The sequence below is a fragment of the Heloderma suspectum genome, chromosome 2 (assembly GCF_057233095.1).
Source record: "Heloderma suspectum isolate Gila_16-S chromosome 2, 16-S_ref, whole genome shotgun sequence".
NCBI lineage: Eukaryota > Metazoa > Chordata > Lepidosauria > Squamata > Helodermatidae > Heloderma > Heloderma suspectum.
In genome coordinates this window covers 337,539,427-337,767,161 of record NC_139459.1, presented here as the reverse complement: position 1 = coordinate 337,767,161, position 227,735 = coordinate 337,539,427, and the positions used below count along the sequence as shown (strand labels likewise).

Here is a 227,735-nt window from a genome sequence, read left to right as displayed (position 1 = left end):
CCAAATACAGCAGCTTTATATCCCCTCCTCAGCCTGGGCCAGCCTTCAAGGGAGCCACACACATGGCAGCAGCCGACCCCTAATGCTGGGCTGTGCCACAGCAGCTGCAGGTAAGCCCTAGAGCATGAACCTAAGAACCCTGCTGGACCAGACCCAGGGTCCATCTAGTCCAGCATTCTGTTCTCACAGGGGCCAACCAGGCGCCCATAGGAAGCCCACAAGCAGGCCATGAGTGCAACAGCAACCACCACCACCACCCCGGGCCTGCCCATGTTCCCCAGCAACTGGTGTACATAGCCATACTGCCTCTGATACTGGAGGTAGCACATAGCCATCAGGACTAGTAGCCAACAGTGAAGGCTGGTGGCTCCAATTTTAATAGGGCTGTGCATTCACCATTCCAGGTTTCATTCAGAAACAACCACAACTCTAAAGAAGCTACCCAAGGGGCTGAACCAATTTTGGGGATAGGGTTCAGCACTTTGGATCACTCTTTTAGAGCTCTGGTTGGTTCTGACTGAAACACGGAATGGATGCACAGCCCCACCGAAATCGGAGCCACCAGCCTCCACTGGTAGCCATTGATCGCCCTCTCCTCCATGAATTTGTCTAACCCCCTCTTACAGCCATCCAAATTGGTGGCCATCACTACAGGTAACAGAGCTGCCCCTCAGGGATAATGTAGCTGGGTCTGTCGGGAAATGTGGTGTGAGCCACTGGGCAGCCCCTCTGCTCTGCATAAGGTTGGGGACTGCCTTCCTCTGGTTGCCACTTGGTCACAGTAGCTGAACCTTACAGAGCAAGTGGGGTTATACAAGGAGCTACCTGATCCATGCAAGGCCAGTTTTGTTCACCCTGGCTAGCAGCAGCTTCCCAGGGCCTCAGGGGCCTTTCCCTCTCCTCCAATGATATTGTAACTGGAGATGCCAGGAACTGAATCTGGGACCACCTACAAGTGGAAGGAAGGCAGCAAGCCAGATGCATACCTCAGAGAATGCAGGTGATCAGACGGGCCCCAGCAGAACGGCTTGGTCCCCAGATGCTGCATGGTACCCAAGCCCTGCAGTGCACCTACTCCCTGCAGAGGATGCAAGTTCACCTTGGGCATCTGGCTCCCATTCCAAGGCAGCTTGAGGATGGGGATGCTCAGACCAAGCTAGCTGAGCCCAGCTCCCATGATTGGAGCCTGGAATCCTGCAGCACTTTAACCCTTCCCAGGCCTGGTAGCAAAGAAGTAGCGAGATTTGGAATCCCCCGCTTTTCAGACAACTCCCATCGCCAGTGCTTGCTAAAAGCTACTCCTTGCAAGAGGCATCCACTCTCTCACAATGGATTTTCACCCCTCTACGGCATCCTACCCATAAGTGAACACAACCCTTTTTTGTTCACTGGGCGGCATGGTTCACCCAGTGGGGCAGAGAGCTGAATTTGATGCTGGGTTCCCACTCAGTCAAGGGCTCTGGATGCTGGTCCTGAGCCAGATTCCTATCTCTCAACCTCAATTCCCCCATCTGTAAAATGGGAGCGATAGTTTCCAACCCCCTTGATTTCTGTAAGAAAAGCGTTATGTCGATGACGTGATAAAAACACCAGACTGCACCAACAACTCTCCTGACATTTTCACCCACCTTGCTACACCTTGCTTTCATGTGCTTCTATTGCCACCCCAGGAACATCTACCAAGAAGCCTGTCCTGTTGCCCTTCCCCGCTCCTCCAAGCTCCAGAATAGGGCACAAGGAACACAGACCTCTGGCGAAGCAAGAAGTTCTCCCCCCACCACATATACCCAGGCTCCCTCCCCGCCTGGAATCTTCATGCCCACCTCTTATCTGCCGCCAGTCTGAATGCTATTATTGCCTAGGGGGGTAGCCTGCCCCAACTTGGTCCCCTCCTCCAGACATGTTGGACAACAATTCCCATTAACCCCCACTGGCCTGCCGGCTGGAGGACCATGGTAGGACCATGGAGGGACCATGGTAGGACCATGGAGGACCATGGTAGCTGTTGTCCAAGACGAGGGCGCCCAGCTGAGGAAGCTTGTGAATGGTTCTGAGAGCAAATGGCGAGGGAGGGAAGGCAGACTGCGAGCTAGGAGGCAGCGAGGATGAGTGGTCAGAGCAAGGTGTGGCTCAGGGGGCAAAGAAACGAGTGAGCAATTCAGGGCGCGCCCCCAACGCATCCAAGCCTGGGAGTTGGCAGGGTGGCTCCGCGTCCCAAGTCAGTAATGGGCCGGGTGTGTGCCAGGCGCCCAGGGGTAATGCTCATCCTTCGTTGCGCAGCCTGCGTCTCCCTGGAGGCAGGAGCCAGCGAGGGTGCCCGCGGAGGCCCGCGCGTCCTTCCGGGGCAGTGGGGTGCGCAGCCCTACCGTGGCGCCCTCCAGCCTGGACGGCCACATTCTGAGCGCACGCAGGCTGCTTACCTCGGCGGCGGGCTCCTCCTGGCGCTGCTGCTGTGGCTGCCCCGGGGTGGCCTCATCCATCCCCGGGGAAGGGGCTGTCGTGTCCTAGATGCTCCAAAGCGCCCGCTCCTGCGCTGCTCAAGTCGCCCCCGTATCTAGCTTCGTCAGCGCTTCCTCCTCCTCCTCCGAAGCTGCGCTGCGCCGCGCCGTTGGCTCCTGGCGGGCGGCAGCAGCAGCCCTGCAAAAAATGAACCTGCCACCACCATCAACGGGTGTTTATCAGCCGGACACCTCCGCGCTGGCGGAGAAGACCCCAGCAACGAGTCAGGCCCGCGGGCACCGGGAAAGGGGGGAGAGGGCAACTGCAGGAGGAGGAGGAGGAGAAGGAACCGCCTCCCCCCACCCCCCGTGACCGAATTCGCGCTCACTGCCAAGGACCCGCATCCTGCCCACCTGGACTGCGGCAAGGAGGGAGAGACGGGCGGTTGGCGTCAAACGTGCCCGACCCGAGCCGCTGCAGAGGGCCCGACAGGGGCCAAAGGGCTGCGGCTGCTCCGTCACGTGCGGCACCGAGCCGGGGACGCAGCCAGCAGCCTCCGGGCGAGCGAGCGCCGCTCTGCTCGTGGGGCTCAGATCACTGAGCAGGAGGAGGCAGAGGCCCGCCTCTTTCCCCCTCTCTCTTCCTCCCCGGCTCTGCCCGCCCCCTTCGCCCCAGGCCGGCGGGGGAGGCACCGGACAGCCACGTGGCTCTCCCTGACCTCCCACCTCACCCCCGCCGAAGAGTCGGCTGCGACAGCAAACAAAGTAAAGCGGGGGGGGGGGTGATTTCTGAAATGAGAGGCGCAGAACCCATTTTTCTTCTTACCAGGTGAGTCAGTGTGCACATGCCCGAGGGTAACGCGCTCGCTTTTATAGCTCGCTCGCGCTCTCTCTCTCTCGTGTCTTGGAATTCTGAAGATGGAGATAATGTGCCTTCACCATCAAGTCAGGCTTCTCTCTCTCTCTTTTTTCCCTCACCTGCCCCCTCCCCCGAACTTGCCTTTTTATAACATCTAGCCTGAGAGATCAGGAAAGCTTGCACATTTTTTGTAATCTTTGGGATGGCCTAATACAGGTATTAAACCAATATGGATTTTGGAATTTTACTTATGGTCAACATGGCTACCTTCTTTGCTTTTATTACTGCTTCGCTTAGAGCCCCCGAGAAGCCCAGGCTCAAAGGAAACCATGGAAAGTTTGCCAGCCTGCCATGGGAGAGATTGGGAGGCCTCTGTGCAAATGAAAGTGGTGGGGCAGGGAGAGCTTTTTCGTTTGGAATCATATATGGGTGCTTGTGAAGTTTCTGGGAAAGGAAACTACTGGTAGGGGCACAGTGGTGCACTCGGCAGGACTTCAGAGCAGAAGTCCAGGGTCACACTCCACCGAATGCGCAGGAGGGGTCCCAAACATACCAGGCCTGCCTTGCCACTTTTTGAAGTAATACACATTACCTTCTAAGGCAGTTTTCCCCAACCTGGTGCCCTGCAGATGTGTTGGACTTCAACTCCTATCAGCCCTTGCCAGCATGGCCAGTGGTCAGGAATGCTGGGAGTTGTAGTCCAAAACATTGGGAGGGCACCAGGTTAGGGAAGGTGCTCTAAGGAGCTCTTTCCTGTGAGACCATTAAGTCTCACTTAATGAGACTAACATTATCTATGTGCACCACTGTTCAAATACTGTAAATAAACCACAGAGCCAGGGCTCTGAGAGTGTCAGGTGTGTCTACCTGAGAAGCCTCAGAGCAGTGGCCTGTCCCATGGAAATTCTGAGCCCAAGTCCAGATGGCTGTCTGGGGGAAAGCATTTTGCACATGCTTAGAAGCAGTCATCACTTTACATTAAAATCGCCTTCTTGGACCACGCCAAAGTTCCACCTGGTCCATCTTGTACCCAACGCTGGCTAGAAGCAGATGCCCCTTGGGAAGCTCACACGCTCACTACATTTCTTCCTCTGTTGCTTGTCCCCAGTATCTGATATTCATAGATCTACTGCCACTTAACATGGAGGCTCCATATAGCTGTCATGCCTAATAGCCAACAGATGGTATCCAATGTTAGTTCTTCTTAGAGTAGACCCATTGAAATGAATGGGACTTAAATTAGACCAACGTTGGATACAACCCATTGACAAATCCATCCTCCATGAATTTGTCTAATCCCTTTTAAAAAACCATCTAAACTACTGGACAATTTCACAGCTGGTGGGCTGTGAGTTCATTAAGTTCATTACTTGTTGTGTGAAGACAGTAAAGGCTTGAGCCCTGGCATTTAATAGCAGTGAGTTGGATCCGAGGGAAGGGCAGTGCTCATGGAAGGTGCCTCTGCCCAATTTTCAAGGATCCCTTCCCCCCCAGCACTGCTCACTCCATTCTTCAGGGTCCCCCAAGCCTCTGTGTAGCATTTTCAGGGGGCTGGAGAGGCTGCTGTGGGGAAGAAGGGTGACAAAGTCCTCGTCCACCAGCCTAAATCTGGATCCAACCTAATAACAACAACAACAATTCAACCACCAGCACCAACACCACCAAAAGGTTCCAGGGCTGCATAAGTTCATCTCCTTCCTCTCCACAAGTCAGTTTTTCTTTGACTACTGAATGATCATTGCACATTCATCTCTTTCTACTTACTGCAACCCATTGCCAAGTTGGGAAACCTTGCTAATTGCAGTATCTGCTGCCTCCATTCTTCATGCCTCTTCCCCTTGAGGAAACCTGTTGGCTTGTTCTCTCTGGCTCCTCCTCTTCCTCCTCCTCCTCCTCCTCCCCCCCCCCCCGTAACCCAGAGATGTCAGATTTGATCCTGATACCTTTTGTACACAAATAATGTGTTCTGTCACTGCACTACAGCACTTTCCTGATCTCGTCGCCTTTGCTCCGTTTGTCCTGAAGACAAGAGTGTGTCTTCATTCTTAGCTGAGCTGTCTTTATGTTACCTAAGGTCCAGCTCATATCTTACTGAAGGGCCATGGGTCCCCAAATCTCCTTTGTTGGATCAGCTCAGGGGTTCAGCACACTTCCCCCCAACGGTGGCCAACCACACGAGATGCTCTTAGGAGGCTCACAAACAGAGCAAAGTGCAAGCAGCCACCTTCTAATTGCAGCCTTCTGCAACCCAGCACCTTCCAGAAGTGTTCGGACTGCAGCTCCATTCATCCCCAGCCACTGGCCAGGGATGATGGGAGTTGTAATAGAACTCACCTGGAGGGCACGAGGTTGCAGAAGGCTGCTCTATTGCCTACCCCCCAGCATCTGGTAATTTGAGGCATGGGGCTTCTGAATGTGGAGGTAGCATTTAGCTGTCAAATTTGTCTATTCCCCATTATAAAGCCATCTAAGGTAGAGGCCATTGCTGCCACTTGTGCTAATGAATCCCTTGTGTTAAGCATGCATTGTCTGAAGAAGTATTTTCTTTTGACAATCCTGAATCTGCTGCTAATCAGTTTTATTGACTGATCTTGGGTTCTGGTTTTAGAATTCTCACCACACCATTCATAACATGATAAACCTCTGTCCTACTCCGTTTTGGGCCAACCTACATGGGAAGCTAAATACATCTCTTTAAGTTGAGCGACTTTTCCCCATGCAAATAGCAACCCCAGGTAGGAGTGGAGGTGATCAGACTTGGGAGTGCCTGGAGCAGGGGGGAGACGTTTAACCCCCACCCACCCCACACTGTGATCTTGATGAAAATCGCCCCTCCAAGGCTGCTCTTTGCATCAGGAGGGAAGACACTGTTGTCGCTGATGTAAATAGCAGCTTTTGAGGGGCACTTTTTACCAGGACTCAGCAGGGGGAGAAAAAAGTTAAACCCCCCAAGGTTGCATCCAGGATCTACCTTCCATTGATAGAAGGTCTCTGCACATAGAAGCTGCCTCCACCCAATCTTCAGAGATCTTCCCCTCCGCTAAACCATGCTCATCCCATTCAGCAAGGTCCCCTGACCTGCTGTGTAGCATTTTCAGGGGTCTGGAGGGGCTGCCGTGGGGAGGAGTAGGTGGGACAGTCTACTTCCGCCAGCCCTGTTACATGCACCTAAATCTGGCTCCAACCCACTTTCCTCACCCCGTCAGTCCCAAGCCTGATCATAAACCGCCACCTCTGGGGCTGCTGTTTACACTGGGGAAAAAGATCCGTGGAGGTTAAAGAAGCACATTAAGGGTGCAATCCTAGGCATGTTTAGATAGAAAAAAAAAGTCCTACAACTGGAGAGCCAGTGTGGTGCAGTGGCTAAAGTGTTGGACTGGGAGCCAGGTGATCTGGGTTCTAGTCCCCACTCAGCCTGGAAGCTCACTGGGTGACTTTGGGCCAGTCACTGACTCTCAGCCTACCTCACCTCACAGGGTTGTTGTTGTGAGGATAAAATGGAGGAGGGGGATTATGTATGCCACCTTGGATTCCTTAAGGAGAAAAAAGGGTGGGATGTAAATGGCTGGGGCATGCTGAGAGTTGCAGGACTTTTTTCTGTTTCAACATGCATAGGATTGTGCCTTAAGTGTTGTGTACAGTTAACTGCCTTTTTCTAAACTAAAAAAGACAAACCCGAATGCTTTAGTCTTTCCGTGTTGCAGAGGTACTTTGAATAGAATGATCCAGTTTAGTTGCCCCTTTCTGTACCTTTCCCAGCTCTTTGATCTGATGTCATTTTCAAGATGGGGCAACCAGAACTATACAAAAGGCCTGAATTTATTTGTTACATTTTTATCCTCTTCTTCCTCCAAGCAGCTCATGTTTCTCCCTTCTTTATCCCCACAACACCCCTGTGAGGTAGGCTAGGCTGAGAGAGAGAGTGTAGCTCCCCCAAGGTCACTCAGTGAGTTTCATGGCTGAATGGGCATTTGAACCTGGAGTTCCATCTGGCTTGCCTGTGCTGAGAGGACAGGGAAGCCCTATGACAGATTTCAGGTGTGGGATGAGGAGGGGAGCGTCTAACACATAGTGACAGCTTGAATGTGCCTAGATGAGTTTAGGCCAGCCTTCCCCAAACTAGAGGCCTCCAGATGTGTTACACTACAACCCCCATCACCCCGCCAGCATTCCAGCCTGGGGATCATGGGAGCTGTAGTCCAGCACATCTGGAGGGCACCTGGAGAACTGGTTAAGGCAGCAAGGAACATACAGTGTAATTCATTTAAGACATTTTTCATGCCACCCTTCTCCCAAGGAGCTCTGGGTGGTGTACGTGGATCTCTTCCCACCCTGTTTTATCTTCACAACCCTGTGAAGTAGGTTAAGCTGAGAGAGAATGACTGGCCCAAAGTCATCCAGTGAGCTTCTTGGCTGAGTGGGGATTCGATGTGGGATGAAAAGGAGAAAGCAGCACCTCAAATAGGCCAATCAGTTTGTATGTTTAGCTCAGGAGTTTTCATTCCGAAACACCTAGAACAGGGGTAGGCAGTGTGTGCCCCCGGACACCTTTCTGGTACCTTCCAAGGTGCCCTACCACTTAAAAAAAATAACACATTCTTCTCTGAAATAGGTTTCTGCTGGTGCTGAAAAATGTGGGTTCAGAGGAGATGTTTAGTGTGTTGGGACTCAGAGTCCACCTCTGCCTTGTACTCAGTCTTTTGGACAGGTTACTTGTCCTTTGCCACACCTCCCATGGCAGCCATTTTGTGGTGGTGCCCAGGACAGTTTCTCAAATTGCCAAATGTGCCCATGGCCCAAAAAGGTTGTCTAACCCTGGAGTACAGTGACATTAAGGGTCTCTACCATCACTCAGCACCGTAGTTTTCTCCTCCCTACTGATTTGGCTTAGTGGGGCTTTGAACATGGATTTCACCAGTGTCTAAACCACTACACCACACTAGCTCTGAAGGACTGAGTGGGGTGGAGCCTCCAAATATAATTCAGTCTGAGTCTCAAATGAGTTTTCACTCTGCACTGGTGTAACAGTAGGCTCTGAGTGGTGGGATAGGTGTCTGGCACATATATAATTATCCAAAAGGAAGCATGGTTAGCAATAGAAGCAGAGCAGGGGCAGTGCTGGCCTAGCCATGCCTTTGCTGTCTTTCGCTGCTGCGCTTGAGGCAGCACCCTGGCAACCTGCTATTGCACTAGTGCAGCTCCAGGGGTGTTTGAGCAGGAGGCTGTAGACCAGGGATGGGGAATGTGTGGGTGTTGTTAGACTGCAATCCCCATCAGCCCCAGCCAGCATAGCTAGTGGTGAGGGATGATGGGAGTTGCAGTCCAAACATCTAGAGGGCCACACCTTCCCCACCCCTGACTCAGCAGTTGTATTTTGATGGAGAGAAAAGATCATCATTGCTCTATCTCAGCCTTCCCCAACCTGGTGCCCTCCCGATGCATGGGACTGCAACTCCCATTACTCCCAGCCATCATGGCTTTGGGCTGTGCCAGTTGTGGATGATGGGGGTTGTAGTCTGTAGAGCACTAGGTTGGGGAGGTTGGCTCTAGCGCAGTGCTTCCTGGGGAGGAACTCTGCCAGCAGGAAGTGAGGTGTGCTGGCTCAGAATCACCTCTGCTCTTGCCTGGGGGCCCGGGGTAGGGAACTGGCCTGGCCAGGGGGACTGAGTAGGAGGTGTTCACTCAGGGTGCTGTCACACCTGAGAGTGACGTTGGCCTTAAGTAACAGAAATGGAAAGCCTGCTGCAGAGAGAATGTCCATAGCATTCAGGTTCTTCCTCATTAATCACACTCAGATAACATAGCACAAAGAGCACCAGGCCGCATTTTATGAGGAGGATAAAACTGTACCATTTCAGACTGCAGGTGGGGTGTGGGGAGAGAATCACAATACTGAATGCTCCTCTATGTTTAAATTTTACTGCACATACAAAATTAGGATATGGGGAGACTAGGCTAGAAATCTTCTCCCTGACATCTAGTTTTGTATCTAGTGTGTGAATGTATGTTTGTATATATGTGAGCGTGGGCTGCGGTGGCTTAGTGGTTAAGACGCTGAACTGCAGACTGGAAGGTCGGCAGGTCAGCAGTTGGAGACCTGGGTGCCGCGTGACGGAGTGAGCTCCCGTCTTCAGTCCCAGCTCCTGCCAACCTAGCAGTTCGAAAGCAAGAAATTGCAAGTAGATAAATAGGTACCGCCTCGGAGGGAAAGGTAACAGCGTTCCGTGCACCTCGGTGTTCAGTCATGCCGGCCACATGACCACGGAAGCGTCTTCGGACAGCGCTGGCTCTTCGGCTTAGAAACGGGGATGAGCACCGCCCCCTGGAGTCGGACTGGTTAGGGACACCTTTACCTTTTATAGATATATTGCACATATATTTTGTATGTATAGGTGTACACACACACACACACACACACACACCTATACATACGAAATATATGTGCAATATATCTATACACACACACAGAAATACAAACATACAGCCTTCCCCAACATGATGCTTCCCCAGATGTGTTGGACTACAACTCCCATAATTCCCAATGTTAGCTGGGAATTATGGGAGTTGTAGTCCAACACATCTGAAGGGCACCAGGTTGGGGAATGCTGGGGGGGTCATGTGATCCCCCATCTGATATCTGAAATGATATAGTCCAAGTCTCCTATGTGTCTCAGCTAGGCTGCCTCAGAGGTGCTTTGTTCGTGAAAAAGCACAACAAACTCCAGTCAGGTAGCAAACCACTTGGGGGCTTTACACCACAATCTGGCAGGAGGATTGGGCCTCTGTCACGCTCTATAGTATACTCCACTCTCTAGAGTCTGTGGAGGACTCTCTCAGAATGTCTGTCTGACTCCTTTCAAGACCCTTTTCTTATGGGGAATCGGCTCCATTCCCCAGTTAGTCATCACATCCCAAACCCCCTGTTCTGATCTGGCTCTCAATATTTGGAGGGAAAGAAGAAAGGAAAGAATTGACTCCTTTCTTCAGTGCGCTTAAGCTTGGAAGCCCATTTGCGGGTGCCTCTTGCTTCCCCTTCTTTCATGACACAGCAGTTTCCTCCAGCTCCATTTTTCCCTCCTTTTCTTCCTCTTGATCCTTTCCTGAATGCTGCTTCACCCCCATCCCCCACCCCACTCCAATTTTATTCATGCGCCACTGATTAAAATGGCAGCGGCTAAATATAACCCATTCTCAGGCTGTGAATGCTTAATCCAGGCAGATTAGAGGGGGAAGGGAAGCTGCTGCCAAGAGAAGGTCAGGTTTTGTGTATCAGTGAATGGACTGGAGAGAATCAAAACAGCAGTTTAAAATGGGCGGATGGGGGAGTACAGTATGGTTGATGGAAGAGATGTAAGAAACCGAAGCAAGTTTCCTCCACACACTGTGAACATGCAATGATAGAAAGTGGATTGCCTGCCAACAGGAGATCTTAAAGAAAGATACTGGATTGACAATTTGTCCTCCCAGGTTAAGGGCAGCTTCACACTGACAGCATGTAAGAACCATCCCAGAGATTACAGGAGTTGAACTTGGTTCTATACATGGGAAAGAGGTCTTGTCTTGCTCAATGCCAGAAGAATATCTATGTCATGGCAAATAGCACATCAATATTCCTGTTATTGGAGAGAGAAGGAACCTTGGTGTGCAACACTGAAAGGTGTTTATTTTTCCCACAATAGCAGCACTTTCAGGGTTGCAGAAGGAAGACGATGGATACTTGAAGACTTCATAACCAAGGCCAAAGGGCATGGATTGGCAACCATACATAGGGTTTAAGGCTGCACACACGTGCAGTGTTTTGGGATTGCCACCGTCCCCCCTGGATAGAGTCCCTGTTCCTTTAACAGCTGCATGACAGTCAGAACTTCAACAAATATCTAGCTTTTCTCATTGTGGTATCTCTATGCCAGGAAAGGCTACAACTGTTGGATTTGTGATTGTCCTGTTGTTGTTAAAAGAACAGAGCCTCTGTCAAGGGAAAAAGGTGGCAACCTTGTTTATACTATCCCAGGAGTGGGCAGACTTCAGGCTTATGGGATCTACTTTTTTGTTTTTTTACTAGAACACCAAGGTCCACCAACTAGAGCCTGATGCAAAAGGCACAGACTTAGAATTAAAGAATGCTGAACTCAGAAGTAGGGTACCAAAACTGAATGGACCTTGCAGGCCTTCCACACACAAAAATCCACTCCTGATTATCCTAAGCTTTCTTCATTTCAGCAGTATGATAGAGTGGCAGATGTAATTTTGTGACTTCTATTGTTAAAAAATTTGCAGTCAGAAATCCTTGCCAATCTACTGCAAATAACTCAGACTTCTACCAGCAGACCCAGATCTACCTTCTGCCCACCCATGCTCTAGCCTGTGGCTCACTAGTGCAGGCAAAGATGGACGTAGCTTTGATAAGTCTGGTGAAGAGGCGCTGTTATTTACAGTTATAGAGCTTCTTCCCTAGACTTGCGAGAGATTTGTCCCTTCAGGGTTTCTATGGTCCAGAAGCCCCCTAATGCAGGGTCCGCAGGCACCATAGCACCTGCAGAGACCTCCGATGGCATTCCTGAACCTCTCTGCTACATTTCTGTCCTGCCTTTTTTCCTCTTGCAAGGAACCCTAGCTTACATAGTCTTCCTCCTCTCCATTTTATTCTCACAACAACCCTATGAGGTAGGTTAGGGTGAGAATCAGTGACTGTCCCAAAGCCATGCAATGAGCTTCATGGCTCAGTGGGCACTTGAACCTGGGCCTCCTGAGTCCCAGTCCAGCGCTCTAACCACTACACCACACCGGCTCTCAAATTCCCAAATGTGCCCACGGGTCCAAAAAGACTGGGGACCCCTACTGTAGTTTAACCTTAAAGGCCTACTTCTTGCTGATGTGGTAACTATGTCTTAACTGTGCCATTCAAGGCTGCAGCAGGTGTGGGCTCATGTGTCCAAATAAATTCCCTGCGCATAAAGAACTAGGTGTGGAAGGAGTTCAGGCCTAGCCACTATTTGGTCTTGGGTTGGGCCTGGCAGCAGAGGAGTTGCTGAGGATACAGCAGGGCTGCTCACCTGAATTAGCAGTTTCTCTCACACCAGAACAGCTAGCAATGGGTGAGCATTTAATTGGGTCATTTTTTTTTTTTTTTGACAAGAACTTGCCAACATTCACAAATTTCTTCATAAGTGGGGCAGAAAGAACTCGATTTTAAAATTTTAATATGGGAGAAACAAAACTGACAGATTTGTCTGTTCAGGCAGAGAGAGGGCTTAGCTCTTAAATATCTGGGTTTGAATCGGGTTTGTAGTGCTGAATTAGGGTTGCCATCTCTTTTTTTCTGACAGGCTCCACATCTTTAACAGTTACATGGCAGGCAGGTACAATGTAGCGATTCCATGCTGCGAATAGCTGTCCCTGTTGAATTTGGCCAGCGCAGATGGGTGAGATTTTCTATCGGCTTGTTTTTAAAAAATAAGAACTTGCCAAAATTCACAAATTTCTTCATAAACAGGACAGAAAGAACATGAGATGTTAAAAAAACGAATATGGAAGAAAGTGATACAGACACATTCATCCATCCCCATCCGGTCCCTATTAAGCTTCAGTCTGCAGCTCTGTTGCTAAAATACAGACAATCCCTGTGTATTGCCCTGTTCCATAAAGGGGGCTTGGGCGCATAGAGGCATAGGGCCCCGGCAGATCCAGACTCTCATTGTTAGAGGAATCTTTTCAATGGGTCTGGGGCAGGAGACTTTAAACCCATGGAATTTAGGGAATGCTGGCAGAGCAATTTGGGCAAAAAAGCACAGTTTGCAGGGCACAGGGCAGTTAATCTATGGATTTGCTCGGGGCAGGATGGGAGGCCAGAGCTATATATTCACTGACATAGGTCCACACACAGAGAAAAAAGCAAAGTAGCAAGACCCTGTTAACTCAGAACTGGGACAACCCCACTCTGTGGTCAGCAGCTTCCTCTCAGCTGGGCATCTTGGCTCAGCCTTTGTGGGTGTTCTGCAGTCCTAAACACAATTAGGGTGCAATCTTATGCATGTTTAGACAGAAAAATGACCTACAACTCCCAGCATGCCTCAGCCAGCCATGCTAGCTGGGGCATGCTGGGAGTTGTAGGACTTTTTCTGTCTAAATATGCATAGGATTGCACCCTTAATTTAGCAATGAATGCCACTGAAATACTTCCAAATAAAACATGCATAGGATCAGGCTACATGACATCTATCTACCTATCTATTTAGCACCTTTCCTTTAAAAAGTCCAAGGCAGCCAACAAAAACGCAATATACAAGATCTATTTGGCCCAAAGATTAACTATGTTGGGATGGGCAAATAGGCAGTGTTCAAGCTTGTTGAGGTTCTCCAAATTTCTCCTCGAATCTCAGTTCACCTCATTCACAGTCCCAAGCATGAGCATCTTTTTTTCTGAACGGAAACAATGTGCATTTTTAGAAGCGCACACCCAAAATGCAAAATTGTGCCAGTGTGCACTTTAGAACATGAATGCAATTTCAGGGAATGGCGGAAATTTCCCAAGAGTTGCATTCCTCCTTGCGTTTGCATTTGGGGTTGCAAATGAGACATTTTTGCATGATTTGCAAACAGGAACACATTCTTGTACACCCCTATAGCTAATGCATTGCTATCTATTCTACAGTCTCTCTGCACCACCTAGAGGCAAAAGTACTGCAAGGTACCTTTCCTTAATTGCTCCACCACCTCCTCTGCAATGTTTGGGATCTTAAGTCAGTCCCTTTTGCTTGGATTTGTTCTGGTCACTTCAGTGGAAAGTGCTAGCGGCAGGGATTGGATGTCTCTGGACATTCTCCCTTTATGCTTTTCTTCCCTTTATGCCTGTCCTTTTACAATTGGGGTTGCCAACTTTTTTGTTGACTCTGCTCCTGTGCTTTTAACAGGTATATCATGCTGACCTTTTCTAACTCGACTTGATATCCTTTTTGAGATGGGACAACCTGAACTGTACACACTATTCCAGATGTGGCCTCATGAACAGGGCTTTTCTGTGGTGGCCCCCAAATTATGAAATGCCTTCCCTACAGAGGTCTGCCAGGTGCCTACTTCACTGACTTTGTAGCATCAGGCAAATACTTTTTTTATTCTCCCAAGCCTTGGCCTAGAGAATGGAAGCAATTACCTAGGGAGGTGGTGGGCTCTCCCACACTGGAGGCACTCAAGATGAAGGTAGACAGCCATATGTCAGGGATGCTTTGACTTAAATTCCTGCAATGAGCAGGGGATTGGATGGTCTTATAGGCCCCTTCCAACCCTACTATTCTAGGATTCTGTGTGCAAAAATTAAACCGGTGAAGCTTTTCCTGGCATAAAGACAAAGTGTTGGGGAAAAGCTTTGCCTGCTTACTTTCTGCATGTCAGATTGAATTTACCTGCGTGCAATTTCAGCTGTTAAACAAAAGCATAGTAGCAGGCGCAATAAAAAAGAAGAAAAAGGTGGCAGTACTTATTAGTTTTCTGCCTGTAATTCAGCTGTTAATGCACAGAGGCCCTGCCTGTTGAAAAGTTGGCAACCTAAACGTTGGACAAGCACCTTTGCAAAGTTATTACTTGTAACACTGTGTGGCTCCCCATGCCTTTATTCTCACATGTCTTTTGCTCTATCCCCCTTCTCCATCTTTATAGGACAGGGAACCTGTGGCCCTCCAGATATTGTTGGACGACAACTGCCATTACCCCTGGCCATTGGGCATTCTGGCTAGGACTGATGGGAGCTGGAGTCCATCAACCTCTTCGGGGCCATGGTTGTAGCCCAAACCTCCCCAGCCTGGTGCCCTCCAGATCTGTTGGACTGCAACTCCCATAATTCCAAGCCAGCATGGGATTTGCAGTCCAACACATCTGGAGGGCACCAGGCTGGGGATAGGCTGACCAGAAGCCTCCGCTTGCCCGTTACTGGCAGTTCCTCAGCTCACCTGGCTTCACCTCTGACTCTCGGGGTCAGGTAAGCAGTCTGGAATGTACCTGGCTCCCTGGGGTCACTGCTATCAGAAGCATTTGCTTTGCTGTGCATATTTTGTGCTGCAGGACTGCCTCCAAGCTGAGGCAAGGCAGATGGTTCTGGTGCATTCACCATGCACCCATCCAGGGAAGTGGAACCGGACAGAAGTAGCTTTGAAATGCATGTGGCGCACTCTAAACGTATCTGCTACCTGGGAAGCCCAGCCATCCTCAGCCACTGTGGGCTGTGGCCTGTCTGAGCTGACATGTCTGTACAAGGTAGCCTCCCCTTTGTGTTGATTGAGAAGGGCACATGCACAAGTGAAAGGGGCCTGTTGCTAGTAGATCCAGCCAGAATCTCTTCCAAAGGGAGCCCACTAGGATTTGTGTGGGAATCCTTTGTGCCTCTTATAGGTAGTTACGCACATTCCTTAATCCTTTAGGCCAAGTATACATACTTGCAGGCCAGCCTAAGATGTTTTACTGCCTGAGGCAAATGACAAAATGGCTCCTCAGCCCCTTCTACCAGGACCGGCGTCAAGGGTAAACACGGTCAGGCACATGCTGAGGGCCCACACCCCAGCAGGGGCCCGCTGACCGGAACTGCTCCTCTTCATCATGGCAGCCTGCTTGTTCCCCCGCCTCTCCCTCTGGCCCAGACAAGGGTGGTGGTGAGAAGGAGGAGATGCCGCTGCCTACTTGCTCCCTGGCTCCCTGCCTGTCAAGCAAGCACGTGGCAGCCGTGCTGAGAGAGAGGAGGAGGAGCCAGGGCAGCTGGTGACGATGGCGGTGAGAAGGCAGACGCCCTGAGGGAGGGGGCCCATGGACAATGTCTTGCCCAAGGGCCCTCAGAAACCTGGAGCCAGCACTACCTTCCATGTACCAAAGCTGTTCTGACCAGCAGTCGAATCTTACCTCAGCCCTGGCAACGGGCCCACACACTGCACCAGAAGGCAGCAGGCTAGTTTAGGGGGCTCTGGGCAAGCCCTGCCCCCTGAGACCATCACCTTGCTCGACCTGATGGTAGTGCCAGCCTATCTACTTCTTTAAAGCCATTATTTTGAAACTGCGCTCTTATTTATTTATGACATTTCTGTAGTGCCCAACAGCCAAGGCTCTCTGGGCAGTTCACAACAAACCCTAAAATACCACACGATAAAACTTAATATAAGGCTTTAAAAGCTTAAAAGTAGCGTGTTAAACCCAACAGCAGTTACAAGCCAGGGAAAGCCTGGGTGAAAAGGTGAGTTTTGAGGAAGCGCTTAAAAGATGCCACATATTTATTTATTCATTCATTTCATTTCATTTCATTTCATTTCTATACCGCCCAATAGCTGGAGCTCTCTGGGCGGTTCACAAAAATTAAAACCAAAGAGCACACAATAAAACAATACAAAATATATCAAACATTAAAACCACAGTAAACAATACAACCAGAATAAAACCTAGCAGCAATGCAGGGATTTATAATACAGATTTAAAACAGCAAAGCTAAAAGTCTAAAGAGCTAAAATGTTAAAATGCCTGGGAAAATAAAAAGGTCTTCACCTGGCGCCGGAAAGAATACAATGTAGGTGCCAGGCGAACCTCACTAGGGAGCTCATTCCACAGCCGGGGTGCCACAGCAGAGAAAGCCCTCCTCCTAGTAGCCACCCGCCTCACTTCCTTTGGCAGGGGCTCACGGAGAAGGGCCGCTGAGGAAGATCTTAAGGTCTGGGCAGGCACATATGGGAGGAGGCGATCCTTCAGATAACCTGACCCCAAGCCGTTAGGGCTTTAAACGTTAATACCAGCACTTTGAATCAGGCCTGGAAATGGACTGGCAGCCAGTGCAGCTGAAAAACTACTGAGCTCGCTGGCCAGTCCCTGTTAACAGTCTTGCTGCCCTATTTTGGACCAGCTGAAGTTTCCGGACCATTTTCAAAGGCAGCCCCATGTATAACGCATTGCAGTAATCCAGACGAGAAGTTATCAGAGCATGGATCACTGTAGCTAGGCCATCTCTGTCCAGATAAGGGCGTAGTTGGTATACCAGCCTAAGCTGATAAAAAGTGCTCCGTGCCACTGAGTTCACTTGTGCCTGAAGTGACATATTCAAGACAACCTTAGAGGTCATTGGAAGCTTATGATGGATGCCGTGCTGAGAAGGTCCAGTGATGGTGGACCATCTCTTCTGAAAGGCTGCCCACCACTACTACCAATCTTCCCCTGGAGCCCTATTTGTGTCCTGCCCAAGAGGAAGATGCACCAGGAAGATTCCAGCCATGGCTTAAGTACTCATCTATGTGACTGACAGCCTGTCAGGTATTTGAAGACAGCTACCATGTCTCCCCATAAACATCTCTTCTCCAGACCAAACATACCCAGCTCGTTCACCTTTTTGTCACAGGACTCCATTTCTAGCCCCCTCACCCTCCTGCTTAGTCTTCTCTCACTGTGCTCCAGTTTATAAATGCCCTTCTTAAAGTGCGGCACCCAGAACTAGGGATGTACGGACTGTGTCAAAGCCGCTCTGTCTGTGTTTCGCGGATTGTCAGGCGCCTTTTGTTCCATCGTCCACTCACAGATGGATGCAAAAAAATTTTGTCACATGGAAAAACACGAATAATTATGTAAGAGATTTCGTTAACTGCCAGAGGTATAACACCAACGGTAACTTTATATAAGTGGTGCTGCTATTCCTTAACCGTTGATTGCATCCCATTCTCCCTTGTACCCCGATAGCTTTAACTAGTGCTAAGAAGTACTAGTGCTTGGCTGTGTTTACCATTAAGAATTATAGGTGAAAAAATGGTCATACCTGCAAGGCCTATATATATTGATTAAATTACAGAATACACTAGAGAGACACGACAAACAGTTGTTGGATGGGTTTTGTTTTAAAAAGGAGAGATCATTCCATTTCTGTATTGCCTAGTAATCAAAGCTCTCTGAGTGGTTCACAATGTGATAAAATATAATATAAAACTTTTAACATTCAAAATTTTAAAACACTTTAAAAACAAGTTAAGAACAATTGACAATAAAACTACCAGGACCTCATAAAAACTAAAATGCCCCATCATATGCTGTCAAATGCCTGGGAGTAGAGGAAAAACCTGGTGCCAAAAAGACTGTAATTTTGGTATCAGACTGACCTCACTGGGAAGGGCATCCACAGTCAGAGGGCCACCACTGAGAAGCCCCTCTCCCTTGCTGCCATCCTCTCTGAACTTCCCCTGGAGGAAGGCCTCAGATGCTGAGCAAGGTATATGGGTAGGTTCATACCAGGTGAAATCCATTACGAATGCCTTTGTTTATTACCACTGTACTTCAGGTAGAGTGTTATCTCTCTCAGTTAGCTCTCTGGAGTCGTATGCCTAATCCCAGGTGTGTTGTATGGCAGGGGTGGGCAGAAGGGAGAACTGCATCTATTGGTAGATGTCCGGGTGATTTGCAGTAGATTGGCAAGGATTTCTGGCTCCCAGTTTTTTGAAAATAGCAACAACTAAATTTCTACACACACACACACACACACACACACACCATAATTATACTGATGAAATGAAGAAAGTTTGGGGTAAGCAGGCATGATTTTTTCATGGAAGGACTGTGAGCTCTGTTCAGTTCTGGTACTCAAAGCAAATTCCTGGGTTCAGAATTCTTTACTTCTAAGTGAATATTTGCACCAGGCTCCAGTTGGTGGATCTTGAGATTCCAGTAAATAACAAACTCGATCTCACAAATCTGATGTCTGCCCACCCATGTTGAATGGGGCCTCAGTTTAATCCGTTTAGGGTACAATCCTATGCATGTTTAGACAGACAAAACGCCTACAGCTCCCATCATGCCCCAACCAGTATGGTTGGCTGGGGAATGCTGGGAGTTGTAGGACTTTTTTTTCTGTCTAAACATGCATAGGATTGTGCCCTTAGTCGGGAAGATACCTGCAAAATCCACAAGATGGCAGTGTGGTACAGCTAGAACGGCAGTGATGCCCCAAGGTTCTGTGGGATTCCTCGTTGGAGAAGCAAATGGGAATTTTGAAAGTCTGAAGCAGCTTTCTAGACATGCTCTGTATACCTTGCTGAAGAAGACTGGCAGGTCCCAACTATGTTGACACTGGCATGAAATTCCACACCCCAAACTTCACATCACTCACAAGGTGAAGCATGGGGGGTAATGTGAGGGGGAAAAGAGGCTTGTGGGAGGCAATTTGGAGCAGAGAAGTGGGAGATGGGGAAAGGGTTAAGTACCCTTTCCACTGCTTTTAAGAAACAATACTGGATCCAAAATACTCTCCCATGAAAGATCAGCTTGCTGAATTGTGATAGTGTTCTGTTTTGTTCACTATCCTAGGACTGGGATTCACTTTTGAGCTGTTTCATTCCAGAGCTGTGCTGAAGGGAAACTTTCCAAGTCTCACAAGAGTTGCATTGGAAGGAAGACATCTCACCTCCACACCAGTGTGATGGGGAAAGCTGTACCTGTCTGACTTCTTCTGGTCACTTCTTAAAGATATAGGAGTCTTCTCAGGGTCTGGAATGAGCAGCCTTAGGTTCGCTCACCATTAAATCTTGGAATTTGGCCAGAGGACATTGCTAATTTTATATAGGCTTGGAGACAATTTGCAGAGGGAGACAATTTACCACCATGTTAGTAAGGTGGCCAGATGAAAAAGAGGACACACCTCCTACACCTTTAACCATTGTGTAGAAGAGGGAATTTCAGTAGGTGTAACTTGCATTCCTCCAAAAGCTTCTCTCCAAACTGGAGGAACGGGCATTAAAATGACAACTGTGACTATAAGCAAGTATAACATGATGCACATTGGGGCAAAAAATCCTAACTTTACATATATACTAATGGGGTCCGAGCTAGCAGTGACTGACCAAGAAAGAGACCTAGGGGTTATGGTGGATGGCTCAGTGAAAATGTCAATCCAGTGTGCGGCTGTGGAGAAAAGGGCAAATTCCATGCTGGGGATCGTTAGGAAAGGAATCGAAAATAAAGCTGCCAAGATCATGCTCCCCTTATACAAGTCTATGGAGCGACCGAACTTGCAGTATTCTAATCATGGCATCTCAAAAAGGATATTGTTGAGCTGGAAAAAGAGTAACCAAAATGATCAAAGGGCTTGAGCAGCTCTCCTATGAAGGAGTTACAATGTTTACAACGAGACTTTAGAACAGTCTTCACAACCTGGGTCATCCCAGATATTTTGGACTACAACTCCCGTCATCCTTGACCATTGGCCTTGCTATCTGGGGCTGTTCAGAGTTGTATGTAATTCATAATATTTGGAGGGACCAGGGTTGGAGAAGACTGCCCTAGCTTATATAATATCCACAGCCAATAGAGGATTTTGAACCTAGGTCTCCTAGAAGCAAACTAACTTTCCCAGTCATCAGACACACCAAACTTTATTCCCTCTTTTCCATTGCCATCTTCATCACTAACTGTGAAAAATGAACCATTTCTAGACCAAGACAGCAAAATTCAGCAGACCCTTTGTAAAATGAGACGGTGAGGAATTTCAATTCTTACTGTGTGTTCGGTGATTGATTTGTTGGAGTTGCATTTTTTCTTTTTTCAGGGATTGGCTGGGATGGTGGGTGGGGGGTAAAAATTCAGACAGGAAATTTGAAAATCAAAACAATATTAACCCATGATCATCCAACTTGCCAATTGCAGCTCTATATGCCAACCTTTCTAGACAGTCTCTCTTACCAAATGAATCATTATTACATAGGACGCATTACTGGAATGAAACACTTGGGCAAGATTTCTCATTTGGCAAGCGTCTTAACCCAAATCTTCTTGCCTGCCCTCTTTCATTATTCTACAAATCTGACATAGAAATGAATGCTGTAAAAGCAACAGCGATATATGCCACACACAATGGAAAAAGCCCTGTGCTTTGTAAGCCAATCGTTAGTTATAAAATGAAACTGATTGCCCAGCCTAATGCATCTCAAACTGGGAATGGGGGAAAACCCCATTCAAGGGGCACCAGAAAACACTGGGATGGAGACACAATCAATTTCCCATGTCTTTTTAAATTTAAACCTCCTTAGACTGATGGCAGCTTTTTTCATTTAGGAGTTTACTTTTAGCTGGGGACACTGCTTGCAAAGAGAGATTGTCCTCTTGCTCCCAGGAATGCTATTGTCCTTTCTAGATTTGGTGAAACTATTAGCTGATAAATAAACAGAGCAATCCTTTGGCCCGTAGACAGTGTCTGGGGCCCATAGGATTTTTTGGATTCCTGGATCGGAGACCAGAGACAGAGCTCTGATGGAGAGAACTGCTCCAGCTACCTCTATGAGCTCTCAGATGGGGCATGCTCATGGCTGGGGAGGGGACTGGGGAAGCAGGGATCCGAGCTACCCCCAGCTGTCCCCAGCCTCCTTTTGTCCCCCTCCCTGAAGCCTCCACTAGACAGGTGACAACATCCGTCTAGGTAAATTGCAGAGTAGGAGGCACAATGCACCCCCTGCTTTGCATTGGATGCTCATAAGCCTCCAAGTTCAGAGGCTTATGAGTACTTAGGGCATAAACAATAGGATTGCGCCCTAAAGGTACAATCCTATATTCAAGATCCACTAGTTCAGGAGCAATAGGATTCAGTGGAAGCCCCGCTACACTGGCAGAATGCCAGATACAATGAAATCATGAGCATTAATGAAATACCTCGGATGCAGCGGCAGAACACATTTCTGGCAGAGTCATTCTGGTGGTGAAGATACACTGGCAGAACAGCTGAAACAGGGTAGGTTTCATGGGTGGGTGGCATAGGGGAGGAGCTCACTTATACCTTATCCTATACCCCTTCATTGTGTGGCTATGCCCCCACTGATGGCACAACTGTATGCCCCCACCGATAGCGCAACCCAGCCCTGGTGCAAGTAATCCCCCCTCCCATTGACTTCAGTCACAGGACGCCACCACCAATATTCACACAGGATGGTTCGGATGGACTTCACACAAGATGGTTCAGAAGCTGCAGCTGGTGCAGAACGTGACGGCTCACCTGATTAAAGGCAGCCACCGGCGTGATCACATCACTCTGGTGCTGAAGGAGTTGCACTGGTTACCAGTTGTTTTCCAGGCCAAATTCAAGGTGTTGGTTTTGACCTTTAAAACCCTATATGGTTTTGGCCCAGCCTATCTCAAGGAGCGCCTCCAGCAACACCAGACAAGCCGCTCAACAAGATCAGCCTTGGATGGCCTTCTCTCTGTCCAGTCAGCCAGGACAGCTAGGCTGGTGAGGACGAGGGAGAGGGCCTTCTCTGTGGTGGCCCCCACTCAGAGGAACTCCCTCCCTAGGGAACTCCACCATGCCCCCTCTTTAATGAGCTTCTGCCACGCATTAAAAACGTGGTTGTTCAGGCAGGCATTTGGGGTGGGTTAGGGTATTTTTAGAAATACGATGTTTTAATGCGGAATTTTATTGTTTTAAACTGTTGTATTATTGTACATCGCCCAGAGTGGCCGGGTGACCAGCCAGATGGGTGATTAAGAAATTTAATAAATAAATAAATAAATCTCTATAACTCTCTGGCTACCACGGAGAACAAGGCACTGAGGAGAAAAGGCATTTTGCACAAAACAGCTTGGCCTCACGTGGGAGAACTGCTAACTCTGCTCTGCCTAGAACCCTGACAGGTACCTCACCTTGGGACTTCAGACACAAAACACCCAACCCCACTCCTGTCCAACATCTGGGGGCAGAGCACCCTACATAGGTAAGCAAGGGAAGGGGGAACACATGGTAACAGGTGTGTCAGAGCCATGGAAAGTATCGAAATAGTTTTCTAGGTTGGGATAGCGCAGACTAGCATAGAGGCTATGTATACGATGTCTGTGATCTCATAATAGTTGACAAATATCCATCCAGTCCAAGCTAAAATACCCAAGCAGAGGATGCCAATATAACATGGCATACACTCCAGCTGTATCTTTTGGATAGATATATTACCTATCTTCACACAGTTGGTGGTGTGTACTGAATTTTTGCCCAATATTACAGTTTACCTACCAACTAAAGTCCTGCTGGTAGGCAGGACTGTTTTTGGGGGCGGTGGCAAACAGGGCAACTGCCTTGAGAGCCAAATTCTGGGGGTGGCAAATGACCCCCTGAAGGTGGCAATGGTGGCAGCAGGACTGTAGATCCTCCAAGCCAGTGCCAGAGACCACAGCCACACACCCCTCTGCTGCCCAGAAGACCGTGCATGGAATGGTAGGCCAATGCTTCTCTCTGAGGGGTTATCAGAGTGAGGCTTTGGCCTGCCCAGTGCTCCAGAGCACCACCTGCCTGATGCCTAACTCTTGAGATTGCCTCAGAGCTGGCCATGGGGCAAGGTTGGCTCTCTGGGAAGCTCCCCTGGCTGCTTCCCTGCTGCGGCAAATTCCGTAGCTGAAAAGCAGCCGACGAGGCTCTTCAGAGAGCCCGCCTGGCAACAACAGCTCAAATGCCTCATTGTGCGGGGTTCTTCCTCATAGTGAGGCATTGAGGTACCCTTACAGATCACCTGTGCTGCAGCAGCACAGTCAGTCTCCAGGGCCACCCTCACCCAGAATGTTTTGCTAGGAAGGACCCTTCACTGCGGGCGAGGCATCCAGAAGAGTGGTACCCAAGGGGGATGGGGAGAAAGAGAGGAGGAGACAGTGGCCAGGATGGAGACGTGGGGAAAGGAAAATAAAGAGAGGAGGGAGGAGGCAACAGTGATGGTGGTCAGGAGAGAGGTGGGTGGTGGTGTTGATGACGGCTGCGTAGGACACAGGGAAATGTGTATTTTCAAATGTAATGCTTCTTTTAAAAACCCATCGAAATATGCTACCAGACAGCATCTATTTCCTCTAGGCTGGCTTCTATGTTACTCTCCTAATGAAAGAATGTGTGGAGTCTGTCTCCTGCCACCATCATTTGTGAGCCACTGAAAGAGGGGAAGGAGGAGGGAGGGACCCTGGCTCAGTGGTAAAGCACCTGCTTTGCATGCAGAAGGTTCCCAGCTTCAGTCCCCAGCACCTCCAGGTAAAAGGCTCAGGTACTGATGATGGGAAAGGCGTTTACCTGAGATCCTGGAGAGCTGCTGCCAGTCAGAGTAAACAGTAGTGGGCTAGATGGACAAATAGTCCTGTTCAGTATAAGGCAGCTTCCTGTGTTCCTATAGTAACTGAGCAAGGGGGCAGAGATGATAATTTACAATAAGGACTAATTAGTGTGCTAAGCTGCGTTATTCTAGCAACAAAGACAGGCAGGGATGGTTGGGAATCAGGCCAAGCACTAATTTTCCCCCATTCCCCTACTGGTGGGGCAGGAGGAGGCGAATGCCAAGAAAGAATGATCTCCCGTTGCCACCATCTGTTTCAAATTCAGTCATTGCCTTCTTCCAGAAGCCAGGATGGGTAGCAGTGGGGAACAGTTCTGGCATTCACTTTCTCCAACAAAGGCAAACCAGAGCTAGTCAGCCCCTAGCCACTGTTGATTGCCATGGCCACCAGAATCAGCTGTCTCCTACCTTTTTCTGGAAATCAAACAAGCAGAGGTGCCATGAGCCAGGGACTGGTTCCATACATCCCTCATTATATGAGGGCAACAGGTGCTCTAATTGACCCTTAAGCTGGGAAAGGTGCTCTAAGGGGGGCTGGCAGGTGGAATAAAGACAATTGTCTAAATACTTCTTAACTTCCATAGTCAGATGCGGTATGCATATTCCTCTGGATATATTTCCTGGGGAACAACAGCGGGAGAGGGCTATTGTCTTTCAAGCCCCTGTTTGCGGGCTTTTCGGAGGAATCTGGTTGGCCATTATGGGAACCAGGAGGCTCAACTAGATGGACCTTTAATCTGATACAGCAGCACCCTTCTTAGGGCAAGGTGGCAGGATGGGGAGTTAGCAGAGATGTGCATATTATGGCGATCACACCAGAATTATCCATTGCACACAGGGCTCCGCAGACTTCCTTAGTCATTTATGCTGCTGTCACTTTCCAAGGAGCATTGGTTCCCCAGGGAATGTTGACGCACTGATTGAAAATGTCAGCTTGTCATGTTTGCCAAACGAAGCATGAACATTACAGAATTACAAAAGAAAAGAAAATGATGGGATCCTGCTCCTATAAATATCGGAGGCAAGATGACTAACAATAATTTTCTCAGCTTTATCTTCCAAGGGACTGAGATAAATTAAGTTAAGCAGCAGCATATGTCAACCCTCTGCCATATAGGCACTTCCACTGGTGCAGCTAAGTTCAGTGCTACTTAGTGATTAAGTCTAGGGCCACCTAGACTATATAATGACACTATCCACACCGAACCAAAGGGACTGAATCTTGACTGTTGTACCTTCCGCGCAGCCATCACTTGTACTCATCTTGCTGGTCAGTCACATTTTCACCTCCACAGGTCTTACTAACTAGGACTATACTGTTGTGATCCAGCCATCACTGGATATAAATTTGATATACTGTCCATAAATCCATACTGATCCACAGGCTGCTATCAATGCCGGCTGAGAGGCATCACATAAATGATGCCTCTCAGATCCCTAGAAATGTGAATTTTAATTACCACTTTTCCTTCTATCTGGGATATCTACCACTGGCTTGGGGACTTTGAGAGCTGTTGGGCAATTTTAAATGAACTTCTCCTGTTAAACAATTACCCTTTACTTACCCTTTGTTTCTTTGAAGCATTAACCATCTCTATGGGCTAGTCTTTTCATCTTATATGGAAGACTTGGGTTAGGGAAGAGAATTCTGTTTATTCACCATCAGCATATTAATTCAATTAGCTTAGGAGGAAATTAATTACACTCCTGATTGTGAGAATCCTGTTAATATTGGTTGATCCTAAATTAGCATGCAACATAGAGCCCCATCATGGGCTCTAATTGGGCCAATGCTTCAAGCCCAAAGTACAATTACAACACTACCATCCCTTTTGAAAAGAGGCTTCCCCTTCTATGGAAGGGCTTAAATTTAAGAGAAAGCTTGATCCACCACATGCATTTGCTTCTTAGTTTAGTAACTGTTTCTGTGTAGGGCTGGGCTTGCGACTAGCAACACTGCAAAGTCAGATTAATGTTTTAAGAAATACTTTTGTATTTTATTTATGTTTTTGAAATGGCCTGTTTGTAAGGTCTGTCTGTCTTCCGAATATACTGTCCTCAGGTTCCTCTGCAAGAGCAGTCTCTTACTTTATGTAATAGAAACAGTCCACAGAGAGATAATAAAACTCTGAGGTACAGCCCAAAGTAGAAAGTTTATGAAATAACTCCAAGACCTAGTGATAAATGAGGAGTTTAGTTTTAAGGGGGATTATTGCACCTGGCCTAAATATGCTGAGGTTTGTGCCAGCATGGTGTGTAACCCCCCTTGCCTTCATCAATGTCTGAAGTGCTGCCCTAGATGTAGGGAAGACCCCCATGTGAGTGATCCTGTAATCTGCCTTGCTGTGGAAAAATAATCCTGTCTTGGAGGAATCTGTATTTCACATCCCTCCAGGAGTTTTCAGACATGTCTGGACTATGGGACACTTGGGCTGTAAAAGATGCAGGAAAAATTATCTCAGTTTACCCAGACAGAGAATGGTGAGTTAAAAGCTAGTACAGAATGAGACTGTGGCTTTGTGTTTAACAAACCCGTTGATGCTGATGGGGGAAAAGGTCTGTCTGCTGGAGATGCCTTTTCTGTCCCAGATGTAGAAAAAAACGGCAGTTTTGGAAGAAGCACAGGTGGCTCATGGAGTGAACACATGATGTAAGTTGCAACTCCTTTTGAATTCAAGGGATACTCAGAAAGGAGTGATCTTTTTCTCAATAGCACACCCACCAGAAGCTCAAAGGAAGGGCACTGCTAGAGCCAATCCAGTTCCCAAGAGTGGAGAGGGGGAAAGAGCCAGTGCCCCCCACTCTCTCTCTCTCACACACACACACTGCACATCTTCCTAAAAGAAGCCAGAGTTTCCCTGTGGTTGCTACAGGAGGAAGAAGTTGCCGGAATTATCTGGTGTCCTCCAGTGGAGCAGAGAAGCAGAATTCTTCCCATTGTACCAGGCACATAACAGCAATATGGAAATGAAGAGTTCTTGACGTGCATGCTTTCACCTAATTAACTTTCCACAAAGGTTCCTTCATCACACATACACTAAACCATATGGGAACCGGTTCCCTGTGGTGCTGTCCTATATAGCTGTGAGATATGTGTACATCAGCAGGGCCAATTAAAAGAATCTTTCCAGCTTGATTGCTACCCCACCAAGAACTGAAGCCAGAGTCTATAGGACTTTTATTATGCATGCTTAATCAACACAGTTCAAATAGATTATTGATTATTCATGATTCACATCATGAATAAAACCATTGCATGTTTTAATTGTTTCTGTACCCAAATTCATACTGCCAGTGTTCCCCAGATTGAAGTAAACAATTACAGCCTCTTTGGACATAACATACATAGCAAGTTTTTGGGGTGGGTGGGTGGGTGGGTGGGGGTATTCTTCGGAGAAGAGGGATATCGAAGAGCCTTTTCAGACATTACTCACTGGAGGAGAAATCTCAACCCTACAGGAGCACATTCACAATCCTCCTCCATCCCCTTGACATGGTGAGAAAATGAATGATCTAAGATGGATTTATTTTATTTGAACATGGTATCTCTCCCAGATGACGTAGCAGAAAACAGCAGTTCTTTCTGGGGATGGATCTGCAAGGACAGTAATTCAGGAAGAGACCATGTTGAAATAAATGTGGCACAGCCTATATCAAATGCAATTTCCCATGCTGAGGAGATAGGGAAGAACATACAAAATCTCCCCAGATTGAGATTTCTCCCTGGTAAGGAACATCTCAACATCCAAAAAATATAAAGGAACCAGGAGTACATCATTTTGCTCAGGGCTATAAGGATGCATCATGATGCTTTTCAGTATAGCAGAATGTTACTACTTGTAATGTACAAATGTTTTTATAACATTTTACAAAGACAGTCACATACAAGACACATTTTCTTATACTGGCAAAGATCTGGTGTGTACAAAACGCTATTAATCAGAATAGTCACTGTCAAGAAGTAATGGGCAATAAGTTGTGGCCTTCTGCTGTGCTGATGTACCACAGGCAGGTGAGTGATTATCAAAAAGACTGAACCATCTCATTTGGGTTTGGGATAAAGAACTTTCTGGAGAAGACCATGCCCAGAAACAGCTATTGTTTTTTGTACTGGACAGATCTACCATCTTTTTAACTCCAGATATCTGTTGTAGATTTGGTATGTACTGTTTGTTTTCCTGGGACTGGAACAAAAGCTTGGATTTCTCTATTTTCCTATCCTCCGCCCAGCACATTTTTTTCTGACTAATCATCACAGGTCCCAGACTAAAATTATCTGGATTTCTTGTATCCCTATAAGAGTGTCGTGACTTCTCTGACTTAGAACATCCTTTTCCAGTTAAGTTTTGTGTCACACTGACATTGGTACACCTCGAACAATTTCCTTCCTTCCTAGAGGAATAATGTTTTTTCCTCTGGCTACCTATTTTTGGCTCTCTCTTTTTAATCCTGCTTCCTCTACCTTTACTTTTCATCTTCTTGTCTGTGACCAGTTTTTCATTTAACTGGTCATCTGAATGTTTTTGCATGAGCATGCTGTCTATGTGAGTCAAATTCAGCTGTGAATGTCTAATAGTGTTAAGTCCCTTTGCCCGGTTGTTTCTCTTGACCACTTTCCTCACTGGTGTGGCTTGACAAGGTTCTTGAGTAAGTGACCAGCATCCCTCATGGCTGCCTGCAGGGAAAGCTGTACTGGAGCAGCAGGTGCAAAGAGTATTGTCAGCATCTTGACTTCGAGCTAGAATATGGCTCCTCTGCTGTGTGTCAACATTTTCTTTATCTTGTGTGGCAGAAATGGTGGAAATCACCTTACTTCCAGGAGGAATATTTAAAACACTAACGTGGGGATTGTAAGGTAGCTGGGTCAACAGCATGTCTGGAGAAGTCTGGGAGGCATTGTCCTTTAAATGACTGGGTACTCTGGGTGCAGAAATGAATGTTTGCAATTCATCCACAAGGCTGGGTAGCTGCATGCAGCCTAACTGTTCACAGAGTTTCAGGTGCTGCTCATTCTGCTGAGTTGTTAATTGATCCAGACTCTCTTTTAGTAATTGCAGGCTGGATTTCAGATCTGAGATTTCTGTGTCTTTCTATGGAAAGTGATCAGAAGAACAGAATCATTAGGCCCCATGCATTTAAGGTCTAGAAGAGAAATGCATTCAAAAGTCATACTGGACTAGAGCTGTAAATTTACGGAATTTTCCTTTCAAACTGAAGGACGCTTCACACATTCTATTTTCCCTACAAGGAGGAAATTACATGTGTGTGGGGACACAGTATACCTTATGTACAACATATATGAAAATGGCACAAGTATTTATTTTGCAGCATGGAGTAGAGGATAGTGTGTGAGACTAGAACTGGGAAGATCTGGGTTCAAATTCCCATTCAGACATGAAGCTCATTGGGTAATTCAGTCTATGGCTATTATTTCATAATACGTGAATGTGTCTCTGAAGACACAATCTGATAATTAGTCTCGCTATTTTCTGAATAGAGAAAAGAAGAAGCAGGAGCAAAGTTCAGCTAAATAAAGGAGAACAATTTTCACACTTACATCTTGCATTCTTTTTTCCATTCCCAGTAATGTTTGCTCCATTTCATTTCTGTCTCTCAGAGCATTCAGTACCAAACCATAATGAGACTGAGAAGTTTCTTGCACTAGACATAGAAATCAATAGAAACCACATTTATTCTGTCATCTGTATATTAAAAACAAAATGTCACTCAATGTTTCTCAGTGAAATAGGAGCGAAAGAGTACATTTTGGTGACACAGCTCTGCGGTCACCATGGATTATGAAGTGGATGTAACATTTAATACAGAAACCTGGAAAACTCACATAGTGCTAATTGAGTTGGCACTAAAAAGATCCAAGAATACTTTCAGACACTGTGATTTTCAAGTGGCCTTGAGCAATGAATAGGATCTCATTCTACCCAACTGGGTACATTTCCTATAAAACCTACTTGCTTCTTACACGTACCGATGCCTAGGACAAGCAGCTATCCTTGGATAAACGTTCCACCCATTTGGTCTTCAAGCACAGAAATTATTTACCATGTGTTTTCCTTGACTCATGGCAAGCATTCCAGAATCTTTAGTCTAGGAGGTTATGGAATGCTCTCCAGAGTCATGGGAGAAACAGAATTTACTTACTGACATGGTTTACGTGATCACCACAGCCCACCATGACTTATTTAAGCCATGATAAGTCAGGTTGTCTACTCAAGCCATGGATGTGGCTTGTTTTGTCATCCAGACCTGGGCAGCAGGCCTTGTTTGAGGTCTGTTGTAGGGTTATTTGAAGGTAGCTTAACCCTCAAGCAATTCCTGCCACCCAGGTTTGGATGACACATGGAAGAACAGCAGGATTAAAACCAAATGAATAAATAAATACAATATATATAACTAATAACCAATGACTATGAGTCAGAAAGTGGTATATCCATTCTGCCATGTTTTTTCTTATGTTATGAAAGTCAGTTTGAGTACACAACAACCCACACTCAAGGTTGAGTGTGGGTTGTTGTTGAAATGTGGGTTGCTGTTGAAACGTGAGTTGTTGTGTTGTCTGAACCCAGCCTCAATAACAAACCGTGGTTTAACAAAAAAAACAAGCCACAGTTCACAACCCAACAAACGATGGGTTTTCTTCATGGGTTGTTCATGGTAAACAAACCATGGTTTGTTATAGCTGGCTTCAGACAAGATGATAACCCAATTTCAACAACAACCCATCATTCAATGACAACCACACTCAACCTGTACTCAACCCTGAGTGTCAGCTATCGTGTTGTGTGAACCCAGTCTTAGAGTAAACCACACAAACACCATCATGGTCAGAGAACAGTAAGCTTGGTGCCTTTCATCCTCAACCTCAGCAAAGCAGGAAAAACACAGGCAAAGGGATAATCCTCTGCAGCTATGTCATATACGCATGGCTAGATCAGGCATCATCAGATTCTAATCAAATTTATGAATGCATATAACCAAAGCAGGAGGGGTTAAATTAAGTGAGGTATGTATGTCTTGCACATAAGAGTGATTTCTATCTGGAATTTTGTAAGATGTTATGTTATTAGTGGTTTCACTAATATGCATCATTGAGGCAACAATCTTCACCAAGTATTGTGTCAGGAATAGCTTCTGCAGGAAGAATGATCAAGTCCTTTGTCTCAGGACAAGTACTGCCATTACCAGTATTCAGACAAGTTTTGCAGCTCTTTAGCTGAGGTGTCATACTAGCTGTGACATCAATTCTAGGTGTGCCATCTTTATGATTGGTGCCAAGCTGTGGGTTGATGGGCAAACATCACCTGCTCTCACCACAGACAAGCTTGGGAGCTCCGGTCTCTCATGGATCCACTACCCAATCTCCAGGCTGATACTTCTCCAGGAAGAAAACTCCAACATCCCTTTTCACTACCTCTTCAGGGAGGCCAGGCTCTTGTAGAAGATTGAAGAAACTAAGGTTCTGCCATTCCTGAGCCTAGGTTTCCCCCAAGCCAGCTGCAGCTTAGCTGGGTAGGTCTGTATCTCTCCACTGGGGAACACAAGCCTCTTTTTAAATGGGAACATTTCTGCTGACATCTCTCCAATCCCAAAGTTTCAATGCTCCAGTCTTCAGGAAAGGAATTGGAGGTTCTGCTACAAACGTATCCTCCACCTCCTTTATCCCTGCTGTGTGTGTGTGCGCGCGCGCGCGTGCATAGATACTGCGGCTCTAATCTTTAACTGGCATTTGGTCAGAGCCCCAGCAATTGCTGCGCAAGCCTATCCTGATGTTCCAGTGGTAAGGATTGTGGCCAAAGCCCCTATTTGGTTTGGAGCACCCCTAGTGTCTCCTTGCCTGAAATCCCCCATGTTCTCCAGGCAAACTCTCCTGGGAAATTGTCTGAAGACACAGCCAGTCTTCAACTGCTGGTTTGGAAATGTTCATAGGGAAGGCGCTACCAGAGGCACATATAAGTTGGAGTATGATGTGAGTGCTACAAGCTCCAGGTAGACTCCTACCTGTAGTAGAATATGCATTGTACCGTGTGGAATTGATAAGAATTTATTATATTTTGTAGACATGATTAGTTCCATGTGTGTGTATTATGAGATAACTATGAGTAATGGAATGTATTCTTGGAAGTGAAGGAAGGCTGCCACAAGTGGGTCGGTCAGGTACTGGAAGCAGCAAGTGGCTTAGCTTAGCGGCAATACCTTTGTTTAGGTGTCACTGGTGGCAATAGCAGGCCTGGTTACATTGAGAACAATGGAAATGTTGGAAAGACCAGGTTGGAAACTAAGGATGAGGTCATTGACTCCATGGGGGTTATAAAAGACCACAGTTTTATTTGTTTGGGAGAGAGATCCTGGGAGAACAAGAAACCCACCTTATGTGCTTAGGCTGGCTTCGCCCACCATGCCTTCCAGTTAGGTAAATATGAAACTTTGAATATTGACTGTTAGATTGAGAGGAACATAGGTTTTACTATGTTGAAAATATGGTTGCTGTTATTTTCATTATACTCTTAGTGGTCATAACTTGTGTGTATTTGGGGTGGTTTGTAATCTGCCTCATCTTAGCTAAAGCTCGTTATTCTCTTAGACTGTTTGAGCAATAAATATATATTCATATTTGTCTGGCTTGAGAGAGGTTTCAGGGACCACTACCCATACATTAATTCTTGAAGCCCTAACACTTGTAGAGGGTTGCGAATCTATCACTGTGTGGGGCTGTCCTTTGTATTCTCAGATACGCCTGTTCAAGTTTGGGAAACAAGCTAGTCAGATAGAGTGAGAAGTTACTCGTCTCATACCCATAGCCCTGTAAACTACACTGAGTGAATGTTGGGTATAGCTGGATCACAACCCCCACCCCTCTATTAGTTTAGCTTTCCCTCCTCCAACCCGCTCTGTCCCTTCCACTCCCAACACTCACGCTGCCCTGATATCCCCTTTTCTCAACTCGCATACGTATTAGGGTCTCCACATTACCTAATCTCTACCTCCTTGTACTATCATCCCAGTCCGCCCCCACCCCCCGCTGCAGAATGGACTGTTCACACAGGTCTGCAGTCTCATTTTGGGTTTCAAGACCCAGCCTTGCCAATAATGTAGCTAATTTCCCATTCAAAGTACAGTTCTCATGGAAGGCTTGCAGGTTCATGGTCATTATTTTGCTTGTGTGTTTAAAGTGATGTTGCTCTACCAAGTTAATTTTCCCATAATCAACTTATACATTTAAAATTCTTGTCTGTAATCAATAAATGTGCCGAGTGGTGTTTCCCTGAAATCTTGTGTATGTGTGTGTGGATCCTCGGGTGAAGAGGTCTCCTCTTAACCACAGACACTCCATGACCAATGTTTAAAGGTCCTTTTTAGATTTAACAAATCTGTGTGAATGTGAGCAAGGGTCACATTAAAGGGAGCACAGTTGGTAACACTTATATACCATGCATTTTACATTTTTAATATATTCCCATAGTTTTCCTAACCATTTGTGTTTAGTCAGGAAAACTGATGGTTTCCAGTATTTTGCAAAAGTCTATCATGTAGCTTTTATCAAATTCAGTATTATCTGTTGTTTACACATTGCTGCTGCTTCTTTCACATAATACTGCTGGCAAACTAATGAGTATTGTACAATTTGTCATTTCCTCAACTGAATTGATTTACCACCGTTTTCCAAAAGGTCATTGCTCTTGTACAGTATCAACAAATATGATTAAAATTGCCTTTTAAATTATTATTATAATACCAGCATTTCCATTATTAGTTTTGTAGATCTTATATGGTTGCTTTTCATGGCAGAAGCAGTTAGATCCGTCACTGATGCCACAACTGCAGCCAAGCATATTACTTGACCTTAGTCAACCTTGCTCCAAAACTAGACAAAAAGGAAGCCTCATTAAAAATCTGGCAGCTACATCTAAGACAGGTTTCCTGAAATAAAGATTCCTTTCATCCAGTGCAGTTACTCTTATTAACAGTTAATTTACTGCACAAGGCTACAGACTAAAACAGAATGCAGATGATGGAGCTTCTTTCCTTTCCAACACAAAATGAATACTGCTGAGTGACAGATTCTCCACTAATAGCCAACACGCTCCATTTTCGGCTTATTAGTTTAAGCAGCCTTGGAGGTATTAGCACCCCTGGTGTGGCTTCTAAATGTATAAAACGCGTCCACTTTCTCAGATTACTGCATTTGAATGCCAGGGCTCATATATTGTTCTTAGAGTCTTAATGGGAATCTTGAACTTTTACTGTAATTCTCAGCAATTCTCCTGGCAACACCTTCCAATGGATACTGTGTCAATTTTTCAGATAGTGATTTCAGATGATTTGAGAAAAGACACAGCAACTTGGGAGTCCTTTAGAATTACATTGTTCATGAAAGTTGTGAAATCAAATCTCCATACTGAATTTCACTGACCCATTAGGCTGCCAGCTATTTATTCTTAGGAAGTCATCCATCAGCAATGCAAGGGCTTCCTTTTTATATGTGCACAGCATAGCATCTAAAACCGCAGCTCTGCTTTCAGATAGAGATGGGAAAACTCCAGCCTGTGGAGGTTCGCAGTATGGCCTGCAGAGCTTTGGGTTCCCTCTGCCCCCCCAAGTCCCAGCCCCTAGCCTGGAGGCTACCAGGGGCTTTGGGAGGAGGGAGAGAGAGGTATCCTCTTGTAATCTCCAATCACAGATCGGAGATAACAAGGGGATTCCCCAGTTGGGAGGGGGAGCAGCGCACTTGGTCAGGGCTTGAAGGAGATCCACTAATTGCTGGCTGAGTGCACTTCACTCATCCTTCACCTCCCCTGCATGGGGAAAGCAAAAGATGAGTGAAGCTGGCTCCCTGGCCAAAGTGCCAATTAGAAAAGCTCCAGCCAGTGGTGTGCACAGGGAGCCCTAGCCAGCACAGCCAATGATGACAGATTATGGTAGTTGCAGACCAACAACATCTGGAGGACCACATGGCAGCCATCCCTGACATAAAGTGTTATCAGTATGCTAATGAGACCCAAATCTATTTCTCCTTAACATCCTTGTCCAAGGAAAGTATGATTCCTCTGAATGACTGCCTGAAGTCAGTAATGGCCTGGATGAGGGAGAACAAGCTGAAGTTCTATCCAGGCAAGACAGAGGTGCTCGTTGTGAAGGGTCCTGATTCAGGTATTGAGGTATGTCAACCAGTTCTGGATGGGGTTGTACTCCCCCTGAAGGAGCAAGTTCATTGCTTGGGGGTGCTTCTTGACCCAACCCTGCTCCTAACAACCCAGGTGGAAGCAACGATGAGAAGTGCCTGTTATCAACTTCAGTTAATATGCCAGCTACGCCCATTCCTTGAACATGTGGACCTGGTAATGGTGATGCACGTGCTGGTAACCTCTAGCCTTGATTTCTGTAATGTGCTGTACTTGGGGCTGCCTGTATATTTAGTTCAGAAACTTCAACTGGTACAGAATATGGCAGCCAGGTTGGTCTCTGGGACATGCCCTGGAGACCATATTACACTGGTTTTAAAATCTTTACACTGGCTGCCAATTTGTTAACAAGCAAAATATAAAGTGCTGGTTCTTACCTTTAAAGCTTTACATGGTCTAGGTCCAATGTACCTTAGGGAGTGCCTTCTCCCCTACATCCCATCACCTAAGGTCGTCTGAGGGCTAGCTGTTGCAGCTGCCTAGTGTGAGATTGGCAGCCACACAAAAGAGGGCCTTTTCTTTTGCCGCCCCTCAGTTGTGGAATGACCTGCCAGTTGAAATGTGCCTGCTGACCTCTTTGAAGGTTATTAAGCAGGAATTAAAGACTCTATTATTCCCGCAGGCTTCCCTTTTGGAGAACTCTTGTTCCTTTTGCTACTTTATACTGTACAACACATAAAGCTGTGTTGTTTTATTGTTGGATGTTTATTTTTTAATTGTTTTGTTAAATTGATTTTAGTTCAAAGTTGTTTTAAGTTTTATGTTGTTTGTATATATTGTCCATATGCTTTTATGTAAACAACTTTTAAACATTATATATTGTATTTTAATGTTTCAACTTTTGTAACCCACCCAGAGAGCTTCAGCTATGGGGTGGTATAGCAATGTAATAACGTAATACCTGCCACATGCTTCTGTCTGCAGAACTGTTATCCTTTGCAATGTTGTATATCTTGCAGTAGTGAATTATTTTGTTTTAGACTAATTCAGACATATATTCTCCATAGAGACGTTGCCAAAGTTTGTAATTTTGTGTTTTGATTGCAGTGCTCAAGTATATTATGAATGAAGTGCCATTTCCCCCAGAAATGGCACTTGTGTAGAATGTAAAATGAGACATCCACAGTTAGCAGTCAGGCTGGCCCGGCTGTTTTGTATGCACATATGTAAAAGTTCTTTAAAGAAAGCCCTTTAACCTCCATGAAACTACCCTTGGTTGCTATGGAACTATGCTAACTACAAAGGCAGCTGCTTTGTAAGTGCATGCACATCAGTTTTTTAAAGTTAGCCCCTTCCTTTCATTGAAACTCATTGATTGCTGTGAACTACAGAAGTAGACCACCTGACCAAGTACCCTTGTGATCTGTAAGTAAGTATCTTCTCTCTATTTGGGTCAATTCTCTATTGTTTCTTGCAGACCTTGGATGCTTTCAGAAGAGGCTTTTATCATGCCATTGCCCTGCCTCATTCACAAAATTTTATGGGAAGTCAGATGACAGCCACAATGTGTTTGAACGGTTAAATGTAGCTCACCATATTTCCAAACCTTCTCACAAACAATTATTTGGGCTAACTAAGAAAACTGAATACTAGAAATCTTTGGAGAATAACAGTGCAATCCTAACACACACACCCCTCAATGTTGATAGCTGGAAGGAGTTAGAATAACTCTCTGCTGGCCTCTGCTGGTGGCCTGTAGCAGAAGCCCCACTGTGCCCAGGTGGAAACTTGCAACTGCTGGTTGTCCTACCAGTAAAGCAGGCAGAAAGTCCCAAAATGGGATTCCAAGGGCAAGTTGGGGGGATCTGGCTTTGTATCCACTGGACTGAAAGCTGTTTCTGTCCCCTAGATGAGCCTAATGTAGGCATGTCAGCTATGCCAGCCCTGGGGCCAGTGTAGCTAATTCTCCCCCTCCTTTGCTGTCAATAGTGAGGCATCCTAAATACATGGGTCAACCAGGCTTCACCACCTAGTGAAAGCACACACCCCGCACATCTTCTACTGTGGCTGGCATGAGACAGCAAGGCTGGGGATGAGGCAGTAGTCCCACCTCGTCACTCCCCAGCAGCCTCACCCAGGATTGCTCTGCCAGTTATTTGGAGTAAACCCCAGCCATCGCTAAAGAAGATGTCAAAGCAGTGGGCCATTCAATACTAAAAAGAGTGGGAAAGGTTATAGCCTGAATGGACCGTCTAGTAGCCTCTAGATTTCATGCTAGATAAAATTAAGAGGGCAGCCAGACACGGCTATGCAAAACAAAAATCTCTGGTTTGTAGTACTATTGTTGTGAATGTTCAGGGCTTTAATGTTTAGTTTATTGTATGGAATTGTTTACACATTGTTTATAATTAATGTTATTATTGATGTTATTGTTGACAATTGATGAAAGCTGTATTGAATAATTATGGGAAAGTGGAGTATAAATGTTTTAGCTGTGCTTATGGACCGGGGGCTTAGGCATATCACAACTCCCAGTACTCTTCCTGGGAACAGTTTTTTACTCTTTAGAAACGGAATATGTGAATAGTTTTATTTGTGTTTTTAAAAGGACATAGAACCAAATATTAAATCAAACTTGGAAGCAAGCAGCTTTAAAGAAATCCTTCTTGAAGCATGAGGGAAACTTTAGTACAGACACCTTACCAGTGTTTGATTCACAGAATGTCAGCCAAAAGCATTGTGAAGGCAGGGAGAAGCTGGCCTACACTGTGAGTGAAAATAATGTGCTGAGCCCTATTTTTAAGGTACAACTAAGTGATCTGAGGTAGCTACAAAGTCAGAACTTCAGTGAAACAGCCAATGAAAGTTACATTCCTTTCACTGCAGTATTCCAGTGCAAATGCTTCCTCTGCTCAGGGATACTTGAACACCTCCGTTTAACAGAGAAGAACAAAGTTCTTCTTTTAGGAAAGAGAAATCCAATGCACGGGTATAAGATAGGGGATACCTGGCTTCATAATCGTCCATGTTAAAAGGATTTTGCAGTTGCTGTTGATCGCAAGAAGAATATGAGTTACCAGTGCAATTTGGCTGCAAAAAAGCCAAATGCAATTTTAGGTTGCATCAACAGAAGTATAGTTTCTAAATCACAGGAGGAATTCATTCCAATCTACTCTGTGCTGGTCAGACCTCACCTTGAATACTGTCCAGTTCTGGACACCACCACATTTTAAGAAAGATTCAGATAGTGGGGTGATGACGTCAAAGGAAAAGATAGTGGAATCATCTCAGTGCTCCACTCAGTCTTTCAGCAGCCCTGAAAGATCCCAAGATAAACAAACCTGCCAACGTTCTACAGGGGAGCTGAGCAAAGGGGAATGTCCCAGGGTCATGCTGGTGCTAAAGAGGATCATTTTGGGGCTTTCTTTGAGCCAAAAAACAAACTACTAAAAAGGCCCTCTCCCTCAGAAGAGGCAACGGGGAAGCAGAACCAGCTGCCTAAAACTGGCATTTTTAAATAGGGATGCGTGAAAGTCACCTTTTTGAAGGAGTGATTCGCTGTGGGGGGGAGGCGCTCTGCACCTCCCCCCAAAATCCTAACCTGGCCAGCTCCGCTCCGTGGCAACTCCGCGGAGCTGCCGGCCAGGTGCATTCGCAGGCATGCGGAGCCTGCGGACGCAAATGGCGGCAGCTACGTCGACTGCCATTTGCATTCCTGTTTTTTTGCTGTGATAGGCTACATAAATATTTATGTAGCCTATCACGGCCTCCACAGGGACGCAAATGGCATCCCTGAGTTAGCCGTGATAGTCTACGTAAGTATTTACGTAGCCTATCATGGCAAAAATGGGGAAGCGAATGGCAGCGCGAACGGCACCAGGTAAGTGCTCCGTTTCACACGCCTTTTGCGGGGTGGGGGGGTGGGGGGGCTTCGTTCCACCACGAATTTCGGGGGGCCAAATGCACTGGCATTCGGCCTCACTGAGATCCATGGCAGAATCCTCTGACATCCCTGCTTTTAAATTACATCCCTGTGATGTGTGGATTAACAGATGGACAGTTAAAGTGAACACTGAGAGCCTTCACATCTGCAAAAAAATTTAGGGAGCAATCCTATGGCCCTTAGACAGTACCGGGGGGGGGGGGTCATGGGATATTTTGGATTCCCAGATCCAAGGTCAGGGACAGCACTCCAACCTCAGAGGGGGAAATCAGCCCCCCTTCCTTTCACAGCCGGTGTGGAAAGAACTGCACTGGTTGCTCTCCAAGGTTGGGAACCTGACCTTGGAGGACAAGGAAAGGGGGCATTTCAGTGGGTGGGGAGATGTCTAGCTAGATGGGCAAAAAAGCCTGTCCAGCAAAAATGCAAGGTGGGAGGCCAGGGAGGCGAAGATTGCCTCCACCACACCTCCCGCCCTGCACTGAATTATCATAAGCTTCTGAGTTCCACGGAAACAATAGGTTTGCACCCTAATACTCCAAGCTTGGAAGGAAAAACACTTGTCACTTAATGGACTGAAGATGTTACTGCTCTTGCTACATTTGAGCATATCTCAACCTACAACCTTCAAAGTCATATGAATGCTTATCATAGAATCATAGAATAGTAGGGTTGGAAGGGGCCTATAAAACCATCGAGTCCAAACCCCTGCTCAATGCAGAAATCCATATCAGACCATCCCTGATAGATGGCTGTCCAGCCTCATCTTATTTAGATATATGGACTGCTTATATTAACATATATATTTGAAATGGAAATGTTAATCCTTTCCCCCCTCTTCCTTGTGTGTTTTTCTTTTTTCCCTATATCAAGGGAGATGTTAATAATTACTGTATACTGGTGCGGGGAGGGCAGAAATGCCTCTATGACACATCCCATTAACCAGTTTTCTATCAACAAAATATCTAAATAAATCGCAATCTCACCTAACAGACTTTATACATGCAATTTTTGCAAGGTGGGAGCAATCAGGTTTATACAGAGTAAGGAATCTATACACAGCTACATGTCCCAGGGCATAGTCTGAAGGCACATGAGGCAGCTACTTTGCTGAAGCTAAGGAAGTTTGGGTCTGGTCAGTGCTTGGAGGGGAGACCATCTAGGAACCACATGTAGCCACCTTGAGTTCCACAGTGGAAGGAGGGTGGGATATAAATGAAATAAATAAATGAATGTCCAAAATCAAGTCAGCAAATTAAAGAAACATTGGAAGACAGGAACATAAACTGGTTACAGATGCAACAAATGCTATATTTCACAGCAAATCCACAAGTAAAGGAACAAGCGACTTGCACACTGACAAACTTTGAATTAATCATAGTACAAACAAAACTAGAAGTAAGAGGGCTGGTCTACAAAACTTGTTAAATGAAATTAAATTTGACCCTGTGGGAAGCCTAAAACAAATCTGGGAGAAAGATTTAGGACAAAAAAATTGAATAACCCATATGGGCCAAAATGTGGTCAAGTACATCATTCAAATCTATCTCAAGCAAAATAAAGGAAAATTCAATAAAACATCTGATGCACAGATGGTATCTCACTCTGGTGAGAATGAGTTATATCAATAGTTCTATATTGCAGAAATGTTGGAGTGGATGTGAAAACACAGGCATATATTTTCATTTGTGGCTCTGTCCCACAATCAATCAGTTCTGGGAAAAAGTTTTTCAAGAGGCGAAGGAAATCACAAGCCAGAAAACTGAGTTCTCTCCAGCGTTGCCTTTATTGCCCATATTTGACAAGGAAAATAAAAATTTAAGGCATAAAGTTCTCTTAACAATTATATGGCCAGTAGCACAACTAACAATAGCAACCTCTTGGGGAAAAAAAACTAACTGGCTCTCTCTCAATAAACTCTGTCTGGTCTATTGCATCAAAGGAGAAATTAATGTGTCAGGTCAGACAGGCTAGGTCTGAAAATTATAAACATTGTTTTTACAAAAATTGGGAAGCTTTTATACATTTTGCCAATAATAAAACCAACATAGAACATCCACACTCACATCGTTCTTGCTTGAAAGATGTTTGGGGATCAGAAGAACATAACTAATATATCACATAGAGACACTGAGACATCTCATCTGTGTATGCACATGAGAACCCCTAATTAATTGTAAAACATCATTGATCACTTGTATGCAGGTGACCCAGTTATTTATTGTTGTTGATTCTTTGTATGTTTATAATGAATATGTAATTATCAAATTTGTAAGAAAATCAATAAAAATATTGAGGAGGGCGGAGGAGGATTCAGATACATTGGAACAAGTTTAGAGAAGGGCAAGAAAGATGATCAGGGGACTAGAAACTGTCCTATGAGGAAAGATTGAAGGAACTGAGTATGTATAGCCTTGAGAAGAATGAGGGGGGATATGATAGCACTTTCCAATTACTAAAAGGGTTGTCACACAGGAGAAGGACGCAACCTGTTGTATCATCCAAGACTAGGACACGAAATAATGACTCAAGTTACAGGAAGGCAGATTTCGGTTGAGCATCAGGAAAAATTTCATAATGGTCAGAGCAGTCAGACAATGGAATCAACTGTCTTGGGAAGTGGTGGGCTCTCCGTTGCAGGAGGTATTCACAGAAAGACTGGACAGCTATCTGTCAGGAATGCTTTAAACTGGGTTCCTGCACTGAGCAGGGGTTTGTATTGGATGGCCCAAATGGCCCCTTCCAACTCTGATTCTGTTACTCTGTTCTATGACTCCATGTCTTGGAAGCAAAGGTGAAGATATATATTTTTTATTTTCCCAGGCTTTTAGCTCTCTATTTTATTTGTGCTGTTTTATGCTGCTTTTGTCTGTTGATTAAAAAACAACATTATTTTACTCTGTATTTCATTGTTTTATTTGTAAGAAAAGCTTCCTTGGAAATATTTTCACTCAAGAAGATAAACATATAAATTCTTAAATATATAAAGATGTAAAGGAGGAGAGGGATGCTTTGGAACTCAGTATGGGGCCAACTAGCTGTTGAAATGGAAGATAATAAAAGGCAAATGCAATGAAGGGGGGGGCGTCAGCTGGGAACTCCAAAATCCTGAGTGGGAGTGCAGTTTTAATGTTTCACCTAGAGCAGCAAGGCTGTCCATGATGCCTACTATGGCCAGGAGGGACAAGCTGCTTCAGAAGACAGGACAAGACACACTGTAATGAATGATGATGGAATAAGCCACCGCATGGAAAGCTTTGCCCTAACCTCTGCCAGTGAAAGGACAGCTGTGCCCAGCAGTGCGAAGACTGTAGATATCTTCTAAAACCATTATTATACTATTATCCATTTTTTGATCCCACTGTGCCAAATCAATGGCATACGTCTGTGAAATTATTCACTAGTTGAAGAAATGCCCAGGCAGATTCAGAGGCAAAAAGGAAAAAGGAAAGTAGGGCCTGCTTGGCTATGAGTTTCACAACTGCTGCTGCTGCTTCTAAAAAAGCCACTCTAAATAATGAGCTTAAAATAAGCGAGGGGATTGCCTTCTTCACAAGACGCCACAATCCCAAAGCAGAGGAGCCATCTTCATAGCAGCTAGGGATGAGGGCATTGTCCATCTGACACACTGGGAAGTCTGATACACTGGCCCATTTCCCACTGCCTCCCTCTCTACCAATGAAACTTAATATATACAGTTTTCTCCAGAGGCTTAAACTGACAGCTGCAGACTTTAAAATGTCAGTCAGTTGGAAGAAAACTTGCTCATCTTTAGGACCAGATGCAGGAGGCGAGGTATTTGGATTTCAAAAGCAACATATTTAACCGATATCTTTCCAAGTCTCCACCGCAGTTATTTAGATGGTGGGAAGATAATTAACCAACACTGTGATCCCAGTCAAACAGCAGTGTTTATTAGCAGTCAGTTCTACAAAGATGAATCAATGCAGATGGAGGAAGCAATATGCTGAAAGTTGCTAACTCGTTTACATCATACATGTAACGTTCTGCTGCAATGTGACTTATTATGGTAAATGCCAAGCGTTCTTTTGCAAATTAGGTGTAATAGAACTTGGGGAGCTTTAAAGAAGTCTGGGATTTTGTCCAGGATAATTACTGAAAAAGAGAGGTATGAGAAAGTGTGGGAAGGATTCCAGATGGCTGCGTGGAGGGAGACAGGGCCTTTGTGGTGAATCACTATTTTAAAAGCCTGTTTTAATGTCCAAAGTGCTTTAGGCTGCAGTCCTATGCCCACTTACTTGAGGGTAAGCCTTACTGAACTCAGTGGGATTTACTTCTGGGTAAACATTCATACAATTGTTCTGTTAAAGGCTTTGTATGTGATCTGGGGAAAAACAAGGTGCTGCAATTGCAAGACCTAATAGCTGGAGCAAAAATAGCTCCCTGACAGAAAGGCCTGACTGTACTCAAGAGTTCTCATTGCCCAGCCTTCATTTGTCCTCATTTTCAGTCCCATTTTATACATGGGAACCTGAAGCTGAGACACAGTGACTTGTCCTTGTCCTCATCCTCCAACACAGCAAGGTTCTCACTGTGTAGTGAGCTGAGCCTTGGTGTCCTAGGTTCAAGTCCTCAGAGACTCAGCTTTGTTTCCTTTTATCATCTGATGCTGAACTGGTATCTAGGTTCAGTAATGGGCTGGATGAGGGCCAATACACTGAAACTGAATTCTGATAAGACAGGGGTACTGTGGGTAGATGATTCTCAGGTCCAGAAAATCATTTTGAACCTGTTCTGGATGATGTTGCACTCCCCCTGAAAGAGGAGGTTCACAGCTTGTGCTAGGTGCTCCTAGATCTGACTTTGTCACTAGAGGCCCAGGTGGTCTTGGTGGCACAGAGTGGCTTTGGCTGCTTTGCCATTTGCAACTGTTCATGGACAGGAATAGCCTGGCAGTGTGATCCACGCTCTGGTAATCTCCCTGGTGGACTGCTTTACTGTGTTATGTGTGTAGGTTGACCATACAAAAATGGGATATTGGGATGACAAAAACAAAACAAAAAATGGGATATTGGGATGACAAAAACGGGACGGGGTTATGTAATATTCCGTATTCATGAAAAAACACAATATAACAAAACAACTGCACCTCCCTTTGTGGTCTCTCATAAGAGACCTAAAAAACAACCTAAACTCACTGCAAAAGAACATGGAAAGGGGCGCAAATGAATAACACTAATTTATTGCATATACACACAAAAAACACTCATAAATATACATATATAAAATACTTATAAAATATCACATGAGCAGTAAACAAATCTGTATGGCATACCACGCTGAACACTCTAATGCAGGACTGCAGTGGCCAGACTGCACAAAATCATAAACATACACCAAAAAGAAAAAAAAAAGGAATGAACACCCCGACTGCTATCACAAGCCGATATATGCTAATGTCCCACTGGAGAGTTCCGCTGTAATAAAAACATAGCTAACAGCCTGTTGAACCGAAATATGAGTCTGAAAAGTCCAAATCAAACTGAACGTAGGGCAGAAAGAATCTCAATGGGCGGAATGATGATAGAAATAACAGTAAGACTCACCCTCCTGGCTCCCACATGCTGAATGGGGCTTAGCGACCGCCTCTTGAATTCCCCGCCACTTCAGACAAGCAAGGGGCGGTGTCTGATCATTGCTAGCTCAAGAAGCCTGGCACTGACTGGATAAAGTAAATGGAACTTCCTCTTTCATCACACTAGTAGTTTTACTGCACACATTGATTAGCATAGAGCCTTATGATAAACGCGTTCAGTTTTTTACAAAAATTTTTAAAAGGGACAAAATTGACATTTATACTAAAACGACGGGACGGTTGGGAAATATGAAAAAAAAATGGTGATGTCCCGTTTAAAATGGTACGTATGGTCAGCCTATATATGTGGGGCTGCCCTTGAAGACAACTTGGAAGCTTCAGCTAGTGCAGAATAGTGGCTACCAGAATTTTAACTGGTACAGCCAGGTTTGTTCATTTTACACCAATCTTAAAAGAAATGTGCTGGCTACCTATTTGCTCTGGGCCCACAGCTGAACATGCTGGTACTTACCTTCAAAGCCCTAGGTGGTGCAACTGACACTGGTCTTGCTATCTTTTTAACGCCAGGCCAAAACTTCTTTGCTTGCCAAGGCATTTGATGAAGGCTGGCTTATAAATATCAGAGAGAGAGAGAGAGACTGAAATACCTGAAGTAGCGCCTCTTCCCATACCAATTTGCCCATGTTTTGAGATCTTCTGCTGAAACACTGACTTTTCCAAGTAATTTCCTTATCAGATGTACTATGCAACCACAAAGGAAAAGTCTTTTTCTATGGTGAACCCCAGCCCTTTTTAATGAGGTGTTTCTGGCACCTACATTACATTCTTTTCAGTTCCAGATAAAGACATTGTTTCCCAGGCATTTTAGTTTGACATTGTCATCATCACATCTAGATCCTACCCTTTTTCCTCTTGTAAGGAACCCAGGGTGGCTTATAGTCCTCCTCCTCTCCATTTTATCCTCACAGCAATGCCTTAGCTTAATGTATATTTTAGTTGCTGCTTTATTTTTTTAATTATTGCTATACTTTAATCATATATTTTAGTGTTGTATATTTGCTATTCACCACCCTGTTGAATGAAGTGTGGTACACAATGTTTCAGATAAATAAATAGTCACTATACAAAAAGAAGGGTGGCAACCAGGGGTTGTCAATCAGGCTCCGGTTTGTTTTCAACTGTAGAATTTCATGTGCGCTTTATTATGTACAAAATAAGTCAATCTCCTTTTTTTGGATGTCTCACTTCAAAGCCTGATACAGAACAAGGCATGACATTTTTGGAGTTCTGCCTCCTTATAGCTGGCACTGTTTACTGTATTTGAATGAGAAAATGCTCCTGTGGAGCTCTGCAACATGAGAATCTACATTTCACATTACCTTATAGTAATGTAGCTATGTTTGCTTCTGAATGAGTGGCAGGCAGTTAAAAACAACAACAACAATAGAATACTGAAATTTTATGTTTTAAAAAGTAATTGCACAACTCCAAAGCAATGTTTACAATATATCATAGGTCAGTGGTCCAATTAGTAGATTTCTGGACTTGGGTAAGAGAAAAGGATTCAAATCCCAACCTGGCCATAGATTGCCTTGGCTACCTTGGGCAAATCGTTAGCTCATTGCATCATTTTCCCCTTCTGAAAAATGGACATAGTGACCCATTGTTCTGGGGCTGAACAAGGTAAGGAACAATGTTGTTTTCTCTAAGATATTCAATACACATACACTAAAAATACATTAAAATAATTAGATCCATTTTTCTCTAGATCATTTTTCATTATATTTAAATTCAAACAGAATTTCCTTCTCTAATGTCATACTCCTATTCCATTCCAAATTTTTCAGTTAGTTCATCTACATTCCGGATTTCCCTGAAAAAGGCTCTATCCCATTAGATTGCAGGAAAGTTAAAAAATGCATGGGATGTACCTGACTGAAGTCTTAAGTGTTCCTTATGTCCCTATCTGAACTGTCCCTAATAATTGTGTATTTCCCTTCCTCCAAACTGAGCACTATTATCCTCCAAAACTGAGAAGGTTGCCAGAAGAAGTGTCTGGTTTTTAGATAAAGGCTGAATGTCTCCTCCTGCCCACCCCCATCTGTTTTGGGACAGTTCTCACTTCAAGGAGACATGTGTCAACTGCCTAGTTTGGCCTCCACAGAGGTCTTCTACAAAGTACTGTGTCCAAAAGAAGGGGCAGAATTCTTCACCCAGACCTACCAATTGCTTTTGCTCTGAAAATTAGGCTCCACACCTCTTCCTATGAGATTGGAGCAGTTTCATATTTAAACACACAGAACTGCCATTATTGCATAGTGATTAAAGCTTACAAAGAGGCACTGGGTTTTTTTCCCCCCTCCCTGACCTTTTCCTGTGTGAAAGTAATAGCATATTTCCCTACCACTGTACTAGCATCAGCCATTTCAGGTGCTGTCCTCATCCTTACCCAAGTAAAGAGGGTGGAACAAGCCTTGCTACATAGGGAGAGAGCTTTCATTTTTATATTTTTAGAGATGGGTGTTCTAGCAATGGAAAGGATCAGTGCACAATCTCTGGGATAAGAGGAGGGAAAGACAGGAGAAAAGTAATTTGACTAGAAAGCTCTGAAAATAATACAGGTAGAGAGGGGAGACGAGATTTGGCAACATGCTCAAATAGCACTAAACAATGGGCACCCAAAACACTAATGCAACTGCCTTCCCCACAGTAAGAAATCCAAAACAATTACATCTTCATGGACAAAAAATTACAGTCTGCTGGAAATGGGGATTTACTGGTGTCTCATCCACAAGTGGAGAGTCAGTAAAGTGTAGTAGTTAGAGTAGCAGACTAGGACTGGGAAATCCTGTGTTCAAATTCCTGCTTAGCTGTGAAGTTTACTGGGTGACTTTTGGACAGTCTCTAACCATGGTCGGATGATCGCAGGGGCGAAAGAACCCATCGTGGGTTCTTTCCCTGCTCTTGCGCATGCCAGTCGTGAGATCACAATTTTGCATAACTACCCACGATGCAGCACGGGTTGCCATGTCATCTGAACCCAGCACACTTCTCACTGAGCCCACCACCCCTACAGCAAGTCGTGGGTAAGAAGCCACCCCCACTGCACCGCACACCGGGTTCAGACAACACAGCAACCCACACTGCATCGTAGGTAAGTATGCAAATCGAGACTGGCACATCGGAAAGAACCCATGATGGGTTCTTTCGCTGCCACAATTGCCGAAACCCGGTGTCTATCTCTCATCTAACCTACCACACAGGGTTCTTGTGAGGATAAATGGCGGCAGCGGGTGCTCCTTGGAAGCAGGGTGTTTCCTGGAGTGACACTCGCTGATTCATTATCATCCATGCAAAACGCAGCATCTGGTAAGATTCCCACATGTCAATGAATAGAGGTGCAATAATCAGTCTGACCCTGCACTCTTCTGGTAATAAAACTATCTCAAGCACTTACGTGTCTTAGACAGGTTTCCAAAGCCATCCAAAAGAGATTTCAGAGTTTCTTCAAATCTATCAGAGGAGGACTGCAACTGCAAAATAAATAAATAAATAAATAAATTTGCTAAGAGATTCATTCATTTTCATTATAATGTTTTCAGCTGAATCAAAAAGCATCCAAACAGAAGGTTCAATTATATTTTATCATACTGCATGACAAAAGACAAATACTCTATTAACTGGGGAAAATGCACATAAAAAACATTCCCACTCCTATTTCCAACTTATAATTTGGATTCACTTACCCGTTGCAGACTCTCTTTGGTGTTCAAAATATGAGAGTTTAAAACCTCACTGAAAGGGAAATACATAGGAAACACAAAATTTATATGCAAATTAGTCAGATGCAAATGGGGGAGGGGGGTGGAAAGCTATGTATTACATAGCAAAATGTAGATTTTAAAATGCCTTAATTCCTCATTAAAGTATTTATCTCCAGGGAACTTTCACCTCTATAGCCAAATAAATTCCATTAGTAAAAATCCCCAGTGGACTTGTCTTTCTGAAATGTTGACAGATGGCTACTGCTAAACCAGAGGTGATAGAAACTGTAGAAATACATGTTTCAGCAAGCCAGTTTTACTGTCTAAGATTTGGTGATACCTTTGATTAAGAGGAAATATGTGAAAATTATGTTTGTGAACAAGAGCAAGGGAAGGAATAATGAATGGAATACAAAGGAAGCATTGCTAGGGAATGTATCTGGGAGGTGATCCCAGGTGGTAAGATAATTCAGAGGAGAAGGTGATGGAGGTGGAGGTGAGGATTGCAGCTTGGAGGCTTCACTTGGGCGAATGAAGAACACCCACATTTGGTAGACAGACTTCCAGATGAAAAACGTGAAACAAATGGTTTCTGTGGTTGTATCATAACAGTGAATGGTACGTTGTGCACTGAGAAATTGAGGCACTCATTCACACCATCGCACATATATGGCTAAATGCACATATACATATCCAGGGACTACAGAAGCAGGCAAGCTCCCAGAGAGCGAGCGAACGGGGGGAGCGAACGGGGGGAGCAAACAGGAGTTGGCCAGGGAAGTTGCAGTGGTTGAAGAGACAAAGGAGACAAAGGAGACAGAGGCTAAGAGGTAAGTGGGCTGCAGGAAGCCCAGGGGGCTGCCCTTTATCCTTCTGATTGGCTGTGAGCTCACCAGGTGCTTCTGAGAGCTCCAAGTGAATTGGAGGGGTGTGGCCTGAGTACTCCCAGCAGCTGACTGGGTGGGAAGCTTCAGTCTGTTTCCCGCCTCCCAGCTGAGCAGAGCAGAGCAGAGCAGAGCAGAGCAAAGCAAGCTGCTCCAGCTGGCCCAGGGACTACAGAAGCAGGCAAGCTCCCAGAGAGCAAGCGAACAGAGCGAGCAAACAGGGGGAGCAAACAGGAGCTGGCCAGGGGAGTTCGGCAGGGGAGGTCAAGGGGGAGGCCCCTAACATTTTTTATTTTTTTAACTTTACTTTTTTCCATTTATTTGTCTTGTAACACACACTTTCACACCAGTGGGACTCTGCTTTTAACCTCTACTGAGTAGAGGAGCAGGCACAGGCTAGTCTAGAACAATCACAAAGCTAGACACAAAAAGGGAAAAGAGGCTATGGAAGGACAAGACTCTCCAGTGGTGGTGACCTGCAAGGTGTGTGCAATGTTTGTTTTCTTGCCTGAGAACAACATGGCCTACACCTGCAACAAGTGCAAGTTGATCACGCTGCTGGTAGGGGTGGACGAAAGTCACTTACCTGTCCTCGAAGGACGTTCGCGGTGGGGGGGAGGCGCTTCGCTGGTCCCCCCGCGAAGTTCAGGCCGGGGGGGGCAGGCTTCCCGCCTCACCCGGCCGAAATTCAGGCCGGGGAGGAGGCTTCCCACCTCGCCCGGACGCGAACGCGAAAGTTTAAAAAAAAAAAAAAACGCCCCCTGATAGGCTACGTGACGATTCACGTAGCCTATCACGGCTAGATCTGCAAAGTCAGCCGTGATAGGCTACGTCAATCGTCACGTAGCCTATCACGGGTGACTTAAAAAAAAAAAAAAAAAGCGCGTACGCTAATGGCGGCCCCCATAGGGAGCCGCCATTCGCGTTCCTTATTTAGTTGCTGCCCTTATTTAGTCGTTGCCCTTATTTTCGCCGTAGTCTACGTAAATCTTTACGTAGACTACAGCGACCAAATAAGGAATGCGAATGGCGGCTCCCTATGGGGGCCGCCATTATCCGTACACACTTTTTTTTTTAAAGTCACCCGTGATAGGCTACGTGACGATTGACGTAGCCTATCACGGCTGACTTTGCAAATCTAGCCGCGATAGGCTACGTCAATCGTCACGTAGCCTATCAGGGGGCGTTTTTTTTTTCTTTCTTTCATTGCAATGGCGGCGGCGGCAGCCGGTTGAAAGACCAGCTGCCGCTCCCGCCCCGCTCGAACACCCGCCGAACCGCCGGCCGGACCCGCCGCCGAGAGGGACATTCGGCGAAGGTAAGTCCCGTCCCGGGGGGGGGGCGGGGGGGGCAGAGGATTTCTCCCCGAAACTTGTTCGGGGGGCCAAACACGTTGGCTCTCGGCCCCCCGAAGTTTCGGGGAGAAATTCTCCGCCAACCCTAGCTGCTGGAAGAAAAAGTAAGTGGACTGGAGCAGCGACTGTCGACCCTCCGGGGAATAAGAGAACACGAAGAGTTCTTGGACAGAATGGGGGAACTACAGCAGCAAAGGGAAGACCAGAAGCTTGAAGAGCAACAGCAAGATGAGGCAGTGGGAAATGCTGAGGTGAAGAAAAATGGAGTAGAGGATACTCCTTGGAAAAAGGTGACAGTTAGGAGAAGAAGAACTAGACGCCACTCTGCACCAGTGGAAGCAGTGGAGCTGTGGAACCGATTCCAGGTACTTGCGGATGAGACTGGAGGACAGCCTGCAGAGGAAGAATCACAGGGGAACCTGCATGAGAGTGAGCAAGAGGCTGAAGGTCAGTCAAACAGAGGCGATGAAACCCAGGCCTACAAGAACAAGATGAGAAGAGTGGTAGTAGTGGGAGACTCCTTGCTGCATGGGATCGAGACCCAAGTATGTCATGAAGATCCGTGGACTCGCCAGGTATGTTGTCTCCCGGGAGGACAGATTAGAGACGTGACTGAAAGGTTGCCTGCACTCATAAAGCCCACTGACAGGTATCCCTTTCTTCTCATCCATGTGGGAACAAATGATACCGCCAAGCGGAGCTACGAAGAAATCACGTCAGACTTTGAAGCTTTGGGAAGGAAACTCAAGAACGTTGGGGCCCAGATAGTTTTCTCATCTATCCTTCCAGTAGTTAGAAGAGGGATAGAAAGGGAACGAAAAATACTCCGGGTGAATGACTGGCTACGAAGGTGGTGCCGACGAGAGAGATTTGGATTCTGGGACCACGGGCTATACTTCCTGAAAGATGGGCTGTTGGCAAGGGACGGGTTGCACCTCACAAAGGATGGGAAGAATGTGTTTGGCCACAGCATGAAGAACTTCATCAGGAGGGCTTTAAACTGAATCCTACAGGGAAGGGAGATGTAATGTTGGGGGTAACAATGGACGTAGGCGTATGCACTGCAACGGAGAGAACAGCTCTGATAGCGCCCAATAATAGTCTTCACAAACATGTAGGAAGAAAGCCAGACTATGAAGCACATGGTCTTCGATGTCTATATACTAATGCCCAGAGTATGGGAAACAAACAGAACAAACTTGAACTCTTAATACAAGAGGGAAATTATGACCTGATAGGTATAACTGAGACTTGGTGGGATGACTCTCATGACTGGAATACAGCAATTGAAGGATATAACTTGTTCAAAAAGAACAGGAGGAACAGAAAGGGAGGTGGGGTTGCACTGTATGTGAAAAATACATATCTCTGCACAGAAATACAGGAGGAGGAGCTTGGTAGCTCCATCGAGAGCATCTGGGTTGAAATAAATGGAGCAAAGAATAAAAGGAACCTGGTGGTCGGAGTCTACTACCAGCCACCCAATCAAGGAGAAGACAAGGATGAAACTTTTGAAAAGCAAATAGCCAATGTTTTAAGGAAGCATGATGTAGCAGTAATGGGGGACTTCAATTTCCCCGATATTTGTTGGGAGACAAATTCTGCAAAACAAGGCCCCTCCAGGAAATTCCTCACTTGTGTGGCAGATAACTTCCTCCTACAGAAAGTAGAGGAAGGAACTAGAGGATCGGCTATTCTTGACTTGATCCTAACCAACAGAGATGACTTAGTGGATAAAGTAGCAGTTACAGGAACTCTGGGGGAAAGCAACCATGTTGTACTTGAGTTCTTGGTTCTAAGGGAAGCAAAAGCCGAGTGTAGTCAAACACATACCCTGGATTTTAGGAAAGCTGATTTTAATAAACTCAGAACAATGATCAGTAAGGTCCCATGGCAAGTGACGCTAACGAGAAAAGGAGTCCAAGATGGGTGGGAGCTTTTAAAAAAGGAAATTCTCAAGGCACAATCACAAACAATTCCAACAAGAAGAAAAGGTGGAAGACAACAGAAGAAGCCAATGTGGCTTCACAAAAAGTTTAGGGATAACCTGAAAACAAAAAAGCACACATATAGGAAGTGGAAAGAAGGCCAAGTAACAAAGGAAGAGTACAGGCAGATAGCACAGAATTGCAGGGATGGCGTCAGGAAGGCTAAAGCTGAGAATGAGCTGAGGTTAGCAAGGGATGCTAAAAACAACAAAAAGGCTTTCTTCAGCTACGTGCATAGTAAAAGGCAGAGGAAAGAAATGGTTGTTCAGCTATTAAATAAGGATGGCAAAACGATAACAGATGACAAAGAAAAGGCAGAGGTGCTCAATTCCTACTTTGGCTCAGTCTTCTCCCAAAAGAGGGTCTATGACCCCCCTGGCAAAGGCGAAGTACAGGCTGAAGGGGCAGGATTGCAGCTTGAGATCGATAGGCATATGGTCAAGGAACACCTAATGACTTTGAATGAGTTCAAATCTCCAGGGCCAGATGAACTGCATCCTAGAGTAATAAAGGAACTGGCAGAAGAACTCTCAGAACCACTGTCTATTCTCTTTGAGAAATCATGGAGGACGGGGGAAGTGCCAGATGACTGGAGGAGGGCTAATGTTGTCCCTATCTTCAAAAAGGGTAAAAAGGAGGAACCTGGGAACTACAGACCAGTCAGTCTGACATCAATCCCTGGGAAAATCCTGGAGCAGATGATAAAGCAATCCATCTGGAAGCACCTTGACAACAATGCCGTGATTACTCGAAGCCAACATGGATTTGTCAAAAACAAGTCCTGCCAGACAAATCTGATCTAATTTTTTGATCAAGTCACCTCCCTTGTAGACCGTGGGAATGCTGTAGACATCAGATACCTCGACTTCATCAAAGCTTTCGACAAAATGCCCCATGATATCCTGATGAGCAAACTAGCTCAACGTGGGCTAGATGAAACAACGATCCGGTGGATCCACAGTTGGCTACAGAATCGGACTCAAAGAGTGCTTATCAATGGGACCTTCTCAAACTGGGGAGAGGTAACGAGTGGGGTACCGCAGGGCTCAGTCCTGGGCCCAGTGCTCTTCAACATTTTTATTAATGACTTGGAGGAGGAGGTGCAGGGAATGCTGATCAAATTTGCAGATGACACAAAATTGGGCGGGATAGCTAATACTTTGGAAGACAGAAACAAAATTCAAAGTGATCTGGATAGACTGGAGCGCTGGGCAGGAAACAACAGAATGACATTTAATAGGGATAAATGCCAAGTTCTGCACCTAGGAAAAAGAAACCAAATGCACAGTTACAAGATGGGGGATACGTGGCTCAACCACACTACAAGCGAGAAGGATCTCGGAATTGTTGTCGATCACAAGCTGAATATGAGCCAACAATGTGATGTGGCTGCAAAAAAGGCAAATGCTCTTTTGGGCTGCATTCATAGATGCATAGCTTCCAAATCCCGGGAAGTACTAGTTCCCCTCTACTCAGCACTGGTTAGGCCTCATCTGGAGTACTGTGTCCACACTTCTGGGCACCACACTTGAAGAAGGATGCAGACAAACTGGAGAGGGTTCAGAGGAGGGCAACAAAGATGATCAGGGGACTGGAAACAAAGCCCTATGAAGAGAGACTGAAAGAACTGGACATGTTTAGCCTTGAGAAGAGAAGGCTGAGGGGAGATATGGTAGCACTCTTCAAGTACTTGAAAGGTTGTCACAGAGAAGAAGGCCAGGATCTCTTCTTGATCATCCCAGAGTGCAGGACACGGAATAATGGGCTCAAGTTACAGGAAGCCAGATTCCAGCTGAACATCAGGAAAAACTTCCTGACTGTAAGAGCAATACGACAATGGAACCAATTACCTGGGGACGTAGTGGGCTCTCCCACACTGGAGGCCTTCGAGGCTGGACAGCCATTTGTCAGGGATGCTCTGACTTGGATTCCTGCACTGACCAGGGGGTTGGACTCGATGGCCTTGTAGGCCCCTTCCAACCCTACTATTCTATGATTCAACCCCTGAGTGTGGGTTATCGTGTTGTCTGAACCCAGTCATAGCATGAAAAACTATGACCAGGTGACTTGTGCACCTACCTATTCAGTCTGCTGTTCAGGTGCTAACTGTTGATGGTCAACAGTTCTCATGGTTCTTTATCTTTAAAGTGGAACAGGACAGGGTATCCCTTCATGTTTTTGAACTGTGGTGCTGGAGGAAAATGCTGAGAGTGCCTTGGACTGCAAGAAGATCAAACCAGTCCATACTCCAGGAAATAAAGCCAGACTGCTCACTGGAGGGAATGATATGAAAGGCAAAACTGAAGTACTTTGGCCACATAATGAGAAGACAGGATACTCTGGAGAAGATGCTGATGCTAGGGAAAGTGGAAGGCAAAAGGAAGAGAGGCCAACCAAGGGCAAGATGGATGGATGATATTCTGGAGGTGACGGACTCGACCTTGGGGGAGCTGGGGGTGGTGACGGCCAACAGGAAGCTCTGGCGTGGGCTGGTCCATGAAGTCACAAAGAGTCGGAAGCGACTGACCGAATAAACAACAACAACAATTTAGCTTTTGGGTTAATCCAATCTTAGAAATTTTAAAAAGGTGTCTGATCACCTGTGATTGTGTGGGCTCATGGAAATTATGAAGGAGACCTTTTACAAGGAGGATGCAATCACTACTACAGTCTAATTTGGCAAGTTAGCTTTCTCACTGCACTATTTCACTTGTAGAAATATCTGTGTATTGTGGGGTGGTGGGAAGAGAAAGTGTGTCCTCATGAGCTTCAACAAGAAGCCAGATACTAACACCATGGAGACAGATCATATGTAATGATATCAAATAAGATTAGAGATATCTTGGCAGGTTTTGCACTGTTTGCCTTGCTCTCTCCCTCTAATGAAAACTAAACTATAAAGACAAGCAAAGAAGTGTTACAAATTTGGCCTTAGTAACCTAATGGTAGTTAAACTGCGGTCTGAGAACCATCAACAGTCCTTGATGCAGTTTCAGGCAGTCCCCAAGATCTTAATGAAAAGAACATAGGAAAATACTGAAGAGCCAGATGTTTCTTTGAAGTTTCCAAGAGCCAATATATTTTTTAAAATGCAAACTGAAACGCAGCTTACCTCTTCAGTACCTCAAGCGCTTGCAATGGAAAATTTCCAAGAAACTCACTGCTAAATATGCATGACTCTCCTCCATAGCCACATATAACTATGTCAGACCACTGTCCTAGAGCACAAGTGCATCAACTGAATTTTAATTTAGAAGCCTTTTTGGCAACCTACCAATAATGACCATAAGGAGCAAAAATGTGATGATTTGTTAAAAAAACACAAGGAAATCAAAACAGTGGTCATCATAAAGGTTAAAAACCCAGTAAAGGTTAAAAACCCAAACTTCTTCTATTTTAATGGGTATTTAGATAAACTCATACCACACAATGAACTGAAGTCCAGAGGGAAGGGGAATTTGAAAACTGGAAAGATATGAAAACTTTAGAATAAATAGAATACAGCTAGATCTACAGTAGTGCTTTTTATCGGTATTAAAGTGCACTGATAACTGTTATTTCCTGCTTTTTATTCTGTATTATCGAAAATACTGCAACAGATGTAATTGTGTGTGCTATGAGGTATAAATGCACAAGAGAGATATAGTGTTGCCATGATGGGATCATACTGATGATACGAGGTGTAGATCTGGCCCAGGTTGTCAAAAACTGCTGAATTTACAAAAGGTCACACCATCTTAAAAAAAAAAGGAGGGCTTCAGATCTACAATAATTTTACTTCAGAAACAAGTTCTGTAAAGAAACTGTATCCATTTGAATACTGAACTGGGGAAATATAAGTTAAAGGAAATGTCCTTCCTTGTGTTGCCGAAACCCAGGGCAGAAATGGTCAGAGTCAGTTTCAAGCCACCCAGGATAGGGAGGCAGAGAGTTTTGGTGGTGAGGGATGGGGTAGGCAAGCAATCTAGGTGCATTAAGCAGGTTTTAGATTGAGTGATTTCCTCAACGAGAGCAACTGAGAGATTTAAAATACAGTTCCAAATGCATCATATTTATTATACCCTGGCAGAGGGCCATTTCAGTTATCATTAGAACACTGTTCTATGCAGCATGTCAGAAAGGGGTGTGGCCTCACAGAGGTTTCTTTCTGCTCACAAACAGATGTTCATGAATCTTAAAATGTGTATTCATCATGACTAGGCTGGCCACTTACACATCGTGGAAAAATGAGGAAATACATCACAAAAAGAGGGCAAAAGAGGACACGAATTTGCATAAAATGTGCATATACTACGTTATGTGTATTTGGACATAATTACTATAATTTAAATAAAAATGTAGTGTATCTCACCATAGTGAGGAAGACTTTGACCTGGTGCTAATGGTTGACTGGGCTACTTCAAGGCTCCTGCTCTCCCTTCTTATGATTCTTTATTTTTAAACTAGAGTTTGACTGGACAGCCTGTCAAGTAGAGGATATCTTCAACTAGAGGACTGTCATTTGAAATAAGACACATCACCACCCTAACCATGAGTCAGAATTAACTGAAAGTTTCCATCTCAAAAACCACTCCAGTACTTTCTGAAACAGCTGATTTTGCTGAATCATTGAAATCCAAAAAGTCACTTATGTCAAACCTTTGCAGCTATGCCCCTTTGGTATTTAATAAATAATAGAACAATATGATATTAATCCAGTTCCACATACTACATAAGTGAAGAAAAGGTTCTAAAATTGCAATCAGATGCTGACAGTGAGCAGGTGAAAGTGGAGAACTTTGGAGAAACACTGTTGGCCTGTTCACTGGATGTTCACTGATCACTGTCTACTGATTTGTCTTGGGCACCAGCCCCCCTTGATGATTATCAAGCAGAAAATTATATAGGCATCATTCCTGCAAGCAGCCGTAAGATCAGTGACTGAAGTGGGAGAGGGAGTGGAAGTGTGGGTTTTTCTGAGAGGTGGGGATGAGGAGCCAGGCACAGAACCTTGGAGAGTGGAAGGGATTTCATTTCTTACATTTATATAACTTACTGCCCAATAGCCAAAGTTCTCTGGGCTGTTCACAAAGATTAAAAACCTAAAATGCAATATTGTAGCATATTATAAAAAAACATTTACACACAAAAACAATTTTTAACCATCAACAGTAAGAAATCCCTAGACCTCTTAAAAACCCTATCATATGCTGCCAAATGCCTGAGAGTAGAGGAAGGTCTTAATCTGGTGCTGAAATGATGGCAGTGTTGGTGCCAGGCGGACTTCACTGGGGAGAAGTCCATAATTCACTGGGGAGAAGTCCATAAGTCCATTCCATAATCGGGAGCCCACCACTAAGAGGTCCTTTTTCTTGTTGCTGTCTTCTGATCCTCCCTCAGAAGAAGCTCTCGGAAGAGGGCTTCAGATGACAATCTAGTGTATGGGTAGATTCATGCCGGGAGAGACACTCTCGTCAGGTATTGTGGTCCCAAGCCAGCTAAGGCTTTATAGGTCAAACCCAGCACATTGAATCAGGCTCAGAAATGTAAAGGCAGCCAGTGCAACCAGGCCAGAATCAGTGTTACATGTTTGGACCTTCTGATTCCTGTTATCAATCTGGCTGCCACATTTTGTACAAGCTGCAGCTTCTGAATCATCTTCAATGGCAGCCCCACATAGAGCACACTGTAGTAATCTAACTTGGAGGTTAACAGTGCATAGACTACTAAAGCCAAGTTATCCCTGTCCAAATAGGGGCATGGTTGGGCCACCAGCTAAAGCTGGTAGAAGGCACTCCATGCCACTGAGGCCACCTGAGCTTCAAGTGACAAAGATAGCTCCAGGAGAACTCCCAAGCTATGAACCTGCCCCTTCAGGGGGAGTGCAACCCCATCCAGAATAGATTGAGCATCCTCCATCCAGTCAGAAGAACCAACCACTAACAACATCTCAATCTTGTCTGGATTGAGGTTCAGTTTATTAGCCCTTATCCAGTCCATTGTCACAGCCAGGCATCAATCTAGCACATCCACAGCCTCATTTGATGAAAATGAAAAGGAGAAATAGAGCTGCATGTCATAAGCATACTGATGACAACACACTCAAAAACTCTGGATGACCCCACTCAATGGTTTCATGTAGATGTTGAACAGTATGGGGAACAAAACTGACCCCTGCAGAACCCCATACTGGAAAATCCACGGGGCCGAGAAATATCCCCCAAGCACCACCTTCTGAAGCTGACCATCCAAATAGGAGCAAAACCACTGTAGTGCAGTACCTCCCGCTCCCATACAATCACCCCAGAAGAATAAAATGGTCAATAGTATTGGAAGCCGCTCAGAGATAAAGGAGAATCAACAATGGAACACTCCCCCTGCCCCCGTCTCTCTCCCGACACAGGTCATCATACAGGTGACCAAGACTGTTTACATGCCAAAACCTGGCCTGAACCCTGACTGAAATAGATCCAGATAATCAGTCTCATCCAAAAAGTGTCTGGAGCTGGTTGGTGACCACCCACTCAAGGGTCTTGTTCAGGAAAAGAACATTTGCCACCAGCCTAAAGTTATTGAGATTTTCTGGGTCCTGGGAGAGCTTGTTCAGAAGTGGTCTCTCCACCACTTCTTTCAGGCAGCCTGGAACCACTCCCTCTCACAAGGAGGCACTGATCACGTCCCTGGCCCAAGGAGAAAGAGTAGACCAGGATTGTCAGTACTGAACCCAGGCCAGAGTGCCCAAACAAGTTCACCATCTGTAGGGAAAACCAGTGACTCTTGCGTTAGACACAGAAAACAAAAAGGGAGCCCCACATTGAGAGGACAAAGCTCAAAGGCAACAATTATCTGCAAATGCAGATGATATTTACAAGGAGAAGCTTTGGATAGTGGGATTATGACAAAAAGAAAGCATAGAATTGTGTTTTTTATAAGCCAGATTTAGAGATTTCTCTAAATATTTATAAACCAGATTATTGTCAAACCCTCTTTTAACTTGCTTATGGAGAGTCTTTGTTTTTTCTTCTGTCAGAGGTTTCCAATATTTGTTTTATCAGAAGCTTTTGAATTTCAGAGGCGTTTCAGAGGAGAGATGAATTGATCATATGAGCAACTGCATTTGCCTGAAGTTTCTCAGTCAAAATATACAGTAGTTTCCTTGCCTCACACACACACTCTCACAAATTCAGATTTTCTCACATGTTTCCAAATGAAATATATACAGAGCTGGAATTATTCATCAGTCCACAGAAAAATAATCGCTAAAATCCTTCATTCTTGGGGCTGAAGCAGTTGCCTTGCTCAGCAAAAACCTTTCATTTTTTTTTAGGGTCATCCTAATCCTCTCTTACTAACAAAGAGTATATTAGAAAATGCTGTAGGGAGGCTACATTGTCAGTAGAATATGCAGCTCTAAACTGCTCGGTTATAAAATATGATTAATAACAAAGGTGCACATTTTAGAAGACGCGCTTTCCCTCACTGCATATCAGTTATGCTGGTGGTAATGCCCTACTTTTATTCAAAATGTAAATGTTGATGTAGCAACAGTAGCTTTGTTCAGCCATTACTCTGAATTCTTTTAGAAATAATATTTTTCAGGGAAATTCATTCATAGGGAATTTGACAAGAACAGACTCCCCCAATAAACAGCAGATAGAAAGTTAATGCCCATCAGGCTCAGACAAATACTGCATGCTCTCATCTCTTTCTTGAGAGGAGGATTCATAGCCAATTCCTTGTTCAGACTAATGAACTTTATCATTTGGATGGCGCTTGGCAAGACATCACTATACCTTGGAACTGATAATCCTTAGTACCTTCCCAATCATTTTAGGACATGTCCACAGAATGAGCACATCTGATTTTCAAATGTCACAAGGCAACTGTACTGGTCCTTAGACAGATCCCTCCTAGCCCATGCAGCAAACTAGAGCAACCACCATGGAACTCCCATCCATATACATTAAAGACTGTTCATACAGCTCCCTGCGAACAGAGAATCAAATCCCCCAGCAACACAAAAAGAGACAGCAGCAGCCTGCATACCAGAATCCTTTGCCAGGGGAAAAGCTGGGCCACAGCAAAAAAGGAGTGCTACCACCTCCACCTTCATAGTACAGTGGCTGGTTGGTTATTTTTAGATTTATTTTAAACATTTATTCCTCTTCCGACATATAACCTCTCAAAGCAATTTACAAAATGCTGATAATTACAGAGTAGCAATAAAGAATTATATAATACAACAGAAGCAGGTGGCTTGTATGTAGAACCCACTGACAACAATTTTCAGAAGAAAAAGTTTTGAATCTCAGCATAGGACCAATTACCCAGATAAACATATGAGACATGTCAATGTGTAAGGGGAATACATATTTTGCAAAGGAACCACAGACAGAAGGGAAGAGGAACACTACAGTAACAAGCTTCCAGAAGCCTGCAACAGAAGCTTCCTGTTAGCTTTGTGAGAAAGACCAGTGTACTGAGATGCAATGTGAAGCAGAAAGTGTGGGTTCAAGCCCAGCCTTGGGAAAGGCTGAAGTGACCTCTGTTAGGCAAAGTTACTTTTTGGAGATCCTGCCAGGAATAAGATTGGATAAAATAGAGATGCAATGGGCCTTCTTACCTAGCAAGTTAAATTTGGTTCGCAGAGCCTCATAACTACGTATATTTCCTAATGTCACTGATACTGATGTATACCATGATCACTGAATACTCTTCCACAGTATTTATCAGCGTACCTACATCACATGTGAAGTCCACAACCTACATACCAGGAAGGTAAGGCACCATAAAGTCAACATGCCCATCTCTCTGCTCCTTCTTATTAAATCTCCCATTATCAAAACTAATCCCTAACCCAGAGGCATATCTTTGACATGAAAAGATATTGGTTCAGCACCTGTGAAATGGACCTTTCTAAGGGATCATCTCTCTCTTCCTCAGTATGCACCCTGCTGCCATTATTCTCCATAACTGTAGAGCAGTGTTCATCAACCTGGTGCCCTCCCGATGTTTTGGATGGCAACTCCCACAATTCCTGAACATTGGCCATGCTGGCTAGGGAATTGAAGTCCAAAACATCGGAAGGACACCAGGTGAGAAAGACTGCTGTAGAGGGTCTGTCAGTGTGGGAGTGAGACCTCTCTACCAGCCAGTTTCTTATCCTATGATGATGATGATGGATGATGATGATGATGATGATGGAAACAATTAAAATTTCGTGTAGAGTCTGTACAATTGTATATACAGTATTGCTATTTTCAACGGGAGAATAAAAACTAATTTCACAGACCACAGAAGGGTGTTTGCATACTTATCATATTTTTCTTTGATCTTTTTCTTATTCTCTTCAAATTGCTCCAAGACACCTTTGAATCTCTCGACAGGAAAATTAAGTGAGCCCTTTTCCTTTCCATCTCCTCCAAAGAGCTGCGACTTAGACTGGTATTTGGCAAAAATACTGGGCTCATTCTGTTTTCAGAGAAAGACAACATGTGCTAATGTTTAACGTTCACAAAGAGGAAAACAGATAAAAGTCACATACAAACATTGGCAACTACATTTTATTAGAAAGTGCTCCCTCTTTTTCTGCGTACTATTTTTTAAAAAGAATTCAGCATTCAGTCACAATGATTTAACACAACAAGTTAAAACATATGCAGTAAAATCAAACAATGCAATGGCCACAGGTCAGTGGGAGAGCACATGCTTTATATGTAAAAGGTCCTAAGTCCAATTCCTGGCATCTCCAGGTAGGGATGGTAAAGACTCCTGTCTGAAACCCTAGAGAGCTGCTGCCAGTCAGTGTAGGCAATACTGAGTTAGATGGACCAATGGTCTGACTTTAATAACGCATTAAAATTACAAAAATAAAAATAGCTATAAAACACAAAACACAGCAGCCCATTTGGAAGAATGCCTTTTAAACAGGATGGTATTAAACACCTTTCTAAATGACCTCAGTGACCTGGCCGTGTGTGCCTCTAGTCTCTAGCCAAAGCGAATGTTCCACTAAAAGGGTGACACTATGAAAAAGGCCTTGTTCCTCCCCGTCATAAGCCACATTTCTGAAGGCAACTGAAGTGGTGTCATCTCAGATCTCAAAGCCCAGGGATTTGGAGTGGGGGGCGCTGTATGGGAAAAGGCATCCCTTAAGGTATCCTGAACCCACACTATTTAGAATTTTAAAGGTCAGCACCAGCAGTTTGAATTAGGTTAAGAAACAACTCATAACTAATGACAAACTTTACACATCAGTGCACATGTTTTCTTGGACAAACCCTTTTTAACTGTCTGGTAACCACACTGTGGATCATCTGAAGTTTCTAGACATATTTAAAGCAGTCCCACATAGACTGCACTGTAATAATTAAATCTGGAAGTGACAAAACATTGCGACCATATCTCTGTCTTCCAAGATGGGGCACAGTTGATGAACCAACTTTGGCTGGTAAAAGCACCTCCTAGCCACAGATGCCACCTGAGATTGAAGTAGCAGAGCTGGGTCAAGGAACACTTCCAAACTATACCTGCTCATCTGTGGACATTATGCAATCCATTCTTAGATCAACTTTCTTTAGACCACAAAAACATTCCATCAACACACTCGTGACAATAAATATGTGCGTTTTTTTAATTTACCAATATGAATCAGAAACACAGTATTTTCCAGATGGACCACAGAATATTGCCACAGAGACTGTGCTGCATTTGTTTTATTTGATAGTAGTGTGTTTGTGAGTGTAGGGGCTGATGAATAGGTCCTCCCTTTGCTTTACCCACATTGTGTGGGTAAATTTCAAAGAAGAGTTGTTGTTTCCTAGCAGGTTTTGTGTATATTTCTCAGGTGTGCTGGGGAAAATATCAGTAGCAATAAAGTGAGAAATTGTGGTCTGCAATTATAGTAGTTGTGGTGTTACAATAGCTTATATATTTCAAAAGATATCCCCTCTACTACGTACTACACACACAGAGAGGGTGTGTTCACACATTATGCTAACCCACCCTGAGAATAAGCTCTTTTGCTCATGCAGAGAAAAAATGGAACATAAACTCTACTAACTTTTAATTTTTACTGCTTCCCCAAAGGCAGCACAATGCCAGCATAGAGACTTTACACATCAAACTCACATCCTGAGAACTTTGTTGTGAGCTTTTGCCTTGTCTTTGCTGGATACTAAATTCAAGTGGGACTGATGCTGACTGTGAGTTCTCTGGACAGAACTGGGAACCAAAAAGGAACTGAGAGTCACTCATACTGTTGCAATCACTAGGAACACTGGTCCAGCTGGATGATTTATTAGGCCTGAAACAGGAAAGCAGAAAGGGGAGACATCCTAAGCAAGAGTAATGAATAAAATCATAATCACAAATATATCAAATATATATGACAGCTAAGAAAATCTTGTCTCTTCATGATTCTTGAAACTGTCCAAACCCCACAACAGAACAGTATTAAATGTTCAGCAATCCTCATGTTCACTAAAGATATTGACATCTTGAGGCAAAGGATCTCCTTCTACTTATCATAAAAACGCCCATGCCATTTTTCTCAGGACACTCTTAAATTTATAGATAGATAGATAGATAGATAGATAGATAGATAGATAGATAGATAGATATGCACGTGCGCGCACGCACGTGCTCACGCACACAGAGAAACATGCTTGATCATTCTCCTCTCCCAACAAATGTTTATGTTTGGAAGGTCTTGGATTAAAATAACACAAGGAAAATGAACACCTGCATCTAGAGTAGTTCCAAACTTGCTGTCACTGACATTCTGTTACTACCTGTATTCACGGTTCTGTATATTCCACAGTTCAATGTAAAGGCAGAATTTGGGTATGCTCACTAAATCCAGTATCCTGAAAATCTCCATTTCATTTTTTTTTTTTAACTGAGCTATTATGGTTGTGACAAAAGTGTATTAATAATACCTGGTGAAACATCTCTAGGATATCTCAGCAAGATTTCCAGTAGTCAGGGGGTTCCCCTTGACTAGCAGAGGCAGAATCAATTATAAAGATATATGCATATTTGATTTGCATACAGGTTGCAGAATCTGAGCGTGCTTGCTACAGAATTTTGACTTTAAAAACATACACAAAAATCACAACCCACTCAGCCCTGCATATAGCCCACAGTTGGCTTCATCATGCCATCGTTCATATTTTGCAGGCTCCATGATAGGCTATTTGGTACTTTCCACAGAGAATTATTCAGTATTGGAACTCTATCCATGGTCTAACAGTCCCAATTTAAGATAACATCAGCAGCAATATTGTTCTTCCTCAACAAGGACAGGAACAAACAAAGCTATAGCTTCACTTCCTCCTCCAAATAACTAGCAGAGCCTGGACTCATGCAGAACTGTTTTCTCTGCATCTTTTTCAAATTCATCAGAAATTATTTAAAGGCCACGGTAAGAGACCTGGGTGTTTAAAGCCATGAAATCCTATATTTGACAATGTCATTCATATAATGTTCCATATTTAAGAAGTATGTTTCTTCCCTTACATCTGTGTCCTTAACTATCCCCTGGCTTAGGGAACATTTTGAGGTTTGATCTCTGCTATGCACCAGATCATTCCTTTTTCTGAGTCTTTCAGATAGTGCTTTTCTGTTGCTAGTCAAACACTGACATGCTTATTTGATGTCATCAGCCCTACTCCAACAAAACAGTACATTTTCTTTTTTATCTTTGCTATTTATAAGATGCCAGTCCTCTTGGAACAGAAGTACTGACACATCAGAAAAATGACTAGGAAGCATATGACTGTAGAAATGCAATAAATATGCAAATGTTGTTTGAAATATAATAATATCCAACTATGAACTCAGCTGTGTGCCAGATGCAAACAAAGCTCTATGCTGTGCAGAAATTACATTTAAAAAGGGATTCAATATAATCTACAGCTATGTACTTTTCTTTGTCCTACATTAATAACTAGTGAATGTACCTGGCTTTGCACAGATTGGAATAGCCCTTAGTTTCATACAACAAAGCCTTCAAGCAAAGTTACACAGCTGAGGTGGACACATTGTACCCACCCCATCAGAGTGAAGCCTCAGCTGCTAGCACCCCTAGGCATGGCCACTGCCATGATGTACCCCATAGCCCCCTGAGTTGTCTGTCCGCTCCATTCCCTTGAGGGGGGGCATTCCCCATAGCAGGGGGCAGCGGAACACTCCCTCCTGGCTTCAAACTGTAGCGACTGCAAAGGTATGCTCCAGTTAGGAAGTCTGCCACCTAGTGACTGAAGATGGCACTCAGGCTTCAAACATTAAACTGAGATATTTAAATTACTATAAATTAATGTATTTTTAAAACAAAATAAGCCCAAGGTGCACACCCCTAGGGTGCTCTTAGTATGCATACTCAATTTCAGGTGTCTAGATTTCATGGTCTTGGTGCTGTGGCACTGACAGACCAACAGCCCCTTTTATTATTTTAGAATGAAACTGATATTTCAGAATAGTTCGCAAACTGTTCAGGAACAAAGCTCCAACAGACTCACATCAAAATTCTTCCCAAGTTATGTAGTGAGCATGGTTTTGATATAGCATGGGTCAGCCATGTTCAAAGCAGTTCACTACAACTGCATATTCTGCTCTGACTGTGAGGCCATTACCTGCTTATGAGATTCTGGGGGTATCTGGCTGTTGTTAATGACTTTATGGCTGGACTAGATACACACAATTTTCTAGTAGCCTCTGTGACTCACTTCCCAGATTTCTTTTTCTTTAGCTCATTCTGATGCTAGTCAAGGGTACAGAGCAATTTTTAATTTAAATACATTTGACATATGCAAATGAGCAATTGCTCTTCATGTTCTTATGAGGCAGCAACTCTAGCACTGGACCTGTAGGAATACGGGTTTGGTGAGAGGCCACTTTAGTGTTGTACATTCAGTGCTCTATGAAAGTATAGTAAAGTTATGAAATTTTCTGCCACAAGATGTGGAAACTGCCACTAGCCTACATGGCTTTAAAATGAGATAAGACAAATTCATGAAGCATAAGGTAACCACTGGTTACTAGCTATGATGGCTATGTATGCCATATCCAGGTTCAGAGGCTCTGAAGACTAGGGAGCAACAGCAGGAGAGGGCTATTGCCCTCATTGTCCTGCTTGTGGGCTTCCTCGAGGAATATAATTGTCTACTGTGAAAAAGGATGCTGGACTAGATAGGCTTTTCGTCTGGTCTAGCAGAGCTCTTCTTATGAATCTGCTAACTAATGTGAATGGTAGCTTTATATAGGCCTCTGTAGGCCCAGATGATGCCTAGCACAGTCGCTACAGTATGAAGATGTTGCAGTATGGCAGACATGAACATCAAGTCAAACCTTCTGCATATATACTCTCTAGTATTAGAGGCAGTACACCTCTGAATACCAGTTGCTGGGGGACATGAGCAGGAGGGAGCTATTTCACTCACGTCCTTTCACTATTGGCTGGGTTCAGACAACACAATAATCCACACTCAAGAGTTGAGTATGGGTTGAATGTGGGTTGTCGTTGAACCATGGGTTGTTGTTAAAACATGAGTCCTCAAGTTGCCTAAACCCAGCTGTGATAACAAACCAGGGTTTGTTAACCATGAACAACCCACAGTTTACAACCCAAAAACAAACCATGGGTTCTCTTCATGGGTTGTTTGTGGCTAACAAAACATGGTTTGTTATCATGGCTGGGTTCAGACAACATGACAACCCACATTTCAACAACAACCCACAGTTCAACGACAGCCCATACTCAAAGCCAACATGGATTTGTCAAAAACAAGTCCTGCCAGACAAATCTGATCTAATTTTTTGATCAAGTCACCTCCCTTGTAGACCGTGGGAATGCTGTAGACATCATATACCTCGACTTCAGCAAAGCTTTCGACAAAGTGCCCCATGATATCCTGATGAGCAAACTAGCTCAAAGGGGGCTAGATGAAACAACGATCCCGTCGATCCACAGTTGGCTACAGAATCGGACTCAAAGAGTGCTTATCAATGGGATCTTCTCAAACTGGGGAGTGGTAACGAGTCGGTACGGCAGGGCTCAGTCCTGGGCCCAGTGCTCTTCAACATTTTTATTAATGACTTGGAGGAGGAGGTGCAGGGAATACTGATCAAATTTGCAGATGACACCAAATTGGGCGGGATAGCTAATACTTTGGAAGACAGAAACAAAATTCAAAGTGATCTGGATAGACTGGAGCGCTGGGCAGGAAACAACAGAACGACATTTAATAGGGATAAATGCCAAGTTCTGCACCTAGGAAAAAGAAACCAAATGCACAGTTACAAGATGGGGGATACGTGGCTCACCAACACTACAAGCGAGAAGGATCTTGGAATTGTTGTCGATCACAAGCTGAATATGAGCCAACAGTGTGATGTGGCTGCAAAAAAGGCAAATGCTCTTTTGGGCTGCATTCATAAAAGCACAGCTTCCAAATCCCGGGAAGTACTAGTTTCCCTCTACTCAGCACTGGTTAGGCCTCATCTGGAGTACTGTGTCCAGTTCTGGGCACCACACTTTAAGAAGGATGCAGACAAACTGGAGAGGGTTCAGAGGAGGGCAACAAAGATGATCAGGGGACTGGAAACAAAGCCCTATGAAGAGAGACTGAAAGAACTGGGCATGTTTAGCCTTGAGAAGAGAAGGCTGAGGGGAGATATGATAGCACTCTTCAAGTACTTGAAAGGTTGTCACAGAGAAGAAGGCCAGGATCTCTTCTTGATCATCCCAGAGTGCAGGACATGGAATAATGGGCTCAAGTTACAGGAAGCCGGATTCCGGCTGAACATCAGGAAAAACTTCCTGACTGTAAGAGCAATACGACAATGGAACCAATTACCTGGGGACGTAGTGGGCTCTCCCACACTGGAGGCCTTCGAGGCTGGACAGCCATTTGTCAGGGATGCTCTGACTTGGATTCCTGCACTGTCCAGGGGGTTGGACTCGATGGCCTTGTAGGCCCCTTCCAACCCTACTATTCTATGATTCAACCCCTGAGTGTGGGTTATCGTGTTGTCTGAACCCAGTCATAGCATGGAAAACTATGACCAGGTGACTTGTGCACCTACCTATTCAGTCTGCTGTTCAGGTGCTAACTGTTGATGGTCAACAGTTCTCATGGTTCTTTATCTTTAAAGTGGAACAGGACAGGGTATCCCTTCAAAGAGGGGATGCCTTCAAATAGAGAACAGTCCTCTGGCAACCCTTCAAATAAAGGACTGTCTATAGAGGACACACTGCCAGCTTAATGCTGGACTAGATAGGCCTTTGGTCTGATCCAGCAAGGATCTTCTTATGCTCGTATGTTCTTTAAGTTATAAAACATGCCTATACAGTTACAAACTGTCTGTTCTTCTGAGAGCAGAACATGGTAACTCCATAGATCAAAAGGGACAATAACTTTTTAAAGAAAATAGCAGTTTCATCCCATAGCTTATCTCCTTCATTGAAATGTTGATCTAGTGACAGTAGGAAAGCTGAGATGGCAGTTGACTTATTGAAACCAATGTATCAGGCATCAATTTACAGATGTGAGACCAGTATTTTTAAGAAGAAGAAGCCTACAGCCTTCAGAAAGATTACCAAATGATCTAACTATTTAGCCATCATGTTTTTTGTGATGAGTCACTCAACACTTGTTCTTTAAAAACAACAACAACAACACCTCTCAAGCTGTATGTCCTCAGACCAGTAGTGGCACCAGAATAAAATACTGTGGGGTTGTGGCACAGAAGGGACAAAGTGCATTTCTGAGGACAGCAACAAAGCCAACCTTACTCTCACAAGTAAACATGCATGAGTGAGAATGACAAACTGCTTATGCATCTGCTTATGCAACTGCTTAACACAATAAGCGCCATGATTCAAAATAAATTCCTTGGTTAGAATTCACACATCCTTCATTCCCTATTGCCTCTGGACATGCATTTGGCACCCAGAACAACCCAATGGAGGCTGGTGGCTCCAATTTTGGTGGGGCTGTGCATCCATTCTGGGTTTCAGTCAGAACCAGCCAGAACTCTAAAGGAGTTATGCAAAGTGCTGAACCCCCTCATATAACATATTATGCATTTGTGTATTGATTTAAGTATTTCTAATATTAATTGATGATAATAAAGAAATTCACTGTTAAGTATATAAAAAGTATATTTCCTCAAAGTAACCACAGGAGTCCAGCAATGGAAGAGAGTGAAGGAGGCAAGCTGGTTCTCAGTGGGGTGGACGAAGGGCATTCCCGCCCCCATCCCTGGCACTACCTGTGGCTCAGACACTAGCATCTCTGCTAGAACTTTCTACTTTTCCACCTCCTGTAACACAGAGTGACTTTTACTTTGTCCTGGAATGGGAGGCAGATTCAAGAAACAGTTTTTGAAACAATCCAGGTGCCTCAAGTGACCTACTACATCCTACTAGAAAACACACACAACACACAAACATTCCCCAAACAAGTAAGCTGTCATGAGAAGGACACAGCATTCGTCCTCCATCTAGGCCTTCTATTTATACACTGAGGACTCTCAGGGTTTGCAGATCATGGAAAAATATACTTCACACTCTTTGTGGAAGAACCTAGATCTGCCTTCCCCAATCTGGCACTCTCCAGATGTGTTGGACTACCTGCTTGCAGATGGCTATGGATGATGGGAATTGTAGTCTGGGGGCACCAAGCTGGGGAAGGCTGACCTAGATTATACATTCAGGAATTACCTGCTCCATCCCTATAAGATTTCCCTCTTTGTTGCCCTCCCATGAGTTTTTCTATATTATTGTGCTATCCATAAACTGGGAGAAAATGTAAGTAGCACAATAGATTCAGATATGAATCTAATAAATTTAACTCCAGAGCCTTGTAAAAACAAAAGAAAACAAAACAAAAAACTGAACTCCCAGATGATAACACAGTCAAGCAGCATGTCTTTATTTAAAGGGTAAACCACGTCAGAGAAAATTAATTGTACTGTTATCCATGTTAACATTGTTGTCACTTTCTACCATACAAAATTCTATTACCTCACTTGCCAGGAGTGAGTATATTTTCCTTAATTGGCACTATTATTAATTTCTTATCTTGTTTTAATGTTCTTCCTCATCCACCATCACTGTGAATCACAGTGGCAGAGGATTCAGTGCCTAAGTTGCTAGATTTTTAAGGCAGTTTTAAGAAGTTAATTTAGATAACATTTGCTCAGTGGGCCAAATTCCTCATTTAGCTGCACTGGAGTTATATGGGGGATTAATCTGGCTGTTTTAAAATGGATCTAAAGAGTGGTACTTTGCTTCTCCCTCCTCCCTCTTTTTCAAAATTATTCTGCCACTGCTTTCTCTGGATGTCTAGAAAAGGAATGAAATATAATTTTGTTACAGCCTGGATGCAAGAGCTACCCTTCTGTGACTTCTAATGAAAAACTCATACCCCAGCTCATAAGTGCCGTAAAGTACGCTACACAGTTGTATAATGAGTAAATTATATTCTGAGCATCATGTTTCATTTCAGCACTGTCTTCATCAATACTGGAGAGGCCTTTTCACATAATAAGCTCTGTACTGTAAACAGCACAAGGGAAATCACAGAGATAAAATGCTGGCAAACCCTCCAATAATTTGATCTGGCAGTCAAACAGTATCTTATGCGCATTTAATATTCCCCCTCAAGTAAAATTAAAATATATTATCAGATCTGTTTTCTTGTAACCTGATATAAGGGCAGATATTTTCAGGAAGAATGGCAAATTATATGTCACCTCAAATTCAGTGGATGTATTTGCATATCACTATAAATACTAGTCCTATCAACACTATAAATGCAGTCACTAGTGGCTCCTTTAAAAAATTCACAAGGCCATGAGCTTCAAGATGCATCATCATGCATTTCATCTTTCATTTGTAAAAGCTCAAATAGGCTAATAAATTCTTTTTAATCTAAATTCACTAGGGCAGCAGTTACGTCTTACACTAAAAGCAAGGACAATGCGCTGTCCTGATCATTTGAGAGCTAGTTCACACAAACGGCTCTGATATACACAGATAACTGCTCTGAGCGGTGTAACATTGTAGAATTATATTCATAGAAGACACAGCGGGAGCTTTCCTGAGCAGAAATTTCCTTATCCCCAGCATGCCACAGATGTGCAATATGCCTCCACATCTCCTGTGAATATTAGCCATGGAAAGCACCTAAATGGAACCTCCAAATACAGAGGTAGTATATTTTTAAATACTAGATGCTAGAGACAAGGGATGGCCGCTGCCTTCATGTCCCGCTTGTAAACTTCCTGAGGTACCTGGCTGGCTTCTGTAAAAAACAGGATGCTGGACTAGATGGGCTTTGGTCTGATCCCGCAAACCAGTTCTGACATTCCTATGATTCGCTGCCATTTCACTGCTCACATGGGTGGATCACCCAAGTGAGCAGTTATTAGTTCGTATCTGAATCAATTTGTACCATATGTATTATCTCAAAGGCTCAATTCAGACACCACGGTCAAACCACAATTTGGATGACAGGAATGTGCTGCAGGTGCACACTCCCTCCTTCTCTATCCACCTCCCTCTTCCCCTTGTATATGTCAATTCCCTTCTCCACTTCCTGGTTCACAGTCATCATAATTTGTGAGGTCCAAATTGAACAAACCATAGTTGGCCTCCAAATCAGAATCAGACATCATGATTTGAATTGTGTGACACTGATGATGATAAATAACACAGTAATGATACAAGAGCAGCAGCAATAAGCCACTTACCCTATTTTTGTGGGAGTGCTAAACATATCTTTGATGTTCCATAGATTCAAATTCATTTCTCAGGCTCGTCTGTTAAAAGATAAAGACAAATATATGAAGTCTGTAGTATGAACTGTTTTGTTTCTCATACATTTGTTTATATATACATGCGTTTCAACAGATGTTTCTCCCCTGAACTGCCATAAAAAACTGGAGAATGGGAGGCAGGTCCCCTCTAAGAATAGAAGGGTAATCACAGTATTTTCAAAGTTGATGAATTTTCAAAACTAATTCTTCTGGCCCCAGTGTAAATTTAATCAGTATAAAAGGATGGGTGCTCAGATTGCTGTAGTACAGAAGTGGGATATATACTTCTCAAATGCTGCTTCTCTTACCTGGAGCTGTTAAAACAAGCCTCAGGGTACTTCCAGATGAGGTTTTTATCGTGCCATCATTCTTTCTCATTCATAGAATTGTCCAGATGATGTCTTCTATTTGTAACCCTCCCATGTTTTCCCACCACTTCTTCAATCTTTTTTCTTACCACAGAAAATTCATTAAGGAAAAACCGAGAAGAGGCACACACTGCCTTCTGACTGGTAGCTCTAGGAGCCCTCCATTTGGAAGCACCCTCACTCTTTGTGTCAGGTGCTGGCCACCCTACTCCAAGACTACCCTATCCCTACTGAGAGTGGGCACTGCCAAATAAATCAACTGTTTAAGTTCAGTTATTATTTAATATTTGTATCCCTTGCCAGAAAGTCAGAGCTGTATATTAACATCACAACAGTGTGGTAAGTGAGGCTGAGAGATCGGGGTGCTAGTAGACAGAGGACTCCGAGCGCTGAGCAATTTGAAGGCATTGTGCAGCTGTTCCATCTTTTTTAAAAACAGTTCCATCTTTTTTAAACAGTCTTTTTTAAAAAAAATCTGTTTAAAAACAGATTTTCTGCATTAAGGAAAAAGATGGAAGAAGCAATAAGAAAATGTGGGAGGGTCACGAGTAGAAGTTGACGTTGTCTGGACTTTCCATAAACTTCCATGAACAAGGCAAGGCAATGGTGCTATAAAAGCCTCATCTGAAAGCATACAGTTACTTGTCTGTAGACACCCAAGGGGTTTTCATGCAAGATTAACATTCTGCCATACAGCAGAAGTTCTAGGGCAGGCTATTAACACCAACCGCAATTATGGTCTCTCAAGGGCTAAACTACATGCTACGTTAAATGTGTAGTGTGCAGCTGATCTTAATCTCCTTTTTTAACCTTAGTGTAAGCATGCAGGGCCCCAATCCATATTGGGAAAACCATGCATGGGTAGGGGAAGTTAAAACTCCCTACCCAGCTGCTTCCCCGCCCCCTTCAATTCAACCTGCCCCCCACTATGGAGACTAAAGAAAGAAAAAGATCTATTGGCACCAGATTGGGCCCCCACACACTTACAATAAAGATTTTTTTAAAGTTAGGATCAGCTACATGCTACATATTTAATGTAGTATGTAATTTAATCCTTTGACTGTTCATCTTTTCCAGTCTGACTGTCATGGAATGCTTAAATCACACCACTCAGAAAGTAGACAAAAACTTTGTTTCTCTTAAACAAGACAAACAATCCCCTACCATGGTAGTTTTGATGTGAAGTAATACCCCAGTCTTGTTCTTACCTTTTCGTGGAAAAGGGAGATGTGTACTCTAGCATTGCAAAAGTATCAAGGGCACACAGCCTTTGCAGAGCTAAAAAATAAAATAAAAAAGCAAATGGTTTGTAAAGCAGCTGTGAACAGTGTAATGCAGCCTTCCCCAACTTGGGTATTCTCCAGATGTGTTGGACTGCAACTCTTATCATTCAGCTGTGAATGATGGGAGTTGCAGCCTGACACACCTTTAGGACATCAGGTTGGGGAAGCCTGGACTGCATAGTCATGCTGACATCCATCACTCTGTTGCTGATGTTGTTCAAAGGCTAGGTGATCCTTTCCTATTAGAAAACAGGGCTTCCTCAGATTACCTTAATGAATGGGAGGGTTCACAAAACGTTGCAGTAATGTAGGAGTGCAGAGATATGTTATGCATCACTATTGACACACTATCCAGTAGGTGTTTGTAACACTTGCACAGACACATCCTAAGATGCAGTCAAAATTAGCCGAGTGTGTGTTTGTGTGTGCATTTAGTGCATTTGCTCAGCAGAAATAAAAGCTAGCAGGTAACTAACAAGTGGAAAGAATAGCCCAGAAGGAGGGGAGAGCACATGAGCATTTACTTTTTCTGGGACCCGAGATTTTTCTTAAGGCATTTACCTCAAGTAACCTTTAGCAAGCCAACATGTCTCTGCCTGGCCCTCCTTACAAGGTTGTTTTGTGGAAAGAAGTATATTGCAACCTGAGACCTTGGCCTAGGAATCTGTCTATCTTCCTTCTGTGTGCACATATTTAAAATGAGGTATGTCCGTCTTTTGGATTGGGGGAATCATTCCCCCTTGTGTTGGATTAAAGTTGCCACCTTTTTTGTCTGACAGAGCTCCTGAACTGTCAGGAAATGCTCCACCTGTTAAATTTCTGCCTGCCCATTCAGCTGTTAAAAGCATAGGACCCCTGACAGAAAAAAAAGGCGGGAATAATACCCTTCTTTGGATTAAAGGGAACAGCAGTAACGCCCTAAAAAGACAACTTTCAGAGGGGTACCCATGTTGGTCTGTGGCAGCAAAATAACTAAGAGTTTGCGGTACATATTTACCGTGACATAAGCTGTTGTCTAGAATATGTTTTTCTCTATACCAGTGTGTGCGCGCGTGCCCGCCCGCCTGAGGGTACCATCTGAGGACATGTTTCTGCAACTGAGGAAGTGGGTTCTAGTTCCTGAAAACCTATGCCACAAGAAATCTGTTAGACTTTTAAGTTGGGGCGTGCCACAAGGTTGATTGTTTTGGGGTCTGGGCAGCCCCTCTCTGAGGCGAGCGGTCCCCCTCCTGGATTGGGGAGATGCGAGAGCTCCTCCCCTTAAAACTCTCAAGGTCTAGAGTTCGATGTAGTGTTCCGGGGAGGCCGGCGTGGGACACCTATCCCGATGCCTCCCAGTGAGCGGAGCGGAGCTTTCTCGCCTCGCACGCGGGAGTTCAGCAGCGCGCGAGCCGCCTCATCGGGCGCGCCTCCTTAACGAAGCCCTCACAGAACGGATTGCGCATGCTCGCTGCTTTCCTCGCGCAATAATCGGCGGAGCCCCACGCGGGCTGTAATAGTGGTGCTTGCAAGAGTCGCACCAGCCGTTCGCAGCGCCACGCCACGCCACGCCACGCCACGCCACTCTCTCCCAGAGTCTCAGGCAAAGCCCCACCCCCTCTTCATCGAGGCAGTACCTCAGGAAAAATAAAACGCCTTTAGTCCGTGGGTAGAATGACGTAATACTCTTTCCCACAGAAAATGTCAGGCCTTCACGCCCCACCCCCACCCCACGGGCGCCCCCATGATCCCTTCGCATCGATCCAGGGGCGCTTTAATCCCTTCGCTTCACGCAGGGGTGTCCTCATCCCATTTCCCTCGCCTCAGAAAGTCCATTTAGTAGTGGGTAATCCTGTTTTCCTCATACTTGCCCCTACTAATTCTTTGTATTAGCTATATATGTATGTATGTATGTATGTATGTATGTATGTATATGTGTGTGTATGTATATATGTACTGTATCTACAGTACATATAGTATTAGTATTTAAAGAGGAAAAGATCAGGGTGCATAAAAAGAAATTCTGCTTTTGAAGCCTCCTCATATCTCACATCTCTCTTTTTACTGTTCACTGCTCAGGAATCTAATTCGATCTAGAGTTATACTGTAAATAATAAATATCTCGCAAAAGGAGTATGAGTATCAACCCTCACATACTTCAATTAGATTTATATCCTTATCTTTGTATTTCTGGCATTTTGTTTTAAATTCAAAGGCTTGGTGCGTTTAACTTTTAAAGAAAACGCTGAAAAGCAGTTCAAACAGCAGCAGCAACACAACCTCACAGGAATTTCACTCAAGAGCTCTTAATCCCCTCACAACGCTCGATTCTACCTTAGAGAGCCCAGAACTCTCCTCTGTCCCCTGAAGAGATTTGGGAATCCCATTCCTCCAAGTCCCTCCCACACCTCTCACATCTTCCCATGAAGAATAGTCAAACCCCACAAGTTTCTCTTCACAGGAGAGGAAAATAACACAAAGATACCAATTGTTTATTTATATAAGTCAGTTTATATAAACGTAGCAAAAATTACATTTGAGTGTTGCCTAACATTGAGCTACAGCTCAAAAAGATAATGTATCAAGACAAAACAAAAAATCAAGGTGGTTTAAGCTGGAAAGAGGTGACCTCTAATAGGATGCTTCCAGACTGGTTTAGAACTAGTGCTGTGCTGAAAAATTTCCCTACGTTTTTTCTGCCATTCTCATTCAGTTTGATAGAAAATAAATTGCTTTCAAAAATAAACTCAAAGGAGAAGAACATTTTGGAGAAATTCTCATGGGTTGGGTTCAAGGTTCTTGCGTTTACCTTATTTATGAGGTGGCCAAGGAGCGTGTCCTGTCTTTCATTTTACAGTCATATCTCTAGCAGCCTGTAGTCGCCTTGGTTTTCTGCAATTCACTTAAAGCCTAGAAGAAGATATGAGGTAATTTCTCCCACAGGACTTTTTCAGGAAGCACAGGCAGCCTGGGAGGATGCAGAGCAATGGAGAGATGCATAATGGAGAGATACAACACACACACAGCACCCTTGGCCACCTCACAGTGATTAGTGATTCGGTATGCTCAAAGCACCATCAGAATACATTTAATATAAATTATAAAATGCCCTGAAGATGAAGCAGAAAAATGGAAGCCTCTTTCATGGGGGAAGAAAACTTTCAGGGAATTGGAGGACATATTTTCATACAGCACTAGCTCCACCTGTTCCCTGCGGTTAGACACAACAACTGCCCTCCTCCCACCTGCATTGTGGAGAATGCAAAACTGAAGCTAGGGTAACAACACAGATGATACTGTTGCAACTTGCTGTGGCAGTGCAAAAAAACAAAAAACCCTGAGGAAAAAGAAAAGTTGCGCTATAAGACCTGCTTATGAGAAACTGTTGGAGAATTTCTCTTCCCCCTGGAGAAATTCAGTTAAATTGTTCACCCAGTTTCTCTGCCCACAAATAGGGTGCAGAAGTTTGAGATGCCATTTGTACACAGCACTGTTAATGCACATTCCTTTTCCTTAGGGAATTCTGGGAACTGCAACTCAGTTAATAGTGGGGCTGGGGTCACTAACAGAATTCTCAATGTAGCACCAATTTCCAGGATTCTTTAGGGGTCACGAAGAGTCGGACACGACTTAACGACTGAACAACAACAACAATAATGACAGTTAAACTAGTATAATGCTGATATATGTTTGTAGTGTCCAAAGGATTTTTTGGAGCATCATATATGGGGATGATTGCCTTATTTATTTATTTATTTATTTATTACATTTCTATACCGCCCAATATCCAAAGCCATTGTCTGCTGGTTATCATCCTAGGGCACTTTGAGAAGACAAATGTTATTCGATCTTTATTGTGTTTGTTCTCCCTGACTGTTGGATGTTTTTTGTTTGTGCAAGGTGCTCCCTTTGTGCAATGTGCCCAAAGCTTGCAATGTGCACCAAAACCTTGACTTGTATAGTCATTGTTCTAAAAACATGGGGCAGTGTGTTCTCCCAAATGACAAAGAAGCTCCTCATTCAGGAGATTATTGCCTCTGACAAAGAGTTTTCACACTGAAAATGTGTTAGGCCCAACAACAGAAAATTTAGCTGCTTTTGTAAATAAATCATAGTATCTTCATCATTTCAGCACCATGAGAGATTCACCATCCTGGCAGAATGTTATGCCATTTGGGGGGATGGGATGGGGGATAGGTCTGACCCCTAAGCAAGCATAGCATCTACTCCTCTGCCCACAACTCCACCCAGTTTTTCCCCTTGCACTAGCATAAGGGTTGCACCAATGTACTTTTCCTCCCTTGCCAGCATAGTGTTGGGTTCTACTAGTGAATAGGGATTTGGGAACTATCCTATCTCACCCAGCAAGCATAAATTGGGGATAGGATTGCACTATTAAGTTCCTAATACACCATGGCATTAACCCTAGTCCCATGCAGTTCATGCCTCCAGTTCTTTTGTCATTATGATGTAACACAAATGAATTTTTTAAAGTAGGTGCTGACAAAGGGCTGGACAAAGCTGTGCAAAGGAAATTTAATTTTGGCTGGCAGCTCCTGGTATTTTGATGCAGAAGAGGCTTTGACTAGTCTCTCATCCAGATGACTGTCCAGCAGAGAAATCTATACTTGCAGTCTTCCCATTTGCTAACCTCTGCTCATTCCATAAAAAAACAAAATCAAGACAGGAAATCTCATTTAAAAGTTCAAAGGAAGCAAGAAAGGGGGATTTTCACACAGTCACACTTTTAAGGTCTGAAGCATTATCTCAAAAGAGCTTTTACAAACTGGCTTCCTTTAAAAGATATAAAGGTGGAAGAAGCGCTAACATATTTTTTCCATAACATATCAGAGATGGGCAAAGGTTAATCTATTTAAATTGCCCCTCAGACTTCTCCTAGCTCAAATCGAGCTCAGTGCATGCAGAAACCTTGTGCTCTGTTGATTTCCCTGCAGACACATTATGTTTTTGCCCCAGCAGAATTAAAATTCTGGAGGTCAATTGGGAGGCTGTGCAGTTTGGTGTCTAAATTTTTATAAGTCCTATACATGCAGAATGATCCTGTGAATGTTTACTCAGAAGTCCCACTCCCAACAATTTCAATAGGACTTACTAGTAACTGTATTTAGGATTGCATCCTTAGAATCTTTGGCCACCATCTCTACCCTAACGGACAGAGGATTTTGCAAACCATACTGCATTATTGGCCTTAAAGAAAGTATAGTACCAACAGTTTTTGCCAATTGTAGCTTTATAATTTATATAATGATTTACTTTAGCCTTGGGGTGCAAAGATGTTCTGTATTTGTCTCCTGTCAGAAGGGCATGAAAATATGCAGGCAAAACCAATGTTTGTAATATATAAACACCATGGGAATTTCACTTACTTGGGAAATTACAGGGAGCTAAAAAAATTTCCATCATAACAGCTAGGTAAATAATCCATGAGCTACATATTCTCCAAGGGAAGATTTTTCAACCTTCGTTATGCAGATGCAATGACTTATTAACTATTCATTGTTTCAATATCCTGCTAAAGAGTTGAGAAGGCTAAGGGGAGGAGAAAGAGAGAGAGAGAGCAATCTTTCTTGAATATTTTTCTTTTTGTAATGATCCATTCCCCACCCCCTCCAAATAAAATGCTGAGCTTGTGGTTAAAACTGCTGAATACTGTAATGTCTTCAGTGTGATGGCATGGACGTGTACTGTAATAAGCCTGTGTGGACTTGAAGGCATGCTTTTTCTTTGTTCTTTGACAGTTTTCATTGTTGTTGTTCAGTCGTTAAGTCGTGTCCGACTCTTTGTGACCCCATGGACCATAGCACGCCAGGCCTTCCTGTCCTGCGCTCTCTCCCGGAGTGTGCTCAAGTCCATATTCATTGCATTGGTGATGCTATCTAGCCATCTCATCCTCTGCCGTCCCCTTCTCCTTTTGCCTTCAGTCTTTCCCAGCATCAGGGTCTTTTCCAGAGAGTTTTCTCTTCGCATTAGGTGGCCAAAATATTTCAGCTTCAGCTTCAGTATCTGTCCTTCCAATGAGCACTCAGGGTTGATTTCCTTTAGGATTGACTGATTGGACCTCCTTGTAGTCCAGGGGAATCGTAAGAGTCTTCTCCAGCACCACAGTTCGAAAGCATCAATTCTTCGGCGCTCAGCCTTCCTTATAGTCCAGCTCTCACAGCCATACATTACTACTGGCAAAACCATAGCTTTGATTAGACGGACCTTTGTCGGCAAGGTGGTGTCTCTGCTTCTTACTATGCTGGAGCTGAAGCTCATGATCTGAGCCACAGTCAGCTCCAGGTTTGCCATAGCTTTCCTCCCAAGGAGCAAGCGTCTTTTAATTTCATGGCTACAGTCACTGCCTGAGGTGATCTTGGAGCCCGAGAAAATAAAGTCTGTCACTGCTTCCATTTCTTCCCCTTCTATATGCCAGGAAGTCATGGGGCCAGATGCCATGATCTTCGTTTTTCTAATGTTGAGTTTCAAGCCAGCTTTTGCACTCTCCACTTTCACCCTCAACAAGAGGCTCTTTAGATCCTCTTTGCTTTCTGCCATTAGGGTGGTATCGTCTGCGTATCTGAGGTTGTTGATAATTCTCCCAGCAATCTTAATTCCGACCTGTGATTCATCCAACCTGGCGTTTCTCATGATGTACTCTGCATATAAGTTAAATAAGCAGGGTGACAATATGCAGCCTTGTCGTACTCCTTTCCCACTTTTGAACCAATCGTTCCTTCCATGTCTGGTTCTTACTGTTGCTTCTTGACCCTCGCACAGGTTTCTCAGGAGACAGGTAAGGTGGTCTGGTACTCCCATCTCTTTACGAATTTGCCACAGTTTGTTGTGATCCACACAACCAAATGCTTTAGTGTAGTCAATGAAGCAGAAATAGACGTTTTTCTGGAATTCCCTTGCTTTCTCCATGATCCAGCGAATGTTGGCGATTTGATCTCTAGTTCCTCTGCCTCTTTGAAACCCAGCTTGTACTTCCGGTAGTTCTCTGTTCACATACTGCTGAAGCCTAGCTTATAGGATTCTGAGCATAACCGTGCTGGCATGTGAAATGAGCGCAATTGTGCGGTAGTTTGAACACCCTTTGGCATTGCCCTTCTTTGGAATTGGAATGTAAACTGACCTTTTCCAGTCTTATGACCACTGTTAAGGGTTCCAAATTTGTTGGCATATTGAGTGCAGCACTTTAACAGCATCATCTTTTCGGATCTTAAATAGCTCAGCTGGAATACTGCCATCTCCGCTAGCTTTGTTGTTAGTAATGCTTCCTAAGGCCCACTTGACTTCACTCTCTAGGATGTCCGGCTCAAGTTCCGTGACCTCACTATCATGGCTATCAGGGACATTAAGATCTTTCCAGTATAGTTCTTCTTTGTATTCTTTCCACCTCTTCTTAATCTCATCTGCTTCTGTTAGGTCCCTGCCTTTTTTGTCCTTTATCATGGCTGTCTTTGCACAAAACGTTCCCTTGAGATCTCCGATTTTCTTGAAAAGATCTCTAGTCTTTCACATTCTGTTGTTTTCCTCAATTTCTTTGCATTGTTCATTTAAGAAGGCCTTCTTGTCTCTCCTTGCTGTTCTCTGGAACTCTGCATTCAGTTGGGTATATCTTCCCCTTTCTCCCTTGCTTTTCACTTCCCTTTTTTCCTCAGCTACTTGTAAAGCCTCATCAGACAGCCACTTTGCTTTCTTGCATTTCTTTTTCTTTGGGATGGATTGAGTTGCTGCCTCCTGAACAATGTTACGGACCTCCGTCCATAGTTCCTCAGGCACTCTGTCTATCAGGTCTAATCCCTTAAATCTATTCCTCACCTCCACTGTATATTCATAAGGGATATGATTTAGGTCATACCTGAATGGTTTAGTGGTTTTCCCTACGTTCTTCAATTTAAGCTGAAATTTTGTAACAAGAAGCTCATGATCTGAGCCACAGTCAGCTCCAGGTCTTGTTTTCACTGACTGTGTAGAGCTTCTCCATCTTTGGCTGCAAAGGACATAATCAATCTGATTTCGATATTGACCAGCTGGTGATGTCCATGTGTAGAGTCACCTCTTGTGCTGTTGGAAAAGGGTGTTTGCTATGATCAGCGTTTTCTCTTGGCAAAACTCTATTAGCCTTTGTCCTGCTTCATTCTCTACACCAAGGCCACGATTTGCCCAGTGATTTCTTGACTTCCTACCTTAGCATTCCAATCCCCTATGATGAAGAGGATGGACTTGAGCACACTATGGACTTGAGCACACTCCGGGAGAGAGCGCAGGACAGGAAGGCCTGTTGTGCTATGGTCCATGGGGTCACGAAGAGTCGGACACAACTGAACGACTGAACAACAACAACAACATGATGAAGAGGACATTTTTTTTGTGTTAGTTCTAGAAGGTGTTGTAGGTCTTCATAGAACCGATCAATCTCAGCTTCTTCGGTCTCAGTGGTTGGGGCATAGACTTGAATTACTGTGATGTTGAATGGTTTGCCTTGGATTCGTACTGAGATCATTCTATCGTTTTTGGGATTGTACCCCAGTACTGCTTTTCCCACCCTTTTGTTGACTATGAGTGCTACTCCATTTCTTCTAAGGGATTCTTGCCCACAGTAGTAGATATGATGGTCACCTGAATTAAATTCGCCCATGCTTGTTCATTTTAGTTCGCTGATTCCCAAGATGTCGATGTTCAATCTTGCCATCTCATGTTTGACCACCTCCAGCTTACCTTGATTCATTGATCTTACATGCCAGGTTCCTAAACAATATTGTTCTTTACAGCATCAGATTTTCTTTTCACGACCAGACACATCCACAGATGAGTGTCCTTTCAGCTTTGGCCCAGCCGCTTCACTCTTTCTGGCGCTACTTAGAAATTCCCTCTGCTCTTCCCCAGTAGTATATTGGACACCTTCCGACTTGAGGGGCTCATCTCTTCCGGCGTCATCTCTTTTAGCCTTGTGATACGTTCCATGGGGTTTTCTTGGCAAGAATACTGGAGTGGGTTGCCATTTCCTTCTCCAGGGGACCACATTTTGTCCGAACTCTCCGCCATGAGCTGTCCGTCTTGGGTGGCCCTGCACAGCATAGCTTATGGTTTCACTGAGTTATGCAAGCCCCTTCGCCACAACAAGGCAGTGCTCTATGAAAGCATATTTGCGGCTCTCTTATGATAATTGTGCTATGTGTGAATGTGAATGCCATAAATGTAGGATATAGCATGGAAGAAAACTAAATGTCCAATGTTGAACTTAACTTCTCGCCACAGGGAATTTTACATTCTATTATAAATTGATTGGAACACAAAGTAATTTAAGACTCACATGCAAAAAAGGTCAGTTCTGAAGTCTGAATCAGCCCCCCATCAGTAGACACGGATGTAGACAGAACACACTTGAATGGTGGGTTAAGAACAGACTTTACTGGAGATATAACAAGCTTACATCTCAACGTAAATTGGCCGAGGTCAGTCCCATGGTCAGCAATACTTGCAGGTGGAAGAAGGAAGAAGAATAGGAGAGTAGAGAGAGGAGAAAAGGAAAAAGGGAGAAAAACCTCTCAGAGATCCCCTCCCACCTAACTCGGGTACATATTAACCCTTCAAATTCAGGTTAAGTGACTCATGGCCCTAGTCCCTCCAACACCCCTGCTCCGGGGCAATGAGTCACTGCACTAATCCCATGCCCATCAGGTGGCGCTGGTGCAGTTCCTCCAGCAGAGGCTTTGTCAGCACATCTGCTACCATTTCTTCAGTGGGGCAATACTTCAGTTCAATCATCTCTTGCTCTGCTAAGTCTCTTATAAGGTGATGCCTCACGTCAATGTGCTTCGTCCATGGTCTTAGCTTCTCACTTGATGACAGCTTTAGGGACTCCTGATTATCTTCATATAGCACTGTGGCTTGCATGTTCTCCAGTCCCATGTTAGTGAATAATTGTCTAAGCCAAATCACTTCCTGACATGCACTGGCTTCTGCCACGTATTCTGCTTCTGTGGAAGACATGGCCACTACTGCCTGCTTCTTACTGGACCAACTGATAGCCCTGCCATTGTATGTGAACAGGTTTCCTGATGTGGACTTGCAGTTTGACTCATTGCCCACCCAGTCTGCATCCAAGAACCCGATCAGCCTTGCATGTGTACTTCTGGGCAGTTTGAGCTTTGTATGTGTGGTACCTCTCAAGTAGTGCATCACACACTTCACTCCATTCCAGTTGTGTTGAGATGGCTTGGCCACTTTCCTGCTCGGGATGCCCATGGCTGCAGCTATGTCTGGTCTGGTAACTGTTGCAATGAATAGCAGCTTACTAATGGTCCTTTGATACTGCTGATTATCTGGCAGTGGGATGTCGTCGTCTCGCCCCTTCAGGTGATCTGTGGTCATGGGAGTCTTGACCTCTTTCTCTTCTGCCATTCTGAACTCTAGCAGCATTTCTTTGATCTTTTCTCTTTGACTAAGAAGGAAGCTCCCACTATCCCCCTCGACCTGTGTACTCAAATAGTGCACTATTGGACCCAGGTCCTTGATTTCAAAGTTCTGCTTCAGTCTGAGCATGATTTCCATGCCATCGCTTTCCCACTCATAGCACAGGACCAAATGGTCCACATACACCAGTATGTATGTCCACCTGCCCCTCTTCTTCCTGGTATAGAGGCAGGAGTCTGCTTTCCCCTTGGTGAAACCCAGATTTACTAGGCCTCCATTAATTTTCTCATTCCAGGCCCTGGAGGCCTGCTTAAATCCATACATGCTTTTGTGCAGTTTGCATACTTTCCTTGCCCCTCCTGGATCTACAAATCCTGGTGTAGGGATGGGCGGATTCCCTACCTGTCATTCCATGGGGGAATCCGCCCATAGGGGGAGGTGATCTGTTCCTCCCCCCGGAATCTGTCCAGGCCGGCTCCACTCTGCATCGATCCTGCAGAGCCGGCTGCCTGTTTCACATCACTGCTGAATGTTGATACAACCATTGCCATTGCCATGCTGTATCGCTATAAGTAAGTCTCCGGACGCAAATGGAATAGTGGGTGCCATTTGCGGCTGTAAAGCTGGTAGATTAGCCAAAATGCAGCCATTTACGGATGCATTTAGGTTAATCTACCAGCTTTACGGCTGTAAATGGCATCTAGTACGCCATTTGTGTCCCTATTTTTTTATGTGATAGGCTATGCAAATATTTGTGAACAGGGACGCAAATGGTGTAAGATGTTTTCCTAGTGGCCCTGGTTGGCAGCCTGTTCTGTATGTAGGCTGCTGTAGGCACCGCCTCTCCCCAGAATTTGAATGGTAGAGTTGCATCTGACAGCATGCTTCTTACCATGTCTAGGAGTGATCTGTTGCACCGCTCAGTCGTGCCATTCTGTTCCGGCAAGTAGCTGACCGTCTTTTGGTGCGAAATGCCTTGGGCCCAGAGGTACGCTTCCATCTCTCTTCTGATGTACTCTCCTCCATTATCGGTACGAATAGCGCCCAATGTCTTGTGGACTTTGTTCTTGATTGCTGCAACAAACTCCTTTAGCTTGTTCAGTACTTGATCCTTACACTTGATGATGTACACTGTTGTGAACCTGGAGTAATCATCAATGAAGGTGAGGAAGTACTTACCCCCTCCGGGGGTTATCGCCTCCATCGGTCCACAGAGGTCGGAGTGAATGAGCTCCAGTGGTTCTTTGGCTCTGCTCTCACTTGCCTTGAATAGTGGAGCTTGCTTGGACTTGTTCTTGATGAAGCACCCACAGCTTATCCTTGACTTGCACGCTAGGATCTGTAAGTGTGCAGTGGGTTCCTTGGTCACCAACTCCTTCACTGCCTCCATGTGTCTATGCCCATGTGTCTGTGCCAGAGGTGGATGCAACTGTTGTGGGGTATGTGGTCTGCCCTCTTGGACTCTTCTCTGCTGCCAGCAAACTCATACATAGAGCTCCTTACTCTGGCATTGCCCTACAACCTTCCTTCTCTGGAGATTTGGCATTCATCCCCTTTGAAAAGTAGGACAAATTCATCTGCTGTAGGCATTCTTACTGAGAGCCAGTGCCCCTCCAGGTCTGGCACACACAAGACATCTCTCAGCTTCATTTTCCCACCATGTGGTGGTGCTATACAGCCTACAGTGGCTTCTCCTATTCCACCTGCTTTTATCTGTTTCCCATTAGCCAGGTAAATGTAACCCTGCTTTTGGTGATCTAGTTCCTTGAAGAACTCCCTCTGGCTAGTCATGTGGTTGCTAGCTCCTGAGTCCAGCACCCAAACTAGGTTGTGCCTCTTGAGCTCTGGTTACTTCAAGGCAAATGGATCGGAAGGAATGCTGCTCGTGCAGTTTGCAGTTTACTCTATCTTGCCCTTTGTTGCTCTTTGGCTCCCTCTTGAGGCCGTTTTCAGGACAGTCTGTCTTGAAACGTGTCCTGGCCCCGATCTTGTAGCATTCTTTTGTCCTTGCCTTAAGGACTTGTCCTGATTCCCTCATGGCCTTTGTCTCTGGCCTAGCCTTTGTCCTCTTACATGAGGTGTTGGCCATGTTTTCCATCCTGCGATTCCACTCACTACTCAGCCTGGCCTTTACATAGTCCAATTTTAGCTCTGCTTCAGGGCGCATTTCCAAGGCTGGGTTTATAGGAGCCATCTAGGCTGCACAAAATGATGGCCATGACATCCTCCTCTGGGGTCTCTGAGCCAATCACCTGCAGCTTCTCAACAATTTTACATGGTCTGGCAAGCTGGATCCTTTCTCGAGTCTCATTTTAAACAGCTCTTCAAGAAGAGCTTTGTATTTATGCTGGTAGGCTGGTGCACTTTCTGCATGGCCTCCCACATTCCCTTAGCTGTTTTCTCATTTCTGATGTGAAGCAACTGGTCATTTTGGATTGATAGAGCAATTGTTGCCCTTGCTTTTCTGTCCCTTTTGTCCCAGTCCTGGGGGTTTTCTGCGGGGCGAACTGATTTCAAAACCTCCCACAAGTCCTCTTTCACTAGCACCATTTCCATCTTGAACTTCCATATCAGTAGTTCCTGGTACCTAGTTTTTCCATGGCTGCATGTATATTCCTTTCAGCCATCATTCCACCCTCTGAGATATTTTTTTTCTCCCTTATCTATCTGATGGTTAGTACTCACAGGTTTCTGAGTGATTTTTTGCAAAAGCCTTTTTCTTTATTGGCTGCTGGGCCCATAACCTGAAGTCCAAATCAGCCCCACCCCCACCCCATCAGTAGCCACAGATGTAGACAGAACACACTCAAACTCCAACAAGTTTTAACATTCAACTTAGGGCTTTTCCAGATGCTACTGCCAAATATGATAGAGATAAAAAGGGATTAGGATTGGACATACCTCTCAAAAGAGATACTGGGCGCATTTGCACGACACACCAGCACATTGTCGGTGACAAGCTACACACTGGGGGTTGTTTGGCAAACAAACCACAGTGGGTGGGTGGTGCCCCTGACATACGATCAGGCACACCACCCACAGAGTGTAGCTTGTTTTCCTCCCTTCCCGCTCAGTCCTCCATCCCAGGGGACGTGGTGGCAGAACCCATCTTGTCTGCCACCAAGCTCCCTTATCCCTGCTCTGATTGCGATCATAGCTCTTTTCTTTCAGTGCCCCTTTCCCCATCATGGGTAAAACAACCCCTACTGCAGACTGTGGATTATCAGGGTGGGTTGTTTGGGAAAAACAACCCACCCTGATAAAACTGTTCTGGATTCGGATGACATGCTAACCCACCATGGGTTGTTTCAGACAACAACCCATTGTGAGTTTGCGTGTCATGCGAACCCAAGCACTGGGTGCTTCCAGACAAAGCTTTTATTGTGCAATCACTCTGCCTCAGTCACAGAACTTTACAGGGGGTCCAGATGATGTTGTCTTCAATTTGTAACCCTTCCATATTTTCCCATTGCTTCTTTCATCTTTTTTTAAACAAGAAAATAGTCCATTGGGGAGGAAAAGATGGAATAGCTGCACAGTGCGTTTTGATTGGTAGCACCCACCATTTGGAAGCACCCATTAACAAACATAGTGGGTTGGTGCTACCATTGTTGATTTTGCATGGCAGTTACTGTACTATCCATACTAATCATGTAAATCCACTTGAGTGCCTTACCTTAAAAAAAACATTTCCCTAGCATCCCAAAAACATATTTTAATAATTAGCTAGCACAAATCTCAAGATGTTTATTGTGTTATACAAATCTAGTTCCCAAACAATATGATCTGCAGAATTTAAAATTTCATTATTCACCAAGAAGTTTTGTTACAACTAGTATTAGGCCAAAAAATATATGATACTATGTCAATCAGCTAATAAATAGATTTCAGTAATAGGTACAAATTAGGTGCATGTCAGCAGTATATGCAGTAAGAAAACATGGAGTTGGAGAGTATATGAAGACACAGGCCAAGTATGTGTAGGAGAAACACAGCTGGAATAGTAGGGCCTAGAAGCCACGAGGAGGGATCAACAGCCAAATACAACACGCAAGCCTTGATCCCTGACCGAGCCCCCCCTTTACCAGTACGCATGTAGACATTCATCCTTCCCTTGCCCTTCCTCTCTGGGATTGTTCCCCCTGGCCATCACTGCAACAAAAGGTCTATTAAGAGCCTTCATCATGATGATATTAAATTATTTTATCCCCATCGCAAAGACCATGACAAAAAACCATGCAATTGTACCTTTTCTCTTCAAAATTCTTCTGAAGTTTCATTGGCTTTCATTTAAGACACTTCCATCTTTGTTATTTACTTTGGCACTGTACAATTTTGATGAAATTTGGCACCAATTTGTCCTGTTATTCTCTGCTATTACACAGAGCACTTCATGCTTCAGAGATGGCTGTGGAGATTCAGCTTTGTGCTGATTACCAGCTGGATCTCTAAGGCTCAGAAAATGAGATTTTATATTTTCAGAGAGCTTATATGAAAAAAATGCAACATTTCATTAAAGAAGGACATTTTCCTCTATTTCCATCTATGACAGCTTCCACCACTGTTGTTCTCTCTCCTTCAGGGCACAGAGCTTAGGGCTATTGTCAAGTACTGGCTTTGAAGTTCTGTTTTATTTTTAACATATAAAATGTGCATGAACGGCGATTATCCCCTAAATTTACTCCCCTTAGGCATTTCCATGTAGGAGTATGGTTGTGTGATGAGTTGCAATTCTAAAGGTATGGTCCTGCACGCAGATATGCAGATGTAAAATCTATTTATTTTAGTGGAACTGATACACATAACTGAAAAAGATCACAGTCCTAGTTTATGTCAAAAGACATGTATGTTCCTCTATGGCACAAGATTATTCTAATCCCTACACAGCTTCATGGAATCTTGTTCAGAAAATGGCTTCTTGGATTTGTCAGGACTCCTTGTGTTTTTTTTTTAAAGAACCTAGCACATATTGTGGAGAGAGCGGAGGACAGGAAGGCCTGGCGTGCTATGGTCCATGGGGTCACGAAGAGTCGGACAGGACTTAATGACTGAACAACAACAACAAAGCACATATTGTAGTCCTCACAATTATAGAAAGAAGTTTGAATATGTATGACAATGTATGTTAAAGATCAAATCTCAATGCCAGGCCAAAGTGCAATTTTAAATTTGTGAACAATTATTGGTTTGTGTGTGTGAGCACCTGTATTCCTCTCTTAAAGAGAAGTGGTAGCTTTAGGAGGAAAACTTGGTAGAAAGGCAGGGACAGAAAGATAAACACTTGTCAAACACAATCATCTTACTTAGCCACCAACTCCTGATAACTAGAGGGCTTCTGTCCCTTTAATAGCCAAGAGCCAAGTTCAGGTTCAACAGATGCATCTTCCTCTACTTGTTGTTCAGTCGTTCAGTCGTGTCCGACTCTTCGTGACCCCATGGACCATAGCACGCCAGGCCTTCCTGTCCTGCGCTCTCTCCCGGAGCGTGCTCAAGTTCATATTCATTGCATCCGTGATGCTATCTAGCCATCTCATCCTCTGCCGTCCCCTTCTCCTTTTGCCTTCAGTCTTTCCCAGCATCAGGGTCTTTTCCAGGGAGTTTTCTCTTCGCATTAGGTGGCCAAAATATTTCAGCTTCAGCTTCAGTATCTGTCCTTCCAATGAGCACTCAGGGTTGATTTCCTTTAGGATGGACTGATTTGACCTCCTTGCAGTCCAGGGGACTCGTAAGAGTCTTCTCCAGCACCACAGTTCAAAAGAATCGATTCTTCGGCGCTCAGCCTTCCTTGTAGTCCAGCTCTCACAGCCATACGTTACTACTGGGAAAACCATAGCTTTGATTAGATGGACCTTTGTCGGCAAGGTGATGTCTCTGCTTCTTACTATGCTGTCTAGGTTTGCCATAGCTTTCCTCCCAAGGAGCAAGCGTCTTTTAATTTCATGGCTACAGTCACCGTCTGCGGTGATCTTGGAGCCCAAGAAAGTAAAATCTGTCACTGCTTCCATTTCTTCCCCTTCTATATGCCAGGAAGTGATGGGGCCAGATGCCATGATCTTAGTTTTTTTACTGTTGAGTTTCAAACCAGCTTTTGCACTCTCCTCTTTCACCCTCAACAAGAGGCTCTTGAGATCCTCTTCGCTTTCTGCCATTAGGGTGGTATCGTCTGCATATCGGAGGTTGTTGATAATTCTCCCAGCAATCTTAATTCCGACCTCTGATTCATCCAACCCGGCATTTCTCATGATGTACTCTGCATATAAGTTAAATAAGCAGGGTGACAATATGCAGCCTTGTCGTACTCCTTTCCCAATTTTGAACCAATCGGTTGTTCCATGTCTGGTTCTTACTGTTGCTTCTTGACCCTCGTACAGGTTTCTCAGGAGACAGGTAAGGTGGTCTGGTACTCCCATCACTTTAAGAATTTGCCACAGTTTGTTGTGATCCACACAATCAAAGGCTTTAGCGTAGTCAATGAAGCAGAAATAGACATTTTTCTGGAATTCACTTGCTTTCTCCATGATGCAGCGAATGTTGGCGATTTGATCTCTAGTTCCTCTGCCTCTTCTAAACCCAGCTTGTACTTCCGGTAGTTCTCGGTTCACATACTGCTGAAGCCTAGCTTGTAGGATTTTGAGCATCACCTTGCTGGCATGTGAAATGAGCGCAATTGTGCGGTAGTTTGAACACTCTTTGGCGTTGCCCTTCTTTGGAATTGGAATGTAAACTGACCTTTTCCAGTCTTGTGGCCACTGTTGAGTGTTCCAGATTTGTTGGCATATTGAATGCAGTACTTTAACAGCATCATCTTTTAGGATTTTAAATAGCTCGGCTGGAATACTGTCATCTCCGCTAGCTTTGTTGTTACTAATGCTTCCTAAGGCCCACTTGACTTCACTCTCTAGGATGTCCGGCTCAAGTTCAGTGACCGCACTATCATGGCTATCAGGGACATTCAGATCTTTCCTGTATAGTTCTTCTGTGTATTCTTGCCACCTCTTCTTAATCTCATCTGCTTCTGTTAGGTCCCTGCCTTCTTTGTCCTTTATCATGCCCGTCTTTGCACAAAACGTTCCCTTGAGATCTCCAATTTTCTTGAAGAGATCTCTAGTCTTTCCCATTCTGTTGTTTTCCTCGATTTCTTTGCATTGTTCATTTAAGAAGGCCTTCTTGTCTCTCCTTGCTATTCTCTGGAACTCTGCATTCAGTTGGGTATATCTTCCCCTTTCTCCCTTGCTTTTCGCTTCCCTTCTTTCGTGAGCTACTTGTAAAGCCTCATCAGACAGCCACTTTGCTTTCTTGCATTTCTTTTTCTTTGGGATGGATTTCGTTGCTGCCTCCTGAACAATGTTACGGACCTCCGTCCATAGTTCCTCAGGCACTCTGTCTATCAGGTCTAATCCCTGAAATCTATTCCTCACCTCCACTGTATATTCATCAGGGATATGATTTAGGTCATACCTGAACGGTTTAGTGGTTTTCCCGACGTTCTTCAATTTAAGCCGAAATTTTGCAAGAAGCAGCTCATGATCTGAGCCACAGTCAGCTCCAGGTCTTGTTTTTACTGACTGTATGGAGCTTCTCCATCTTTGGCTGCAAAGGACATAATCAATCTGATTTCGATATTGACCATCTGGTGACGTCCATGTGTAGAGTCGCCTCTTGTGCTGTTGGAAAAGAGTGTTTGCTATGATCAGCATGTTCTCTTGGCAAAACTCTATTAGCTTTTGTCCTGCTTCATTTTGTACACCAAGGCCATGCCTGCCTGTTATCCCGGTGATTTCTTGACTTCCTACTTTAGCATTCCAATCACCTATGATGAAGAGGACATCTTTTTTTGGTGTTAGTTCTAGAAGGTGTTGTAGGTCTTCATAGAACCGATCAACCTCAGCTTCTTCGGCCTCAGTGGTTGGGGCATAGACTTGAATTACTGTGATGTTGAATGGTTTGCCTTGGATTCGTACTGAGATCATTCTATCATTTTTAAGATTGTACCCCAGTACTGCTTTTCCCACCCTTTTGTTGACTATGAGTGCTACTCCATTTCTTCTAAGGGATTCTTGCCCACAATAGTAGATATGATGGTCACCTGAATTAAATTCGCCCATGCCTGTCCATTTTAGTTCGCTGATTCCCAAGATGTCGATGTTCAATCTTGCCATCTCATGTTTGACCACCTCCAGCTTACCTTGGTTCATTGATCTGACATTCCAGGTTCCTAAACAATATTGTTCTTTACAGCATCGGATTTTCTTTTCACCACCAGACACATCCACAGCTGAGTGTCCTTTCGGCTTTGGCCCAGCCGCTTCACTCTTTCTGGCGCTACTTGGAAATACCCTCTGCTCTTCCCCAGTAGCATATTGGACACCTTCCGACCTGAGGGGCTCATCTTCCGGCGTCATATCTTTTAGCCTTGTGATACGTTCCATGGGGTTTTCTTGGCAAGAATACTGGAGTGGGTTGCCATTTCCTTCTCCAGTGGACCACATTTTGTCAGAACTCTCTGCCATGACCTGTCCGTCTTGGGTGGCCCTGCACGGCATAGCTTATGGCTTCACTGAGTTACGCAAGCCCCTTCGCCACAACAAGGCAGTGATCCATGAAGGGGCTTCCTCTACTGCAGGGCTGCAAAGATGGCAGAAGTCTCATCTGTTGAACCTCAACCTCACATGCTGTTTATTATGAGCAGTTTCACCCTAGGGTTGGCAACTTTTGAACTGGTCCCATAGCTGTTCCTTTAACTGCAGTTTGATCTGCAGCTGTTATCTGCATTAGTAGGTGTTTTATTATTTGTTTATTATTACATTTATATCCCACATTCTTTTCCTCCAAGGAACCCAAGGTGGCTTACATGGTCCTCCTCCTCTCCATTTTGTCATTACAACTCTGTGAGACAGGTTACATTGAAACTCAGGGCATCTCTACAGCAGCTTAAAATCCTGCATTTAAAATGGGGCTTTCTGCTTCCAGGATCACATCTCTTTTTCACGTGCTTCTTTTTCCCACACCCCCTTCTCCCTCCTTCTCCCTCCTTCTCCCCATTATCTTTCATTGATCTCACTCCTTGCCGTTTTTACTCTTTTCACCGAGGAAACTGAGGCAGAACACAGTGGGGTAATTTGATAGCTCATTATCTGCAATCTATTTAAAAATGGAGCAAAGGGCTTTTAGTGCAGGAGATGCTTTGAATGATCACGGCGTCATGTAAAGAGCCCACAAACTTCCGTGAAGGAGCAATCTCAATCGCAGGATAAAAGCTCAGTGTGAAGGAGCCCTCACTGATTGACCCAAAGTCACCCAGTGAGCTTCATGGCAAAAGTAGGAATAACTGCAAGAATCAGCAGGCCTCAAACACAACTGTTCTTTATTGAGCACACACAGAAGAGAGGGCTTAGCAGAAACTCCACCCACTGTTGCTGCTCCTAATTCTACAGGAGCTGCCAAGGTTCAAAAATAATAACTAACCTGCAGTACCCCATAGAATACATAAGATTCCTTCCCCCTTATCTATCAGTCTTTCAACCAACAAGGAGGAACCCTTTAACAGCATGGTGTCTGCAGTCAACTAGTAGGTGTAGATTGCTCAGATGACTTCCTTTCAGTAACTGCTGTAGGAAAGGAAGGAGTATTGCTCCCATTGCTTAGTGGTTCTGGCACTTCAACAGGCAATGAGAGAAACTCATCAGTTCCAGATAGATCTTCAGCAGCTACGTCTCCTGATGATAACCCACTCTGGCCAGAAGGCTTTCTCAGCTGGTCAGCATGACAATGCCACACTGACCCATGTGCACACTGGACCTTGTATGACACAGGTCCAGTGACCTAAATGACAAAGGAAGGAACCCACCTTGGTCCAGCACCATTGTTGTTGTTCAGTCGTTCAGTCATGTCCGACTCTTCGTGGAACCATAACACGCCAGGCATTCCTGTCCTGCGCTCTCTCCCGGAGTGTGCTCAAGTTCATATTCATTGCATCGGTGATGCTATCTAGCCATCTCATCCTCTGCCATCCCCTTCTCCTTTTGCATTCAATCTTTCCCAGCATCAGGGTCTTTTCCAGAGAGTTTTCTCTTCACATTAGGTGGCCAAAATATTTGAGCTTCAGCTTCAGTATCTGTCCTTCCAATGAGCACTCAGGGTTGATTTCCTTAGGATGGACTGATCTGACCTCCTTGCAGTCCAGGGGACTCGTAAGAGTCTTCTCCAGCACCACAGTTGGAAAGCATCAATTCTTCGGCGCTCAGCCTTCCTTATAGTCCAGCTTTCACAGCCATACATTACTACTGGGAAAACCATAGCTTTGATTAGATGGACCTTTGTCGGCAAGGTGATGTCTCCGCTTCTTACTATGCTGTCTAGGTTTGCCATAGCTTTCCTCCCAAGGAGCAAGCGTCTTTTAATTTCATGGCTACAGTCACCACCTGCGGTGATCTTGGAGCCCTAGAAAGTAAAATCTGTCACAGCTTCCATTTCTTCCCCTTCTATATGCCAGGAAGTGATGGGACCAGATGCCATGATCTTCGTTTTTTTAATGTTGAGTTTCAAACCAGCTTTTGCACTCTCCTCTTTCACCCTCAACAAGAGGCTCTTTAGATCTTCTTTGCTTTCTGCCATTAGGGTGGTATCATCTGCATATCAGAGGTTGTTGATAATTCTCCCAGCAATCTTAATTCCAACCTGTGATTCATCCAACCCAGCGTTTCTCATGATGTACTCTGCATATAAGTTAAATAAGCAGGGTGACAATATGCAGCCTTGTCGTGCCTAGCAAACACCTGATATTGTGGGGCAAATGAATGGAGAGTAGGAGTTGGGAAACAGCATCCAGAGCTTGCTCCTGTTTGCTCTGTAAGTCTTCAGCTAAGTCTGGGTGGAGACAGTCAAGGCAAGTTTTTAGACACAGCCCCATAAGTAACTCTGCAGGACTGACTTCTGTTGTTGCAAAAGGAGTAACATGTTGAGCAATGAGAAACCTGGCAAGGCGTGTGGGCCAGTCTCCTCCTGCAATGTGCTTCAGGACATCTTTTGTTGTCTGCACATCTATTCAGCTTGGCCATTTGCTCAGGGCTGATGAGGTGCAATGGTGACGGCCTGAATAAGGTTCTTGTCTGCAAATGTTTTAAATTCACTAGTCCCATTGTCTGAGACTATAGTATCAGGCAACCCATGGGTTGCAAATAAGTGGCGCAGTTCTGTGATTATTGCAGTGGCTGTTTGTGATGGTACTAAGACTACTTCAAGCCACTTTGAGTAAGAACCTACCACAACCAAAAAGTGTTTTTCTTGAAATGGTCCTGCAAAATCCTTATGAATTCTTGACTAAGGCTTCTTAGTCACTTCCCATGGAAAGAAAGCTGCCCTTGGTGGATTGTGCCTAGTGGCTTGACAACTACTGCACTCATTTACAGTTTTTTCAATATCTGAATCAATACTGGGCCACCAGACATAGCTCCCGGCCAATGCTTTCATGCAAATGATCCCTGGGTGAGCTGCATGCAGCATGGTCAAGATGGTTTGATGACCCTTATCTGGAATAACAACACAGTTTCCCCATAGCAGACAACCCTTATAGGCAGACATCTCATGCTGATGGCATTTGAATGTCTTAAATTTTTCTGGCAGTTCCTCATCTGGCCATCCCCTCCATACCCAGTTTTTTTTTAAAAAGTCAGTACAGGATCTCGAGCAGTCAGCCTAGCAATTTGATCAGCCTGAAGAGGTGGGTCAGGAAGGGCTTCTAGCATCAAGACTTCCAGTGGAAGAGGTACAACAAAATCTGGAATTTGAAGTGGTACTCGACTCAATTCATCAGCATTAGCTATTGCTTTTCATGGTTTGTAGACAAGTGTATAATAATAAGCATGGAGCAGAATGCTCCAACGCTGCATGCAGGTGGTAGTACTCAGGGAGTAGGCTTACGAGGAGAGAAGATTCCTAGAAGAGGCTTGTGGACTGTGCGTATTTCAAAAGAATGGCCATAGAGATAGTTGTGGAACTTTTTGACTCCTGCAATAACAGCCAAGGCTTCTCTGTCAATTTGTGCAAAGTTCCTTTCAGTGGATGACATAGTCCTTGAATAAAAAGCAATTGGTGCCTCTGTACCATCTAGAAATTTGTGGCTTACCACACCACCAACCCCATAAGAAGCATCAATAGTAAGGATTAGTGGCGTTTTTTTCATCATAATGTACAAGAACAGAATTTGAACTCAACAAGTGTTTGACATTCTGGAAAGCATTCTCATGCTGGCTGGTCCAGTTCCATGGAACTCCTTTTCCCAGCAAGTGATGCAGTGGCTCAGCAATGGTAGCTTTTTGTGGAAGAAACTCATGGTATAAATTGAGAAGTCCCAAGCAGGCTTGAAGTCCCTGCTTTGTTTTTGGAGCAGGTGCATTGTGAACTGCACATATTTTTTCATCAGTGGGGTGAATGCCAGAAGCATCAATATGATAGCAATGTTAGGCTTGAGGTTCCAATTTCACATTTCTCCTTTTTTACATGAATGCCAGATATGTCAAAACTATGTAGAACTTCTTGAAGTCATTCAGAAAGTTTTTCCTCTGTTGATCCCGTGAGCAGGACATTGACAAAATATGGTACAACACTTGGGCTGGATCTATACTTACTGCCTTTTTTCGCTTCCAATGAGGTTTCACCGCCCGTCTTTCACATTACGCAGTAGCCGCCTCGAATTGGAACCGGAATTTCCCACTTCCGTGCTCCTGGTTTCAATACCCTAATATCCCGGTATTTCCCCTTAATGTGCTCTGATTTTCTGCCTTCGCTACCATATCCAGTCGTAGTCCCTTCCCCCTCTTGTCCATATGCAGCGGTGTTTGTATTTCCCTCCTGTCCAATCACAGCTCTTGACGGCCCCATGTCTTCTTCTAGCTACCTATCATATAGCTTCCCCTCATTTCCTCAGCAACAAGGAAAGGGCTGGATGTGCGTGCACTTGTCTGATCTCGGAAGTTAAGCGGGGTCAGTCCAGGTCAGTGCTTGGATGGGAGACTGCCTGGGAATCAGGCTTCCTGCACTGAGCAGGGGGTTGTTGTATCCCTTCAAATGAGATTAAGTTTTACCCGCTCCGGATGTTGTTTTTTTTACATTACGGCGTTATCCTCACAGAATCGGAGCTTCTCTGCAATGTTTTTTTTCCTAATTGAGGCATGATCTTCGAGCTTCGAAGGAGCACAGAACAACCAATTTTTAACTAACAATTGAGGGAAAGACACAACAGAACCCCTAAAATACAAAACAGCCAATGAAGTGTTGTGACCCCATGCTCACAGGACTGCACAGCTGTGCATTTAAGTATAATGGCCAAAAAAAAAGGGCACTGCGAGTCTGTTAGGGAAGCGCACAGTAAATCACAAGTGTATTGCAGGGGATGCTAGTTTGAAACCGCATTGCTGCACTGTTGCAATGGGGTGGGGGCTGAAAGCGGTGTCATGTAGATGGGGCCTGGGTCTCCAGTGCCATGAAACAGTTCACCTACTGATTTCTGCATGTCAAACCCCTGTCAAAGGCACAGGAGCAAACCAGGTTTTTTCTAGCCAGCTGGCAACCCAATTCACCCATCCTTCTGACTTTTCTAGACACTATCAGAGAACTAGTCATCAATAAGTGTCCACATTTTAATCAAGTATCATTTATGTTGGCTTCCTGTTAGTTTCCTGGCCCTCTTCAAGGAGCTGGTTTTGGCCTTTAGAACACTAAATAGTTTGGAATCACATTATCTGAAGGACTGCCTATACCTGTATGAACCTGCCCAAGCATTAACAGCCGTGTCAGAGGCCTTACTCTCTGGCCCACTAACAAGAGCCATTAGGCTGGTACGTACTAGAAAGAGGGTTTTCTCAGTGGTGGTCCCACATGGTTGGAACTCCCTCCCCAGAAAGATACATATGGCTTCATTACTGCTGGCTTTAAAAAAAACACTTAGGGAGCAATCCTACTGGGATAGGTGGCCACCTCCGAACTTGGAGGCGACCGCCTATCTAATGCAGGGCAGGAGAAGTGCAGAGGGGATTGTCCCCTCCTCACTTCAGCCGCCCTGCATCTGCGGCTAGACAGACAATTTCAGCTGTCTAGCCGTGGGAAGGCAGAGCAGGGGAAGTGGCTGCCAGATGACACGTTGAATGTGTTGTACCGGCATTTCTGCCTTCCCCACCCTGGAACACCCCCAGGGACACCCTGTTTTCGCCGCTCCACACTCTTCTTTTGAGCTCAGAGCACAGGGCCATTCCGAGCTGCCTGCGAAGCAGTGTGGGGGAGGAAGGTCAGTTCTCAGGGAACCGACCTCAGAGCACGGGGTCCGAGGTCGGTTCCTGGAAACTGACGTATCCTATGGCCATCTAGCCGCTGACTAGTGGCCATAGGATTGCTCCCTTAAAGACTTATTTATTCCAGTCTGTATTTGGTGCTTAAAAGTATTAATTATTGCTGCTGCTGCTATCTGTGTTTAACTGTAATTGTATGTTCATGTTTTTGTAATATTACATGACTTAACGACTGAACAACAACAACAACAACAACAAGCTGCCTTGTGAGGGCAGTACATCTTAAAAGGTGGGTTAAAAATGTTTCAAATACATAAATAAAGTAGGTTTCTTCCCAAGAGGAAAAAAGTACCTCAAAATGGCATATTGAGCAGGCAGACATCTTGCCCCTTATCTAACAATCAATGCTTTCCTCACAGAATAGTTGCTTAGCAACTATGTAAACATGGCCAACAAGTCCTAAGCCCAGATCCCAGCCAGCTTCAGGTGGCTGCTCTAAAAGCTGAGGGGACTGGCTGCTTTTAGGCCACTCCCCTCAGATTCTGAGGGGATGCCTAGCCCTATTGTAGGGACATGGGTAAGCTCAATGCCTGTGATGAATGTTGTCTGTGGCTGTTTGTAGGGCCCCATAAACAGTGCTTATTTTTTAGAAAAAGAGATAACAGGGCTCAAGTGTGTCTGGAAACATCACCCTCTGGTCTGGAAGTTCTTCTCCCTAATCCCTGGTGTGTGGAAATTCTATGTATTTACTTAGTGGTGAGGACAATACATTCTGCCCTTTATCAGGGGCCCTTTAATTTTTATTATTACTTCATATGTTCTAGAGTTGAGCAAACTCTGGCACAAATTAAGCCCTGCACATGAAGGTCATTAAACCAGGGTGTGAAGCATGAAGAAGCCTAAGAGATGATGCTAAGGGGTCTGCTGAGGTCAGTTTAACCTTACAAAAAAGATCAGCTCTGCTTTATATGGGAGGGATGCCAACTGGTAGGTGCCCCTATTTCCTCAGAACTGACACTCAGATGATATGAGATTTTGTGCATGCAGCACGGTGGGTGCATGTTATTTTTAGACAGGTGTTTAACTCTAGAAAAGAACAGAATGACAGGCACTGCTTGACCCAAATTCTGACAGTTGTCTCTGAACAGCGCCATACCTTAGCAGTGAGGTATTCTTGATGGGGCCCATGAATTCATGCCTTCTGCTCCCCATCTCTGGGGCCTCCTTTCCTCCTTCCTACTTTTTCACCGTTGGATCCCCCTAGGGTGACCACTTACATATAATCAAAAAAGAGGGAATGCATTACCCCAAAAGAGAACCAAAGATACAGATTTTGCATATGCTAATGTATATGTATCAGTGCAAATGTATAAATAATTACTATAATGTAAATAGAAATATAATGCATCTCACCATGGTGGGAAAGAATGTGACTTGGTGACCTGTGTGCCTGTCCTGTCTGCTGTCCAGGTGCCAATTGCTGATGACTAACTTCAAGGCCCTTGCCACTATCCCTTCTTATGGTTCTTTATGTTTAAAGTGGATAAAGGGTGCCTTCAAATAGTGCTATCTGAAAAGAAGGGCACATGGCACTCCACTCTGTTTTCCTCAGGGGAAAATAGTTAGGGAGCAAGGCCTATGGCTGCCTAGCAACCATAGTATGTTCACCTCAGGCAGGAAACAGGAGTGGCCTTAGGCATGTTGATGGTTTAGGCCAAATATAAAAATAAAGCCAAAAGCAAAGGGGAAGACAAAAAGGATGTTTTGTTCAACAAAAGAACAAAGTTCCAACATGTTTAGGGCCAGATGCAGGTCCTTCTTCAGGGAAATCTTAAAAATATATACAATATTTATAGACTTTCAGTATTCCCTGTGTTCAACAGTATATTGTTGTTGTTGTTCAGTCATTAAGTCGTGTCCGACTCTTCATGACCCCATGGACCATAGCACGCCAGGCCTTCCTGTCCTCCGCTCTCTCCCAGAGTGTGCTCAAGTTCATATTCATTGCATCGGTGATGCTATCTAGCCATCTCATCCTCTGCCATCCCCTTCTCCTTTTGCCTTCAATCTTTCCCAGCATCAGGGCCTTTTCCAAGGAGTTTTCTCTTCGCATTAGGTGGCCAAAATATTTGAGCTTCAGCTTCAGTATCTGTCCTTCCAATGAGCACTCAGGGTTGATTTCCTTTAGGATAGACTGATTTGACCTCCTTGCAGTCCAAGGGACTCGTAAGGGTCTTCTCCAGCACCGCAGTTTGAAAGCATCAATTCTTCGGCACTCAGCCTTCCTTATAGTCCAGCTCTCACAGCTATACGTTGCTACTGGAAAAACCATAGCTTTGATTATACGAATCTTTGTCGGCAAGGTGATGTCTCTGCTTCTTACTATGCTGTCTAGGTTTGCCATAGCTTTCCTCCCAAGGAGCAAGCGTCTTTTAATTTCATGGCTACAGTCACCATCCGCGGTGATCTTGGAGCCCAAGAAAATAAAGTCTGTCACTGCTTCCATTTCTTCCCCTTCTATATGCCAGGAAGTGATGGGGCCAGATGCCATGATCTTAGTTTTTTTAATGTTGAGTTTCAAGCCAGCTTTTGCACTCTCCACTTTCACCCTCAACAAGAGACTCTTTAGATCCTCTTCGCTTTCTGCCATTAGGGTGGTATCGTCTGCGTATCTGAGGTTGTTGATAATTCTCCTGGCAATCTTAATTCCGACCTGTGATTCATCCAACCCGGTGTTTCTCATGATTGCATATAAGTTAAATAAGCAGGGCGACAATATACAGCCTTGTCGTACTCCTTTCCCAATTTTGAACCATTCGGTTGTTCCCTGTCCAGTTCTTACTGCTGCTTCTTGACCCACGTACAGGTTTCTCAGGAGACAGGTAAGGTGGTCTGGTACTCCCATCTCTTTACGAATTTGCCACAGTTTGTTGTGATCCACATAATCAAAGGCTTTAGCATAGTCAATGAAGCAGAAATAGACGTTTTTCTGGAATTGTCTTGTTTTCTCCATGATCCAGCGAATGTTGGCGATTTGATCTCTAGTTCCTCTGCCCCTTCGAAACCCCGCTTGTACTTCTGGTAGTTCTCGGTTCACATACTGCTGAAGCCTAGCTTGTAGGATTTTGAGCATAACCTTGTTGGCATGTGAAATGAGCGCAATTGTGCAGTAGTTTGAACACTCTTTGGCATTGCCCTTCTTTGGAATTGGAATGTAAACTGACCTTTTCCAGTCTTGTGGCCACTATTGAGTGTTCCAAATTGTTGGCATATTGAGTGCAGCACTTTAACAGCATCATCTTTTCGGATCTTAAATAGCTCAGCTGGAATACTGTCATCTCCGCTAGCTTTGTTGTTAGTAATGCTTCCTAAGGCCCACTTGACTTCACTCTCGAGGATGTCCGGCTCAAGTTCCATGACCTCACTATCATGGCTATCAGGGACTTTAAGATCTTTCCTGTATAGTTCTTCTGTGTATTCTTTCCACCTCTTCTTAATCTCATCTGCTTCTGTTAGGTCCCTGCCTTCTTTGTCCTTTATCATGCCTGTCTTTGCACAAAACGTTCCCTTGAGATCTCCGATTTTCTTGAAGAGATCTCTAGTCTTTCCCATTCTAATGTTTTCCTCGATTTCTTTGCATTGTTCATTTAAGAAGGCCTTCTTGTCTGTCCTTGCTATTCTCTGGAAATCTGCATTCAGTTGGGTATATCTTCCCCTTTCTCCCCTGCTTTTTGCTTCCCTTCTTTCCTCAGCTACTTGTAAAGCCTCATCAGACAGCCACTTGGCTTTCTTGCATTTCTTTTTCTTTGGGATGGATTTAGTTGCTGCCTCCTGAACAATGTTACAGACCTCCGTCCATAGTTCCTCAGGCACTCTGTCTATCAGGTCTAATCCCTGAAATCTATTCCTCACCTCCACTGTATATTCATAAGGGATATGATTTAGGTCATACCTGAATGGTTTAGCGGTTTTCCCTACGTTCTTCAATTTAAGCCGAAATTTTGCAATAAGAAGCTCATGATCTGAGCCACAGTCAGCTCCAGGTCTCGTTTTTACTGACTGTATAGAGCTTCTCCATCTTTGGCTGCAAAGGACATAATCAATCTGATTTCGATATTGACCATCTGGTGATGTCCATGTGTAGAGTCACCTCTTGTGCTGTTGGAAAAGGGTGTTTGCTATGATCAGCGTGTTCTCTTGGCAAAACTCTATTAGCCTTTGTCCTGCTTCATTTTGTACACCAAGGCCATGCTTGCCTGTTATCCTGGTGATTTCTTGACTTCCTCCTTTAGCATTCCCCTATGATGAAGAGGACATCCTTTTTTGGTGTTAGTTCTAGAAGGTGTTGTAGGTCTTCATAGAACCGATCAATCTCAGCTTCTTCGGCCTCAGTGGTTGGGGCATAGACTTGAATTACTGTGATGTTGAATGGTTTGGCTTGGATTCGTACTGAGAGAATTCTATCATTTTTGAGATTGTACCCCAGTACTGCTTTTCCCACCCTTTTGTTGACTATGAGTGCTACTCCATTTCTTCTTAGGGATTCTTGCCCACAGTAGTAGATATGATGGTCACCTGAATTAAATTCACCCATGCTTGTCCATTTTAGTTCGCTGATTCCCAAGATGTCGATGTTCAATCTTGCCATCTCATGTTTGACCACCTCCAGCTTACCTTGATTCATTGATCTTACATGCCAGGTTCCTAAACAATATTGTTCTTTAGAGCATCGGATTTTCTTTTCACCACCGGACACATCCACAGCTGAGTGTCCTTTCGGCTTTGGCTCAGCCGCTTCACTCTTTCTGGCACTACTTGGAAATTCCCTCTGCTCTTCCCCAGTAGTATATTGGACACCTTCCGACTTGAGGGGCTCATCTTCCGGTGTCATCTCTTTTAGCCTTGTGATACGTTCCATGGGGGTTTCTTGGCAAGAATACTGGAGTGGGTTGCCATTTCCTTCTCCAGTGGACCACATTTTGTCAGAACTCTCTGCCATGACCTGTCCGTCTTGGGTGGCCCTGCACGGCATAGCTTATGGTTTCACTGAGTTATGCAAGCCCCTTCGCCACAACAAGGCGGTGATCCATGAAGGGATCAACAGTATATACCACAACAATATCACAATTGTGCATCATCATACAAAGATATAAAAACTCTGCAAAACCTAAAGAAAGAGACACTCAAATATACAAACTATGTAGAAACGTTCACATTTCATAGAGATAAACTGATTTACTTAGTATAATGCTACAAGTGTTTGTTTTTTTGCTCTTCAGATGCCAGTCTCCTATGCTATGTTAGGTCTGGGAGAAAAAAAATAAGAATTTAAGTACACAAAACCTGATTAAAAACAGCTGTATTTCAAAGGAGCGTTGCAAGGGTGAGAGACTTCTTAATGTCAAAAGGAGTCGTTGTATTTAGCCTCAAGATCCACCTAGCTAACATCCCTTTCTAAAATAATTCTTTCTGCCCATTTACAAATAGTCTCTATTGGCCAGAATGAAAGGTCTCTGGGTTTTATCATTCCAATGTTGGGCTAATGGTGCTCCTTCGATTCCATGTTTGATGTTACTGATATGTTCTCCTGTTCTAATTTTAGGATTCCTTGTAGTTTTTCCTATATACAATTTGTTACAGGGACAAAGTATTGCAGACACCACAAACTTATTATTATATGTTGTGAAACCTCAGCATGTATTCTTTTTTGTTAGCTTCAAATATAAAAAATAGCAATTTCCCTCCCCCATGAGCTGTATCCTGTAATCCTGGTCATCCACAAACACACATACACATACCTATATAAATACTTCACTTACACCTCACATCAGATCATACGTTTAGTGGGCTATCAATCTATTTCTTCCTCTTGCCTCCTGATTTCATAGGGTGCTTCCAGATGGAGGGCTCCTAGCACTACAAATGAGAAGCCATTGTGCGGTTATTCTGTCTTTTCTTCCTTTATGGATTTCCGCGGTAAGGAAAAGGATGGGAGAAGTGGTGGGAAAACATGAGGGGGGTTACGAGCTGAAGACAACAGTGTCTGGACCCCCCATAAAATTCCATGAATGAGGTAGGGGGATAGCACCATAAAAGCCTTGTCTGAAAGCACCCCTACTCCCCCTTTTGCATTATGCCTCACATTCTTCACTCTCTACTATTCCTGAGCAGCAGAAATACACACCAAGCAAGTGCTATGCATGAAGATACCTAACCATTTATTGCTACTAGGGCCGGCTCTACCATGAAGGTAAATTATGCAATTATGGGTTGAATTACAAACTGGGCATATATGAAACAATCACATGGTTGCTTCACTACACCCAAAATTCAGCCCAGAACTCCTAATTCAGGGGTGGTTGTGTTTCAGACCACATGATTATTCCTCAGAAACACTTATTTCTCTGGCTAATTCACTTGTTCTACATATTGAAGGGTTATAGAAACAATTATTTAGCCTGTATATTAAATGTGTGCCAAAGGCCCACATTCCTTTACTTAAAAGGGTGACTAGTTGCCTATGGAGGAAAAAAAATGAAAACAGGTTTTACCCTTGACAGCTGGTGAATCTAGACATGTCCCCACTGTTCAGCATTTAGGATAACTGCATTAGGTTGAATTTGCTATAATGTTCTAGGAGGTAGTAATTTTTCTCCCTATGAGACTATTCTGAATTCCAGAAAAATGTTCTAGATTCATAGAATAAACAATCCCACAGCCCATCTGGTCCAACCCTCTGCCTTGCAGCATTATTCTGAAATTATTCTTGACAAATGTTGGTCCAGTCTTTCTGGAAAACCTCCAAGGAAAGCAATCCATTTCCAGACTTTGCTTATATCTGAAGCATTTTTCTAATGTTTTTTATCTAAACTCACTTATGTAAACCCATTTTTTCTTGCCCCTTTCTTGATAGATATGATGAACAAATGTTCTCCCTTTTGTTTTCACAGAATTCTAAATATAAGGAAATGTTCAGAATGCCCTGTTTCCAATTTTCTTTCTTTCCTTCTGTAAACTAATATATCCACTTCCTTCAGCTATTCTCTTATAATAACAATTCTTTATGGAGTGGCATGGCTTGTAATCTATTGTATGAGACACATTGCTTAGATGTAAGATAGATGAAAGATGGAATTGTACATTGTTTTGTAGCCATGAGGATTGTGATCTCAAAGACTGCACACAAGCCAGGCAAAGGCAATGGGCATAGAAAAGTGGTCTTTGATTGCCTCCTGCTGTTCCAGCTCAGCCCTTCCCTTTCATTCTTGCCAATAGTGCAAACGAATTCCGAACAGGGCCTCGATCTTTTCCCACAATCAGGGCAGTATGTATTCCACAATCTCACCCTATAAGTATGGCACAGAATTCAGCATATTAAGACTCTTAGCAGTCATTTATTTCTTAAATATTTTTTTTAGCCAATAAAGGCTGCAAAGATGGGTTTGAAAGTGTGTGGGCAATGCCTGATGAAATCTCAGAAGCCCTGCTGAATGTGATTTCCGATGGTCAGAAAGTGAAGCTTCGGTGCCTTTCTATCTCTCTGCCCTTCATCCATGACTACAAACACCTCAGAGACAGCCCCTATTTTCTGATCCTGTTCCTGATAAATTGCTGTCCCCATTTTTATGTTTGGAGGATTGCCTTGTTAACATTTATAGTGTGAGTTGCTATAGTTGTTGGAAGTGTACTGGCCCACCTCACTCGCCATACTAGAAGGTTCCTGAGGTCCCATACTACGAGGACCCTGAGGTCTCAGGCACTGTGCTTTTATTTCTGTTCAGCATTGCTTGCAGAATTATTAGTGTCAGCTTCAGGTTTTTGAGGGTCCTTGAGCAAGATTCTCTCAACAAGCACACTCCCTCAGTGAATCTCAGTGAATCAGAACCTGTTACTGCTATTGTTCCTCATCCTTCTCATCATTGCTACCACTTGCTTGCTTGGCAGGCAGAAAGCCAGTAAGCAAGTAGGTAGTGACATCTACTGCTCCTCCTCCTTACCACCACCATTGTCTGGGCGGCTTACAGTGAGAGGTAGGTGAACAAGCTGATTACAGTGGTAAGGAACAGGAGCAAATCCACGGGAATCTTGGTAGAGGGCCATTACTGAGGTGTAGGCCCTCAGCAAGTGCCCAACCATGTTTATCCTTAACACCAGCCCTGAACAGTATGCAGCATGGCTTGTTCTTAATAAGCCTTATTTATTAAAGTTGCTGTTGTCAGTTTTACATCCTCTGTGGTTTCTCTTCATTATATATTTCAGTTCTCATTCTTTGGGATTCAGCTGACTCCCCTAGCAAGCTCAGTCTCTACATGGGTGGATACATTTTGTCTCTAATGCACAATATAGATAAATATATGTGCAGGAACACTGAGATTGGTCCTAGACGAGGGTTCCAGTGCTAATGATCAAGGCATTGTGCATCTATTCTATCTTTTCTTCCTTAGCAGATTTTTTTGCTAGTAAGAAAAAAAGATGGAAGAAGTGGTGGGAAAACACAGGAGGACTACACATTGAAGAGGTCATCATCTCTGGACCCCAAATACAATTCCATCACTGAGGCAGGGCAATTGCACAATAGAAGTCATATACGGAAGCACCCTAAGGCACATGCAGGGCACAGCCTACCATTTCACACACTAAGGCTGCTGAGATATATTTTGAACAGTTGATAACAAATTTTAGGACAATTATCTTATGAAAGCATGCCTTTACCCAAAGGAATTGTTGCCATCTTGGCTTTTAAATCCATGCAGAACAGGCTAACACAGAGTAAATTAATACAGTTTTCAGCAGACAGTGAAAAATCTTCAACGATCTGTTAAAATGGAGCGGGGAGCTCATTTAGTCATCTTTGGTTTGAGAACTGGGGTGTTCTCTTTTGCCTGTGCAAAATAATAGATCTATGCAGTTGGCTTGCTTTCCACATATTATAGTGGTTGCTGTATCCAACTTTTCTGTCACAGAATTACAGTTACTCTAATGCAGAAGTGTGATTTTTAAAAAATGCAGAGTATACTCAGTCCTGCCTATAACTTTTTGTCATACCATGTGTTAGGCTTGTCCAGGTTTTGGCTTTCAAGTCCTGCACGAATGGTTGGATGCTGTAGGACACAAGCAGGAGTACAGGAAGTGTTGGTGGGGGGGTACCTTTTCAGCCAGGACGCTGTTAGGGTGAGTGCAGGAAGGCAGCCTTGAATAGGGCATGGCCTGTTTCTGCTGAACACTCCCTATCAGCCAAGTACACTGGAGCAGATAAGCTCAGGCTGAAGCACTCTGCGCATCTGGACTCTGGTGATTGAGAGTGTTGAAACAGCACTCCTGATTCTCTCAAATTAAGCCCTCTTGACAAGCCCTTGGCTGGAATATGTGACCCAAGATCCCAGTGGGAAGCAGGCAAGCATCTTCAGAGATTCACCTGTCTGCTTGCCCCAGCCCGAAGAGTCGCTTTTCTTGTCAGTAATAAGAATAATAACAATGCTTTCCTCTTTGTCAGAGGCAAAGTGTGACCTCCACTGGCCTTATCAAGCTAACCATCAAGTTTGGAGAGGCTGGTGGATTATATTGATGAATTGCTAATTAGGGGCTCCCTGTTGCCTGTCTTGCTCTAGCACGCCAATGGTTTCTATGGCAACTTCAGAAGCAGATGCAGGAGTGACTTCACCCAGGAGTATCGTAAAGCAGCCCAGCCACAACCTCCTGATCTCTTCCTGAAGAGAATGAAGGTGAGTGACTTCTTGCTGGTCTCTGGCAGGTTCTCAGAGAAGACACATAAATACTTGATTCTTCCTAGCCCCCTTTCTGATTGTTAATAGGTACCAGTGGAATGAAGTGCCTTGTGGGTCTACAGCAGCTAACCTCATTTGGACAGAGGTGAATGTTACATTCATTGGAAGTAGGCCTCAGGATAAGCACTGGTTAAGGGCAGGAAGAAAACCTCAGAGTTATCTTCTCTAGTTCAGATCTTTAACTTCTAGACCACAAGTCTTCAAGCTTTTCAGACCTGAGAGCCACCTTCAACTCCAATTGTGAGGAAGACACTTTTAAAATTTTGTACTGCATAAACCAGGGGTGCAGAACCTCAGGCTCAGGTGTCAAATCTGGCCCTCCAAGATTCCCTGGAGCTTCAGCTATTGGGCAGTATAGAAATGAAATTAAATAAATAAATAAAATTCCCCAGAAGGCCACGTTCCTTCCCCTGGCCCCACCCCCTTTCCCCCAAACACCAATTGTATGGTGGTTTCTCAGCCTTTGTGCAGTTTTCTCCATTCTGAAAGGTTGAAATGCCTCCTCTAAGGCTTAGTTACTGGCAGCAAACCGTTAAGCTACAGTATGCTGGCATTTTTGGTATTTTGGCCCTGCCCCTTTCCCTTCAGCCCCACCCACCAGTGGAATGCAGCCCCCAAGGGCTTCTCTGAAATGGAATTCAGCCCTTGGGCTGAACATGGTTCAACACCCCTTGTGAACACCCATCATTCTTTTCTCTGTGTCTGTTTTTCTTCTCCCTTTGCCTCGTCCTCTACCCCCCTCTCTTAACAAAAACTCAAAACTAAAAAATGGCAGAGGTGCCATTGGGGTGAGCTACTTTAGGTTGGGCCAGTTGCATGACCATCCCGGTTAACAGTTAATGTAGACAGTGTGTTGTGTTTGCATTCCACCTTCTCTTCCTGGACCTGCTTCGCTTCAGTTACAATAAGCACCTTCACACCATTTTGAAGAGATGACCCTTCTCTTAGAAAGCAGACATTGGGCTTGTGTCTGATTTCAGTCCCTGACTGGTTTAGGTGAAGGAACAGGTCCTGGGTGCTTGCCAATCCAATCACTCTCCAACCAGTTCTGGAGCTTGAAATAGCTGGGGGGGGGGGTGTCCCTGAAACACCCACAATATGATTCTTGTCCCATTCTTCTCTCGGAACTGGCAAAGCAGCTGTATGAGGATCAAAGCACAGGTATAGTGATAATAACAGGTCCTCTCCACCAGGAAAGAGGAAACGTTTGGAAGGAAGGCAACTAGGTGCATTACTTGAGGACAGGTACAAAGTGAGAGAATTAACCCATGGGAGAAGGGGGAGGATTATAAATTTGGCCCTGGGTCCTATCCAGAGTACCCACAGGGGCATCCTCGAAGAATGCTTATCAATGGGAACTTCTCAAACTGGGAAGAGGTAATGAGTGGGTACCGCAGGGCTCAGTCCTGGGTCCAGTGCTCTTCAACATTTTTATTAATGAGTTGGAGGAGGAGGTGCAGGGAATGCTGATCAAATTTGCAGATGACACAAAATTGGGTGGGATAGCTAATACCTTGGAAGACAGAAACAACATTCAAAGTGATCTTGATAGGCTGGAGTGCTGTGCAGAAGACAACAGAATGATATTTAATAGGGATAAATGCCAACTTCTGCACCTAGGAAAAAGAAACCAAATGCACAGTTACAAGATGGGGGATACGTGGCTCAACCACACTACAAGCGAGAAGGATCTTGGAATTCTTGTGATCACAAGCTGAATATGAGCCAACAATGTGATGTGGCTGCAAAAAAGACAAATGCTATTTTGGGCTGCATTAATAGAAGCATAGCTTCCAGATCCTGGGAAGTACTAATTCCCCTCTACTCAGCATTGGTTGGCCTCATCTGGAGTACTGTGTCCAGTTCTGGGCACTGCACTTTAAGAAGGATGCAGACAACCTGGAGAGGGTTCAGAGGAGGGCAACAAAGATGATCAGGGAACTGGAAACAAAGCCGTATGAGGAGAGACTGAAAGAACTGGGCATGTTTAGCCTTGAGAAGAGAAGACTGAGGGGAGATATGATAGCGCTCTTCAAGTCCTTGAAGGGTTGTCACAGAGAGGAAGGCCAGGATCTCTTCTTGATCGTCTCAGAATGCAGGACACGGAATAATGGGCTCAAGTTACAGGAAGCCAGATTCTGGCTGAACAGCAGGAAAAACTTCCTGACTGTTAGAGCAATACGACAATGGAACCAATGACCTAGGGAGGTGGTGGGCTCTTCCACACTGGAGGCATTCAAGATAGGCTGGACAGCCATCTGTCAAGGATGCTCTGACTTTGATTCCTGCATTGAGCAGAGGGTTGGACTCAATGGTCTTGTAGGCCCCTTCCAACCCTACTATTCTTTGATTCTATGGCATGTAGCAGGTGAAATTACTGATCCTACACCCCAACACTGGTAGTAGCGGTGATGGATAAATCTCCCTTGTCCATATGTGAAGCCCAAGATAAAAATCCTAATTCAGTCTGGATGAAATTGTTTGTCAAAACCTGCCTATTTTATCCTAACCCTCTCCCCACCTTTCCAAACATCCAGGGTTTGAATTGAGGTGGGAAAGCAAGCAGTCCCCTGAATCCTGGCTCTCAGTGTAGCCTATATGGCCAAACCATTCCTGTGGACAACCTAGTTCTAGGATCTGGAAATTGCAAGAATTGTGGCATAATGCATTATGTTGTAAAGTAAAATGTTTTTCTGCTCTTAGGAAGATGGGGTAATGTTTTTGTGCTTCGATAATGATCAGCTTTATGAGGATGTGAATATCATACCTTTAGAAGCTAAACTAGATGCAACTTTAAAAACTTCTAATAATCAGGAATGTGGTTAATTGCTCGTTAACTAACCTCCTGCTGTTTTTAATAGCTGTTTTGTGGGCATTTATAGTGGATAATGTCTCAAATTAAAAAAAAGATAAATTAAATTCTAAGGGTCTGAGGTTAGCATTAGTGGAACTCCTTCTCTGTCCTCTACTGTCACCTGCTCATGAGTGGGATCTGAAATCCATTGCAGGCAGCGTTTTCCTGCTTCAGGAAGGACCTGGTTATGTCCTGTCATGGTGGTATGGAAATATGAGTCCTGTCCTCCTTTTGTGAAATCTACCTGCTGGGATTTGAGGTAGAGCTAAGCCCTATTTAATTGCCTTGGCAATATCTCAAGCTGCATGTTGTGGATTAGACTCCTGCCACCACCACATCCTGGCACTGACAGTAAGAGGCTTGACATCTGTCCCCATTAGTGGATGAATGCAGCTGCCTCTTAATTCTCTTTCGGGAACCCTGAGCAGTTAAAGTCAGGGCTGCCATTTTTCGGTGCATCTGCCTCCACCATGCGTGGAGTCCTGTCACCTAGCACTGCAGAGGCAGGAAATGGAGCAGCCTGTTGTGACAGCAGACTTAGCGACTCTACATCTGTGCAACTCAGATAATCTCTTGCTCTGATCCTTTTAATTTGCCAGGGAGAGCTCCCACTGCTGATTCCCAGGTCTAAGTGTTAGTTCTCAGCTTATTTCATGCAGGGAATAAATTGTGAAGCGGAATATGTATCGGGGGAGATCTGATCTGATGTGATCTTGGAATAGGGTAGTTAGATGCAACAGACAGTGCTCCTGTTCCTTTAATATTTGTGTCTATTTGAGCAGGTGCCATATTTCTCATCCCCAGCAGCATTTGACACGTCAAGCTCCACGTGTTGAAATTCTCATTTTGGCAATTCATGAAAGGTACAAAGGCGCTGGCAGTCTGAGGGCTAGAGGTGACCCCTGAAGTACTTTATTTGTCCCCTATCCATCTTATTACATTTTAATCAAGGTATAGTAAAGAGTTTGCTAACAGTTTCACTTGTGTGGAAAATCTTGTTTTCTAAAGATGTTCCAGCTGTCTTTGGATTTTGAAGCCTGTACTACTTAATGGTGCTGACTTTATTATAAAGCCTGAACACCAACAAAGGCATGGAAAAATTTACCTCTCCCTCCAACTCCAGAAATTGCTATGTGGGGAATAGAGTGGCTTCTGAGAATACAGAAGGGAAGTGCTATAATACAGAGGCAGAGCACATGCAGTAGATGCAGACAGTGGGTTCAATCTCCAACTTCTCCAGATAGTGGGTTTTTATTTATTTAGGGTGTTTTTACCCCACTCTTCAGCCAAAAAAGGCTCCCAGACTGGCTTACAAAGATGAATATTAAGACAGTCCCTGCCATCAGGCTTACAATCTAAAAGACATGACACAAATGGAGAAGGGATTGGGAAGAAGGAGGGAAGGAAAGCAAATACACCAATGACTGATGTATAGGACCAGGTTGGTCTCCCCCCTGTGATGATGTTCATCCTGGGAAGCAGGAGGTGCAGCCCCCCAGTGGCCCTCGGTTCTCTAGCCAATGGATGAGGCCAGAGTCTGCAGACCCAAGGCTTGTATCCATCGGTATCACTCTGCTAGTGTAAATGACTTTGTGCTAGTGGAAACCAAGTTCCAAACTATGCGCAAGGAGAGAATCCAAGTAAAGTTCCACTTGTGCAACCATTTGCGCAACTGCTCGCAGGTCTGAGGTTTACAAAGTGCTCTGCTAGCACTTGTACAACAGGAAAAAGCAGTGGAGCTCTGCTAGCACAGCACGTTTTTCCACCACCAGTATGTTCAATTTAGGCCAAAGAAACTCAGAGAGCAGGGCTCAGAAGAATCCCTACCTGAGGCTCTGGGGAAGTGCAGCCAGCTGGAGCACTGAGCTAGATAGACCAATGGTATGAATCAGTATAAGACAGTTTCATATGTTCAGAAGTTAGCCATCTTTGCTATATTGCAATTGGCCTTACACAGTGGCTGAGATGTTAAGCTTGGAGCTAGGAGTCCTGGTTTTCAAATCACAGTTCAGTTGTGAAATCAGTAAGTGGTTTTCGACATGTTTTTTAGCCAGTATTGAATGGGGGCCAATGGTGAATTACCTGACAGGACTATTATGAGGGTAAAGTGCAAAATGAGAAGAAGGGCCATGGTTCTGTCATGGAGTACATTCTTTGCATGCTGAAGGCCCTAGGCTCAATCCTTGGCACTGCAAATTGAAGGGTATCAGGTGCTAGGAAAGATGCTTGAGGCCTCAGAGAATAGTTACCATCCAGAATAGAAAATAGATAGACTGCTAAGCCCCTTCATGGATCACTGCCTTGTTGTGGCGAAGGGGCTTGCGTGAAGCCATAAGCTATGCCATCCAGGGCCACCCAAGACGGACAGGTCATGGCAGAGAGTTCTGACAAAATGTGGTCCACTGGAGAAGGAAATGGCAACCCACTCCAGTATTCTTGCCAAGAAAACCCCATGGAACGTATCACAAGGCTAAAAGAGATGACGCTGGAAGATGAGCCCCTCAAGTCGGAAGGTGTCCAATATACTACTGGGGAAGAGCAGAGGGAATTTCCAAGTAGTGCCAGAAAGAGTGAAGCGGCTAGGCCAAAGCCGAAAGGACACTCAGCTGTGGATGTGTCTGGTGGTGAAAAGAAAGTCCAATGCTGTAATGAACAATATTGTTTAGGAACCTGGCATGTAAGATCAATGAATCAAGGTAAGCTGGAGGTGGTCAAACATGAGATGGCAAGATTGAACATCGACATCTTGGGAATCAGCGAACTAAAATGGACAAGCATGGGCGAATTTAATTCAGGTGACCATCATATCTACTACTGTGGGCAAGAATCCCTAAGAAGAAATGGAGTAGCACTCATAGTCAACAAAAGGGTGGGAAAAGCAGTACTGGGGTACAATCTCAAAAACGATAGAATGATCTCAGTACGAATCCAAGGCAAACCATTCAACATCACAGTAATTCAAGTCTATGCCCCAACCACTGAGGCCGAAGAAGCTGAGATTGATCGGTTCTATGAAGACCTACAACACCTTCTAGAACTAACACCAAAAAAAGATGTCCTCTTCATCATAGGGGATTGGAATGCTAAAGTAGGAAGTCAAGAAATCACCGGGATAACAGGCAAGCATGGCCTTGGTGTACAAAATGAAGCAGGACAAAGGCTAATAGAGTTTTGCCAAGAGAACACGCTGTTCATAGCAAACACTCTTTTCCAACAGCACAAGAGGCGACTCTACACATGGACATCACTAGATGGTCAATATTGAAATCAGATTGATTATGTCCTTTGCAGTCAAAGATGGAGAAGCTCTATACATTCAGTAAAAATGAGACCTGGAGCTGACTGTGGCTCAGATCATGAGCTTCTTATTGCAAAATTTGGCTGAAATTGAAGAACATAGGGAAAACCACTAAACCATTCAGGTATGACCTAAATCATATCCCTTATGAATATACAGTGGAGGTGAGGAATAGATTTAAGGGATTAGACCTGATAGACAGAGTGCCTGAGGAACTATGGACGGAGGTCCGTAACATTGTTCAGGAGGCAGTAACTCAATCCATCCCAAAGAAAAAGAAATGCAAGAAAGCAAAGCGGCTGTCAAGTACACAGCTACTTACTACTTTCTACTTTCCTTAGCTACTTACAAGTAGCTAAGGAAAGAAGGGAAGCGAAAAGCAAGGGAGAAAGGGGAAGATATACCCAATTGAATGCAGAGTTCCAGAGAACAGGAAGGAGAGACAAGAAGGCCTTCTTAAATGAACAATGCAAAGAAATCGAGGGAAACATTAGAATGGGAAAGACTAGAGATCTTTTCAAGAAAATCGGAGATCTCAAGGGAACGTTTTGTGCAAAGACGGGCATGATAAAGGACAAAGAAGGCAAGGACCTAACAGAAGCAGATGAGATTAAGAAGAGGTGGAAAGAATACACAGAAGAACTATACAGGAAAGATCTTAATATCCCTGATAGCCATGATAGTGAGGTCACGGAACTTGAGCCAGACATCCTAGGGAGGTGTGGGCCTTAGGAAGCATTACTAACAACAAAGCTAGCGGAGATGACAGTCTTCTAGCTGAGCTATTTAAGATCCGAAAAGATGATGCTGTTAAAGTGCTGCACTCAATATGCCAACAATTTGGAACACTCAACAGTGGCCACAAGACTGGAAAAGGTCAGTTTACATTCCAATTCCAAAGAAGGGCAATGCCAAAGAGTGTTCAAACTACTGCACAATTGCGCTCATTTCACATGCCAGCAAGGGTTATGCTCCAAATCCTACAAGCTAGGCTTCAGCAGCATGTGAATCAAGAACTACCAGAAGTACAAGCGAGGTTTTGAAGAGGCAGAGGAACTAGAGATCAATTCGCCAACTTTCGCTGGATCATGGAGAAAGCAAGAGAATTCCAGAAAAACGTCTATTTCTGCTTCATTGACTACGCTAAAGCCTTTGATTGTGTGGATCACAACAAACTGTGGCAAATTCGTAAAGAGATGGGAGTACCAGACCACCTTACCCGTCTCCTGAGAAACCTGTACGAGGGTCAAGAAGCAACAGTAAGAACCGGACATGGAACAACCGATTGATTCAAAATTGGGAAAGGAGTACGACAAGGCTGTATGTTGTCACCCTGCTTATTTAATTTATATGCAGAGTACATCATGAGAAATGCTGGGTTGGATGAATCACCGGTTGGAATTAAGATTGCCGGGAGAATTATCAACAACCTCAGATACGCAGACGATACCATCCTAATGGCAGAAAGCGAAGAGGATCTAAAGAGTCTCTTGTTGAGGGTGAAAGAGGAGAGTGCAAAAGCTGGTTTGAAACTCAACATTAAAAAAACTAAGATCATGGCATCTGGCCCCATCACTTCCTGGCATATAGAAGGGGAAGAAATGGAAGCAGTGACAGACTTTATTTTCTTGGGCTCCAAGATCACCCCAGATGGTGACTGTAGCCATGAAATTAAAAGCCGCTTGCTCCTTGGGAAGAAAGCTATGGCAAAAGTAGACAGCATAGTAAGAAGCAGGGACATCACCTTGCCGACAAAGGTTCATATAATCAAAGCTATGGTTTTCCCAGTAGTAATGTATGGCTGTGAGAGCTGGACTATAAGGAAGGCTGAGCGCCGAAGAATTGATGCTTTCGAACTGTGGTGCTGGAGAAGACTCTTACAAGTCCCCTGGACTACAAGGAGGTCCAATCAGTCAATCCTAAAGGAAATCAACCCTGAGTGCTCATTGGAAGGACAGATACTGAAGCTGAAGCTCAAATATTTTGGCCACCTAATGCGAAGAGAAAAATCCCTGGAAAATACCCTGATGCAGGGAAAGATGGAAGGCAAAAGGAGAAGGGGACGGCAGAGGATGAGATGGCTAGATAGCATCACCGATGCAATGAATATGAACTTGAGCACACTCCGGGAGAGAGCGCAGGACAGGAAGGCCTGGCGTGCTATGGTCCATGGGGTCACGAAGAGTCGGACATGACTTAACGACTGAACAACAACAAGGCTGCTAAATGGACTATTGATAGAGGGCGCAATCCTATCTAGATAGGTGACCACCTATCCAAAGCAAGGCAGGAGAAGCACCTCTGCGCCTCTCCTGCCCTGCTTTTTTTGCTAGACACAGCTGATTTCAGCTGTCTAGCCGCGGGGGGGGGGGGGGGGGCAAGCGGGAGAGGAGGCTGCTGTACAACACATAGGATGTGTCGTACACGCAGATCTGCTCTCCCCGCCCCAGAACACCCCCAGCCCCACCCCTTTTCAGCCACTCTGCACACCTCCGAGGCAGCGTGGACGTGGGGGGAGGTCGGTTTTCTCGAACCGACCTCGGAGCACGGGCTCCAAGGTCGGTTCCTGGAAAACAGCATATCCTACGGCCATCTCGCCACTGTCTAGTGGCCATAGGATTGCTCTCTTAGCTCAGTATAAGGGAGCTCCATTTATAAAAATAGAGGATGTCCGTTTGTCAGTGCCATAGCATCAAGACCGTGAAACCTAGACACCTGAAATTTGGCATGCATACTAAGTGGATTGTAGGGGTATTCACGTTGGGGCTATTTTGTTTTAAAAATGAATTAAGTAATTTTAATTAATTTAAATGTTCCCATGTTGTTGAAGACTGCAGTAGCATAAGAACATATGAAGAAGCATGCTGGATCAGATGAAGGGTCCATCTAGTCCAGCATTCTGTTCACACAGTGGCCAGCCAGCTGTTGACAGGAAACCCAGAAGCAGGACATGAGTGCAAGAGCACCCTCCCACCCATATTCCCCAGCAACTAGTGTACATAGGCATACTGCCTCTGATACTGGAGGTAGCATAGAGCCATCAGGACTAGTAGTCATTGATAGCCTTTGCCTCCAGGAATTTGTCTAACCCCCTTTTAAAGCCACCCAAATTGGTGGCCATCACCACATCTTGTGGTAGTGAATTCCATAGTTTAACTATGCACAGTATGAAGAACTACATCCTTTTATCTGTCTTGAATCTCTCACCAATCAGCTTCATGGGATGACCCTAGGTTTTAGCATTATGAGGGAGAAAAAACGACTTTATACATGTACTAAACCAGATGGTCAACACTGAAATCAGATTGACTACATCCTTTGTAGCCAAAGGTGGCGGACATCTATGCAGTCGGTAAAAACAAGACCTGGAACTGATTGTAGTTCAGATCACGAACTTCTTATTGCACAATTTAGAATCAGACTAAAGAGAATAGGGAAGACCCACAGATCAGTTAGATATGAGCTCACTAATATTCCTCATGAATATGCAGTGGAGGTGTAGAATAGATTTAAGGGACTAGATTTAGTAGATAGGGTCCCGGAAGAACTATGGACAGAAGTTTGCAACATTGTTCAGGAGGTGGCAACAAAAAACGTCCCAAAGAAAAAGAAAACCAAGAAGGCAAGATGGCAAGATGGCTGTCTGCTGAGACACTGGAAGTAGCCCAAGAAAGAAGGAAAGCAAAAGGCAACAGTGATAGGGGGAGATATGCCCAATTAAATGCAAAATTCCAGAGGTTAGCCAGGAGAGATAAGGAATTATTTTTAAACAAGAAATGTGCGGAAGTGGAACAAGATAATAGAATAGGAAGGACAAGAGACCTCTTCCAGAAAATTAGAAACATCAGAGGTAAATTCCAGGCAAAAATGGGTATGATCAAAAACAAAAATGGCAAGGACCTAACAGAAGCAGAAGAGATCAAGAAAAGGTGGCAAGAATATATGGAAGATCTGTATAGGAAGGATAATAATATTGGGGATAGATTTGACGGTGTGGTCAGTGAGCTAGAGCCAGACATCCTGAAGAGTGAGGTTGAATGGGCCTTAAGAAGCATTGCTAATAACAAGGCAGCAGGAGACGATGGTATCCCAGCTGAACTGTTTAAAATCTTGCAAGATGATGCTGTCAAGGTGATGCATGCCATATGCCAGCAAATTTGAAAACACAAGAATGGCCAACAGTTTGGAAAAAATCAACTTATATCCCCATACTAAAAAAGGGAAGCACCAAAGAATGTTCAAACTATCGAACAGTGGCACTTATTTCACATGCCAGTAAGGTAATGCTCAAGATCTTGCAAGGTAGACTCCAGCAATTCATGGAATGAGAATTGCCAGATGTACAAGCTGGGTTTAAAAAAGGTAGAGGAACTAGAGACCAAATTGCCAATATCCGCTGGATAATGGAGAAAGCCAGAGAGTTTCAGAAAAACGTCTATTTCTGTTTGATTGACTATTCTAAAGCCTTTGACTGTGCGGATCATAACAAATTGTGGCAAGTTCTTGGTGGTATAGGGATACCAAGTTATCTTGTATGCCTCCCGAGGAATCTGTGTAACGACCAAGTAGCAACGGTAAGAACAGACCACGGAACAACGGACTGGTTTAAGACTGGGAAAGGAGCACAGCAGGGTTGTATACTCTCACCCTACCTATTCAACCTGTACGCAGAACACATCATGTGACGTGCTAACAATCTCAGATATGCAGATGATACCACTTTGATGGCTGAAAGCGAGGAGGAGCTGAGGAACCTTATGACGAAAGTGCAAAAGTTGGGTTGCAGTTAAACTTTAAAAAAAAATCAAGATTATGGCAACCAGCTTGATTGATATCTGGCAAATAGAAGAAGAAAACATGGAGGCAGTGACAGACTTTGTATTTCTAGGCGCAAAGATTACTGCAGATGCTGACTGCAGCCAGGAAATCAGAAGACATTCACTTCTTGGGAGGGGAGCAATGACAAATCTTGATAAAATAGTGAAGAGCAGAGACATCACACTGACAACAAAGGTCCGCATAGTTAAAGCAGTGGTATTCCCCGAGGTGAGGAATAGATTTAAGGGATTAGACCTGATAGACAGAGTGCCTGAGGAATTATGGATGGAGGTCCATAACATTGTTCAGGAGGCAGCAACTCAAACCATCCCAAAGAAAAAGAAATGCAAGAAAGCCAAGTGGCTGTCTGATGAGGCTTTACAAGTAGCTGAGGAAAGAAGGGAAGCGAAAAGCAAGGGAGAAAGGGGAAGATATACAAAACTGAATGCAGAGTTCCAGAGAATAGTAAGGAGAGACAAGAAGGCCTTCTTAATTGAACAATGCAAAGAAATCGATGAAAACAACAGAATGGGAAAGACTAGAGATCTCTTCAAGAAAATCAGAGATCTCAAGGGAACGTTTTGTGCAAAGACGGGCATGATAAAGGACAAAGAAGGCAGGGACCTAACAGAAGCAGATGAGATTAAGAAGAGGTGGAAAGAATACACAGAAGAACTATACAGGAAAGATCTTAAAGTCCCTGATAGCCATGATAGTGCGGTCACTGAACTTGAGCCAGACATCCTCGAGAGTGAAGTCAAGTGGGCCTTAGGAAGCATTAGTAACAACAAAGCTAGCGGAGATGACAGTATTCCAGCTGAGCTATTTAAAATCCTACAAGATGATGCTGTTAAAGTGCTGCACTCAATATGCCAACAAATTTGGAACACTCAACAGTGGCCGCAAGACTGGAAAAGGTCAGTTTACATTCCAATTCCAAAGAAGGGCAATGCCAAAGAGTGTTCAAACTACCGCACAATTGCACTCATTTCACATGCCAGCAAGGTGATGCTCAAAATCCTACAAGCTAGGCTTCAGCAGTATGCGAACCGAGAACTACCGGAAGTACAAGCGGGGTTTTGAAGAGGCAGAGGAACTAGAGATCAAATCACCAACATTCGCTGGATCATGGAGAAAGCAAGAGAATTCCAGAAAAACGTCTATTTCTGCTTCATTGACTATGCTAAAGCCTTTGATTGTGTGGATCACAACAAACTGTGGCAAATTCGTAAAGAGATGGGAGTACCAGACCACCTTACCTGTCTCCTGAGAAACCTGTGCGAGGGTCAAGAAGCAACAGTAAGAACCAGACATGGAACAACCGAATGGTTCAAAATTGGGAAAGGAGTACGACCAGGCTGCATATTGTCACCCTGCTTATTTAACTTATATGCAGAATACATCATGAGAAATGCCGGGTTGGATGAATTACAGGTCAGAATTAAGATTGCCGGGAGAATTATCAACAACCTCCGATATGCAGATGATACCACCCTAACGGCAGAAAGTGAAGAGGATCTAAAGAGTCTCTTGTTGAGGTTGAAAGAGGAGAGTGCAAAAGCTGGTTTGAAACTCAACATTAAAAAAACGAAGATCATGGCATCTGGCCCCATCACTTCCTGGTGTATAGAAGGGGAAGAAATGGAAGCAGTGACAGATTTTATTTTCTTGTGCTCCAAGATCACCGCGGACAGTGACTGTAGCCATGAAATTAAAAGACGCTTGCTCCTTGGGAGGAAAGCTATGGCAAACCTAGACAGCATAGTAAGAAGCAGAGACATCACCTTGCCGACAAAGGTTCGTATAATCAAAGCTATGGTTTTCCTAGTAGTAACTCATGGCTGTGAGAGCTGGACTATAAGGAAGGCTGAGCACCGAAGAATTGATGCTTTCAAACTGCAGTGCTGGAGAAGACCCTTACGAGTCCCCTGGACTACAAGGAGGTCCAATCAGTCAATCCTAAAGGAAATCAACCCTGAGTGCTCATTGGAAGGACAGATACTGAAGCTGAAGCTCAAATATTTTGGCCACCTAATGCGAAGAGAAAAGTCACTGGAAAAGACCCTGATGCTGGGAAAGACTGAAGGCAAAAGGAGAAGGGGACAGCAGAGGATGAGATGGCTAGATAGCATCACCGATGCAATGAATATGGACTTGAGCACGCTCCGGGAGAGAGCGCAGGACAGGAAGGCCTGGTGTGCTATTGTCCATGGGGTCACGAAGAGTCGGACACGACTGAACGACTGAACAACATTCCCCGTAGTAACCAATGGCTACGAGAGCTGGACGATAAGGAAGGCTGAGCGAAGGAAGATAGATGCTTTTGAACTGTGGTGCTGGAGGAAAATGCTGAGAGTGCCTTGGACTGCAAAAAGATCAAACCAGTCCATACTCCAGGAAATAAAGCCAGACTGCTCACTTGAGGGCATGACATTAAAGGCAAAACTGAAGTACTTTGGCCACATAATGAGAAGACAGGACACCCTGGAGAAGATGCTGATGCTAGGGAAAGTGGAAGGCAAAAGGAAGAGGGGCCGACCAAGGGCAAGATGGATGGATGATATTCTAGAGGTGATGGACTCGACCTTGGGGGAGCTGGGGGTGGCAACGGCCAACAGGAAGCTCCGACGTGGGCTGGTCCATGAAGTCATGAAGAGTCAGCAGCGACTGACCGAATAAACAACAGCCACATTCTCCACACCATGCATAATTTTATGCACCTCTGTCACTTCATCCTTTTCTTGCCTTTTTCCAAGCTAAACAAGCCCAGCTGTTGTAACTTTCCCTCATAGGGGAGTTGCACCAGCCTCTTGATCATTTTAGTTGCCATTTTCTACAATTTTCTTCCAGCTCTACAATATCTTTTTTAGGTGCAGTAACCAGAACTGTACACACTATTCTAAGTGTGGTTGCACCATAGATTTATATAAGGAGAGTATGATATTGGCAATTTATTCTCAGTTCCTTTCCTAATTATGCCTAACATGGAGTTTGCCTTTTTTGCAGCAGCCATGCACTGGGTTGACATTTTCATCGAACTGTCCACCACAACCCAATATCTCTTTCTTGGTCAGTCACCGCTAGCTCAGATCCCATCAAGTTATTCTTGAAATTGGGATTTTTTACCTAAACATGCATCACTTTACACTTGCTTACATTGAACTGCATTTGCCATTTAGATGCCCATTCTTTCAGTTTTGAGAAATCCTTTTGGAGCTCCTCACAATCCCTTTTTGTTTTAACACATAAATAATTGGGTGTCATCGACAAACTTGGCTTCACTGCTCACTCCTAATTCCAGATCATGTATGAACAAGTTGAAAAGCATTGGTCCCAAGACAGACCCCTGCAGGACCCAACAATTTACATCCCTCCATTTTGAGAATGTACCATGTATTCCTACTGTCTGCTTTCTATTCTCTAACCAGTTACTGATCCACAACATCTTCAGCCACTAGGGGCAGAACTTGCTAATGAGCACATAGCTTTGCAAGTAGGGATGTACGAAATCCCTACCTGGCTCTGTGCCGGTCAATCCGCGGTGGGGGTGAGGCACTCCGTCCCTCCCCCCGGAATCCTCCCCGGCCAGCTCTGCTCTGCGGTGGTTCCAGCTGCAGCCGGAGTTCCAGCTGCTGCCGGGCTGCTGTGGCCGCAAATGGCAGCCGTCGTAGCGGCCGCCATTTGCGTCCTTTCAGTAAGCCGTGATAGGCTACATAAGTATTTACATAGCCTATCACGGCAAAAGGCAGCCATGCAAATGGCAGCCACTACGCCTTTTGCCATGATAGGCTATGTAAATAATTACGTAGCCTATCACGGCTCACTGCAAGGACGCAAATGGCGTAGCGGCCGCCATTTGCGCCCCTGCTCTTTGCCGTGATAGGCTAAGTATTTACATAGCCTATCACAGCTTACTGCAAGGACGCAAATGTGACGGCCGCCATTTGTGGCTGTAGCAGCCCGGCAGTAGCCGGGAGACCAGCCGGAGCTGCCAGATCCGCCACCTTCCGTCCTGGTACATTCCGTCCTGGGCGGATTCTGTGGGGTGGCAGGGTGGGGGAGACCGTTCCACCACAGATTCTGGGGGACTCTCACTAGAGTCTGTGGCGGAATTCTCTGACATCCCTATTTGCAAGTTCATACAGTTTGATGGCAGGGGAGATTAATAGGTCTAGGGATTGAGTTGTATACCTGCCCCCTCCCTCTATTGTGGGCCAGCCCCCCATCAGGGGAATGGAGTGGACAGACCCCTCCCTTAGGGGGTTATAGAGGTGCATCATCGCAGGGCCTGTGCTTAGTGGTGCCAGCAGTGTGCTTTTGTTCAGACAAGGTGGGCACAATGCGTTCAACTTTGACAACTGTGTAAGGTTGCTTGAAGGTTATGGTATATCAAACTAAGGGCTATTCCAACCTGTGCAAAGCCGGGTCCATTCATTGGCATGTTATATAGATGAAGGCTGTATCTTGATATACCACCATTTATATACATGGCATTTTACAAATAACAGGTTTGATAGGTCCCAGCCTCCAAGGACTTGCAGTCTAAAACTAGATACAGGCAAGTTATGTAGGAAAGGGTGAAATATGGGGACTGAGGTAAACTGAGGAAGAATATGTGATTATTTCAATTACACTTAGCTTAGTTACAATAGGGTACTGGGACCAGGGGGTTCCAAGGCCTTCTGGAAAAGGTGGATTTTGAGGAGAAACTTTAAGGAGGGAAGGGAGGTAGTCACATGGAAGCAATCTGGGAGTTCCAGACAAAAAAGGCAGCAAGAAAGAAAGGCCAGTGTCATTTCAGGGAGCAGGAGACATTCGGACAGCTGAGGGTGGTGGAGCTGAATGAGTTAAGGTCACAGGAAGGGACATGTTGATATGAGAGCAGAGAGATGAGGTGGGGAGTAGACAAGGCCATGTAGAGTTTTGGAGGTAAGGAGAAGAAACCTGTGTAGGAATTTAAGTAGGTACATGAACATCACATGATGAGAGCAATGAGAAAAGTGAATGAATTTAGCAGCAGAGTGCTAGATGGATGTGAGTGGACAAAGGTGAGACATTGGACTACCAGAGAGAAGATGTTTGCAGTAGTCAAGATGAGAGATTACAAGGGCATGTACCAGAATATTCACTGAGGGATCAGAGAGGAAGCGCTTGTATTTTTGTAATATTGTAAAGGGGAAAGCATCATGATTTGGAGATGGGCTGAAGGGTGTGGGTGCAAATGATAGAAGAGTCACAGAAAATGCATACTGCAAGTTTATTGCTATAATATTCAACTCAAAGTGCAGGATATGACTCTTGAAAAGCACACATGAGGTGATATAGATAAATCCCCTGCTGATGTTGCACCCCCAGCGGTGCAGAGTAGCCCATACTGGCCCCAAATATCTCCCCTATGATAGGGGCAATGGAGGGTTAGCACCTTGTACACTCTAGTGTTCAGTATGATCCAGAGACACACAGAGTATAAGTGAGATTGAGGCAGAAGCTATTTATTATAAATCATGAGAGGAATTCTGGCTCAAGCTTGTAAAACAGAGAAATTATCTGTAGCCACCCTACTGTGATTGATTGTGATAAGTTGCTCTTAAAGAGACAGCATTTCACAAACACCTTAAGGCACTATGGAAATGACCACTTTTAAGAACTAGAGAGCCCTGTAGCAAAATATTTGCTTGATAGACTGGAGCGCTGGGCAGAAAATAACAGAATGAAATTTAATAGGGATAGATGCCAAGTTCTGCACCTAGGAAAAAGAAACCAAAGGCACAGTTACAAGACAGGGGATACGTGGCTCAACAACACTACAAGTGAGAAGGATCTTGGAATTGTTGTAGATCACAAGCCGAATATGAGCCAGCAATTTGGCTGCAAAAAAGGCAAATGCTATTTTGGGCTGCATTAATAGAAGCATAGCTTCCAAATCCCGGGAAGTACTAGTTCCCCTCTACTCAGCATTGGTTAGGCCTCATCTGGAGTACTGTGTCCAGTTCTGGGCACCACACTTCTAGAAGGATGCAGACAAGCTGGAGAGGATTCAGAGGAAGGCAACAAAGATGATTAGGGGACTGGAAATAAAGCCCTATGAAGAGAGACAGAAAGAACTGGGCATGTTTAGCCTTGAGAAGAGAAGACTGAGGGGAGATATGATAGCGCTCTTCAAGTACTTGAAAGGTTGTCACAGAGAGGAAGGCCAGGATCTCTTCTCGATCATCCCAGAGTGCAGGACACGGAATAATGGGATCAATTATTCCTATTAATAATAGGAAGCCAGATTCCGGCTGAACATCAGGAAAAACTTCCTGACTGTTAGAGCAATATGACAATGGAACCAATGACCTAGAGAGGTAGTGGGCTCTCCCACACTGGAAGCATTCAAGATAGGCTGGACAGCTATCTGTCGGGGATGCTCTGACTTGGATTCCTGCACTGAGCAGGGGGTTGGACTCGATGGTCTTATAGGCCCCTTCCAACCCTACTATTCTATGATTCTATGCTGGCTAGATCAAACCAGTAGCAGAGATACAGCCTGTGCTCCACCCCTTTAGCCCTACTGCCTCCTTGGCTCCTAGTGATGTTTAGGTGTGCCAGCTGCCTTGCATGCATTGGGGCCCTCAGCCAGGAACAGAAAAATCAGCTCCTGGAGAATTCAAAGCTGGTTTTCAGCTGCCAGCTTGAAAGTGCTTTCCAGGCATCAATAAATGGCACAATAAAGACTCCCTTAGAAGGATCACTCCTGGAGGCAGATTGATTAAATTCATCTGCTAACAGAGCATCCCTTGAAGCTGACAGCTGGATGGACTGTCTGCCCTATTCTGTAGAGAGAAATGCTGAGCCGGTCTGTTCCACAGGGAGGAAAGGGCCTTGGCTAGCACTGTGCAGGATAAGGTCCTGCAACTGTATACTTTGATACTGTTGACTAAAAATAGACCTTGTTTGCCTAGGAATGAAATGATTTATTTTCTTTTCCTTGACATTAAATTTTGTTTTGAAACGATAGGCTAGAAAATGAGGAATACCACATAACAAAAGAACAAAATCACTAATTAAGAGAAAAAAGGGGGAAATTAAACTCACTGATTACAGCTCTTTGTATATAATGGGTAGACGTATGGGATAGTTAAGAGTAAAATAGCCTGTTCTCTAGTCACTTATTATTGAGAGAGCATGGATGGGTGGGTTATGTAGTTGAGCCCTTTCCTTTTGGACTGTTGTGAAGCTGTGGAGAGGGGCAGGCCACTGACCTTCTAGATCAGGGTGGGCAGCCTTCGGGTTTGTCAGAGCTATGAGCTATTTTGTTTTTTACTAGAATCTCAAGATCTGCCAACCAGCACCAGATGCAAAAGCACCAGATGCAAAACACTCAGTATTGAAGAACAGGGTGCCTGTGAGCACATTCTGAGCCCAGGAATTTGTTTGCAGTACCAGAACTGAACTGAGCTAAAAGTCCTTTCACACAAGAGTCTGCTTCTGGTTACCCCAAAATTTCTTCATTTCAGCAGCCTACTTTAGGTGGGAAAAGTCACTTTGATGCTGATATTGTTAAACAATTGGGAGTCAGAAATATTTGCGGATCTGTTGCAAATCACCTAGAAATCTACTAGTAGATCCTGATCTATCTTCTGCGCACCCCTTTCTTAGAGACATCCAAGTCACTCAAGGGACCTGGCCTTACAGAAAGCATACTAAAAAATCTCCATAACAAAATGTGTGCCACCAGGCATCTAGCCTTGGGGCTGCATCAGAATTTTAGAGACTTCAGTGTGGGAGACCCAAGTTGAAATTCCTGCTCCTCCATGTGGTTCCCTTTGCCAAGGTGCTGCCCCGCAGCATAACTTACTTTTCTGCCATTTGGAAAGCACTCGATATAATTGGAAAGTATTGGAAAACACTCAGTATAATTAGAAGTGCTATATTTCTTTTGTTTTATCACATTTGCATCCCACCCTTCCGCCAAAGATTTCAGGACAGCATACATGGGGTTACCCTCCTTTAGCCTCACAACTCTGTGAGGAATATAATGCCTCACTTGGGCACCCAAGGTAACCAAGGAAGCTTCGTGGCTGAGTGGCGATTTGCAGTGCGCTCAAGTTTTCCCAACCTGGACAATACACCACACCACACAACACCACAATAGAAAGAATTAGAATATTAAAATTTATTTCAAAAGGCAAAGTTAAATTTCTTATGGTCATAGTTGTTAGGAAAAATTGAAAATGAGTGCCTAATGTCCATCTTCTAACTGGCAGCTTGTATTCTCTGCAAAGGGCAGAGAATTCTCTATTATGCAGCCTTATAACTCACAGTATTGTTACGGATTGTAGTATGTATTATGGATTCATGCTTCCGTACTTGCAAACATATTTCATTTAAACTGGGTGTTCTTTTTACTGTCCCAGGGACTAACCTTCACTGGTTGCCCTACATATGTCTTCCTTCCTCCCAGAACTGTAGAACTGAAAAAAAAACTGTTTTTTTTCTAAAACAATATTGAATTTGAATATTGAGGGCCAGTGTGGTATCGTGCTTAGAATGTTGGACAGGGATTTGGGAGATCTGGGTTCTAGTCCCTGCTCAGCCATGAATCTCACTGGGTGATTTTAGGCCAGTCACACCTAACCTACCTCACAGGGTTGTTGTGAGGAAAAAATAGAGGAAGACCACGTAAACCACCTTGGGTTCCTTGCAAGAGGGAAAAAGGCAGGATATAAATGTAATAAATAAATAAATTTGCTCCACTGTTTTCATATACCTGTATATACCCAATACATTTGAAAAAAGAGTGGGGAGTTCAACTACAAGGGAGGATCATTAAGCAACTGGGTTCCAGAACTGTGAGGCAGCCAAGTTTAGCTTTTGCTAAAATCAGTATTGTAGTGGAGCCAGGGCTTGCAGGGATGCAGTGCCTGCACTTTTTTATTAGCAGGGAGACAACCCCCTCAGAATTCTCTGTTCCCTCTGAGCTTAGAAGCAGTTATCACAGTGGCTGGGGGCAGGGTGGGGAGATTAATTTTCCCAGAAGCAATATAGTCTTCCTTATTGGAATGTAAAGTATTTTGGGGTGGCTTGGTCTTGAATGAGCAATTAAGGCACATTAGTTTTACAAGTGAGCTGCTTCTAATGGAGATGAAAACTGCTAGAACTGGTCTGTTGATATGCATCAATACAGTAGTCTGAATTTTTGGACTTTCCTTGGGGATGTGGCTATGGGGACTGTCACTTGTTTACCACTATCCCGCCAACCAAAAGATATTCTTAAGAACTCAGCAGGCAAAATTAGCAAGGTGTCCTATGGTGAATGGGTGTATGGGTGCAATAGGGTACACTCCATGTAAAAAAAGTTGAGCAAAATACTCCAATAATGAAAGGAACAAATGCAAGAATTCCATGCTGACCAATTGCAATTTATATACTGCACAACACTGCACAAAACTGCACAAAAAAATATTCACTAAGGAAACACCCTAAGGCTCTGGCAGATAGGTAACAACATTCTGTTATCGCATTCAAGCTAACAATAGGTTTGTGATTGTGAAACATTTAGGTTGTCATGGTAATTATTCCCATTCTGCAGATGAAGAACTGAAGCTGAAAAATAATGACATCCATTGCTACATATTGGGATAATCAGGATTTGAAACCAGGTCTTTCAATTCAGGTGCAATACAAGGGAATAATTCACAAGGTGTTTTTTAAAAGATAGTGGCTATTTGATTAAGCCATCACACATTGATTTTTGTAATGGATTTTGACAATTTTAACGCCCTGCTTGTAGACTTCTGGGAAGCATCTGGCTGGAAATTGGATTAGCTGCACCTTTGGTTTGATCCAGGAAGACTTTTATGTTCTTATTAAATTGTCTTCTGAATGGTCACAGGATGATCTTGCAGCTCACCACGCCCTGGAAAATAATCAAATAGTGGCTTGACCTAGAACAGTGGTCCCGAACTTTTTGGACCTGTGGGCATATTTGGGTATTTGAGAAACTGCTGTGGCCACCACCACAAAATGCCTAAACAGTGGATCGCGCTTTGGCATCTCCCTGTCGTGTCTATGTGCAGTGTCTGATTCAGCAAAAACGTTTGTTTCATATCTATTGGACTCCGCAACATCTCTTTAATAAAGAATTGTCTAATTTGGCTAATTGCTGGTGGTGCAATACAGCTAATCCTTCTTTTAAACATATGTTTTGGCAATATCCAGTTGTTGCTTCATTTGGGGAGGAGGTTATTACACAGATAAATTTTGTACTGGAACAGTCTTTAATATTCACTGATACACACTTTTAAATTATTTACCTGCTTCATGGAAATTAACAAATGGTCAGGGTAAATGGATTCTCCACACCCTTTTGACAGCTGAAAGACTGATATTACAACATTGGAAGGATAAACAAACACTCACCTCCTATAATGCAATGGATTGAGGATCTTACAATGCTTTCAAAATTTGAACGGGTGGCATATAGACACCATCTTCAAATGTATTATTTAAATATTTGGTCTGCTTTTGTTGAAGCCTATGTATAATTGCTAGGATATTGTATGCATTTTATAAGTATTCATTGCTATGGATATATACAAATCCGTGTGTGTGTGTGTGTGTGTGTGTATGTGTGTATATATATATATATATATATATATATATATATATAAAGGAGGGAATTTTAAAAAAATTTGTGGATGCCTGCAGGCGCTACATTGGGGACCCCTTCATGGGTGCCATTGGAGGTGCTTGTGGTTGCCATAGCACCCATGGGTGCCACATTGGGGGACCCCTAACCTAGAATATGGAGCAGCTCAATACTGACACGTTTGAGTATTCACAAGATTACCCAACAGGCCAAAGAAATCATCTTCTTGTGATGCCTTCAATATCTTGTAATCCAAGGTGTGATTTTACCACTACCATTGATAAATTATGGTGTGTGTGAACCATAAATCTCTCTCTCCAGGGTCGGTGTAGTCTAGTCCATCAATAGACAACAGTTATAGGAGTCATATTTCAGGAGGAGGGTTGTTGTTTCTTTAAAAAAAATTAATGTGTTGCAGTTGCTTTGGGACTGCGCTGACCACCTGTGTGCTTACAGCTGCGTCCCTATTGCTTGCTCGCCCTGTATGCTTGTAATAAGCAGTTCACTGCAAAAGCACCATAAGTGTCTAGCGGTCTTTCCAAAAGAAACTGGCCCTCTAAAAACTGCTTTGGACTTGTGTTCATCTTCAGAACACTCTTATGCAGTTGATCAATAGTAGTAGTTCCATTACAGAGATGAAGAACTGAGGCTGAGACATATGACTTGGAGAGGTGGCCCATGATATTCCACAGCCAAGGCAAATTCATAGCTTCTCAGTTCTTAATTCGAATCTCTTAATTCTTTGGGCCATACTTGCTGGCAGCAAGCCCTTTGTGTAAGACCAGCCAGATCTGATCCCTGCTCCATTGGTCCAGTTGCAAGCTGTATGTTTTGCAGGGGGCTAATCTTGTTTGTGCTCTTTTCAAGGAGACCCCTTCAAAGCACATATTCTCCAAGCACGACAACAGGCATGCCTTCCCAGGATCGGCTACATATTTTGAGAGCGTGAGTGTTGCTGGTGGCGGCGGGGGTTGGGGTTCATCGTCTCTTGTTCCCTTTATCTTATGTCACAAAAGAGTTGGCAGAGAAGTTGCTTGATTAGAGCCATCATTTTCATTCCTAATGTGATTAGCTCTCCCTTGGCAGCCTCGGCCTCCCAGGCTCCCTCAGGAACTGATGACACCAACCAGCTGCCTTTGTAGAAGCACTAGTTACGAGCTCTGTGCTGCATGCAGTAGTAGTCTAAGGCTGTCAGGTGTCCATAACTTCACATCCAGTGGGTGCCTGCCTGATGCACTCCAGCAGTCAGGGTCAGAAGTAAACAGGACAATGCTGGGCAGGAGTACATTCAGCACCACCTTGTCCTGTGGCACACCATTAATTGTTACGACTCTGTCGGACTCCTGCCAGACCTGACCTGCTTGAATGCTCAAATACAACTAGGGAAACAACCAGGTGGAAGGGGGCAGTGTTAGTGGGTCATATATTTATATCCATTACACTAGTGACAAGAGGCAGGACTGTACTCTGTATAAACCAGATATAGTTTTTAAAATTGCATGCATTAGCTTTTTTTTAGCATTATTTATTTTGCTTCTTTTAGTCATGGGGGAGGCAACGAGCTATGCAGGGCTTTGAAGTCACATAGGCCAAGCAATGGATATCTGACTGAAGCCCTTACCCCTTCGGGCTTCTGCAAGTTCAACTGCCATTTCCCAAATATTTTTCAAGCCTGTCTTTGAAGCCATAATGGTTAGAAACATGCTTTTTTAAAATACTGTTTTTTAGGATGATTTCTTGCACTGAATCACAGAATGTGTGTGGGAGAACACTGCCTCTCTTAGTGCAGAATTTTGTGTATATATATATATATGTATATGTACTTACGGACAGATGGGCAGGCCGGCAGTGTGTGCATATCCTTAAGATTAGGTACAATTGCATACAATATAGTTCCACCAATAACCTCAAGTCTGTCAGGGCAGTGGAGACCATACTATGTAATAATATAAATATTGGACAGATGGGTATGAGATGTGCAGTTGTGGCATGCTGGTGATCTTGTGGGTTAATGTATGGACGATTGATAATGTGCATGATCAGCTGTGGGGTGGGGGGAGGAGTTTCAACTGGGTGAAGGCAGATATAAGACAAAAAAAGCAGTCACAGCGAGTTGTGCAAACCCACCTTCGAAGCTTGCCATATATACATTTCAGCTAGACAAACACTTGATTAGCCAATTTGTGCCTTCTGCAGCTAGCTTTTCCCCAGCTCAAATGGACCATGCCACAGACTTGATGGGATTGGTTTTTCAGACATCACCCTGGGAGAGGGACAGGTATGTTTCTACTAGTGATGCTGCCAAAATGTAAACCTAATTTAGAATATGAACTCCAGCAGTTCATGATACTCATCTGCATCACGGCCTGAGAGTCCTTCTCGAGCCTGGAGCACAATCTGAGCTGGATAAGCACCTCTTCCTCCATCCCTGGCCCCTGCTCTACTACCCCTTTGCCATTTACCTGGCAGCATCAGTGGGGAGGGGGGTGGAGGAGAGATCATCTCATTGGAGGCCTTCCTTCAATCCTGGTATCTGGAAATGCTGCAACAGTCACCAGTTCCCCAGGTGTCAAGGAGAAAGGGAAGCTGGGAGTCCTCCACAGAATTCTCTCCCTGCCAGTTTTGCTGTTGAAATTGCTGCCACCAGCCCAGGTAGGTGGGTAGGAGCTAGGTTGGTAGGAGTGGGGGGGGGGCTTAAAACCCCCCACCACATTCTCAATGCTGTTATGGGGATTTTTGAATTCAGAATTGGGTTCAGAACACTCCCCAGCTACTTTCCAATTGGGGGTGGGGGTGGAATAGCTGAGTCCAATACCAAATTGAACCCAGGGTAGTTCACGCATCGCTAGTTTCTACTAAATATGATGAGAGCACTTTCCAATGGCCCCCACTGCTCTAATTTTTTTACATCTGGCTTCACCCTTGGTAACCTTATGGTCTTTTCTTGCTCTATAATTAAAAATGATTTGTTAGATGGTTCTTTTGCAGCGAAAATATGAACAGTTTCTGCTCATTGTTTCATGGCAGGGCTTAGGAAGGAGGAGAATAGAGGGGAGCCTTCCTAACACCCATAACTTAATTGACTGGATCCCCCTGAAGGAACAGTTACAACGTGAGAGGCCCCTCATCTCAAGCTACCAGTCTGACTTCCGCTCCAGAGACAAGGTCCCTCAAGTGTTAGTTTGCCATAGCAACTTGCAAGGGCAGCCCCTCCAACGCACACCCAGCACCACCTACCAGCGCACATACAGGAGCTACTATTTGCGTGAACCCAGCCTCAGTGTACTCAAACAGCAGGAGGTGGTCATAGAGCCCGAACCCAAGGAACCTGAGACCACCACTCCCACCTCCAATGAGCCCAGTGCAACAGATGCCAGCACGACTGCAGAAGCCCTTGCTCCAGGACCCTCTTATGGGCGTCCTATACCTCACAAGCCACCCCGACTGACGGTCTCTGACTGTTTGCGCTGGCACAATTGTTGACCACACATCTGATATTTCCTCTGCATCTGACAGAGGGAAGTTAAATGCTCCTTTGTATGAGGTTAAAAATGGAAAAAAATAAAATCTTGCTGGACTGCGGAACATCTGTCATGTATGACAATGGAAGAGGCCCTGTAGGTTTTATATTCCTCCCCCCAAAACAATTCTGCAAGAAAGAGTGCATTTTTGTCATGAAAATCTTGGTTTCTGCAACTAGGCTGCTTTGCCAATTAAGAGTTGTACAGATGTATTCAACTTGCTTAATTCTTCTTTGTGGTCTCTGTGCAGTGTTCATATGGGCCTACGCAGAGCTTCAATTTGGGAAACTTGTATAGCTGAGGCATTTTGGTGGGAACCCTCCCCCACTGTCCTAGAGTGCATATCCTTAGTGGGTTCCTGCCTATTCCCTCAGTTCTTCGTCAACTGGCATTGTGGCAGCCTCGTGAAGGACTTCTCTTGTTCGTTTCCTGAATTTGTACCACTGAAGGTTTTATTCTATCTTTATCTACCTCTTATGTTGTTTTTCAGTCTTTATAATAGTCTTTATTTATTTGTTGTTTCTTTTGCAATCTCTGAGATCGCCCTGCGCGATAGGGCATATGGCCCTAAAGACTCCGTTTAGAAAGTGCATGCACTGTAACAGAAAGCTCCCATCAACAGATGGGCACTCCCTTCACTTGTTTTGCTTGGGTGAAGGACATATTGTAGAATCTTGTCCACGCTGCCAATCATTCACCAAGCAAGCTCGTAGGAATTGAGCAGATAGACTGAGAGCAGCCTTGTGGAAGCAAGTATTGGAAGTGGTAGAATCACCCAAAGCTCCGATAACTTTGGCTCAACCTCCCACTAAGGAGCCCAGCGTGTCGATGGAGGTGCAACCAACGGCGCCTAAGTCACCTTTGACTCTGTCTCTAATCACACCCCACTCATATCCCCCTACTCCAGGGCATTCCCTGGCGATCACCATGGCTAAGAAGCTATTGAAAAAGGTACGGACTTCTAAGCTGTCTGATGTCCAAAAGAAAAAGGATTCCAAAAAATTGAACGAGTCTCCATCTGAAGTGCCTTGGCACATTCCTACACCACCACCAATGCTGAATCTCCAATCCCAGTACAGATCGAGCCGTTGGTACCAACCATGGAATCGATACCAGTGGCCTCCACATCAGAAGGTGAGAAGAGATTCCACACCTGCTAGAGATCTTGAGCGTCGAGACGTCCCAACTTGTTCTCTGACTGGCATCAATCACTGTTGAGATTGGTCCCCAGACTCTGTTCTATCTGATTATTGTCATTGAGACAGAACGGACAGCGACTGTCAATACTGTGATCTTCGGGACTGTTCAAGATCCCCCCAGTTGAATTGGGACTGGTGGTCGGAGTAGTCACTGCCACCGAGGCGACAGTATGCTTGGGATGATTGGCGCCATTGTCAGACCCGAGAGGATCTTTATGAGTGCTATGAGTGTCCGGGGGTGCCATCGTCCCGATACAGCCCCGCACTATCAGCACTGTTATCCCGACTGCCAGAAGGGGAATGCTTCTTGCCTCCTCCACCACTGTTGGTATCGAGAAACTCAGTTCCACCTTTTTCTCAACACCGGGTACCAAAGGGCACAGATCCTCCTGTGGTGATGAAGTTGAGAGCCCCTACAATTACCCCGCTGGTGCAACCAGTCTCCATACCTCCCTCACCACAGGGTCAACATTTACGAAGTGGCAGTTGAACCCAAGTATTTGGGAGATGGTTTTTTGCCACTGGGGCACTCCATTTCTAGACCTGTTTGGAGAGGAGAATGTTGCATGCATGAATTTCTGCAGCCAACTGTGTAGGGGGGATGCATCTCTCAGGGACATGTTCACCCACAGGTGTACAGTACAGCTTTTATATCTATTCCTGCCATTTTTACTCCTGATGTGGGTAGTAGTAAAGGTAGAATGAGCTCACATGGACTGTATTCTGATCACCCCTTGGCGGCCAAGGCAGCCATGTTTCACTCTGCTTCTCCACCCATCCAAGGAGGAATACCTTGATATTCCCTTGATACTGATTTTTTATTATTAATTATTATTATTAGCATTAGCATTTCTATACCACCCCATAGCCGAAGCTCTCCGGGCAGTTTACAGAAGTTAAAACATTAAATTCAATATTAAAAGTTGAAAATCCAGTTACATAAAAGCACACAGACAATATACACAAGCAACATATAACTAAAAACAACGTTGAACTGTCAGTCATAACTAAAGACACATCCAGGACCGATTAAAACTCATCATGTGCTGTCAAATGCCTGGGGAAAGAGATAGGTCTTAACCTGGTGCTGAAAAGATAATAATGTTGGCACCAGGTAGACCTCATCAGGGAGCTTGTTCCATAGATGAGGGGGCCACCATTGAGAAGGCCCTCTCCCTCGTTGCTGCCTTTCAAGCTTCCTCTGGAGGAGGCACTCGGAGGAGGACCTTAGATTCTGAACGTAGTGTACGGGTAGGTTCATTTCGGAAGAGTGGTGCCATCAGATATTGCGGTCCCAAGCCATGTAGGGCTTTATAGGTTAAGACCAGCACCTTGAATTGAGCTCAGAAGCATATAGGCATCCAGGGCAAGTGGGGCAGAGACGGTCTTATATGTTCAGACCTTCTGGTCCCCATTATCAATCTGGCCCCTGCATTTTGCATGAGCTGCAGCTTCCAAACCATCTTCAAAGGCAGCCCCACAGAGAGCACATTGCAGTAATCTAACCTGGAAGTTACCAGAGCATAGACAACTGAAGCCAGGTTATCCCTGTCCAGATAGGTGGATAGCTGGGCCACCAACCAATGTTGGTAGAAGGCAGTCTGTGCCACTGACACCACCTGAGGCTAAAGTGATGAAGACGGTTCCAGGAGGACCCCCAAGCTATGGACCTGCTCCTTCAGGAGGAGTGCAACCCCATCCAGAACAGGTTGAACACCTTCCATCTGGTCAGCAGAACCACCCAGCAACAGCATCTCAGCCTTGTCTGGATTGAGCTTCAGTTTATTAGCCCTCATCCAGTCCATTGTCGCTGGATTCAGCAGGCACTGATTCAGCACATCCACAGCCTTACCTGAAGAAGATGAAAAAGAGAAATACTGCTGCGTGTCATCAGCATACTGATGACAATGCACTCCAAAACTCCAGATGACCACACTCAACCATTTCATGTAGATGTTGAATAGCATGGGGGACAAAACTGACCCCTGTGGAACCCCATGCTGGAGAATCCGCAGGGCTGAGCAGTGTTCCCCAAGCACCACCTTATGGAGCCAACCCTCCAAGTAGGAGCGAAAGCACTGCAATGCAGTGCCTCCCACTCCCAGCCCAGAGAACCGTCGCAGAAGGATACCATGGTCAATGGTATCGAAAGCTGCCAAGAGATCAAGGAAAATCAACAGGGTCACACTCCCCCTGTCTTTCTTCCAACACAGGTCAGCATACAGGGTGACCAAGGCTGTTTCTGTGCAAAACCCTGGCCTGAACCCCGATTGAAATGGATCCAGATAATCAGTCTCATCCAAGAGTGCCTGGAGGTGGTTGGCAACCAGTTGCTCAAGGATCTTACCCAGGAATGGGATATTTGCAACCTGCCTAAATGAATAACAATTATTAAAGTTTTCCAGGTCTAGGGAGGATTCCTTCAGGAGTGGTCTCACCACTGCCTCTTTCAGGTGGCCCAGGACCACTCCCTCTCACAAGGAGGCATTAATTACCTCCCCAGCCCAACCGGCTGTTCCCTCCCTAGCGGCAAGGATCCAATATGGTAGTGGTTGCATGAACCTGTCCAAGCACCTTGTCCATGTCCTTGAGTTGTACCAAGTGAAACTCATGCAAGAAAACTGGACAAGACTGTGCTCTGGATACCTCACCAGATTCACCTGCAGTAACACTTGAGTCTAAGTCCTGGTGGATGCAAGAAATTTTATTTTGGAAGTGCCTAGCCAGTGCATTACAGCGGGCCTCAGGTGGTTCCATAGTGTCCTTAGGGCCAGAATGTAAAAGGCTCCAGACAACCCTAAAAAGCTCCACTGGATGGCAGATGGGCTGAACCTTCTCTCTCCAGACCAGTGTTGAATCTGACAGCCAGACCTACTCACCTTACGCCTCACGGCATGGAGGATGGAACTTCAGGCCCATTGAGTTAGCCTCCATCCATCCAGGCTATCCTTGACGTGGCCAGGAAGCCAGGCACTCGAAAGTCATGTGCATGGAAATGGGCAAAGTTTTCTGCTTTTGTGGATGAGAAGCACTTTGACCCAGTTGACTGTTCCATACCAGATTCTTCAGTTTCTGGCATCGCTTCACAAGAGGGGACTTAAGTACTCATCTCTTCAAGTCTACTTGGCTGCTCTCTTGGCATCACACTCATCAGTTGACAGTTTTTCCATTTTTTCTCACTCTGTAGTATGACAATTTCTACGTGGAGTTAGGAATCTTGCACCCCCTGTGAGGAACTCAGTGCTGCAATTGAGTTTGACAGTGGTGCTGCATGTTCTCACTAAAGGACCATTCTAACTTCTGGCCAAAGTGGATTTGCATCTGCTTTCATGGAAGGTGGCACTTCTGGTGGCAATAACCTCGGCCCAGTGCTCAGGAGAGCTTTGTGCCCTTCAGGTTGATCCTCGCTATATGGTTTTCCACCACATAAAATGGTACTTTGTCCAGATATTGCCTCTGCCTAAGGTAATATCTGAATTCCACCTAAATCAGGATGCAGTCCTTCCTACTTTCTTCGCCACTCCTGGCATGCCGATAGAGTCTAAACTGCATATTTTTGCTGTTCGTAAAGTGCTAAAGTTCTAAAAAGTTCAGATGGAATCTTTATGTCAGTATCCTTGCCTATTTGTGTGCTATGAAGGCAACAGAAAAGGACTCCCCGTGTCATCCCAACATTTTGTATCTTGGGTGGTGCAGACTATTAAACGCATTTATGAGTTAGCAGGACAGGTGAGGGCGCACACTGGAAAAAGAGTGGCCTTGCTGGACCTCTGTAAGGCTGTGATGGTCAAGACCATCCACATTTATTCGGCACTACCATCTTGATGTCTGGGCTAGGGCGGACTGCTCCTTTGGACAATCGGTCCTGTCAGCGGTTTTACAGTGAGACACTAACCCACCACCTGATGAGTAAGCTTGGTAATCGCCCATATGCGTGATGCACAGGGACCACAAAGAAGAAAGGCAGGTTGCTTACTTGTAACTGAAGTTCTTCGAGTAGTCATCTGTACATTCCCACAATCTGCCCACTGTCCCCACTTTATTGTCGAGACTATGCAGGTCATTGATACCTAGGTGTTTCACTCAGTTCCGACTGGACCACAAAAGGCAGTCTCCTGGGAACTGAGGGAACAGGTGGGAACCCGCTAAGGACATGCACACTAGGACGGTGGGGGAGGGTTCCCGCCACAATGTCTCAGCTATACAAGTTTCCCGAATCAAGGCTCCACGCAGGCACAGAGCCTATATGTGTGAATGCACAGTTGACCACTCAAAGAACTTCAGTTATAGGTAAGCAACCTGTCTTTCTGCCTGCAAATATCATCATTACTTTGCCACTGAATGTATGCATTTTTAAAGTAAGGATAAAGAGTTGATGGTGGAGCAGGATAAGGGAAGCATTTAGGTGAGGTGGCAGGTGTGAAAGGTGTGTATGGGTGGGTTCAGAGGGAAGCATGTGGATTCCCCTCTCCTGCACTAAATGTTGTGGCTGGAAATTAGAAGTGGGAGAGATGCTACAAAGCAGGTTTGTAATGCATATGTTTATGACATTATCATGGAGCTCATGGATCCATGGGATATTGTTTGTGAACTGCCTCGAGCAACTTACTCTGGAAAGGTTAATACAAATAAAATTATCCAAGCCAGTCATCATATTGATGGAGGACAAACAAGTAATTACAGGATGCAGGTCAGTGACAACTCTTGGAGGAACACACGCTGTTCCACACAATCTACTTATAACCGAACAAATGCCCTGTTTTTGACTGTTGTGGAGGATCCCAATATCTTTCCTCAGGGAAGGGCTTCTGTTTGTCTTGGAAGCATCCTTTTATTTGTACTATTCAGCAGCGATGTGCGTAAACACAGAGGTTTTTTCTCCTCATCTCACAGGGCCATTGCAATCTGGACAGCTTCCTGGAACGTAATTGCCTATAGCTGCACAAGTGTCAAGGGTTACTCTTGAATAGTGGCTGTGAAATCACAACTTCCCATCCCCACCCCAGGGCAGTTACCACACTGTGACCGTAACAGGGCTTGGCTGCCAAAGACAGGGCTCACCTGGGAGCCAAAACTGATTAGTCCTAAGTGAAAATGTGAAGAAGCCCGTTATCAGAATCCTAGTTTTAGGACCTGCCTCAGGGTTGAAGAGGTTCTTGGTAGGGTGCTGGCCAAAGGACCCTGGGGGCCATAGTTGCACCCACCATCTTAGTTTTTCAAAAACACAGTGTCTTGAAGTTGTCATTCCATAGCACTGTAGATAAAAATAAAAAATGATGCCACCATGTTTTTGTAGTCACAGCTATTTTTTTTTATACCCAGAGCATTGTGGAATGACAGAACTTCCAGGAAAACTGGAAGCTTTGGGAAAACTATGATGGTTGTGGCTGCAACCACAGGAGACCTGTACTGGTGGCTCGGCAGACATCATAGTTGGGGTTGGCCTCAGCTGGCATCTCTGTCGCCTATGGACCCCAGCATTGCCTGGGTATGTCAAGTGGTGATACTGCTCCTGCCTGGTTGACCTGGAAATTGACCTATAAATAGTTCCAAGTCACCATCTAGCTCTTGTCTGAACAACAGGTCACTTTCCATTTAGTTCTAGCCTGGCATTGCTGCCTCCTTGGATTACTTTCTATTTCTGTTCTGTTTTGTGGTTTTCCCTGTTTCCAAAAAGAGTCCATAATTTCAGCTTCTAGTTCCCATATTCAGTTGGGCTGAATCTACTGAATATGGCATTATCTTTAACCTTGTTCATGCAGTGAGGTGAATACATATGGACTTAAAGTGGGAAGAGGGCAAGACAAGGACTTGCACACAAGCCCTGGCCCCAACATCCCAGCATGCACTGGCTTCATTTCTGACCTTTCTGCATTCAGTGCAAAGGTTTGAAGGGGGGTTCTAAGTGTGTTCATCTGAATACACATAGAATCCTCCCTGCGATTGGCTATCCCGATAAGCAGGGGCTTGAATCACAGGGAGGTTTTAAGCACACTCAGCTGAAAGTGTGAGGGTCAGTAGTGGAATTGGTTCACATGGAGATGTTGACGGTGGGGCTTGTGTGTGTGCCCCCTCCACACTGTTAGCCCAATGCATTCACCTTTTGACTAACCCAGATCTAACCACTTACCCTTTTGATGAGGGCAGGCTGTTTTTTTTTGCCAATGATGGGCATGCACTGTCTCAACTATGATAGTGGCTGACCACCTGCTAGCAATTGATCTTTCAATGGCTGCCTGCAGGCAGCAGCTGAGAGTTAAATGCAGAGATAGAACAGGGAGAATATGATACTGCTAAGAAAATTGAGTGGATCTCGGCATAGGACCCAAACTGAATGAGACAAAAAGCCAGGAAAAAGAATTCCACTTGTTTTATTGGCATGAGGTGCTACATCACCTCCTAGGCACTGAGCTAGAGGGCACCTTATGTGCTACATGAGACCAGACCGCGTTAGGAACACACCACAGGGCGCCATGGCTACACCCAGCCTTTCTACAGTCAACTCAACTGTGCAGAATAAGAGACATCAGCGCAAGGACAGCAACGACAGCTCAAAGAAGAAACTGGAGTACCTGCTCCGCTTGGTAGCGCCTTCCTTCACTTCTTCCCAGGGTCTGCTGAGGAAACCTCGTGCCATCAGGCATGGCAAGTCCAACAGGCATGGCAAGAATGTGGGCAGTGCTGTGTCCCGGGTGGTGTGTGATTGCTTAACCGCAAATTCATCTCCCAGACTCAACTTACATTTGCCATGCCATCGTTCAGCATTTTCTTGGCAGCTTTACAGCGGAGCTGTAAATGTGAGTTGGTTATTAATATAGTGTCATCAACGTACATGGCAGTTTACAGAGTAGCATAAGCAAAAAGACAGTGCATGAGAGAAAGAGGTCTGTGCCCTGAAGAGATTACAGTCTAAAAGTTCAACAGTGGGAGAGATAACAAAAGGGAAAGGGAGGTGAATTGAGAGTTTGGGTTTGGGGATAGCAATCACATTACCACTTCGACCTGAGCCAGCCCAGCCCACAGTCTTACTATGTCCATTTGGAGTTGGAAGGCTGTGCGTAATGAAGAAACTGTGGCTGCACTGCAGGGCCTTCTGTTCCTGCTCCGGGACTGAAAGCCTGCTCCATTGAGCCTACCTTGCTCCAGCAAGAGGGAGCTGCTCAAGGGCTTGACCCCTTGCCCTGCCTACAGGACATGACTGCTCCAGACTCTTGAGCTGCTCTATGCTTTGTGAAGATGAAGCGAGTCATTTGGACAACAGTGAAAGGAAAGAGAGCTGCTGCAAGCCATCATGTTAGTGATGAAGTATGTGTTCTCCTCCTCCCTGCTTTCTTGTCGGCGCATCCTGTCCCCAGTGTCAGGCACTTTAAGTCCTCTTGGCTGGTGTTAGCAGGAAATCATCCTCAAAACAGCATCACTCAGACCTCTTCCTGGAGGCGCAGGGCCTCCACTGCACTGCTGGGACCCTGGGCTACTCCTCCAATCACAAAGAGCAGGTGGGCAGCCTCCAAACTGGAACAGGAACAGCGGCCAGTGGGCATGGAGGGCAAGGGCTCCCACTTCTTCCTTGCCAGGTTAAATCCTTCCACCGATCCCAGAGGACTTGACTGGTTCCCTGGAAAAGAAGAGAAATACAGATCCATAAGCCAAACAGCGGTTGTCCCAGCACAGCCAGACTCTGCTGGTGTGTGTCAGCACCTGTAATACCACACAGTAGAGGCCTCAGGAATGTCTGTTGTATTAATGGCAAAAGAACAGTACAGCTAAGCCACACTTCAAGCCAAACATCTCCCAAGAAGAACTACTACATGGCACACCCTGCTGTAGTAACGAAGGGTTTCATTTACAGGCCAATGTGATGTTTATGAAAGCCAGAGACTCAGAGCTCAAACTCAAGCCAGAAACAGTACAGGCAGATCCTGGCACACTTTCTCACCACAGACCACTTTGCCAGCACCCCTGGCACTACTAACTACAATAACAGGGTCTGTATGACAGTCAGTGACCCAGTGCCAACAGAGACAGATTGCACATTTTCAGAGAATCCTTGCCTCTGACTCCCATTCCGAAGATGACCTTTCCAGATTTATTAATTTTAACTTTTATTCCTTGTATTTTATGTTTGTATTTTGTTAGGACATCTAGTGCGGTTTTTAAAGAAAGGCAGGAAAACTGGACAGAAAGACAAAGTTTGGCTTTATTTTCTGTAGAGGGCAGAGACTACTACCGGCAATCCTCCAACAATGCTTAGTCCCAGCTATATGTAGGAAAAAATGTAGACCTTTGAGTATTCCACAGCAGATATTTCCATTGTGAAAATGACAGGCAAAGCTTACCTATACTTGGGAGACCTTTACTGCTTTAGTAGTACATGGCAGGAAGAGGACATGGGAGGACTGCAACATCAGTGCCAAGGAGAGCAGAGGAAAGATTTACCAATTCAGTGCAAAAGGAAGGAACATCGCCATCCATAACTGCAACAGCTAGCTCGATATACCACTGTCAAACTCTGCAGCAGGAATCTACATAGTAGGCTTGACAAAGGATCAGGATATAAATCAGCTGCACCCAGCTAAAGGCACCAACAAAGAGAGGAGCAGGTTTAGCCTTGAGAAGACTGAGGGGAGATATGATAGCACTCTTCAAGTACTTTAAAGGTTGTCACAGAGAGGAAGGCCAGGATCTCTTCTCACTCATCCCAGAGAGCAGGACACAGAATAATGGGATCAAGTGACAGGAAGCCAGATTCCAGCTGAACATCAGGAAAAACTTCCTGACTGTTAGAGCAATACGACAATGGAACCAATGACCTAGGGAGGTGGTTGGCTCTCCAACACTGGAGGCATTCAAGATGAGGCTGGACAGCTGTCTGTCAGGGATGCTTTGACTTGGATTCCTGCATTGAGCAGGGGGTTGGACTTGATGGTCTTATAGGCCCCTTCCAACCCTACTATTCTGTGACCTATGACCCTAGGTAGTGCTAACAGGTAGAGATATTGCATGCTCCAGGACGCAAGCAAGGCAAAGGTTGGCTAATATGTATACTCAAGTCACTTGAGATGTTCATAAAATTGGTTTTTTTAAAAAAGAATTGCATAGTTCACACAAAAATACTACCAAGTGGTTCTGCTCAGTCCCTAAAGCAAGCTAGAATCATCCTACACATAATAGCCTGTGTGAGACGGCAAAAAAGACAGATCAAAATTGCTATCACCTCTGTTACTAATCTGTGGAGAAAAGGACAATAAAAATGTGCATTAAAAATATCTTACTCATGCTAAACAATCTTCAGAAAGGACTCCCTAAATAAGGTGCAGCTTCATCTCACTTTAATTAGTCAAGGAAAATCGTAAACATTTGATCAAGTCACCCTTATTCTCCTGCAAGATGTACAATCAATCCCCCCATATGCCCTTCTCCAGAAAATGTTCACAAGATTATGGGTTTTTTAAAATTGAAAATCAATAAAAAGGAAATAACATTCCAAATGGATTAAGTATACCACATTTCAGAGCATGGCTTCAAGATGGCTTAGCATGGAGGAGATATTACCTACCATACTAATCCTCCTGATTGCTCAAAAGATAAGTTAAAGTGTGGTAAAGAAGCTAGATTCTCTCCTCCTGCCCCTTCGCTTATTTGTGGGCTTACTTCTGCAGTCATATATACTTCTGAGCCTTTCATTCAAGATGAATTGTCTTGGAGAATTAACACAACGTATACATATGAAGCAGTATTATACAGAGTCACACTCTTTAATCCATCTTGCCCACTCCTGTCTACTCTGATCCGCAGCAGCTCCCCTGCGCCTTAAGTAGAGAAAGGTCTTTCGCAGCCCTGATGCTTGAGATCTGTTAATTGGAGATGCCAGGAATTGAACCTGGAACCTTCTTTCTGCAAGGCGTGTGCTCTACCACTAATCCAGGCCCTCCCCTGATAGCATATGGCAAGACACATATTCCAGATCCCTTTTCCCCCCTCCAGATTAAGTCACCTTGGATAATTTACATTCCTGGCTCTATGCTCACAGCCACCAGCATGGATGAGAATCTGCCCTCTAGCTCTAACCTTTCACTACTGAGAATGCAAGTACGACAGGAGGATGAACGTGTCTTAATGGGTGCCAAATCCATGTTAAGGCTGCAGCTAGGCATTATGCAGCAATGTCTTTGCAGCCTAATATGAAGGTGGCCATAGATATTTGTAAGGTTTACTCCCACCTGCTGCCATTCTCCTCCACAGGTTGTTTTTCTCCCCCATCAAACTTCTTTATGGTTCCCCAGCAAAAGAAAAAGAGGCTAAGAAGAGGTTGCAGAGGATTAAGCGTCTGTTTCTTCTATCCCTGTAATGCCAAGCCCCACATCCCTTCCCTTTAGGGGAAGGGCTGTGGCTCACTGGATAGCAGATTTTGCATGCAGAAGGTCCACAGTTCAATCCAAGTAGGGCTGGAAAAACTCCTGCCTGAAACCCTGGAGAGCTGCTGCCAGTCAGTGCCAACAATAAAGTGAAGGAAGGAACTAGAGGATCGGCCGTCCCTGACTTGATCCTAACCAACAGAGATGACTTAGTGGATAAAGTAGCAGTTACAGCAACTCTGGGGGAAAGCGACCATGTTGTACTTGAGTTCTTGGTTCTAAGGGAAGCAAAAGCCGAGTGTAGCCAAATGCGTTTTTAGGACAGCTGATTTTAATAAACTCAGAACAATGATCAGTAAGGTCCCATGGCAAGCGACGGTAACGAGAAAAGGAGTCCAAGATGGGTGGGAGTTTTAAAAAAAGGAAATTCTCATGGCACAATTACAAACAATTCCAACAAGAAGAAAAGGTGGAAGACAACAGAAGAAGCCAATGTGGCTTCACAAAAAGCTTAGGGATGACCTGAAAACAAAAAAGGACACATATAGGAAGTGGAAAGAAGGCCAAGCAACAAAGGAAGAGTACAGGCAGGTAGCACAGAATTGCAGGGATGGCATCAGGAAAGCTAAAGCTGAGAATGAGCTGAGGTTAGCGAGGGATGCTAAAAACAACAAAAAGGATGCTTCAGCTACATGCATAGTAAAAGACAGAGGAAAGAAATGGTGGTTCAGCTATTAAATAAGGATGGCAAAATGATAAGAGATGACAAAGAGAAGGCTGAAGTGCTCAATTCCTACTTCAGCTCAGTCTTCTCCCAAAAGAGGGTCTATGACCCCCTGGCAAAGACGAAGTACAGGCTGAAGGGGCAGGATTGCAGCTTGAGATCAATAGGCATATGGTCAAGAAACACCTAATTACTTTGAATGAGTTCAAATCTCCAAGGCCAGATGAACTGCATCCTAGAGTAATAAATGAACTGGCAGAAGAACTCTCAGAACCGCTGCCTATTCTCTTTGAGAAATCCTGGAGGACGGGGGAAGTGCCAGATGACCGGAGGAGGGCAAATGTTGTCCCTATCTTAAAAAAGGGTAAAAAGGAGGAACCTGGGAACTACAGACCAGTCAGTCTGACATCAATCCCTGAGAAAATTCTGGAGCAGATGATAAAGCAATCCATCTGGAAGCACCTTGAAAACAATGCAGTGATTACTCAAAGTCAACATGGATTTGTCAAGAACAAATCCTGCCAGATGAATCTAATCTCATTTTTTGATCAGGTAGCCTCCCTTGTGGACTGTGAGAATGCTGTAGACCTGATATAGCTCGACTTCAGCAAAGCTTTCGACAAAGTGCCCCATGATATCCTGATGAACAAACTAGCTCAAAGTGGGCTAGATGAAACAATGATCAGGTGGATCCACAGTTGGCTACAGAATCGGACTCAAAGAGTGCTTATCAATGGGATCTTCTCAAACTAGGAAAGGTAATGAGCGGGGTACCACAGAGCTCAGTCCTGGGCCCAGTGCTCTTCAACATTTTTATTAATGACTTGGAGGAGGAGGTGCAGACAATGCTGATCAAATTTGCAGATGACACAAAATTGGGTGGGATAGCTAATACTTTGGAAGACAGAAACGAAATTCAAAGTGATCTTCACAGACTGGAACGCTGGGCTGAAAACAACAGAATGAAATTTAATAGGGATACATGCCGAGTTCCGCACCTAGGAAAAAGAAACCAGATGCACAGTTACAAGATGGGGGATACTTGGCTCAACAACACTACAAGCAAGAAGGATCTTGGAATTGTTGTCGATCACAAGCTGAATATGAGCCAACGAAGTGATGAGGCTGCAAAAAAAGGCAAATGCAATTTTGGGCTGCAATCATTGAAACATAGCTTCCAAATCCCATGAAGTACTAGTTCCCCTCTACTCAGCACTGGTTAGGCCTCATTTGGAGTACTGTGTCCAGTTCTGGGCACCACACTTTAAGAAGGATGCAGACAAGCTGGAGAGGGTTCAGAGGAGGGCAACAAAGATGCTCAGGGGACTGGAAACAAAGCCCTATGAAGAGAGACTGAAAGAACTGGGCATGTTTAGCCTTGAGAAGACTGAGGGGAGATATCATAGTGCTCTTCAAGTACTTGAAAGGTTGTCACAGAGAGAAAAGCCAGGATCTCTTCTTGACCATCCCAGAATGCAGGACATGGAATAATGGGCTCAAGTGACAGGAAGCCAGATTCCAACTGAACATCAGGAAAAACTTCCTGTTAGAGCAATATGACAATGGAACCAACTACCTAGTTAGGTGGTGGGCTCTCCCATGCTGGAGGCATTCAAGATGAAGCTGGGCAGCCACCTGTCAGGGATGCTTTGCCTTGGATTCCTGCATTGAGCAGGGGGTTGGACTCAATGATCTAATAGGTCCCTTCCAACCCTACTGTTCTATGATTCTATGAACCCATGGTCTGACTCAGTATAAGGCAGTGTCCTATGTTCCTATGTCTCTGTCTTTCCTATGGAATTTGTATCCAGAGATAATCCCATGTTTGCTATGTGACGTAGTTTCAGTCTAAGTGCTCCTGGCATATATAGAAAGAGCTGAAAATAACTACCTTCTACCCCACTTTGATTCCATGTACAAAAAGTCAATTAACCTGTGTTTAGGGGTAACTTAGAGGCCTGTTCACATCATCATCATCATCTATTACATTTCTATACCGCCACTGGCCGAAGCTCTCTGGGTGGTTTACAGAAGTTAAAACATTAAATACAATATTAAAAGTTGAAAAGCTGTTTACATAAAAGCACACAGAGAATATACATAAACAACATACAACTAAAAACAACGTTGAACGGTCAGTCATAACTAAAGACACATCTAGGACTGATTAAAACTCATCATGTGCTGCCAAATGCCTGGGGAAAGAGATAAGTCTTAACCTGGTGCTGAAAAGATAATAATGTTGGTGCCAGGCGAACCTCATTGGGGAGCTTGTTCCACAGATGGGGGGCCACCACTGAGAAGGCTCTCTCCCTCATTGCTGCCTTCTGAGATTCCCTTGGAGGATGCACTTGGAGGAGGACCTTAGGTTCTGAGCGTAGTTTACGGGTAGGTTCATTTCGGGAGAAGCGTGCCATCGGGTATTGCGGTCCCAAGCCATGTAAGGTTTTATAGGTTAAAACCAGCACCTTCAATTGATTTTGGAAGCATATAGGCAGCCAGTGCAAGCGGGCCAGAGTCAGTCTTATATGTCTGGACCTTCTGGTCCCCGTTATCAATCTGGCCACTGTATTTTGCATGAGCTGCAGCATCTGAACTGTTTTTGAAGACAACCCCACGTAGAGTGCATTGCAGTAATCTAACATATCACTGGGCAAATGGTAGCCCTGGGAAAAGTACCTGAATCTTGGGCATGCCAAAGTAGTTGTGTGAGAAGGCCATAAACCATGCTCGCCTCTGTGTTCAGTAACATACCCCTCTGATTGCCAGATGTTGGGCCAACCAACAGGGCAGCTATCTCCATTGTTCTCCAGAATTGTGGGCTTCTTATGGGAGATGGAGCATTGGGCTGATATCAAGCACAGCCTTCCCTAAGCTGGTGTCCTCCACATGTGTTGGACTACAACTCCCATAATCCTCCAGCCAGCTATGCACCAGGTGGAGAAGGCTGATCTAGCAAGACAAAGTCTTGATTACATATGTTCTAGAAAGGGTAAATCCTTCTAGAAAGGGTAAAGAAGTGGAGTAGCAGTGAGAGTGTTGGACTGGGTGCCAGGAGATCCAGGTTCTAGTCCCCACTTGGCCATGGAAGCTTACTGGGTGACTTTGGGCCCGTCGCAGACTCTCAGCCCAGCCTACCTCACAGGGTTGCTGTTGTAAGGATAAAATAGAGAGGAGGATAATGTACACCACCTTGGGTTCCTTGCAAGAGGAAAAAAGGTGGGAGATAAATGCAATCAATCAATCAGGGAGCAATCCTATGGCTGCAAGATAGCAGCTAGACGGCTGTAGGGTATGTTGTTTTACAGGAACCGTCCTTGAAGCCCATGCTCCAAGGTCGGTTCCCAGAGAACAGACCTCCCACCACTTCCGCACTGCCTCAGAGGCAGCACAGAACAGCCCTGTCCTCTGCACTCGCAAGAGGAGTGCGGAGCGGCCGGAAAGGGCCGGGGCAGGGGACGTATAACTGCCTGTACGACACATCCTATGTGTTGTACAGCAGCCTCCTTCCCTGCTCCGTCTTCCTGCAGCTAGACAGCCACAATTGGCTGTCTAGCCAAAAACGCAGGGCAGGAGAAACGCGGAGGGAATGATCCCCTCCGTGCTTCTCCTGCACTGTCCTGGATTGGCAGTCGCCTCCGAGTTCAGAGGCGGCCGCCTATCTAGATAGGATTGCTTCCTAAGTGTACAGAATCAAGACTACTCTTCCATCTAGCCTTACTCATCAACTCCAAAGGGCAACAGTTCTCCAGGATCTCAAACAAAGTCCTTCCCAGCAACCCTGCTATTGGGGATTCTCAAAATGGGACTGCCAGGGACTGAAATGGAGCTCTTAAATGCACAAAACATGCTCTACCACTAAGCTATGGCTCTTTCCCTTTTAAAACTGCTGCTTCCTATGTCAGACTGGGATGGGAAAAGCAGCTGAGCAAAGACACTCCCTGTCCTGCTTTGCCTGTTGTTAGGGCACATGCCACAATAGTCTACAGAAGCTGCTGCTGGCTAATCCAGAATAGGAACACAGAGAGAAAGAACCAGGCAATGAACAAAGTAAAAAGGAACAGCTTAAAAAAATCAGGCTTAGCCAGAAATGTCTCTGGCAGATAAAGCGTGGGTGACACACTTGAGAGGGATTGTGTGAGGTTCTTTGCTTTAAGAAGTTAGGTTTCAGCCAACAAGACCTCAGACAAATCCAAAATATTCCCCACTATAGAACAACATTTTGTGCATCTCTATCATCACCACATCTCAAGAGCAAGATGTCCCAGATCTGCAACACTTACCAAGGCCCCCTGCTGCTACAACACGTCCACCCAGGTGGCCAGCGACAAAGTCAGCCCTCTTGTCTCTCATGCGGATGGCACGGCTCAGCCGACTCCAGGAGCCTGAATGGGAGAGGGCGGGGGGGGGGGGGGAGAAAGAACATAAAAAGAGCCATGCTGGAACAGATGAAGAGTCCATCTCATCCAGCATTCTGATAACACAGTGACCAACCAGCTGCCCCAATGGGAAGCCCATAATGGGAAGCCCAGTCCTCCCCCGACCTGCCATTCTATACAGCTAAAATGGCTCTCCTAAGACTTAGTTACTGGTAGTTAGAGCTTTAAGCTAAAATATGCTGGTATTTTAATATACGTAGCCCTGCCCCTTTTGCCTTCAGCTCTGCCGACCACTGGAATATGGCCTCCAAGAGCTGCTCTAAAATGGAATCCAGTCCTCAGGTTGAAAGAGGTTCTGCACCCCTGGTTTAAGCCCTAGGAATGCCTGCCTAGGTCTGTTCTTTAACCATCCATCCTATTCAGCAGGAGCAATCGTTAGTTAATCTCAGGGCTCCCAATTCCTCCACGCAACTCCATCTTACCCTCCTCCAAGTCAAACATCTCCACGGTGTTGACAAAGTGGGGCCGGGAATAGAAGTTGTGGGGGCCTGGCTGCTGCAGTCCTCCCAGGCTGAAGAAGCAGCCATCCACCATGGCACAGCTGGCAAAGGCACGCCGGCTGGGCACACTGGGGTAGCGGGTCCAGCTCCTCACTTCCAGATCAAACGCTTCAAAGGCCGTGACGGGCAGTTTGCCTTGCCTTCCTCCTGTGGAAAGAGGAGATACCAAGATCAGAGCTCACCTGCTCTCCTTGGTTCAAAAGGTGGAAAGGCAGACTGGCTGAGGATTCAGGGGCAGAGAGAAAGAACTGAGGACTTCGGGCTAAACCACATGCTATGTTAAGTGCCTACAACTGATTCTCACGTCTTCTGACTTGGATTTCTGCACTGAGCAGGGGGTTGGACTTGACGGCCTTGTAGGCCCCTTCCAGCCCTACTATTCTATGATTCTTTGATTCTTTTTTTTAAACCACAAAGTCCGCACATGGCCCCCCAATCTGGACCACCCCACGTGGATAGGGGAGGTTTAAACCTACCCATGTAACCACTTCTCCCCACCACCGCTAAATTCACCCTCCAAAGCAGGAGCTAAAAAAGGGGAAGAAACTCTTCAGTGGCACCAATGGAGGTTTTTCTTGGCCCCACGTGTGGTGGGGCTGGGGGGAGGGGGGAGATTTAGGGGGAAAAATGGCTGGGTGGGAAGTTTAAGCCCCACCTACCCGAGCACAGCGGTCCTGATCTGGATCAGGCATGTTTGCCTCGAGATAAAAGGGTGAAGATCGGCTGCACTTTGCGTAATCAACTTGGCATGTAGTTTAGCTCTTAGGTTCCCAAACCCCATGTTCCTGAGCCAGGACTATCCAGAGATTAAAATATTTGAGACAGGACAGAGCTTGAGGGCAAATAAGATGTCTTGGGATAAGAACTCATGTAAATTAGTCAAAAGCCACTGAACTCACTTCCGCTCCAGGTTTGTTTGTTTTTCCCCATGACCCTAAGGCTGTAGCGAGTTCCAAGTGAGGAGATCCAACTCTGAAAGAATCAAAGGCCCTTGACTGGCCTGGCTGTGTACATCTCAAGATTAGTGAGCCTATAAATGCTGGCAAGCTTGTCATTAGTGATGGATGGGGCTCACAATTCCATAGAGGAACATGGTGACCTGTGAATGGCCCTAGACCATCAAGCAAGGGTGTGTGGCTAACACATACTGAGGTTCCTTGTTCAAAAATACAGGGGCTGTTAACTCAGAATAAAGGGCTTTGAATTAACCACCTCCAAAGGCCTAGTCAGGCATGCCCTCTGCATAATGGGAAGTGTGTGGAGGGGGAAGAGCAGGGCTGGTGCCCCCCCCCACCATCGCCCCCTCCCCAATGTTGGAAGGAATGTCTATAAAGGGGAGAGGCTGCTGTGGCGTGTCAGCCAGCCTTTCCCAACCTGGTGGCTCACCAGATGTGCAACTCCTGGGAATGATGGGAGTTGCAGTCCCACACATCTGGAGGACACCAGGTTGAGGAAGGCTGATGTAAATTCCCCCTGTGATTAGGAACTCTGTATGATGAGGGTTCCCAATCATGTGAGAGGAGCCTATGTGCATAAATCAGGCTCCTCTTTACAGATTCCCCCCCCCCGAAAAAGTGTGCCCCCCCCCACAGAAGGGATAGCCCCACTCTTCCCCTCTACACAATTACAACCACAGAGAGAGAACCCTCTAAACAGGGTTAAATTCTTGACTGTATGTGAACACAGCCAGACCAGTCACAAAAGGAATAGGGTTGCGTAATCTTTAGGACACAGTCTGAAAAATCCTGCATTCTCCTCAAATTAATAGGGGGTGGGAATTGTTTCAGTCCATCAAAATGTTTTTAGTTGATTAATCCGACTGATTAATCAGCTACATGTTGCTGCCCTATTCCTTACCCATCACGTAGATCTTGTTCCCGTGCATGAAAGTGGAGGCCCCGTAGCAGGGCGTAGGCATAGAGGGCAGGGGTTGCCAATGGTCCTTGGTCGGCTCATACATCCGCACCAGAGCTTGTGGAGACGTGTCTGTGCCCATCCCACCTAAAGCATAAACGATACCATCTGGAACAGAGAGGGGACAGGAACTGGTCATAGGGATGGGCAGAGTAAGTAAAAAATAGTTCATATGTGTGTCAGGTACCAGGCAGTGTAATAACAAGGCTATTAAAAAAGGGCACAGCCAAGTAATAATCACTGTTGCCTAGAATGCTATTTCTGACATTAATCAACCCAGGACATGACGGTGAAAAGTGTGGGAGAAATCAAAGGGCCCTTAAGGAATGACTGTGAGAGATTCAAAACCTGACAAGCAGACATTTAAGGATACCCAAACCTCAAAGCAAGGGTGTCAAACCTAAGGCAGAGGGGCCTTATCAAGCCTTTTAGGAGGCTCACTCAAAACTGTGGAAGCATTCCATAGATGTTACTGAACAACCTTATGGCTGGGAAGCTGATGCCTTTCATAAACAACAGGATACACTCACTCATGACTGCTGCATGCTGCAGCAATGCATTATGTATGTTTACATAATTGCTTTTAATCACATTCATGTTATGAATATTTAAAAATAGAGAATGCATCAAAAGACTAAAACTATTTGTCTTTTCCAATGTTAGCATTAAGTGAAGCAGAGCAAGAGTTTGGTGTTGAATTCAGATGGAACAGAAATTTGGGAGAGAAAAATTATAGTTGAAGCCTTTGGGATTCTGCTGGTCAGGGAATTTGGCTCTCCACCTATTTGAATTTGACACCCCTCCCTTAAAGTCTTTGTATGTTGACCAGACCACAGACCACCAACAGGAGCATCCTTCAAGTTTTTTCCTCAGCATTTTGGTGCCAGACAAGATGCCCTGGGCAGAGTCTGGTTTGGGGTTCCTGCCACATAGAATTAGGCATATAAATTATACAAGTTAAATATAATCTTCTGTTAAATTTGTGCCCATTGGCCAAGCTGTCTCCATTGCTAAGAGGGCTGACATCATATAGCAAATCTCTGTTCCTGTCTACTGTTTGCTCATTTATTGACATTCCCCAACATGAGCAAATCATCCCAGATGCATATTGTTCTACACAGCACAAACATGAATTTGCCTTGCCCTACATTCTAAATAAGGGAGAGGAGGACAAGATAATACCTTGGAGGATTCCCCAACTTTTGATTGGTTTTGTTAGGATAATTCATATGCAAGAGCCTCCAATGGGAAAACTGTCTTGGTCCCCCTAGCCTATTGTTCTACCAGCCAAGTTTTCCTATAAGCAAAGCCAAGTCTACTGTTCAGCTGTCTTCAGTTAGCAAAATATATTTGTGACATACCCCTACTTCTGATGTAGCTCACCAGGACCCCTAGGGCATCTGTAAATTGGCATCATTCGTAGGCTAGATTTTACTTTTTCTTCTCTGATATGCACCCAAAACTTAAGCTCATTCACACCATGGTTTGTCCATTTAGAACTGGTCAGCTCTTTTATCATTCAAGTGTATGGTATTTACAAAGGTGGGTCCAGTCAGTAAGTAATTTTCGCATTTGCTGGGTAGACCACTGATGTCAGAAATTGGACGCTATTGGACAAAACAACAGTCAGTCTCCAATAAGGGGATGGCTTTTACTGAACTCATATTCCCATAAAACCGAGAGGTTGCGGACTCCTCATCATCTTCCTAATAATATCTAATCTGAAGCCCAGATGTTCTCTCTCAGACTATCCTCTCTGCAATGAACTCTGCACATGCTCTGAAATCCAAGATCCTACTTAAGCAGGTAAAAATGTACTAGCTAAGTGAGAATGGCTTCATTAGTTTTATCTGGAATTCTCTGTGTATGATTATTGCCTTCCCTGGTTCTCCCCCCCCCCGCCCTTTTTTTCTTTTCCTTCAAATAAACTCCTTTTTATATTTGGACATTTGGCTGGATTGTTTTTAAAGAGAGAATTTCTCACTAAAACCCTTCTTCATGTGTAAGACTGCAGAGATACAAAGCTACCACATGTGTTCTTAGGATTTTCACAAGGTTTTGTTAAATTCTGTGCTTTTGGACCTTGGGCAAGAACGTCCAAAACACCTTTCTTTCTCTTTTTTCCCACTAGAGCTGGGCTGAAGGGGGGGGGGGGGGCTTGGAATAAGGCTCCAAAACTCCTCAAGCAGCTAGACAAACCAGGCCAGCCTTCCCCAACCCAGTGCCCTCCACATGTTTTGGACTACAACTCCCAGAATTCCTGACCATTAGCCAGGTTGGCTAGGTCTGATGGCAGCTGAAGTCTAAAAGGCTGGAATAGGATATCTCAGGAGGTTCAGCCTGACTGGTGGCAGCCTATCAGTAATTCCCTCTAAAGAAGGGGTCCACCAGTAGAGAAAATCATCCCCCATCTGTAACATCTGTGCTCCCCAATTTCTATGCTGTGCCTTCTGCAAAGAAGGCAGAGACAGGTTTTGACTTCTAATTCCCCTTACTATGGATCTTCTGTAACCAAGTAGGCTGTAAAACACCTGATTGTATCACCTAGGGCTGTAGTCTTCAAGTTTTTCAGACAGAAGACTCATCTTTAACCCCAACCTTCAACATGGGTCCTACTTTTAAAGGTCCATCCTTCTCCCTCTAGGGCTGTGGTGGGCAAGTTGTGGCCCCTCCAGATATTATTGGACTCCAACTCCTATCAGTCCCAGCCAGCATGGCCAGTGGTCAGGAATGATGGGAGCTGGAGTCCAACAACATCTGCAGGCCACCAGGTTGGGGAAGTCTACCATAAGTAGTGACACCACTACCAACTTACAGTGCAAATGGAGGCAAACTGAGACCCAGCAGTAAACCTGGAAAAACTAGACACTCATTTAATCCCATTTACCAAGTTACCCCTGGTTGAGGACAGGGGCAAAAACCGTTCTAAAGGACCCTAGGGATGTCCTCCCACTACTGCAGTGCCCACTCTAGCCTGGCCATATTCCCTGCATCCTACCAGTCCCTACTCTAGAACAAGAGCACTTCTTCCTTGTGCTGGAGGACATCCAAACCCCCACTTTGCTTTTGAGACCGCAGGCCCCAATCTGACTGCCCTCTGGCAGGCCCCAGCACCGGCCGTCCCCCACGTGGCACCCGCCCCTCCTCCCCAACATACACAACAATGAACAACACAGGGATACCAGGCAATCACATCTAATTATACTCGCCGCATTGTATCCCTGGAGACGCCATGGCAACCCAGCCATGCTGCCAAGTTCTGCTTCCAGCACAGCCTACCCACCACTATGCAGATACTAAGGTGGGGGGGAGAGGCTTCTTTCCCCCCCAGCCCAGGATGGAAGACTGCAACAGAACTAGTTATGTAGGGACTATATTCCTTGCATATATGCACAAACCTCCCTTTCTGCACCCCTCTGTTTCCCCATTGTGCAGGGCTGGCTAGACCCAACAGTGACCCAGAGATGTGGCATCAAGAAAGGTACAACAGGGTTCCTGTCTGAACAATTAGCCAGCTCCAGACAGATGCCCAGGATCATCATCTAACAGTCGCTCAAAACGTAGTATATTGGCCATTTCTAGGGACTTTGTACATGAATAGCCCTCTTGATTCCACCAAGGAAGGGGAGACTAGTGCAAGCTGGGTGGGATCCCATCAGTAACTGTCCACCACTACCAGTCTTCATCGCCTATTAGAAGAAAACCCTTTTTATCTGAGCAGATTAAAAACGAAGCAATGAATACAGAAGCTCAAGCAACAGATCTTGTTTCTGAAACTAACATAAAAGGGAGAAAATGGGAGCTCAGATATGGAAAAAGCGAAGTGTATTGGGAAGGCGGGGGAAGAATCACCGCAGCCAACATCAGAGGCTTGTAGAGCGCGACCAAATGCTGGATAATTGAGGTGAATGGATAGATGAAATAGATCAATTACATACAGATCATTTCGAATTGGCCATTCAAGCAGCTACATTTTTTTGATTTGTTAACTCTGTGATGTTGGGATCTACAGATTTGCGCTGCCTGCTTGAAAAGCAAAAATTATTAAATGGGGCGAAGAAAATCAATGTTTCTATGTTGGAAATATGAAGACCAAGAGGGAACGTTTTATCATTTATGGTGGACTTGTAAAAAAGCTAAAACATTTTGGAAATGAATACAGTCTTTAGCTCAAAGAATATTAAAGACTACTATAGAACTAAAGCCAGAAACTTTTTTTTGGGACTAACAGATAAACATGTTAAAGAGAAGTGGGCAACCCTCTTTCTCTACATGACAACGGCTGCAAGGTTATTGCATGCACAAAAGTGGAAGAATGAAACAAGACCAACTGTGAGCGAGTGGATCATGAAAATGATGGAACTGGCAGAGATGGCAAAACTTACTACTATAATTAAAGAAGGGTCAACAATTAAATTTATATTAGATTGGAAACCTTTTACAGAATTTGTACAAGAAATAGAGAAAAATTATATCTATGTATGTGGATTTTGAACTTTGAGATGGTTGATTCTCTTTTTTTCGTTATTGTTAAAATTAGGAGAAAGGAGATAATGTCTGTGAACTCAATGTATGATATACAACTAGGATAAGAACTAGAGAATAATAATAAGCACTTATTGTGTAAGGGGAGCCAAAGGTAGATAACTTACAATCTTAAGAGATATTTTAGTGTATGTGTATTGTGCGTTTGTTGTTGTTGTTGTGTTGTGTTTTTCTTTTTTTAAAAAAAATAAAAAATAATCATGAGAAAATCAATGTTTCTATCCATGTTGGGAAGCCACAGATCAATGGCAGAGCACCAGCTTTGCATGTATAAAGGTCCCAAATTCAATTGTTGGCGTCTCCAGTTAAAATGTTCTGAGCTGGGCTGAGGGACAGCTTGTCTAAGATCTGACAGGCTGCTACCAGTTTTATGCAGTCTTTAAAATTTGTTTTGTTTGTTTAAATCCCTCTACTATCAAAAGCTCTACCAGGTAAAATTTAGGAGGAATTCTCACAACTGCTGCTAGCCTGGTACTTACTGCTTGCAGTGACTTCTCTAGCTGCTAAGGCAGGGGTACCCAATCTTTTTGGACACGTGGGCGCATTTGGGAATTTGAGACCATGCTGTGGGCACCACAAAAAAATGCCTAAACAGTGGGTTGCTGCTTTAGTGTATACCTTTCTCATCTGTGGATCTTAGGCTGCGCCTTACTCAGCAAAAACTTTTGCTTTGTGTCTACTGAACACTGCAAAGTCTCTTTAGTAAGGGATTGTCTAATTCAGCTAATTGCTGGCAGGGCAATACAGTTAATGCTTCTTTTAAACATATGTTTTGGCAATGTCCAATAGCTTCTTCTTTTTGCAGGGAAAAAGAAACTGGGCACCCCCAGGTGCCCCCCCCTGGTGCCCCCCCCTGGGCACCACTGGGCACCCCCAGAGATGTTGGACTATTACTCCCATAATTTCCAGCCAGGCTGGGGGTGACAAGAGTTGTAGTCCAACAGCTCTGGAGGGTGCCGGGTTGGGGAAGGCTGATCCTTGGTATGAAAATTGGGGTGTTCAGAGCCTGTCCCTCTTTTCCTCTACGAAATGTTAGAGGAGATGCTAAATGCAGGTCCATGCAAAAGATTCTGCTGTCATGGAGGTGGGCTCAGGGTTTGCAAATACTTCTTTGCATTTACCATGCAGGTTTTCTGGGTTGTTACACAGAAAAAGTTTGTACTGGAACAGTCTTTAATGGTAGTATAAAGCCCATGTCGCCATGGGCGCCAATAGTCCAGCTCCCTTCCCACTTTTTGGCCCCTCAGTCTCCTCACCACAGAGGGGCTCATGAATAATGCAAATGTGGCTCATGCATAGTGAATCCCCCCTCTGAAATTTGCATGCGGCATGGCCCCCTCCCTCCCTTGCATGCCCTGACTGGCCGCCTCCATCCCCCTCCCTCTCCCTGCTAGCATTGACAGCCGAACTGTGTGGCTGCGCTCAGGGCCCGCCTTCACACCACACTGATTGGCCGCGCAGGACTGTCTGTCATCCTGTGGGCAGAGGGGCTGCCTTGGCTGTTTGGAGCAGAGGAAATTAATTGCTATTAAAGCTTGAGCGTTGAATTTTTTCAGACTTTCAAAATATTCTGCACATCTACACTGCTGAAGCTTCAGTTTAAAACAAAAATGAGCAAAACTGGTCTGGTAGATCTCAAGTAATAAGCCTTACACTACTGTATTCTTATATAGATTAACTAATGTACATGCTCTTTTAAATTATTTACCTGCTTCATGGAAATTAACAAATTGTCAGTGTAAATGGACTCTCCATGCCCTTCTGACAGCTAAAAGACTGATATTACAACACTGGAAGGATAAACACTCACCTCCTATAACGCAACGGAGAGGGGACCTTACAACACTTCCAATATTTGAAAGGGTGTCATATAGACGTCACCTTTAAATGGATACTGATTTGGATATTTGGTCTATTTTTGTTGCAGCCCATGTATAATTGCTTAGAAAGTTGTATGCATTTCATACAAAGCCATGTATTTTCTATTAAAAATAGAAAAAAATAAAAACATTAAAAACAAATAATAATAATAATAATAATAATAATTTCTTGGGTGCTGGAGGGCACCACATTAGAGACCTGGGGCCCCTGCGCTAAGGCCATATGCAGGCACGCAGCTGTGTGTGGCAGTGGCTTCTTTTCCAAAGTGGACTGCTGAGTGTGCTTGGCTAAGCTGCTTTAAATGGCATGCTAAAGTCAACGCATCTTAGCATGCAGTTTTAAAGAAGCCAGTTTCTCACTTTTTACTTTTAATTTTAAAAAGGCTTGATGATCAGTATTAACCCTTTACTTCATTTTAATCTCACCCTCACTCCACCTTTCTTTCTCCCTCCCTTTATCTGCACAGTAACCCTGTGAGGTAGGTTTGACTGGGAGAGTGTGACTGGTCCGAGGTCACCCTGTGAACTTAATAGCTGAATGGAAATTCGAACCGGAGTCTCCTTTGTCCTAGTTGTGACACACTAACCACAACACCACACTCGCTCTCTTTCAGGCCTAGATGTATGTATAAGGGAGAGCAATTCCAGGAAGAATCTCATTAGCTAGCCATAGTGTACACTGTTGGGGGGTGGGGGTTAAGAGAATTTCCAGTTGCTAGAGACCAGGGCTTCAGTGCCCTGCTGTGGCACTGAGCTATAGTGCACAATTCTGCTTTTGCTCAGCCTCCCAATGAGCAAAAGCAGAATTGTGCACTATAGCTCAGTGTCACAGCATGTGCTTTGGATGCCAAAGGTCTGTCATGCTCCGACTGGAGGAGGACTAGAGGTCCCAGAAGCCCAGGGTGCCCCAGACCAGGGACTGCCACCAGACCCACAGGAGCCTGAGCCCTTAGGTGAGATGGTTACAGGGCTATTCCTGTCAGGAGAAAGGAACTATGCCTCTGAGGCAGATGCTGAGCCACTCCCTGCAAGCAATAGGCTAGTAGGGCTCCTGTGAGAAGGAGTTGTTCTCGCCTCCAGAAAAGGTCTCCTCAGCAGAAAGGGACTCCTCAGGAATAGCTTCTGGAAAGGGAGCTCTGATTGCTGCAGCTGAGCTCTGGGTGGGTTCCAGCTGGCTTTGGGCTTAGAAGCCTTCACTAGAAAGCCAGCCAGTGATGGAACAACTTGGTCCATCCACCTCTGCCATGTACCTGGTCTCCTGAATTGTGCTGTGTAACTGATCTCTGTTTATTAACCTTCAGGACTGTGTAATGTACCTGACTGATTTACTGTGTTTGACCTCTTGCTTGTTACCTTGACTACTTCTGCTGCTGCCTGATCCTCACTGACTGACTGACTGAGTTCTTACCTCTGCCTGGATTGTGACCACTCCTGTCTTAGCTTAAACATCCTTGGACTGAAACCTGCGTGTCTGCCCATTTGCTTGCCAGCTTGACTATTCTATTGCATTGCTCCCTGTATTTGCTTACAAACAGCCAAGACTCGATCTAGAGCAGGACAAGGTTCCAGATTCAATCCCTGGCATCTCCATTTAAAAGGACTAGGTAGCAGGTGATGAGACAGATCTCTGCCTGATATCCTGGAGAGCCAATGCCTCTGCTTGATGATGGACAAATCATCTGACCTGAGCCCCAGGTACATGGGGGATTTACTCCGGTTCTACTGTGCCTCATAGATGATCATACCAGATGGCGTAACCCCAACTCCACATCAACCACATGTTTTTCTGCCCTCAAAGCCGCTTCTCTGCAAAGTCGTTTTGTGCTGGATGTTCACCTCTTGGCAGCCTCACTGCAGTTTGGGAGTTTGTGTGACCTCAAATGACTTCGGCATGGGCTGTGGGGAGCAGCACTGATAGGTGGAAGGGAAAGTTGCATCATGAAAGGTGGACACGAGGAGAGGTGTTGGCCAAACACGTCTACTCAGAAATAAGTCATTCTCTTCCATTGCACTTCACTGAGCACGCAAGTGGGGAGAGGGGCGGAGAGCAGCGGAGAGCAAGCTTGTTGTAAGTCTTTACTCTTACAGAAGAGTGAAGTTATGCAGGACTGCAATGATTTTAAAAGCTGAGTGCCCCCAAATAACCCTTATTCCCACTGAGAAAGGGTGGACATGAGGAGAGGTGTTGGCTATACATGTCTCCTTGGAAGTAACTCATTCCATTGCACTTCACTGAGCCCAGGAGCAGGGAGAGGGGCGGGAGCAAGCCTCAGCTCATTTGCTGTCCCGCACCTACACTGTTCCTGACATTCAGTTCTACTCACAGGACTCTGCCCACCCAACCCCGAACTAACGTAGTTTCTGGTGCCGTTTGCCCAGTGAAAATTTTTTTTAAATGAATACACTGCTTTGCTGGGTGCCATGCAAGAAGCAAATCTGAATTCTTGAAAATCCAGATTTACATAGAATCACCTCATAAAGCGTCTCTGTGTAGATGGGGCCCAGGTAGAAGGCAGCTTCTTATGCAAAATAAGCACATTTGCTTACAATTGCACCATGCATACAGGGTGGCAGAGTTAAGTTGCTCATGGCGGAGAGTGCACTGAGTGTAGGGCATCTCCCTTCCCCTTTGAGTAGTTGTCACTCAGTACTATCTGGCACGGATCCCCTCAGAATCCCCTTTAAATAAATGTACTCCACTTTCAACAGAGCAATACATTTTCTCACCCATTTGAATCTGGGAAAACAATCACCTTTTTCCCAGATGGAAGGCAAGCTGCCTGCTCTATTTCCCTATGCAACGAAGCAGAAACCAAGCAATACTTTCTATCTTGGGATAGCAAGTGTAGCTGTTTTCAAAAAGGAAGCACTTGTGGGGAGGCAGATTAAGCCCAGAGTGAAAAAAATGGGCTGGGGGGCTGGGCTGGGCTAGGGTAGCCCAGGCAGCTCAACTATCTTAGGACAGTTCTACGTAGATGACGTATTGTTATCCTGTATTCTCCAAGATACACCAAAAGCACAGGGATTCATGTTGGTCCACTAGAAAAATCCCAAAACTCACCATCAGGCAACAGGGACAACCAAAATGTAACAAGATAAAGCTTGCTCACTATTCTGTGATGCTTGGGTTGGTCCTAATAAAAAGGTACTGCCTGACTGTAGATCTCGACATTCATCCTATATTGTTCTGAGAAGTGGCAGCCAGACCTTTTACCCCTCTGCCCTTATTGATATGGGGAGACTGAGGCCTAAATAGACAAGGCAACAGCGATTCATTATCAGGTCTCCCAGCTTTTAACATGATAGCAAGTAGAAGCTGTGCAAGGTGGGAGAGGATGATTCAGACTTGGATTACAGCAGAATGGGAGGAGAAGCAAACCCTTCCCCCCATCAAAGCACCTGATAAAAAATGACCCTCTGCAGTTTCTATTGCTTTCTTCTGGGGAAACTCACATGGACAGTGCAATTTCATCGCTCCTATCCAGACACGCTCTTTACTAAAACATAAAGGAATATCCATTGTCTCATCCCATTAGACCAGCCTTCTGCAACCTGACACCCTCCAGATATGTTGGATTACAACTCCCAATATCCCCAGCTAATGTGGCATCATAGGAGTTGTAGTCCAACACATTTGGAGGATACCAGGTTGTGGAGGGCTGAGTTAGACCCCCCAAAACTTAAAAATATAAGCAACACACAAACCGACAGTATACACAAGACAACATATATACAAAAACAACTTTGGGCAATCAGCCAGACCATGAAACAAATCCAGGATCAATTAAAACTCATCACGCTGCCAAATGCCTGGGAAAAGATAAACGTTTTGACCTAGCGCCAAAAAGATAACAATGTTGGCGCCAGGCAGGCTTCATTGGGAGATTGTTCCACAACTGGGGGGCCGCCACCAAGAAGGCCTTCTCCTCTGTTGCTATCTTCCAAGCCTCCCTTTGAGTAGGCGCCTGGAGGAGGACCTTGGATGTTGAGCATAGTATATGGGTATGTTTGAGCCGGGACTTGTTCGGCCCTACTTGTGCATGACAGTGGTGAGGTCGTGACAAGGACAAGACAAGCCCCACTGTGTTCCACTGTGTTTCTAAAGGCCCCTGAAGTACAGTGCAACCACTCCCCAGTGCTGAACTAAAAAGGCGGCCTGGGAGCATTTAGCTTTTGCAGTACCCTTCTGCAAAATGGCAGCACAAGCAGAGGAACAATCTCTCACCCTCCCCTCCCCAGCACCCAGTTTCAAGCAAGGAAATGTTACCGACCTCGTGCCCAAAGACACTGTGTGAGGTTTATTTATTTAAAGGATTTTTATTTTATTTTTATTTTTTTATTATTAAATTTATTAATCGCCCATCTGGCTGGTCACCCAGCCACTCTGGGCGATGTACAACATACAATAAAAACAGTTTAAAACCATAAAATTCTACAATAAAAACATTTTCTAAAATACCCTAACCCACCCCAAATGCCTGCCTTTATCTTTAAAATGCCTTTATCTCGCTCCTCAGCTGTGGGTGCCACAGCGCGTGGGTTAAATAACCCACAGCAAGCTGCAGTATGTCATCCAAACTCAGTCAGTGATTTGCCCGGGTTTGCCCAGTAAGCTTCATGGCTGTGTGGGGATTTGAACCTGGGTCTCCCTATTCGTAGTCTGACACCCTAGCCACTACACCACACTGGCATTCTGTGACTTGTGAGGTACTGATTGGTCCCTATTAGAAAGGGTGAGTGGTTTCCCCCCACTCCTGAAAGTGTTCCTTTTAAAAGGGAGTTAAGACCAAATGATCCTCTTTTTCTTTTGGATCATCGCTGATATCTGTGTAATAGACACATGGCTCAGCTGGAGCTGCTCCAGACTGCGAGCGACACAGCAGCTTTTCAGTCAATGCCATTCTGAACTCTTTTGATATGCCTTCAACAAAGGCCTGGAAGAAGAAGAGGCTGGAGGTTTTGAGCTCTCCAACTAATAATTACACCCAAACCAAGTGGGAGAAGAAAGACATCAGACTCAGTCATCCTTTATTTTGGCACACTTTTCTGCTTCTCTTCTAGAAGAAACTATTTCATTTATTAGGTTTTATCTAACGGGTATCAAAGTTGAAAGAACTAGGTTATGTTTCGCCTGGAGAAGAGAAGGGAGAACAGGGGAAGAACAAGGGGGACATGACAGCACTCTTCAGATACCCGAAAGGCTGTCACAAGGGGACAGTCATGGCACCCCACGCGCTGAAAGAGCATGCAAGGGGGTTGTGGGGCTGCATGGGCTACTCCACCACTGCTGCGCACCACAGCCACGCCCCTGCCAGGGCCCTGCCCCCTAGCTGGTGTAGGAAGGGGCCCTCCACACATTCTGACGTGCTCCTCCACATGAGGGGAGGCCCCAGCTCAGTCAGAGTCCCCCTTCACATGGAGAGGCTGTGTGTCAACCTTCCCCAGCCTGGTGCCCTCCAGATAGGTTAGACTACAACTCCGTGCCAAGGGGCTGTGATACGTATCAGTGACGGGTACAGCTATGGCAGCATGGCCAACATTACGGGATTGTGGGATCTGCAGTCCAACACAACTGGAGGGGGCCAGGCTGGGAAAGGTTGTGCTATGGTGCTTTGTGTGTGTGTGTGGGGTGAAGAAGCATGCTAGCCTACACAGCCCGGGACCACCCTCATGCATTCTTCTTAAGGTGCCATCTCCTATCAGAGGTTAGCTACCGTTACAGCTATTTTTGTTTTTGACACCGCTACTCTGAATAGTTGTACAGAAGTACAGCTGAACCATTCCCTCAGATTCTTTAACCATGACGTTTGTCTTCTTCCTATTGATCTTTTCCCGTCCATTTTCCCTTGTATAATGAGTTGGAGTATGGCGTGCTTTTTGCCTCGGATAACGTGACCAAGGTATTATAACTTTAGATTAAAGACCCATTCTTTAATGTCCCAGAGGGCAGGACTTAATCCACCTGGCTTCTGTTACAGGAGGGTCGATTCCATTTGAACATTAGGAGAAATGTCTTGATAACAGCAATTTGATAGTGGAGCCCATTACCTAGAGCAGGGGCAGGCATAATGTCCATTGTGATTGACTAGTCGATTGCAGGGCCACTCTGGGTCACTCTCACAGTAAGCTGGGTCCTCATGATGCCCCAGGAATGAAGAAAGAGTGAGGGGGCTCACAACCCGGTGCCTTGAGGGGCAGGGGGTGCCTGGAGCAATGGCTTCCAAAGCTCCATTGGCTTGTATAGGAAGCAAAAAAGCCCCCGTGGCAAAAAAATGGCTGGGGGGGCAAAGTGACCCCGCCAGGACCCTTTGGGCAACAAACCAATGGAGATGGCTCCACTGGCTTTTATAGGGAGCAAAAAAGGCCCCCCGCTGAAAATCGGCTGGAGGAGAGGTGAAATCCACCCCACCCCCTGCCCTTAGTGGGGGGTAGATTTAGCCCCCCAGCCCAGATTCTTTGGCATGGGAGCTCTTTATCACCTCATGCCAATGAATGAAGTTGCTCAAGCCTCTGGCCAAAGAAAAAAAAATCCCCCACACCCCAAAAGTAGATCCTGCAAACCAAAAGTTTGTCCACCCCTGGCCTAGAGGGTCAGTGAGCTCTCCTTCACTGAATGCCTTCTAGCAGAGGCTGCCCAGCCATCTGCTGGGGTTGCTCGAGCTCTGGATTTGCTGCATTGAGCAGGGAGTTGGACTGGATGGCCTACAAGACCCCCAGCAACTCCAGGATTCTAGGTTTGCACTCACGATTTACACAAGAGGCTGCCCAGATCCATATTTACATTTGTGAGGGTTTGAGGCCTACAGAGGCAAAGGGAAAAAAGGTCAGGCTTAGAGGCCTGGAGTTTTCTGCTGGGAGGGGGTAAGCCCAAGAGGAGAAGTTTCATTTCTTTTGTCAAGTGTCAATTTCATTTCTCCACTTAAGTTTTATTTCTTCAGGTTTGAAGCGGGACTTTCAGTTTTGATGGAGGAGATATAAAGAGAACGAGACTGCCAGTAAGGGCCAGAAATGAGAGCAGAGTCTGAAGAGTGAGCAGGAAGAAGCAGCCTTGGAAAGTCTAAGGACAGCTAGGGTAAAGGAATGTGCATTCTGCAACTTTTTCTTTCTTTTAATCCCTTCTGTATCACTCCACCCTGTTGTGTAAATACCTTTAGTTGTGATTTGCTTGTTTTAATTTACTAGTAAATTGTTTTGGTTAAACCCTGTGTCTAGAGTGTCAGTCACCCCACGTCTACAGCCTAAACCCCATGTTACTGGAAAAGGGAAGGTAAAAGAAGCGAGATGGGACTCTTACGGAGGCAAGACATCCTTAAGGGGTCCAGGTCATAAGGGGAACCTTAACAACATATTTTTTCAAAAAAGGGCCTTACAACCAGAGACTTCGGCCCAGAACCAAATCCTCTGGCCTTTCACCTCAGCTTCTGAGCAGGCTCTCAGTTTTCATTGAATAAATTAATCATGTTTATCCAGGCTGAACATTATTCTGTGCTTTAATATGTTTTGGCTTTTTAAAGCCAATCCATTTTTTTCTTTTTTTACTTGAAACCTTGCTTCAGGTTTTGGGGTGACTTTATGATTGTAACTTGTGGTTGTCACAAGGGCCAGCCAATCAGCACTCTGCACATTTGCTTTCTGCTAGAAACTAGCTACTCCTACACTCAATCCTCCATGGAAGGTGGTACATAGGACCAGAATCAGGGGTTGACATCATCGGGCACCTGCTAGGGCCCACCCCCACTAGGGAACCCAGCACTGACTCCCGGAGAGCCCTGGCCCTGCTGTTGCTTCTCCTTGCTGCCTGTTCACCTGTCCTCTCTCAGCATGCAAGCAGTAACCAAACTGAAGAGACGAAGTGGCATACTTGCCTTGTGCCCTCCCTCTAGCCACCTGGGCAGATTGGGCCCAGGGTGTAGGGCACACAGATGGGCACTGGTAAAACTAGCAAGAAGGAGGGAGGCGCTCAGGAAGGTGGGACCTGCTGAAGCCATCTTGCCCAAGGACACCTCAAAACTGGGAATCGGCTCCAGTTGTACATCTGACCTTAAAGGGGTGAGTGAAGATCTACCATCTAAAATGATGTACACAGACTTAGTTTGGCTGTTTCAGGCCCCAAAATGTTTTGGACCATGCCTGCAATCACACAGATTTTCCCAGAACTCACCAGTGAGAACAGGGCCAGAAAAGGAGAGTGGAATAATGTAGCAGAAAACCACCATTTCAGCACGGTAAGGCCAGAGATGCTGTGATCACAGCAAAGGGAACATGGAATCCAATTGTATATGTAATTGTTTCAGCTTCCACTTAGATTAAGACAAACAGAAAACAAGAGTGGAGAGGGAACCCTGAAACAATGTGTTGCAATTCCCCAGGCACATACACAAACTGCACAGAGATAAGAAGGGTTTGTTGTGATCAGGCATCTCTTACCTCAGGACAACTTTTCCCTTGGACTTCTGCCTTTAGAAGCCTATTTTGCTCACACCCATTGCTTTCCACTTTTTTTGCAGTCCCCACCAAAACTGAGCCAATCATCAAAACAGAGTCCAAACCAAAACACATTCAAAATTCCCCCAGATAATACAACTATGCAAATTTGCGCACACAAATTGTGTGTGCAAATTAAGTACATTGTTACTGTTTATTCTAGTCACATAATTTGGGTTTGGTGGCCCAGAATAAAGGATTATTTTTAAAACAAAATTCTTAAGCCCATGAATGTTAATCAGATTGCAGAATTATACATCTTCTAGTGCATTAAGATTTATCAAAATGTATCATAAAATACCTACACAGAGAAAAAGAGAAGCATGTGAAATCTTAGCATTAACTGATTACAATGTCAATAAATTAACAGATCTGATTCTGATTACAAAGAACAAACCCTGAAACCAAGATGAAAATGTTTAAAATCTGAAAACTTCTATTTATTACATGAAATATTACCAACCAATAGGTTTGATATCATAAAAAGATGAATAAAAGGAATCAATCACAAACGCCGCTAAGTGATCAAATTATTATCTTTATGTCTACCAGACAAGGCTTTTGAATCTACATGGTATGAAATCTACATGGTATGAATCCAATGGTATGAAACACTGAAGTTAAAAAAGGAAATGGAGAAGAAAGGAGCAGAAAGAGACAAGCCTAGAACTAACGGACTGTAGGCCAATTTCAAAGAGGGCAGAGGATAAATAGAAGGAACACTCCAAAAATGGAGAACTGATACTCTCGAACATTCCAAGCATATCACACATTTTATAAACAATGTGTTCATCTCCAGAAACTAAGATCTGCTAACTGCATATTACTGGGATGGATGTATGAACAGGGATCCACAATTATTATTTATTTTATTTCTATACTGCCAATTAACTGAAGTTCTCTGGACAGTTCACAAAACAAACTTAAACCCATAACATACACTAACGAAGTAAAACTTAATATGAAATAATTAAGTTTAAAACAGAATAAAACCAAAATAAGAACCAAGATAAAAACCAACAGCAGTACAAAGCTCTAAAATTGCACTAACACATTAAAAAAACAAAAAAACAACGGAAGGACTAAAAAGCCTGGATTTTTTTTTTTTTAAAGTTCTACTCCTGGTGCTGAAAAGATCACAGTGAGCCTCTCTGGTCAAGTCTTGTGTATGTTTGCATGTACGTATGTGGGGTGGGTGGATTACTTTACTGTAACCATGGAGAACTCCAGATTTTATCAGAGCAGCAGCACTGGGGGAGGGGGTATTAAACCCTTGCCCCCCCCTACTCAATTTTCCAATTTAAATCATCCCTTCCCCAAGCTGCTGTTAACCCTGTGAGGGAGAAGGACAGACTAGATTCCCTAGGCTAACAATGCCATTGAGGAAATTAGATTGAGAAAACAGAGTGTGTGTGTGGGGGGGAGAAGGTTTAGACACCCCCTCCCCCAGCACCACTTCTCCAATTGAACTGGCAGTCTCCTGCAGCTGCTTTAAATGAAAAATAACAATAATGGGAGATTGGATCCCATATTTCCCCAAGTAATGAATGCATAGTCCGGACCTGTGTCTTTCCAGGCCCTAGTGCTGCCTTGCAAGCACGTTCACAAAACCTGCCTGTGTGCACCTGTGTGAGTTTATTTGTGGCCTTAAAAAGCCAAATCGCATTTCTAAAGCCTCTGCCCAGAGGCAGTTCTCACCAGGTCACCTGTGGGAGGTCAGAATCTCAGGCCCGATTTGAATGCAATGCTGGGTGTGAGCAAGAAGAATTTACTGAAGTGACAAGGATGCACATGTCCAGTACCTCATTTAAATCAGGTTGCCTCATCTGTGTGTACCACATTAGCGCATTGGAGATCCATAGCCCAGGCAGGACTATGTTAGCACACTAACATTACACACATAGCAGCCAAGCATGCATTGAAATTTATTTAACACATTTTTATCTTGCCCTTTAACAGAGTTACTTTCAAGACACCTTACATATTTAAAGAAACACAAAAACAAATGAAACATCAAAAAATCACAAACCAAGGAAAAACCATAAAATGTCTTTAAAAGCAGCAGAGTAAGCAGCTTTGAAATGAGCCACCAGCTGCATTTAATGCCACATCACTGCATGCTTGCCTGATTTTGCATTAAAACCAAGCCCCCGTCACTACACTATGAGCGCTTAATTAAGAGGCATCCTATATTCCAAGGGTGGGCAACATGTGACCCTTGGGCAGCCTGCACAATTTAAAAAAATTAAATAGAAAAAACATCAGGAGCACTACAAAGCACCCAAATTTAGCTTGTTTGCAAGCTAAATTTGACTCTTTTACCTCTCCATAGCAAAAATGGCCCCTGGACATGCTAAAGTTGCCCACCCCTGCTATATACTAATAGCAAGCTCATTAACCAAACGTGGATCCTTATGTAACCAAAAAGGCATCATCCACACATAGGAGGGAGATATCCACAGGCATGAAGGAACCCCAATATTTGCAGAAGTACAAAACATCATTAGAAAAAACTCCTAAAAACAGCCTAATGAGGACTGAGCGTGCTCAGTGGGCACAGAGTGCTGACTAACTGTTTGGGGGGGGGGGGGACTGGAAAACCAGCAAGGGGTAATGGAATGGAGTATCCCGGAAGAGGGCATGGCTGGCACCCTGCACAGAAGCACTCTGCATGGCGATCTTTTGTTGCAGGTTCCACTTATTTCTGTAGGATCAGCGGCCACCTTCCCTAAGGCTCAAAGCACAAATACTGGAAGATTCTTATCCCACCTCATACTTCCACGACCCTGGGGTGAACTGCCACCTACCTTTCTCAACAGCCGAGACGCCCATGGAAGCTTGGGCCAGGTCCGCTTTCTTCTCCCACTTGCCCTCATCCAAGTGGTAGATTTCAACAGAAGCCAGAGGGCTCTGTTTGGAGTCCACCCCTCCAATCACCAGCACGTCCTTGCTGAGCATCACTGCTGCAGCCCCTGCCCGCGGGGTGGGCATAGGGGGCAACGCTGTCCACTTGCGGGAAACAATATCCAACATCTCCACTGTGTCCAGGGGCTGACCCTGCTGGCTGCATCCACCTGCCACAAAAAGATGTCCGTCCTGGTAGGTCGGGCTGCAGTACACCCGGCAGGTAGGCATGGGGGGGAAGGCCTCCCAGAAGAAAGATTTGGCACTGGCAGCTTCCATTTTGCCCGACGGCCTGGCATCTCAGGAGGAAGACATGGCAGACTCCGCACAGACTTGGCACCTCAGCATGGCAGCATTCCACACAGCGCCCTAGAGATCTGCAAGGATTGGCCTGAGGCAGGTCAGCGGCCTTACTTCCTGTGCCACTGGAACTCCACATCCACAAGGCATTAGTAGGTTGCAAAGCAAATACAGCTGCAGGGAGAATCTGCGGTCCCCTGAGGGAGCAGGCCAAGAGTGCCGTGATGCCCGAGAGATGCTGCCTCTGGAGGGAGGGGAACCATTCCTATCCAGAATGGCTAGAGATGTGCCAAAGAGATGCCCTGTACACTCAGGCTAGGCCTAAAAGGGTGGAGGTGGGTACCAAACATCTATAGGTCAGCCAGTCTCTGGAAGCAGCACTTCTTCAGCAAGATATCTTCTGAATTTGGTGTCTCTTGGATCTTTGTACTGATGACGAGACCTGCAGCAGCAGCCTCCAAGGAAAAGAGAGAGAAGGGGAGGGAGGAAAGGGAGGTACAGGGTTACTAGGGATTGTCATGGGAGCCATTTTTAGGAACTGGGCCACAGTGAAAGCAGGCTATGTTAGATTACACGGGTCACCGGCAAGATCTCACGTCCTTCATGTTTAAGCATCTATCCCAGATCTGACATCTGGAAATGGTTCCAGGTTGCCTGGCCTCCCATCTGAATTTAACAGAGCCAAGACTAGCTCTGCTCATCCCGTAGACTGAAGTAGAAACACATGTCCCATAGGCTCCATTTGGCATGTGAAGGCCTTTCTCACAGAAAAAAACTTTCTTTCCCCCAGAATAAGCAGCCCAGCATGAAGCTTCCCAAAGGCCTCCCAGTGGAAAGGTTTCTAGCTCATTGTTGTTGCTGCACTCTCGTGCTCATGCAACCCAGACAAACTACCCCTTTTCCTACCCCAGAGGTGCAAAACCTCTTTCAGCCTGAGGGCCAAATTCCATTTGGAAGAAGCTCTCAGGGCCTGCATTCAAGAGGTGGGTGGAGCCTGAGGGAAGAGGGGATGGGGCCAAATATACCCAAAAAAACTGGCTTAAAGATCTTACTGCCATTATCTAAGCCTTAGGAGAGGCATTTCAACTGCTTAGAATTGGCGGCGGCGGCGGGCGGCGGCAGGCGGCGGCGGGCGGGGGGGGCGAGACAGGGACGGCACAGAATTCAGGAAACCTCCACACAATTGGTGCTTAACGGAAAGGGGGTGAAAGCAAGGGAAGGGGCGTGGCCCTCCAGGGACCCCCAGGGGGCTGGATTTGGTTCTGCAGCCTTTTTGTACACAAAGTCAGGATGGTTAAAGTGGTGAGGGAGTGAGTTCCCCTTCCCCTCTTTAAACCTGTGAAGAGGGAACCCTCTAATCTACATTTCTGAGTGCAGGACCAAGAGCTAACAATATTTCTGTGTTAATTAATCTGAACTAACAGGGCTTAGCCTTACACAAGTGCCTCTTCAGGACCATGTGGGGCAACAGAGACTAAAAGAAAAACAAAGATGGGGTTGGACCCAAAGAGCTGTTTCATTCTTCTTCAAAGTTCCCAGTGACCTTAATAGCAGCTGAAGAAGCCCAGCCTACTATCACCAGAGAACAGCAGCAATCACTAGCATCTGTTCGTAGGTTATCAGCACCACCCGGAGTTAGGATGGCCCCCTTGTCAAACGAATCACAGACAGACAGACAGACAGACACACACACACACACACACACACACACACACACACACAAATCCCCAAAAGGACCTAACAGGCCTATCTGGTTCATTCACATTTTGGTGGAAGGACAATACATAATGGGGGGGGGGGGAGAACTTAAGTAAATGTGAAAGGTGCCTGCTGGGATGCAGACAGCTTCAAAACACATTTCCTGCAAAATTACAACAGTGAGGTCACCAGAGGATAAGAGGATTAGGATGTGGAGAAAACATCAGAGTTGTGTGTTACCTTGAGGACTAACAAATGCATTCTGGCAAAAGCTTCCATGGGTCACACAGCCCATTTCATCAGATGCATGGGAGTATTATAGAGAGTTTCACGTTTTTAATACGGTACGTGCGGGAGGGGGATTGTAAACAGTAAATTGCAAACAATTCTCTTCCCCCTTGCAAACCATTTCTTAAAATATTATTAAATATATTTATATACTGCTGACCATATTTAAAAATATATCTAAGTGGTAATATAATACCCCATGAATCTGATGAAGTGGGTTGTAGTCCACGAAAGCTTATGCCAGGATACATTTGTTAATTATGGTGTCACAAGGCTCTTTGTTGGTTTTGCTGCAATAGACTAACACGGCTACCCTTCTGGAAACTGTTAGAATGTGGTAAGAATGGCAGCGGAAGTTGGAAGGAGGACAGGCCCGCCAAGGACTCCTGCTTATAGTTCTAACCCAGAAAAATGAACTAATGACAAATAGTTAATTAACAGATTTTCAAGAGGGAGCTCTCCCCCCAACCCAGTTACTCAACTGCAGCTTTAACTATAGTAACAGTGTGTGCCATAAGTCTTTACAGTGTTTCACTCATCTCAATAATCAGACAGTAGTGAACCGCAAATGCTAAGAGCCCTTCTATTAATCCCACATTTAAGAGCAGCATTCTTTTAATAAGTGTGTTCTGTACAACAGAAAAAGTAAAGGTAGCTGCATTGGTCCATGAGCAAGAACTTCACCAAATCCTCAATTGGGTAATACCTGAATTAGGACCAAATAAAATGTCACAGAAGAGTGTGCAAGCTTTGGAGTTCTCCTGAACTATTCATTGGGCTAGGACAGGAGTATAGAAAGCAAAGCAACAGCGCCATCTCCTGATAGTTCAAAAACAACCACACAATGTATACCAATGCATTTCAATGCTTTTCAGCTAACTCTGATGCAGTTTGAAAAAGCCATATAGATTGTGAATGTGCATGTTTGCAGGATGTGGCGTATGGTTCTGAAGGGGCTGGAAATCGCTGCTGAAGGAGTCTTAATAGCTACTATACACACACTGTACAGAAAAACTTCAGTGGAGAACCTCCTGCAGGTGCTTCTGCCATATGGCTAACACAGAGAGGGCCTTCTCAGTGGTGGCACCCCAGTTGTGGAACACTCTCCCTAGAGAGTTTCACCTGGCATCTATTTTTTTTTCCCCCTTTTGGCACCTGGCAAACACAGTTTTATATTCCTGAGTTCTTTAGGTGCAGTTTTAATCTGCTGGCTATATTTACGATGCTTTTCTAATTTGGGGGCTCTTTGCTTATTTTATTTTAATTTCCATTTAAATTGTTTATTCTTGCTGTGACCCATCCTGGGAATATAACTGAAGGGTAGTATAGAAATGCCTAAAAAACAAATGAAATGAATATAATAAATACTTAGGTCTTAATCCCATGTTTTGTCAGGGAGAGGAAATGGATATGGCTGAGCCTTGGTTGCAAGGCAGCCTTCCCCAACCTGGTGCCATCCAGATGTTTTGGACTTCAATTCCCATCAACCCCAGTTAGCATGGCCAATGGTCAGGAATTCTGGGAGCTGCAGTCTCAAGCATCTGGAGGGCACCAGGTTGCAGACAGCTGTTGTAAGGGCTTCTTTCTACTTAGTTCCTAAGAGTTACATTTCCATAGAGGGTTGCCAGCCTTTAACAGCCCCTTGATCTGCAGACATTAACAAGCAATAATGCTCATCTCCATACTGTGAAACAGGGGTGGGCAATTTGTGGCCCTCCAGATTTTTGGCCTTCACCTCCTATTAGCCCTGCTAGCATAGCCAATGGTGAAAGATCATGCGAGTTGTAGGCCAAAACATGTGAAACGCCACCAGTTTCCCACCCCTGCTGTAAAAGCTCCCCTTGCCAATTTCTGCAGACCAAGGTGCTATCAGAGCCACAGGAGCAGGCCAGGCCAGGCCAGCTTTTTTCAGGTCAGTCAGCAACCCTATCTGCATAGCAGAAGGGTCAGCCGCATGGCACATCTTTGGACAAAACCCTTGACGGAAAACATTATTAAGGCTAAAGCAAAGCCATCTTTAGAGTCACTCACTGTTCATCAGAGCACTGTGAAATGAAGAAAGAGCAGAGAGACAGCAGCCGTCTCCGGGGATCTGGGTGTTTGGCCGGCTCCTCTGTCGCATTTTATGCGCAGATGAGGAGCCTCAGCTTTAGTAGCAGCACGGAGGGCAGATCCCTTCTTGTCTGCTCTGTGCTCCACCTGGAGCTTTTCATTTGCAGCCAGCCCTCCAAGAATGATAAATCCCCCGTTTTTAAATCTTGTCAACTACGAGGACTCTACAGCTCATTTATCTCCCTCCCCACAAAATTCGATGCCTTAGTATCTTAATAGCCAAGAGCTGCATAATTTAGCAACACAGGCATAAAATATTGATAGCAAGTCCCAAAAGCAGGAATAGCTTTGGCCTCTGGGGGGCTTTCCAGTTCTCTTAGGAGATGGAGAGAAGAAGGAACTCTCTTTTGGACTTGGCTCCTGAGGCTAGCAGGAAAGGCAGAAGTTTGATCTGCAGGCAAGGTAACATTCCTAGTGCATAAAAACAGAGTGGCCCCAACACCACACTGCCTGGCATTTGGTCCCTAATGTGTAGTGGTTGCAGCATGCAATCTGTGAGAAACTAGAGCTCGACATGCTCACAGGGGGATATGTGTGTGCGGCAAAAGGGCCTTCAGGCAGATGCCAGAAAACTAGTTAAAAGATCCTTTGCAAACACCTTTAAAAGGTAAAGATGAGGAAAGGAAAGGAATACAACAGGGGTGCGGAACCTCAGGCCACCAGCGTCCCCCAGATGCCCACGTCCCCTTCCCCTGGCCCCACCCCCGTTCCCACCACAGTGTGCTGGTTTCCTGGCTTTTGTGTAGTTTTTCCTGCATTCTATAAGGTTGAAATGCCTCTCCCAAGGCTTAGTTATTGGTAGTACGAGCTTTAAGCTACAGCATGCTTACCAACCTGCCCGGCCACTGAGGTCATCGGCGGGCATGCTCCTGGTGGTTCCACGTGGACCTATAGCCCACCGGCAGAAGAGCCTTCAGTGTGGCGGCCCCCTTTCTTTGGAATTCCCTGCCCCTAAAGGTCAGGCAGGCACCAACACTGTGCTGCTTCCGGCCTCTCTTGAAAGCAGCACTATTCCAGGAGGCATTCCTTACTTAACCAGTCACAGTTCCGACTGGCATTCTGTTTTTAAAAATAGCATAATTTTATTCCGGTGTTTTTACCCTTTTACTGTTTTATCACTTGTGTTCATCGCTACAAAATCTGTTCTAGATATGGAATGGTTTATAAATACTGTAAATAATAAATAAACAAACAAACATGCTAGCACTTTTGGTATTTTGGTCCTACCCTTTTGCCTACAGACCCACCCACCACTGGAACGCAGCCCCCGAGAGCTTCTCCAAAGTGGAATTCAGCCCTCAAGCTGGAAGAGGTTCAATACCCCTGGATCGCAGGATCAATATCGTTGTTAGCCATATACAGAGCATACACTGTCTGTAGGTATTTGCTACCTGCTGGGTTTGGCTATGCAGATCAGGGTTGCAGCTGCTTCACCTGCTGCCAAGGATAGTATCCATTTTCAATGGTATAGATTTTCTTTCCTTCTGCAACCACGAGGGCTGGTATCTTACCATTAAAACACCTGCCCACACATCCGATATTCCCACGTAAGGACATGAGCAGTCCTGATGGATTAGACCAACGGCCCTTTTAGTCCAGCATCCCAGTTTCCAGAGTGGCCAACCAGGTGCCTGTGCAAGGTGCCCAGAGGGATCAGGCGGGTCATTGTGGGGAACAGGACACTCAACGGGACGGAAAATTGGTCTGATCCAACGGAGCTCTTACAGATAATAAAAGTGCAGGCAACTGTCGGCAGAATAAATTGAAATCCTCTAAGTTACCTGGATAGTGACTAGGGGGAAGTGATGTGTACTTTGGACCCCCCTGAGAAAAGCTACTGTAGGTTGAGATGAGGTTATCCTATTAAGAATAGCAGTAGCTGTTTTCTAGGTGTCGTTTGAAAATAGATGCGCGCAAAGCCAGTTCTGGTGATGGGGGAGGCAGGGGCAGAGGGAGAGAGAACAGCCCAGCAGGACAGCCCATGCTTTACCTGCATAAGCTCCTGTATCATTTATTCATTTATTCAGAAAAGTGCTAGGTCAGCTGTTTTGATGTGGATCTGTTAGGTGCTCAAATGTTCCAAGTAGTGCTGAAACCACAAATCTGGGGAAATACATTCAGATGTGGATGACCCTGGACACATTTAAGCATTTGACATGTATGCAAACATTCCACTCCATATTTGATATTCCCTGCCATGCCCAAAATGGCTTCCATAGTCTGCAAGTGATCCACTTGCTACAAGATACTACTGCACCCCCAGCAACAGTGTTTGACAGTTGCCCGTTCTGCAATCCAGACCTGTGGGGGGGCCTCGCTGGGTGAAACCACAAACGGAGACTACCTTGGATCGCACCCTCTGTGCAGCTTCTTTGCCAAGGCGAGCTCATGGGAGCCACTACAGAACTGAACGGGAAGCAACTGTCCAGATAAAGTGTTGGATCACATCCTGCCTTGATTGAATGCAGAGGCTTTGGCCGCATTGCTGGCACTGCTTACTCAGCAATTGCTAGCTACCCCTGCCGTTCAATGCAAGCAACCAAGAGTTTAAAAATTTTATCTCACATACATACATACATACATATAATCCCCCAGCAGCGCACTCACAAGACAGGATGTGCAGGATGGCCGACTTAATTCTGCTGCTGGCACCTCAACCATCTCTTGCCTCAAAGAAAGACTCAAGGATTCAGCCTTAAGCCAACAGAAAATTCCTTTTTTATTAGCTTGAGCCTGATAAGCCTGAGTTGATTTGAAAGCTCACACTTAATACAGGATACAGAGTTGTGTAGAGAGACACATACGGAAAAAGAAATGGCCCCTGTTCTGCACCCACTGAAATTCGCTATAATTATGCAAACGAAGCTAGTACAAGTACTTACTTTGCCCAATGTATTCTGCTTCCGAGATGCAGGCTAGCAAATAATTTGGAATTTTAAAGCAAGGACTGTGAAAGCAAATGACAAGGAGAGAACAGAAGGCACAGCAGACTGGCACCAGGGGAGTCCTACGAATCAGGACACTCTGGAGAGCAACAGAGAGCTCCATAGGGTACTCCAGCTACATACTGCCCATATGTTTCCAAGTCATTCTTCACAACCATGAGAACTAGAAGCAATGATTCTCAAAATGTGAAGTTCTGCCAACAGGAGATTCCAAATGTGTGTAGTAAAGGCATAGATCAGGCTTCCCCAAGCTGATGCCCTCCAGATGTTTTGGACTTTTAACCCCATCAGCCCCAGCCAGCACAGCCAATGCTCAGGGATACTGGGAATTGCAGTCCAAAACATCTGGAAGGCACCAGCTTGGGGAAGGATGACACAGATTAAGCAGGACACCACAATCCTAGCAGAGAAGGAACCCTACACAGTGGTAGCCCAAGATATTCCGGCCCCAGATCCAACAAGAAGAAAGCTGTTCTGCAACTTTCCCCTCCACTGAACTACCAGGCAGGACAGGTGCTGCTCACACTCCGAGCTGCTGGGTGCCACAGCGAACAAGTCAGCGGTATTTGGGGGGGCGGGGAAGAGACAGCTTAGTGAAATACCTTGGTTTCCTGGCTACAGGACTTGGTTGCTGCAAGTGAGAGCAGGATGGGTGCTATAGGATCAGTTTCGTAGCCTGGCAAGGAGGATGGTGCCTTTGTCATCCATTTCCCACTGTCAGCCCGGCTAGCCCAACCCTATGACTCCCTCATAAGGCTGAACAAATTAGCAGGGTTTATATCCCCCCAATTTCCCAGGGGAGTGTGTGTAGGGGAGAATAGGTGGGCACAGAAGAGCTCTCCTTCCCACCTGCCAATCCTCCCTTGGAGAGCTCCCCCTCCATGCTATTTTGGCAAACAAGCTGCATTTGTTAAGAGAGCATCTTGCTTTGCTCTCATTTATATATGGGGGAGTCCTCTTAAATACCGGGGGGGGGGGAGGAGAGCAATGCAGCCTCCTGACATAATAAATGGAACTCGCCCATGGTAAGGCTGGCATTGAAGTTTTAAGCCAGCCTTTCCCCAATGTAGTGCCCTCCCAGATGTGCTGGACTACAACTCCCAGTATCCCCAGCCCTGCTGAATGGGAATGCTGGGAGTTGTAGTCCAACATATCTGGGAGGGCACCAGACTGGGGAAAGGCTGCCTTTGCCAACCAGGTTTTAATGAGGCGTGACACCTACACTTTAAAAGAAAAAATTAAAAGGACAGATTTGGTAAAATAGGGTGTGTTAGAAGCAAAAAGCGTATAAGCAAGAAATGGGGAGATATTCTGAACAGATGAACAAAGAAGGGTGCAGGAAAGAGTCACTACCCTGACTTCTGGGTGATCCGTTCAACCACAGATATTTGACGTGAACACGAATATGACTTCAGGTGTCTGGGAGAATGGCACGCTGGACCCATTTGTACCCAACAGGGGCTAACTGTGGGTTAATTAATTAGCCAGGCATGTTCCACTGCCATTTTGCATATGCAACTTCTGATCGAACCAATCGGAGGTTGCAAAGTGACATCCAAACCCAGATACTATAGGCTAAACATGGGTTGAACAACCCACATTTAACCGAACAACTAATTGTAGGTTAACTGTGGGTTGTTTAACCCACAATTGACCTATAGTGTCCACGTTCAGACGTCATGTAGCAACCTGCGATTGGCCCAATCAGAGGTTGAATATGCAAAATGACGGCAGAATGCATCTGGGACATGGCAAATTGCACATTAACCCACAATTTGCCATCGTTATGTGCAAACTGGATTACTACAATGCTTCTTAATCCCCCTGCTTTGCTCATTGTTCACAGTTTGGGATTCATGGGTGAGAAAGATAACACACTAGAAGTTCCACTGTTTTCCAATGGAGCGTATGTTACTCTGAAGAAGTTCGCTTAGGATCAGGGCATAAAAGCCACTTTTGAACCATGCCTGTTAGCAGTCGTGGGCACTCTATTCTCTACTCAGCATTGTCGTCATCCCCCACCCACCACCCGCTTGTTTTTGGTGACATGTGAACAGTCTTGCAATTAAGAATTCATCCTACCCAATAACAACTGGCAGCCAGTAGGGAGCCATCAGATGAACCAACACTTAATTTCTAACAGACATGCCGGGCCTGAAGCCCAGCCTGGAACACTACATAGTTTCTCCTAGAAGCCCTTCCCTCGATCCTCAGATATGTTTATTTTGGTTACACAAGGATGAGGGGGAGAGAGACATACTGTGCCCATGATCAAAGCAGTCATTCCTTTCATTACTAGATATGTTCCAGGGCCACGGGTTGCTCTGGAACTGAAAACATATCCAAGGGCTAAGCTAATCCCTGGATCTAGGAAAGACCTGAAACCAACTCGACCAGAGGTCAACAGCTCCTGACTCAAGGGCCACCTCTTGACTACCATAATGCTGCCTTATGAGAGTCCTTCTCCAAGCCCTACCCATCGCTAAGCACAAAAACCGATCAGAAGGATCAAAACAAAGCAAGTTCCAAAAAACACAGCTATGACATGCCGCTCCCAGATTCTCAGCATACACTCTGCGATTCACAAGCAGATAATAATGCATGAGTCAACACTTAATGATTTCTAAAACGAGCTGGGGGTTCAAGCAACCCTATAACTAATTCCTACACAGCCTGGGGCATGCGCCCAATTCCAAGCCCCACCTCCTGCCCACAGCACCGTGTACCTTTCAGGATAGGGGTTCTGCAATTCCCAAGTCCTCGCTGCCAGATAGACTGCTCTTGCTCAGAAGTTTGTTGGCTACTGTCCAATATCACAAGATTTATTCTTTCCCAACCAGGAATGCTGTACTGTGTTAGGCTGCAGGCCTAAAGCCAAACAGAAGCTGCAGCCATATAGTTCTGCCCATCCTAATGCCCTTACTAAGCCTCTGAGCAAGCCAATGCCTGGCTTTTCCCCTGCTATCTTGGAAACATTCCAAAATGGGAAGATTAAGTCATTTATCATTACTGAATTGCTTCTTCCCCCTACATCCCCCATCAGAGGGATAAGAGTCCACGCATTTGCCCAGAGGATGCAATTGCTGATGGATTGCAGGCTGGAGCAATCCCACATGCAGAAGTTTTGTGTCTGGGGCTATTTTGTTTTTTTAAAAGACAAGTAAAGGGGGCCATGATCAAGGTTTACAAAATGATGCATGAAGAAAGGGGATAGATAGGTTTTCTCCCTCTCTCACAATACTAAAACCAGGGGCCATTCAATGAAGCGGGGTAATAGGTTACGACAGCTGGGATTGTTTAGCTTGGAAAAAAGGAGGGTAAGCGGAGACATGAAGCTGATTGGTGCGAGATTCAGGACAGACAAAAGGAAGTCCTCCTTCACACAGTGCAGTTAAACTATGGAATTCGCTACCACAGGATGTTGTGATGGCCACCAATTTGGATGGCTTTAAAAGGGGGTTGGACAAATTCCCGGAGGAAAAGGCTGTCAAATGGCTATTAGTCCTGATGGCTATGTGCTACCTCCAGCACATAGAGCCTACGTACACCAGTTGCTGGGGAACGTGGGTGGGAGGGTGCTGTTGCGCTCATACCCTGCTTGTGGATTCCTGGTCAACAGCTGGTTGGCCTCTGCATGAACAGAATGCTGGACTAGATGGATCCCTGTTCTGATCCAGCACGGCTCCTGAGTTCTCATGAGGACAAACAAAAGGTTCTTCTTCACACAGTGCAGAATTGAACTATGGAATTCGCTTCCTGGTGTTGGCCACTGGCTTAGATGACTTAAAAGGGGATTACACCAATTCCTGGAGGATAAGGCTGCCAATGGCTCCTGGTCACGAGATGGCTACATGCCACGTCCAGGATCGGAGACACCGCAACTCTGAACGCGCAATACTGGGGACAAACAGCAGGAGGCTCCTGCTCGCTCCGAGGCTTCCCAGTGGCATCTGCTTCGTCACTGTGGGAAACAGGATGTTGGACTTCATAGTGCTTTGATCTGATTCAGCAGGGTTCTTCTTAGGAGGGAGGGAGCAAACCGTTGGGGTAATGGGGGAAAAGCGCTAGGCAAGGCAAGAGCTTTTTGGCCTCCACTAGCTGCCGGGGCAGAGACACAATTATGAAGGGGAGGCCCTAAAGAAGTAACAGACCTTAAAGAGGGAGAGAAACAGGATCTCAGTCAACTCTTGGCATTTTATGTGCCACCGGTATGCCACTCAGCATACAGTAAGGCACAAGGGGTGTGAGGTCGCATTTGGCGGGGGGGGGGGGCGGAAGAATGGAGCCAGTCCTGGGACCTCAGTCCTAAAACAAGCTTTTCATTGATTTTTTAAAAGAGAATTAATGTGTTTGCCTTCTGATCCTTTTTCTTTTGCAGCTGTCATTTAATCAGCCTGAAATAGTGCGTCTTACATGTAAATAAATGAGTACACATGCATAGCTGCACGACTGGGATTGTTGGTGGGGGAGAACTGTAAAAATTACTCTGCACATGCTTAGAGACACCATTTACCAGACACTCAAACGCCTGCCCTAAACGAGCCCTTCCAAAACATGTATTTTGAACAGAAGCTCTAATTCCCCGGAGGGGGGATACGCTCCCCTCAACTAGCCCCAAGGGCGGCACTGCCTGGGAGGAACTACGCGGCGTCCCTAAGGCGCTGACTTGCCTCCGGATCCCACCTTGGCTTTATCCGAGAGATGATCCCCGCTCGCCCCGCAACCTCTAGCAATGAGTTGCGGGGCGAGTTGCTAAAGCTCCGACCAAAGAGCGCAGCCGGCTCCGGGGCGGGAGCGGCACTTCTCTTGGGCAGCCGCAGCGAGCAACCAGCTCGGCCCGCGGTGCGCCCAACGCTCCCCCGCCAGATGGCCGCAGAGGGAGGCGCGGAGCCCGCAGGCACGCTGTGCAACGCCGCAGGGCCGCCCGCGCAGCTCCGCGCCCCGGCACCTCTCCGCCCGCCCGAGGCAGCGGAGGCGCTCGGGAGACGCCGTCCCTGCGCTGGCTCCTGCGGCCTCGCCCCGCTCTCCCTTCTTCCCGCCGAGACAAACTTTGGAGGAGGAGTCGGCGCCGCCGCCGCCGCCGCCGCGCAGGGCTCCAGCGCTCGGCGAGAAGGGCGGGAGAGTCCGGCGGCCGGAGTTCTCCGCCGCGGCTCGACGGACCCGCGGACCCGCCCGATGGCCTCGGGGAGCCCCCGGCGCAGCGCTCACCTCCCCGGAGTGCGCGGCCCCCCTGCCCAGGCAAACTCTGCAGGCGTCTTGCCGAGGATGGGAAGCGCCCGCTCCTCTCCGCCCGCCCGCTCCTCGCCTCCCTGTTGCAGTGCCGCCGCTTCTGCTCCTCCACTCTCGGCGAGTCTCTTAATATCGCGGGGGGGGGGCACACTGCTCGCCGCTTTAACTCTTCCTCCCCCGGGCGCAGCGCGCTCGGGACAGCGGCTGCTTTGCCCGGGCGCTCCGCAGGCCCGCGCAGGGAGACCGCGCCCTCGGCGCCCCTGCTTTAGAAATAACGGCGCGCCGTTGCAAATGTGCGTTCCCAATTTCGGAATGGCTAATATGGAACAATTACATAAATGAGTGTTTTTTGAGGGAGGCGGCGGAGGCGGGGGGGAAAGAGTAGCGTTAGGGGTTTTTTTGGGGGGGGGTGTCTAACAGAATACCAGTACAGGGGCTGAATTAAGGGCGGGCCGGCCTCCCTAGAATTTGAGTAGGCCAAGCCTACCGCAGATGTTACCTTGAGCTCTCAGTATTTACCTTTGACTCGCATTAGCTTAACAGAAAATAGAAATATCTCAAAAAATAAATGACAGGGTTTAAAACAAAATTAATTATGTAATGATGGGTGTGTGTGTGTGTATATAGGCTGAAACAGGCTCCAGGTTTTTGTCTTATGTTGGTTTGGCTGCCCCCTTGACCTGGGTGCTTAATACTGAACAATAACCTCCAAGGAGTTGCACCTTGACGTAATGCGTTGGGTTACATTTCTGAACTGGCCATCCATTCACTTTGCTGAAGGGTAGGAACCAAGCTGTTTAATGGTGAGGGAAGAACGTCAGATTGTCTGTAGGGGCTTACCAAATTCCACCCCTGGGCAAATGCAGTGCCCCCGCCACCCGCAATGGCTCATAGGCGCTGGAGCATGGAAGCATGCCCTTCAGAACATCCTCGGCTGTAGCTATACAAAAGACCCGTTCAATATCAGCAGTATCACTCACAGAGACACGCAAAATATTTTGGTACAAGAGGGGGAAAAAATAAAAATCAAACAGGGTCTTCCCTGTTTTGATCACCAAGAAGTGCTCCTGCCCAAGCCTTAGGGAAATGTATTTATTTACTGGATTTATATCCCTCCTTTCTACTAAGAAGATGGCACGCAAGGCAGCTTGCAACCATAGATAAAAATGGGTTTAAAATGGTAATAAAATAAAAGCACCATGAAATACACAGTAACAAAATAAAAACAGCACCCAGTCCAGCAGACGTAGTTATGTGCCAAATGCCAGCTTGAATAAAAATGTCTTTGCCTGCTGGTGGAAGGACAGCAGAGAGGGAATCAACCTAGCCTCCCTCAGCAGGGAGTTCCACACCCTGGGAGCAGCCACGGAGAAGGCCCTATCTTGCTTCACCACCAAATGTGCCTCTGAAGGTGCTGGAACTGAAAGAAGGGCCTCTTTCCAAAGATCTTAAGGCTCATATAGGAGAAGGCAATCTTTCAGGTAGCCTGCTCCCATTCCATATAGGGCTTTATAGACCATAACCCACACTTTGAATTGTGCCCAGAAACATCAGTAGCCAGTGAAGTGGTTATAACAAGGGAGTCCCTGTAACTGGCCTCAGCATTCTGGACCAGCTGAAGTTTCTGAGCAGTTTTCAAAGGCAGCTCCATGTAGAGTGTGTTACAGTAGTCCAAACGGGATGTAACTAAGGCATGTATGACTGTGGCCAGATCAGACAACTCTAGGAATGGGCGCAGTTGGCACACCGCCTAAGTTACACAATCGCACTCATGGCCACTGCCAAAGCTTCAGCATCCAGACTCAGGGCAGAGTCCAGAAGCACACCCAAATTGTGAGCCTGAGTCTTCGGGGGTGGGGGGTGTAACCCCACCCAGCACAGGTTGAGTCCCTATTCCCTGATCTGCCTTTTGACTCACCAGAAGCACCTTGGTCTTGTCTGGATTAAGCTCCAATTTGTTCACCCTCATCCAGTCCGTTACTGACATAAGACACAGACTTAGAACCAGAACAGCTTCCTTGGATTTAGATGGAAAGGCGAGAGAGAGCTGGGTCTCCAGACAATCTCTCCAGCTTTATGAATCTGTTAAATAGCATGGGGGATCAGACGGAACCCTGAGGGACGCCACAAGCCAACGGCCATGGCATGCAACAGGAATCCCCCAATGCCACCTGGAATTGCCCTTCCAAGAAGGACCGGAGCCATGGTGTACCTGCCTCCCAGTCCCATCTCAGAGAGACACACCAGAAGGATAGCATGGTCAATAGCATCGAAAGCCACTGAGAGATCCAGCAGAAACAACAGGGACATGCTCCCCCTGTGCAGTTCCTGGCATAGATGGTCCACCAAAGCGAGAAACACAGGCCCATAGCCAAGTCGGAAGCCAGATTGAAATGGATTAAATAAAACGTCTCATCCAGAAATCCCTGGAGCTGAGATGCTGCCGCACACTGCAGCACCTTGCCTGAGAGTAAAATACTGGAGACTGGCCAGAAATTAACCAACATGGGGTTCGAGGAGGTTTCAAGCCAAACCAAACCCAAATGTCTTGCCACTACCTCCTTTAGGCAAGACAGAATCGTACCTTGCTGTAAAGAGGCGTTCACCACTACCCTTACCCACTCGGCCAGCTCCCCCCGCCCCCAGCTGCTTTTATAAGCCAGGAAGGGCAAGGGTCCTGCGCACAAGTTGTGGGCCTCACCTCTCCACGGATCTTGTCCACATCCTCAAGCTGAAGTACAAGTTGAGAAGTATCCATTATGAGCTGACAAGCAAAGGCCAAAACTAGATCCACCAGACCTGTATCAACTACGGCATTCAGTTCAGCCTGGATATGGTCAATTTTATTAGGGCTGCAACATTTAATCGGCTCAATTTTAAAAAACGTACAATGTAATCCTATTCATGTCTACTCAGGAGTAAGACATTTTTAGTACAATGGGACTTCGTTCCAAATATAATGATTGCACCCATAGGCTGCAATCCTATACACACTTACCTAGGACTAAGTCCCATTGTACTCAAAAGCCCTTACTCTTAAGTAGATGAGTAGACAATTGTGGATAATCTGCTAACAGGGTGCTCTTGCTTAATCAGGCAGCAGAAGGTTTTAAAGATATTTTTAATACAAGAACTGACAGGGCTGGCCCAAGACATTTTGGTGCCTTCAGCAAAGGAAAAGTTGATGCTCCTATCCTGTCATAGGCAACGACAGGACTGGCAGTTAAACCTTACCTCACCACTACTGGTGATGGGATGGCATTGTCCACAGCGGCCGGCAAGCTAGGTTAGGAGGCACAGGGTGGGCAGCTCTGTCCCAACAACTCTCTGCTGCTCCCCATCCCCAGCACAGGAGTGAGCAATTTGTGGCCCTCCAGATGTTCTGGCCTACAACTCCCATCAACCCTAGCCAGCATAACCAATAGTGAGAGATGGGAGTTTTAGGCCAAATTGCCCACCCCTGCACTAGCATCTGCCACCTGAGGTGGCCACCTCACTCTGCCTAGGGGAAGGGCCAGCCCTAAGCAGTCATCAAAAGCACAGAAGCAGCAAGAACCCATTTAAGAGAGACATTCTCCCTCCCTTCCCACACACTGGAGGGATGCCTCTTTTATTTTGCCTCCCGCTGCCACACGTGTCTGATTCATCTTAAAAACAAAGAAATTATGTTACTTGCTTCTGAAATATTGGCTTTACTCTCTGCAAGTTTATTCAATAGGTTAACCAAATGACTGAAACTCATGTGATTAATCAATTTTAAATGTTTTTAATTGGGTTGCAGCTCACATGGAAATGAAGGGAGCTATGCAAGGGCAGGTAGTACCACATTCTTGGGCCACTCCTGTTCTTTTCTGTTCTCAAGGGGGCTTGCAAAGGAACGCTTTGGGTGGGTTCCGCCCAGTGGGTGAGACCTTGGGTGTCGCCCACCCTTCCGCCATTAATAGCATCCAACATCAGCTGCCTGAAGCTTAATGTGCCTCATAGGAGACTCTCAACCTACACATGCAGTTGCGAAATATTCTGCACTGATAGCCAGCTTATTTTATTGAAATTAGGTTTTACTATTAAATGTTGTCTTGTCACACATACATTTATATATGTAACATGCCAGCAAACACGATTTAATGAACGGATAGATTGGTAGATATGCACACGTACATGCACCGCTTTAATCTCTTCAGGCGCTCTGCTACAGGTCTGCAAATGGTCTTGAGTTCAGGCCTATTTATAAGCCACAGCTTTCCTGGATCTGCCTTTTGCTTCATGACAGGCAACAGCAAGAGAAGGCAACAGGAGTGAGTTTCATCCAGTGCGATAAACCTGCTGAACTACCTAAGAGGGGCAAGTGATGGGCTTGGTGGATATATTATTAACTGGATGAATGCCTGCTGTAGTATCATCGTGCAAGGTAGAACATCTCCCGGTAGAACATTCTGTGTAACTTTAAAGTTTGCACATTTTGTATTTAGGCTAGAATGTGCGCATGTACGCGTACAGAAACAGGCCTCCCCAGCACCACACTCACGATGGAACGACGAGCAAAGGGCTGGATGTGCCTGATCTCGGCTGCTAAACAGGGTCAACCCTGGTTTGTACTGGGATGGGAGACCACTTGGGAATCGGGCTTCCTGCAATGAGCAGGGGGATGGTCTTGTAGGCCCCTTCCAACCCTATGATTCTATGATTTAAGCCTTCAACTTGGTGCCCTCCAGATGTGTTGGACTTCAACTCCCAGCATGCCCCAGTGTCTAATTTGTGCCGCTGTGATTCAGATGGTCCGATCTTTTCAAGAGTGTGGGCTGGATGGCTAAGTGCAGATGGTCCGCTTACCAAGCTCTTCTCCCCCCGCCCCCTATGTCCCTTGAGCATTACCTCTTAAAACCTCCTGCTCTCCCTAAATATACTCCCTAGGCTGGGAACAGCTTGCCTCTTGCTCAACATCCACCTTCTACCGCTCTGAGGCACCCAATCCAGCCCATGTGCTCCCAGCTATACCACACAGTTCCATGTTGTACAAACTTGGTAATGAGCTTCAAGGTAGAAGAAAAATGGGAATCTAAGTAAGAAAAATAACATGGGGAGTTGCCTTATCCGGTCAGACCACTGGTCCATCTAGCCCAGTAATCAATACTGACCGGCAGCGGCTCTGCAGGGTTTCAGACGGGTCTTTCACAGCCCTGCCTGGAGATGCCACAAACTGAATCGGGGACCTTCTCATGCCACGCATGTGCTCTACCACGAAGCTACGGCCCCTCCCCTTTAAATGACACTTGGGAGAGAAGCTGCTGTTCTGTAATGTTCCCTTTTCATCTGACCACTTAATTACGTTATATTTTTGCTAACAAGTATACATACAGTCATGTACTACACAAATATTTATTTGGTTGAGGCAACATGAAACAAGCTGCCACTGCTCATTTTTCTTATGCCCTGATATTTGTGTATTATCTCCACGTAGGAAAAAATACAATGCATTAAATGTCCCATTATGTTCTGGCTGTCCAGCTCTCTGGCGGCTGGCTGGGTCCATCTGTCATGTTTTGACTGTTTGCCAGAGGTGAGCCACTGGCTCAAAACTAAGAGCTCCATTAGAAATTCATAATAAGTTGGAAGGCTGCAGCTAATGTGCATATATTAGGTAAGGGACCCATTTTGTGTACTATTTGCATGAATGTGATAAATGATAAAACAAGAGATGTTGGACATAATATATTTAATATGTGATATTACTTTGAAATTGTAAACTACATCTAAAAACACAAGATTTTGTCCAACATTGTTTCCAGCAGTGAGCCAGATACCTCTAGGAGTTCTGAAGCAGGGCATGATTATATGCCTCCCAATATTTGCACCCAACATCTGGCTACCCACAGGTATATTGCTTCTGTACATGGAAATTCTGTTTAGTTAACATGGCTAGTAGCCTTGATAGTCCTTTCCTCCTTGAATTTGGCTAATACTTTTTACAAAGCCACCTAAGCTGGTGGTCATTATCACATCTTGTAGTAATGAATTGTACACATCGTGTAATGTGTAGAATGAATTCTACACATTACACGATGTGTACAATTACGTCCAGCCACATCTTTAAAAACAACTTCCAAACTGATAAGAACTTTCCGGAACCCTCTGTTTCACTCTCACTGAGTCACACACACTCATCATCTTTTGAACTGCCCACAAACATGAGAATGGGTAGAGTTGCATCTGATGAAGGAAGCTACAGCCTACAAAGTGCAAGACACCATAAATGTGATAGCTCTTGGAAGTGCCACAAAATTCTTTGTTATTTTGTCAGTGCCTGGAATTTCCTCCTTAAAAGGTTACAGGGAAGGTTCTCTAGGTTCCACCACGAATGTTTGCAAAACTGGACCCAAACTTTTTTCTGGCAAGGATCCTGTGCTTTTAACCTGCAAAAATATAAACAGGTGAAATCTTTCCCATCACTCTACCTGCTAACGTTTTGCAACAGGAAATTGGGTAAGCTGTAAGAGCCCACCAGGAGAAAAGTTGGCAACCCTACATATGAAAAGATCAGAATTTCTAGGTCTTGCGTAGCTCCCTGTTAATTCAGACTGCATAATCTGCATAATTCACTTTTAGCACAGAAGTTGAATTTCCTTGGTCCGAACTGAGATGGGTTGGACACCGAGCATAAACAGCTTTAACAAGGCAGTAAAGCAACACTCGCTTTAGTAGGTATGTTACGCACTGTAGGGAGGAGGAAAGTTTTGAGAACAGTGAGCTTGAATACAAAACTGAGTACGATACATGGATGGGCTTCACTTCCCCAAAATTACATTTATTACAACCCTGACTGCTCATTAGAAGGACAGATATTGAAGCTGAAGCTCAAATATTTTGGCCATCTAATGCAAAGAGAAAACTCCCTGGAAAAGACCCTGATGCTGGGAAAAATTGAAGGCAAAAGGAGAAGGGGACGGCAGAGGATGAGATGGCTAGATAGCATCACCGATGCAATGAATATGAACTTGAGCACACTCCAGGAGAGAGCGGAGGACAGGAAGGCCTGGCGTGCTATGGTCCATGGGGTCACGAAGTGTCGGACACGACTTAACGACTGAACAACAACAACTAGACTTTTACCCCAGCTTTTTTCCTAACAGAAACTTGAGGGAACATCTCAAGCAACAAACCTAGAATGTAAAAAGCTAATAGACCCCAAAAATAGTGCACAACACAAAACATACTTAAAACAGTGTCCAAATAAACAAAGATCAACTCAGGTAAGTTCAAGTGCCTGCTTGAATAACTTGCATTCAAAAGGTATAGAACCAGGTTCAAAAAAATATAGGGCCAGTTCATAATACATTTCTATGCACTCCTTCGTGGTTGTAATCAGGATAACAAAAAAGTAGATTCCCTCACCACCACTTCCAATCCATGCTTACGCTTGGAAAGCAATTAAGAATACAGTCACATCATGATCATCATCCTATTTTATTCCAGAAGAAACTGAGATGGATAAATGTCATCTGGAATAATGGCCACATTCATTCTTTTATTCAAAACCACTAAGAGCATTTAGAATCCCAAGGTTACATTCAAAAGCGTGTGCTTGGGAGGGGTGGTGGATGTCACATCTGATGACTGTGAATATAAAAGGGTGAAGGAATAGAATAGTTCACATTAAAGGGTCCTGGGTGTGCAACAGTTGAGATTATGGAAGTAGGGAAGTGGTACTTATTCAAGATTAATTAACCCTTAAGTAAAGAAAGCAATGATCTTGGCACAGGGACTCCTAGGAGTTGAGTGGGCCTGCATGCCAGAGGAGCACTTCAGAAATGGCAGCAACACAAGCCCTACAATCCTGCCTTGCACAAGAGCCACGGAGCTGTGGAGTGCCAGCTCTGCACAGGTGTCTTGCATGCTAGGCTGCAAAACCAGAGGCTTCAGCTGCCTTAATCCCTCAGTCTCGATGGCAACTGAATTCATAATTGACAAGGCGAGGCTTCAGGGAGAGAGCTGCCATTCACTTGTCAGGATGAGAAATAGGTGGAAAGACAGGACTGTGCTTGCCAAAGAACCAGGGGAAGGAGGGAGACTGAAGTGAGGAGTGGGAAGGTCCACACTTTGCAGATACCAATGGGCCCTGTCTTTCTACATCCCCAAACAGAGCAAAGGAGGCAACGGAAACTATGTGGGGTCTCTTCTTTTTTTTATAAACGAATCCCTTCTACAATGCTGTCGGAGCAGCCCATCTCCCACCTTTCCTGTGGCTACTGAAGACCTCTGCGCATTGAGGGAAAGGAGAATTGTGAAGAAGCCCGGGCCACGGAGCTCCTGCTATCAGCTCCCAAACAGACTTTCCATTGGCCCAAAAGGCTCTGTTCTATTTTTTTGTAACATGTGTTTTAGTATTTTAAAACAGTAAACCACCTCAGGTGCTGTTGCAGATCAATACCATAAATAAATAAGCGATTGGATCTTGCCATAAGGTCTCATTTCAAAATGGATTACAGAGCAGCCAATGCCCGTCGTCAACATACTGAGCCATTTGGGGTGGAAATAGTGAAAAATAAATGTTTAAATCAAATCAGTTACTAGGCACCATTTACATGGCACTTTCTGAAAGTGCAAATTGCTCGGCAACAGCCTCAATCCTTCCCATAATGCCCAGTGAGGCAGGTGATTACAGATTCCTGTTACAGCTGATGTCCTGCTCAAAGAAGGCCAGTTCACATGACCACATCTGTGCAGGTTTTGCCCTGTGGGGAAACATTCCTGGACAACACAGGACTGTCCTTTGGTGCGTGGCTATGGGGCTATCATTATGAGCTCCTGCACTTCAAGATTCATCACTATGCCATTGGTCATGGGACAGCGTCACCACCCTGGCAGTTCAGTGCTCAATTTATATTCACCATGCCACTGCAGAAAAAGTCTGGTGGTGATGCAGTAAATGTGGGTGCAGCAATGAGCTGAATGTGAGGAGGTGAAGCAATACCACAACCGCTCTAACACATACTAAACTCTGCACAGATCCACCCAACCTATATTTTCAATGTGTTGGTGCAGGTGTGGGAATGAGCCCAGATCCAACCAGGATGGAAGTTTGAGCTCAATCACCTTCCCTAACATCGTCTTCGGTGGCCCTCCTCCGGGAGCCTCCACCAAAGGAAGTGAGGTGGTGGCTACTAAGAAGGCCCCTTCTGTTGTGGCACCGCAGTTGTGGAATGAGCTTCCCAGAGAGGCTCACCTGGTGTCTACGTTGTGCTCTTTTTGGTGCCAGGTCCTTATTTTCACAAGCATTTTAGTCTTTCAGTTTGTTTTTTTAAAATCTGTTACTGTATTTTAAATCTTTGCACTGCTACTAGCTTTTTGGAGTCATTATTTTTATTTTATACTGTAGTTTTAAACATTTATATTGTATTTGATTGTGTTCTATTTTATGGTTTTGATTGTTGTGAACCGCCCAGAGAGCTTCAGCTATAGGGCGATATAGAAATGTAATAAATAAATAATAAGTCCAAGTCTGCATCTATCTCCACCGGACCATGCTGGTTCTCATAGCTTGCTGGAAGCTTTTCCAAATGTTGCACTCTTTACATTCCCTGGCTACATAAGACTCCCTTGGTACAGGAGCACATTGCTTATGTCTGCCATCTGTCTGAGGAACCTTTCCAGCCTGAAACAGCTTGAGTCCTATACGTTTCAGAGACCATCACCTCCCTTCGTCCTCATTTACAATCTCTCGATTGTGCTCTCCATGCACCAAATATGAACAGGAAGGACATACAGAAAGTTATTCTTCATGGCTGCTCCCCAGGCCCTGGAATATCCTTCTTCCACAGAGAACATGAGCCATCGGAGAACATGAACCTCTCTGGATCAAACCATGGATTCATCCATCCAGACCTTGGTTCCAACACTTGCCAAATGGATGTCTCTGGGAAGTGCACAAATGGGACATGAAAGCAACAACGCTCTTGCATTGTTTATCCCCAACATCTGGTATTCAGAGGTATGCCATCTCTGAACATGGAGGTTCCACTTCACTGTTATGGGTACAGCTATCTTCTTTTGGATGCTTTTAATTCTTTTTAAAGCCATGATAGCTTTCCAGAGGAAAATGGGAGACAGCTGGTATTTAGTGCCCATGGGGTTACTTTAGTTGTATATCTAATCTATTTGAGATATTCTTATCTTCCTAAAAACCTACTAAATGACCTGAGCTACAAGGGACGGGGCAGGTTATACATTTACATAATAAAACTGAATTGGCTGTGCTGATCAAGCTGATCTGTGCAAATCCATGGGGTTATTTTGCCTTGCCTGCAGGACACAATGGCAATTCGGCTATGCACCGCAAATCACTATGCATCTTTGGTACAGCCACTGCGTTCACCCCCGTGCATCACAGCATTCCTGATTTTAGAATTACAGTGTAGGTCATGGTCCTCCCACTTTCCACCACATTTGCCCAGCAGCTCCTTAAGGGGAGAATGCATCCTTAAAAGGCAAAGAACTGGCTAGAACAATGGCTTGCAGAAGCAGATCTACGGTCTGCTTTCTGCTGATCTCTTGGCAAAGCAGTCAGGTTCAGCCTCCCACTGTTGGGGAGGTAAAGCTATTCTCTCAAACTATTCTCACACGCAGCAGAGCTCTGGCCTCACAGTGGCAACAATAGGCAGAGCCTACCTCTCCGCCCGGGGTGGGAGGGACCCTGTGAGCAAAAAGTGCTCTCCACAAAAGAGCAACAGCAGCCTGGATTCTGCTTTCAGTGTTCTACTGGGGCTAGGGGGGCGGGGGAGAGCTTGAAGAGGCCTTCGCCCATGCACTAGGGAAGAGGCTGTTTGGCAAGCAGAACTTAGGAGATAGCAGCTCTTCCTTCCAACATAATTAGGCTCTGCCTCATTCTAGGGAAGTGGGGCTCTTTATCCGTGCAGATCAAGATGGGCAGTGATAGAGCATTTCACCGAAACCCAACTTGATTGCTTGTTTTTGAAGGTAAACAAGGTGGAAGCCTGTGGATAGACTTCGAGATAATCTTGCAATGCACATGCTCATACATAAGAAGAGATGGAGAGTTCCTTGAACTGGATACATTAACGAGGCTTTGAAAACTTATTTAGCACCCTGATTGGCTCTACCAGAAGCAACCCTTAATCCCCAAAGCCTTTCCCACAAGGGCCTACGTAGCACCAGGCCTCACACAGTGGGGTCAGCAGCCATCACAGCCAATGAACAAATAAGAGGAGCTGGAGTGAATTTTAATGTTTGCAAAGTTGGGCTGTGTTAACAGACCAGCAGTTTTCCCGCACCATGGCTGAGCACAATGCCAGAAGGGCCTGTAAGTTGGTTGCAAACTCTTCTGAGGTGGAGGCAGGCCATCTCTGAGGCAGGGAAGTCTCCATGAGCTCCCCCCCCCACATTCTGAATGAATATTAATCAAGAGGAAACCACGTCTGTTCAGATGCTCTGATCTAGACAGCATCAGAGAAAGTGGTGCAGAGTGCTTCATGAGACTGCTGACAGTTCCAAAGGACCGTCTCCTACACAGAGTACTGACAGGGAGGTTAAAGCAAGGACACCGACTCTGTTGGGATGTGTGCAGGGAACAGCCCCGCCGGGAAGTCCAATGACCAAGGAGCCCCAAACAGAAGACTCTCTTCTCCCCTTGCAAGCACCACACCATGCAGGAGGGGACAGAGACAGCCCCAAGACTCCTCTGGGGAGACCCCGTCAGGTGCAATCCTGAGCCCTGGCCAAGTAGATCTCATAGTTCTCCTCACACCGTCTTATGCAGTGGCAGAAATAGCTCACATCAGCAATGGCCTCCAGGAGGTCTGTTTGAACGAGACAAATATCGTACAGCTCTGAGGTGGGAGCTGTCCGGAGACAGCGGCTTCCTCGCCCTGAAAATACCTGCCAGGAAAAAAAGGGAAAATTTCACAGAAAGCCAAAGCTTTTCCTCCATCGATGAACAGATCCAAGTAGCAGCTGGACCTAAGGAGTACAGTAGGAAAAGAGCAAGCAGATCACCCCCTCTCCTCTTTCGTTTAATAGATGGCAATGCTGCTTAATTGGTGGAGGGACCAGAAGAAGCTAGATTAGGGAAAGGCAATCTGGTGCCTTCCGGATGCTTTGGACTTCAATTCCCATAAGTCCCAGCCAGCATAGCCAAAGATCAGGGATTATAGGATCTTTGGTCCAAAACATCTGGATGGCACCAGGTTGCCTACCGCTGTGCTAGATCCTAGGCCTGCACAGAACCTTATTCACTCTTCAGAAGCCTAGCAATCTGAATCCCTACAATTTCTAACATAGGCCAGTTCAAGGTATGGCACTAGAATCAGATCCTGGAATTAAGACTCCTGGAACACAAGTAGTAATACTGAAAGCAAGGAATACCACCAAGCATGTGCGGAGTGGAGTGCCCTCCCCTCATTACAGAGAAATCAGAGCCCACTTGCCTGCATCTGGCATTAGGAGGCAGGAATTCCAGGTCAGAAGATGTGGTTTCTTGCAGGCCTGAACCCCAGCCCCTGCCTTTTCAGAAACTAACCACTGAGGCTGTCTATAGCAACATCATGGTGAGACAGCAGGGCTCTCAGTCTCCCACCCACCATATCTTCCAGCAAGCACACAATTACAGAGACAAATTTCCCAGCAGAGATGTCCTGAGTGGATGACGCCCTGGGATCTAACACCAGCCCTTGGGGACTGAAAGCAGCAAGGTATGGCTCAAACTGAACCATCGCTGGGGACAAAAGATGGTGGGAGAGTTGAGTCTTTTTCCTCCCAGTCCTTTGCTCTGGGTTCCCTCTAGCTGGAAGGAGTTCTGCAAGCATTCTTTACTGAAGGAGAGGCAAAAGGAGTCTGTCAAGGAAAGTGATTCAAAGGTGGTGGCTCTCAGTCTGTGCGGCAGCACTGTCCTTTCCTGCTCCAATTGGCACACGGAATACAAATAAGTTGATCGACGATCATGCAGGCAACAAAACTTTATCTCTGTGCACTTCATGGCTGAGCAGCGCGCCCAAAGCTGCGGTACACCAGAAGATTCACAGGACTCTGTTGTACGGAAGGGAGAATTTGGCTGGTTCCCCTTCTCTCATCAGAGCCCTCAGCGGAGAAAGTGTACCAGCCAAAACTTTCCTTCCTGTGCAGCTATGAAATGCACAACATTGAACCTAGCCGTCACCCCTACCAAGCAAACAAGCCCTCACTGGCAGGCTGGGTAAGTATTACTAGAGAAGAGCAAACTGGAGCAAAGCCTGGCCTATGCATGAAAGGGGAAGAGCTGAACCTGTGGCTTCGGGGAAGATGCGAGATGCACTACCAGATCAAGGCTGGGCTTGCAGCTAGCAAAATCCGCCTGGCTTCTAAAGCCAAGGGATCTGATCTGGAGTCAGCAGGAGCAAAGACAGCGTGGGGTCATCTTCGGGGCACCGCTCTCTAAATATAACTTGACCTGAAGCTGCTTGGTCAGGGATGGATGAAAAATGTCTCTCTGCTCTGCAAACAGGGACGCAGGCATCATTCGATTCTGCAGATAGGGGTGGGGTAAGGTGCCGGAAGCTCCCGAGAGGGCTCTTCACATCTTCCACAGGGAGCTCTGCACATTCCCGATTAGCTATAAAGAAAGGAAACTCTCTCCTCCCCAAAGAGCCTCGTGGGGCCAATAGCAAGCCTGCAGAGCAGCAAACAGCCCCAAAAGGCTATTGTGATGGCTGGACTCCAGCAGGAACCAATTAACCTTTCCTGCCCTGCTGTTCCTCAATCCACCAGTCCAGCCAGCCCCCCGGCACTCTCCTCCTCTTGCAAGGGAAAGCTTTTAGGCAGATACGAAGAGCTGCCACAATGGCCAGACTCTCCCTCCCTGCCTCCCTCCATTTTACTTCCGAGCATGCTCTGGCGTGAAAGCTGCCCTTTAAGCACACAGGGCTGTGAATGAGTTTCGGGCTGCAGGTTGCTGGGCTCCAGCTGGGAGCAGGAATGACTCATGTCAGCTGAGGACAGAGGGAGCTGTACAGCAAGAGAAGGCCTCAAGCACCTGCTGTTCTGTGCCAGCAAACAATTCTCCTCTAAACACCTGCGGTTGTGACAGGCAGCCAGCTCCCCTTTCCCCAGCTCCACTGGGACCGCCTCAGAGCGCAGTACCATTCCCCTTATCAAGCTAGGCAGAGGCAGCATTCAGAAGGTAGCCAAGGAGACATGCATCACTACCTGAGGGTGGCACACAGATTTGGAAGCAGGAGTTGGAGATACAGGTCTCCGCTCAGCCACAAGGCCTCGGGGGCATAATCTCTGAGCCGAGCCCACCTGCCAGGGTTCTTGCGGGCCTATAAAGCACATATTTTACCCGAGAAAAGGATCGCACATTGAGAAACATTTTATGATAACAATACCTGAGGATGGATGATGGTGTCAGAATCGTTCAGACGAATGTTGTCATCAATACAGATGTGGTGGATGCTGGAGTCATGAGGGTCAATCCAAAGGGGCTTCCCACCCTGGCTAGAGAACTGATTCCTGGCCCACCTGGAACACAGCAAGACACACAGCTGAAAGCTCTCAGGGCCTTTCCCAGGCTCTTCAAAAAGTCCAAAGGCCTCCGGTGAGGATAAGCTGAGTCACCCACCTGCCTCGTCCCTTGCACAGCAAGGGGAAAAAAGCAAGGAACAGAAAGCAGGATGCAAGAAATTACTATAAGCAGTGATCCTAAGGGCCAAGCTGGTATATTCTTCCCACATACAGATTCCCTAGTCATTCAATTAATATAATGTACAGTTCATTTTGTTTTCCAGGTTTCAAAAGATTTAACTTATTTTTGGCAGAGGAAGGGAGGGGGGTGAACAGTGGGACAAAGGGTCAGTGGGACAGAGGGTAGCAATCCATAAAGACAGATAGGATATTGTGCTGGGCATTTGTGACCGAACTTGGCCACTGGAATCTCTTGCAAGAATGCCAACATATCTCTAAGCTTCTGTGCAAAATAACAAGAGGTAGAAAATTTGGTGTGTGTTTTTTTTCAAAAACATATGGCTGAAAATTAAATTCAGTGTTTGGGAGATGAACCTGCAAACAGATGAAATTTGAACAGCCCTCAGTGTACGACACAGTGCATATAATTGCAGCTGTTTGTGCCCCATTAATTTGTCCAAACAGCATAGAACAGAACCGAGTCCTAGTTGCTGCAGAGAACAGGACTGGCAGTCTCTGCTAAAGGCCTCAGGCAGGGCAGGTTTTCTGGTAGTCACGGGCATAGAATCATAGAAATTTAGAGCTGAAATGGACCTTGAAGTCATCTAGTCTAACCCCTTGCTCAATCCAGGATCTCTGGCACAGGATGCAACTACAACATCCCTGGCAGATGGCTATCCAGCCTCTGCTTCGATACCTCCCGAGGCAGGGCTGTCCCACCGTTAAACACCTCGTCTCATTATGAATTTTTTCTCAGCGTTTAGCCAAAATCTGCTTTCTTGCCATTTCCACCCATTAGTTCTAGACCTGTTCTCTGGAGCAACAGTGAGCAAGTCTGCTCCATTGTCTACATGACAGCCTATCAGACTTTTAAAGACGAATATCCTTCTCCCCTTAATCTTCTCTTCTCCAAGCTAAACATACCCAGCTCTTTCAACCGTTCTTCATAGGACTTTCCAGATCCCTAACTGTCCTGGCTGCTCGCCTCTGGACACAATATAAATAGACGAGAAAGTATTACAGCCAGACCATGCTCAGTTTTTGTCAGTTATAATACCAGATGGCTGAAGAGTTAATTTTTCTAGATTGGGAATGAAGGGTGCTATTGAAAGCTACAGATGGCTCAGGCTGCTTGGTGAAGCATGCACAACAAAGCAGGTAAGTCATTCCCAAGAAAACAACCTGGATTTAGGGTACAGCAAGGGGTCATGTGCCTCGAGGGCAAGATGAATCCACAAAGTCTAATCTAACCCAAACCCAGCAGGATACAGTGGTGTCAGATGGCCCTTAAAGAACCAATCATTAGTTATAATTTTAAATAGCAGCTTCCAAATATCTTGGCAGATGTGGGCTCAGTAAGGAAAAGGAAGAAAGGTGTGAATAAACATGCCTCAGCAGGAAGTCTGGCTGGAGTCAGGAAATAAAAGGGTCATCATTTTAGAACCATGGCCATTCACCTGCCTCGGAAGAAAAAGTATTACAGGGATTTTTTTTAAGTGAGGTACACTTTTAGGAAAGGCAAAGACCAAAGAAATATGTGTACCAGAGTGATTTTTTTAAACAATCTGTCCAGACTGACTTTTTGGATAGCTCATATAACCAAATTATTGCCATAATCATAAATAAAAGTACACCAACTACTAGAGACGGAGACAGCCAATCCTATGCCCTACAGACACCATCTGTGGGGACATAGGATTTTTCAGTTTCTGGGAACCAAGGTCAGAACGAGGGCTCTGACCTTGGAGCCCAGAAACCACACTCCCCTCCCCGTCGTAGCCAGTGTGGTTCTTTCCACACCAGTTAAGTCTCTGCACTCAGAAAGCGAGGGCTGAGCCAGGGAAAAGGGGGCAGGGAGGGGAGAAGACCACAGAAGCTGCTTCATGCAACTTCCCATCAGGTCTCCAGACTCCTTCCCTCCCTGAGGCCGCGGCTAGACAGGTGAAATCGCCCATCTAGCCAAAATGCAGGGCAGCTGGAGCACAGAGGAGAGGATCCCCTCTGTGCTCCAGCCGCCTCCTGTAGGATAGTTGGCAGCCTCTGATTTCGGAGGCTGGCCACTATCTAGATCAGATTGTGCCCTAAGAAACAAACCATATTCTTTGATTTCTCACCAATGAAAGTGGTCCTGGAAGCCACAGAGGCCTTCCCTGGAGCTGAAGTATGTATACATTTCCCTGTCGCCATCTTCAGTGGAGAGCCGCTCTGTTCCATGGGTCAACACCACCTTTTGCTTGCTGCAACGTATCTTTGCAGGAGTGAGGTTTACAGGCAACTACCACAACATAATACAGACACAGGAGAAAAATGTTTGAAACACAAGAATGATGTGCATCACAATTTTATCATGCCCTAAACAGCAAGGCTGAGACCATCAAAAGAGAGAGGAATTTGAGATGAGGGATCATCTTGAACAGAAATAGACAAGTCTCCCTAACGGAGGAGCAGAGGCTTATGATTATCAAAGCATGAAAGCTTCTCACCCCAGGTGGAAGGAGGAGGGGACTGATGGCTGTTTCATTAACCAGCTGAAAGGCTACTTCCAGGTTACTTTTGGTTGCTTTCTCCTCTCATGCAAGTGGCCTTCTTGTATGAACAGGATTGTGTGAGATCCCGGAGCTCAAAAGCCCTGAAGGATCAGGCCAATAGACCATGCAGCCCGGCATGTTTCAAACAGTGGTGAGTCAGATGCCTCTGGGAAGGATACCAGCAGGGCATGAAGGCAGCAGCCCTCACCTGTTATTTGTACCCCATATTTAGAGCTATGCTTCTCCTAAGCATGGATCTCAATGGTGACAAGTGGAGAACTTGTGCAATACAATGGACTTGGATTGCAGACACCTGGGTGCAAATGCCCACTCAGACATGACACTCACAGGATGACTTTGGGCCAGTCTCTCACTCTGAGCCTAACCTACCTCACAGGGCTGTTTGTAAGGATAAAATGGGATTGCCCCCTGTGAACACTGCTCTTAGCTCCTTCGAAGGAGGGCACGATCGAAGTGTAATAAACAAATTAAATAATAAATAACATGCTATGATCAATGGAGGTCCCCAAATGTACCTCACAGAGCACGGAAGTTGCCACAGTTGAAATCTCTCCACTCCTTGCAGCTCACCAGGAGTGAGGGAAGTGGAAAAAGAGCAGTCCAAAGTAACACTTACTTCTACCCGTATCTAATTCCACTCATAAAGACTTTAATCTGTGGTCACAGGACATCAACAGTTATGACAAAAGATTTCTCTAATCCTCTCAAATCCACCACTAAATATCAACAGCGGTGCCATCATGACTTTGGGGCAAAGTCCAGGGCCCCACTCAGGAGAGTGAGCAGGAGGGTCTCAAAACGCAGCAGGGCTGGCTTACCATATTTTGAGGTAAGTGAAGTAATACATCCTACCATCTAAAGAGCTCCCCCACCACCACATTATTATTCACTGATTTAGAACATTTTTACCCCACTCTTCAGCTGAAAAAGGCTCTCAGAGTGGGTTACAAATGTTAATGTTAAGACAGTCGGTGCCCTCAGGCTTATAATCTAATAGACATGACACAAAAGGAAAAGGGATTGGGAAGGAGGAGGGGAAAGAAAGCAAATACATCGCTGACCAATGTATTGGACTAGCTTGGTTTCCCCCTGCCATAATGCTTTTTCTGGAAGACAGGGAGCGCAGCCTCCAGTGGCCCTTGGTTCTCTGGCTGATGGACGGGTCCCAGGGAACTGTGCCAGGGAACTGTCAGTTGGAGCTGCATGTCCTTTCTAGCAGGAGGGGTGGAGCGAGCTCCCTGAAGCTCTTCCCTCTGGCTGATGTATAGGACCAGATGCATAAAACCCACATTAAGACCATGAAGAGAGAGAGAGAGAGAGAGAGAGAGAGAGAAAGACCATTAAGTCCATAGTCTAAAATCACCTAATTGCACCTCTGGGTATCAACAGGGCTGCTGAACTTGTTTCCATTTGTGCACTGAATGCCTTATAACTACACAGAGAGCCTGTGTGCTCCAATCTTGTGGACAGTGCGTTGGATTTCAACCAAATGCCTCCTTAGCCATGATCTCGCTGTGGTGACTGTGGCCAGGTCACTGTTCTTTGCTTCAGTTTTTCAACTGTAAAACACCAGTGACCCAAGCAGCACAAGCTGAAATATTCAATGCTCTTTACATACCACCAATTTTAACATTCAAATGATTCCTACTGCATACATTACCTTGTTTTAAATCATGTGGGTTTCTTTGTGTGTTTTTAATGTCCCATATAATTCAGAGCGCTTTTTGGCAGGTAAATGGAGGAAGTACATAGGGATCAAACAAATGTGTAGAAGTGGAAAGGTAGGCACTGGGGCCTGTAGGAAGGGAACTGGAAGCACTGCAAGCTATAGATATATTACCTCCTGATTACTGAAGTCATAGCCAAGCTTTTGCTGGTTCTTGAATCTTTAACAACTCTGCCCATTATTTGGAAACTTTTATCTGCATCATAGGGACTAGAAACCTGCTATATTTTTTTTTAACGAAAACCAAGTTCCTCCATGATTCCACCAAAGCCACCGGAGTTTTGCACTTCCGAACAAGATAGTTCAGGGGCCATAGCTCAGTGGTAGTGCTAATGCTTTGCAGGCAAAAGTTCCAAGTTCAATCCCCAGTATCTCTAGGTAGGGCTAGGAAAGACAACCTGGGGAGCCATTGCTGCCTGTCAGTGGGCTAGATGGACCGAAGGTCTGCCTCAATATATGTCAGCTTCCTATGCTCCTACCTTGCTGCAATGCACAATGTGGGCATCTTGGCCACCATAATATAAAAGGGAGCCCCCATGAGCTTTCGAATCCAGAGCTCCCCATCTCCACTATTACATTAATTTCTTATTGGACATTTAACTTAGCAATCATTTCTGCTACCCACCCTGCAGAGGAAGGAAGGATACATCTGTGAGTGTGGCAGGATTTCCGCTTTCATCCCCAGCCCAGGATGAGGGAAGCGGGGGCAGAATCAAGGAGTCTAAGCCTAAAACTCACAGGAAGCCCATACCATCACACAGGGACTCAGCAGAAAAACTATCCAAACCTGGTAGGAGGATGCTGGGCAGTCCAGACTAAATCACACTCTACAAAACTGAGCAAACTGGGGAGAAGCAGAGGTCAGCTTCCTAATAAAAGGTGGCAAGTACTCAGCCGAGCACGTTGTGACACCTGCTGGACTTGTCAGAAGGCCGGCTGCAGCCAAAGAAGCTATGGCAAGGAGGAATTCAGCATGCCTTTTGCCCACTCACCGAGATGTCCCGCAGAGTGGGGAAGTGGGGGTGTTGCCCCTCCAGGGCGCAGTGCACCGCCGGCAGGAGGCGATGCAGGTCTGTGCCGAAGGTGCGGAAGATGACAGCAAACTGCCTCCCTTCCCGGTGCAGGCTCTCCAAGAGGTAGAAGAAGGATGGCAGCACTAAGTGGTAGTGCTTGGCCTGCTCACCTCTGAGGGAGAGCAGCGGGTGAGGCTGGCCCTGCCATTCCAGCAACTTCAGGTGGCGCCTGTGAAGACCTCGGAACTGCTGCCCTTCAGGTGTTTCTGTGAAACTGGTGTTGCGGCCATACTGAGAATAAAAACTCACAGCACCCGGGCAGGGGGGCAGCAATGAGGGGGACTTGCTGAGCCACTGCCACTCACCTGAAACAGAAAGGAAGGAGCAAAGGAGGTCACAGTGCTCGGCTTTAAAACAATCTCTCTTCTGTGCCAATTGAACCTCCCAGTCTTTGCATTTAAGGCTCCACGCCACTCCATTATTTTATTTATTTATTTATTTATTTCATTTCTATACCGCCCAATAGCCGAAGCTCTCTCCATCCCACCAATCTCCCTGTATTCTCTTTCTCGCCCTCTGCCAGCACACGGTCAACTGTGCGGTGTAGTGGTGATATGGCAACATTAACCCATATGATGCTGATGTGCACCAGCATGGCTTCCTCCTGGACTGAGGTTATTTTGTGTATTAATTTTGTTTTGGAATCATCTTGTTTAGCAACATTCAAGTTCTTTTGAATTGCATGCTGGTTCCCTGGGAACTGTTGGACGGACAACAAAAAGGGATCCCAAGAGCTCTTATGGCAGCAAAAAGGCTTGTTCACCAACACTGTAAAGACAGTTCTCCACTGGCAATTCTAAAACAGGCACAGGAGCTTAATGCTCTTTCCACATTTAAGCATATAGGTTACTATAGAGAGCAGCTCCTAGACACATACATGGACCTCGGGAAGGGTCAAACTGATGCGTATGCCTAGATTGGTTTTCCTTTCTCAGAAGTGGGTCTATTTAAGCATTACTATGTGTATTACTGTTGCAAATGGTTATCTGTTTGTTATCCCAAAAATGTCACATTATTTTACATCTACCCTGTTGGCTATATAGAAAACTCAACATAATTTTTTTTTAACCATGTGGTGTAGCGGCTAGTGTCAGAATAGGACTGGGGAGATGCAGGGTCAAACCCCCCCTCAGCCATGTAACTCACTGGGGTGACCTTAAGCCAGTCACTATCTCTCTATCTAACCTACCTCACAGGGGCGTTGTGAAGAGAAAAGACAGGGAAGAAAAATGTAATAAATATTGTCAATCAGCTCTTCTTTCTTCTCCCACTCACAAATGTCATACCTTCTTCCAAACTGGTCCTTATGACTGAAACAGCCTTTCTTAAGCAACCAATAGAGTGGCCTCCTAATCTAGCTGTTTAAAAACAAACAAAATCCAAACCACACCAAAAACCCTACAGGAAAGCTTTGCCAGGTCTACCACAGCTTCACCTTCTCTGCATTGCTTGCTTCTGAATTACCCTTGCATCTCCATATTATTATTATTTATTTAGAATGTGTCTAACATTATGCTAGACACTGTTAATAATGTGTCTAATATTGTGCTAGACACAATTTTTTAAAAATCAGACATGTCCCTGTCAGCTGCTTACAGTCAAGCAGAACTTGAACGTTTCTAAACCAATCTGTCATCCAAAGATGGATTGTGGTAGGGATCTAAAGAAGACACACACATACACACGCACACATAAGAAAGAGAGAGAACTGTGCATGCAGCCCATTTTGGGTGCAGCTACTACTGCCAAAGAAACAAGCCACCATTCAATTTCTTGGAAGTGGCTTGCCTCTTCAGAGCCCAAGATGTATATACCATCCTCTCCACTGTACTCATGCCCCTTCTTGATACCTAGGCCAGTTGCTTTCTACAGTCCCAAGGCAGTCTACACTCCTGCCACATGATCAAGAACATGAGCTGTATCCCTCTTTCCACAGGACAGCCCTCCAATGAAAAGTAAGGAACCAGGCTGCGCAGGCCATATCAACCAATCTCATATCAGTAAGCCCATCAATGGGACAGCAGAGAATGTAGAGCTCAATGCACTGAGTGCCCTAAATAACAGATGCTTTTCCAGCTTTTTATTGAAAACTTCTAACCGAAAAGACTCCACAGTCTTCCTATGAAGTTTACTTTGCAGCAGGCCTTCCAACACTTTCACTCTATACAGGGCTGGCGTCAGGGGTAATCATGGTTGGGCACTTGCTGAGGCTCATACTGCTGCAGGGAGCCCACCTCCTGACCCTGATCCTCCTCCTCCTCACTGTCAGTACTTGTTCACTTTCCTTCTCTGAGCATGTAAAATAGGGAAGAGCATGTGAAAATAGAGCAGCTTCCTCCTCTTGCCTTGTGCTCTCCCTCTGGGTGGTTTTGACAGATTGGGTCCCCAGAGGAAGAGGGTACATGAGTAACCAGCAGAGGCAGAAGCAGAAAGAGGCCCCCCAAACCTGGAGCTAGCACCAATTTTATGTACAATATTATCTCTACTAAGCAAAGATGAAATGACACAATTCCCATACAAAAAAACAAGGGACTCTCTGAAGCACACACACCCCCCCCCCCCAGTATGGACAAAATATTATTCATATTCAGAAAGGAAGAAACCCACCCCATGTGAAATGAAGTGGAATTGATTAATATCCTATGTTAGTGCTGATAGTTCAGACAGAGGGCACCGGAAGTCAAGTGCCTTAGCTAAATGCATGTTAACTGAAGTTCCTGATGTGTGGGTGTGCATGGGAAAGAAGAGTTGGCAGGCTGCTTTAACCTAATTCTGAAGAGACCAACAATATGTAAATGTGCTTAGGTAGGGAAGAAACAGGATCCAGTAGCTCTTTTGACAAAGTTAGCTTCACAGAGAACAAAAAAACTTGATCTATAAAGAGATCTGGATTGTGGGTGGGATAACAGCTACATGGTCCTGCATTGCACCAAAGAGTCAGATTAGATAGGCTTCATGTGTAGATCAAAGGCTCCAAGAACCTTGTATGTATGCAGCTGACCCAGAGGTATAACATGATAGGGCAGAATTACACATTACAAGGCAAAAATGGCACCCCCCATATTTCCCTTATAATGGTAAAGGGGGAGGGGGAGGCATCTGCAGGTAACAATCATTCACACAACCATATTCCACCTGGCAGTCATAATGAACAGGGCACCTGGAGGATGCACAGCATTTTCCCCAAGTACAAATATTTCATTTCAAGTGCTAAAAATTGCCAATTGCCTCACAACAACAACACATTCCTGAAGAGGATGCACAGACGGTTTGAAACAAACCAGAGACAAAGCTGCGTTTCTCACCCACATATGCACGTGAGTGTGGGAGAAAGCTCAACAGCAATTGCTCTCATCGAACCTGAGATTTTGGTAAAAGAATCCAGCTTCTAGTCCTCATGATACATGTGAGCATAGTCTGGTAAACACTTGGAAACCAGAGAGGGGTTGGCATGGGGCTCCCACTGATTATGGGCAAAACATTAGCATTCTGGACAGCAACCTAAACTCCCTCTTCAAAATACCCACTGCCTGTTTCCTTCCCTACATACTGCTTGGCCTCACAAGGTTCTGTATTCCATCCCATTCTCCCCTGCATCACCAGTTATTTTTTAAAAATGAAAAAATAATCAAGGAAAATATAGGATACAAATTTCCTTTTCTGAGCAATTTCATCCAGTCACTGAACTTCAGTTTTCTAGTTACATAAACTGTTGGTCTGTGACTGCAATAAACTACTATTCTAGTCTAGTCTAGTCACGGAAACTGGGATGTTAGTTATACTATAATGCTGTATGGCCTTACCTGTTGGGCTGATTTTCCCCCAGGTCACAGTACTCAAATAATAGTTTAGAGCAGCTGTGGGGTCCTGATTGGTGACAGCATCAGAGACTAGGATGGTGTTGTTCAAATCAATGTGCAGAACAAGTTTCCGTTTCTTAGGAATTAAAATTGTCTCAGAAAGAGGAACCATGTGAGTGGTGGTTCTTGACTGCTGGTAAGCCATTTCTTTGTCTTCCTCTCTTTGGGGAGATGGAGCATGTTGTCCTTCTGTACAGCTGATTCCAACAACCTTGTCCTGCTCTGCAGGATTTCTGATGCCATTCCCAAGACCATCAGTCCCAGAATAAGAACTTCTCCTTTTCCTCAAGGTGGAATTGTTGGAGATAAGCTGTGTGTCTCCTAGTCCAGCTGCCATCTCAGCACACAAGGGCATTGGTGTGGATTTCACAGTGCCAGAGCCTCTGCTAGAAATATCTCCTACAGTCCAGCTGCCAGAGGGATCTCTCTCCCTCGAACCTGTTGGGTTACTCATGGGCTGAGATGAATGACGAGAGAGATGTTGTTTCAGGCTCAACTGTATGGATGAGAAGAGTAATTAACCAATTATCAAGTCTTCCTTATCTTATTTAGTGTGATGCAGTAGCTTATTATAGTCCTGTGCTTGGATCTGAAAAGTCCAGATTCACTCAGCTATGAAGCCCAATACATGGATTTCAGCAAATTACTACTTCTCCGTATAATTAACAACTGAGAGTTGTTCCATAGATAAAACATTGCTCTGTGCTCCTTGGCAGAAGGCTAAGATACCAATGTAACAAACTGATAATCATCATCATCATCGTCATCAAGCTATAAGAACATAATAAGAGCCATGCTGGATCAGACCAAGGGTCTATGTAGTCCAGCATTCTGTTCACACAGTGGCTGAGTAGTTGCCTGCGGGAAACCCACAAGAAGGACATGAGTGCAGCAGCACCCTCTAGCCCATGTTCCCCAGCAACTGGGCTACATAGGCATACTGCTGCCGCCTCTGATACTGGAGTTAGCATATAGTCATCATGACCAGTAGCCACTAATAGCTTTATCCTCCATGAATTTGTCTAATGATCCATCTTAAAGTACAGTGCCCCCCCCTTTACAGATGGGGGACGGAGGCAGAAAATGGTACCTTCCCAAGACCTCCCCTACAAGACCCAATTCATACATTTAATAAAGACACACATAGTACAGTCCTACAGGATGGTATTACTTCAGAACTCTACCTTATACTGAGTCAGACTGTAGTTCCATCTGGCTCAATATTGACAACACTGACTGAGTGGCTCTCCAAGGTTTCACACAGCTCTTTCCCAGCCCTACTTGGAGATACTGGAGACTGAACCAGGACCTTCTGGTTGCAAAGCATTGAGCTATGGCCTTTCCCTCTGTGTGGTCCTTCAGATCACATAAGCTATCTACCCCCTTATCTATTGCCTCCATTACTGTTCTGGCCAGTTTCATCTAAAATGCTACAAAGTTGATTTCAGCACCAAAGACAGTAGAGTTCCAAGCCTCTCAGGTTTAAATCCAACAGCTTATCCACCTGACCACGCTAAGAGCCGTCATTTCTGACTCTAGAATAGCCTTCCCCAACCTCATGCCCTCCTGCTGTGTTGGACTACCACTCCCAACAACCCCAGCCATTGGGCATGCTGGCTGGGATGGTGGGAGTTGTAGTCTAACACACCTGGAGGGTGCCATGCTGAGAAAGGCTGTTCTAGAACATATCAGCGACTCCAGCATACAAGGGCCTGGTTTGGATATGTCCTACTCACTAAACACACATGGCAATAGACACAACCAGTGAGGTGGGGCTGGAAAAGAAGTCCTGGGAGATCCACCCCATGAATGCCCTTTTCCCACAGGCTTTGTTGTTGGTGTTCAGTCGTTCAGTCGTGTCCGACTCTTCGTGACCCCCTGGACCATAGCACGCCAGGCCTTCCTGTCCTGCGCTCTCTCCCGGAGTGTGCTCAAGTTCATATTCATTGCATCGGTGATGCTATCTAGCCATCTCATCCTCTGCCGTCCCCTTCTCCTTTTGCCTTCAGTCTTTCCCAGCATCAGGGTCTTTTCCAGAGAGTTTTCTCTTCGCATTAGGTGGCCAAAATATTTCAGCTTCAGCTTCAGCATCTGTCCTTCCAATGAGCACTCAGGGTTGATTTCCTTTAGGATTGACTGACCTGACCTCCTTGCAGTCCAGGGGACTCGTAAGAGTCTTCTCCAGCACCACAGTTTGAAAGCATCAATTCTTTGGCGCTCAGCCTTCCTTATAGTCCAGCTCTCACAGCCATACATTACTACTGGGAAAACCATAGCTTTGATTAGACCGACCTTTGTCGGCAAGGTGATGTCTCTGCTTCTTACTATGCTGTCTAGGTTTGCCATAGCTTTCCTCCCAAGGAGCAAGTGTCTTTTAATTTCATGGCTACAGTCACCGTCTGCGGTGATCTTGGAGCCCAAGAAAGTAAAATCTGTCACTGCTTCCATTTCTTCCCCTTCTATATGCCAGGAAGTGATAGGGCCAGATGCCATGATCTTAGTTTTTTTAATGTTGAGTTTCAAACCAGCTTTTGCACTCTCCAATTTCACCCTCCACAAGAGGCTCTTGAGATCCTCTTCGCTTTCTGCCATTAGGGTGGTATCGTCTGCATATCGGAGGTTGTTGATAATTCTCCCGGCAATCTTAATTCCGACCTCTGATTCATCCAACCCGGCGTTTCTCATGATGTACTCTGCATAGAAGTTAAATAAGCAGGGTGACAATATGCAGCCTTGTCGTACTCCTTTCCCAATTTTGAACCACTCGGTTGTTCCATGTCTGGTTCTTACTGTTGCTTCTTGACCCTCGTACAGGTTTCTGAGGAGACAGGTAAGGTGGTCTGGTACTCCCATCACTTTAAGAATTTGCCACAGTTTGTTGTGATCCACACAATCAAAGGCTTTAGCGTAGTCAATGAAGCAGAAATTTCCCACAGGCTTACACCCTCTTTAAAACTAGACAAGCACAGATGCCCACCAACTTGCTCACCGCTGTTTGCCCCTCCTACTCCACATAAGGGTGCATTTCTCATTCCACCCCATCTAAGCGGAGCATAAGCAGCAGCTTACAGTCACTTCATAGTCACTCAGTCACAAACAAAAGGAAGAATTTATTTACATAATTGAACTTATGGAAGTCATTGCCACAAGATGTGTTGCTATTAGCTGAGAGCATTGTTTTTTTTAAGGATTAGTCACTGTCAAACACATTGAGCCTCATGTGGCGCAGAGTGGTAGGCAGCAGTATTGCAACCGAAACTCTCCCCACGACCTGAGTTCGATCCCAGCGGAAGCTGGGTCTTGGGTAGCCGGCTCAGGTCAACTCAGCCTTCCATCCTTCCAAGGTTGATAAAATGAGTACCCAGCTTGCTGGGGGAAAGGTAGTCATGACTGGGGAAGGCAATGGCAAACCACCCTGCTATAGTCTGCCATGAAAACGCCAGCATAAGTGGCGTTCCTCTAGGGACCAGCAATGACCCGGTGCATGCACAGGAGGAACCTTTCCTTTCCACTGTCAAACACATGGAGGCTCGGTCTATCACTCACAACATTAGTCATGATGACTTAAAATAGAACTGCAGCATTCAGAAGGCTTCTTATGTGGGAAGGTTCAGAGACCTTCCCTGAGTCTGTCTCTGATCACCAGATGCTGATTACAAACAGAGAGAGAGAGAGAAAGAGAAGCTCTTATTTTCCCAAAGGCAAATTGGGTTGGCCACAGTTGGAGACAAAGTCTTGGTTGATCTAGAAAGACAACACTACTGCTGTTTTTATTTTCGCCTCTGGCACATACATTTTAATACAATTTTTATACAATATGTATTAAAGGTAATTCGAACTTTGGTGCTGGAGAAGACTCTTACGAGTCCCCTGGACTGCAAGGAGGTCAAATCAGTCAATCCTAAAGGAAATCAACCCTGAGTGCTCACTGGAAGGACAGATACTGAAGCTGAAGCTCAAATATTTTGGCCACCTAATGCGAAAACTCTCTGGAAAAGACCCTGATGCTGGGAAAGACTGAAGGCAAAAGGAGAAGGGGACAGCAGAAGATGAGATGGCTAGATAGCATCACCGATGCAATGAATATGAACTTGAGCACGCTCCGGGAGAGAGCACAGGACAGGAAGGCCTGGCGTGCTATGGTCCATGGGGTCACGAAGGGTCGGACACAACTGAACGACTGAACAACAACAACATTAAAGGTAAAGGTGTCCCCAACCAGTCGTGTCCGACTCTAGGGTGTGGTGCTCATCTCCATTTCTAAGCCGAAGAGCCAGCGCTGTCCGAAGATGCTTCCGTGGTCATGTGGCCAGCATGAATGAATACCGAGGTGCACGGAACGCTGTTACCTTTCCCGCCGAAGCAGTACCTATTTATCTACTTGCAATTTCTTGCTTTCGAACTGCTAGGTTGGCAGGAGCTGGGACTGAAGATGGGAGCTCACTCCGTCACGCGGCACTTGGGTCTTGAACTGCTGTCCTGCCAACCTTCCAGTCTGCAGTTCAGTGTCTTAACCACTAAGCCACCGCGGCCTTACAATATGTATTAGGGACTGTTATTATCTGACACCAAAAGCAAAACAGAAACCTCAGATTTGTTGCTAAAGAAACCTAACTTCTATGATAAGGAGAAAGCTAAATATAGCTGCCAATAAACACACACAAACTATCGTTAGCATTAAAAACAAACAAACCACAGCCTGATCTAATGAGAGGCTAGTTAGAATTAAGTCCCAAGACACTTACTTGGAAATAATGCTTACTGAACACAGTGGATCATGCTTCTAAACATCTAAGGTTTTTAATCCACCTTTCAGGCCACACTGCAGATAAACTCGCATAAAGTAAGATAAAACTTGCATTGTGCAATTCATGACTACCGCTTCTGGTGTCAGGGAGTTCCACAAGCCAACAATCACAAGCTATGTGAAAACGGTTTTCTGAAACACCTTATTTTCTCCAGATTGGTCTTAGCTGCTTATCTTTCTGTCATCATATCCACTCTTAACCACCAGATTTCTCAGCCGAAGCCCAACAGGGTGGGCGCTCGCTCGCTCGCTCGCTCACCAGCAAGCCCACCCAGGCAACCTTGGCCACCAAAGGCAAGGGAGCTTTCTCCCCTTCTTTTCCCCATAGAAGCGAGGGAGGGGGCTCCTTCCCATATAGTGGGGAAGATGATGGTCGCATGAGTTCAGCTACCGCCTGTTTGCCGCCGCCCCCTTCCCAACATGGAAGGACACGAGGTTCATTCCCGCCTTGGGCCAGCAAGAAGCACCATCGACCAGCCGCCCCCTCCTCTAAGAAACGTTACCAAGTTACCGCTGCCCGGCGTCCAACTTCCGCTCCGGCACCTTCTCCATAGGGAAGCGTTATTAGGCGAAGCCTAGAGCGCCCCTTCCGTCGCACTTCCTCTTCAGGAGCCGGCGGCTGCGGCGCCATCTGCCGACTGGAGTTTTCCCTCGAGTCCATTGCTCCCCCGAAGTTCGCGGGCGAAGGAGCCCTGTTTGGAGAAGGGTGTGTCTGTGTGTGTTACGTGGGTTACTTTTCTCCTCCCATCCACGGTACTTGGGTTTGAGGTCGACGCCAGGACGTTGTGAGGTTATATAACTGGATCAATAAAGGATTGAGGCCTGGTTTCAATATGTAGCACAATAAGGTGGACTGCTCTACTTCAGGAGGAAGATACTTTTGGGCAGGGGCGTTGCTAGGTTCTTAAAAGACCCGGGGCACAGGTCCAGAACACAAATTTGCACGTGCATATATATTTATATCTCACTCTGAGTCTAAGTGGACCTCTAATATGTGTGTGTGGTGTGCATAGATTACATACATACATACATACATACAGAAGAAGCGTGCACTGACCCGCCACCTCACTTCAACTCAGACCCCGATTCAGCGTTTTGGAAAACATCCCGCTTCTGCTCCGGCCAGTTTGTAGTCAGACCACTTCAGCTCAGCACCAGACCTGAGTCAAGGTTTAGAAAAATGAGTCTTTATGGTTCCTGTTGACTACCATGGGAAATTAGAAAAAAAAACAAAACACACTAACTTTTGTCTGTTGGTCAGAGCTTGATGGTAGTTTCAGGCATAGTAGCCCCCTAGAAGGGGATTGTTGTTGTTCAGTCGTTAAGTTGTGTCCGACTCTTCGTGATGTGGTCATGTGAAAGGGGAGTTTTCCAATTTGGAAGAGGGAGTGATTTGCTTTCCCTTCCCTTCACCCCCTCCCCAGTAGTTTTTGGGTAGATTTGTATGAAAATGCACATGTCACTAGAGGTGTCCCCCAGGCAAGAAACCTGCATAGTTTCTGAACCATATACATGCCTGCAAATTTGGAATTCCTAGAATTTATTTATATTTCACCAATGTTAGCAGCAGGGGAACATTGGTGAGAAGGTACGATTGCACTCATGTCCTACCTGTGAGTTTCCCGTGGGCATCTGGTTGGCCACTGTGTGAACAGAATGCTGGACTAGATGGACCTTGGTCTGATGCAGCATGGCTCTTCTTATGTTCTTAAATATAGAGTGCCTCTGAGCATAAGCAGAATGCTTTTTTTTCACCATCCTCCCCCTACCAATTCTATTCCCCTCCATGCAACCATCCCTCCTCATCCTACCATCCTCCAACAACTCTTCATAAAAACAGATCTTTTGTTTTGTGCAAATCTCCTCTATCTCCTCCTTGTTATGCACAAGCCCTCATTGTATCTTCCTCCCCATAATGTCATTTGTACCAAGACTTCATGGATCACTGCCTTGTTGTGGCGAAGGGGCTTGCGTAACTCAGTGAAGCCATAAGCTATGCCATGCAGGGCCACCCAAGACGGACAGGTCATGGCAGAGAGTTCTGACAAAATGTGGTCCACTGGAGAAGGAAATGGCAACCCACTCCACTATTCTTGCCAAGAAAACCCCATGGAACGTCTCACAAGGCTAAAAGAGATGACGCCGGAAGATGAACTCCTCAGGTCGGAAGGTGTCCAATATACTACTGGGGAAGAGCAGAGGGTATTTCCAAGTAGCGCCAGAAAGAGTGAAGCGGCTGGGCCAAAGCCGAAAGGACACTCGGTTGTGGATGTGTCTGGTGGTGAAAAGAAAATCCGATGCTGTAAAGAACAATATTGTTTAGGAACCTGGAATGTAAGATCAATGAATCAAGGTAAGCTGGAGGTGGTCAGACATGAGATGGCAAGATTGAACATCGACATCTTGGGAATCAGCGAACTAAAATGGACAGGCATGGGCGAATTTCATTCAGGTGACCATCATATCTATTACTGTGGGCAAGAATCCCTTAGAAGAAATGGAGTAGCATTCATAGTCAACAAAAGGGTGGGAAAAGTAGTACTGGGGTACAATCTTAAAAACGATAGAATGATCTCAGTACAAATCCAAGGCAAACCATTCAACATCACAGTAATTCAGGTCTACACCCCAACCACTGATGCCGAAGAAGCTGAGGTTGATGGGTTCTATGAAGACCTACAACACCTTCTAGAACTAACACCAAAAAAAGATGTCCTCTTCATCATAGGGGATTGGAATGCTAAAGTAGGAAGTCAAGAAATCACCAGGATAACAGGCAGGCATGGCCTTGGTGTACAAAATGAAGCAGGACAAAAGCTAATAGAGTTTTGCCAAGAGAACACGCTGATCATAGCAAACACCCTTTTCCAACAGCACAAGAGACGACTCTACACATGGACATCACCAGATGGTCAATATCAAAATCAGATTGATTATGTCCTTTGCAGCCAAAGATGGAGAAGCTCTATACAGTCAGTAAAAACAAGACCTGGAGCTGACTGTGACTCAGATCATGAGCTTCTTGTTGCAAAATTTCAGCTTAAATTGAAGAACGTAGGAAAAACCACTAAACCATTCAGGTATGACCTAAATCATATCCCTCATGAATATACAGTGGAGGTGAGGAATAGATTTCAGGGATTAGACCTGATAGACAGAGTGCCTGAGGAACTATGGATGGAGGTCCGTAACATTGTTGAGGAGGCAGCAACGAAATCCATCCCAAAGAAAAAGAAATGCAAGAAAGCCAAGTGGCTGTCTGATGAGGCTTTACAAGTAGCTGAGGAAAGAAGGGAAGCGAAAAGCAAGGGAGAAAGGGGAAGCTATATCCAACTGAATGCAGAGTTCCAGAGAATAGCAAGGAGAGACAAGAAGGCCTTCTTAAATGAACAATGCAAAGAAATCGAGGAAAACAACAGAATGGGAAAGACTAGAGATCTCTTCAAGAAAATTGGAGATCTCAAGGGAACGTTTTGTGCAAAGACGGGCATGATAAAGGACAAAGAAGGCAGGGACCTAACAGAAGCAGATGAGATTAAGAAGAGGTGGCAAGAATACACAGAAGAACTATACAGGAAAGATCTTCATGTCCCTGATAGCCATGAGAGTGCAGTCACTGAACTTGAGCCGGACATCCTAGAGAGTGAAGTCAAGTGGGCCTTAGGAAGCATTACTAACAACAAAGCTAGCGGAGATGACAGTATTCCAGCTGAGCTATTTAAAATCCTAAAAGATGATGCTGTTAAAGTGCTGCATTCAGTATGCCAACAAATCTGGAACACTCAACAGTGGCCGCAAGACTGGAAAAGGTCAGTTTACATTCCAATTCCAAAGAAGGGCAACGCCAAAGAGTGTTCAAACTACCGCACAATTGCGCTCATTTCACATGCCAGCAAGGTGATGCTCAAAATCCTACAAGCTAGGCTTCAGCAGTATGCGAACCGAGAACTACCGGAAGTACAAGCTGGGTTTCGAAGAGGCAGAGGAACTAGAGATCAAATTGCCAATGTTCGCTGGATCATGAGAAAGCAAGAGAATTCCAGAAAAACGTCTATTTCTGCTTCATTGACTACGCTAAAGCCTTTGATTGTGTGGATTACAACAAACTGTGGCAAATTCTTAAAGTGATGGGAGTACCAGACCACCTTACCTGTCTCCTGAGAAACCTGTACGAGGGTCAAGAAGCAACAGTAAGAACCAGACATGGAACAACCGAGTGGTTCAAAATTGGGAAAGGTGAACGACAAGGCTGCATATTGTCACCCTGCTTATTTAACTTCTATGCAGAGTACATCATGAGAAACGCCGGGTTGGATGAATCACAGGTCGGAATTAAGATTGCCGGGAGAATTATCAACAACCTCCGATATGCAGACGATACCACCCTAATGGCAGAAAGCGAAGAGGATCTCAAGAGCCTCTTGTTGAGGGTGAAACTGGAGAGTGCAAAAGCTGGTTTGAAACTCAACATTAAAAAAAACTAAGATCATGGCATCTGGCCCCATCACTTCCTGGCATATAGAAGGGGAAGAAATGGAAGCAGTGACAGATTTTACTTTCTTGGGCTCCAAGATCACCGCAGGCAGTGACTGTAGCCATGAAATTAAAAGACGCTTGCTCCTTGGGAGGAAAGCTATGGCAAACCTAGACAGCATAGTAAGAAGCAGAGACATCACCTTGCCGACCAAGGTCCATCTAATCAAAGCTATGGTTTTCCCAGTAGTAATGTATGGCTGTGAGAGCTGGACTATAAGGAAGGCTGAGCACCGAAGAACTGATGCTTTCGAACTGTGGTGCTGGAGAAGACTCTTACGAGTCCCCTGGACTGCAAGGAGGTCAAATCAGTCCATCCTAAAGGAAATCAACCCTGAGTGCTCATTGGAAGGACAGATACTGAAGCTGAAGCTGAAATATTTTGGCCACCTAATGCGATGAGAAATCTCTCTGGAAAAGATCCTGATGCTGGGAAAGACTGAAGGCAAAAGGAGAAGGGGACGACAGAGGATGAGATGGCTAGATAGCATCACCGATGCAGTGAATACGAACTTGAGCACACTCCGGGAGAGAGCGCAGGACAGGAAGGCCTGGCGTGCTATGGTCCAGGGGGTCACGAAGAGTCGGACACGACTGAACAACAACAACAACAACCAAGACTTCACCAGGATTCAGCCAATGAGTCTGTTTTCAAAACTAGACTAAGTTACGGAGAAACTCTAAGCATGTACTACATGCCTTTCCCTCGCCACTGAGGCTAGAGGTCATGCAAAACCACCCACCCCACCCCACCCCACCCCACCCACAAATGACAGAACATGCATAGGACTGCACTGAAAGGGTAGTCAATTCATTAGCCAGAACTGGGTAGACACTGTATTAAGCCTGCACTACCATGCTCACAACTCAGGCCTTATTTCTGAGTAAACATGCAGAACATCAAGGTGCAAACCTCCCTGCAAAAGTAACTTTGGCTGGAATCCCATGCACCCTTTCCTGAGGGTAAGCCTCATTAAACATAATGGGGCTTCTGAGTAGGGATACATAGGATTGTATAAATAAGCAGTATTGATCTCCCCTCCACTTAAAAAACAAACCAAAAACTCCTGTTTTTTATTAAAGCTTTCTGTTCATAGGAAGCTGCCTTATACTGAGTCAGACCCAGGTCCATGTAGCCCATTATTGTTGACACTGACTGGCAGCAGCAGCTCTCCAGAGTTTCAGGCAGGATTCTTTCCCAGCCCTACCTGGAGATGCTGGGGATTGAACCTGGAACCTTCTGCATACCAAGCATGTGCTCTACCACTGAGCTACAGCCTTTCCTATTGCTGGATAATGACAACTGACAAACAAAACAGCCCCAGATTTGTTTCTCTGCAACCATGTGAACCCATTTTTCTCAAAGGAGAAAAACCAACCTTCCTGTCTGTTTGTGTAAAGTCAGATACAGTGCAGAACTTCTCTTGCCCACTGAATAGAATTCTCTTTAAGAATTCCCCAAGATATGCTGTGGGTGGAATAAGGAAGAGAAAGAAAGAACAGGATAGGGGAGGTTAGAAGAAAAGAAGAATGGTGATTGGAAATGGGGGGGGGGTAGAGAGAATTCCATAAGCCAAGTGGCTCCTTTCATAGAGGTAGTATTTCAGAGGAATTTAGGAGGCTGTGGAGGGTTTGTAAGGATTGCACATACTTACATTAACTTTATGAGGTGAGGTGGCTGAGACCTCTTTCTAGCTTTTTTTTAAACTCTAGAACCTATTTAAAAGCCTCAGCAGGTCCTTGATCATGATGCCACATAGTACTAACCCTCCTTTTGGAATAATTTGAGTCCTATAGCTATTTAGGAGAAATTAAAGTGGAGGGGGAGAAAGAAGTTTATAGAGGCTAATTGGATCCTTTGCTGTACTGAAGCTACTAAACTTCTGCAGAATCCAAAGGTTCCAGTTTGGGGCAGTGAAATCAGATGCTGTGTGGAATACCAGTATTTCACCTGGAGCACTTTCTTCCCTTCCATCTCCCTCTTCTTGCAAGGAAGCTCACAACAGCGGGCATGTAAGAGCAGAGAAGTAGAGGGACAGATGTTTTTTGCACCTCAGGAAAAAAAAAACCACCAGAGATTAGGGATACTGACCTCCTAATCATCACCTTAAACACCTTCTGATTAGGATCTCTAATCCCCTGTGTGGCTTGACAGTTTTTGCTTTTTATTTTAGTCTTTGAGAAAAGGAAACTTTATGCATGACTAGCACAAAAGCCACTAGACCTAACTGTCTGAAATTTGGCAGGTTCAGTCAGCTTCAGAGATGCTGCCAACTCTTCATATATCATGCACTTATATGGAAGCACAAAAAAGTTATAGCTCTTTACTTTGACAGATTTTCTTGAAAAAAGCAAAGTTTACCTGTGACTAGCACAAAAGTCACTGGGCCTAACTGTCTGAACTTTGGTAGGCTCAGTCAGCTCCATGGGTGCTACCAGGTCTCCAAATTCCATGAATTTATCAAACAAACTAAAAAAGTTATGGCCATTTCTATTTTCCAATGCAAGTCAATGGGAAATAGTAAAAAAAAAAAAAAAGACAATTAGGACAGCTCAAGTATCCGGGACACAGCTCAAAAAAGATCAGGGGCCCATGCCCAGGTGGGCTCTTCCAACAACGCCCCTGCTTTTGGCTATTCCCTTGTGTTAAACAACAACACAACTCCCTGCAGGTAGAAAGCTAGCACATCATGGCTAAATATCCTAGCTTAGGTTATTTCTTGGTATGCTAGCTTTCTATTTGCAGGGGAGGATTTTTGTGGTTTAATGCAAGGGAACATTAAAATATGAAACCTCCCCAACCCACACTTACAATCTGAAGTGGTACTGCCCACTTCAGTACCACAATAAATATTATTTCTATTTCATTCATTCATTTATTTATTTATGGTATCTTTATCCTGCTCCTTGGCCAAAAAGACTCCAGAGTGGCTTACATGGAATCAGCAAAACAAAACAGTCCCTGCCTGCAGGCTTACAATCTAAGAAGACACAATACACAAGGAAAAAAGAGATGGGGAGGGAAGAGGAAAAATGCTAAGTAGTCTTTCAGCAGAGATGGTAGAATAGCCCCACTTCCCCTCTCATCTCACCTCCCACTCCTGCTGGAATGGCTGCTGGTGGTGACCACTGAGGGAGGAGGAGCTTTCGTGGGGGTGGCCTTCAGTAGGACTATGGAAACAAAAACCTCCCTACCTCATTCTGCTAGATGTGTACACCAGGGCTGAGAAGCACAAAGCAGTCAAGGACTTGAGCCCCCAACATAATGACCCAGTGTGAACAATCACTGCAGCCCACCTTGGCTTATTTAAACCATGGTGGGTTGTGGTGTGTGCCAGCTGCTCTTTTGAAGATTAAACCCACAGCGAACATGGCTTATTATCATATTGTGTGAACCCACCAAGGCTGGCTTGTGTGAGGGTTAAACAACAACCATTTTAGGGTTATGCAAGGGTTGTTTAGCCCTCACATAAGCCACACTCGCACCCTAAGCTAGTCTGGCCGGGAAGTTCTTGTTCAAACTGCCTGCAACTTCTCTAACTTCCACTTCTGCTCCTCTATTGGTATTTGTAATTGTGTACAGTAGCTGTTTCCTTTGTAGCCTGAGAGTTTCCTAGAATTTGCATTTGTAAAGAACCTGATTGTTAACTAATAAAGTGGTGAGCCTAAAGCCTGCTATCTTGGAGTCTGTTGATTGCGAAGGGAGAGGATGAAGGAATGCGAGAAGTGCGCTATCACAAGTTTGTGCTATCTTGTGACCCGGCATTTATTCAGAGGTGCCTGCTAAAGCAGAAGCCCGTTATTTAGAGGGAAAGGGGAAAAATGGGCAGAATCGGGCATAGGTCCAGAAAGTCTACTCAGAAGTAACTCCTACTGCAGTCAATGAGGCTTGTTCCTGAATTTACTGAGATTGCCATTAAGCCAAAACACTAAGTACACCCAGGGTACATCATGTATTCATCTGGTGAAAGGCATAGTAACTCCCCTAATGGCTGTGAAGTGCTATTTCCAAAGCTGCATGTCTCTGCTGTTTGGTCCAGGGCTTTTTGTGAGTAACTGATGCCAGTTTCAATCCTTTGCATCATCGCCTAACCAGGGGGGCAGGAGAAAGGGGACAGCCTCTCTTATTGGTTGAGCAGCCCCTGCCAGTCCGATGACGTTCACTTCCAATCCCACCACCCCACCCCACCCGGAAGTATGTTTCTGTCAGCGACCTATAATGGTGTGGTGCAGCCCTTTGTGGAGCCCTGCACAGAGCCATGGAGATTCCATTAAAAAATCCAGTATTCCTTAATTTGCTTCACCCTTCCGTTGTCATGGAAACACGGCCCTGGTCAATGTCTAGATCTGAAGTCTCCTTTTCCCCAGTAGAGGATGAAGTGGCCACATGCCCTTACAATCAAGAGTGGAGTTGCAATATCACACCTCTCTACAGCAAAAATAAATTCTGTGCAATGTAATTTGCATAACAGGTAAATAAATTATAATCATGCAAATTAAGTGTGCTTTCTCAGCAGCAAACCTCATCTGCATAATTTCTGGCAAATACTTCATCCCTGCTTCCTACCAACCAATCACATGAAACAGCGAAGAAAGGTGCAATGAGAGCTTGCCTGTTTGTGCAGCCCAGGAAACAAGGGCTACCCATGCTGGTCTTTATGTATTTAAAGAAAATGCCCATCAGTAAATATATTTTCAGGGTGATCTGCAAATTAAACAATCAAAAGACAACGTATTTTTGCACTGAAGCAAAAAAGTCAGTTGGATTATGATAACCCCCTGCGGAGATGGGAGACGAGTACCCATTTGGAATCTGTTGACTGAAAGCAACAGCCCTGCTCTGCAGCCATCCAATGCCTGTTGAAGAACTATTCAATCTGTCAGTCATTACAGTTCTATATGGCCCAATACACAAAGCTATCCGGGTGCTTTATGAAGATTAAAACCCTAATCATACAATATAAAAACATAATAGAAAAGCAAAATATAAAAATATTTTTAAACAATCAACCATTTTTTAAAATCCCAGGACACATTAAAAAGCCTTATTATACGCTCTCAGATGCCTGGGAGTAGAGGAAGATCTTCACCTGGCGCCGAGAAGATGACACCATTGGCACTAGGCAAACCTCACTGGGGAAAGCATTCCACAATTTAGGGGCCACCACCAAGGATGCCCTTTCCCTTGCTGTCTGCCATCCTCCAAACTTCCCTTGGAAGAGGCACTTGGAGGAAGCCCTCAGATGATTATCGTAGTATTTGGGTAGGTTCATGCTGAGAGAGGTGCTCCATTAGGTATTGCGGTCCGGAGCAGTGTAAGGCTTTGCAGGTCAAAACCAGCACCTTGAATTGGCCTCGGAAACATCCAGGCAGTAGTGCAAATGGGCCAGAATCAGTGCTATATGTTCAGACCTTCTGGTCCCTGCTATCAATCTGGCCTCCACATTTTGCATAAACTGCAGCTTCCGAACCATCCATTGAAGTAATCTAACTTGGAATTTGCTAGAGTATAGACTACTGAAGACAGGTTATACCTGTCCAGATAGGGACGTAGCTGGACCAGCAGCTGAAGTTGGTAGAAGGCACTCTGTACCACTGAAGTTACCCCAGTCACAAGTTACAATGATGTCTGTGAGCGAAACTCCAATGGACCTGCTCCTTCGGGGGAGTGCAGTCCCATCCAAAACAGGAGGAACACCCTCTATCCAGGCAGAAGAACCACCCACGAACAGCATCTCAGTGTTGTCTGGACTGAATTTTAGTTTATTAGCCCTCACCCAGTCCATTGTCACAGCCAGGTACTGATCTAGCACATCCACCATCTAACCTGATGAAAATGAATGGGCTGAGCAACATTCCCATGTACCACATTCTGGAGTCAACCATGCAAGTAGGAGCGAAACTACTGCAATGCAGTGCCTCCCACTCCCAACTCAGACAGTCTTCCCAGAAGGATACCATGGTCAATGATATCAAAAACTGCAGAGAGATCAAGGAGAATCAACAAAATCACACACACCCTGTCTCTGCCCCAACATAGATCATCATAAAGGGTGACCAAGGCTGTTTCCATGCCAAACCTGACCTGGATCCAACTGAAATGGATCCAGATGATCAGTCTCATCCAAGAATATCTGGAGCTGGTCAGCAAACACCTACTCAAGGACTTTGCCCAGGAAAGGAACATTTGTGACTGGCCTAAAGTTGTTAAGATCCTCCAGATCCAAGGAGGATTTCTTCAGGAGTGGTCTTACCGCCACCTCTTTCAGATGGTCCAGAGCTACTCTCTTTCTCAAGGATGCATTAGGCATCACCCTGGCCCAGCTGGCCATTCTCCCCTGGCCATTCCCCCATCAGCCTGTGCATGAAGCATCTTCCAGCCATCAATAGGCCTTGAGTAACCTATCTTCAGCCACCTCTTGACCCATCAGTAGATGGTCATTAGCAAGCACTCAGCTTGAACAAAACATGGCAATTCCTTCACTTGACACTCCACATAGCATTTCTTCACATGACTAATAAGGGGGTTCCAACTTTATTTTTTAAAACCTCAACATTTCTAATCCTAACTATATCCTTTCTCTCCCTTTCCCTTCTCCTCCTTGGGCATAAGATGATCTATCGCAGCCTTGCTCAACCTGGTGCCCTCCAGATGTGTTGACTGGGATGATGGGAGTTGTAGTCCAACTTATCTGGAGGGAACCAGGATGGGTAACCAGGAATTCTTGAGTGGAGGGGACAATTGGATGGATAGATGCCCAATTTGCAGGCAGCTAGCTCTTGGAAATCAACTCTGACTGCTCATTGGAAGGACAGATACTGAAGCTGAAGCTCAAATATTTTGGCCACCTAATGTGAAGAGAAAACTCCCTGGAAAAGACCCTGATGCTGGGAAAGATTGAAGGCAAGAGGAAAAGGGGACAGCAGAGGATGAGATGGCTAGATAGCATCACCGATGCAATGCATATGAACTTGAGCACACTCCGGGAGAGAGCAGAGGACAGGAAGGCCTGGCGTGCTATGGTCCATGGGGTCATGAAGAGTCGGACACGACTTAATGACTGAACAACAACAACTCTTGGTTTAGATGCTACAAGCCCGGTTATTAGTCCCATTTCAGTGAAACATGTCTCTCATAGTGCAATCCTTTACATGTCTACTAAGAAGTAAGCCCCATTGAGTTCAATGGGACTTACTCCCAAGTAAGTATGTATAGGATCACAGCTTTAGTGCAATGTGAAAGAACAGGGTTGTGCAGCACCTTGCACAAGATCTTTGTTAAAGAAACTGAATGAGGAAGTCATGAGGCAAACCCGTATTCTCTAGTGCCATAGTCCAGGGAACAGCGTCAAGGAAACCAGATTTCTGTGTTCACTCAAAGCAAATACAACACCTCAGACTATTATAGCAGTTTTAAGGTCAAAGGTACTTCACAATCTATATCCTGATGGCCCTCAGTAGGATGTTCTCCTATAAGGTAGGTCACCATTCTTCCAGTTCTAAATATGCAAATCTTAATTTGAAATAATGGCTTGGGCTCCAAAGGCCTTGGACAAGGACATCAGACACAGAGGCAGACAGAGATGCCAAATACGTAAAACCTCCCAAGTAGGGTAGCCAGATGGAAAAGAGGACAGGGCTCCCACAGTTTTAACTGTTGTGTGGAACAGGGAATTTTAAAGGTGCTAGATCCCTGTGCTCTTTTCTATTTGGCAACCCAACCCATGCAGATCTGCCCAGCCTCTTTCCTACTTGATTTTAGACAGACAGCGAAGACTGTCCTATTTCAGTGAGCTTTGATGGGTTAACATGTTTAAGTTGTTTTATACTCTTGCTAATTTTTTTTAACAGTGCAATCCTATATACATCTACTCAGAAGTAGGTCTCACTGAGTTCAGTGGGGTTTTTTCCCCAGGTTAGTGGGTACAGGATTGCAGCCCAAACCTCCTGAAGATTGTCACTGGCTTTCTTGATTCCTTGTTTTTGTTATGGTGCATTGTTTTATTTTTCTACTGTAAGTCTCTTTAAATGATGTATAAAAAGCCAGGGTATAATTGTCAAAAGTAAAATATAAACATTTTACTTGAGAAATTGGAGCAAACAGTTGCATTTACTTGGAAACAGGAGTAATTCCCAGTTTTTGAGGCAAGGCAGCAATCATTTGTCAGGGACCCTTTGCCATATGTGTGTGTGTGTGTGTGTAAATGTGTATGTATGTATGTGTGTATATTTATATATATATATATGTATAGGCAAGCACGTATGCCACAAAGAAAACAAATTAAATTTCACCTGTACTTGTAAGTAGAAAATGTATTATGCAAACCACAGTAGCATTTGTAGGATAAGGAAAGAAGCAAAGGAATAGGAAGGCAAGTAGTTACCTAATAATCCTCCTAGGTGGCAGCCCTTTGTCCACTATTACTCAAATTGTCAAGCGGGTCAGCATCACTGCCTGATCTACCACTCCTGGGATGTTGTTTGTTCTATACCCCTTGCAGTGATTACTGGTGCATGTGCAGTATCAGAAGAGTTTATGCCCAGAATTGGGGTACTAGCCTGTGGTCACTCACTGAGAGCAACAGATAAAGGTAGGAGGTAAGAGGTGGACGTCCGCTGGGCTGGTTAGAAAATCTCATATAGGCCCACAGTAGCCCATGGGCTGCCCGTTAGTGTATGAGCCAGCAGCACTTGCGGATAGGGTTTGCCTCCAATATTTCTTGACAAGAGTTTCAGTACCATTAACAGAGTGGCATGCAGAAAGTTATCAGGCTAAGCTGTCCAAATCACGTGTGGGGTGTGTGTGTGTGTGTGTAAAAACTGCACCTGTGGAATTTCTGCCTAGTATCCAGCTGTTAAAATTACAATGCCTGGATAAAGAGAAACAGTGGAAGCCCAGCTCACAGAAGGTGAGTCTGAAGACGTCGTTGAGGGAATTAATTCTGCTCAGCGCTGTATGAGATTCAAAGCAATTAGGGTAACAACAGCTTGGGTTTTCTAGTGGTTTGCTGGGCCTAGAATCTTATGTGTGTGGGGGACAACGTGTGGCCTTCCAGATGTTGTTGGATAGCAACTCCCATCAGCCCTAGCTAGCATAACCAATCGATAATGGGAGTGGCAGTCCAACAACATCTGGAGGGCTACAAGTTGCCCACCCCTGTCCTATGCTCAGAAAAGGAGAATTAGGGTGGGAGGGGCTCATGGATGGCCCATTGCCCAAGCAGCACCCACCAATGGCAATGCTGACTGGGGATGGTGGGAGCTGTAGTCCAGCATATCTTGAGGGCACCATGTTGGGGAAGGCTGAGGTAGTAGTTCTATAATGTATGGAGGAGCATGCTTTTCCCATGGTAACAAGAGTTTCTCCTACCTGTGTGATCTGGAACCTAAAATATGTGCAATCACAATCAAACTACCTCAAAACGCTGCCAGCTCAGAGTAAATCACTGGTGGAGACACCCCTAGGAGGCCATCATATCTCTGTTCTTTTTCAGTCTCTGGATCTAACTAGGCTGGTTGAAGGTGTTTACACAGGATTGATGGCTTTGCTTGCTAAAGCATAGAGGCCTGGTGGCAGGGCAGGGCAATGTTTGTGCTGCTGATGCAGCCTTTGGATGCTATAAGGAAATTATTCCTATTTGCATGTCAGTGACAATCCAAACAAACAATAAAATGTCCTCCATCAAGTCAGACCAGGATCAAACCCTGATGGGGTCACTTGTCTCCTTTGCAGGGGGTGGGGGAAGAGAGAAATAGACAGAGAAAGAGAGAGGGCACAAACCACTGGCCAAAACTCCATTGCTCCCAATACCTGAGTTCCCATTTATTTATTATTATTTATTATTTATTTATTTATTTATTGCATTTATATCCTGCCTTTTTTCCTCCCAGGAACTCAAGGCAGCGTACATGATCCTCCTCCTTCATCCATTTTATCCTCACAACAACAACCCTGTGAGGTGGGTTGGGCTGAGAGTCTGTGACTGGCCCAAAGTCACCCAGTGAGCTTCCATGGCCGAGTGGGGACTAGAACCCGGATCTCCCGATTCCCAGTCCAGCACTCTAGCCACTACACCACACTGGCTCTCTCCATTAACAGAAATGAGTATGTATGAACAGGGGCAAGGGCTGCAAGATCAGATGGGTTACTAGGAAGGAAGTCTCAACATTGTATTTCTCTTATACTCTGATTTCTAGCCAGGCCAAACAGCGGGTGGGGGTGGTCGAATGATTTTGGGATTGTGATATAGTTCCTGTACCATCCAAATGTACCTGTACAGTAACTCTCTTAAAAATTACTCCTGTTGAAGTATATACATGACAGTGTAAGAAGAACATATCCCCAGTGCTATTCTCTTTACTATCACTGGTATTGGGCTGAGCTTTTGAAATGCTATTAAGGCCTTTTTAAAAATTAGGTTGGTTTTCAAAATTTGGAGCTAAGTCTATTGGAAATGAAGTTTTGAGTAGGCCTTCAGTGTTTAATCAAATAATTGGTTAGATTAATCAGCTTAAAAATATTTAATTGATTAAAAAGATGTCCCTGACTAATGGGGCAACAGGTTTTGTTTTATTTTTAATACAAGACCTTATGACGAAGGTGAAAGAAGAAAGTGCGAAAGCTGGGTTGCAGTTAAACCTCAAAAAAACCAAGATTATGGCAACCAGCTTGATTGATCACTGGCAAATAGAGGGAGAAAACGTGGAGGCAGTGACAGACTTTCTAGGTGCAAAGATTACTGCATATGCTGACTGCCGCCAGGAAATCAGAAGACGTTTACTTCTTGGGAGGAGAGCAATGACAAATCTTGATAAAATAGTTAAGAGCAGAGACATCACACTGACATCAAAGGTCCGCATAGTTAAAGCAATGGTATTCCCCGTAGTAACCTATGGCTGCGAGAGCTGGACCATAAGGAAGGCTGAGCGAAGGAAGATAGATGCTTTTGAACTGTGGTGCTGGAGGAAAA

The 227,735-nt window shown here is 45.3% G+C and overlaps 5 protein-coding genes across 9 annotated transcripts in view; 2 read left to right on the top strand and 3 right to left on the bottom strand.

The window, feature by feature from the left end:
* Positions 1-27,522: 27,522 nt before the first annotated feature.
* IHO1 (interactor of HORMAD1 1) lies at positions 27,523-108,301 on the bottom strand. Its single transcript, XM_084840572.1, has 10 exons — positions 108,171-108,301; positions 77,228-77,386; positions 74,365-74,434; positions 72,723-72,791; positions 64,095-64,269; positions 62,278-62,435; positions 48,741-48,789; positions 48,452-48,527; positions 29,917-30,020; positions 27,523-29,449 (listed from the first exon to the last, which is right to left on the bottom strand). The coding sequence occupies exons 4-10, from the start codon at positions 72,776-72,778 to the stop codon at positions 28,295-28,297; spliced, it is 1,773 nt and encodes a 590-aa protein (XP_084696698.1). The 5' UTR covers positions 72,779-72,791; positions 74,365-74,434; positions 77,228-77,386; positions 108,171-108,301; the 3' UTR covers positions 27,523-28,294.
* Positions 99,669-157,919, top strand: CIMIP7 (ciliary microtubule inner protein 7). Its single transcript, XM_084840580.1, has 4 exons — positions 99,669-99,702; positions 108,734-108,847; positions 131,381-131,458; positions 133,541-157,919. Exons 1-4 carry the CDS (start codon positions 99,676-99,678, stop codon positions 133,994-133,996), a joined length of 675 nt encoding a protein of 224 aa, XP_084696706.1. The 5' UTR covers positions 99,669-99,675; the 3' UTR covers positions 133,997-157,919.
* Positions 141,523-183,652, bottom strand: KLHDC8B (kelch domain containing 8B). The gene is made up of 6 exons (XM_084840578.1): positions 183,530-183,652; positions 170,882-171,733; positions 153,109-153,273; positions 151,174-151,398; positions 150,596-150,697; positions 141,523-142,848 (listed from the first exon to the last, which is right to left on the bottom strand). Exons 2-6 carry the CDS (start codon positions 171,255-171,257, stop codon positions 142,652-142,654), a joined length of 1,065 nt encoding a protein of 354 aa, XP_084696704.1. The 5' UTR covers positions 171,258-171,733; positions 183,530-183,652; the 3' UTR covers positions 141,523-142,651.
* Positions 171,647-212,796, bottom strand: LOC146355097 (uncharacterized). 5 transcript variants are annotated; one of them, XM_084840576.1, is made up of 6 exons: positions 212,736-212,778; positions 207,369-207,921; positions 203,485-203,870; positions 200,332-200,492; positions 197,923-198,055; positions 171,647-171,720 (listed from the first exon to the last, which is right to left on the bottom strand). In XM_084840576.1, the coding sequence occupies exons 2-6, from the start codon at positions 207,877-207,879 to the stop codon at positions 171,664-171,666; spliced, it is 1,248 nt and encodes a 415-aa protein (XP_084696702.1). In that variant the 5' UTR covers positions 207,880-207,921; positions 212,736-212,778; the 3' UTR covers positions 171,647-171,663. The 5 variants fall into 5 exon arrangements, with proteins under 5 accessions (XP_084696702.1, XP_084696699.1, XP_084696703.1 ...); XM_084840573.1 differs by lacking the exon at positions 171,647-171,720 and adding an exon at positions 186,638-195,439 and having other exon boundaries at positions 212,744-212,796; XM_084840577.1 differs by lacking the exon at positions 171,647-171,720 and adding an exon at positions 186,638-195,439.
* Positions 212,797-224,192: 11,396 nt separating this feature from the next.
* Positions 224,193-227,735, top strand: part of LOC146355096 (uncharacterized) — a 14,920-nt gene continuing 11,377 nt past the window's right edge. The window contains exons 1-2 of the mRNA XM_084840571.1: positions 224,193-224,242; positions 226,657-226,870. The gene's annotated coding sequence lies outside the window, so the exon portion shown is untranslated. The remainder of the gene's footprint in view (positions 224,243-226,656; positions 226,871-227,735) is intronic.

Excerpts from the sequence above, each read along its gene's own strand:
- IHO1 (XM_084840572.1), bottom strand. The coding sequence starts at position 72,778 with ATGAATTTGAATCTATGGAACATCAAAGATATGTTTAGCACTCCCACA. Across the intron at positions 62,436-64,094 it reads CACAACAAAGTTCTCAGGAT|AATGAGCCCAGTATTTTTGC; the intron begins GTGAGTTTGATG and ends CTCTGAAAACAG. Across the intron at positions 48,528-48,740 it reads CCAAAGAGAGTCTGCAACGG|TTGCAGTCCTCCTCTGATAG; the intron begins GTAAGTGAATCC and ends TTTATTTTGCAG.
- CIMIP7 (XM_084840580.1), top strand. The coding sequence starts at position 99,676 with ATGCCTAGCCCTATTGTAGGGACATGG. Across the intron at positions 108,848-131,380 it reads TCTTCCTGAAGAGAATGAAG|GAGACCCCTTCAAAGCACAT; the intron begins GTGAGTGACTTC and ends GCTCTTTTCAAG. Across the intron at positions 131,459-133,540 it reads CGGCTACATATTTTGAGAGC|GGCTTAGGAAGGAGGAGAAT; the intron begins GTGAGTGTTGCT and ends GTTTCATGGCAG.
- KLHDC8B (XM_084840578.1), bottom strand. The coding sequence starts at position 171,257 with ATGGAAGCTGCCAGTGCCAAATCTTTCTTCTGGGAGGCCTTCCCCCCC. Across the intron at positions 151,399-153,108 it reads GAACAAGATCTACGTGATGG|GAGGAAGGCAAGGCAAACTG; the intron begins GTAAGGAATAGG and ends CTCTTTCCACAG. Across the intron at positions 142,849-150,595 it reads TGTAGCAGCAGGGGGCCTTG|GGAACCAGTCAAGTCCTCTG; the intron begins GTAAGTGTTGCA and ends CTTCTTTTCCAG.
- LOC146355097 (XM_084840573.1), bottom strand. The coding sequence starts at position 207,879 with ATGAGTAACCCAACAGGTTCGAGGGAGAGAGATCCCTCTGGCAGCTGG. Across the intron at positions 200,493-203,484 it reads CCACTCTGCGGGACATCTCG|TTGCCTGTAAACCTCACTCC; the intron begins GTGAGTGGGCAA and ends ATGTTGTGGTAG. Across the intron at positions 198,056-200,331 it reads TTCCAGGACCACTTTCATTG|GTGGGCCAGGAATCAGTTCT; the intron begins GTGAGAAATCAA and ends GCTGTGTTCCAG.